Below are 288,358 nucleotides of genomic sequence, written 5' to 3' on the forward strand. Positions count from 1 at the left end.
ATATCAAAGTGACATTTCTATTTCCCCACAGTGATCTGCCCAAATGAGATTATCAATTTATTGACAAATAGTTCTGACCTGTGGCCAACAGTTTCTGCTTCAGCGCATTATTGAGAATTAGAAACTGGTAACAAAGCACAAACTGCCACTGTTAATTTAAAAGTGTAAAGAAAGGCAGTATAAACAGGCATGTGAGTGTGTGTGGTGTGTGCATAAGCACATGCGAGTGTGTCTGTATGCACTTGTGTATGTCTGTATGTACGTGTGTGGTATGTACATTCACCGAGTCCTTATTCAAGGCGAGCTATCTACTGTGACCTCAATCAATGCCTCTTCCTGGTGCTGCTTTTGTCCTTGGATTATCCTGTCTGAGCCTGCTTGGTGCCTCGCTGGTGATCATTCTTTGTGTTTGAAGAGGAACGGCCTTCCCTAATCTTGATGGAATGGTTGTCACTCAAACCCCATTCGAGCATGAGTGTAACATGCCACATGTGACCCATTGTTACATATTGGCTGTGTTCATTTTTCACACTGAGCCAGTCATTGCGAAGCCTCAAAAAATCCTTGCATACTGGTCTGCTGATTGTAATATTGAACTTTGTCGATAGCTTCTTGTTACCCGGGCTAATGCAGAAGGATGCTGTGACTCCCGGTGAGCTAATACTGGGGCTCTCGCTCCACTCCCCACAGACACTGTGGGGAAATTACTCCTGTTCCAAATGTTACAGAAATGCTGAAACAGAGTTAAGCTCATTAGCTCCAGTTTCTTGGTTTATCTCCTCTCTGAGCTCAAAGCAGGAGGCAGAATCACAACCAATTCGAACAAGGGGGTGATAGGAACTTTCAGATCAGTTTGATCTAAGACGCAAATAAACTAGAACAGCTTTTTTCACACTCCTTCCTTTTTTCACAGCAACGTACAGACAATAGTACAGGTTTAAGGTGAGAGGGGGCAAGTTCAGGGGAGACGTGCGGGAAAGTTTTTCACACAGAGAGTGGTGGGTGCCTGGAACACTCTGCCAGTGGAGGTGGTGGAAGCAGGCACATTAGCAACATTCAAAGTGTATCTTGATAGAACTGAAGGCGAACAGAGGGATAGAAAACGTGTATTGGCACAGGCTTGGTGGGCCAAAGGGCCTGTTCTTAATAACAAGTTGCATTAAAAAAAACCTTTCAATAGTTAACATCCCGAAATCACTTCATAGATAAGAAATGGGCATTTGGGAGTGGTGGAACAATCAATAACTCATCTTTCACAACCTTTAGTGGTTGGGGCGGGGGGCGGGGGGGGGGGGGGGGTGGCGGTGTCCCAAAGTGCTTTACAGCCAATGAAGTACATCCATCTAAGAGGACAAGGCCTCGGTTCAATGTCTAATCTAAAAGATGGCATCCTCTGACAGTGCAGCGCTCTATTAGTCCTGTACTGAGAGTGATACTCTAGGTTTCCTCCCCATGTATCTGGAATGGGTCTTCAATGCACAACTTTTGGACCCAGAGGCAGGAGTGCTGCCACTGACCCGGGGAGAATGGGGGTTGGGGGGTTGCAAGGGGGAGTGGGGGGGGGGCGCATCTTAGATATTGGGATCAGGATTTTCTGCTGGATCTTTTGGTCATGTCAAAGTCTATGGGATCTTCGTGGTTTGCCAGCCCCTGTGGATGTAACAAAATCTCACAATGCGAATCAAAGAAGAGCTGGAGAGTTTTCCTTATATTCTCGGTGACATTTATCCCTCAACCAACAGTTAATATTGTTGTTGTGGTCATTTAATTCATTACCTTGTTGTGAGAGCTTGCAGTGCACTCTCTGGCTGCCATGTTTCATAGAATCAGCGAGTCCCTATAGTACAGAAGAAGGTCATTCGGCCCATTGAGCCTGCACCAACAACAATCCCGCCCAGGCCCTATTCCCATAGTCCCACATGTTTACCTCACTAACCCCCTGACACTAAGGGTCAATTTAGCATGGCCAATCAACCTAACCCTTCCTACAGTACAACATAGATCATAGAACATAGAAACCCTACAGTGCAGAAGGAGGCCATTCGGCCCATCGAGTCTGCACCGACCACAATCCCACCCAGGCCCTACCCCCACATATTTACCCGCTAATCCCTCTAACCTACGCATCTCAGGATTCTAAGGGGCAATTTTTAACCTGGCCAATCAACCTAACCCGCACATCTTTGGACTGTGGGAGGAAACCCACGCAGACACGAGGAGAATGTGCAAACTCCACACAGACAGTGACCCGAGCCAGGAATCGAACCCGGGACCCTGGAGCTGAGAAGCAGCAGTGCTAACCACTGTGCTACCGTGCCGCCCCAGTGGCTACACTTACTCCATTTGCTGTAGAGCGCTTTGGCACCCCCCTCAAGGTTGTGAAAGGTGGACTATTCATTATTCTACTGCTCCTGGATCCCCGCTGGGATTGACTTTGGCAGGACCGGAAAAGACCCTGGAAAATGCCGCCCTAGGAGTTACGACCAAAAAACACAGTTAAAGAGAAAGATTTCTCAGAGTGGGATGAAGAGTCATCCTAACTCCAAACATTGACTCTATTCTCTCTCCACAGATTCTGTCAGACCTGCTGAGATTTTCCAGAATGTCTGCAAGCTTGGTGTTGTAGTTGATCCCGACCATCATGCAGATTGCCTGTCCCGTCTCCATAACAGTGCCTGACTCCTGTCTCAGCTGCACAGCTGCTGAAGCCCTCATCCATGTTTCTATTACCTCTAAACCTGAAAATTCTAATGCACACTTGTTTTTCACATTCCACCCTTCATAAAATTCAGATCATCCAAAATTCTGGGGCCCATATTCTAACTCGCACCTAGCTCTGTTCACTCATCATCCCTGTGTCACTGACCTACCTGCCAGTTAAGCAATACCTGAATTTTAAAAGTCTCACACTTGTTTTCAAATCCCTTCACCCCTCCCTATCTCTGGAATCTCCGCCAGCCCTATAACCCTCAACAATACTTCACTCTTCCAATACTGGACACTTAGAGCAGCCCTGAGTTTAATTGTTCTGCCATTGATGACCATGCCTTTGTCTTAGGTTCTGGAGATTCCTCCCGAAACCTTTTCCTCTTTCATCCACTTCTTTTCTCCATCTTAGTTGGTATGAAACTGATTCTTAACTTACTGCAGCAATGGTAGGGAAACTTAGAAACTAAAAGCAGGAGTAGGCCATTTGGCCCTTCAAGCCTGCTGTGCCATTCGTTTTGATCATGGCTGATCATCAAATTCAATATCCTGATCCTGCCTTCCCCCATATCCCAAGATCCCTTTAGCCCTAAGAGTTATATCTAATTTCTTGAAATCAGACAACATTTTGGCCTCAACTACTTTCTGTGGCAGCGAATTCCACACATTCACCACCTTCTCGGTGAAGACATTTCTCCTCACCTCAGTTCTGAAAGGTTTACCCTTAATCCTCAAACTATGACCCCTAGTTCTGGACTCCCCCACAATTGGGAACATTCTTTCTGAATCTACCCTGTCTAAGCCTGTTAAAATTTTATAAGTTTCTATGAGATCCCCTCTCACTCTTCTAACCTCCAGCGAATATCCTAACTAATTTAGTCTCTCCTCAAATGACCGGCCTGCCACCTCAGGAATCAGCCTGGTAAACCTTCGCTGCACTCCCTCTATAGCAAGGGAATTCTTCCTCAGATAAGGACACCAAAACTGCCCACAATACTCCAGGTGTGGCCTCACCACACCAACATACCTTTTGCCTTCTTTACTGCCAGCTGTATCTGCACGCTTACTTTCAATGACTGATGCACGAGGCCACTAAGATCTCGTTGAGTATCCACTTCTCTCAATTTACACCCATTCAAATAATAATCTGTCTTTCTATTATTGCTATGAAAGTGGATAACCTCACATTTATCCACGTTATACTGCATCTGTCATGCACGTGCCCACACACTCAGCCTCTCCAAATCATGCTGAAGCATCTCTGCATCCTCCTCACAACTCACCCTCCCACCCAACTTTTGTATCATCTGCAAATTTGGAGGTAAGACATTCAGTTCCCTCTTCCAGATCATTAATATATAATGTGAACAGTTGGGGTCCAAGCACAGATCCCTGCAGAACCCCACTTTTCTGCCAATCAGAAAAAGACCCATTTATGCCAACTCTTTGTTTCCTATCTGCTAACCAGCTTTCTATCCATCTCAAGACATTATTTGCAATCCCATGTGCTTTAACTTTGCATAATAAGTAGTTTCATGACACCAGGTTAAAGTCCAACAGGTTTATTTGGTTACCCCGAGATTTTGGAGCGCTGCCCCTTCATCAGGTGAAGGGGCACCTGATGAAGGGGCAGCACTCCGAAAGCTCGTGCTACCAAATAAACCTGTTGGACTTTAACCTGGTGTTGTGAAACTTCTTACTGTGCCCACCCCAGTCCAATCTTAACTTTACATAGTAGTTTAATAGTCGGAAAGAGACAGTGTTATGGTGGACCATAGAAGATGTTGGTTGTGGGGTGGATAAGGCCTAATATGCTTTTATGAAATTGGTTGGCTTGTTTTAAAGCACCGAGACACAGAGGAGTTTAATCTTCTCTGATCGTAGAATGGCTACAGTGCAGAAGGAGGCCATCCAGCCCATCAAGTCTGCACCAACTCTCCAACAGAGCATCCTAACCCAGGCCCACTGCCTCTCCAACCCGCAACCCCATGCATTAACCTCGCTAATCCCCCTAACCTGCACATCTTTGGACACTAAGAAGCAATTTAGCGTGGCCAATCAACCTAACCTGCACATTTTTGGTCTGTGGGAGGAAACCCACGCAGACAAGAGGAGAATGTGCAGGCAGTCACCCGAAGCTGGAATCGAACCTGGGTTCCTGGCCTACTGCTTCAAACATTAATATAAAACTTACTGTTGTTCATCCAGCCATTATTCTGTTTAAAATGAAGGGGAAAGATGGATCCATAAGTGGTCAAATTATTATTAATTACCCTGGACATAAGCAAATATTGACAGATCGGAGGCAGTTTGCTGTTTTTCACACGTCAGCAACTTGCCTAAGCTGGAATTCCAGGTAATAAGACTTGCGGGTTCGTGAATTTCACTTGCTGTCTCACACTCTCACCCACCTGAATCCTTATTGTTTAAAGGCTTGGCGAGACACGGACAGATAATTTACCCACCCATGTGAATTCCACATAATAGTAAGCAGCCAGCTAGGAGGCACCAAAGCAATCAGGCTGAATAAATAATGATGCTCGAGCATTGTGCTCGTTTTAATTACATCTGCTCTCCTCTGAAGGAGGTGGGGCAGGCATCAAGCTTTCTAAATCTGTTTTAATATTACTGAAAACAGTGCAATAGTTCATCTGGGAAAAGGTCTTTATTCACGGACTTAACTCATTATATCGAGATATTTCAATCCAATCTCTTTCCTTTCAATAGAGGATCAGGATAGCAGAGCTTGGTGGATTTGATGCGGAGGGAGTCTCCAGATTAGAACAAAGAACAAAGAACAGTACAGCACAGGAACAAGCCCTTCGGCCCTCCAAGCCTGTGCCGATCATGTTGTCCTATCTAAAGGACTCTATCCCTCTATTCCCCATCTGTTCGTGTGCCTATCCAGATAAGTCTTAAATGTTGTTAATGTGTCTGTCTCAACCACCTCACTTGGCAGTGCATTCCAGGCCCTCTGTAAAAAACATCTCCTGCACATCTCTACTGAACATTTCCCACCTTACCTTGAACTTGTGCCCCCTTGTAATTGTCATTTCTGCCCTGGGAAAAAGCTTCCAACTGTTCATCCCATCTATGCCCAATTAAATTTAGGGTAAACTTTGTACTAGATTTATGGTGGGGCTTAAGCAGGAAGTAAAGCTTTCGCAAAGCTAAGACTGCACAATTCCTCTCGATACTATTGCCATCTGCGTCTTTTGCTCCTTTGAACCAACATTGTAGAAGAATCGCACTGAGATCTATCTTGTCTGTGGTGGGTCCATTTACCACTTGTATTGTTCCTACTCAGGACATAACTGGGGATTGGGAGGTCTGAACTATGGTGTGCATTCTCCGCTAATTGGTGGATGTTGATTGGGAGAGGTTTTGTAAGAGGGAGGTCGTGCCTTACAAATTTGGTGGAGTTTTTTGAGGAAGTGACAAAAACGGTTGATGAAGGAAGGGCCGTGGATGTTGTCTATATGGATTTCAGTAAGGCATTTGACAAAGTCCCACATGGCAGGTTGGTTAAGAAGGTTAAGGCTCATGGGATACAAGGAGAAGTGGCTAGATGGGTGGAGAACTGGCTTGGCCATAGGAGACAGAGGATAGTGGTCGAAGGGTCTTTTTCTGGCTGGAGGTCTGTGACCAGTGGTGTTCCGCAGGGCTCTGTACTGGGGCCTCTGCTATTTGTGATATATATAAATGATTTGGAAGAAGGTGTAACTGGTGTAATCAGCAAGTTTGCGGATGACACGAAGATGGCTGGACTTGCGGATAGCGAAGAGCATTGTCGGGCAATACAGTAGGATATAGATAGGCTGGAAAATTGGGCGGAGAGGTGGCAGATGGAGTTTAATCCGGATAAATGTGAAGTGATGCATTTTGGAAGAGATAATGTAGGGAGGAGTTATACAATAAATGGCAGAGTCATCAGGAGTATAGAAACACAGAGGGACCTAAGTGTGCAAGTCCACAAATCCTTGAAGGTGGCAACACAGGTGGAGAAGGTGGTGAAGAAGGCATATGGTATGCTTGCCTTTATAGGACGGGGTATCGAGTATAAAAGCTGGAGTCTGATGATGCAGCTGTATAGAATGCTGGTTAGGCCACATTTGGAGTACTGCGTCCAGTTCTGGTCGCCGCACTACCAGAAGGACGTGGAGGCGTTAGAGAGAGTGCAGAGAAGGTTTACCAGGATGTTGCCTGGTATGGAGGGTCTTAGCTATGAGGAGAGATTGGGTAAACTGGGGTTGTCCTCCTTGGAAAGACGGAGAATGAGGGGAGATCTAATAGAGGTGTACAAGATTATGAAGGGTATAGATAGGGTGAACAGTGGGAAACTTTTTCCCAGGTCGGAGGTGACGATCACGAGGGGTCATGGGCTCAAGGTGAAAGGGGCGAAGTATAACTCAGATATCAGAGGGACGTTTTTTACACAGAGGGTGGTGGGGGCCTGGAATGCGCTGCCAAGTAGGGTGGTGGAGGCAGGCACGCTGACATCGTTTAAGACTTACCTGGATAGTCACATGAGCAGCCTGGGAATGGAGGGATACAAACGATTGGTCTAGTTGGACCAAGGAGCGGCACAGGCTTGGAGGGCCGAAGGGCCTGTTTCCTGTGCTGTACTGTTCTTTGTTCTTTGTTCTAACCCTGAACGCTCTAATTCACCAGTTTATGCAACAAGTATTCTTACCTTTTTTATCTTCTGAATATTGACATTTTTATATTCTAATATATTATTTCATCATCTTTGATATCCTGTACTCATCGACGGGAGAGAATTGCAGTCAGGCCATAATGTTTATTGAAGATAACTCTGGCCTCTGGCTGCTGCTGATTCAATTATTCACCGCCAATCGCTCTCTGCCTTTGTCTGACAATGAACAGGATTTTATTCTCCTCTGCCCAAGGGTTTGAAGAAAGGAATGAGGGTTGTTTTGGGTGGAGACTGGGCGGTGCCTTATTAAATCCAGCGGGCAGCCTGTTCACCACCCATCGGCCCCTGCCCAGGCACCCACCACAATTTTACCAACAGCAGAGGTTGGAGGGTGGGTGGGGGGGGGGGGGGGGGGGGGGGGTGCGGTGCAGAGGCTGCCTTTAAGTGGCAATTAATGCAAACTTAAAAGCCTCATCCTGGGAGGGCTGGCGAGAGGGAAGGTCGCCAGTGGCCAGTGTCTGGGAGATTTAGACAGCTACCAGCCCAGGGGGTTTCCCAGTACATGCTGGTGCCAAGCAAGGGCGGGGGAGTGGGGAGGTGGGTCATTCCTTAGGAGCCTCCTGAGCCCATCAGGGAGCCATCCAAAAATGTTTCATCCCAATGGATTGTAGTCGGGATGTTATACTAGATTAAATGGGTAGTGTATAAATGCACATTATTGTTGTAATAAGTGTAGCTAAGGATGAGCTTGAGTTGAAAGGCAGATTTTAAGGAGCACCTCTGGTTAGCATATTCTTTATCAAAAATGCTATTGCAGTTTCTTTACATGGAGCCCTGATCCAGTATAGAACACAGGAACACATGAAATAGAAGCAGGAGTCGGCCACCAGTCCCTTCAATCCTGCCCCACCTTTCAATACAATCATTGCTGCTCCATGCCGGCCTCAACTCCTTTTCTGTGTCATTTCCCCATCGCCCTCTATTCCTTAATCTAGCAAATATCCATCCACTTTAAATACTTCTAATGATCCAGCCTCCACCACCCTGTGGTGCAGAGAATTCCAGAGATTCACCACCCTCTGCTAGAAGTTTTAAATGACCTGACCTTTATCTTGTAGCTATCTTACCTTAACTTGTTTGAGACTCACCCACTAATGAAAACATCACACCTTCTACCATGTCAAGCCCTCTCAGGATCTTATATGTGAACACCTAGATCTCTTTGTACTTCACTCACTTGCAGTGTCTCTCCATTTAGATAATAATCTGCCTTTTGATTCCTCCCACTGAGGTGCATGATCTCACACTTCCCCACATTAAACTCCATTTGGCAGGTTTTCACCCAGTCACCCAGTCTATCTATATCCTGTTGCAGAATCACAATATCCTCATCACAACATGTCCTTCCACCTATCTTCGTACCATCGACAAATTTGGAAACCTTACATTCTGTTCCTTCCTCCAGGTCATTCATGTAAATAGTGAACAATTGTGGGCCCAGAACTGATCCCTGCAGTAGTCCATTAGTTATATATTTCCACTTTGAAAAGTGCCCATTCATTCCATCTTTCTGTTTTCTATCTGACAGCCAGGTTTTATTCCATGCTAACGCACTTCCTCCAATTCCATGGGCTGTCATTTTATCTGACAGCCTCTTATCTAAATACACTATATCTACAGGTTCCCCTCTATCTACTCTCCCTGTTACGTCCGCAAAGAATTTGAGCAAATTTTCCAAACATGATTTACCTTTCATAAAACCATGTTTACTCGGTTCAATTATATTCAGCTTTCCTAAATGATTAGCTATTTCCTCTTTGATCATTGACTCCAGCATCTCCAGTAATAGATGTTAAACTAACTGACCTATAATTACTTCCTTCTTGCTTTCTTCATGTTTGAACAAGGATGTCACATTGGCTGTTGTCCAATATTAACCATTCCAGAATCTAGCCAGTCACAAATAATTTCAGCCAATGGATCCACTATCTATGTAGCCACTTCCATTAAAATCCGGACAATTTATCAGCCTTTAACCCCTTGAGTTTGTCTAATACTCTATCCCTTGTGATTGGGATTTTTGTAAGCTCTGCCATGTTATTAGCAATCAGTCCATCTGATGCCTTAAAGGATTTCATAACACAGCATTTGGGAGGCAGTGGCATAATCAGACAAAGTCAGCACGGATTTACAAAAGGGAAATCATGCTTGACAAATCTATTGGAATTTTTGAGAATGTAACTAGTAGGATTGACTGAGGAAAACCAGTGGATGTGGTTTATTTAGACTTTCAGAAGGTTTTCGACAAGGTCTCACATCACAGACTACTAAATAAAGTTAAAGCACATAAGATTTCAGGTAATGTCTTGAGATGGAAAGCAAGTTGGATAGCAGGAAGCAAAGAGTTGGCATAAATTGGTCTTTTTCTGACTGGCAGTCAGTGACTAGTGGGGTTCCGCAGGGATCTGTGCTAGGACCCCAACTGTTCACATTACATATTAATGATTTGGAAGCAGGAACTGAATGTATTATCTCCAAGTTTGCAGATGATACAAAGTTGGGTGATTAGGTGAGCTGTGAGGAGGAAGTCCAACAGATTTATTTGGTAGCACGAGCTTTCGGAGCACTGCTCCTTCATCAGATAATGAAGGAGCAGCGCTTCAAAAGCTCGTGCTATCAAATAAACCTGTTGGACTTTAACCTGGTGTTTTGAGACTACTTACCATGCCCACCCCAGTCCAACGCCAACAACTCCACATCTGTGAGGACGATGCAGGGATGCTTCAGCGTGATTTGGACAGGTTGAGTGTGTGGGTATCTGCATGGCAGATGCAGTATAATGTGGATAAATGTGAGGTTATCCACTTTGGTAGCAGTAATAGAAAGACAGATTATTACTTGTATGGGTGTAAATTGAGAGAGATGGATACTCAATGAGACCTTGAAGTCCTGGTGCATCAGTTGCTGAAAGTAAGCGTGCAGGTACAGCAGGCAGTAAAGAAGACAAATGGTATGTTGGCCTTCATAGCGAGAGGATTTGAATATAGGGATAGGGATGTTTTGCTGCAACTGTATGGGGCGTTGGTGAGGCCACACGTGTGCAGTTTTGGTGTCCTTATCTGAGGAAGGATGTCCTTGCTATGGGGGGAGTACAATGAAGGCCTACCAGACTGATTCCTGGGATGGCAGGTCTGTCATATGAAGAGAGCTTAAGTCAGTTAGGATTATATTCAGTAGAGTTTAGAAGAGTGAGAGGGGATCTCATAGAAACTCATAAAATTCTGACAGGGTTAGACAGGGTAGATGTTCCCAATGGTGGGGGAGTCCAGAACTAGGGATCATTGTTTGAGGATAAGGGGTAAACTGAGGTGAGGAGAGACTTCTTCCACCAGAGGGTGGTGAACGTGTGGGATTACCACAGAATGTAGTTGAGGCCAAAACGTTGTCTGATTTCAAGAAGAAATCAGATATAGCTCTTGTGGCTAAAGGGATCAAGAAATATGGGAGGAAAGGGGGAATCAGGATATCGAATTCGATGATCTGCCATGATCAAGATGAATGGCAGAGCAGGCTCAAAGGGCTGAATGGCCTACTCCTGCTTCTAGTTTCTATATGTTTCTGCGTAAAGATATTTGCAATGTATTCCACAGCGAGGACTGATGCAAAAAATGCATTCAGCATATCCGCCATTTCTTTGTTTGCGGTTATCAATTCACCCGCCTCTTTCAGCAGATGTCCCACAGTTACCTCAGCCGCCTGCTTCCTGTTTATAGATCCGTAGAAAAGTTTTTTCTTCTTTAAACCTGATTCTGAAATAACTCACTCCCATTTGGCATTCCCATTTGTGGGCAGGTAGGTGGTATGGTGGGATTGTCACTGGGGGTTGCTAATCCAGAGAGGAATCGGGGTGGTGCCCTGGGGACCCAGTTTCTGTCCTGGTGGGATCTGAATTTTAAAAAAGGCTAATATGCAAGGGTGGGGTTGAAAGGGTTAATCCACAAGGACAGCCAGTAAGTGAATTATTGATTCAAGTGCTACATATGGTTGGAGACTGAACTGGTTGGTTGACTACACACACTGATGAGCAACTAAAGATACAGATGGTGAGCCATATGGTTTTAAAGAGAAATACTTGGTTGCACCTTGATGGAGGGAGTGTCTCTCTCTCTCTAAAACTATACAGCGTTATCACCAGCAGGCAGGTACTGCCACCATTTGTTGTACTGTGCATAGTTGGGGTGGGGAATACTTTTGTGTGCAGTGTCTGCCTGAAACAAACAGGAGGTTCATTTCAAAAGAGGGCAGGAAACTGCGGCACATCATTTTCTGGCCCATAGGACATTCTATCTTAATTGTTTAGCCTCTGCTAAACAGTGGTCAGTGTACAGAGAAATTAACCTCAGGCGCAGAGTGGAGGGTAATCTTTAGGGGTGATAATTGTGCATATTTTATTAAACCCCTCATCCACCCCCTCCCTTCCCAATGTCGGTATGGCTCAGTTGATAGAATAAAGGGTTAACTGCAATGATAGCTACTGAGCATGTGCGTAAGGAACAATATTATGGTAACATCACCCACTGAGAGGAGATGTTAAGCATCTCAGAGCAGCTCCAGCTATAACCTGGTCTTGTTTAAACCTTGCAAATTGTTAGCCTGTAATCATAGAATCCCGACAGGGTAGAAGAAGGCAGAGAGTGTGTACAGATGGGTCATTTTCTAATTGGAGGTCGGTCACCAGTGATGTGCCCCAGGGATCTGTTCTGGGACCCTTGCTGTTTGTCATTTTCATAAATGACCTGGATGAGGAAGTGGAGGGATGGGTTGGTAAGTTTGCCGACGACACGAAGGTTGGTGGGGTTGTGGATAGTCTGGAGGGATGTCAGAAGTTACAGAGGGACATAGATAGGATGCAAGACTGGGCGGAGAAGTGGCAGATGGACTTCAACCCAGATAAATGCGTAGTGGTCCATTTTGGCAGGTCGAATGGGATGAAGGAGTACAATATAAAGGGAAAGACTCTTAGTACTGTAGAGGATCAGAAGGACCTTGGGGTCCGGGTCCATAGGACTCTAAAATCGGCCCCGCAGGTGGAGGAGGTGGTTAAGAAGGCGTATGGTGTGCTGGCCTTTATCAATCGAGGTATTGAGTTTAGGAGTCCGGGGATAATGATGCAGCTATATAAGACCCTCGTCAGACCCCACTTGGAGTACTCTGCTCAGTTCTGGTTGCCTCATTACAGGAAGGATGTGGAAAAGATTGAAAGGGTGCAGAGGAGATTTACAAGGATGTTGCCTGGATTGAGTGGCATGCCTTATGAGGATAGGCTGAGGGAGCTCGGTCTTTTCTACTTGGAGAGACGTAGGATGAGAGGAGACCTAATAGAGGTATATAAGATGTTGAGAGGCATAGATCGGGTGGACTCTCAGAGGCTTTTTCCCAGAGTGAAAATGGCTGCCACGCGAGGACACAGGTTTAAGGTGCTGGGGTGTAGGTACAGGGGAAATGTTAGGGGTAAGTTTTTCACACAGAGGGTGGTGGGCGAGTGGAATCGGCTGCCGTCAGTGGTGGTAGAGGCGAACTCAATAGGGTATTTTAAGAGACTCCTGGATGAGTACATGGGACTTAATAGGATGGAGGGTTATAGGTAGGCCTAAAAGGTAGGGATATGTTCAGCACAACTTGTGGGACCGAAGGGCCTGTTTTGTGCTGTAGTTTTCTATGTTTCTATGTTTCTAAGAAGGCCATATGGCCCATTGACTCTCCGACAGAGCATCTTACCCAGGCTCACCCTTGCCCCATCGCCTCAACCCCACGTATCTAGCCCACTAATCTCTCTAACCTACATATCGTGGGACACTATAAGGGGCAATTGAGCATGGCCAATCCACCTAACCCGCACATCTTTAGTCTGTGGGAAGAAACCGGAGCACCTGGAGAAAACCCACGCAGACACGGGGAGAATGTGCAGACTACACACAGTCACCTGAGGCCGGAATTGAATCCGGGTCCCTGATGCTGTGAGGCAGCAGTGCTAACCACTGTGCCACCATGCCGCTCCAAAGAAAACTTTTCAAACAAAAGATCATTGCCTACAGTAAAATGTTTTCTAGAATAAAAAGCCAATGCATTCTGAGATACACCCACAATAACAGAAATCTCATCTCTGCCTTAGAAGCTTGTGGATCCAAGTTCCACTCAAGCACTTGAGCATAAAAATCTTAAGTTGGCACTCCAAGGGCAGCATGGTTTTCCCAATGTTTCTTCCAAGCTTTATCGCTCAATCTGAAAAACAAAGATTTAGATCACTAATTTCATGAATGCTGCTGGGAGTTCGCTGTGTGCAAATTGGCTGCCGCGCTTCATTTGTTCACTGGTGTTGTCTCCTTCCCCGAAGGTTGACTGCCCTGAACCTTCACCTCTCTCTGCCCAGTGCTGCTCTTACACATTCCACAAAGGTCAATGGCATCCAGTCCATTCTACCCATCATCCATTCTTTCTTTAACTTCCCTCTTCAGTTGATCTACCTCTCTAATGACTGTCTCTGTCTACCCGCTACTCTACTGATACTACTGAAGTGTTGCCTCTTTCTCTGCCTGATGTTATGCATTGCAGTAAGTCCTTGCATAATGTTGTAAAACCAGAAAAGTGTGACTTTACGTGGAAGGTTAAACACATTTTTCCATTTCAACCAATGTAAAGGCAGTAGCTCGGTTCTGTATCACCCCTTTCATCAAAAACAATTATACCTGTAAGGGTGGCACGGTGACATAATGGTTAGCACTACTGCCTCACAGCTCCAGGGTCCCAGGTTCACTTCTGGACTCGGGGTGACTGTGTGGAGTTTGCATGTTCACCTCATGTCTGAGTGGGTTTTCTCTGGGTGCTCCGGTTTCCTCCCACACTCCAAAGATGTGCAGGTTAATTGAATTGGCCATGATAAATTGCCCCTTAGGGTCCCAAGATGTGTAGGTTAGGGGATTAGCCATGGGAAATGTACGGGATTACAAGGATAGGGCAGGTGTGGTGGCCTGGGGAAGATACTCTGTCAGAGAGTCGGTGCAGACTCAATGGGCCGAATGGCCTCCTTCTACACTGTAGGAATTTTAAGTTGCGACACCCTCCTCCTCCTTCCATGCCCTCAGAAGGCATTGGCAACCATGGGCTTCCATTGGATTGGGCCCATGATTATGTTTGGCTAGGTACTGCAGAGGTTTACCATTGTCTTCTGCAGTATGGCTGAGCAGGAAGCTTTCCTGCTCTTCCTACCTGCCATCAGGCACGTTGAAAGGATTTTTAGGCTGATGATAAGCCTGTTTGGACATGTTATGAATGCACCTGCCATGGCCATTAGGCCTCTGGCCGAAACGCCCCCCTGACCCCCCTCCCGATTTTCGCTGCTTCTGTGTCCCAAACATGAGATGAGCAGCGAGAGGCAGGAGGAGCAGTTTTGAGTTGCAGGTTTGCAGAGGTAAGTCGCAAACTGGACAGGCAGCAAGAGGGAAGGTCAGGACAGCATTAACTGGGAGAGTTGGGGAGAGGGAAAGTTTCCAGTGACTGGGAGCATTGGTATCACGAATCATGGTGGTCTGCTGTTTGATGCACAACCTAGCCATTGTGAAGGGCCTGTCTGCCACCAGCCATGCAGTGAGCAGTAGAACCACAAGGAGGCAGTAGTGGAAGAAGAGAAAGAAGCAGATAGTCCCTTTCACCTTGGGCTCTGAGGAATCCATCCAAGTGCATTACTTGTAACCACAGCCCCGGTTCCCGAATCACACCTTCCCCTCTTTCTATCATTAACCATCATAAACGCCGTTTGGCCACAATGCAAAAATAAAAGCCGCCACAAAATAAATATTCATAGAATCCCTACAGTGCAGAAGGAGGCCATTCAGCCCATTGAGTCTGCACCGACCATAATCCCACCCAGGCCCTATCCTCATAACCCCATGTACTTATTTACCTAGATAGTCCCTGACACTAAGGGACAATTTTAGCATGGCCAATCCACCTCACCCGCAAATCTTTGGACTGTGAGAGGAAACTGGTGCACCCGGAGGAAACCCAACAGACATGGGGAGAATGTGCAGATTCCGCATAGACAGTGACCCAAGCCGGGAATCAAACCTGGGCCCCTGGCACTGTGAGGCAGCAGTGCTAACCACTGTGCCACCGTGCCAACCTGTTTCATAACCAAATTTAGAAATAAATGCATACCATATCACATAGAAAAAAAGCCAATCAGCATAGTGGATTCCTGTGGTGACCCAATGCACATTTGTCTATCCTTATGCTCCCATGGTTGCAGTGGAGAGTTTGGGAGATTATTTGAACTGCTCAGGGTGGAGAAGGTGCAGCTTCCGCCTGCACCATGAGCAACAGCAGGCAGGACTGACTGGCGGCACGGTGGCACAGTGGTTAGCGCTGCTGCCTCACAGCTTCAGGGAACCAGGCTTGATTCCTGACTTGGGTCACTGTATGTGTGGAATCTGCACGTTCTCCTCGTGTCTGTGTGGGTTTCTTCCGGGTGCTCTGGTTTCTTCCCACACTCCAAAGATGTGCCGGTAAGCTGCATTAGCCATGCTACATTGTCCCTTCATGTCCCGGGATGCGTAGGTTAGAGGGATTCGCGAGGTAAATTTGTGGGGTTACGGGGATAGGGCCTGAGTGGGATTGTTGTCGGTGCAGATTCGATGGGCCGAATGACCTCCTTGTGCACTGTAGAGATTCTATGGCTGACTGACTGACAGTAACAGCAAGAGCAATGGTGGCATGGCACGGCTGGGTAAATCAATACTATCTTCCCAAGAGAGAAAGAGAAATAGGTTTCTGCTCCTTGCAATCATTTCCACTTCCCCAGAGCAGTGTGAAACTTCCTACAACTGACCAGAGATTGAAAGTCAATATTTACTCAATTTTAGATTCTTACACTAAGTGAGACATCACCAACGTGTAGCACAGGTTTTGTCAGTCCCCCAGAGTCTACCCTCTGTAAATTTAAGGCCTGTAGTATAAGGCACATATAGGATTAACATGAGATTTAGTACAGTACCACCCACACAGTGATGTAAGAGAGCACATGACCCAACCAAGGGTCAGTCGAGTGTTGGACGGAGCTGTGTGTGCCAGCAAGCATGGTCGCAGTTCCTAGCCTTTATTCTATTTTTGTAAATGGTTCTAAGAGTCAATAAAGAATTATAGTTCACCTCCTGACTCCCCAAAGCCTGTTCACCATCTACAAGGCACAAGTCAGGAGTGTGATGGAATATTCCCCACTTGCCTGGATGGGTGCAGCTCCAACAACACTCAAGAAGCTTGACATCGCCCAGAACAAAGCAGCCCGCTTGATTGGTACCACATCCACAAACACCCACTCCCTCCACCATCAATGCTCAGTAGCAGCAGTGTGTACTATCTCCAAATGCACTGCAGCAATTCACCAAAGATCCTTAGACAGCACCTTCAAAACCCACGGCCACTTCCATCTACAAGGACAAGGGCAGCAGATACATGGGGACACCACCACCTGCAAGTTCCCCTCCAAGCCACTCACCATCCTGACTTGGAAATGTTTCGCCATTCCTTCGCATTCGCTGGGTCAAAATCCTGGAATTCCCTCCCTAACGGCATTGTGGGTCAACCCACAGAACATGGACTGCAGTGATTCAAGAAGGCAGCTCATCACCACCTTCTCAAGGGCAACTAGGGATGGGCAATGCCCTTTTCCCACAAATGAATAAAAAAAACCCTTCAGAATACAAAGACTTTTTAGGCTTACCGAACCGTAACTGTAACGCTACTGTGTCTTTAAGAAATGTATTTTAAGCATGTTCTCTGCAGTTATCAGCAGGCACTGAGCTCTCTGTCCTTTTATTGCAGCAATGTTTATTTTTAATTTGGGCCTAATGCAATGACCTGGAGTTTACAACCCTTTTGAATTGTTGGGGGAAGACTGTTTGGCGGGTCAGGTGCTTTTGGACAGTTTTTTCATAGGAAAATCCAGAACACTTCACTTTCAATTTTAGTTAGGATTGCAGACTGCAAGCAGCATTTCTGTGTCTCTCCCTGGTATTGGAAATTTAGCTCTTGGTGGCTGGGCTAGCTAGTAACTAGAGGCAAGGAGTGCCTCTGTCTCTTGAAGTGTGCTGAAAGTACCAAGGTCAGAAGGCCTCAGCATTTTCAACCCAACATCCAAAGGAATAAACCACAGAGAGGGTTGGATAGCTGCAAGATCCAGCATCACATGAGCATACTTATTTTCTGTGCTAAACCTGGGATGGGTGTATGTTTGTAGGAATGTTTGTTTGGTTGGAAGAGTACATTGAGCTCTTGAGGTTTATACTATATCATGGTTGTTTTTTTTTCTTGTTTGTAATTGGTAAAAGCTAGTTTCTAATTTTCTTTATATGAGTTAACTGCATTTTAAATTGATAAAAGCTCCCGAGTGGGTCGTTTGAATCATTTCTGGAGTGAAACATCTTATGCTTACCCGTGCCAAAATTCAAAGCACAAAACTTATGATCTAGGCTGACTTCATAACACACCTTGATTATAACAAACCTGACAAGGTCATCCTTAACTCTGCTCCCCCCCTGTCCTAACCCACATCATGCCCAGTTCTCCCGTCACTTATTCACTTATGTGCACATTGAGTTATGAAAGCTCTCGTTTACTCTATGCCTTGATTTAAAATTCCTATTCTTCATTTCCAATCCCTCCGTTGGCTCATTCCTCTGCACCTCTGTCATTTCCCACAACCCTCCCAGACCTCCGCGCTCCTCTCATTCTGGCCTCTTCAGCATCAACTGAGCTCCTTGAAACAAAGAACAAAGAACAGTACAGCACAGGAGCAGGTCCTTCGGCCCTCCAAGCCTGCTCCGATCATGTTGTCCTATCTAGACCAACCGCCTGTATCCCTCTATTCCCCGCCTGTTCATGTGTCTATCCAGATAAGTCTTAAATGTCCTTATCGTGTCTGCCTCAACCACCACACTTGGCAGTGCATTCCAGGCCCCCACAACCCTCTGTGCAAAACATTTCCCCCGCGCATCTCCACTGAACCTTTCCCCCCTTATCTTGAACTTGTGCCCCCTTGTAATTGTCATTTCTGCCCTGGGAAAAAGCTTCCAACTGTTCACCCTATTTATACCCCTCATAATTTTATAAACTTCTGTCAGGTCTCCCTTCAGTATCCGATTACAATTATAAAAACCAATTGCAAAAACCTATCTCATTGGCCAAGCTGTTGACCATCGATTGGAATATCCCCTTATGGGCTTCGAGTTATACTTGGTTTTATTATACCTCTGTGGAAAGGCTTTTATAACACTACATAAATACAAGTTATTGTCATGGCGATTAATGTTGTGGTTGGATAGCTGGCTGTGTGTGCAAATTGTGAGATGTGGGGCTTGTAACAGTGACATGTGACATGTTGAGGGTGTGGTGAAGTCTCTGAATGTCAGGTATGTGACCTGATGGATGGAGATTAGAATCATAGAATCATCGAATCCTCACAGTGCAGAAGGAGGCCATTCAGCCCATTGAGCCTGCACCGACAATTCCACCCAGACCCTCTCCCTGTATCCCCACGTATTTACCCTGCTAATCTCCTGACGCTAAGGGGCAATTTAGCATGTCCAATCAACCCAACCTGCACAGGAGGAGGTGCAGAGGAGATTCACCAGGATGCTGCCTGGGATGGAACACTTAAGTTATGAAGAGAGATTGCAGAGGCTTAGGTTGCTTTCTCTGGAGTAGAGAAAACTGAGGGGGCAACCTAATCGAGGTGTACACGATTATGAGAGGCATGGACAGAGTGGATAAGGAGCAGCTGTTCCTCCTAGTTGAAGGGTCAGTCACGACGCGACATAGGTTCAAGGTAAGGGGCAGGAGGTTTAGGGGAGATGTGAGGAAAACCTATTTCCCCAGCAGGTGGTGATAGTCTGGAATGCGCTGCCTGGGAGGGTGGTGGAGGCGGGTTGCCTCACATCCTTTAAAAAGTATCTGGAAGAGCACTTGGCACATCATAACATTCAGGGCTATGGGCCAAGTGCTGGTAGATGGGATTAGGTGGGAGTTCAGGTGTTTCTAATGTGACGGTGCAGACTCGATGGGCCAAAGGGCCTCTTCTGCACTGTATGATTATATGATTCGATGAAACTGGAGCACCTGAAGGGAACCCATGCTGTGACGGGGAGAATGTACAAACTCCACAGAGACAGACAGTCACCCAAGACTGGAATTGAACCCGGGTCCCTGGAGCTGTGAGGCGGCAGTGCTAACCACTGTGCCACTGTGCTACCCAAATTTTGTTAGAAGGTGAGTGATGGGGTTGCAGTGCATTGCGCAGTATCTGAGGCAAGTGGTGCAATTGGTAAGGTGGATTTGAAGTTGTGCCCGCTGATCTTAATCATTCATTTGAGATAATTTCACTTTCATGTGGCAGTACATCGATGTCCTTGGGGCTTGACTCTTGTCCATGCTACCTGCTCTCACTACCTTCTGAACACCCCTTTGGCCCCCTCCAAATACAGGATGTCTCTCCTCCTTTCTAACTCTTCCACCAAGGCCTCTCGTGTGACTTACTATCATGAGCTTGCAGAGAACTACATAGAACTTACAGCCCAGAAACAGGCCATTTTCCCCAACTAAACTGTGTTGTTTTTGCTCCAACTCAGCTTCCCTCCACCCTACTTCTCCAACCCTAGCTTTGTTTCTTCATCATGTGCTTAGTTTCCCTTACACGCCTCAATGGGCCCGATTTTACCAAACGGGCGCGGAATCGCGGTAAAGTTGGGCGTCGGGCCTATACCGCGATCTGCACCCGATTCCGAGCAGATCGCGGCTTTACCGACACCCGATTCCCGCGCCCGAATCGGGCGACCCGACGATTTAAATGCATTTGCACTACCAGCCACAGCCATCTCTCCCGCTCTCTCGCCCCTGCAGGGAAGAGTAATCTATGGCTGGTAGTGTACCAGTGATGGCGTATCCCTTTACAGGCCCAGCTTGGTCCTTCTCCAGTGTCTCCTCTTGGACTTGTACTGATCTTGTAGCCGGTTTTCATGCGGATCCACTGTGGAATCGGCCGGTTCTGCTTCACCTTCTTAGCGAGGAATTGCTTCATCCTGAAGGTTTTGTGGGATGGCGTGGCCGCACGTCCACTCCGGCAGGTGGGATTCATTCCTCCAGTGGGGAGGAGGGATCGCCCACAGAGTGGTGGCGGAACTCCCTGCCCCCTCCCTCCCCATCGATCGGCCACAGACTGGCAGCGGAACCCCCACCCCCCCCGACCAGAGGATGATCTGGGTCACCCCCACTCCCCCGACCAGAGGATGATCTGGGTTCCACCCCCCCTCCCACCCACCCCGCCCACCGCCCCCCCAACCAGAGGATGATCAGGGTCCCAGCCCCCCACTCTGCCCCCCCGACCCCGACCAGAGGATGACCGTCAGAGAGCCGCTCTCTCCGCTTTCTGCTTTTTTTTTCTTTTGCTCCCGGGCGCGCTCTGTCAGATTTTTTTCGAACTGCGCATGTGCAGTTCAGAACTCCGATCGGTCCGCCAGTGCTAAGCCCCACCCACAGCGCGAATCGGACCGGAGCCGGCAAAATGGGTATGGGCGCGTTGCAAAGAGGATTCCAGGCGCGGATCTATTTGACGCCCAGATCCGGCACTTAGACTCAAAATGGTAAAATCAGGCCCAATGACTTCCTGTGGTAGTGAATTTGACATTCTGAGTACATAGAACAGTACAGCACAGAACAGGCCCTTCGGCCCACGATGTTGTGCCGAGCTTTATTTGAAACCAAGATCAAGCTATCCCACTCCCTATCATCCTGGTGTGCTCCATGTGCCTATCCAATAACCGCTTAAATGTTCCTAAAGTGTCTGACTCCACTATCACTGCAGGCAGTCCATTCCACACCCCAACCACTCTCTGCGTAAAGAACCTACCTCTGATATCCTTCCTGTATCTCCCACCACGAACCCTATAGTTATGCCCCCTTGTAATAGCTCCATCCACCCGAGGAAATAGTCTTTGAACGTTCACTCTATCTATCCCCTTCATCATTTTATAAACCTCTATTAAGTCTCCCCTCAGCCTCCTCCGCTCCAGAGAGAACAGCCCTAGCTCCCGCAACCTTTCCTCATAAGACCTACCCTCCAAACCAGGCAGCATCCTGGTAAATCTCCTCTGCACTCTTTTCAGCGCTTCCACATCCTTCCTATAGTGAGGTGACCAGAACTGCACACAATACTCCAAATGTGGTCACACCAAGGTCCTGTACAGTTGCAGCATAACCCCACGGCTCTTAAACTCCAACCCCCTGTTAATAAAAGCTAACACACTATAGGCCTTCTTCACAGCTCTATCCACTTGAGTGGCAACCTTTAGAGATCTGTGGATATGAACCCCAAGATCTCTCTGTTCCTCCACAGTCTTCAGAACCCTACCTTTGACCCTGTAAAGAAGTCTCCCCTGAATTCTACATTGGTTTTATTAGTGACTAGCTCATATTTATGGCCTTTAGTTTTGGTCTCTCCCTGCAAAGAGACTCTTGATTCAGCGATGATTAATATTGTTCCCAGCTTCGAGCCTGCCATAATCCTGTGCTGTGAAATGGCCTGTCCTCTGGCCCCTTGCTCTATCTAATTCTCCTTTGGCAGCGGGCGTGAGAGTGGTGGAGATTGACCCCATATTTCTGCTTTTCCCTCCCCTTTATTCTCGTTGCAGCAAAGTACGCAAACAACAGTCAGTGAGTGGCCAGGAAATAAATTAAGTTTATTTTATTGTCACAAGCAGGCTTACATTAACACTGCAATGAAGTTACTGTGAAAAACCCTGGTCACACACTCCGGTGCCTGTTCGGGTACACTGAGGGAGAACTTAGCATGGCCAATGCACCTAACCAGCACATCTTTCGGACTGTGGGAGGAAACCGGAGCACCCGGAGGAAACCCACGCAGACACGGGGAGAACATGCAGACTCCGCACAGTCACCCAAGCCGGGAATTGAACCCGGGTCCCTGGTACTGTGAGGCAGCAGTTCTAACCAGTGTGCCACCATACCGCCCTCATTGTACTTGACTGGAAGTATTTGAGCTCACTGACTTTAGAACTTCCCTTTTTAACATGCCTCTCAAACTGCGAAGGGGTGAGATCCCTCAGTGCACTGTGGGTTTGGTACACGCCGCTAATATAATTGTTTTCTTGCAAGGAAGGGAGTGGTCTTAAGAACCAGCTTCAGGAAAATGAAAAATAAAGCTTGTTATTGTCAAGTCTCAAAGGGCTGACAAGAATAATGCACCATCAAAAAAGGAGATAAGAAACTCTAGTCAGTCTATTTTTGTACAAAGGGAGGATGAGTAATATAAATGTGGATGTGCCAAATTACTTCAGTTCCTTCTTTGACTGCCTCAGAGCGATGTGAATGCACTTCCTGAGAACTGCAGGTCATTTGCAACTTTTAAGAGCAACTCATTTTGCATTGCGTGAGCTCACCAAACACAGGACTATATAAATATCAAAGTCAGAAGAAAATGATAAAACTTGGCTAACTGACTCTTAACCCCGCCACCCAGCCCACTTGATCCTGGAATCTAGCTCACTCATTTGTCATCCTGACGTAGAGGTTTGAAAACTGCGGGGTAAATTTGCTCCAGAAGGAACGATTTAATGTGTATCAGGCCATGTCCGGTTGGTAATAATGAAAACAGAAAATGCTGGAAAAACTCAGCAGGCCTGGCAGCATCTGTGGAGAGAGAAGCAGAGTTAACCGTCGGAATTCTGCCGCCCCTCGCCCCCAACGGAATCGGAATGGGCGATGGGGGGGGGGGTGTCCTGCATAAGGAGCATTCCCCCCCCTTCCCAAGATGTTAACCCCCTTCATGCCTTACCGCCCAGCCTCCAAAACCCATCCCCCACTCACCCTCCCCCCCACCACCATCCTCCCACCCCCATCCCTAGGGTGGCCAATTCCTCCCCACCCTAACAAACCCGGACTACATGTGTCCCGTTTCCCCCTCCCCTCAGAGGAAGAAAGCGTGCTCCATGACGTATAGATGGAAATGTCCGTTGACCTCGGGTGGGGATTTTCTGGTCTTGCTCAAGCGAGGCCGTAAATTCCTGCCCATCGTTTCAAGTCCATCGGCCCTCCTACTGACCCCTCTGTCTGTAACCTGTCATAATACCTCACACAGAATTGTCACGGCGCAGAAGGAGGCCATTCAGCCCATCGTATCTGCACCGGCTCTCCAAACAAGTATCATGACTTAGTACCATTCTCCTGTCTTTTATTGAAATAATCATCTAATGCCCTCTTGAATGCCTCAGTTGAACCTGCCTCCATCCACCACACTTCCAGGTAGTGCATTCCAGACCTGAACCACTCGTTGTGTGAAAAAGGTTTTCCTCACATCGCATTTGCTTCTTTTGCAAATCCTTTTGGCTGATCCAGGGCCAAACACTCTCTGAAGAGCCTTGGGACATTTGACTATGTTAAAGGTGCTACGAAAATGCAGCTCGTTCATTTGATTTTCCTTAATTGGCTTGGCTGGGTTGATTTGGCTGTTAGATTTGATTCCTAACAGCACTGTGGGTGCACCTACACCGCCCAGACTGCAGCGGTTCAAAAAGGCAGCTGACCACCACCTTCTCAAGGGCAATTAGGGTCATGGGAAATGAAAGGCTGGATTTCACAAGGGGCATCAAGAAGGAAAGTTGTCCCCCCCAGCGGGAGGAAATTCCACCCTGGACAGCCTTGGCAGTCCCAGCAGTGTCAGGACTCAGCAGTGGGTGCGGCTGGTAATACAGTAGCTTCATGTCCATGTGTCATGGAGCACGCCTTCTTCCTCTGAGGGGAGGGGGGAAACGGGACACATGCAGTCCTGGTTTGTTAGGGTGGGGAGGAATTGGCCACCCTAAGGATGGGGGTGGTGGGTTTGGGAGGATGGTGGTGGGGGGAGGTGAGTGGGGGATGGGTTTCGGGGTTTTGGAGGCAGGGTGGTAAGGCATAAAGGGGGTTAACATCTTGGGAAGGGGGAGATGCTCCTGATGCGCACAGGACACCCCTCACCCCCATTGTAATTGTGTGAAACCCCCACCCCAATTCCTGCCCTTTCACAAAAATTATTTTTTTAAAAACGGCCTTCCCACTCTCGCCTGCCTGCCATTGTCCAGCGTATTATGGCAATGGAGGTAGGTTGAGGGTCTTAGGTGAGCACTAATTGGCCACTTAAGAGCCCTCAATGGGCCTAAGGGCAGGCGGGTGCAAAAGCACCTTATTCACCCCATGTATTATGGGGACCGGGTCGGGGGTAGGTGGGAAAGCAGGGGGTTAGTGACCTAACATATTTTACATGCTCAGTACGGGCGCCGTGAAATTTCGTCCAAAATTGCTGACCTCACCAGCGGTGCCACATCCCAAGAAAGGACTTATAAAAATTAATAACCAACTATGGTTATTATGGTTCTTGAGTGTTTGGCTTGGGCCGATTGTTGCTGACGTCTTGCTGTTTTCTCACTCCTTTTGGCCTTGGTTCTCCCACCACTAACCTCCCATTGCTGATTCCTGATCGGTAAGGGAATTAGGGGTTATAGGGATCAGGCGGGTAAGTGGAACTGATCCACTTCAGATCAGCCATGATCTTATTGAATGGCGGGGCAGGCTCAAGGGGCTAGATGGCCTACTCCTGCTCCTAGTTCTTATGTTCTTATTGGTGCTTCCCTGAGTAATGTCAACACTTGGCAGATTTTCCATTGTTTTCAGGCTCCGAAGCTGCAGTTTTTCACCTCGGCAGTGTGGTTGTTTCCCCTCTATCCGTCGATCAAACGTATCAAACTTGTTGGATCTCTGCTCAATGATGACCGTCATGTTCCCCGTACTTTCAATCCATCATCACCATAGCAACAACTTTCAGCTTCTACTCTCCGGATGGACTGGGCCCAAACAATCAGAGAACATGGAGATCCTACAGAACTTGTTCTCCTCAAAGCAGAGATTACCGAAGGCAAGAGCTCACAAGTGTGTTCAAAATCCTGAGGAATGTGTCAGTGTAAAGAAGGAGAAACATTGGCAGGAGATTCGGTAACCAGAGGACACGGTTTAAGGTGTTTGGCCAAGAAACCAAAGGGGAAGTGAGAGAAAAATAAATACATAATTAATTGTTAAATGAAACACAGCGTGGAATTTTCCCATCCTGCCCGCCATGGGAATCGTAGCGGTGGGGGGGGGGGGGGGCGGGGGGGTGGTGGGGGTGGAGGGGTGGGGGGGGGTGGTGGGGGGGTCGGGTGGACCATGCAAAGGTCCACTGACTTTGGGTGGGATTTTCCAATCTTGGGGTGAGCGCGGCCGGAAAATCTCGCCCGCAATGTCAAAAAGGGTGGTGATAGCAAAATTAATTGTAACTTTGGATAAATAGATGAAGGAGAGGAAAGGTGGAGGCGTTATTGGGAAAGAGCAGGGGAAATGGGATTCGTTGGAAGTTGAATTAATTGGACGGCACGGTGGCACAGTGGTTAGCACTGCTAACCACTCACAGTGCTAGGGGCCCGGGTTTGATGCCCGACTTTGGGTCACTGTGTGTGGAGTTTGCTACATTCTCCCCGTGTCTGCGTGGGTTTTTCTCCGGGTGCTCCAGTATCCTCCCACAATCCAAAGATGTGCAAGTTAGGTTGATTGGCCATTTGAATTGTCCCTCAGTGTCCCAAGATGTGTAGGTTACATGAATTTGCCAAGGTAAATGTGTGGGGTTGTGGGGATAGTGTGGAAGGTGGGACCAGGCTTTTGAGTTGGATGATCAGCCATGATCATAATTGCGTCTGTTTGTGAACCAACTCTCCACTCACCTGATGAAGGAGCAGCGCTCCAAAAGCTACCAACTAAACCTGTTGAACTTTAACCTGGTGTTGTGAGACTTCTTACTATAATCATAATGAATAGCAGAGCAGATTTGAAGGGCAAAATGGCCTCCTCCTGCTCCTAGTTTCTATGTTTCTATCTAAGTCTGATGGGCTGAGTGGTGTGTGGAATGATTCTGTGAATTCAGGTTGATTTTTTTTATGACTTTAGACCATCGAGGGAGCAGTTATTCTGCACCAATTTAACAGCAGCCTTTACTGTTCCTTCAGGCCAATAACGCTTATGATTATCTCTGTCCCAGACACACAGAACGTGGGTAAGTTTTTGGCAGTGAGTAGATGAAGGCATGAAGGAGCATTAAGAATAAAGTCTTGCTGTTCCCTTACAATGAGTGGGGAGGGGGAATGTGATGTTATTTCCAGCGGTTGTCCCTTAGGCCTTCACACAACAAGCACTCCATCTCGCGCTCACTTTTACACTGCCTCTTTATTGTCATGACCTCCCATGGTCTTGCACCTCCCTATCTTTCAAACTATCTTCATTCCTCAAACCTCCTAAGATCTCTGAGCTCCCAATTCATTCTGGCCTCTTACGTAAGAATCATAATTAGGAGCAGGAGTAGGAATTCAGCCCCTTGAGCCTGCTCCACCATTCAGTATGATCATGGCTGATCTCATCTTGGCCTCAACTCCACTTTCATGCCTGTTCTCCATAACCCTTCAACCCCGTGACTAATTCAAAATCTCTCTATCTCCTCCTTAAATTTGCTCAGTCTATCACGCAATCCAGCCTCCCATACATTGACTCTGTCTGCACTTCCCACTGCCTCGGGGAAGTAGCCAGCCTAATCAAGGACCCCACGCATCCCAGGCATACTCTCCTCTTTCTTTACCTTCTTCCATCAGGAAAAAGATACAAAAGCCTGAGGTCACGAACCAACCAACTCAAGAACAACTTCTCTGCTGACATCAGACTTTCGAATGGACCTACCTCCCATTAAGCTGATCTTTCTCTACACCTACACTCTACATCTAGTTATGACTGTAACACTATATTCTCCACCCTCTCCTTTCCTTCTCCGTTATGTACTCTATGTATGGTATGCTTTGTCTGTATAGCGCGCGAGAAGCAATACTTCTACGCTGTATACTAATACATGTGACAATAATAATAAATCAAATCAAAATCAAATCAATGTCACGGCATTGACCATACTCTGGGTTAGTCAATTCCACAGATTCAAACCCCCGTTGAGAGTAATACTTTCTCTCATCACTGTTTTAAATCTGCCACCCCTTATCCTATGACCTCTCATTCTAGATTGCCCCACAAGAGGAAACATCCTCGCTACGCCTACCTGGTCAATCCCCTATAGCATCTTATATCCCTCAATTAGATCTCCTCTCATTCTTCTAAACTCCAAGAAGTATAGGCCTAAACTGCTCAATATCTCTTCATACAACAAACCCCTCATCCTTGGAATCAATCTAATAAATCTCCTCTGGACTGCCTCCGATGCAAATACATCCCTCCTCAAGTAAGGGGATTAAAACTGTGCACAATACTCCAGGTATGGTCTCACTGATGCCTTGTACAGTTGCAAAAGCACTTGTCTACTTTAATACTCTATTCCTTTAGCAATAAATGTCAAAATGCCACCCTGATTTTCTTCACTCTACCACTGGCAGGCATGCTTCAGCTTTAGAATTTACTTCCCTATCTCTCTCTCCTCTTTCAAGATACTTACTAAAACCTATCTCTTTTAACCAAGCTTTTGGTTACCTGGCCTAGTGTCAAATCCAGTAAAAGAGGTATCCACTTGGGTCTCAAGGCTTGGGTTGTGGCCTGGGCTCGAAAGATCCTTGTGAGGGGTGGGGGGTGGGTTGGGAGGGGAGAGGGTCAGCACATAGACTAGTGAGGGTGTGGACGGGTGGTTTCACACCAGCTCCCTCCTGAGGAGCTGCCTTAGGCAGCTGCAGTATTGTTCAAAGCATATTTGCACATAGAAAAATGCCACAAACTACCTCGAGTGTAACCACAAACAACAGAGAGCAATACTCCAACTCCTCAACCTTCAAACATTGAATGGGCATTTTATCTACCCTAGATTGAGAATGATGTAAAACTGTGAAGGCCGCCTGGCTTATTAGCCATTGCCAAGCATAAAAACATGTAGGCTACTAAAATCCTGCTGGATTGGGGATTTAATTGGCTTATTTGGAACTTTAATTGTTGGCAGGTGTGCTTCTGACTCCCCTTTGTGCCTGCCAACCGTGATATGATATGTTGCCATGACGTCAGGATGCCTACCTGACATTTTGTTGGGGCCATTTCATGATATGTCCATAAGACCATAAGATTTAGGAGCAGAATTAGACCATTCAGCCCATCAAGTCTGCGCTGCCATTCGATCATGGTTGATATGTTTCTCAATGCCACTCTCTTACCAATCAATAACCTATCTATCTCTGTCTTAAATACACTCAATGACCTGGCCCCCACAGCCTTCTGTGGCAATGAATTCCACAGATTCATCAACCTCCGGCTGAAGAAATTCCTCCGCATCTCGGTTCTAAAGGGTTGTCCCTTTCCTCTGAGGCTGCACCCTCGGATCATAGTTACTCAAGAACAATATCAAAGAACAGTACAGCACAGGAACAGGCCTCCAAGCCTGCACCGATCATGATGCCTGCCTAAATTAAAACGGCATGCACTTACAGAGTCCGTATCCTTCCATTCCCATCTTATTCATGTAGTCGTCTACTTGCTCTTTAAATGCTGCTATCGTACCTGCTCCCACCACCTCCCCAGGCAGAGCGTTCCAGATATTCACCACCCTCTGTCTCCTCTAAACTTTTCCCCACACACCTTAAATCGATGTCCCCCTAGTACTTTACTTTTCTATCCTAGGAAAGAACATCTGACTGTCCACTCCACCCATAATCTCGTAAACTCTATCAGGTTATCCCTCAACTTCCGTCGTTCCAGTGAGAACAAACCGAATTTATCCAACCTCTGCTTATAGCTAATACCCTCCATTGCTCCCTCCATTCATATTGTTTTACCTTTAAGACTTGATTATCTGTAAAGACTGCATTCCAATCATTATTCTGTAAATTGAGTTTGTGTCTCTGTATGCCCTGTTTGTGAGCATTTCTCCACTCCACCTGACGAAGGGACAGCGCTCCAAAAGCTAGTGGCATTTGCTACCAAATAAACCTGTTGGACTTTAACCTGGAGTTGTTAAACTTCTTACTGTGTTTACCCCAGTCCAACACCGGCATCTCCACATTATAGCTAATACCCTCCAGACCAGGCAACATCCTGGTAAACCTCTCCTGTACCCTCTCCAAAGCACTCCTTCTGGGAGTGTAGCGACCAGAATTGTACACAATATTCTAAATGAGGCCTAACTAGGGTTCTGTACAGCTGCAGCATGACCTGCTAATATTTATACTCAATGCCCCGATCAACGAAGGCAAGCAAGCCGTATGCCTTTTTCACTACCTTATCCACCTGTGTTGCCACTTTCGGTGATCGGTGGACATATATGCCCAGATCTCACTGTCTGTCAATACTCCTCAGGGTTCTACCACTTACTGTATAATTCCTACATGCATTGAACCTTCCAAAATGCATCACCTCACACTTGTCCAGATTAAACGCCATCTGCCATTTCCCTGCCCAAGTCCCCAACTGCTCAATATCTTGCTATATCCTCTGACAATCCTCTTCACTCCTACTAATGGAAACATCCCCCCCATAAAGTTTATTTATTAGTCACAAGTAAGGCTTACATTAACACTGCAATGAAGTTACTGTGAAATTCCCCTAGTCGCCACACTCCGGCGCTTGTTCGAATCAATGCACCTAACCAGCATGTCTTTCAGACTGTGGGAGGAAACCGGAGCACCCAGAGGAAACCCATGCAGACACGGGGAGAATGTGCAAATCCACACAGACAGCGACCCAAGCCGGGAATTGAACCTAGGTCCCTGGCGCTATGAGGCAGCAGTGCTAACCATGCCCACTCTATCCAGGCCTTTCAGTATTCTGTAAGTTTCAATGAGATCATCCTTCTAAACTCCATCAAGTACAGACTCAGAGTCCACAACCGCTCCTCATATGTCCGGTCTGGACAGCCCTGTGCCCGATCGCAGCGCGGAATATTCTGGCCACGGAGTTTTGTAAACGCCATCCAAAGCTCCCCTCCTCTTTATCCCTGAGCCCTGCAAACCTCCCGTCTTCAAGCATATGTCTTCCCCTTTGAAAGCTGAGAATGAACCTGCTACCACCACCCTTTCAGGCGGTGCATTCCAGATCGTATTGACTTGCTGGGCGAACTTTCTTTATACGGTCGCCTCTTGCTTTTGGTGAATCATTTCTATTTTGTGTCCTCTGTGTACTGATCCTTCTGCCACTGGAAACGGTTTCTCCTGATTTGCTGTGACAGAATAAACGTTTTGTGAGTTTGAAGGTTTCTATTAACCCGCAACTCTCCCCCCCCCCCCCCCCCCCCCCCGCTGCCCCCCACCCCCGACCCTCCACTTAGCCTTTGATGCTGTAAGGAAAATCCCACTTTCTCCAGTGCTCTCTCCATGGTATTGGATGGCATTGGGGCGGCACAGTGGCACAGTGGTTAGCACAGCTGCCTCACAGCTCCGGGGATCCGGGTTCAATTCTCGGGTGACCTGTGTGGAATTTGCACGTTCTCCCCGTGTCTGCATGGGTTTCCTCCGGGTGCTCCGGTTTCCTCCCTCAGTCCAAAGATATGCAGGTTAGGTTGATTGGCCATGCTATATTGCCCCTTAGTGTCCTGGGATGCATAGGTTAGAGGGATTAGTGGGGTAAATATGTGGGGTTACAGGGATAGGATCTAGGTGGGATTGTTGTCGATGGGCCGACTGGCCTCCTTCTGCACCGTAGGGTTTCTATGTTTCTATGTAACTGAAATCTTTCATTCTAGTGCCATACTAGTAGGATTCCTCAGCCCCTTTGCGTGGTTTTCCCATATCCCGGTGCTCAGAATTGGCCACAGAATGCTCCAGCCAGGGATTAACCAGCATTTTATGATGGTTTTTTTGTCTTTTGTATTCTCTTTAGAAAGCTGAAGGATCACAGGAGCCTCGTCCCATTGTGGACGTTAACAGCCCCAGGCTTCTCTGTGTCTGCGCCTCCTTTAAAATTGCACCGTTTAATTTATACTGCCTCTCCTCATTCTTCCCACAAAAATAAATCACTTGGCACTTTTCTGCGGTAGATTTCACCCTCTTTGGAGTTGGGTTCCTGACAGGCTTATGGCTTGTGGAATTTCAGCTCCTACTTGGTTGACTTGAGGAGCCCTCTGAAGTGATCTAACAAGCCGGTCATTTGTGAAACTAATTGTTGCTTCCAGAAGGTGGCTCATCACCACCTGTCAAGGTCAGCCGAGGACGGGCGAGAAATGTCTGCTTGTCAGTACGGCCCGCATCCTGAGGCAAAGAAAAGTGAATGCATTGACTGTCAGAGGGTTTGCAGTCATTTTTTTTCTCCGACTTGTAAAATGTGCCACTCATCTCCTGGAAGACGATGATTAACATTTTCCAGCCTCGCTCACTCCAAAACCAGAAAATCCTGCCCGAGGTCAGTGGACCTTTGCATGGTTCCCCCCCCCCCCCCCACGCCCCCCCCCCCCCCCCCCCCACCTCCCCATCCCCCCTCCCCCGCCCGCTACGACTCCCATGGTGGGCAGGGTGGGAAAATCCCACCCCTTATCTCTGTCTCAAGTGGGAGACCCCTTATTTTTAAACTATGTCCCCTAGTTCTAGCCTTTCCCACGCGGGATAACATCCTTTCAGCATCCACCCCGTCAAGTCCCCTCAGGATCTTATATGTTTCGATACAATCACCTCTCATCCATCTAAACTCCAATGGATACCCGCCCAGCCTGTCCAACCTTTTATCATAAGATAACTGTAATAACCTCAATAATATGTACAATAATCCTCTTGGATTGCGAGCTCCCTGGTTGAGGTAATGATTGCTTGCCCGATTAGGGAGTCTCACCCCCACTACGATTCCCGCGGTGGGCGAGATGGGAAAATTCTTCCCCTTTTCTATGATTGGACAGATTCAAGGACCAGGGATCTCTTGCAACATCTCGAACTTTCAATATTGGCCAAGCAAATGGACTGTGTATAGGTTAGTGTATCATCAGTCATCCTAAAAGGGAGGTAATAATCTGGCAAATTCTAATCCACCCTTTAGAATTTTGTAATGCTGCAAGCATCACAAAGCCCTGTGCACCGTTCTCAACTCCATATAATGAACAGAGGCATTGGAGACGCTGCATAAATGAGATCCAAGTACCATCCCGGTGTTAAGAGGTCATACACATGTCACGAAATATTGAACAGAATGTGGCTCTTCTCCCCAAAAAGAAGGCTGAGATGTTAAATAGAGGTCTTTATAATCATGCCGGGGTTCAATAGGGTAAACGCAGAGACGATATTCCCATTTAGCCGAACCAAAACCCGGGGCCGTAAATGGAAAATAGTCATGAATAAATCCAAAAGGGAATTCAGGACAGATATCTTTCCCGAGAGAGCGGTCAGAATGTGGAACATGCCACCAGGTGTAATATCTGAGGCAAATATCATCGATTTAACTGGAAAAGTCGAGAGGAAAAAAGAATGAAAGGATAGGCAGATAGGGAGACGTGAAGAGAGAAGAGGTTTAAATCTCTGGTCTAAAATTGTTATTTCAGCTACCAGCCAGTGCGTTTGGGGGAAGAGAGTTCGACACTCCCACCAAGATTTTCACTTTTCCTAACTTCTTTCCTGAATAGCCTGGCTCTGTTTCCAGGTTATGTCCCTTCGCCCACCAGTAGTAGAAGTTTTTCTCTGTCTACTCTCTCAGTTCCTTTCAAAAGCTGAAAAACCCTCAAGCACGCCATCCATTAACCCTCTAGATAGCAGAGAACACAAGCTGAGTTTATACAATCTCTCCTCGCCATCTCAATATTGGAGTGCTGGTGAATTCACTCTGCGCTCATCCCAAGGCCAGTCTATCTTTTCTAAAGAGTGGTGCCCAGATCTATACCTATTATTCCAGGTGCTCTCTAACCGGGGCTTTGTATAGTGAAAGTTCCTCCCTTTTATATTATAGGCCTCTGCTTATGAAGGCTAATATTTCATTTCCTTTCTGATTATTTTTTGTAAATCTATTCCATTTTAGTTATCTATGAACATGGACTCTAAAATCTCTTTCGATCTCCGCTTTCCACCATTTAATTAATACTTTGGATCAATCCTATTTTGGTTCAATGTAGTTTTAAAGTTTATTTAGTCGTGTCACAAGTTAGCTTACATTAATACTGCAATGAAGTTACAGTGAAAATCCCCTAGTTACCACACTCCAGCACCTGTTGGGTACACTGAGGGAGAATTTAGCATGGCCAATGCACCTAACCAGCACGTCCTTCAGACTGGGAGGAAACAGAAGCACCCGGAGGAAACCCACACAGACACGGGGGGAACGTGCAGACTCCACACTGATAGTGACCCAAACCGGGAATCGAACCTGGGCCCCTGGTGCTGTGAGGCAGCAGTGCTAACCACTGTGCCACTGTGCTGCCCACAGGTGACCTTGCATTGAAATTTAGCTGTAAGTTTCACCCGTTCACCTAATCTATCAATGGATGCAATCTCCTAGGCCCAACAGTAGCGGGAAGCTGGGGGGTGGGGAGGGGGGGGCGGTGAGGGGGAAGGAGTGGTGGGGGTGGGGGGAGGGTGGGGTGTAGCGGGAGGGAAAATTTAATTTGGCTTGAGGTCAAAAGTCAGTTTCCCAATGTCGGGACAAACTTCAGTAATTCTGTTCTCGGGATTTTAAAGGGGGGGTTAAAGGCGGATTAATCTTTCCGATGCACAATGCCTGGAAACCCTTTTACATGCATTAGCAAGTCGCTTCTGGCCATTAAAAGGGCAGCTCACCAGAATTATGTTTATTGTCAAATGAAGTTCCCACCAGTCAGTAATTGTAACGTTCCCTTTCACTGCACACAAACGGTGTACACCTTGCAAGTTTGATTTTTCCCCATGATTAATGGTGTGTTGCTGCTGCATTGTTCTCTTAAGGAGTGTGTGTAAATGCCAGCCTATATTAGAGACCAGGCAGTATCAGTGCACGTTGCCTGGAGGATGACCAAGGGAGGAGGGAAGGGTTAATGGGAAAAGCTGGAGCAGTGGCTGGGCGGAGGCAGAAGGGGTAGTACAGGTGGCCTGAGTGCCCTTTAAATATGGCGTGTAGACCTCCCATCCCATGATCTAATGGCGGAGATGGTGACTTCCTGCCAACTCCCCCCACGAGAATCTGCCAGCTCCTCGCCCATGCACATGTAATGAACTGAACAGCGCAAGATGGCGTGAGGGCAGCCGTCCTGCACCTGCCCATTTCTTCACCAAACATAAACTCCAGAATGGATGAATCTACCCAGTGTCTCTTAATTTTATGTAATTAAAGACCACAGGCTAAAACTTGGGTCAGGGTGGTCAGACTGGGGGATAGGGGGGGTGGGGGGGGGGGGCGGTGGGGGAGGGAGGGTGCTGCTAATGCCTTCTTCTGATCAGGGGAATTGAGGGTGTGGGATCAGGTCAGACCAGAGGGTGGTCGAATGGTCAAGAATGAGTTGGGTACTCGGGGGTAGCTGGGTCGAGTCGGGGGTTTGCCAGATGGTTCAGGGAAAGCCCGGTGATCTGGAGGTAGTTGGGTTGAGTTGAGGTGGGGTGTAGTCGGGTGGCCAGAAGAGGTCGTCGGGGCCAGCTCAGGGTGGGAGGAGGGGGTGGGGTGATTGGGGGAAATCATATGTGTTGCTCAATTGAGTTACCACAAAGTTAAACCAGGTATTAAATTGTCCAACATTTCCTGGATAATTATGCAGGGAAGTTCTGTGTACCTGGTCCAAGTCTCCAGCACTGAGCTCACTGATATTCACAAAGTGTCCCAGGCAGCAGAAATCAACCTACCAGGAACGCAAACTTCCTGGGCACTTTTAGCACATGTGTGTGCACGGGAATGCTCGTAGGGTCCTGACACATATTGCCCAACTTACATTATGGACGGGATTTTCCGGCCGTGCTCGCCCCAAAGCCAGAAATTCCCTCCTGAGGTCAATGAACCTTTGCACCGGACAGTGCTCGGGGGTGGGGCATGTGGGAAGAAGTCTATGGGGGTGGGGCCCAAAGGGGTGAGGCCTGAACAGGATGGGGCTTGAAGGGGCAGGGCCTGAAGGGGCAGCCCTGATCGGGGATGGGGGGCCCGCTGCGCACTCTGCCTGTGATCAGATGGGGGGGGATTGGGGGCCTGCTGCCACTCTGCGGGCAATTGGATTGGGAGGGAAGGGTGGGCCCGCTGCCACTCTGCCTTGCGATTGGTGGCTGCCACTCTGCCTTGTGATTGGTGGGGGGGAGGGGGGGCGGGATCGGTCTGGATAGCGGGGACGATATTTCAGGACGGTGTGGGGCTCGCGATTGGCCATGGGCCCCCAGGATTGTGGGGGTGGGGGCAGTTTGTGAGGCTGCCTGCAACAGCAGGGGCCTGGCAGCTCTCCATCTGTCTGTCAGACCCCTGCTGTTGGAATTGCACATCTGCAAAATCAGAGGTCTGTACATACACAGTAGCTCTCTCTGCAATTGCTATTGTGCATGTGTCGACACAGAGGTCTGTGCAATTGCAACTGCAGAGGGAGCTACTACGCATGTGCAGACCTCGGATTCTGCACATGGAATTAAGCCCAACCCACTCCCTGAAGCACCTAGAAATGGTCTAGCCCATATTTTCAATGTCTAAGTCTGTAAGATTGCGGGTGAAAACCCGCCCAAAAAACAGATAAGGAACTCTTCCATTGTCACGCTAGCTGGACAATTAGAATCATTCTCATAAAATTCCTCCCGCTATGTCACATCTAGAAGAGAGAAAGAGATGGAGTAGAAGGTGAGCATCATTAGAATCATGAAGTTTGCGAGGAGATTTGATGGAGGTTTCAAAATCATGAATGGCTTTGATAGAATAAATAAGAAGAGACTGTTTCCAGTGACAGGAGGGTTGGCAACCAGGGGACACAGATGGGGAGGTGATGGCCGAGTGGTATTAGAACAAAAACAAAGAACAATACAGCACAGGAACAGGCCCTTCGGCCCTCTAAGCCCGCGCCGCTCCCCGGTCCAGGATTGAATCCTGAATCCAGGATCCCCGCCCAATTTTCCAGCCTATCTACATCCTAATATCCTATCCACCGAGCTGTCCCTCACAGCTACGATGCTTTGTTCATCACAACCTATTAACTCACCCCCACCCCCCCATTCCAGACCATGTGATCTCCAGGGAGAGGCGAAAACCCAGAGTGAAAACCCCAGGGCCAATATGGGGAAAAAAAATCTGGGAAATTCCTCTCCGACCCCCTGAGGCGATCGAAACGAGTCCAGGAGATCACACTGGCCCTGATCGGAAAATGCTTCCCAACCCTAGTCATTTCCACTTCCACGAACACCATATGAATTCCCTGCCCCCGAGACAGGTTCCCAACCTGTATTATTGCTAAATTTGAGTATTAGTGTCACAAGTAGGTTTACATTAACACTGCAATGAAGTTAGTGTGAAAATTCCCCAGTCGCCACACTCCGGCGCCTGTTCAGGTACACTGAGGGAGAATTCAGCATGGCCAATGCATCTGACCAACACGTCTTTCAGACTGTGGGAGGAAACTGGAGCTCCCGGAGGAAACCCACGCAGACACGGGGGCCGGAATTCTCCCATCCTGCTTGCCACTGGAATTCTAGCGGGCGTGGGGCGGGACATTTAAAGGTCCATTGAAGTCGGTGGTAATCTCCATTTTTCAGGCAAGGTGGCTGGCGAATTCTGCCTGGGGACTCCGCACAATGACCCAAGCCGGGAATCGAACCTGTATTCCTGGTGCTGTGAGGCAGCAGCGCTAATCACTGTGTCACCATGCCTGCCTGCTAGACTCTTAATCCAAAAACTCAGTTAATGTTATGTGGACTAGTGTTCGAATCCCGCCATGGCAGATGGTGGAATTTGAATTCAATAAAAAGTATCTGGAAAGAAGAATCTACTGATGACCCTGAAACGATTGTCGATTGTCGGAAAAACCCGTCTCGTTCACAAATGTCCTTTAGGGAAGGAAATCTGCCGTCCTTACCTGGTCTGGCCTACATGTGACTCCAGAGCCACAGCAATGTGGTTGACTCTCAACTGCTCTCGGGCAACTAGGGATGGGCAATAAATGCTGGCCAGCCAGCATCGCCCTTGTCCCACGAATGAATAAAAATTAAATTTAAGGCAATTAGCAAAAGAACCAGAGACAGGAAGTTGTTTCGATCTGACACAGAATGGCTGAAGGGCCAGTGGGAGCAGATTTAACAGCAACTTTCAAAGGGGAATTCGATAAATACTAAAATTTGATGGTAATGGGAGAAGGGAGTGGTACTAATTGGATAGATCTTTGAAAATGTCAGTACAAGCACAATGGGCCAAATGTCCTCCGTTCATTCATAGTACATTTTGCTGTACTGACACTTGCTGTCTCTGCTGTATCATTCAATGATTCTATGATAATACGTTAGGATGTGGCAAAGGTCTTTACAGGCAATCAAATACTTGGCAAAGTGTAGTCGCTGCTGCAATGCAGGAAATGCAGCCACCAAAGTGTGCACAACAAGGTCCCACAGACTGCAAAGAATTTTTTAAAAAAGTTAAATTAAAGTTTATTTATTAGTCATAAGTAAGGCTTACCTTAACACTGCAATGAAATTACTGTGAAATTCCCCTAGTCATCACAATCCGGCACCTGTTCTGATCAATGCACTTATCCAGCACGTCTTTCAGAACGTGGGAGGAAACCGGAGCATCCGGAGGAAACCCACGCAGACACGGGGAGAACATGCAAACTCCACACAGACAGTGACCCAAGCTGGGAATTGAACCAGGGTCGCTGGTGCTGTGAAGCAGCAGTGCTAACCACTGTGCTACCGTGCCACCCCTAATGTTTGTTAAGGAACAAATATCGACCCAGATAATTCCTCTGCTTTGGAATACCACCAAAGAATCTTCACAGCCATTGGGGAGAGCAGAAGGGGGACCTTGGTATGCAATGTGAATGATGGCACCCACAGCTTCGTCACTACTGCACTGGAGTGCAGCCTAGTTTATGGAGTGGGACTTCCATCTCGAAGCCTCAGATTCAGGGGTCAGTGTGCTACCACTCAGTGATAACGAACTTCGAGATCAGAACAGATCAGGACAAATTAGAGAGTGGCATGCAAACAAAGGGAGAATTGTAGGAAATTAGGGACACAATTTTTTTTTAAAAGAAGCGTCCCCATGAGTAATGCCACACAATCAATTGCATTTAGGAATATAATTTTTCTGTTCTTCAGGAGCTTGGCTGGGAAATTTGATCGTTCTGCAGTTTGGAGCACGGAAAGCCATGAAAGCGACAGATGCCACAAATCCACCACATGTCAAGGAGCCAAGCAAACGTTTGACACCGTCCTCTCTCTTGCATGAGTGAGCGAAGATAGGGGAGTGAGCCAGTGATGCTGGTGTAGCAGGAATTCCTCCAATTGTCATAAGGTGACTGGTATTTAAAGCAGAGCTCCAGATATCTTGCAAGAAGTGGCACCCGCCCATTACGTTTTTTTAACTCCTTTGGTTCTGTACTCTCCGAACCGAACTTGCAGTGTACATGATGTACTCCCCCAGGGGAGTTTATTCCCCTGGGGGAACACACCATGTACATTGGAGCCACTGGAGTTTAAACATGATAAACTTCATTGTTGGTATCAAGTGTCCTCATTGATTCCCATCCCCCTCACCAGCTGCCAACTTAAAACCTCCTGAAACCGAGGCCTAGCAGCACTTGTCCCCTCAGACAGAGATTTGATTTGATTTATTATTATTATCACATGTATTAACATACAGTGAAAAGTATTGTTTCTTGCACAGTATACATAGCAAAACGTTCACAGAGAAGGAAAGGAGAGGATGCAGAATGCAGTGTTACAGTTATAGCTCGGGTGTAGAGAAAGCTTAACTTAATATAAGGTAGGTCCGTTCAAAAGTCTGATGGCAGCAGGGAAGAAGCTGTTCTTGACTCGGTTGGTACATGATCTCAGATTTTTGCATCTTTTTCCCGAAGAAAGAAGGTGGAAGAGAGAATATCCGGAGTGCGTAGGGTCCTTGATTAGGCTGGCTGCTTTTCCGAGGCAGCGGGAAGTGTAGACAGAGTCAAAGAACAAAGAACAAAGAACAGTACAGCACAGGAAAAAGGCCCTTCGGCCCTCCAAGCCTGTGCCGCTCCTTGGTCCAACTAGACCAATCGTTTGTATCCCTCCATTCCCAGGCTGCTCATGTGACTATCCAGGTAAGTCTTAAACGATGTCAGCGTGCCTGCCTCCACCACCCTACTTGGCAGCGCATTCCAGGCCCCCACCACCCTCTGTGTTAAAAACATCCCTCTAATATCTGAGTTATACTTCGCCATTCTCACCTTGAGCCCGTGACCCCTCATGAACGTCACTTCTGATCTGGGAAAAAGCTTCCCACCGTTCACCCTATCTATCCCCTTCATAATCTTGTACACCTCTATTAGATCTCCCCTCATTCTCCGTCTTTCCAGGGAGAACAAGCCCAGTTTACCCAATCTCTCCTCATAGCTAAGACCCTCCATACCAGGCAACATCCTGGTAAACCCTCTCTGCACTCTCTCTAATGCCTCCACGTCCTTCTGGTAGTGCGGCGACCGGAACTGGACGCAGTACTCCAAATGTGGCCTAACCAGCGTTCTATACAGCTGCATCATCAGACTCCAGCTTTTATACTCTATACCCCATCCTATAAAGGCAAGCATACCATATGCCTTCTTCACCACCTTCTCCACCTGTGTTGCCACCTTCAAGGATTTGTGGACTTGCACACCTAGGTCCCTCTGTGTTTCTATACTCCTGATGACTCTGCCATTTATTGTATAACTCCTCCCAACATTATTTCTTCCAAAATGCATCACTTCGCATTTATCCAGATTAAACTCCATCTGCCACCTCTCCGCCCAATTTTCCAGCCTATCTATATCCTGCTGTATTGCCCGACAATGCTCTTCGCTATCCGCCAGTCCAGCCATCTTCGTGTCATCCGCAAACTTGCTGATTACACCAGTTACACCTTCTTCCAAATCATTTATATATATCACAAATAGCAGAGGTCCCAGTACAGAGCCCTGCGGAACACCACTGGTCACAGACCTCCAGCCGGAAAAAGACCCTTCGACCACTACCCTCTGTCTCCTATGGCCAAGCCAGTTCTCCACCCATCTAGCCACTTCTCCTTGTATCCCATGAGCCTTAACCTTCTTAACCAACCTGCCATGTGGGACTTTGTCAAATGCCTTACTGAAATCCATATAGACGACATCCACGGCCCTTCCTTCATCAACCGTTTTTGTCACTTCCTCAAAAAACTCCACCAAATTTGTAAGGCACGACCTCCCTCTTACAAAACCATGCTGTCTGTCACTAATGAGATTGTTCCATTCTAAATGCACATACATCCTGTCTCTAAGAATCCTCTCCAACTACTTCCCTACCACGGACGTCAAGCTCACCGGCCTATAATTTCCTGGGTTATCCCTGCTACCCTTCTTAAACAACGGGACCACATTCGCTATCCTCCAATCCTCAGGGACCTCACCCGTGTCCAAAGAAGCGACAAAGATTTCCGTCAGAGGCCCAGCAATTTCACCTCTCGTCTCCCTGAGCAGTCGAGGATAGATGCCATCAGGCCCTGGGGCTTTGTCAGTTTTAATGTTCCCTAAAAAACCTAACACTTCCTCTCTTGTAATGGAGATTTTCTCTAACGGGTCAACACCTCCCTCCGAGACACTCCCGGTTAACACGCCCCTCTCCTTCGTGAATACCGATGCAAAGTATTCATTTAGGATCTCCCCTATTCCCTTGGGTTCTAAGCATAATTCCCCTCCTTTGTCCCTGAGAGGTCCGATTTTCTCTCTGACAACTCTTTTGTTCCTAACGTATGAATAGAATGCCTTAGGATTCTCCTTAATCCTGCCTGCCAAGAACATCTTGTGACCTCTTTTTGCCCTTCTAACTCCCCGCTTGAGTTCTTTCCTACTCTCTCTGTATTCCTCCAGAGCTCCATCTGTTTTCTGTTGCCTGGACTTAACGTACGCCTCCCTTTTCATTTTAATCAGATCCTCAATTTCCCTGGTTATCCATGGCTCTCGAATCCTACCTTTCATATCTTTCCTTTTTACAGGCACATGCCTATCCTGCAGCCTTATCAACAGTTCCTTAAAAGACTCGCACATGCCAGACGCGGACTTATCCTCGAACATCCTCTCCCAATCAACATCTACCAATTCCTGCCTAATCCGGCTATAGTTAGCCTTCCCCCAATTTAGCACCCTGCCCGTAGGACAGCACTCATCCTTGTCCATTACTATCCTAAAGTTAACAGAGTTGTGGTCACTATTTGCCACATGTTCCCCTACCGAAACTTTGACGACCTGACCGGGCTCATTTCCCAGAACTAGGTCCAGTATAGCCCCCTCTCTAGTCGGGCTATCTACATACTGTTCCAAAGAACCTTCCAGTACGCATTTTACAAATTCCTCCCCGTCCGGACCCCCAGCTCTAAGCACTTTCCAGTCTGTGCCAGGGAAATTAAAGTCCCCCACTACATCATCAATGGATGGGAGGCTGGTTTGCGTGATGGATTGGGCTTCGTTCATGATCCTTTGTAGTTTCTTGTGGCCTTGGAAAAAGCAGGAGCCATACCAAACTGTGATACAACCAGAAAGGATGCTTGCTATGGTGCATCCGTATAAGTTGGTGAGAGTCATAGCAGACATGCCAAATCTCCTTCGCCTCCTGAGAAAGTAGAGGCATTGGTGGGCTTTCTTAACTATATTGTTGGCATGGGGGGACCAGGACAGGTTGTTGGTGATATGGACATCTAAAAACTTGAAACTGTTGACCATTTCCACTTTGTCTCTGTCGATGTAGACAGGGGCATATCCTCCACTACACTTCCTGAAGTCAATGACGATCTCCTTTGTTTTGCTGACACTGGGGGATGGTAGACAGTGTGGATGCAGAACGGGAGGAGAGAGGGGTTAGATCTAATGGGGATGGAACCCAGAGACCCAAAAGAATAAAATAACATTTTGTTTCCTGTGACTGCTGGTGGAGAAAGTAGAAAAGATAATAAAAGAAAGAGTTCTGATTTGTCATGCCAAGAGATTGATGCTTGAGCAATTTTGAATCAATATGTGTAAGTGTTTAAGGAGAGTTGCTGACTGCTACTATTGCCAAGGTCAAACAATTGGAAATAGTGCAACCTTATACAGAAAGCCGAAAAGTGTTCACCAACTTACTGAAATTAATAAAGTTGTTTTAATGTTGGCACAAACAGTAAGATGATACAACTCATAATACAATGGCCAGTAAGGAAGGATTTTAGCTGATCAGGGAGGTCTTGTGGTGCAGTGGGTAGCATCCTGGCCTCTGAGCCAGAAGATCCTGGTTCGAGTCCCACCCCAGAACATGATGGCCAAGGAAGGTGCGTTCATAACGCTGCCAAACAGGTTGAGTGTGTCCACCTGCAAAATCCTTCCAAACATGTCAAATGGCATTTAAGAGCAGGAGAGATTCCTGGTCAGCCACACTTGATGTGGAGTGGTGTCCCTCCAGCTATAAGCTCCTGGCGACAGACTAGTGATCTGTTCCAGGAACAACTAGCTAGGGAATCGGGCGTAAGTCTGCCTTAGTGCATCACTAGGTGTAGGAACAGAATTACTTAATCTATTCAGAGAAATCCTATTATTCCCTCTTTTGCAGATCTTACTATTTTCAGGGTCTTTGCTCCAATATTTTCTCTGGAAGGTTATTCCACATATTGCACTTTGTGTAATGCACTTTCTGATCTTCATTCCAAACTTACCTATTACCGCCACAATTTAAAGCACAATCTGAGTTAAGTTTTAAGGACTGAGGTGAGGAGAAATTTCTTCACCCAGAGGATGGCGAATGTGTGGAATTCACGACCACAGAAAGCAGTTGAGGCCAAAACAATGTGTGATTTCAAGAAGAAGTTAGATATAGCTCTACGGGCTAAAGGATTCAAGGGATATGGGGGGAAGGGGGATCAGAGTATTGATTTTGATGATCAGCCATGACCAAAATAAATGGCCTCCTCCTGCTTCTAGTTTCTATGTTTCTCTATATCTTTAACGGCCAATTAAGATCACTTCTAGATACTTCCATACTAGGCTGGAAAGCCCAACCTCTTTCCTCCTAACTCTGACCCTTAAAACTGAAGATCAGCTGCATGGTCTTGGAGCTGCCCCCATTGCTTGGATACCTCCTTTGCTTCTTGGCCATTAGACTTAGAGCAGTATTTAAATGCAATGTAAGTAGAACCCTACAAAATTTGATCTCTACCACTTCTGACCTATATTCTACTGTTCTGGTTGCATTGTCCCACTTCCGATTGGCTTCATTGAATGGTGCTCTGCACTGGTTGAATATGTTTAGTGTCATGCCTACAAAGCTTCCTGCAATTAACACAATGCCACTTAGGGAATTATATGTGTGATTTATTTTTCCTTGCCCCCCTGCAACATCTTATAATTACTTGTCAGCAGGAAATGTCATCTGTTATTGTTCTGCCCACTTATATTTTCCATTTGACCGACTCCTGTAATTTCTGATTCCAGTTTCTCTCTTCATAGAATAGAATCATAGACTCCACACAGTGCAGAAGGAGACCATTCTGTCCATCAAGCCTACACTGACACCAATCCCACCCAGGCCCTATTCCTGTAACCCCACGTACTAACCTTGCTAATCTCCTGACAATAAGGGTCAATTTAGCATGGCCAATCAACCTAATCTGCACATCTTTGGTAAGATACTTGGTAGTGTGGATGAGCAGAGAGATCTCGGTGTCCATGTGCATGGATCCCTGAAAGTTGGCACCCAGGTTGATAGGGTTGTTAAGAAGGCGTACGGAGTGTTAGCTTTTATTGGTAGAGGGATTGAGTTTCGGAGCCAGGAGGTCATGTTGCAGCTGTACAAAACTCTGGTGCGGCCGCACTTGGAGTATTGCGTACAGTTCTGGTCGCCGCATTATAGGAAGGATGTGGAAGCATTGGAAAGGGTGCAGAGGAGATTTACCAGGATGTTGCCTGGTATGGTGGGAAGGTCTTATGAGGAAAGGCTGAGGGACTTGAAGTTGTTTTCGTTAGAGAGAAAAAGGTTAAGAGGTGACTTAATAGAGGCATACAAGATGATCAGAGGATTAGATAGGGTGGATAGTGAGAGCCTTTTTCCTCAGATGGTGAATGCTAGCACGAGGGGACATAGCTTTAAATTGAGGGGTGATAGATATAGGACAGATGTCAGAGGTAGGTTCTTCACTCAGAGAGTAGTAAGGGCGTGGAATGCCCTGCCTGCAGCAGTAGTGGACTCGCCAACATTAAGGGCATTCAAATGGTCATTGGATAAACATATGGATGATATTGGAATAGTGTAGGTTAGAGAGGCTTTAGATTGGTTTCACTGATCGGCGCAACATCGAGGGCCGAAGGGCCTGTACTGCACTGTAATGTTCTATGTTCTATCTTTAGAGCGTGGGAGGAAACCCACACAGACACGGAGAGAACATGCAAACACCACACAGTGACCCAAGCCGGGAATCGAACCCGGGTCCCTGTCGCTGTGAGGCAGCAGTGCTAACCACTGTGCCACTGTGCTGCTTAGTTTAGTATCATCTGCAAATTTGACTCCTATGCATTGGTGGCATGGTGGCACACCGCTGCCTCACAGTGCCAGGGACCTGGATTCGATTCATGGCTTGGGTCATTGTCTGTGTGGAGTTTGCATGTTCTCCCTGTGTCTCTCGTGGATTTCTTTCGGGTGCTCCGGTTTCCTCCCACAGTCCGAAAGACATGCTGGTTAGGGTACATTGACCCGAACAGGCACTGGAATGTGGTGACTGGGGAATTTCACAGCAACTTCATTGCAGTTTTAATGTAAGCCTTACTTGTGACACTAATAAATAAACTTTTATTTAAACTTTAAATTTCTAAATTTTTCATTCTTGAAACAGTGTTTGGATTGGAGTTGTGATTGAGGTTCGATTAAAGCATGAGATCGTGAACTGGGCAGTTTCTCTTCAAAAATAACTCTTATGTTTAACATTTTAGATACAGCCAATTGGTGGTGATTGGATTAGTGTGAGTTTAATAACTGCGAGCTGTGTTTGATAGCATTTCCCACAATGGTGAAAATCTGCTGAATTGAGCAAATGTTTAAACGCAGTGAACTAGATTGGTGTAAACCGCTACAGCCGGGAGTTTCCCCGCAGTTGTTCTATAAGTCAGGTGGAGGCCTTATTCACGCTCAGAAGCAGGGTGTCTGGTGACCTTCCACTGAGGCTGAGTGAGAAAGGCACTGAGGATGGTTGTGGCCTGTTTATTGCTGCTTTGGGGAAACAGTCGCCACACATCTAAAAATCTTCACCTCAAGCTCATTGCTCCGTCATTTAAACAGTGGCGATAACTTGCTTAAAATAAATGAGTTAACAGCTACACTAACATTGGAGGGAGAGAGATGTGAATCAGACAGACATATCATGCATTCGTTTGCCTGTACCCCATGATATAATTTAAGTTGTTGCGTTTCCTGCATTTTATCTAAATATGTCAGAGCCAAATATGCAGAGGTTCAGACTTTGTCCCCCCTCCTGAACCAATGTCTCAGACACCCTTGGCATCTATTCAAATTTTGAGCTGGGCTTCGACTCCAAGATTCCCGCCATCACTAGAAATGTTTGTTTTCGCCTCTGTCTCTTCCCTTGTCTTTGTCTCGATCTCCGCCCACCTGTCATTGAATTCCTTCAAACTCAGCTTCGAATTGTTTCTGCTGGCCACCTCGCCCCTCCACCCCACTCCCCCTCCTCAAGCCTCCATAGATTTCAGCTGCTTTCCACCAAGAAAATATCCTATTCCACATCAAGCCGGGGTGGCACGGTGGCACAGTGGTTAGCACTGCTTCCTCACAGTGCCAGGCACCCGGGTTCAATCCCCGGCTTGGGTCACTGTCTGTGCAGAGTTTGCACATTCTCCCCGTGTCTGCATGGGTTTCCTTTGGATGTTCCGGTTTCCTCCCACAGTCCGAAAGTTGTGCTGGTTAGGTGAATTGACCATGCTAAATTCTCCCTCAGTGTGCCCGAACAGGCGCCGGAGTGCAGCGACTAGGGGATTTTCACAGTAACTTCATTGCAATGTTAATATAAGCCTACTTGTGACTAATAAACTTTAAGCCATGCTCATCCATTCTCTTTATTCTCACATTGGTTCCTGGTCACCCAATTCCCTGAACATCAAATTTTCTTCCTTATGTTTCAATCTCATGTGATCTTGTGTCTCTCCCTATGTGAACAGCCTCCTTTGGTCCTATAACCTCCATCCTAAGCGTGTAACCCCACTGACTCAAGTCTTTGCTGTGTTTACATTCTCCCCCTGTTTGCCTCTGAATTGGCAATCATACCTGCTACAGCACAATTCCCACATTCTGGAATTTCTTTCCCAAACCCCATTACCTTTCCACTTCCCTCTCCTCCTTTAATAACTGTCTTTTAAAAAAAAACTCTATGGACAAATTTTTGGCCACTCCTTCTAACGTCTTCCTTGGCTTTGTGCCTCCACAAAGCCCATTGGGATGTTACAAACGGGATTTTCCGGCTGCGCTCGCCCTGAAACTGGAAAATCCTGCCTGAGGTCAATGGACCTTTCCATGGTGCATCCCTCACCCGCTATGATTCCCATGGCAGGTGGAACGGAAAAACTTGCCCCGTTGATTGTATGATAAATCTGTTACATAATTGCTAATTGTAGTTAATTCTCACTATAAAGTGGCCCCATTCATCCTCTTGCCAGAAGGTTTGCCTATGTAAAATGTCTATGGTTTTAAATGTGACGGTTCTCCTCCCAACAGTGGACGTACTGGTAATGTGCACTCAATGTATTCGCATTTGACCAGAGAGCCACTGCCACGAATGTAACTGGATCCCTCGACCAGTGGTGGCACAGTGGTTAGCACTGCTGCCTCACAGCGCCAGGGACCTGGGTTCAATTCCTGGCTTGGGTCACTGTCTGTGTGGAGTCTGCGCGTTCTCCCTGTGTCTGTGGGGGTTTCCTCCGGGTGCTCTGGTTTCCTCCCACAGTCCGAAAGACATGCTGGTTAGGTGCATTGGCCATGCTAAATTCTCCCTCAGTGTACCTGAACAGGTGCCGGAGTGTGGCTACTAGGGGATTTTCACAGTAACTTCATTGCAGTGTTAATGTAAGCCTACTTGTGACACTAATAATAATAAACTTTTAAGACAAAACTACGAAGCAGAGTATGGCCAACGTGATTTTTATAAGATTGTTCTTTTTTGGGTCAGTGGGTGGGATTTTCCACTCCCCTTCGCGGCATCTCGCGGCAGCGGAGGTAGCCCACCATTAGCCGGCGGTGGGATCTTCCGATTCCACCGCTGCCGACGGGGTATCCTGTTTTATGCACCTCCTGCTGCCGGGAAACCTGTGTTGGGGGTTCGCTGTCAGCTGGTTCGGAAGATCCCACCGGTGAGAATGGCCAGAAAAATCCAGTAAGAAGTCTCACAACACCAGGTTAAAGTCCAACAGGTTTATTTGGTAGCAAATACCATAAGCTTTCGGAGCGCTGCCCCTTCATCAGATGGAGTGAAAATCTGTTCTCCAACAGTGCACAGAGGCACAGAAATCAAGCTACAGAATACTAATTAGAATGCAAATCTCTACAGCCAGCCAGGTCTTAAAGGTACAGATAATGTGGGTGGAGGGAACATTAAACACAGGTTAAAGAGATGTGTATTGTCTCCAGACAGAACAGCTAGTAAGATTCTGCAAGATCAGGGGGAAAGCTGTGGGGGTTACTGATAATGTGACATAAATCCAACATCCCGGTTTAGGCCGTCCTCATGTGTGCAGAACTTGGCTATCAGTTTCTGCTCATCGACTCTGCGCTGTCGTGTGTCGTGAAGGCCGCCTTGGAGAACGCTTACCTGAAGATCCAAGGCTGAATGCCCGTGACTGCTGAAGTGCTCCCCCACAGGAAGAGAACAGTCTTGCCTGGTGATTGTCGAGCGGTGTTAGAACATAGAACATAGAACATTACAGCGCAGAACAGGCCCTTCGGCCCACGATGTTGCACCGACCAGTTAAAAAAAAAAACTGTGACCCTCCAACCTAAACCAATTTCTTTTCGTCCATGAACCTATCTACGGATCTCTTAAACGCCCCCAAACTAGGCGCATTTACTACTGATGCTGGCAGGGCATTCCAATCCCTCACCACCCTCTGGGTAAAGAACCTACCCCTGACATCGGTTCTATAACTACCCCCCCTCAATTTAAAGCCATGCCCCCTCGTGCTGGATTTCTCCATCAGAGGAAAAAGGCTATCACTATCCACCCTATCTAAACCTCTAATCATCTTATATGTTTCAATAAGATCCCCTCTTAGCCGCCGCCTTTCCAGCGAAAACAATCCCAAATCCCTCAGCCTCTCCTCATAGGATCTCCCCTCCATACCAGGCAACATCCTGGTAAACCTCCTCTGCACCCTCTCCAAAGCCTCCACATCCTTCCTGTAATGTGGGGACCAGAACTGCACACAGTACTCCAAGTGCGGCCGCACCAGAGTTGTGTACAGTTGCAACATAACGCTACGACTCCTAAATTCAATCCCCCTACCAATAAACGCCAAGACACCATATGCCTTCTTAACAACCTTATCTACTTGATTCCCAACTTTCAGGGATCTATGCACACATACACCTAGATCCCTCTGCTCCTCCACACTATTCAAAGTCCTCCCGTTAGCCCTATACTCAACACATCTGTTATTCCTACCAAAGTGAATTACCTCACACTTCTCCGCATTAAACTCCATCCGCCACCTCTCGGCCCAACTTTGCAACCTGTCTAAGTCTTCCTGCAAACTACGACACCCTTCCTCACTGTCTACCACACCACCGACTTTGGTGTCATCAGCAAATTTGCTAATCCACCCAACTATACCCTCATCCAGATCATTAATAAATATTACAAACAGCAGTGGCCCCAAAACAGATCCCTGAGGTACACCACTTGTAACCGCACTCCATGATGAATATTTACTATCAACCACCACCCTCTGTTTCCTATCCGCTAGCCAATTCCTGATCCAATTTCCTAGATCACCCCCAATCCCATACATCTGCATTTTCTGCAGAAGCCTACCATGGTGAACCTTATCAAACGCCTTACTAAAATCCATATATACCACGTCCACTGCCTTGCCCCCATCCACCTCCTTGGTCACTTTCTCAAAAAACTCAATAAGGTTAGTAAGGCACGACCTACCTGCCACAAAACCATGCTGACTATCACCTATCAATTCATTACTCTCCAAATAACTATAAATCCTATCCCTTATAATTTTTTCCAACATCTTGCCGACAACAGAAGTGAGACTCACCGGTCTATAATTCCCGGGGAAGTCTCTGTTCCCCTTCTTAAACAATGGGACAACATTCGCTAACCTCCAATCTTCTGGTACTATACCAGAGGCCAACGACGACCTGAAGATCAGAGCCAGAGGCTCTGCAATCACTTCTCTTGCCTCCCAGAGAATCCTTGGATAAATCCCATCCGGACCAGGGGATTTATCTATTTTCAGACCCTCCAGAATATCCTGCACATCCTCCTTATCAACTGTAATACTGTCTATTCTACTCCCTTGCAACCCAGTGTCCTCCTCAGCTATATTCATGTCCCCTTGCGTGAACACCGAAGAGAAATATTGGTTCAATGCTTCACCAATCTCCTCCGGTTCCACACATAACTTCCCTCTGCCATCTATAACTGGCCCTAAACTTGCCCTAACCAACCTTCTGTTCTTGACATACCTATAGAACGCCTTAGGATTCTCTTTAACCCTATCCGCCAAAGTCTTCTCATGTCCCCTTTTAGCCCTTCTAAGCTCGCTCTTCAACTCCCTCTTAGCCAATCTAAAGCTTTCTAGTGCACTACCCGAGTGCTCACGTCTCATCCGAACATAAGCCTCCTTTTTCTTTTTAACCAACAAAGAAACTTTTTTGGTGCACCACGGTTCCCTAGCCCTACCAATTCCTCCTTGCCTGACAGGGACATACCTATCACAGACTCGCAGTAGCTGCTCCTTGAAAAAACTCCACATGTCGGACGTTCCCAGTCCCTGTAATCTCCTAGTCCAACCTATGTTTCCTAATTCTCTCCTAATAGCCTCATAATTACCCTTCCCCCAGCTAAAACCACTGGCCCGAGGTTCATGCCTATCCCTTTCCATCACTAAGGTGAACGTAACCGAATTGTGGTCACTATCACCAAAATGCACACCAACTTCCAAGTCTAGCACCTGGTCTGGCTCATTTCCCAGCACCAGATCCAATATAGCCTCACCTCTAGTTGGCCTGTCTACATACTGAGTCAAAAAACCTTCCTGCACGCTTTGAACAAAAACTGACCCCTCTAACGAGCTAGAGCTATAACATTTCCAGTCAATATTAGTCAAGTTAAAATCCCCCATAACAATTGCCCTATTACTTTCACTCCTAAGCAGGATTGACTCCGCAATCCTTTCCTCAACCTCTCTAGAACTTTTAGGAGGTCTATAAAAGACTCCCAACAGGGTGACCTCTCCTCTCCTATTTCTAATCTCCGCCCATACTACCTCAACAGATAAGTCCTCATCAAACCTCCTCTCTGACACTGTGATACAATCTCTGACCAATAATGCTACCCCTCCCCCTCTTCTACCTCCTTCCCTACTTCGACTAAAACATTTGAACCTCGGGACCTGCAGCATCCATTCCTGCCCCTGCTCTATCCATGTCTCTGAAATAGCCACAACATCGAAGTCCCAGGTACTGATCCACGCTGCAAGTTCACCCACTTTATTGCGAATACTCCTGGCATTGAAGTATACACATTTCAAACCCTGCTCCACCCCACCTCTGCAATGCCGTGCATTGCAGTCCCCATCCATGCATCCCTCACTTTCAGCCCCACTACTCAGGATCCCTCCCCCCCCCCGAATCAGTTTAAACCTCCCTGCATGGCCTTAGCAAATTTACCCCCCAGGATATTGGTCCCCTTCTGATTAAGGTGTAGACCATCCTTCTCATAGAGGTCACACCTTCCCCAGTACGAGCCCCAATTGCTTAAGTACCTGAACCCCTCCCTCCTGCACCATCCCCTCAGCCATGAATTCAAACCTTCCCTCTCCCTATTCCTCTCTAAACTATCCCGTGGTACAGGCAAGAGTCCAGAGATAACCACTCTGTTATCATTCATCCGTTGTCGTAGCGTCTGCATGGTTTCCCCAATGTACCATGCCTCGGGACATCCTTTCCTGCAGCATCTCCACATCAGAAAAATCCACCCAGTGTCTGTAATTTGAGGTAAAATGAAGGGGGCTCACTTGACCTGTTCTGAAGTTTGTCTGATGGCAGGTCTGGATGGTTTGATTGTTAGAGATTAAAAATGCTATGATTATTTTACTGGGAAGAATGGGAAAATGTTTATACTTGGAGACAATGGCAGTAGCCAGTGTGTTAATAACGCATAGACTGTGAGTGTCCAAAGTCCCAGGAAAGAATTCAGAATTTCAGGTTTTAAATAGTTATGATTTAAATTGTCAATTTAGTAATATTGAACATAGGAAGAAAGGACTAAGGAGCAGTAATAGGCCATTCAAGCCTGCTCTACCATTGCATAAGAGCATGGTTCTTTTACTTCAAAGATAAAAAAGTGTTGGGATCCCAAGGATAACTAATCAGCATTTCTACCTGAATACAAGTCCCATGTGATTCATGTTGCAATGAAGATGGGTTTTGAGAGAGGATGGGTTTCTAAGATACCCCTGACAACTCATAGATACGTTGGTCTGTCAAGATATGGGAAAGGGAGAGCAACTGTAGGCAGCAAGATGCTGTGGTTCATCATACAGGTAGGAAGGTGAGAACTCGTGTTCAGATTGGAAAGGTCAAAGTTATGGAGCATCAAACAAGGCTGGATGATTTGCCTAGCTTGAGCTGGAGGAAGAATCTCCAGTGAAAGACCCTCACTGTGAAAGGCAGTTCTGAGATTAAAAGTTCCGAGGTTGAGAAAAGAAAGAACAGAAGCAAACCCTTAGGAGCCCAGAACCATTTTGGACTTAAGCTGGGAGAATTGGATGTCTACTTAAAGGACAGTGAATTGTATGCCTGATAGTGGCGTTTCTGGTTGTGTTAAAGTGTAAATTGTCATCAAAAATAACATTCAGGCAGTATTGTTTTTAATTTGTTTGTTATGACAAACACCTTAAAATGTGAAGTCTTGTTGTGTCATCTGTTCAACTATTAACGAGACATTTAAATTCATTTTTAAAAGTTATTGGTCTCTATGGGGATCGTAACACAAAGAAACATTTCTAAATTATACATTATTCACAGGGTGACTGTTTTTGGGGAGAGTTGGGCAGAAAAGGGAAATATTGGACGACAAAAATAGCGTTCATGAAACAGATATTGGTGAACAGATCTGAATTGTCAATGGCTTAGTTAAGCGTATGGAGAAGGTATTAACTTATTGTGAATTTGAATCATAGAATCTCTACAGTGCAGAAGGAGGCCATTCGGTCCATTGAGTCAGCACCAATTCTCTGACAGAGCATCCCACCCAGGTCATATCCCCACGTATTTACCCTGCTAATCCCCCTAACCTACACATCTTTGGATACTAAGGGACAATTTAGCATGGACAATCCACCTAACCTGCACATCTTTGGAGCGTGGGAGGAAACCAGAGCACCCAGAGGAAACCCACGCAGATACTGGGAGAACGTGCAGACTCCACACAGACAGCCACCAAAGGCTGAAATTGAACCTGGGTTCCTGGTGCTGTGAGGCAGCAGTGCTAACCACTGTGCCACCTGGAGACCATAGTGAGATAAGGGAAAGCCAAGTGCTTTGTACTAAAATGAACTGCGGATTTCCAGAAGCTAGACAAATGTGGGCTTGGAATTTCCCGCTGTTATAATTTAAAGTTATGGGGAAGGTTTAATGCAGTCCATTGCGGCGGGGGCCATGGTGGCTGGGCCCACTGAATTGCGGGAGAGGCACGGCAACAGTCTCCTATTGTCGGGAGAACATCCCCCAATTAAATTGGTGGGAGGGGCTGACACGGGATTGCTGGCCGCTGTTGGCAGGATGCCAATCAAGCTCATTCATGAGCCAATTGGCACCCATCATCCCTGAGGCCACCGTAGTTTAGTGATGCCTCAGGGAGTTCACGGGTGTTGAATGGCTTTTCTGTGCTTTCGCTAGGCTGCCCAGCTTGCCAGCGACCTCCTACAGGTGAGGGTCCCTCATTATCAAGTATCTCTCAAGAAGGTGATCGCCTAGTAGTATTATTGTTAGAAGATTAGTCCAGAAACTTGGCTAATGTTCTGGAGACCCGGGTTCGAATCCCAACATGGAAGCTGGTGGAATTTGAATTCAGTTTAAAAAATCTGGAATTAGGAATCTACTAATGACTGAAACCATTGTCGATTGTCGGAAAAAACCCATCTGATTCACTAATATCCTTTAGGGAAGGAAATCTGCTGTCTTTACCCGGTGTGGCCGACATGTGACTCCAGAGCCACAGCAATGCAGTTGACTCTCAACTGCCCTCGGACAACTAGGGATGGGCAATAAATGCTGGGCAGCCAGTGACACCCATGTCCCATGAATAAAAAAAAAACCCCGCCCTCTATCCCATCCTGCCCTCACTCACCTTTGGTCTGGTGTCCCAAGACATTCCTGGGCATCTGGTGGGTGCAGTGCCACAGGCAAACACTGCTCCTGTCGTTTAAGGTTTTAGAGTTTTAATTTAGTGTCACAAGTAGGCTTACATTAACACTGCAATGAAGTTACTGTGAAAATCCCCTAGATGCCACACTCCGGCGCCTGTTCGGGTACACTGAGGGAGAATTTAGCATGGCCGATGCACCTAACCAGCAGGTCTTTCGGACTGTGGGAGGAAACCGGAGCACCTGGAGGAAACCCACGCAGACACAGGGAGAATGTGCAGACCACGCACAAATTGTGACCAAAGCTGGGAATCGAACCTGAGTCCCTGGCGCTGTGAGGCAGCAGTGCTAACCACTGTGCCACCGTGCCACCCACAATGATGCCTGGCAATGAGCAGCTACCAATTTCCGATTGGCCGGCAGTTCTCATTTGAGGATGTGGTGGGGGGGCGCAGTATCCATCGCTGGGGTCCTTAATCGTGGGGAAGGCCTGTCGGTGGCTGCTTGATTCTGTCTGGCTTCCCCCTGTGGAACAGACGGGGGCTTCTTACCGGTTGTCTGACTACTTTCCTGCACACCAAAAATAACGTAGCACGGGGCCATTTTAAGGCAGCCATGAAACTACAGATGGCTCACCAGATCGATAGGATCGCAGAGCAGAAAACGACATTTGAAACCGCACGTGAATTTATAAGTTGTCATTTTTTTTCTATAAATGATGTAGTAATGTCGATGCAAATAAACAAATAAAGCAATGCAGCATGAGACATAAGGTCACAGGGAGATATTGAGACATAAGAGACACAAATATAAATCAAGATGAATAACTGCACCGTCCTGTGCGAGGTAACATTACAGAAAATTTACTCATAGAAGTCATAGAGGTTTACAGCATGGAAACAGGCCCTTCAGCCCAACTTGTCCATGCCGCCCTTTATTTTTAAACCCTAAGCTAGTTCCAATTTCCCGCATTTGGCCCATATCCCTCTATACCCATCTTATCCATGTAACTGTCTAAATACTTTTTAAAAGACAAAATTGTACCCGCCTCTACTACTGTCTCTGGCAGCTGGTTCCAGACAATCACTGTCCTCTGGACACTTTTGTATCTCTCCCCTCTCACCTTAAACCTATGCCCTCTAGTTTTAGACTCCCCTACCTTTGAGAAAAGATATTGACTATCTAGCTGATCTATGCCCCTCATTATTTTATAGACCTCTATAAGATCACCCCTCAGCCTTCTACGCTCCAGAGAAAAAAGTCCCAGTCTACCCAGCCTCTCCTTATAACTCAAACCATCAAAGAACAAAAAACAAAGAACAATACAGCACAGGAACAGGCCCTTCGGCCCTCCAAGCCTGCGCCGCTCATGTGCCCACGAGACCATTCTTTTGTATTCCTCTGTTCCCAGTCTGTTCATGTGGCTATCTAGATAAGTCTTAAACGATCCCAGCGTGTCCGCCTCAACCACCTTGCTTGGCAGTGCATTCCAGGCCCCCACCACCCTCTGTGTAAAATACGTTCCCCTGACATCTGTGTTGAACCTTGCCCCCCTCACCTTGAACCCGTGACCCCTTGTATTCGTCACCTCCGACCTGGGAAAAAGCTTCCCACTGTTCACCCTATCTATGCCCTTCATAATTTTATACACCTCTATTAGGTCGCCCCTCATCCTCCATCTTTCCAGGGAGAACAACCCCAGTTTACCCAATCTCTCCTCATAGCTAACACCCTCCATACCAGGCAACATCCTGGTAAACCTTCTCTGTACTCTCTCCAAAGCCTCCACGTCCTTCTGGTAGTGTGGCGAACAGAACTGGACCCAGTATTCCAAATGTGGCCTAACCATCGTTCTATACAGCTGCAACATCATATGCCAACTTTTATATTCTGTTCCCCGTCAAATAAAGGCAAGCATGCCATATGCCTTCTTCACCACCCTCTCCACCTGTGCTGCCACCTTTAAGGATCTGTGGACTTGTACACCCAGGTCCCTCTGTGTGTCTATACTCCTGATGGTTCTGCCATCTCTCTGAAACAATACCAGTCAACATGTCCCTCTCCTTTGTGAATACTGATGCAAAGTATTTGTTTAGGATCTCACCTACTTCCTTTGGTTCTAAGCATAATTCCCCTCCTTTGTCACTGAGAGGTCCGATTCTTTCCCTAACAACTCTCTTGTTCCTAACGTATGTATAAAATGCCTGAGGATTCTCCTTAATCCTGTCTGCAAGGACATTTCGTGACCCCTTTTTGCCCTTCTAAGTCCCTGTTTGAGTTCTTTTCTACTTTCTCTGTATTCCTCCAGTGCTCCATCTGTTTTTAGCTGCCTGGACCTCATGTATGCCTCTTTTTTCTTTTTGATTAGACACACAATTTCACTGGTTATCCATGGCTCTCGAATCCTACCTTTCATATCTTTCCTCTTTACAGGCACATGCCTGTCCTGCAGTCCTATCAACTGCTCCTTAAAAGACTCCCACATGCCAGATGTGGATTTACCCTTGAACAGCCTCTCCCAATCAACAGCCACCAAATCCTGCCTAATCCGGCTGTAGTTAGCCTTCCCCCAATTCAGTACCTTACACATAGGACAACACTCATCTTTTTCCATTACTATCCTAAAGTTTACAGAATTGTGGTCACTATTTGCCACATGTTCCCCTACTGCAACTTTGATGACCTGACCGTGCTCATTCCCCAGTACTAGGTCCGGTATAGCCCCCTCTCTAGTTGAATTGTCAACATATTGCTTCAAAGAACCTTCCTGTACGCATTTTATAAATTCTTCCCCGTCCAGGCCCCCAGCCCTAAGCGATTTCCAGTCTATGTGAGGGAAATTAAAATCTCCCACTACAACAACCCTATTTTTTCTGCACCTGTCCAGAATCTCCTTACATATCCGTTCCTCAACTTCCCGTGGGCTGTTGGGGGGCCTGTAGTATACCCCCAGCATAGTGACTGCGCTCTTCCTGTTTCTGAGCTCCACCCACAGTGACTCGTTACCTGACCCTTCCAAATTGTCCACCCTCTGTACCGCTGTAATATGCTCCCTGACCAGCATTGCTACTCGCCCCTCCTCTGTCTCGCCTAAAACAGTTATACCCCGGAATATTCAGCTGCCAGTCCTGTCCCTCTTTTAACCAAGTCTCCGTCACTGCAACCACATCCTAGTTCCGCGCAAGCATTAAGGCTCTAAGCTCGTCTGTCTTGCCCGTGACGCTCCTTGCATTGAAGCAGATGCACTCCAGACCTCCAGGCCCACTGAGGTCATCCTCCCCCAGAATGCTCTTCCTCTTAGATAGCCTTGTCTTGGCCCCAACCTCGTCCCCAGCCTCTAGAACAAAGAACAAAGAACAAAGAACAGTACAGCACAGGAAACAGGCCCTTCGGCCCTCCAAGCCTGTGCCGCTCCTTGGTCCAACTAGACCAATCGTTTGTATCCCTCCATTCCCAGGCTGCTCATGTGACGATCCAGGTAAGTCTTAAACGATGTCAGCGTGCCTGCCTCCACCACCCTACTTGGCAGCGCATTCCAGGCCCCCACCACCCTCTGTGTAAAAAACGTCCCTCTGATGTCTGAGTTATACTTCGCCCCTCTCAGCTTGAGCCCGTGACCCCTCGTGATCGTCACCTCCGACCTGGGAAAAAGCTTCCCACTGTTCACCCTATCTATACCCTTCATAATCTTGTATACCTCTATTAGATCTCCCCTCATTCTCCGTCTTTCCAAGGAGAACAACCCCAGTCTACCCAATCTCTCCTCATAGCTAAGACCCTCCATACCAGGCAACATCCTGGTAAACCTTCTCTGCACTCTCTCCAATGCCTCCACGTCCTTCTGGTAGTGCGGCGACCAGAACTGGACGCAGTACTCCAAATGTGGCCTAACCAGCGTTCTATACAGCTGCATCATCAGACTCCAGCTTTTATACTCTATACCCCGTCCTATAAAGGCAAGCATACCATATGCCTTCTTCACCACCTTCTCCACCTGTGTTGCCACCTTCAAGGATTTGTGGACTTGCACACCTAGGTCCCTCTGTGTTTCTATACTCCTGATGACTCTGCCATTTATTGTATAACTCCTCCCTACATTATTTCTTCCAAAATGCATCACTTCGCATTTATCCGGATTAAATTCCATCTGCCTCCTCTCCGCCCAATTTTCCAGCCTATCTATATCCTACTGTATTGCCCGACAATGCTCTTCGCTATCCGCAATTCCAGCCATCTTCGTGTCATCCGCAAACTTGCTGATTACACCAGTTACACCTTCTTCCAAATCATTTATATATATCACAAATAGCAGAGGTCCCAGTACAGAGCCCTGCGGAACACCACTGGTCACAGACCTCCAGCCGGAAAAAGACCCTTCGACCACTACCCTCTGTCTCCTATGGCCAAGCCAGTTCTCCACCCATCTAGCCACTTCTCCTTGTATCCCATGAGCCTTAACCTTCTTAACCAACCTGCCATGTGGGATCTTGTCAAATGCCTTACTGAAATCCATATAGACGACATCCACGGCCCTTCCTTCATCAACCGTTTTTGTCACTTCCTCAAAAAACTCCACCAAATTTGTAAGGCACGACCTCCCTCTCACAAAACCATGCTGTCTGTCACTAATGAGATTGTTCCGTTCTAAATGCACATACATCCTGTCTCTAAGAACCCTCTCCAACAACTTCCCCACCACGGACGTCAAGCTCACCGGCCTATAATTTCCTGGGTTATCCCTGCTACCCTTCTTAAACAACGGGACCACATTCGCTATCCTCCAATCCTCAGGGACCTCACCCGTGTCCAAAGAAGCGACAAAGATTTCCGTCAGAGGCCCAGCAATTTCACCTCTCGTCTCCCTGAGCAGTCGAGGATAGATGCCATCAGGCCCTGGGGCTTTGTCAGTTTTAATGTTCCCTAAAAAACCCAACACTTCCTCTCTTGTAATGGAGATTTTCTCTAACGGGTCAACACCTCCCTCCGCGACACTCCCGGTTAACACGCCCCTCTCCTTCGTGAATACCGATGCAAAGTATTCATTTAGGATCTCCCCTATTCCCTTGGGTTCTAAGCATAATTCCCCTCCTTTGTCCCTGAGAGGTCCGATTTTCTCCCTGACAACTCTTTTGTTCCTAACGTATGCTTATTGACCTATTGTTCTGCTCCCCACCCCCCTGCCACATTAGTTTAAACCCATCCGAACCACACTAGCAAAACTCATAGCTAGAATATTCGTACCCCTCCAGTTTAGGTGCACCCCATCCTTCTGGTACAGGTGCCATCCTCTCTTGAAGACTTCCCAGTGATCCACGAAATTGAAACCCTCCCTCTTGCACCAGTCCTTTAGCCACGCATTCAGCTGTGCGGTCTCCCTGTTCTTAGCCTCACTAGCTTGTGGCACTGGAAGTAATCCAGAGATCGCTACCCTAGAGGCCCTGCTTTTTAGCCTACTACCCAACTCCCTGAATTGCTCTCGCAGGACCTCCCTGCTCTTTCTGCCTACGTCATTTGCACCAATGTGGACAATGATGTCTGTCTGGTTACCCGCCTTTTTTAGGATGCTTCCTACCCGCTCAGAGACATCCAGGACCCCGGCACCAGGGAGGCAGACTACTACGTCTACTATCAGATGACTATCAGATTACTATCAAGTCCTGGTAGCATCCTAGTAAATCTTTCAAGTTTAATAATATCCTTTCTATAATAGGGTGACCAGAACTGCACACAGTACTCCAAGTGTAGCCTTACCAATATCTTGTTCAACTTCAACAAAACCTCCCAACTCCTGTATTCAATTTTCTGACCGATGAAACCAAGCATGCTGAATGCCTTCTTCACCACTCTGTCCATCTGTGACTCCACTTTCAAGGAGCTATGAACCTGTACCCCTAGATCTCTTTGTTCTGTAACTCTCCCCAACGCCCTACCATTAACTGAGTAAGTCCTGCCCTGGTTCAATCTAGCAAAATGCATCACCTCGCATTTATCTAAATTAAACTCCATCTGCCATTCGTCAGCCCACTGGCCCAATTGATCAAGATACTAAGGGGCAATTTAATATGGCCAATCAACCTAACCCACACACCTTTGAAGTGTAGGAGTGAACTGGGGCACCTGGAGGAAACCCACACAGACATGGGGAGAACGTGTAAACTCCACACAGACAGTGACCAAGCCAGGAATCGAACCCAGGTCCCTGGCACTGTGAGGCAGCAGTGCTAACCATTGTGCTACCATGCCGCCTCATGGCAGTGAAGAAAGGAATGTGCAATCTAATTCAAAATGGAAGTGGGATTTAATGCTGATTTTAATGATAATTGCTCAGCATTATTCTTTTTCTGTCTAAATGCAACTCTAAATTTTTCAATAGCAGCCCCTGATGATTCAACACTGGATGCTTTGTTGCGGTTGCCATTATTTCGTTGAGGTGACTCATAAGTAGGAGGGTAGAAACAAAAACCTTTCTATTTATAGAGTACCTACTATAGAGCCTTCAGGATGTCCCATAGTGCCTTAGAGCCCATGAATCATTTTTGCGGTAGAGTCTCTGTTCCTTTGTGAGCAATTATGTCAGCCAAATCACATCAACAAGGTATGTCAAACAGCAATGAGATGAAGAACTAAATCATCCCATAGCGGGCATTGACTGAGGTGATGGATTTTGATGAGGATGGCAGGAAACTTCTTACTGCTCTTCCAGTCGCCTCCAAAGTCTACCTGAACAGATCTTAGTGCAACATTTCAACAGGGTATTTACTGGATTGATTATTGTCACATGTATTGGGATACAGTGAAAAGTATTGTTTCTTGTGCGCTATACAGACAAAACATACTGTTCATAGTGTACACAGTGGAGAAGGAAAGGAGAGGGTGCCGAATGTAATGTTACAGACACAGCTAGGGTGCAGAGAAAAATCAACTTAATATAAGGTCGGTTCATTCAAACGTCTGATGGTAGCAGGGAAGAAGCTGTTCTTGAGTCGGTTGGTATGTGATCTCAGGCTTTTGTATCTTTTTTTCTGACGGAAGAAGGTGGAAGAGAGAATGTCCGGCATTTGAAGGGTCCTTGATTATTCTGGCTGTTTTGCCAAGGCAGCGGGAAGTGTAGACAGAATCAATGGATGGGAGGCTGGTTTGAGTGATGGACTGGGTTACGTTCACAACCCTTTGTAGTTTCTTGCAGTTTTGGGCAGAGCAGGAGCCATGCCAAGCTGTGATACAACCAGAAAGAATGTTTTCTATGGTGCAGCTGTAAAGGTTGGTGAGAGTCGTAGCATGTTAGACAATGTGGCACTCCCCTGGTACAGTGGTGAGCTGCAAACCTAGATTATGTGCTCAAGTTCTGACTTTGAGCTGAGAGGTCTCCAATTGAACCAAGTGGAGAATTTTAAATAGAGGCTGGACATTAACTATAGTTCCAGTTCCCTGATCCAGATTGTGAAGCTCCAGTGGGGACATGGCCTCACTGAATTTGTTCTGAGTTCATACATTTGTGTTAAAGTGACATACACAATAACAATTACTCCAGTCTTTCTCCTTTTCACCTCTCCAATCTGGTGTTTTGCTTTGAGCATTCCATCAGTTGAGTCCCAACAGAGTTTGTCAAGAATCTGTTTAAGTGTGAAGGCATTGCAACCTGAACTTGATTACATCTTCACACACACAGTGGGCTCAGAAACACTGAGTTTCTAGTTGTTGTGGGCATGAGCAAAGGGGCATAGTTAGCACCCACAGGAAGGGTACAGAGTAGGCAGATCATGACGTCAATCAGCAGGTTCATTTGATGCCAGAGCAGCCATTTTTGAATGCAAGGATCTAGGTGTAGATCTAGGAAGTAGAAAGGGTCGAGAGCTTCAAGTTTTTAGGTATCCAGATCACCAACAACCTGTCCTGATCCCCCCCATGCCAACACTATAGTTAAGAAAGTCCACCAACGCCTTTACTTTCTCAGAAGACAAAGGAAATTTGGCATGTCAGCTACAAGTCTCACCAACTTTTACAGATGCACCATAGAAAGCATTCTTTCTGGTTGTATCACAGCTGGTATGGCCCCTGCTCTGCCCAAGACCGCAAGGAACTACAAAATGTCGTGAATGCATCCATCCAATCCATCTCGCAAACCAGCTTCCCATCCATTGACTCTGTCTACGTTTCCCGCTGCCTCAGCAAAGCAGCCAGCATAATTAAGGACCCCACGCACCCTGGACATTCTCTCTTCCATCTTCTTCCTTCAGGGAAAAGATACAAAAGTCTGAGATCACGTACCAACCGACTCAAGAAAAGCTTCTTCCTTGCTGCTGTCAGACTTTTGAATGGACCAACCTTGCATTAAGTTGACCTTTCTCTACACCCTAGCTATGACTGTAACACTACATTCTGCACTCTCTCGTTTCCTTCTCTATGAACGGTGTACTTTGTCTGTAAAGCGCGCAAGAAACAATACTTTTCACTATATACTAATACATGTGACAATAATAAATCAAATCAAATCAAATCAAAAAGGTGATCCTTGCTATAGAGGGAGTACAGCGAAGGTTCACCAGGCTAATTCCTGGGATGGCAGGTCTGTCATATGAGGAGATACCAAGTCGGTTAGGATTACATTCATTGGGAGTTTAGAAGAGTGAGAGGGGATCTCATGGGAAACTTATAAAATTCTAACAGGATTGGACAGAGTAGATTCAGAAAGAATGTTCCCATTAGTGGGGGAGTTCAGAACGAGGGGTCATAATTTGATGATGAGGATTAACCTTTTAGGACAGTGGTGAGCAGAAATTTCTTCACTCAAGAGTGGTGAATATGTGGAATTCACTACCACAGATAGTAATTGAGGCCAAAATGTTGTCTGATTTCAAGAAGAAATTAGAGAAAGCTCTTGGGGCTGAAGGGATCAAAGGATATGGGAGGAAGGCGGGATCAGGATATCGAATTTGCCATGAGCCATGATCAAAATGAACGGTGGAACAGGCTCGAAGGGCCAAATGGCCTACTCCTGTTTCTATTTTCTATGTGATTCCTTCTCTTAATCACGCATCGCTGAACTGGCATTCACTTGCAGGTAGGATCCCACTTCAATACTATTTGCTATTATGACCTACTTTCAGGTTGGTTTTTGATTGATTTCTATGGGTTATTGATGCGATTGTACAAGTCTTTCAATGATTTTGAAAAGTGCAAAGACTTCAATAACAGTCACCAATATAGCACATTGCATAGATTTCCATGTAGTTTTTTACTCATTCGTGGGCATCGCAGGCTGGCCAACATTAATTGTAAGGAGTCTCACAACACCAGGTTAAAGTCCAACAGGTTTATTTGGTAGCAAACCATACTAGCTTTCGGAGCGCTGCCCCTTCGTCGGGTGAGTGGGAGATCTGCTCATAAACAGAAAACAGGGATGTCCTGAGGCATGGTACATTGGTGAAACCATGCAGACGCTACGACAATGGATGAATGAACACCGCTCGACAATCACCAGGCAAGACTGTTCTCTTCCTGTTGGGGAGCGCTTCAGCGGTCATGGGCATTCGGCCTCTGATATTCGGGTAAGCGTTCTCCAAGGCGGCCTTCACGACACACGACAGCGCAGAGTAGTTGAGCAGGGACTGATAGCCAGGTTCCGCACACATGAGGACGGCCTCAACCGGGATCTTGGGTTCATGTCACACTATCTGTAACTCCCGCAACTTGCCTGGACTTGCAAAGTCTCACTGGCTGTCCTGTCTGGAGACAATACACATCTCTTTAACCTGTGCTAATGCTCTCTCCACTCACATTGTCTGTATCTTTAAGACTTGTAAAGGCAAACATTCCAATCATTATTCATTATTCTGTAAATTGAGTTTGTGTCTTTATATGCCCTGTTTGCTGTTTATGAGCAGATCTCCCACTCACCTGACGAAGGAGCAGCGCTCCAAAAGCTAGTGGCGTTTGCTACCAAATTAACCTGTTGGACTTTAACCTGGTGTTGTTAGACTCCTTACTGTGTTAACCCCAGTCCAACGCCGGCATCTCCGCATCACAACATTTATTGCCCATCCCTAGTTGCCCTTGGAGGGCAGTTGAGAGTCAAGCACATTGCCGCGGCTCTGGACTCACATGTAGACCAGACCATGTAAGGACGGCAGATTTCATTCCCTCAAGGGAATTACTGTACCAGATGGGTCTTTCCACCAATCAACAAGGGTTTCATGGTCATCAGTAGATTCTTAATTCCAGGTATTTTTTACTGAATTCAAATTCCACTATCTGCCATGGTGGGATTCGGACCTGAATCCTCAGAACATTAGCTGAGTTTCTGGATTAATAGTCTGGTGATAATACCACTAGGCCATCACCTCCCCAGTTTATTTAGCCAAATGCAAGGTCCCTAAGCCAAGCAGTTTCTTTCGGTCCTGCTGTGTTGAATGTGGATAGATCTCTGCCGGATCTGTGGATTGGACATTCCCCCATGATGCAGTGCATAGTTTACTCTCCCCCGCAGGCACACAGGGAACTGGTACTGATGCTCCATCTGTGGAGATTGGCCAATCAGGGGCTGTGGCCGGTCCTGAACCTGTTAAGGGATTTATCAAAACGAATGCAATGGATTGAAATGAACATGGAAGGGATCACAACAGGGTTTGCCTCATGGCCACACGCGGGGCACTGATGATGCAATCACGGTAACATACTCACCAGAGTTTTCCATGCACCTCTGGGCTGGTCCCAGTGCAGAGCTGGTTGGCACAGTTAACAGTCTGATAACAGATTGAATCTGATTAGATTTGATTTGATTTGATTTGATTTATTATTGTCACATATATTAGTATATAGTGAAAAGTATTGTTTCTTGCGTGCTATACAGACAATGCATACCGTTTTTCGAGAAGGAAAGGAGAGTGTGCAGAATGTGGTGTTACAGTCATAGCTAGGGTGTAGAGAAAGATATACTTAATGTGAGGTAGGTCTATTCAAAAGTCTGATGGTAGCAGGGAAGAAGCTGCTCTTGAGTCGGTTGGTACCTGACCTCAGATGGGAGAATGTGGAAGAGAGAATGTCCAGGGTGCGTGGGGTCCTTTATCATGCTGGCTGTTTTTCCGAGGCAGTGGGAAGTGTAGATAGCCTTCAATACCATTATTCTTATGCAACCCATCTCCAAACTCCATGGCCTTTTGTTGACATTGAGGGAGAGATTATTGTCATCGCAACAGTTCACCAGATTCTCTATCTCATTCCTGTGCTCTGTCTTGTCATTGTTTGAGATCCGACCCACTATGGTGGTGTCATTAGCTAATCACCCAGTCCTATTAGTGTACTTTGCTGCATAGTTCTATATCACTGTGCGTGTTGGTGAGAGGCAGGTCAGACTGAATCTATAAAATAGCCTGTTTTTGAGGCATACCTCCTTCATTCAGGAACAAAGACAAAGTCTCTGACCAATGCATTTTTATTCTTACACTTTTTCTGAAGACCTTGTGTGAGGCGACTTTGTGAGAAACTTTCATGGCTGATACCTGAACTGAGGATTAAAGGTAAAAGCTCCAGGGGCTGGAGTCACACCTGACGTATAATTGTCAAAAGCCACTGATCACATCCCCAGGGCGTCATTGCAGGAAAGACTCAAGATAGTGTCCTGGCCTAACCATTTTCAGCTGCTTCCTCCTTGATCATCCTTTGTCATAAGACCAGGGATGAGAGTGTTTGTTTCAATCCCATAAAATGTCAGGTAAAGACACCCTGCAACATAAAGAAACCAAGCCTCACCTCCTGGCCTTCAATAGCACTACCATAGTTAAATTCCAGATTGTAAATTGTCAAGGCCACAAGACCACAAGAGCTCAAGACATAGGAGCAGAATTAGGCCACTCGGCCCATCGAGTCTGCTCCGCCATTCAATCATGGCTGATTTTTTCTCATCCCCATTCTCCTGCCTTTTCCCCATAACCCCCTGATCTCCTTATTAATCAAGAACCTATCTATCTCTGTCTTAAAGACACTCAATGACCTGGCCTCCACAGCCGACAAATGGTTCCACAGATTCACCACTCTCTGGCTGAAGAAATCCCTCCTCATCTCTGTTTTAAGGGATCGTCCCTTTAGCCTGGGGTTGTGCCCTCTGGTTCTAGTTTTTCCTACCAGTGGAAACATCCTCTCCACGTCCAATCTATCCAGGCCTTGCAGTATCCTGTAAGTTTCAATAAGATCCCCCCTCATCCTTCAAAACTCCGACAAGTACAGACCCAGAGTCCTCAACCGTTCCTCATACGACGAGCTCTTTATTCCAGGGATCATTCTTGTGAACCTCCTCTGAACCCTTTCCAAGGCCAGAACATCCTTTATTAGATACGGGGCCCAAAACTGCTCACAATACTCCAAATGGGGTCTGACCAGAGCCTTATACAGCCTCAGAAGTACATCCCTGTATCGTTGACTAGAAGCTTAACCAGTGATACCAACACTATGGCTACACTGACAGGGCTGACACTCAAAATACATTCTCCTCAAATCCTTTGCACCATTTCAGTTTGACTTAAATGAATATAAACTGCATTAAGCTCAGCAGCAGCCTTTCATGGGCAACTTCACCAAAGCTTTCTGCAAGCCCTAGTTTAACATAGATTTTTACAACGTTCACTTAAAACTCTTCAAACAAGAAAACATCTGTGTAATAGGCCTGCAGGTTCAGCAATACGCGTCCCCTTGAAGACATTTCATTTGAACTTTTTAATGAGGTTTTCTTGAGCGAGTCCAGCCTGCACTCTCTAGCTGAGTTATTTAAGATATTTGTTCATTGGCTTTGAAGCTGCCCATTTTAAAGTTGTTTTTTTAAGTATGATTGGGTTGTTGTAGCTAGCTTAATTGCTGATGCCCAGGCATGTTTCTGTCATTCCCAGTATAGGGAAGGCTGTGTAGTGCTACGTGGAGAAGGTCAAGAAATGTACATTGCTCATTCGGAGGCTGACTGGCCTCCTTCTGTGCTGTAACAATTCTGCAATCTGCAAAGCTCATGTCAGGGAAGTAATGGCGGTCTGGTGGCACAGTGGTTAGCACTGCTGCCTCACAGCGCCAGGGACCCGGGTTCAATTTCAGCCTTGGCTAACTGTCTGTGTGGAGTTTGCACATTCTCCCCGTGTCTGCGTGGGTTTCCTCCGGGTGCTCCGGTTTCCTCCTACACTCCAAAGATGTGCGGGTTAGGTGCGTTGGTCATGGTAAACTGACCCTAGTGTCATGGGGATTAGCAGAGTAAATACATGGGGTTACGGGGAGTTGGCCTGGGTGGGATTATGGTCAGTGCAGACTCGATGGGCCGAATGGACTCCTTCTGCACAGTAGGGATTCTATTATTCTATGATAATGTAACACTCAGTATTTGCCTGAAGGTGCACAATGACAGAAACACTTGAGAGATTCAGTGCCATTCAGGACAAAGTAAGACTTGATTGACATCCCTGTCATTGAACTCAATTTCCACCACCCTTACATTGTGACTACATTATATACGAGTTACAAAATGGAGGCTAGCAACTCACTAAACTTGACAGCACATCCAATTGGTGGTGATGGTTGTGTAGTATTAATGTTACTGGACTAGAAATCCAGAGACCCAGGCTAATGCTGTAGGGACTTGGGTTCAAATCTCACCGTGGCAGCTGGCAGAGTTTGAATTCAGCGAATAAATCTGGAATATTGAAAGCTAGTCTCAGTAATGATGACCATGAAACCATTGTCGATTGTCGTAAAAGCCCATCTGGTTCACCAACGCCCTTTAGGGAAGGAAATATGTTGCTCTTACCTGGTCTGGCCTACATGTGACTCCAGAGCCACAGCAATGCGGTTGACTCTTTTTTTTCATTCATAGGACATGCTGGCTGGTCAGCATTTATTGCCCATCCCTAGTTTCCCTTGGCGGGCAGTTGAGAGTCAACCACATTGTTGTGGCTCTGGAGTCACATATAGGCCAGGCCAAGAAGGTCGGCAGATTTCCTTCCCTAAAGGACATTAGTGATCGAGATGAGTTTTTCCAACAATCGACAATGGTTTCAGGGTCATCATTAGATTCTTAATTCCAGATATATTTTTTATTGAATTCAAATTCCACCATCTGCCGTGGCAGGTGTAATAAGTCCACGGAGGCGAAATTCCCGTCACCAAAGTTCCTTTATTTACAAGACCCCACCATACCATACAGAGTGCTCACAGTGTGCTATCTGCATCAGAGAGACTGACACTCCTGTTTAAATACGGGACATGGGGCTCCCTGATTGGGCCATCAATTAGCTCTCAATCAGGGAGTTCATACTCAAACAGGCCAACCTCAATTGCCTGATTAAAATCATCACAGCGGGATTTGAACCTGGGTCCCCAGAACATTAGCTGAGTTAACTACTCTCTGAAATGACCGAGAAAGCCATTCAGTTCAAGGGCAATTAGGGACGGATAACAAATGCTAGCAGAAAATCCCGGCCAATACCACAGGACCATTATCACCTCCAAGTTCCATTTAATCTACACAGCATGCCCTCTTTGTCTTCATTAACACCCTGACATTCTTTAACTTACACCACTGCAGTAGTACTGTCAGCAAGAGACTTGTTAGATTATCAGTGGGAATCTCCACCACTCCCTTCACTGACTACCTCGGGATATAGATAGCAAACGTGATCTTGCCAGCATCACCCACATTCTGCAAACTAGAATAGTTCTTGTCTGTTTCTTCTGCAAGGCTGATGAATTTTAACATGAATAAATACAATGCGGGTAATGTTCATCGGTACATGGAGCATCAGTCATGCCTGTCTGATAGGAAAGATACAAAAAAGAAAGGATTGGGTCTGACTAGCAACCAATTCTGATCCAGTCAGTTTGAAGCTGTTATCACCAGGATCACCAAGTGGTGGAATGTACCTTAATGATGTTTTGTTGTATGTCAAAACAAATGTCTTTAGCCTTGTACCCTTCACTGATAAGGCCATCTATTGGGAGCAAGTTTGGACCTTTTTCCTTTCGAGTTCATTGACGCATTAATAATCAATCTGAGGAGAGAAATAAAGATAACTTCAGGAATTGGAACGCTGAATTCTATTGCAGAAGAAGGGACAAGATGCAATCTAGAAAATGTTGAGAAGCAGGAAGAAGGGAGAAATAAAATCAACAGCCTTCAAACTAAGCCAGAAATGAAAGGATGTTTTATTATTTTAAGCGACTTCCAGCTAACTAGCTAATTGATTCATTTCAAAGGAGCTGAAAGTGACTTCAGGAGTTAGATACATTGTGCGTGCGTTGGTATGTTGTGGACCAGAGAAGGTTGCGAGTCCGTGGAGATGTTATCCCTGGAATGCGACTGGTCAGAGCTGAATGATATAGATTCTACATCAGATTGAAACACTGGAGTTTCTCTCCATTACTTTACAAAGGGTGGCACAGTGGTTTGCACTGCTGCCTCACAGTGCCAGGGACCTGGGTTCGATTCCTGACTTGGGTGACTGTGTGGAGTTTGCACATTCTCCCTGTGTCTGTGTGGGTTTCCTCCAGGTGCTCCAGTTTCCTCCCACAGTCCAAAGATGTGCTGGTTAGGTGCATTGACCCGAACAGGCGCCGGAGTGCGGCAACTAGGGGAATTTCACAGTAACTTCACTGCAGTGTTAATGTAAGCCTTACTTGTGACTAATTTATTAATTTATAAAGTTTGGAGACATTCCACAAAACTTAGAAATTACAACTGTGGTTTACTGACTTTCTCAGGCAATTTACAGATGGTTGAAAAAAATGAACTTGCTGACCTTTCCTTTGACATTTCCTCATGTCTAATTATGTGTATTTAATATGTATATGCCACGAATGACATGGTTTACTATAATTTGCCAGAATCTGAGGAGTCTGAAAGGACAGTTTCTTCCTTGTTCCTGTTAAAATTTCTTGCAGTTCAGATGCGATCTTTTGTTTTCTGGTTGGCATCTCTCCACACATTAACCTTCTTTTTCAGACCATTATTGCAGTCCATCAATCATGCCAGCTTCTTGACGTTATTTAGATGTATTATATTCCTCAGTACTAAATTTGTTTCAGACATTTTGCTATGCCTGGGGAGGCAGTGACGTAGTGGTACTGTCGCTGGACGAGTAATCCAGAGACCTGGGTCTCTGGTCCAGAGGAGGTTCACAAGAATGATCCCTGGAATGAATAGCTTGTCGTGTGAGGAACGGTTGAGGACTCTGGGTCTGTACTCGTTGGAGTTTAAAAGGATGAAGGGGGATCTTATTGAAACTTACAGGATACTGCGAGGCCTGGATACAGTGAACATGGAGAGGATGTTTCCACTGATAGGAAAAACTAGAACCAGAGGGCCCAACCTCAGGCTAAATGGACGATCCTTTAAAACAGAGATGAGGAGGAATTTCTTCAGCCAGGAAGTGGTGAATCTGTGGAACTCTTTGCCGCACAAGGCTGTGGAGGCCAGGTCATTGAGTGTCTTTAAGACAGAGATAGATAGGCTATTGATTAATAAGGTAATCAAGGTTTATGGGGAGAAGGCAGGAGAATGGGGATGAGAAAAATATCAGCCATGATTGAATGGCGGAGTGGACTCGATGGGCCGAGTGGCCTAATTCTGCTCCTATGTCTTATGGTTTTATGGACCTAAGGTGAAGCTCTGGGGGTGCAGGTTCATCCCACCAAGGCAGATGGCAAGATTTGAATTCAATAGGGCAAAAAGCTGGAATTAAGAGTTTAATGATGGCTATGAACTCAAAGTCGATTGTCGTAAAAGCCCATCTGGTACACTAATGTCCTTTAGGAAAGGAACTCTGTCGTCTTTACCTGGTCTGGCCTACATGTGACTCAAGAACCACAGCAAAGTGGTTGACTCTCTTTTAAATGTGACACCCACATTACATGAACAAGTTAAAAAGAAAAGTCCTATTGCAGACATTTCACCGAATTGATGTATTTTGAGTTTTACTAGTAATCAGAATGACAGGATGCGGTTAGAGATATATGTAACAAGAAAAGACAGGAACATATGAATAGAGGTGGATTCTTGAACCTGCACTGTCATTCAATTAGATCATGGCTGATGTGCATCTCAACCCCATTTTTCTGCCTTCCTCTTATCTCTTGATAGCATTAAATATTAAAAATCTACCTCAGTGCTGAAGGCTCCAACTGACACTACAATTTGTAGAAGCGAGCTCCATATTTCTACCACCCATTGTGTGAAGAGAGTGCTGACTGATTTCACTGCTGAAGGCCTAACTCCAATTTTAAGATAGAAATCATAGAAATCATAGAAACCCTACAGTGCAGAAGGAGGCCATTCGGCCCATCGAGTCTGCACCGACCACAATCCCACCCAGGCCCTACCCCCACATATTTACCCACTAATCCCTCTAACCTATGCATCCCAGGACTGTAAGGGGCAATTTTTAACCTGGCCAATCAACCTAACCCGCACATCTTTGGACTGTGGGAGGAAACCGGAGCACCCGGAGGAAACCCACGCAGACACGAGGAGAATGTGCAAACTCCACACAGACAGTGACCCGAGCCAGGAATCGAACCCGGGACCCTGGAGCTGTGAAGCAGCAGTGCTAACCACTGTGCTACCGTGCCGCCCTCTGCTGATATGTCCTCTGCTTCTCTTCCACCATATCTAACCTATCAAATCCTTTCATACACCTTAACTGGATCACCCCTTCAACAACAGCACAAAGAACAGAGAACAGAGAACAGTACAGTACAGGAACAGGCCCTCCGACCCACATAGCCAGCGCCGATCACCTTGTCCTATCTGGACCAACCGCCTGTATCCCTCTATTCCCCGTCTGTTAATGTACCTATCCAGATAAGACTTGAATGTCGCTAACGTGCCTGCCTCAACTTGGCAGTATATTCCAGGTCCCCACCACCCTCTGTGTGAAAAGCTTCCCCTGCACATCTCCACTGAACCTTTCCCCCCTTACCTTGAACTTGTGCCCCCTTGTAATTGTCATTTCTGCCCTGGGAAAAAGCTTCCATCTATTCATCCTATCTATACCCTTCATAATTTTTATGGGGCAGCACGGTGGCACAGTGGTTAGCACTGCTGCCTCACAGTGCCAGGACCCGGGTTCAATTCCCGGCTTGGGTCACTATCTGTGTGGAGATAACAAAAGGGCTGAATGGTCTCATTCTGTGCAGTAATTGATTCTACGGGTGGGATTTTACACCCTCACTCGAGTGAGACCAGAAATTCCCGCCCAAGGTCAGCGGACATTTCCGTTGTCCATTCCTCACCCGCTCCCATTCCGTGGCAGGCGGGGTGGTAGAATTCCGTCATACAACTCTATGAGAAAGTCATGGATGAGGGTTTCAGCAGCAGATGGACTGGAACAAGGGTGGATTCGGACAATACTATGCAGTATTATGCATCTTTTCAGAGGGTCCCGGGGAGCACAGGAAATGCTCGTTGGAAGTTCAAACCCCCTGTGAAATTCCCATGGGGTCAGTGCATTGAGACTTCTGCGGAGTCCTGCGGTGCATTGTCTGGGGCACATCCGGTCATCCAGAAACAAGAAGATCTCAGCCATTGTGTGTTAGAATCAAGTATCAAACATTAAACACCAGACGTTCCCCATATAGGATGCTTCCCTTCATATTCTTCATGTGACTAGTGTTACTGTACATCTCTGACTGAGGTGCAGAATCTTTACTGGCTGCTCAGTAATTTGTATGTAGAATTAGAAAGCTTTACTTGAAGAGTGTAAGCTAAAGAAAAAATGTACAAGAACTAATAGGAGGCAGATTGAAAAAAAAGACTTGTCCATGTATATATTTTCTATATGTTCTGTATATATATAGCACTTTCCATAACCACCAGCTGCATCAATGTGTGTTACAGCCAGTGAAGTACTTTTGAAGTGTGATCAATGTTAGAATGTGCCAAATATGGCAGGCAATTCGTGCACAGCAAGCTCCCACAAACCCCACTGTGATAGTAACCATTGGGACATTGAGGAGTTAATAGTTGTCGGTAATTCCCCTACTTTCGAACATTTTTCTGAAGAGACACATGTTGCTGAAGCTTTTCCTTTTGTACTCATCTGGACAAACACAAAAACAGCACATTTCAAATGTTGACAGCAAGTTTTCCTGACATGAAAAGGGGTGCTGATTGATTGGGAAGTTGACATGGAGCAAAAAACGGGGAACTATAAACTTCCCATGCTTCTGGATAATTCAAAAAGATGCAAAGCTTGAGCATATTCCTTTTCTTTGCAGAGAACACATCCCTGAGCCAAATTACCAGATCGCCCATCTTAAATTGGTTGTTAGTGTAGCTATTGGCACACTCAGGATTGTTGAGTGAGTGCTGCCCAATGGCAGAATCACATCTAACAGTAGATGTTTTATCTTGGGTTTTGGAAGTGTGGGCAGGTTGTGCACGGTCTGTATTCTGTCTAATATGAACAACCAAAAGGAACATGTTGCTTGATTTGATCAGCCAATAATTGGGAAATGCAGCCCACATACCTGGAAATCCATGCCTGACCTTGCTCAGTTGTGTGGTAAGCAGAATAACCTGTGGACTGCCAGCAACATCCTACCCATGGAAAATATCAGGTCTGAAGGTGATGGTTTTTAGCCTATTTCCAAGTGTGGGTGGTACACAGTGAACAACGATCTGATCAGGATAACCATTGCCCATCAGGATAGTTATGACGTAGAATCGTAGAATCCTATAGTGCAGATGGAGGCCATTCGGCCCATCAAATCTGCATTGACCACAATCCCACCCAGGCCCTATCCAAATACCCCATGCATTTACCCTCTGACACCAAGGGGCAATTTAGCATGGCCAATTCACCTAACCCACAAATCTTTGGACTGTGGGTGGAAATCGGGGCATCTGGAGGAAACCCACACAGACACGGGGAGAATGTGCAGACAGAATTGAACCCGGGTCCCTGGCACTGTGAGGCAGCAGTGCTAACCACTGTGCCACCCCATTTCTTGGCAATTCTTCACCAGTCAGAGTCAACTTACCAACCAACCAACATCCCTTTTCTTCCTGGAGTATAATTTGTAGTAATTGTTTGAAATTTTGATTTATTATTGTCACATGTATTAGTATACACTGGGAAGTATTGTTTCTTGCGCTATACAGACAAAGCATACCGTACATAGAGAAGGAAAGGAGAGGGTGCAGACTGCAGTGTTAAAGTCTTAGCTAAGGTGTGGAGAAAGATTAACTTAAAATATGGTAGGTCCACTCAAACGTCTGATGGCAGCAGTGAAGAAGTTGTTCTTGAGTCGGTTGGTACATGACCTCAGACTAACATAGAACATAGAACAGTACAGCACAGTACAGGCCCTTCGGCCCATGATGTTGTGCCGAGCTTTGTCCGAGACCAAGATCAAGCTATCCCACTCCCTATCATCCTGGTGTGCTCCATGTACCTATCCAATAACCGCTTGAATGTTCCTAAAGTGTCCGACTCCACTGTCACAGCAGGCAGTCCATTCCACACCCCAACCACTCTCTGAGTAAAGAACCTACCTCGGACATCCCTCCTATATCTCCCACCATGAACCTTATAGTTATGTCCCCTAGTAACAGCTACATCCACCCGAGGAAATAGTCTCTGATTCTTGTGTTTGTCCAGATGAAGAGAGCAATCTGTCCCTCTTTTCTGCAATATTCAAGTTCCTTACAAACAGCAACTGTTTGCATTCCCTCCTCTCCTTCAAAACTAGTGCCGTGGAATTTTTTTTACATCCACCCAAACAGGCAGATGGGGTCTCGGTGTAATGTCTCGCCTGAAAGACAGTACCTCTGACAGTGCGGTACTTCCTCGGCACTCCACTGCCTGTCCACAAGCTGGGACTTGAACCCTGAGGCGCGGAGGTGAGAATGCTGCCAAAGGAACCACAGCTGACACTTGGAACAGTGCTGTGGGATCTGCCACATCCACCCAAACAGGCAGATGAGGCCTGTCTCGCTGTCGCACCCACAAGACAGCACCTCTGAGGGCACTGCACTGAAGGCAGACAAACACAGGATGATATCATTGTGCCTTTTTACTGGCTGCAAAATATTTAATCTCAGTCAAATTGGAAGCAAGTTTATGCCCCACCTCCTTACCCTGAGACGCTTAGAGACTTTCTTTCCGTCAATACAAATCCAGGATGAGTCATAACTGTATAGACTCATTATCATTCAGGTTGAGGCGAAGTGGCTGCATTTGATGTAATTTAAGCGATGGATAATTTTAGAAAAACAATTTTATGATGTTAAATAATACACCTGATCTAAAGGGAAATCGATAGCATTAATGCAGTTTTTCGCACTGTGCATTACAGTATAATATTGACCCAGCCAAACTCAAATCAAATACCTAATCTGGGAAGGAAAGAGCTCCGCGTTAGCTGGAGCACTCTCGGAGGACACTGACATCATATGTGACTGAAAGACTGTTCTTGCCATTTCACACTCATTATCGCCTCCAGGTCCAGTTACCTGAAAGTCGGAATAACTGAAAGCTACCGGGTAGATTGCTGACAAAGTTCACGCTTCCTCATTTTTTATTATTTTGGGTCATTTCTACTGCCTCCGCTGCCTTCAGCAAAACAGCACAATGCACATATTAGCAAAGCGTTAGTGCCACGTTGATCGTCAGTGTGACGGTCTTAATGACATTTCACAGGTGGATGAATCTCAATTTGTTAAATCAAAACCGATCATTTTGATTCAAATTACTGCGGATGCTGGAATCTGAAACTAAAAGAGAAAACGCTGGAAAATCTCAGCGGGTCCGGCAGCATCTGTAAGGAGAGAAAAGAGCTAATGTTTTGAGTACCTTGCTAAATCTGCCCAATGAACAGTGGCCAGCTTACTCCAAACATTGCTTGCATACTGATGTCAGATTTTAGAAGCCATGATTGCATATCTCGTGTGATAGAGCAGCACGGGCTGGCACAGTGGTTAGTGCTGCTGTCTCACAGCGCCAGGGACCCGGGTTCGATTCCCGGCCTGGCTCACTGTCAAAGAACAATACAGCACAGGAACAGGCCCTTCGGCCCTCCAAGCCCGCGCCGCTCCCCGGTCCAGGATTGAATCCTGATCCAGGATCCCCGCCCAATTTTCCAGCCTATCTACATACCAATATCCTATCCACCGAGCGGTCCCTCACAGCTACGATGCTTTATTCATTACAACCTATTAACTTACCCCCACCCCCCCATTCCAGACCATGTGATCTCCAGGGAGAGGCGAAAACCCAGAGTGAAAAACCCCAGGGCCAATATGGGGAAAAAAAAATCTGGGAAATTCCTCTCCGACCCCCTGAGGCGATCGAAACGAGTCCAGGAGATCACAATGGCCCCGATCGGAAAATGCTTCCCAACCCTAGTCATTTCCACTTCCACGAACACCATATGAATTCCCTGCCCCCGAGACAGGTTCCCAACTATCCGCAGTCTCACTCTGTACTGGCACCAGCAAGATGATCGTAGAATGAAGCCTTGAAACGAGAAACCAGGAACAATTAGCCCGCGCCGCTCCCTGGTCCAAACTAGACCACTCTTTTGTATCCCTCCATTCCCACTCCGTTCATATAGCTGTCTAGATAAGTCTTAAACGTTCCCAGTGTGTCCGCCTCCACCACCTTGCCCGGCAACACATTCCAGGCCCCCACGACCCTCTGTGTGAAATATGTCCTTCTGATATCTGTGTTAAACCTCCCCCCCTTCACCTTGAATCTAAGTTTGCACATTCTCCCCGTGTCTGCGTGGGTTTCCTCCGGGTGCTCCGGTTTCCTCCCACAGTCAAAAGGTGTGTGGTTTACGTTAATTGGCCATGTTAAATTGATCCTAGTGTCTGGAGATTAGCAGGGTAAATACATGGGGGTACAGGAATAGGGCATGGGTAGGATTCTGGTCAGTGCAGACTCGATGGGCCAAATGGCCTGCTTCTGCGCTGTAGGGATTCTATGATTGGTCATGCTAAATTCTCCCTCAGTGTACCCGAACAGGTGCCGGAATGTGGCGACTAGGGGATTTTCACAGTAACTTCATTTCAGTGTTAATGTGACACTAATAAATAAATTTTAAACATTTTTAAATCCTGTCTCCTCCAGACAAAGGTGAGCATTTGACCAATCCTACCCAACTCACTGGGCTGTTAAATTAATCCCTCTCTCCTTTTTTCCCGTAGACCTGCGTATTTTTGTCTTTTAAAGTATATACCCAATTCCCTTTTGAAAATGACTAATGAATCTGCTTCCAGCAGCCTTACAGGCAGTGTGTTACAAAGCATCATCACTCACCCAGCAAAACAAAAATTACCTCACTCCTGCTTCCAGTTCCCATCTTATTGGATGAATTCTGGGATGATCAATGGTGGTCTTAATGACATTTCACAGGTGGATGAATCTCAATTTGTTAAATCAAAACCAATCAATTTGATTAAAAGCTAATTACTGCGGGTGCTGGAATCTGAAACCAAAAGAGAAAATGCTGGAAAATCTCAGCAGGTCTGGCAGCATCTGTAAGGAGAGAAAAGAGCTGACATTTCGAGTCCAGATGACCCTTTGTCAAAGTTAAAAGGCATAGAAAGTGGGAGATATTTATGCTGTAGGGTGAGGGAATTAAAGATGAGTCAAATAATGGGAAAGGCTGCTAAGTTAGAGTTAAAGTTCAAGTTTATGTATTAATCACAAGTAACACTATTAACACTGCAGTGAAGTTACTGTGAAATTCCCCTAGTCGCTACACTTTGGCGCCTGTTTGGGTGCGCTGAGGGAGAATTTAGCATGGCCAATGCGCCTAACCAGACTGTGGGAGGAAACCGGAGCACCCGGAGGAAACCCACACAGACAAGGGGAGAACGTGCAGACTCCGCACAGACAGTGACCCAGACTGGGAATTGAACCCGGGTCCCTGGTGCTATGAGATAGCAGTGCTAAACACTGTGACACCATGCTGCCCCTTGCTAATGGCAGTCCATAGAGAGAATAAAAAATGTGAATGGCCAAACAGCAGAGAAGCTGAAATCAGAGGGTAAACTGTGACAGATGAAGATGTGGGGGGAGGGAGGAAATGGGCGGGAAAGAGGTAAAATTGAGAAAAAGGGGGAAAGGGGAAGCAAAGGAGGAGAAAAGATAAGGAAAGGGGGAATAAAATAAGGGGAAAGAGTGGGGGGGGGAAGAAAAATAAAGAAAGACGATAAAGAAATAAAAAGTAGAGAACAGTTAAAAATAGAAATCTATAGAATGGGTGGAAAGCACCTATTAAAATGGAGTCAGCCTTATCTCCTGTGTTCATCAACAGTAGGTCTACTGTTGGCTAGATGGTTGGCTAGCGATGCACAATGATGTCCAATAGCATGGGTTTAATCCCTGTACTGGCTGTGGTAGTTCATGGAGAGCTGGCTCCTTTCCTTGTTCCATGCTTGTGAAATGGTGCCTCTCAAACTATATAGAACCAATTGGCTTTCTCTAATGGAGATAGATGCCTATGGCCCTTTGTGGAATATACCTGCAAGGTCTCATTAATGCAAATAAGAAAGCTTCCATCTTCTTTACATGGTCATCTTAAATTTCTGTCCTCTTGTAAATGGTTCATTGACCATTTACAGGTAGCAATCTATCTGTCTTATAATAATTTTGAAGAACTTCCTCAGGTTAATACATAGTCTGAATGAAAAAAAGCCTCTCAGGTTTCTCTTCATCCCTCACCCCTGTAACATATAAGTGAGTCTATGCTGCAACTTCTTCATTGCTTTTATTCTACACTCAATTGTGACTTCATTATTGGGAGGGGTTTTTTGAGCGTGTGTGTCCCACCATGGTGCATTTTGCAGAGGTGGAGGTGGCATACCATTGAACCATAGAATCCCGACAGTGTGGAAGGAGGCCATTCGGTCCATTGAGTCTGCACAAATTTTTCGACAGAGCATCTTACCCAGGCTAACACCTGCGCTATCCCGTAACCCCACACCTTTATGCCACTAACCTACACATCTTGGGACACTAAGGGACAATTTACCATGGCCAATCCACCTAATCAGCACATCTTTGGAGTGTGGGAGGAAACCGAAGCACCCGGAGGAAACCCACGCAGACACGGGGAGAACGTGTAAACTCCACACAGACAGTCACCCAATGGCCGGAATTGAACCAGGTCCCTGGCACTGCAAGGCAACAGTGCTGACCACTGTGCCGCCAAACCATTGGTCAGCAGCGGGATGTTTTTGGTCTTGCCGTCACTGTCAAGAGGGCTTTCTATTGTTCATACCCTGCCATGCCAGGGAACTTGTGGTGGGGTGCGGGGGTAGGTCACCGTCAGCAGGACCGGAAGATTCCACCGGCAGGAACAGCTGGAAAGTCTCACCTATGGATATGTACAGATCCAACACCATCAACACAGCTATGAAGCTGCGAGTCTACATGCCTATCATAGTACCAGCTAGAATCTATGCCAACAAGACATAGAGGACAAAGATGTCATGTAAGTTGGACACCTTTCATTAGTGTTTTGTATGCACGATCCTAGGTATCACATAGAGAGACAGAATTACTGATGAAGAAATGCTACTGTTAAGAACAAGGCTGATGGTAACTTTTTTTAAATTCATTCGTGGGACATGGGCATCACTGGAAAATCCAACATTTGTTGCCCATCCCTAGTTTCCCAAGGGCAGTTGAGAGCCAACCACATTGGAGTCACATGTAGGCCAGACCGGGTAAGGACGGCAGATTTCCTTTCCTAAAGAACATTAGTGAACCAGATGGGTTTTAACAACAATCGGCAATAGTTTCATGATCATCAGTAGATTCTTAATTCCAGATTTTTTTATTGAATTCAATTTCCACCATCTGCCGTGGTGGGATTCGAACCTGGACCTAGAGAACATTAGTTAAGTTTCTGGATTAATAGTGTAGCGATAATATCACGAGGCCATCACCTACCAGAAGGGAAACTTGAAACAACTGCCTTCAACTGTGTTTTCCAATTTGATATAATGTTAGGAAAAGTTTGAAAAGAATGATGCCCCATATGGATTGTTATGAGTTTTAATAAACTAAATGTTTATTAAGCAATAAAATAAACAGCAATAAAGTCATCTAGAGGTCCACTTAACGAACTAACTAGTGACTCAGACATCAGAATTCTAACGTTCTGCCTGCCACGGGAATTGGAGTGGGCGAGGGACGCACAATAGGAAATTCCAATCATGTCGGGCGAGATTTTATGGTTTCAGGATGAGTGAGGCCATAAAATCCCACCCAGAATAACTGTTCCACCCGCCTTTATTTCACTACCTTCAGGGCTAATTCTCCCCAGACTTCCACAGCTTCTTATAGGTTTTTAAACACAATCCAGTAACGGTTACCACACCAGGCAGTTGTATCTCTTTGGGGTTTTTTCTGAGGTAGAACAAAATAACCATTTATTCAAGGCAGGCTTTCTTCACAGACACAACTTGCTGGGAGGTAAAACAGTTATTCCTGTAGTTGGCTGAGGTTTCAAACAATTACCCTTGCATAGGTTGAATGCTTCTGATATGCATATATTTCTTTATATCTATCTTTATTTGAACTAGCCTCTTTAGAAGTTAAAATTAATACCTTCATTTTGTGAGTCTGCCTTTTAGAATGTAAATGTGAAGTTTACACCTTGTTTCCTCGTTTGAGCCCCAAACATCTTATTCAAACCCTTTATGTTCTATTTCCCATTGTTACCTGCTTGCCTAAGGTAAATATCTATTTGCAGTTTTGCTAGGCCCATGAACATCTCAAAAGCACTAGTTCCTTTAACACAACCAAATTGTCTGTGCTTTTAAGCATCTTGCATTCCAATAGTTTAAAAGATATATAACCGGCTGAAAACATTCCTATTTATTGGATTTCCCTGATATTTTTATGTCATCAATATTTTTCCTGAACACTACACAGGACTTGTCAGAGTCGCCAGTAGGACATTGTGATGAAAGGATGACGAATATTGGCAGGACACGTCCTCTATCTCCCCGACATATCGATTATGATACACTCTGGGAAAGCATCCCATATCTTATCCTCCATTAACTTGAGTTCACCCAAAACTATACTACCTTTGTCCTAACTCAGACTAAGATCCAATCACACGTTACCCCCATGTTCAGAGGAATACATTGACTCCCAGTTAAGCAACTCCTGGATATCAGAATTGTTTTCAAATTCCTCCGTGACCTTGCTCCTCCCCAACGTCAGCCTGACAACCCTCTGAGATACCTGTGTTCACCTAAATCTGGCCTCCTGATTGTATTTGCCTCAACATTGGTGACACATCTTCAGCTGCCAAAGCCCAACTCCGAAATCCCTTTCCTGAACCTCTTTGCCTCTCTACCAACACATCCTCAACGTTGTTCTACAGTGCATGACGGATTAATTTCAGCACATGGTCCCTTTAAATTATCTGTGCGCACGTAGTAAAGTAAAAAGACCGACTTGTGTGCCGCCTGCACAGGAATTTTCAAGTTGCTGACCAGTATGGCGGGAACATTGCTCTTGATTGCTTTTTCCTCCTTTAAGGCGGCCTTTAAAGCCATCTTTGTGACAGAGCTTTTGTCCTCAGCACTAATATCTCCTGTGTCAAATCTTGTTTGATATGCTCCCGCGAAACTGGGAAGAGATGTTTACTATTGCAAAGCTGCTGTATAATTACAAGTCATTGTTGTTAGGATCAGCCACTTGGCCATCCAGCTAAAGTGTGTGGGCATGGGGCTTCTATGGTCTCTTTCCATCACTGGAGGTCTCCTCCTGTATCTTTCATGGCAACACTTCATGTTGCATAATACCAACATCTGATACTCAGAGGCATCTGATACCGGGGCGGCATGGTGGCACAATGGTTAGCGCTGCTGCCTCACGTGGGGGTTACGGGGATAGGGCCTGAGTAGGATGCTCTGTTGGAGTGTCGGTGCAGACCCAATGGGCTGAATAGCCTCCTTCTGCACTGTAGGGATTCTGTGGGATTCTATGTCTTCGCTGACACTGCAAATAAAGTGTCTTTGAATGAAATGTGCTGTTCTTGGCTGGAAAATTCTTTGGATGGGATTTTCCGGCCTTGCTCATCCCTAAATGTGAATATCCCACCCAAGGCCAATGGACCGTAGCATGGTCTGCACCCCCGCCCGCAACGATTCCCATCGCGGGTGGGGCTGGAAATCTCCCCCCTTTATGTTCATTCGAAAGATCTCTCCACAATGATTTATAAACTATACCACCAGATTTCGTCACAGTTTTACAGCTAAATATCCAGTTTGGTCAGCAGGAAGGGGCATGGATTGTTGTTCCCTTTCCACCCTCTACAATTTAAACAGAAGCTGGTACTTGCAGCTTAACCAATTGCTTTGAATGAGCCTGTAATCATGGAGCCATGTGGTAAGAACTCATCTGGTCGTGACACAGCCATACTTTTGACGACAACTTCATGTTAGCTTTCGAAGTTCACACAAACTCTTGCAATCATCGTTTTTTCAAAAGGATTTAAAAAAAATTGCTTTCATGCTGCATTTAAGATAGAATCATAGAGGTTTACAGCATGGAAACAGGCCCTTCGGCCCAACTTGTCCATGCTGCCCTTATTTTTAACCCCTAAGCTAGTCCCAATTGCCCACTTTTGGCCCATATCCCTCTATACCCATCCTACCTATGTAACTGTCTAAATGCTTTTTAAAAGACAAAACTGCATCCGCCTCCACTACTACCTCTGGCAGCTTGTTCCAGACACTCGCCACCCTCTGTGTGAAAAAAATTGCCCCTCTGGACCCTTTTGTATCTCTCCCCTCTCACCTTAAACCTATGCCGTCTAGTTTTAGACTCCCCTATCTTTGGGAAAAGATGTGGACTATCTGACTGATCTCTGCCCCTCATTAGTTTATAGACCTCTATGAGATCACCCCTAAGTCTCCTACGCTCCAGGGAAAAGGGTCCCAGTCTATCCAGCCTCTCCATATAACTCAAACCATCAAGCCTTGGTAGCATGGGAATTTATTGCCTGTTCTGAGTTTCCCAGAGAAGGTAGCAGTGGGCTGCTTCATGTGCAAGCACCGTTAAGCACTGAAGGCTTTTATTAGACCACCTCATAACCAGCCATGCTGCCTGGCAGTGGTGTCACCTTGGGGAGGTGATGGCTGAATGGTATTATCGCTCGGCTATTAATCCAGAAACTCAGCTAATGGTCTGCGGACCCGGGTTCGAATCCCACCACAGCAGATGGTGGAATTTAAATTCAATTAAAAATATCTAGAATTAAGAATCTACTGATGACCATGAAACCATTATCAACTGTCAGAAAATCCCACCTGGTTCACTAATGTCTTTTCGGGAAGGAAATCTGCTGTCCTTACTTAATCTGGGCTACATCTGACTCCAGAGCCACAGCAATGTGTTTCACTCTCAACTACCCTCCAAATGCAACTTGGGATGGGCAATAAATGCTGGCCAGCCAGCAACGCCCATATCCCATGAATGAATTAAAAAAAATCTGGGTCAGACTAGGCAGGGCTAGTAGGTTCCTATCATGGTATTAGGGGACCAACTGGGTTTAAACAAATAAAACATTTTCCGCAGTTAGTTTTCCCGAGCTAACCCACAAGTTAGCAGACTTTCAGTAACTCAATTCCACAACTTTTCAAGATAGGTTCTGAACTCCTCACCACTGGTGTAGTATCAGAATGATTTGAGTAGTACACTCTGCTGACTCAATAGCAGAATAAGATGGAGAGGATAGAAGATTAAGAACATACCAATGTAAGAACTAGGAGCAGGAGTAGGCCATCTGGCCCCTCAAGCCTGCTCCGCCATTCAATAAGATCATGGTTGATCTTTTCGTGGACTCAGCTCCACTTACCCGCCCACTCACCATAACCCTTAATTCCTTTACTGTTCAAAAATTTATCTATCCTTGCCTTAAAACCATTCAATGAGGTAGCCTCAACTGCTTCACTGGGCAGGGAATTCCACAGATTCACAACACTTTGGGTGAAGAAGTTCCTCCTCAACTCAGTCCTAAATCTGCTCCCCTCTTATTTTGAGGCCATGCCCCCTCGTTCTAGTTTCACCCGCCAGTGGAAACAACCTCCCTGAGGTTGGGGTCATGCTTGCAAATTGAGCGAAGGTGTGTGCCTAATGCAGAAGAGACTGCATTGGGAGCAGTGAATACAATAGACCAAATTGGAGGAGGTGCGAGTGAAACACTGCTTCACCTGAAGGAGATGTTTGGAGCCATGAATGGTGAGGAGGGAGGAGGTAAAGAGCAGATGTTTCATCTTCTGCAATTGCATGGGCAGGTCCCATGAGAAGTGGATGGGGAGTTAGGCGATGGAGGAGTGGACCAGGGTGTCACGAGTGACCAGGGTGTCTTGGAGGAAGGCAGTCTAATGACTTGAAGGAAGGAAGCGAATGTCCTGGAGGCAAAATTGCAGACAACACAAAAATATGTATAAAGGGAAGTTGTGAGAGGAATATAAACAGTTGACAAAGAGATATTGAGCGGTTAAGTAAGTGGGCAAAAAGTTAGCAATTGGAGTATAATGTGGCAAAATGTGAAGTTGTTCATTTTGGAAGGTAGAACAAAGAACAAAGAACAATACAGCACAGGAACAGGCCCTTCGGCCCTCCAAGCCCGTGCCGCTCCCTGGTCCAACTAGACCATTCTTTTGTATCCCTCCATTCCCACTCTGTTCATATGGCTATCTAGATAAGTCTTAAACATTCCCAGTGTGTCCGCCTCCACCACCTTGTCTGGCAGCGCATTCCAGGCCCCACCACCCTCTGTGTAAAATATGTCCTTCTGATATCTGTGTTAAACCTCCCCCCCTTCACCTTGAACCTATGACCCCTCGTGAACGTCACCACCGACCTGGGGAAAAGCTTCCCACCGTTCACCCTATCTATGCTTTTCATAATTTTATACACTTCTATTAAGTCTCCCCTCATCCTCCGTCTTTCCAGGGAGAACAACCCCAGTTTACCCAATCTCTCCTCATAACTAAGACCCTCCATACCAGGCAATATCCTGGCAAACCTCCTCTGTACTCTCTCCAAAGCCTCCACGTCCTTCTGGTAGTGTGGCGACCAGAACTGGACGCAGTATTCCAAATGCGGCCGAACCAACGTTCTATACATCTGCAACATCAGACCCCAACTTTTATACTCTATGCCCCGTCCTATAAAGGCAAGCATGCCATATGCCTTCTTCACCACCTTCTCCACCTGTGACGTCACCTTCAAGGATCTGTGGACTTGCACACCCAGGTCCATCTGCGTATCTACACCCTTTATGGTTCTGCCATTTATTGTATAGCTCCTCCCTACATTATTTCTACCAAAATGCATCACTTCGCATTTATCAGGATTGAACTCCATCTGCCATTTCTTTGCCCAAATTTCCAGCCTATCTATATCCTTCTGTAGCTTCTGACAATGCTCCTCACTATCTGCAAGTCCTGCCAATTTTGTGTCGTCCGCAAACTTACTGATCACCCCAGTTACACCTTCTTCCAGATCATTTATATAAATCACAAACAGCAGAGGTCCCAATACAGAGCCCTGCGGAACACCACTAGTCACAGGCCTCCAACCGGAAAAAGACCCTTCCACTACCATCCTCTGTCTTCTGTGACCAAGCCAGTTCTCCACCCATCTAGCCACCTCCCCCTTTATCCCATGAGATCCAACCTTTTTCACCAGCCCACCATGAGGGTCTTTGTCAAACGCTTTACTAAAGTCCATATAGACGACATCCACGGCCCTTCCCTCGTCAACCATTCTGGTCACTTCTTCAAAAAACTCCACCAGGTTAGTGAGGCATGACCTCCCTCTCACAAAACCATGCTGACTATCGTTAATGAGTTTATTCCTTTCTAAATGTGCATACATCCTATCTCTAAGAATCTTCTCCAACAACTTCCCCACCACAGACGTCAAGCTCACCGGCCTATAATTACCCGGGTTATCCTTCCTACCCTTCTTAAATAATGGGACCACATTAGCTATCCTCCAATCCTCTGGGACCTCACCTGCGTCCAGTGACGAGACAAAGATTTGTGTCAGAGGCCCAGTGATTTCATCTCTCGTCTCCCTGAGCAGCCTTGGATAGATTCCATCAGGCCCCAGGGATTTGTCAGTCTTTATAGTCTCTAACAAACCTAACACTTCCTCCCTTGGAATGGAGATTTTCTCCAACGGTTCAACACTCCCCTCCGAGACACTCCCAGTCAACACATCCCTCTCCTTTGTGAATACCGACGCAAAGTATTCATTTAGGATCTCCCCTACTTCTTTGGGCTCCAAGCATAATTCCCCACTTTTGTCCCTGAGAGGTCCGATTTTTTCCCTGACAACCCTTTTGTTCCTAATGTATAAATAAAATGCCTTGGGATTCTCCTTAATCCTGTCTGTCAAGGACATTTCGTGACCCCTTTTTGCCCTTCTAATTCCCCGTTTGAGTTCTTTCCTACTTTCTTTGTACTCCTCCAGAGCTCCCTCCGTTTTTAGCTGCCTGGACCTAACATACACCTCTCTTTTCTTTTTGACCAGTCCCTCAATTTCCCTGGTTATCCACGGTTCTCGAATCCTACCCTTCCTATCCTTCTTTTTTACAGGCACATGCCTGTCCTGTAGCCCTAACAACTGTTCCTTAAAAGACTCCCACATGCCAGATGTGGATTTACCCTCAAACAGCCTCTCCCAATCAAGAGCTGCCAATTTCTGCCTAATCCCACTAAAGTTAGCCTTCCCCCAATCCAACACCTTACCCTTGGGACACCACTCATCCTTTTCCATCACTATCCTAAAGCTAACAGAATTGTGGTCACTATTTGCCACATGTTCCCCTACTGAAAATTTGAAGACCTGACCGGGCTCATTCCCCAGTACTAGGTCCAGTATAGCCCCCTCTCTAGTCGGGCTATCTACATATTGTTCCAAAGAACCCTCCAAAGAACAAAAGAACAGAATATTATTTAAATGGAGAAAAACTGCAGTCAGCTGTCACACAAAGGGACGTGGAGGTACTTGTGCACGAAACACGGAAAGCTAGCACAGAGGTGCAGCAGGTAATCAGGAAGGCCAATGGAATGTTGGTCCTTATTTCACAGGGATTGGAGTATAAAAGGAGGGAAGTCTTACTGCAACTGTACAATGTACTGGTGAGATCACATCTGGAATAATGTGAGCAGTTTTGGTCCCCTTATGTAAGGAAAGATATTATTTCATTGGAGGCAATTCAGAGAAGGCTGTAAAAACTTATCTGATTCACTAATATCCTTTAAGGAAGGAAATCTGCTGTCCTCACCTGGTCTGGCTTACATGTGACTCCAGATTCACAGCAATGTGGTTGACTCTTAAAGTGTCACTCAGTATGTGGTCAATTAGGGATGGGCAACAAATGCTGGATTTGCCAGTGACGCCCACATCCCATGAAAGAATAAAGAAAAAAAAACCAGCGCTCAAAAGGGGTTTCCGGGTATCATAGTAGTCAAGGATGGTGAGTGGCTTGGAGGGGAACTTCCAGATGGTGGTGTTCCCAAGCACCTCCTATCTTTGTTCTTTTAGATGTCAATGGTTGTGGGCTTGGAAGATGTTGTCTAAGAAGCCTTAGAGTTGCTGCAGTGCACCTTGTAAATGGTACACATGGCTACCACTGTTCGTTAGTGGTGGAGGGAATGCATGTTTATCGATGGGGTGCCAATCAAGTGGGCTGCTTTGTCCTGGATGGTGTTGAGCTTCTTGAGTGTTGCTGGATCTGCACTCATCTAGGAAAGTGGAGAGTATTGCATTACAGTCTAGACTTGTGCCTTGTAGATGGTGGACAGGCTTTGGGGAGTCAGGAGTTGTGTTACTTGCTGCAGGATTCCTAGCCTTTGAACTGTTCTGATAGCCACGGTATTTATATGGCTAGTTTAGTTCAGTTTCTGGTCAATGGTAACCCCCAGGATGTTGATCGTGGGGATTCGATAATGGTAATGCCATTGAATGACAAGGACCGATGGTTAGATCCTCTCTTGTTGAAGATGGTCATTGCTTGGCACTTATGTGGTGTGAATGTTATTTGCCACTTGTCAGCCCCAAGCCTGGATATTGTCCAGGCCTTGCTGCATTTGGACATGGACTGCTTCAGTATCTGAGGAGTTATGAATGATGCTGATCATTGTGCAATCATCACTTCTGACCTTATGATGGAAGGAAATTTATTGATGAAGCAGTAAAGATTGTTGGGCCTAGGACACGACCCTGAGGGACTCCTGCAGTGATGTCCTGGAGCTGAGATGATTGACCTCCAACCACCACAACCACCTTCCTTTGTGACAGGTATGACTCCAACCAGTAGAGAGATTTCCCCTGATTCCCATTGATTCCTGTTTTGCTAGGGCTCCTTGGCACTCGGTCCAATGCGGCCTTGATTTCAAGGGCTGTCACTCTCACCTCACCTTTGGTATTCAGCTCTTTTATCCATGTTTGAACCAAGGCTGTAATGAGGTCAGAGCTAGGTGACCCTGGCCAAACCCAAACTGAGCATTTGCGAGCGGGTTATTACTAAGTAAGTGCTGTCGATAACCCCTCCCATCACTTTACTGATGATCAGGAATAGACTGATTGGGTGGTAATTGGCCGGGTTGGATTTGTCCTGCTTCTTGTGTACAGGACAATACCTGGGCAATTTTCCATATTGTTGGGTTGATGCCAGTGTTGAACTGTACTGGAACAGCTTTGCTACGGCATGGCAAGTTCTGGAGCACATGTCTTCAGTGCAAGTGCCGGGATATTGTCTGGGTCCTTAGCCTTTGCAGTATCCAATGCCTTCAGCCTTTTCGTGATATCACATGGAGTGAATCGAATTTTCTGAAGACTGGATAACTTTGATAAAGACTGGATAACTTTGACAAAGGGTCATCTGGACTCAAAACATCAGCTCTTTTCTCTCCTTACTGATGCTGCCAGACCTGAGATTTTCCAGCATTTTCCCTTTTGGTTTCTGAAGACTGGCATCTGGGGTACTGAGACCATCTGGAGGAGGCTGAGATGAATCATCCACTTGTCACTTTTAGTTGAAAATTGTTGCAAATAATTAAGCCTTAGTTTTTGCATTGATGTGCTGGGTTCCTCCATCGTTGGGGGTATTTGTGGAGACTCCTCCTCCAGTGAGTTGTTTAATTGTCCACCGCCAATCACAACTGGATGTGGCAGGACTGCAGAGCTTAGATCTGAGCTGTTGGCTATGGGATCGCTTAGACCTGTCTCTCAGATGTTGCCAGTGCTGTTTGTGATGCTGTGTTGTAATCCTGTGTTGTAGCTTTCCCACCTCATTGACAGCTCATTTTTAGATATGCCTGCTGTTGCTCCTGGCATGCTCTCCTTGCATGTAGCGGTGTGATCAGTAAGTTTGCGGACGACACAAAGATTGCTGGAGTTGCGGATGGTGATGAACATTGTCAGAGAATAGAGCAGGATATAGATAGGCTGGAACATTGGGCGGAGAAATGGCAGATGGAATTTAATCCAGATAAATACGGAGTGATGCATTTCAGTAGATCTAATGTAAGGGGGAGCTATACAATAAATGGCAGAACCATCAGGAGTATAGACACACAGAGGGACCTGGGAGTACAAGTCCACAGATCCTTAAAGGTGGCAGCACAGGTGGAGAGGGTGGTGAAGAAGGCATATGGCATGCTTGCCTTTATTGGACGGGGCATAGAATATAAAAGTTGGCATAAGATGTTGCAGCTGTATAGAACACTGGTTAAGCCACATTTGGAATACTGCGTCCAGTTCTGGTCGCCACACTACCAGAAGGACGTGGAGGCTTTGGAGAGAGTACAGAAAAGGTTTACCAGGAGAGTCTTAGCTATGAGGAGAGATTGGGTAAACTAGGCTTGTTCTCCCTGGAAAGACGGAGGATGAGGGGCGACCTAATAGAGGTGTATAAATTTATGAAGGGCATAGATAGGGTGAACATTGGGAAGCTTTTTCCCAGGTCGGAGGTGACGAACACAAGGGGTCACGGGTTCAAGGTGAGGGGGGCAATGTTCAACACAGATGTCAGGGGGATGTATTTTACACAGAGGGTGGTGGGGGCCTGGAATGCACTGCCAAGCAAGGTGATTGAGGCGGACATGCTGGGATCATTTAAGACTTATCTATATAGCCACATGAACAGACTGGGAATAGAGGGATACAAACAAATGGTCTAGTTGGCACATGAGCGGCGCAGGCTTGGAGGGCCAAAGGGCCTGTTCCTGCGCTGTATTGTTCTTTGTTCTTTGCACTCTATGTTGAACCAGGATTGATCCCCTGGCTTGATGGTAATGGTAGAGTGGAGAATATGCCAGGCCATGAGCTTACAGATTGTCATTGAGTACTATTCTGCTGCTGCTGATGGCCCACAGCGCCTCATGAGTTGCTTGATCTGTTCAAAATCTATTCCATTTAGCACAGTGATAGTGCCGCACAACAGGATGGAGGGTATCCTCAATGTGAAGATAGAACTTTGTCTCCACAAGGACTATGCGATGGTTACTCCTACTGATACCATCATGGACAGATCCATCTGCGGCAGGTAGTTTGGTGAGGATGAAGTCCAGTATGCTATTCCCTCTTGGTGGTTCCCTCACCACCTGCCGCAGTCCCAATCTAGTAGCTGTATCCTTTAGGACCCGGCCAGCTCAGTCTGTGGTGGCACATTCTTTGCCCTTGCCACCCTCAGTGCTTCCTCCATATGGTGCTCAGCTTGGAGGAGTTCAGATTCATCAGTTGATGGGGGACAGTATGTGGCAATCAGCAGGAGGTTTCCTTGCTCATGTTTGACCTGGTTCCATCTGACTTCATGGGATCCTGAGTCGATATTGAGGACTCCCAGGGCAACTCCCTGCTGACAGTATACCACTGTGCCACCGCCACCTCTGCTAGGTGAGACAGGACATACCCAGAAATGGTGATGTTGGCCTCTGGGACATTGTCTGTAAGAGTATGACAATGTCAGGCTGTTGCTTGACTAGTCTGTGAGACAGCGCTCCCAATTTTGGCATTCGCCCCGAGATGTGAGTTAGGAGGACTTGGCAGGGTTGACAGGGCTGTATGTGTCGTTGTTGTTTCTAGTGCCTAGGTCGATGCGGGGTGGCCCGTCCATATTTATTCATTGTTGACTTTGTAGCATCCAGATAGACCTTGTTGAGCCGTGCAGCCACTATTTGGTTTGTTGTGGATTTTTATTTATTATTGTCCGAAGCAAGCTTACATTAACACTGCAATGAAGTTACTGTGAAAATCCCCTAGTCTCTACACTCCGCCGCCTGTCCGGGTACACTGAGAGAGAGTTTAGCATGGTCAATGCACTTAACCAACACGTCTTTCGGACTGTGGGAGGAAAGCAGAGCACCCGGAGGAAACCCATGCAGACACAAAGAGAACGTGCAGACTCCGCACAGACAGTGACTCAAGCCGGGAATTGAACCCGGGTCCCTGGCGCTGTGAGGCAGTAGTGCTAACCACTGTGCCACCGTGCTGCCCATGTGCCACCGCGTTGGTTGAAATAAAGCTGAGACAGAAGGCTGATGCAGAATAAATGCATCATGACTGCTGTGAGGTATCAGGCATTGAACTGCATGATTTGCAGACATGTTCACACAACAGCTGCCCATCCCTTTGGGTGCAGAGCTGGCAATGAGGCACATGCAAAGCAATGTGCCTGCAATCACTAGCACCTTGCACCACAGGGAATCCTTGCAAACTATCATGTTCACCTTGTCTGCTTCCCTCTGGCAAGAGAGAATAAAATGAATTTACCTCCCTGTGCATAGACAGCCTCAGTAACCCCCCTTTTGCAAAAGTGCTCTGTTGCAGTGTTGCAAATATCTCCATCTCCAGACTGGAAGGAGGAAGACACCTTGTTCTTCATGGCAATGCTTACCTGGACAGCCACTGGTAATACAATCCTTGCACTACTCTGAGTTTGTACTTGTGGCTAATGGCTGATGGCCGATTGGGATAAAGATTTCTTTATTGAAGTGCACACCTCACACACTGTTCCTCACTGAGGTTCAGAAAGGAGAATTGTCCATGTACACCCTAGACAGATATGGCCTCCAGATCAGAATCTAGAATTAATCTTCAACCCTCTGGGCCCTATTTTACCATTTTGATTCTAAGTGCTGGGCGGACTTGAAACTGGGAGTGTTTCAGATCCAACTTTTAGACCCATTCTCAGGTGCCCCTATACGCATTCTGCCTGCAAAAATACCAGCGATTCCGAATCGCACTGCTCAAGCCTGTAGGTGGTGGCACAGTGGTTAGCACTGCTGCCTCACAGCGCCGGGGACCCGGGTTCGATTCCCGGCTTGGGTCACTGTCTGTGCGGAGTTTGCATGTTCTCCCCGTGTCTGCGTGGGTTTCCTCCGGGTGCTCCGGTTTCCTCCCACCGTCCAAAAGACATGCTGGTTAGGTGTGTTGACCGTGCTAAATTCTCCCTCAGTGTACCCGAACAGGTGCTGGAGTGTGGCAACTAAAGGATTAACACTTCATTGCAGTGTTAATGTAAGTCTGCTTCTAACACCTACTAAACGAACTTTTAAACTTTAAACCCTACCTCCTGTGCCTAAAATCTCTGTAGGTGGCTCGCTGTCAAATTTTGTTCCATAATGCCCCGTGAAGCAGTTTGGAAAGTTCTGCTACAGTAAAGGTGCTATATAAATGCATGGGGCGGCATGGTAGCACAGTGGTGGGGGCGGCATGGTAGCACAGTGGTTAGCACTGCTGCTTCACAGCTCCAGGGTCCCGGGTTCGATTCCCGGCTCGGGTCACTGTCTGTGTGGAGTTTGCACATTCTCCTCGTGTCTGCGTGGGTTTCCTCCGGGTGCTCCGGTTTCCTCCCACAGTCCAAAGATGTGCAGGTTAGGTTGATTGACCAGGTTAAAAATTGCCCCTTAGAGTCCTGATGCGTAGGTTAGAGGGATTAGCGGGTAAATATGTGGGGGTAGGGCCTGGGTGGGATTGTGGTCGGTGCAGACTCGATGGGCCGAATGGCCTCCTTCTGCACTGTAGGATTTCTATTCTATTCTATTCTATTAAATTACCTAAGAAGCAATGCTGCCTGATTGAATTATAGAAATTACCCTGGTTACTGACATGTCGAGTGGAAATATGCAATTTAAATCAGTGACATATAGTATGAAACAAAAGAGAAAATGCTGGAAAATCTCAGCAGGTCTGGCAGCATCTGTAAGGAGAGAAAAGAGCTGACGTTTCGAGTCCTGATGACCCTTTGTCAAAGCTATACAAATATATTTATACATATAGTATAAATGTTAGCTTGTGGGAGATGGTTACTCAAGGTCAGTGAGTACAGTGGAATTATATACCTGGATGATAAATGAAAGGCTTTCCTTTAGCTTTATGTTTATATTTCCTTATCTTTTGATAGTATTTCCAGCTATATTTATGATTGATCACCACTCTGGTGAGTAAAGTGTACGCTCTGGGCAGGTACCATGGCCTCCCACAATATTAAAGTTCAGAAAGGAGGTGGAACAGCTGGATTTATTTTATTCATTCGTGGGACATGGGTGTCGTGGCTGGCCAGCATTTATTGCCCAACAGGTTTATTTGGTAGCGCAAGCCACAAGCTTTCGGAGCGCTGCTCCTTCGAAGGGGCAGCGCTCCGAAAGCTTGTGCTGCCAAATAAACCTGTTGGACTTTAACCTGGTGTTGTGAGACTTCTTACTCTGCTTACCCCAGTCCAACGCCGGCATCTCCACACCATAGCATTTAATGCTCATCCCTAGTTGCCCTTGGAGGGCAGTTGAGAGTCATATACATTGCTATGGCTCTGGACTCACATATAGGCCAGACCAGGTAAGGACGGCAGTTTTCCTTCCCTGACGGACATTAGATGGTTTTTGCGACAATTGACAATGGCTTCATGGTCAGTAGATTCTTAATTCCAGATATTTTTTACTGAATTTGAATTCCACCATCAGCCGTGGCGGGATTCGAACCCAAGTTCCCAGAACATTAGCTGAGTTTCTGGATTAATAGTCTAGTGATAATACCACTAGGCCATCATCTCTCCACGAGGCCCACCTCTGCAGTGGATGGTTGTTGGCTGCAGTCCTGCATTTCCTGACTGAAAGGCTTTTGGGGTTAATTATGCTCTGATTTCTCAGCACACCGAGTTTAATCGTTTGCTCACACATTGTGAAGAGCATCAGTGAGTACTGTGTCTTGCAAATGTTCAAAACAACAGTGACAAAAATCTGCCGTGTGTGAGGGTGCAAGTAAGGCAAGGGAAGAGAGGAAAAACAGGCTTCCTGAGTTTTACGCTTCAACACTGAATGGCCAGCCAGTGCACTGCTCTTATTCAACTTTTCCATGGCTCAAGTCCAAATGCTCGAAATACAACAGCTGCTTGGCAAGACGTCAATGTTGGAGTGTTTTGTAGGTGGGTCTCAGGAACTATGACCCGCTGACCTATCCGCAGCAACACCCATTCAACAGCAGAGCTCGGAGCAATGAACAGCGCTGTGCGTTGGCACTTGCTGGCCAGGGGAGCGGCAGAGAGAGGTGGTACATGGTGGAAATGTCTATGGGCATTGGCTGGTGCAGCTGATAGGTGGGATGAAGGACATCCAGGCGTTCCTTGTCGAACAGAATAATTATTCCAAGACTAAACTAGTCCCGTGGTCCGCAAAAGAAGGCACAAACAGGTGCAAAAATCTAGTCACGGATGTCACCATTTGGTACATGGGCATTCTGCATCGTATCACATTTAATGCAGTTTTATTTATTTTAGGGGAAAGTCTGATTTTTTTAGTTAATGTGCAGTTTATTCAAATGTACAGCAGGTATCATTCTGGTATCTGTAAGCACATGTGTTGTGATTTCTGTTGGCCTTGATGCTGGAGGTTGATTTAGCTGGAATGCAGGGCGATGGGAGGTATTTATAAGCAATATTGGGGATTCAGACGAACCAATGATTAGTAGAATAAACAGAATTATGGAGAAGAGCAGATATCCTGCCACACCTGGAGTACTGTGGTGAACCCTCGTTGGTTACCACTGTGGGGTTATTCTAATGTTGCTGTTGGGTTAGGGTGTTGACACTGTGGGGTTGTTATAATGTTGTTGTTGGGCTAGGGTGTTTACACTGTGGGATTAATATACCTGTGGTGGATGCTGTTATGGCACATCCCAGTCGGGCCCCGCCTCCTGGGAGAGGTATAAGACCCTCTGCTCAGGCGGGACCCCTCCAGTCTGGAATGGTGTACTCGTGTTTAAATAGTTCCATTGTTTGTCAATAAAAGCCTTCAATTGCTGAAGCCTTGTACTTCGCGCTTGATTGTCGCGCATCAATTTTATTGACAAACACGAAACTCTCGACAGAAAAGAGAGTATGGAGCAAATGCTGAAACCAGAGCGTCTGACGCTGGACCCACGTGCGGTCGGCGCCTCTAACACCTTCGACCACTGGCTGAAGTGTTTCGAGGACTACCTGGCAGCCTCTGCAGCAGTTACTACGGATAACGACAGACTCCAGGTCCTCCATGCGAGGGTAAGCGACACTGTCTACCTCGCGATTCGTGTGGCCACCACTTACCCGAGGGCCCTCGAGCTCTTGAAAAAGCGATACACGAGACCACCCAACGAGATCCACGCTCGTTACCTCCTTGCTACACGACGTCGGCAGTCGGGCGAAACCATGGAGGACTACGCCAATGAGCTCTTGCAGCTTGCCAGCTGAGTCGGCTGAGCAGTACATGTACGACCTCGCCCGAGATGCGTTTGTGGCAGGGGTAGGGTCTTCGTACATCCGGCTCAAGCTATTGGAGAAAGGGAATCTCAACCTGACCCAAGCGATGGAGATGGCTGAGATGCTGGAGGCGGCGTCGAAAAGCTTGGCTCTGTACCCAGAGGACCACGTGGAGACAACGTGGCAGGAGCAGTCACAAATCCCTCCTCGCCCCACGGGCTCACGCTCCCATATCGACCCGACGACGGCGGCAGCTCCAGGCGGCCCGCGGTGCTATTTTTGCGGAGGAGCCAAGCATCCACGGCAACAGTGTCCAGCTAAAACGGCGATCTGCAACCAGTGCGGTAAAAAGGGGCACTACGCGAAAGTCTGCAAATCGAAGCCCAAGAACGGCAGTGCAGCCTGCGACCCTCCAGAACGGAGATCATCTCCATCGGCGTCGCAGTACCCACGAGGTCCGACCACGTGCGAGCCCAGGACGACGCCATTGTGGCTGGCGGAGGAGGAGGATGACCACCAGGAGTCGCTACGCTCGGCGCCCTCACCCATGTGCGATTCATGGGGGCGGCCATCGTGGTCGACGACGACCAGGAGCGACCAGCAGGGGTCCTCAGTATCAACCTCGGCTGCCTGCAGTGACGTCCAAGGGCCAACGGTGGCGTCGATCACCCTGGACCAGGCTAAGCATCACAGGCTTGACTGTTCAATGATGAACATTAAGGTAAATGGTCGTACTGTGTATTGTCTGTTTGACAGTGGGAGCACTGAGAGTTTTATTCACCCTGACACTGCAAAGAGGCGTGGACTCCGGGTTCTACCTGCCAAACAGACAATTTCTATGGCATCACGGTCCCGGTCTGTACCGATCCAAGGACGTTGTGTGGTAACTCTGGAGGTGCAGGACACAATCTACGAGCGATACAGGCTCCTTGTGTTGCCGCATCTTTGCGCGCCAATTCTCCTCGGACTAAACTTTATGGTCCACATGAAGAGTGTGATCCTACAGTATGGTGGGCCACTCCCTTCGGTGGCAGTAGGGAATCAGCCGCAGCCTCCAAATTGCCCAAAGCACCCCGCATGCAATCTTTCCACACTAAAGATCACCACACCCTCTTTATTTAAGAATCTGGTACCAGGCTGCAAGCCCATCGCTACTAAAAGTAGGCGTTACAGCGCTGAAGACCGGATCTTCATCAGATCTGAGGTTCAGCGGCTCCTCAAAGAAGGGATCATACAGTCCAGCGTTAGTCCGTGGAGAGCGCAGGTCGTGGTGGTTAAGAGCGGGAACAAACCCCGGATGGTCATCGACTACAGTCAGACCATTAATCGTTATACGCAGCTGGATGCGTATCCTCTCCCGCGCATATATGATATGGTCAATCAGATTGCGCAGTACCGGGTGTTCTCCACCATAGACCTTAAGTCCGCCTACCACCAACTCCCCATCCGCCCAGAGGACCGACAATACACGGCTTTTGAGGCGGATGGTCGTCTGTATCAGTTCCTTAGGGTTCCATTTGGTGTCACCAATGGGGTCTCGGTCTTCCAGCGTGCTATGGACCGAATGGTGGACCAGAACGGGCTGCGGGCTACCTTCCCGTACCTGGATAATGTCACCATCTGCGGCCATGACCAGCAGGACCATGACACAAACCTCCAGAACTTTTTACGCACTGCGTCTCGCCTGAACCTGACCTATAACAGGGAGAAGTGTGTATTCCGTACGCGCAGGTTAGCTATCCTGGGATACGTGGTGGAAAACGGGGTCATTGGCCCTGATCCAGACCGTATGCACCCCCTTACTGAACTTCCCTTGCCCGCTAGCGCAAAAGCACTGAGGAGATGCCTCGGCTTCTTCTCTTATTATGCGCAGTGGGTCCCCAACTACGCGGACAAAGCCCGTCCGCTCATCAAGTCCACGACTTTCCCACTCACGCCAGAGGCCCAATTGGCCTTCAAGGCTTTGAAAAGCGACATTGCGAAAGCCACGATGCACACGGTGGATGAATCCATCCCTTTTCAGGTGGAAAGTGATGCATCTGATTTCGCCCTAGCCGCCACACTAAACCAGGCAGGCAGGCCCGTCGTGTTTTTTCCCGCACCCTTCAAGGTCCCGAAATTCGGCATTCAGCGGTGGAGAAGGAGGCCCAGGCTATTGTGGAGGCCATCAGACACTGGCGCCATTACCTGGCGGGGAAGCGGTTCACCCTGATAACGGATCAGCGATCCGTGGCGTTTATGTTCAGTAATACGCAGAGGGGCAAGATCAAGAATGACAAGATCTTGCGGTGGAGAATTGAGCTCTCCACCTATAATTACGATATTATGTATCGTCCAGGGAAACTCAATGAGCCCTCGGATGCCCTCTCACGCGGAACATGCGCTACCATGCAGGAGGACCGCTTGAACGCCCTCCATAATGACCTATGCCATCCTGGGGTCACTCGGCTCTACCACTTCATCAAAGCCCGCAACCTGCCCTACTCGGTGGAGGATGTCAGGTCAGTAACAAGAAGCTGTAGGATTTGCGCGGAATGCAAACCGCACTTTTACCGACCTGACCGGGCACAATTGGTCAAGGCCACTCGCCCCTTCGAGAGGCTGAGTGTGGATTTTAAGGGCCCCCTTCCCTCAACGGACCGGAACGTGTACTTTCTCAACATCATAGATGAGTACTCCCGGTTCCCATTTGTTGTCCCCTGTGCGGACACGTCGACTGCCACGGTGATCAAGGCATTCCGTGATCTTTTTACCCTGTTCAGGCACCCCTGCTATATACATAGCGACAGGGGCTCGTCGTTCATGAGTAACGACTTGAGGCAATTCCTGCTCTCATACGGGATTGCCTCTAGTAGAACCACGAGTTACAACCCTAGGGGCAACGGACAGGTGGAGAGAGAGAATGCTACAGTCTGGAAGGCTGTCCTATTGGCGCTGAAGCCCAAAGGCCTTCCAGTCTCCCGTTGGCAGGAGGTCCTTCCAAATGCGCTTCACTCCATTCGCTCCCTCCTGTGTACGGCAACCAATGCTACTCCCCACGAGAGGATGTTCTCATTCCCTCGGAAGTCGTCCTCGGGGATATCTTTACCAGCCTGGTTGACGTACCCAGGACCCCTCCTTCTGCGGCGACATGTGAGGGCCCGCAAGTCCGACCCCTTGGTCGAATCGGTCCAACTCCTCCACGCCAACCCTCAGTATGCCTATGTGACATATCCTGACGGGCGAGAGGACACAGTCTCGATCCGAGACCTGGCGCCCCGCAGGGGACGTAGCAACTCCTGTCGCTCCCATACCCCCTGTCACGAATCCCCTATCACTTATTTCTTCCCCGGACGTGGCGCGGTCAGCACCGGGACCAGTGCATAACAGTTATACTCCCATGTACAGCTTGCCTGAGACTCGGAGATCGGCGCCACCACAGACGGTACCGGGATCCCCTGCACCACCGCTTCACCGGCCCGTGAGTCCTTGAGGGGACAGCCGGACGCTGTTTTGGAAAGAACGCCACCGCAAGCACCTGCTCCGGTGTCACAACCGGTGTTGAGGAGGTCACAGCGTCAGTGCGGTCCTCCAGACCGTCTGGACTTGTAGATTTTTGTATATATGTAGTCTGTTTTCGCACCCCGCCGGCCTTTGTTTTCAAAGGAGGGGTGAATGTGGTGAACCATCGTTGGTTACCACTGTGGGGTTATTCTAATGTTGCTGTTGGGTTAGGGTGTTGACACTGTGGGGTTGTTATAATGTTGTTGTTGGGCTAGGGTGTTTACACTGTGGGATTAATATACCTGTGGTGGATGCTGTTATGGCACATCCCAGTCGGGCCCCGCCTCCTGGGAGAGGTATAAGACCATCTGCCCAGGCGGGACCCCTCCAGTCTGGAATGGTGTACTATTGTTTAGATAGTTCCATTGTTTGTCAATAAAAGCCTTCAATTACTGAAGCCTTGTACCTCGTGCTTGATTGTCGCGCATCAAGTACTGTGTGCAGTTTTGGTCTCCTTGAGAAGGGATGTACTGGCACTGGAGGGGGTGCAGAGGAGATTCACTAGGTTGATTCCAGAGTTGAGAGAGTTGGCTTATGAGGAGAGACTGAGTATACTGAGACTATAGTCTTTGGAATTTAGACGAGTGAGAGGGGATGTCATAGAAACATAATATTATGAAGTGAATGGCTAAGATAGAAGCAGGGAGGTTGTTTCCACTGGCAGGTGAAACTGGAACTAGGGGACATAGCCTCAAAATAAGGTGGACCAGATTTAGGACTGAGTTGAGGAGGAACTTCTTCAACCAGAGGGTTGTGAATCTGTGGAATTCCCTGCCCAGTGAAGGAGTTGAGGCTACCTCACTGAATGTTTTTAAGGCAAGATTTTTTTTTGAACAGTAGAGGAATTAAGGGTTATGGTGAGCGGGCGGGTAAGTGGAGCTGAGTCCATGAAAAGATCAGCCATGATCTTATTGAATGATGGAGCAGACTCGAGGGGCCGGATGGCCTACTCCTGCTCCTAGTTCTTATGTTCTTAGAGCTAAATAGTAATCTGTGATGGGAATGTCATAGATGAGTCTGCGAAAAGGAATGGTTATTATGGAGACAGGACTCCCGGACGGGTAGTTACTTGGGGATTGCCTCTCATGTGGGGCTCAGATCTGAAGCATTGACTCTTAATGGGCACAATGATCTGGAGCAGTGACTGTTATTGTGGACACTGATCAGGAGCAGGGACTGTTATTGGGGACACTGATCTGGAGCAGTGACTGTTATTGGGGTCACTGATCTGGAGCAGGGACTGTTATTGGGGTCACTGATCTGGAGCAGTGACTGTTATTGGGGACACTGATCTGGAGCAGGGGCTGTTATTGGGGACACTGATCTGGAGCAGGGACTATTTTTGGGGACACTGATCTGGAGCAGTGACTGTTATTGGGGTCACTGATCTGGAGCAGTGACTGTTATTGGGGACACTGATCTGGAGCAGGGGCTGTTATTGTGGACACTGATCAGGAGCAGGGACTGTTATTGGGGACACTGATCTGGAGCAGTGACTGTAATTGGGGTCACTGATCTGGAGCAGTGACTGTTATTGGGGACACTGATCTGGAGCAGGGGCTGTTATTGGGGACACTGATCTGGAGCAGGGACTGTTTTTGGGGACACTGATCTGGAGCAGGAACTGTTATTGGGGACACTGATCTGGAGCAGGGACTGTTATTGGGGACACTGATCTGGAGCAGGGATTGTTTTTGGGGTCACTGATCTGGAGCAGGGGCTGTTATTGGGGACACTGATCTGGGGCAGGGACTGTTTTTGGGGTCACTGGTCTGAAGCAGGGACTGTTATTGGGGTCACTGATCTGGAGCAGTGACTGTTATTGGGGACACTGATCTGGGGCAGGGACTGTTATTGGGGTCACTGATCTGGGGCAGGGACTGTTTTTGGGGTCACTGGTCTGAAGCAGGGACTGTTATTGGGGACACTGATCTGGAGCAGTGACTGTTATTGGGGTCACTGGTCTGAAGCAGGGACTGTTATTGGGGTCACTGATCTGGAGCAGTGACTATTATTGGGGACACTGATCTGGAGCAGGGGCTGTTATTGGGGACACTGATCTGGAGCAGGGACTGTTTTTGGGGTCACTGATCTGGAGCAGGGACTGTTATTGGGGTCACTGATCTGGAGTAATGACTGTTATTGGGGACACTGATCTGGAGCAGGGACTGTTATTGGGGACACTGATCAGCAGCAGTGACTGTTATTGGGGACACTGATCTGGGACAGGGACTGTTTTTGGGGTCACTGATCTGGAGCAGGGACTGTTATTGGGGTCACTGGCCTGAAGCAGGGACTGTTATTGGGGTCACTGATCTGGAGCAGTGACTGTTATTGGGGACACTGACCTGGAGCAGTGACTGTTATTGGGGTCACTGATCTGGAGCAGGGACTGTTATTGGGGTCACTGGTCTGAAGCAGGGACTGTTATTGGGGTCACTGAATTGGAGCAGCGACTGTTATTGGGGACACTGATCTGGAGCAGTGACTGTTATTGGGGACACTGATCTGGAGCAGTGGCTATTATTGGGGACACTGATCTGGAGCAGGGACTGTTTTTGGGGACACTGATCTTGAGCAGGGACTGTTATTGGGGACACTGATCTGGAGCAGGGGCTGTTATTGGGGACACTGATCTGGAGCAGGGACTGTTTTTGGGGACACTAATCTTGAGCAGGGACTGTTATTGGGGACACTGATCTGGAGCAGCGACTGTTGTTGGGGTCACTGATCTGGAGCAGGGACTGTTATTGGGGACACTGATCTGGAGCAGCGACTGTTATTGGGGACACTGATCTGGAGCAGTGGCTATTATTGGGGACATTGATCTGGAGCAGGGACTGTTTTTGGGGACACTGATCTTGAGCAGGGACTGTTATTGGGGACACTGATCTGGAGCAGGGGCTGTTATTGGGGACACTGATCTGGAGCAGGGACTGTTTTTGGGGACACTAATCTTGAGCAGGGACTGTTATTGGGGACACTGATCTGGAGCAGCGACTGTTATTGGGGTCACTGATCTGGAGCAGGGACTGTTATTGGGGACACTGATCTGGAGCAGCGACTGTTATTGGGGACACTGATCTGGAGCAGCGACTGTTATTGGGGACACTGATCTGGAGCAGTGACAGTTATTGGGGTCACTGATCTGGAGCAGGGACTGTTATTGGGGACACTGATCTGGAGCAGCGACTGTTATTGGGGACACTGATCTGGAGCAGTGACTATTATTGGGGTCACTGATCTGGAGCAGGGACTGTTATTGGGGTCACTGGTCTGAAGCAGGGACTGTTATTGGGGACACTGATCTGGAGCAGTGACTGTTATTGGGGACACTGATCTGGAGCAGTGACTGTTATTGGGGTCACTGATCTGGAGCAGGAACTGTTATTGGGGCACTGATCTGGAGTAATGACTGTTATTGGGGACACTGATCTGCAGCAGGGACTGTTATTGGGGACACTGATCTGGAGCAGGGACTGTTATTGGGGACACTGATCTGGAGCAGTGACTGTTATTGGGGTCACTAATCTGAAGCAGGGACTGTTATTGGGGTCACTGGTCTGAAGCAGGGACTGTTATTGGGGTCACTGATCTGGAGCAGAGACTGTTATTGGGGCCACTGATCTGGAGCAGTGACTATTATTGGGGACACTGATCTGGAGCAGGGACTGTTATTGGGGTCACTGGTCTGAAGCAGGGACTGTTATTGGGGTCACTGATCTGGTGCAGTGACTGTTATTGGGGACACTGATCTGGAGCAGTGACTGTTATTGGGGTCACTGATCTGGAGCAGGGACTGTTATTGGGGTCACTGATCTGGAGTAATGACTGTTATTGGGGACACTGATCTGGAGCAGGGACTGTTATTGGGGTCACTGATCTGGAGCGGGGACTGTTATTGGGGACACTGATCTGGAGCAGCGGCTGTTATTGGGGACACTGATCTGGAGCAGTGACTGTTATTGGGGACACTGATCTGGAGCAGTGACTATTATTGGGGACACTGATCTGGAGCAGGGGCTGTTATTGGGGACACTGATCTGAGCAGGGACTGTTTTTGGGGACACTGATCTTGAGCAGGGACTGTTATTGGGCACACTGATCTGGAGCAGGGTCTGTTTTTGGGGACACTGATCTTGAGCAGGGACTGTTATTGGGGTCACTGATCTGGAGTAATGACTGTTATTGGGGACACTAATCTGGAGCAGGGACTGTTATTGGGGTCACTGATCTGGAGCAGGGACTGTTATTGGGGACACTGATCTGGAGCAGCAACTGTTATTGGGGACACTGATCTGGAGCAGTGACTGTTATTGGGGACACTGATCTGGAGCAGTGACTATTATTGGGGTCACTGATCTGGAGCAGTGACTGTTATTGGGGACACTGATCTGGAGCAGGGGCTGTTATTGGGGACACTGATCTGGAGCAGTGACTGTTATAGGGGGCACTGATCTGGAGCAGTGACTATTATTGGGGTCACTGATCTGGAGCAGTGACTGTTATTGGGGACACTGATCTGGAGCAGTGACTATTATTGGGGTCACTGATCTGGAGCAGGGACTGTTATTGGGGACACTGATCTGGAGCAGTGACTGTTATTGGGGACACTGATCTGGAGCAGTGACTATTATTGGGGACACTGATCTGGAGCAGGAACTGTTATTGGGGTCACTGATCTGGAGCAGGGACTGTTATTGGGGACACTGGTCTGAAGCAGGGACTGTTATTGGGGTCACTGATCTGGAGCAGTGACTGTTATTGGGGTCACTGATCTGGAGCAGGATCTGTTATTGGGGTCACTGGTCTGAAGCAGGGACTGTTATTGGGGTCACTGATCTGGAGCAGTGACTGTTATTGGGGTCACTGATCTTGAGTAATGACTGTTATTGGGGACACTGATCTGGAGCAGTGACTATTATTGGGGACACTGATCTGGAGCAGGGGCTGTTATTGGGGTCACTGATCTGGAGCAGGGACTGTTTTTGGGGACACTGATCTTGAGCAGGGACTGTTATTGGGCACACTGATCTGGAGCAGGGTCTGTTTTTGGGGACACTGATCTTGAGCAGGGACTGTTATTGGGGACACTGATCTGGAGCAGCAACTGTTATTGGGGACACTGATCTGGAGCAGTGACTGTTATTGGGGACACTGATCTGGAGCAGGGACTGTTATTGGGGTCACTGATCTGGAGCAGGGACTGTTATTGGGGTCACTGGTCTGAAGCAGGGACTGTTATTGGGGTCACTGATCTGGAGCAGTGACTGTTATTGGGGACACTGATCTGGAGCAGGAACTGTTATTGGGGTCACTGATCTGGAGCAGGGACTGTTATTGGGGTCACTGGTCTGAAGCCGGGACTGTTATTGGGGTCACTGATCTGGAGCAGTGACTGTTATTGGGGTCACTGATCTGGAGCAGGAACTGTTATTGGGGTCACTGATCTGGAGTAATGACTGTTATTGGGGACACTGATCTGGAGCAGGGACTGTTATTGGGGTCACTGATCTGGAGCAGGGACTGTTATTGGGGACACTGATCTGGAGCAGGGACTGTTATTGGAGACACTGATCTGGAGCAGGGACTGTTATTGAGGTCACTGATCTGGAGCAGATATGAATGAGAATTATCTGTACTATGGGTGCATTCATATTTGTATGTAAGTTGGTGTTTTCTCACATGATGCTTTGCTAATGGTCTGTGCAGTAATTGGGCTGCAGTCAGTCACTGTACAGAGCAAACCTTTGTTTCCTGTTCTTCATTAGAAGAAGCTGAATTTTTTTTGTGTTTGCTGATCTCCTGCAGCATTATCCGGACACCGATTGGCCACTCAACCCCCCGTGCATTTTCTGCCAATCAATTTGATAATAGCTGATCTGAATTTTAATTGCACCTCCCCACTCATGGGCAGCACGGTGGCACAGTGGTTAGCACTGCTGCCGCACAACGCCAGGGACCCAGGTTCGATTCACAGCTCGGGTCACTGTCTGTGCGGAGTTTGCACGTTCTCCCCGTGTTTGCATGGGTTTCCTCCAGGTGCTCCGGTTTCCTCCCACAGTCTGAAAGACGTGCTGGTTAGATGCATTGGCCGTGCTAAATTCTCTCTCATTGTCCCCAAACAGACACCGGAGTGTGGCATCGAGGGGATTTTCACAGTAACTTCATTGCACGGTTAATGTAAGCCTACCTGTGACAATAAGAAAATAAATAAACTAGACAAGCTAATATTTCTCTAGAAGTGGTGAGGCAGGACTCACCTTTGCAGAACAGACTAAGCTCATTTGTCTGTAACCTTTCCAGTGCAGTCTTATTCTAATAGATGGAAAAACAATGTCAAGGGTCAACTAGATTTCCTGATATGAACTTCAGGTGCAGAAAGCTGTGCTCAGAGTGCCGAAGCTAAAAGGTGCAGGGTTCCTGAGGTTGTGGAGGAAGCAACGTTTTTGTCTTGGGAGCCGAGAGTTTTTATTCAGGCTAGTTCTGCCTGGATACAACTTCATCCAAGAAGTTGCAATGGGAGAGGGGCCAGAGGGAAGGGGGAACTAATTTGCCCATCTGCCTCCCTGTCTATGTTGGGAAGGCATGTTTGGGGATTTCTTGGGCGAATTCTGTCAATTAAATTATTATATTATGCTCTTGTTTAATCTCAACAGAACTCTCACCAGCTCTTTTTTGATTTGATTTATTATTGTCACATGTATTAACAAACAGTGAAAACTATTGTTTCTTGCGCGCCTTACAGACAAAGCATACCATTCATAGAGAAAGAAAGGAGAGGTGCAGAATGTAGTGGTACAATCATAGCTAGGATGTAGAGGAATATCAATTTAATATAATGTAGGTCATTCAAAAGTCTGATGGCAGCAGGGAAGAAGCTGTTCTTGAGTCGGTTGGTACGTGTCCTTAGACTTTTGTATCTTTTTCCAGAAGGAAGAAGGTGGAAGAGAGAATGTCCGGGGTGTGTGGGGTCTTTAATTATGCTGGCTGCTTTTCCGAGGCAGTGGGAAGTGTAGACAGTGTCAATGGATGGGAGGCTGGTTTGAGTGATGGATTGGGCTTCGCTCACAACCCTTTGTAGTTTCTTGCGGTCTTGGTCAGAGCAGGAGCCATACCAAGTTGTGAGCTCGTGTAGCTTCTTTGGGGCCTTCGAATAGGCCCCACAGCCTGCCAAGACTAAGGTAATTGATCCCTGAGAACATTGATTACCGTGATCAAAATGCATTTCAGCAATGGAGCCTTATCTTTTCTGTTGACCAGAGGTGGTTTTTTTGGATGTCCCCCTCCCCCCCCAACTCCCCCAACACCGCCCTCCCCCATTTGGTGCTGGCTTGGCCTCTGTAAAATCTCATGACGGGTAAGGGCTGCCCACTCTGAATTTAATAATGACTCAATTCCTGGGGTCAACACCTACCTGTCTGAGAGGACTAGACTGAGGTGGTGGAATAGGACTGGCGGGGCGGGGTTTTACATCCTCGCTCGCCCTGAAACTGTAAAATCCCGCCCGAGGTCCACGGACCTTTCCATTGTCCGCTCCTTGCCCGCTTCGATTCCCGTGGCGGGCAGGGTGGTAAAATTCCAGCCATGGAGTTTTGGCTTCAAATGTTTATTCTTAAAAAGTGGAGGAACAAAGTGACCATAATATGGAATTGGACATACTGGGCGGGATGGACAAGTTGTGCCGAAGGGCCTGTTTCCATGCTGTAAACCTCTATGATTTTACAACCTCACTCGGGCGAGGCTTGTAAAATCCTGCCCAGGGCCAAGGGAAAATTCCGTTCTGCGAGCCGCGCCCGCCCCAATCCCGGGGTGGGCGAGGTGATAAAAATCCAACCATTGAAATCAAAATAAGGCAGAAAAGAAAGGATACAAAACGATATCAGAGAGATACTAAGCCCCCTGATATTATTCGGGGGACGAAGATCGAGGGTGGAGATGATCGTATCACAAAGCTCCTGCCGATTTCTGCCTTTATCTGCTGATGACCTCTGGACACAGTCATGTTGTGGTTATGTTACTGGACACAGGGATCCAGAAGGATGTGAGTTCAAAGCCCACACCAGTTTGAGATTTTGAATTCAGGTTGTTCAGAGAGAGAATCTGGAAATTAAAATAAAACAGCTGGTGCCGATCAAAGTGATGATAAAGCCGTCAGCTCGATGGGGAAGTCCAGCTGGGACGCTCAGATCAGAAGACCTGCTGCCCAAACCTGGGCTGGTCAGTCTCATACCAAACGCAGTCAACACTCTGGAGTAGCTCAGCACGCCACTCAGTTGTTCAAGCCACTACAAAGGATCTTCAAACTGCCACCATATTCTCGGGGTAACAAGTTATGGGCAATAAATACCAGCCTTGTCAGGGGTCCTCAGCTCTTGAGAATGAAATAACATCTGGCAGACATGCCCAGCCAAATACCGCAGATATAATTAACGACAGTGATAATGGTAGAGTGATTTTTATTTTTAAATTTGCCCTCACTCTCCAGAAACGCTGAAAACGTGGCCACACCAGCGTTATATTGGCATCTGTTTTAGCTGGGGCTGGCTTTGGTGGAAATTTAAAATAGCGCCCCCCCCCAGGACAGTCAATACATTGACCCCCCACCCTCAGATTTTTCGAAGGTGTTGCAGAAAACCCACACCTGGACATGACAACTCTCTGCCGCAGCATCACACACAAGATAAAAGCAAAATACTGCGCGGATGCTGGAATCGGAAACAAAAAACGGAAGATGCTGGAAAAGCTCAGCAGGTCGGACAGCATCTGTGGGGAGAGAATAGAGCCAATGGCTGGAATTTTACAGGCATGCCTGACCTGGAATTGGGGCGGGCGAGACTCGCAGGAAGGCATTCTCTTTTGGCCTCAGACGGGATCTTACGAGCCTCGGGCAGACGAAGCAGTAAAATTCCAACAAATTTTTTTTAAATTTAATACTTTTCCAATTCAATCAAATCAAATCCAATTCAGAGTCTCAACAAGTTGAGACATTTCAGATCCAGGCTGACAAGACAGGACGGGAGACCAAAACCACCCTGTCCTGGGCTTGATCTACATGAGCCAAGCTGATTGGAGAAGGGGGAGGATCCTCCTCCAAGACTTGAGCTCATTTGCATCTTAGCCAAAAGGCCGAGATGCCGCTTTAAAAAATTGCTTCATATGAAACATATGAAGCCTCAGCGTAACCCAATGACTTCGACCAAGTGCGGCCGACCATGGGCTGCCGACACTACACTTGATCTTAGCCAAAAATTCCAGCAAATGTTTCGAGGCAGGATGACCCTTCGTCAGATCTGAACACAAGGAAAATCGGACAAGATTTATATGGTGAGGGTGGGGAGGAGGGTGGAGGAGGAGGTGGCTGTAATTGGCGGGAATGGCAAAGACATAAAGACAAAGAGAATGTAAATGGTGATGATGAAGGTAGGAATGGAGGAATTCTGCTAAGAGGGTCCATGAAGAGATCGGAATGTGTAAATGGCAGGACAAAGGGTCAGAGTGTAGGAATGTGGCAGAAGGCCCGAGTGGTGTGGGGGAGGGGCGTGGGGGTTGGCGAAAAGAAGATAGAAAGCAATGTTTTAGAAGTGGAAAAATAAAAATAAGAATATAAAGTAATAAAAATGGATTATTAAGATGAAGAGAAGAAATGAAATAAAATAAATGGAGATGTAGTGGAGGTGGAAGAGAGAGGTCATGTTCTGAAGTTATTGAACTCAACATCACCACTCATAAGAACATAAGAACTAGGAGCCGGAGTTGGCCATCTGGTCCCTCGAGCCCGCTCCGCCATTCAATAAGATCATGGCTGATCTTTTCGTGGACTCAGCTCCACTTACCCACCCGCTCACCATAACCCTTAATTCCTTTACTGTTCAAAAATGTATCTATCCTTGCCTTAAAAACATTCAATGAGGCAGCCTCAACTGCTTCATTGGGCAGGGAATTCCACAGATTCACAACTGTTTGGGTGAAGATGTTCCCCCCTCAACTCAGTCCTAAATCTGCTTCCCCTTATTTTGAGGCCATGCTCCTAATTCTGGTTTCATTTGCCAGTGGAAACAGCTTCCCTGCTTCTATCTTACCTATTCCCTTCATAATTTTATATGTTTCTATAAGATCTCCCCTCATTCTTCTAAATTCCAATGAGTATAGTCCCAATGCACTCAGTCTCTCCTCATAAGCCAACCCTCTGAATCAACCGAGTGAATCTCCTCTGCACCCCCTCTAGTGCCAGTGCATCCTTTCTCAAGTAAGGAGACCAAAACTGTACACAGTACTCCAGGTGTGGCCTCACCAGCACCTCATACAGCTGCAGTATAATCTCTCTGTTTTTAAACTCCATCCCTCCAGCAATGAAGGACAAAATTCCATTTGCCTTCTTAATTACCTACTACACCTGCAAACCAACATTTTGTGATTCACGCACAAGGACACCCAGGTCCTTCTGCACAGCAGCATGCTGCAATTTTTTACCATTTAAATAATAGTCCATTTTACTGTTATTCCTACCAAAATGGATAACCTCACACTTACAAACATTGTATTCCATCTGTCAGACCTTCGCTCACTCACTTAGACTATCTATATCCCTTTGCAGACTTTCAGTGTCCTCTGCACACATTTCTCTGTCACTCATCTTAGTGTCATCTGCGAATTTTGACACACTACACTTGGTCCCCAACTCCAAATCATCTATGTAAATTGTAAACAATTGTGGTCCCAACACTGATCCCTGAGGCACACCACTAGTCACTGATCGCCAACCAGAAAAACACCCTTTACCCCACTCTTTGCTTTCTGTTGGTTAACCAATCCTCTATCCATGCTAATACATTTCCTGTAATACGGTTCACCTTTATCTTATGCAGCAGCCTTTTGTATGGCACCTTGTCGAATGCTTTCTGGAAATCCAGATACACCACATCCACTGGTTCCCTGTTGTCCACCGCACTCGTAATGTCCTTAAAGAATTCCAGTAAATTATTTAAGCATGACCTGCCTTTCATGAACCCATGCTGTGTCTTACCAATGGGACAATTTCTATCCAGATGTCTCTTTATTTCTTCCTTGATGATAGATTCAAGCATTTTCCCTACTGCAGAAGTTAAGCTAACCGGCCTATAGTTACCCGCCTTTTGTCTACCTCCTTTTTAAAACAGTGGCGTCACAAATGCTGTTTTCCAATCTGCTGGAACCACCCCAGAGTCCAGTGAATTTTGGTAAATTACCACGAGTGCATTTGCTATTTCCCCTGCTATCTCTATTAATAATGATGTGGAGATGCCGGCTTTGGACTGGGGTAAACACAGTAAGAAGTCTCACAACACCAGGTTAAAGTCCAACAGGTTTATTTGGTAGCACAAGCCACGAGCTTTCGAAGCACTGCTCCTTCATCAGGTGAGTGGGATTTCAGTTCACAAACAGGGCATATAAAGACACAAACTCAATTTACAGAATAATAGTTGGAATGCGAGTCTTTACAGGTAATCAAGTCGTAAAGATACAGACAATGTGAGTGGAGAGAGGGTTAAGCACAGGTTAAAGAGATGTGTATTGTCTCCAGACAGGACAGTTAGTGAGATTTTGCAAGCCCAGGCAAGTTGTGGGGGTTACAGATAGTGTGATATGAACCCAAGATCCCGTGTGAGGCTGTCCTCATGTGTGCGGAACTTGGCTATCAGTCTCTGCTCAATGACTCTGCACTGTCGTGTGTCATGAAGGCTGCCTTGGAGAACGCTTACCCGAAGATCAGAGGCCGAATGCCCATGACTGCTGAGGTGTTCCCCAACAGGAAGAGAACACTCTTGCCTGGTGATTGTCGAGCGGTGTTCATTCATCCATTGTCGTAGCGTCGGCATGGTCTCCCAATGTACCATGCCTCAGGACATCCTTTCCTGCAGCGTATCAGGTACAGTAAGAAGTCTCACAACACCAGGTTAAAGTCCAACATGTTTATTTGGTAGCAAATACCATAAGCTTTCGGAGCAGAGCTCCTTCGTCAGATGGAGTGGATATCTGTTCTCAAACAGGGCACAGACACAGAAATCAAATTACAGAATACTGATTAGAATGCAAATCTCTACAGCCAGCCAGGTCTTAAATGTACAGACAATGTGGGTGGAGGGAGCATTCAACACAGGTTAAAGAGATGTTTATTATCTCCAGACAGAACAGCTTGTGAAATTCTGCAAGTCCAGGAGGCAAGCTGTGGGGTTACTGATAATGTGACATAAATCCAACATCCCGGTTTAGGCCGTCCTCATGTGTGCGGAACTCGGCTATCAGTTTCTGCTCAGCGACTCTGCGCTGTCGTGTGTCGTGAAGGCCGTATCAGATAGACAACGTTGGCCAAGTTGCAAGTGTATGTACCGTGTACCTGGTGGATGGTGTTCTCAAGTGAGATGATGGCATCCGTGTCGATGATCCGGCATGTTTTGCAGAGGTTGCTGTGGTAGGGCTGTGTGGTGTCGTGGTCACTGTTCTCTTGAAGGCTGGGTAGTTTTGGTCTGTTTGAGGTTGTGCGGTTGTTTGAAGGCAAGAAGTGGGGGTGTGGGGATGGCCTTGGTCTTCATCAATGACATGTTGAATGCTCCGGAGAAGATGTCGTAGCTTCTCTGCTCCGGGGAAGTACTGGACGATGGAGGGTACTCTGTCCGCCGTGTCCCGTGTTTGTCTTCTGAGGAGGTCGATGCGGTTTTTCGCTGTGGCGTTTCGGAACTGTCGATCGATGAGTCGAGCGCCATATCCAGTTCTTATGAGGGCATCTTTCAGCGTCTGGCGGTGTCTGTTGCGATCCTCCTCATCAGAGCAGATCCTCTGTATATGGAGGGCTTTTCCATAGGGGATGGCTTCTTTAACGTGTTTAGGGTGGAACCTGGAGAAGTGGAGCATCATGAGGTTATCCGTGGGCTTGCGGTACAGTGAAGTGCTGAGGTGACCGTCCTTGATGGAGATGCGTGTGTCCAAGAATGCAACCGATTCCGGAGAGTAGTCCATGGTGAGTCTGATGGTGGGATGGAACTTGTTGATGTCATCATAGAGTTGTTTCAGTGATTGTTCACCATGACTCCAAAGGAAGAAAATGTCATCGATGTATCTCGTGTATAGCATCGGTTGAAGGTCCTGTGCAGTAAAGAGGTCTTGTTCGAACCTGTGCATGAAGATGTTGGCATATTGAGGTGTGAATTTGGTCCCATGGCTGTTCCGTGCGTCCGGATGAAGAACTGGTTGTTGAAGGTGAAGATATTGTGGTCCAGGATGAAGCGGATGAGTTGTAAAACTGCATCTGGAAACTGGCAGTTGTTGGCGCTGAGCACTGAACTCTTTTAATACCCTGGGATGCATTCCATCAGGGCCAGGAGACTTGTCTACCTTTAGCCCCTTTAGCTTACCCAACACTACCTCTTTCGTGATAATGATAGTTTCTAGGTCCCCATCTGCCATAGACTCCTTGGCATCAATTTTTGGGATATTATTTGTGCCTCCCACTGTAAAAACTAACAAAAAATCCTGTTCAATGCCGCGGACATTTTCTCATTTCCCATTATTAAATCCCCCTTCTCATCCTCTAAAGCAGCGGTCTCCAAACTCCGATCCGGATGCGGCCCGCTGCAGGCCGGATGTGGCCCGAGGGCCGCAGTTTGGAGACCCCTACTGTAAAGGACTAATGTTTACCTTAGCCACTCTTTTTCTTTTTATATATTTGTAGAATCTTTTGCTATCTGCTTTTAATTTCTGAGCTAGTTTACTCCCATAATCTATCTCACTTTTCTTTATATCTTTTTTCGTGGCTTTCTGTTGACCTTTAAAGATTTCCCAATCCTCTAGTTTCCCACTAATCTTTGCCACTTTGTATGCATTTTCTTTCAATTTGATACCCTCCTTTATTTCCTTAGGTATCCATGGCTGATTATCCCATTTCCTAAAGTCCTTCCTTATCACTGGTATATGCTTTTGCTGAGCACTGTGAAAAATCGCTTTGAAAGTCCTCCACTGTTCCTCAATTATTCCACCAATCTAACTTAGCCAACTCTTCCCTCATCCCATTGTAGTCTCCTTTACTTAAGCACAAGACACTGGTATTGGATTTTACCTTCTCACCCTCCATCTGCATTTTAAATTCAACCATATTGTGATCGCTTCTTCTGAGAGGATCCCTAACTGTGAGATCATTAAAAGTTTATTTATTAGTCACAAGTAAGGCTTACATTTACATTCCAGTGAAGTTACTGTGAAATTCCCCTAGTCACCACACTCTGGCGCCTGTTGGGTCAATGCATCGAACCAGCACGTCTTTCAGAATGTGGGAGGAAACCGGAGCACCCAGAGGAAACCCACGCAAACACGTGCAAACTCCACGCAGACAGTGACCCAAGCTGGGAATCGAACCCAGGTCCCTGGTGCCGTGAGGCAGCAGTGCTAACCACAGTGCCACCTTGCCACCAACAATAATTATTCCTGTTTCATTACACAGGATGTGGAGATGCCGGCGTTGGACTGGGGTAGACACAGTAAGAAGTCTCACAACACCAGGTTAAAGTACAACAGGTTTATTTGGCACTAACTTTCGGAGTCTCAGGTTCCTTCATCAGGGGAGTGGGAGTTGTGTTCACAAACAGGGCATATATAGACACAAACTCAATTACAAGATAATGGTTGGAATGCGAGTCTTTACAGGTAATCAAGTCTTTACAGGTGCAGACAATGTGAGTGGAGAGAGGGTTAAGCACAGGTTAAAGAGGTGTGTATTGTCTCCAGCCAGGACAGTTAGTGAGATTTTGCAAGCCCAGGCAAGTCGTGGGGGTTACAGATAGTGTGACATAAACCCAAGATCCCGGTTGAGGCCGTCCTCATGTGTACTGTTTCTGCTCAGCGATTCTGTGTTGTTGTGTGTCGTGAGGGCCGCCTTGGAGAATGCTTATCCGAAGATCAGAGGCTGAATGCCTGTGACTGCTGAAGTGTTCCCCAACTGGAAGGGAACACTCCTGCCTGGTGATTTCAAGTGGTGTTCATTCATTCGTTGTCATAGCGTCTGCATGGTTTCCTCAATGTATCATGCCTCGGGACATCCCTTCCTGCAGTGTATCAGGTAGACAATGTTGGCCGAGTCACAAGAGCATGTACCGTGTACCTGGTGGATGGTGTTCTCAGGTGAGATGATGGCACCCGTGTCAATGATCCGGCACGTCTTGCAGAGGTTGCTGTGGCAGGGTTGTGTGGTGTTGTGGTCACTGTTCTCCTGAAGGCTGGGTAGTTTGCTGCGGACAATGGTCTGTTTGAGGTTGTGCGGTTGTTTGAAGGCAAGAAGTGGGGGTGTGGAAATGGCCTTGGCGAGATGTTCGTCTTCATCGATGACATGTTGAATGCTCCGGAGAAGATGTTGTAGCTTCTCCGCTCCAGGGAAGTACTGGACAATGAAGGGTACTCTGTCCGCCGTGTCCCGTGTTTGCCTTCTGAGGAGGTCGGTGCAGTTTTTTGCTGTGGCACGTCGGAACTGTCGATCGATGAGTTGAGGACCATATCCAGTTCTTATGAGGGCATCTTTCAGCGTCTGGAGGTGTCTGTTGTGATCCCCCTCATCTGAGCAGATCAAATCTCACTTACTGTCCTGGCTGGAGACAATACACACTTCTTTAACCTGTGCTTGGCCCTCTCTCCACTCACATTATCTGTACTTTTAAGACTTGATTACCTGTAAAGACTCGCATTCCAACCATTATCTTGTAAATTGAGTTTGTATGGTGACCTGTTTGTGAACACAAGTCCTCACTCACCTGATGAAGGAGCCTGAGACTCCGAAAGCTAGTGCCAAATAAACCTGTTGGACTTTAACCTGGTGTTGTGAGATTCTTACTGTCATTACACAGGACCAGATCTGGGGTAGCTTGCTCCTGCGTAGGTCATATTACATACTGTTTGAGGAAACTATTGCGGATACATTCTATGAACTGCTCCTCAAGGCTGTCTTGGCCGACTTGGTTTGACCAATCGACATGTAAATTAAAATCCCTCATGATAATTGCCGTACCATTTTTACATGCATCAGTTATTTCTTTGTTTATTTCTCGCCCCACCATGATATTATTATTTGGTGGCCTATAGACTTTGCCCATCAGTGACTTTTTCTCCTTACTATTTCTAAATTCCACCTAAATGGATTCAATCTTTTTTTCCATAGAACCTATGTCATCTCTCACTACCGCCCTGATGTCATCCTTAAATATCAGAGCTACACCACCTCCCTTACCTTCCTGTCTGTCTTTCCAAATAGTCTGATACCCCTGGATATTTAACTCTCAGTCGTGACCACCCTGCAACCATGTCTCTGTGATGGCCACTAAATCATACTCATTCGCGATGATTTGTGCTGTCAACTTTTTAAATTTGTTTTGAATGCTACGAATGCTTGTAGCATTCAAACTAACTAATATGTTACTTCTTCTACCTTTTTGAATCCCAGCACCTCCATTAGTTACATCTCCTGAGTTCTTCTTCCTTTTAAGTTTTTTCATAATTTTCCATGTAGTTGAAACCTCCTCCCCACATGCTAACCTGCTGCTTTGGTTGCTATTAACCATTATACCTCAGATAGTTTTACCCTTCCCTTCCCCCCCCCCCCAACTTGCTAGTTTAAAGTCCTTGTGACCACCCTATTTAGCCTTTCCGCTAGAACACTGCTTCTAGATCGGTTCAAGGGAAGACCCTCCCAAAGGTATAGATCCCTCCTGTTCCAATACTGATGTCCATGCCCCATGAAATGTAACCCCTCTTTCCCGCACCATTCCTTTACCCAAGTTTACTTCCCTAATTTTCTAATCCCTATTCCAATTCGCATGGCAAGTTCTCCAATGTGCTTAGAAATACCACTCGGAGTCTAGGTACTGTTTGGCTGTTGTACTAGAATAGCCAGCCAGAGAGACAGGCTAAATTCAACAAATCCGATCATTTTTTTATTACCATCGGGGTAATAAAAAGGCAGCTGAAATGTAAAAAACATGACTCGTTCATTGCTGTCCTTCAAAGAAGCAGCCACTGCTAACTAGATAAACTCATTGGAGAATTTCTTCTGAGGAAGGACGTTCTTGCTATGGAGGGCGTGCAGCGAAGATTTACCATTCTGATTCCTGGGATGGGGGGATTGACATATGAGAGATTGAGTCGGTTAGGATTATATTTGCTGGAGTTCAGAAGAATAAGTGGGATCTCATAGAAATCTATAAATATTTAACAGATCTAGACAGAGTCGATTCAGGAAGAATGTTCTCCATGGTGGGGGCGCTCAGAACCAGGGGTCACAATCTGAAGGTATCGGGTAGACCATTTAGAATTCCACAGCATGGCTACCACTGACACCGCAAACTGCCGGCTCAAAGTGGGGAGGATCTCCAAGCAGATCGCGCATATCGACACTGGCTGGAGACAATTCACACCTCTTTAACCTGTGCTTAACCCTCTCTCCACTCACATTGTCTGCACCTGTAAAGGCTTGATAACCTGTTAAGACTCGCATTCCAACCATTTTCTTGTAATTGAGTTTGTGTCTAAATATGCCCTGTTTGTGAAACAAATCCTGCACTCACCTGATGAAGGAGCGGCACTCTGAAAGCTCGTGCTACCAAATAAACCTGTTGGACTTTAACCTGGTGTTGTGAGACTACTTACTGTGCCCACCCCAGTCTAATGCCGGCAACTCCACAGCATTTAGAACTGAGATGAGGAGAAATTTCTTCACCCAGTGAGTGGTAAGCCTATGGAATTCACTACCACAGAAAGCAGTTGAGGTCAAAAAATGACCTTTTCAAGAAGGAGCTATATATAACTCTTGGGACGTAGGGGATCAAAGGATATGAGGGAAAGCGGGAACAAGTTACTGAGTTGGATGATTAGCCATGATCATAATGAATGGCTGAACAGGCTTGAAGGGTGAACTGGCCAACTCCTGTGGTTTACTTGGACTTTCAGAAGACTTTCGACTAGGCCACACATAAGAGATTGGCGTGTAATATTAAAGCGCATGGGATTGGGGGTAGTGCATTGAAATGGATAGAAAACGGGTTGGCAGACAGTAAACAGAGAGTAGGAATAAACGGGTCTTTTTCCAAATGGCAGGCAGTAACCAGTGGAGTACCACAGGGATCAGTGCTGGCACCCCAGATATTCACAATGCATATTAATGATTTACTAAATGCAATATCTCCAAATTTGCAGATGACACAAAGCTGGGTGGGCGGGTGACCCGTGAGGAAGATGCAGAGATGCTTCAGTCTGATTTACATAGAATATACATAGAAACTAGAAGCAGGAGTAGGCCATTCGGCCCTTCGAGTCTGCTCTGCTATTCATTATGATCATAGCTGATCATCAAATTCAATGTCTTGATCCCCCCATTCCTCAATATCCCTTGATCCCTTTAGCCCCAATAGCTACATCTAATTTCTTCTTGAAATCAAGTTTGGACAAGCTGAATGAGTAGGCAAATGCAGGGCAGATGTGGTATAATTTGGATAAGTGTGAGATTATCCACTTTGGTAGCAAAAACAGGAAGACAGATTGGCTGATCTGAAGCGAATCAGTTCCACTTACCCGCCTGCTCCCCATATCCCCTAATTCCCTTATCGATCAGAAAACTATCTACCCGTGATTTAAACATATTCAACGAGGAAGCCTCCACCACTTCAATGGGCAGAGAATTCCAGAGATTCACCACCCTCTGAGAGAAGAAGTTCCCCCTCAACTCTGTTCTGAACCGGCCCCCCCTTATTTTGAGGCTGTGCCCTCTAGTTCTGGTTTCCCTTCTAAGTGGAAAGAATCTCTCCACCTCTACCCTATCCAGCCCCTTCATTATCTTATATGTCTCTATAAGATCACCCCTCATCCTTCTAAACTCCAACGAGTACAGACCCAATCTGTTTAATCTCTCCTCATAAGCTACACCCCTCATCTCCGGTATCAACCTGGTGAACCTTCTCTGCACTCCCTCCAAGGCCAATATATCCTTTCGCAAATAAGGGGACCAAAACTGCACACAGTACTCCAGTTGCGGCCTCACCAGTGCCTTATACAGTTGCAGCAAGACCTCCCTGCTTTTATATTCTATCCCCCTCGCGATAAAGGCCAACATTCCATTCGCCTTCTTGGTCACCTGCTGCACCTGCAGACTGAGTTTTTGCGATTCGTGCACAAGGACCCCCAGGTCCCTCTGCACAGTCGCACAATGTAATTTTTCTCCATTTAAATAATATTCCAATTTACTATTATTTCTTCCAAAGTGGATAACCTCACATTTGCTAACGTTATATTCCATCTGCCAGATCCTCGCCCACTCGCTCAGCCTATCCAAATCTCTCTGCTTAGGATTGTAGTTGCTGGAGTTGAGAAGAATGAGGGATGATCTCATAGAGACTTATAAAATTCTAACAAGACTAGACAGGGTAGATGCAAGAAGGATGTTCCCAAATTGTTGGGGAGTCCAGAACGAGGGGTCACAGTCTGAGGATACAGGGTAAACCTTTTAGGACTGAGAAGGAGTAATTTCTTCACCCAGTGAGTGGTGAGTCTGTGGAATTCACCACACAGAAAGTAATTGAGACCAAAATGTTGTATGTTTTCAAGAGTTAGATATAGCGCCTGGGGCCAAAGGGATCAAAGGATATGGGGGGAAAGCGGGAATAGGTTACTGATATAGTTGGATGATCAACCATGATCATAACGAATGGCAGAGCAAGCTTGGAGGGCCGAATGGCCCACTCCTGCTCCTATTTTCTATGTTTCTATAATTGGGCAAAGTCCCATAGCATTGAGACAGGCATTTTAAAGGGCCAGCCTTGGCACTCGGCACCCCCTGTGGCAGTCTCCAAACATTTCCTTGAGTCAGCTGGACTGACTGCAGCCTGAACCTACGCCTACAGAATGAAAATCCTGTCTTTCCTGGCACTTACTCCTGAGATGGCGGGCGGGTTGAGCTGGGAATTTTCCCAATCCCCACTATTTACCTGAAGGATAAAAATACAGCCCTTAATTCCAAGCTTGGATGGTCTGTGACCTGAAGGGTAACTCACATATTCCCATGCATCTGCTGCCCTTTGTCCATCTTGGTGGTAGATGTCATGGGTTTGGAAGGTGCTGTCAATGGAGGCATGAAGTGTTACTGCAGTGCATCTTGTAGATGGTACAGACTGCTGCTACTGTGCGTCAGTGGTGGAGGGGGTGAATGGTTAAGGTTTTGGAATGGAATGTCAATGGGTTACTTTGTCCTTGATAGTGTTACAATCAGGTGAGGAGGGATAGAGTCCAGAAGGAGCCTGAGGTGGGCTCCCTTCTTTTCCCACACCTCAATTGACTACAACAGGGTTTTCTTTTAGAATAGAATCATAAAATCTCTACAGTGCAGAAAGAGGCCACTCGGCTGATCAAGTCTGCACTGACTCTCCGACAAAGCATCTTACATAGGCCCGTGCACCGTCTATCCCCGTAACTCCACACATTTACCCCCCTAACCTACACAGCTTGGGACACTAAGGGGCAGTTTGACATGGACAATCCACCCAACCTGCACATCTTTGAACTGTGGGAGGAAACCGGAGCACCGGGAGGAAACACACACAGACATGGGGAGAGCGTGCAGACTCTGCACAGACAGTCACCCAAGGCTGGAATTGAACCCAGGTCCCTGGAGCTGTGAGGCAGCAGTGCTAACCACTGTGCCACCATGCCACCTTAAAAGGATATATATGCCAATTCAGTGACAGACACACACAGACAGGTCTCCTTGAAAGTTTTTAAGAAGAAAAGTTTATTGAATTTATTTACTGCCCTGTTAGAGGTGGAATTTTATGACTTAATGCTGCTGGAGTGGAAATGTTCACCTGACTGTTTCAATTGAAGAGTGATTACTGGCACGGCCTGTGAATGGGTCTCTCCTGTGCTAGCATTGTGCCATTCCATAAATAGAAGGCTATCCACCTTTGAGTCCAAAACAGAACTAACTGGGGCAAATGCATTTGAGTCATAATCTGCACTGCTAACATCATTAGCGTGTGTACACATTTCATGGTTATCTGCTGCGGTACACCCATCTTTCACCCATTGTATTTCCAATCATATCCGTTGGACAACAGGGAGGGGAGGTAAAATATCGGTTAAGCTAGCGTGGCTATGAAAGGCCATTTGTCTAGCAGAAGTATTAAGTATCATCCAGTCAGATACAGTAGGCTTGTAGAAGTGCAGCATTACCTCAGCCGTGCAGATTAAATGATAGCCTCAAGTCAGCTGTACAGTATGAAGTGATATAATTTCATTCTGCAGTTAATGTAACTCTTGAAACTCAGGTCGCTGAGATGGGGTAAGTTCTCTCCATTAAGCTATTTTAAATGGGTAATTCAATTTAGTTGGATAGCTGCTTGACAATGGGATCAGTCTTCCAGTGGAGATAGATATCATTTCAACTCCTATAAAATCTAATAGCTAGCGCTAATAGCAAGAAGTGATTTTTTTGTGTTGTTAAACTTGGCTCCTGAGAAATAGCACTCGACGCATCATTTTTACTCTGGAGGTTTACCATTTTCTGTTTATTAACTCCTTTCACTTGCTCATGTGTCTGTCATGGAACACTAACCATCCAAAACCCCACTTCTTCCATATATACCTAATGGTTTTACCTCCACGACAAACATATGAATTAGGAGCAGAAGTAGACTATTGGCCCCCTTTGTGTCTGCCCCGCCATTTAATAAGTTTATGACTGATCCGATTGTGGCCTTAACCTCCGATAATTTTGACTCCTTTGTTATTCAAGAATTAATCTAACTCTGCCTTAAAAATATTGACAGATACTTCTTCCATTGCTCTCTGGGAAAGAGAGTTCCAAAGACTTACAACCCTCTGAGAGCAAAAAAAAACCTTGGGCAGGATTATCCGGCTGCACTCGCCCCAAGACCAGAGAATCCCACCTGAGGTCAATGGACCTTTGCATGGTTCCCCCCTACCCCCCTTGCCCTTCTACAATTCCCAAGGCAGGAAAATTCCACCCCTTATCCCTATCTTAAGTGGGAGACCCCTTATTTTTAAACAATGTCCCCTAATTTTAGTCTTTCCCACGCAGGGTAACATACTTTCAGTATCTACCCTGTCAAGTCCCTTCAGGATCTTATATGTTTCAATACAATCACCTCTCATTGATCTAAACTCCAATGGAATGCAGCACAGCCTGTCCGACCTTTTTTCATAAGATAACTGTAATAGCTCAGTGAGGCCCATGAGGTGGGGCTCTTGGAATATGAGCTCCCTGATTGAGGTGATGATTGCCTGGGAATCTCACCTGTCTATATGCATATATTGAGGAGTGTCAGGTCTACTGGCACTCCAGACTCTGACTTTGTACCTAAGGCACTCCTTGAAGTAGAGATAAGTTTGTAAATGAAGGGAATCTGATGAAAGAACACCGGCCTCTGAAGAGCTATTTCAGTAACTCCTCCAGTCCCAGGCCCCAATCAAGTGAACCTTCTCTGTACTGCCTCTAATGCATTTATATCCTTTCTTAAATAAGGAGACTAAAACTGTACATAGGACTCTAGATCTCACCAATGTCCTGTACAACAACAGCAAAACAACTCTACTGTTAGATTAGTAAAAGCAAAATATTGGGGATGCTGGGAATCTGGAATAAAAAGAAAATGCTGGATAAGCTCAGCAGGTCTGGCAGCATCTGTGGAGAGAGAAACAGTGTTAATATTTTGAGTCTATATGACTTTTCTTCAGAGACTCATTTTCATCCTTGCTTTTATGTTCCATTCCCCTTGCGATAAACAACAACATTCAATTTGCCTTCCTAGTTACTTGCTGTACCTGCATGCCAACTTTATGTGATTCGAGTATCAGGCCACCATGATCCCTCTGTACCTCAGGGTTCTGTAGTCTCTCTCCATTGAAATAATATGCTGCTTTTCTAGCCTTCCTGCCAAAGCGGAGGATATAATCATCGACTTCAGGAAGTGTAGTGGGGGACATGCCACTGTTTACATCAACGGGGATAAAGTGGAAATGGTCGAGAGCTTCAAGTTTCCAGGTGCCCAGATCACCAACAACTTGTCCTGGTCCCTCCATGTGGATGCTATAGTTAAGTGAAATTTGGCATGTCCGCTACGACTCCCACCAACTTTTACAGATGCATCATAGAAAGCATCCTTTCTGGTCGTATCAAAGCTTGGTATGGCTCCTGCTCTGCCCAAGACCACAAGAAACTCCAAAGGGTTTTGAACGTAGCCCAGTCCATCTCGCAAACCAGCCTCCCATCCATTGACACTGTCTACACTCCCCACTGCCTCGGAAAAGCAGCCAGCATGATTAAGAACCCCACACATCCCGGACATTCTCTCTTCCACCTTCCTCCATCGGGAGAAAGGTACAAAAGTCTGAGATCACGTGCCAACCGATTCAAGAGCAGCTTCTTCCCCGCTGCCATCAGACTTTTGAATGGACCTACATCATATCAAGTTGATCTTTCTCTACACCCTAGCTATGAATGTAACGTTATATTCTGCATCCTCTCCTTTCCTTCTCCCCTATATGTGGTATGCTTCGCCTGTATAGTGCAAGAAACAATACTTTTCACTGTGTCCCAATACATGTGACAATAATAAATCAAATCAAATAATATGTGCACGACACTACCATTGCCATCAGCCTTCTGCCCGCCGTCACTCAGTAGGTGCCTGATATTTTGCCTGCAGTTAATAGTCTCATTTTTGTCTATCCGATGATCTAGAGATGGAGTTTGCTTCAAGGTAAACAGATAGTGAAGTATTTAAAGCGGCTAAAAAAATACACACACAAGACAGGCACCTAACCCTGTTGATAGAACGTGCCTCCAAGTACTTCAGATAACTTTGTTTATTTTTAAGCGTTTTTTTTCTTCTCACCTCTCCACATTTTATATTTTGAAGGTTTGACTCCTTTTGGGAACATGAATTTCTTAGCTGTGTGAATCACAGGTCAAGTCATTATTCGTCTATCTAGTAAAATTACAAACTGAATAAGGGCATTGAACTGCCAGTTCCACTAAAGTGGTGATGTTAGTATCAAGTTTTTTGACAGCCAAATTGGTCCTGAAAGGAAGTAAAGGAAAACTTGCAATTATGTGTGCCGTTCACTGCTTTGAGAGATGGACAATTGGTGTCAATGAAGTACTTTCTGAAGCTGTGGATCTTTGACTGGAGCAATGCTGTTAAGGTTAGCAGTGAGGTGGCTGGTGCCCAACGGCCTTTGGGACACCGCTAAATTTGTTGGGCCTAAATTTCAGGCCTCTGGATTGTTGCTTAAAATCAGGCATTAGCCTCATCTTAGTTGGGGACCCATTGTGTACTGGAGGATCCCTTTGGGAAATTTGTCTGCAGTGAGCCGGGCAGGTGCCTGATCTGTCCCGCTTGGAACTCTTCAATGGCTCACACTGCCTCCAACAGAAGAAGAATCATAGAATCATAGTGTGGTGACCCGAGACTCTGATGCCGCTGTTTAAAAAAGGAAATAGACAAAAGGCGGGTAACTACAGGCCGGTTAGCTTAACGTCTGTAGTTGGGAAAATGCTGGAATCCATTATTAAAGAAGAAATAGCAGGCCATCTGGATAAGAATGGTTCGATTAAGCAGACGCAGCATGGATTCATGAGGGGAAAGTCGTGCTTGACGAACTTGTTGGATTTTTATGAAGATGTGACTAATGCGGTTGACGGAGGGGAACCGGTGGATGCGGTGTTTTTGGATTTCCAAAAGGCGTTTGATAAGGTGCCTCAAAAAAGGTTGCTGCAGAAGATTGGGTCACATGGAGGGGGGTAGGGTGTTAGTGTGGATTGGGGGTTGGCTATCCGACAGGAAGCAGAGAGTCGGAATAAATGGGTGCTTTTCTGGTTGGCAGATAGTAACTAGTGGCGTGCTGCAGGGATCGGTACTGGGGCCTCAACTATTTACCATTTATATAGACGATCTGGAGGAGGGGACTGAGTGTAGGGTAACAAAGCTTGCAGACGACACAAAGATAAGTGGAAAAGTGAATCGTGTGGAGGGTGTAGAAGGTCTGCAGAGAGATTTGGACAGGCTGAGTGAGTGGGTGAGGATCTGGCAGATGGAGTATAACGTTAACAAATGCGAGGTTATTCACTTTGGAAGAAATAATAGCAAATTGGATTATTATCTAAATGGAAAGAAATTACAACATGCTGCTGTGCAGAGGGACCTGGGGGTCCTTGTGCATGAGACGCAAAATCCCAGTCTGCAGGTGCAACAGGTGATCAAGAAGGCAAATGGGATGTTGGCCTATATCGCAAGGGGGATAGAATATAAAAGCAGAGATGTCTTGCTGCATCTGTACAGGGCATTGGTGAGGCCGCAGCTGGAATACTGTGTGCAGTATTGGTCCCCTTATTTGCGGAAGGATATATCGGCCTTGGAGGGAGTGCAGAGAAGGTTCACCAGGTTGATACCAGAGATGAGGGGTGTTGATTATGAGGAGAGACTGAGCAGATTGGGTTTGTACTTGTTGGAATTTAGAAGGCTGAGGGGGGATCTTATAGAGACCTATAAGATAATGAAGGGGCTGGATAGGGTAGAGGTGGAGAGATTCTTTCCACTTAGAAAGGAAACTAGAACTAGAGGGCACAGCTTCAAAATAAAGGGGGGTCAGTTTAGGACAGAGTTGAGGAGGAACTTCTTCTCTCAGAGGGCGGTGAATCTCTGGAATTCTCTGCCCACTGAAGTGGTGGAGGCTACCTCGTTGAATATGTTTAAAGCGCGGATGGATGGATTCCTGATCAGTAAGGGAATTAGGGGTTATAGGGATCAGGCGGGTAAGTGGAACTGATCCACTTCACATCAGCCATGATCTTATTGAATGGCGCGGCAGGCTCGAGGGGCTAGATGGCCTACTCCTGCTCCTATTTCTTACGTTCTTATGTTCTTATGACTCCTCCCTTTCCACCTGATTGAGGTATAAAGGTAACAGTTCCTCTCCTCTGCCTCAGTCTGGGCCAGGCTGACTACAAGGGTGTGTTCCAGTTCTTTGCGATTAAAAGTCTGTTGTATTTCACTCACTCGCTGGAGTCCTCGTAAATTGATGGTGCATCAATTTTAATCACAAAGGAAAACAAAACTCATAGGATGGAGCAAATTTTGAAGCCCGACAAGTTAGACCTGGATCCTCAAGCTGTGGGAGCTTCCAACAGCTTCGACCACTGGCTGAAGTGCTTTGAAGCCTTCCTCGAAGCCTCTGCTGTCATCCAGTCCGAATCAGACAAGCTGCACGTGCTCCACGCCCGGGTAAGCGATGTGGTATATTCCACCATCCGTGACGCAGAGACGTACAGGGACGCGCTAGAGCTCCTAAAGAGCCAGTATAGCAAACAGACGAACAAAGTCTACGCCAGACACCTTCTGGCTACTCGAAGACAATGGCCGGGAGAATCGAGTGCACAATTTCTCCGCGAACTACGGGTACTTGGCAGGGCCTGTAATTGCAAGGCTGTATCCGCCGCGCAGTACACGGAGGACTTAATCCGCGATGCCTATGTTACAGGCATCGTGTCCAACTACATTTGGCAGCGACTGCTGGAGCAGGGTGGGCTGGACCTACCAAAAACAGTGGTGCTCGCTGAATCTTTAGAGGTTGCCTCCCGTAACCTCGAGGCTTAGTACCCGACCACGCGGTTGCATCATGGGCACCACGGCCGCTGCCACCCCAGTACCTAGGAGGGCCGCAGACTTACGCCACACCGCGCCTCACCAATGACTTGACTGCTGCGGCTGTTGCAGGTCCGAGGTGTTATTTTTGCGGCCTGGGGAAGCACCCCCGACAACACTGCCCGGCTGGGGAGGTGTTCTGCTCTGGGTGCGGGAAGAAGGGCCACTACGCTAAAGTCTGCAGGGCAAAGTCGTCCTCGAAGCCCAACAGTGCCGTGTGCCACCCGAGGGAGCTGCCATTTCGGACGCCATCGGCCGCGTGTGAGTCAAGGGAGCCGCCATTTTGGACGCCATCGGCCGTGTGTGAGACGAAGGGGCCACCATTTTGGATGCCGACAACTGCGGTCGACCATCCTCCAGGATCCATGGTGGCAGCTGTCCAGCTAGATCAATCCCGTCCGCATCAACTCGCCAGGTCCATGATGGACATCCAGGTAAACGGCCACGTGGGAAATTGTTTGTTTGACTGCGGGAGTACGGAGAGTTTCATCCACCCCGATACGGTGAGCCGCTACGCCCTTTCCATGTGGCCAGTTAAACAAACAAACAATTTCCTTGGCCTCAAAGTCCCGCTCGGTGGATGTCCTCAGGTACTGTGTGGTGACCCTTACGGTTTGGGGCACCGAGTACGAAAATTTCAAGCTCCTGGTGCTGCCACACCTCTGCGCTCCTGTACGCCTGGGGCTCGATTTCCTGACCCATCTCAGGAGTGTCACGTTGCAGTCCAACGGGCCTCTTCCCCCGCTCTCTGTCTGCAACCCACAGTTCTTAGACTGCCCACCATGCACCACTTGCAGCCTCTCGACCCTTCAAGTCACCCGTCCCTCACTATTCGAACACCTCACCCCTGAGTGCAAGCCTATTGCCACCAAGAGCAGACGGTACAGTGCGGGGGACAGGACCTTCATTAGGTCCGAGGTCCAGTGGCTCCTGAAGGAGGGGATCATTGAAGCTCGTACTGGCCCCTGGAGAGCACAAGTGGTGGTGGTCAAAACTGGGGAGAAACATTGTATGGTCATCGATTACAGCCAGACCATCAATCGGTACACGCAGCTGGACGCGTATCCCCTTCCGCGCATATCTGACATGGTCAATCGGATTGCGCAATACCGGGTGTTGCTATTGACCTTAATTCGGCTTACCACCAACTCCTCATCCGCCCGGAGGACCACAAATATACTGCTTTCGAGGCGGATGGCCGCCTCTATCACTTCCTTAGGGTCCCCTTTGGCGTCACCAACGGGGTCTCGGATTTCCAGCGTGGGATGGACCGAATGGTAGACCAGAACGGGCTGCGGGCCACTTTCCCGTACCTGGATAATGTCACCATCTGCGGCCATGATCAGCAGGACCACGACGCAAACCTCAATAAATTCCTCCGTACGGCCGCTCTCCTTAACCTGACCTACAATAAGGAGAAGTGTGTCTTCCGCACTCACCGCCTCGCCATCCTGGGGTATGTAGTGGAAAACGGGGTCATCGGCCCCAATCCTGACCGCATGCGCCCCCTCATGGAACTTCCCCTTCCCACCAATCTCAAAGCATTGAGGAGATGCCTGGGCTTCTTCTCATACTACGCCCAGTGGGTCCCTAATTATGCGGATAAGGCCTGTCCGCTTATCAAATCCACCCTTTTTCCCCTGTCGGGAGAGGCCTTCTTGGCCTTCGACCGCATCAAAGCGGACATCGCGAAGGCCACAATGCACGCGGTGGATGAGTCAATCCCCTTCCAGGTGGAGAGTGATGCGTCTGGCTTCGCCCTGGCCGCCACCCTTAACCAGGCGGGCAGACCCGTGGCCTTCTTTTCACGAACCCTCCAAACTCGGAAATTCGACACTCCTCTGTCGAGAAGGAGGCTCAGGCCATCGTCGAAGCAGTGCGACACTGGCGCCACTACTTAGCTGGCCGACGGTTCACTTTGCTCACGGACCAACGTTCGGTGGCTTTTATGTTCAACAATGCGCAGAGGGGCAAGATTAAGAACGATAAGATACTGAGGTGGAGGATTGTGCTCTTCACCTACAATTATGATATCTTATACCGGCCCGGGAAGCTCAATGAGCCTCCGGACGCTCTGTCTCGCGGAACATGTGCCAGCACGCAGGTGAACCAACTACAGACTCTCTTCAATGACCTCTGTCACCCGTGAGTCACCAGCCTCTACCACTTTATTAAGGCCCGTAACCTGCCCTATTCTGTTGAGGACGTCCGGTCTATAACCAGACACTGCCCGGTCTGCGCGGAGTGTAAGCCGCACTTCTATCGGCCGGACAGGGCACACCTCATAAAAGCCACCTGCCCCTTTGAACGCCTCAGCGTCGATTTCAAAGGGCCCCTTCCTTCTTCTGACCACAACATCTATTTCCTCAACGTGATAGATGAGTACTCCCGATTCCCTTTCGCCATTCCCTGCCCGGATATGACTTCAGCCACGGTCGTCAGGGCCCTGCACGGCCTCTTCACCCTGTTCGGTTTCCCTAGCTATATCCATAGCGACCGGGGATCCTCCTTCATGAGTGATGAGCTGCGTCAGTACCTGCTCTCTAAGGGCATAGCCTTGAGTGGGACTACCAGCTACAACCCCAGGGGAAACGGACAGGTAGAGAGGGAGAATGCGACAGTCTGGAAGGCGTTTTACTAGCGCTATGGTCTAAAGGTCTTCCAGTCACCCACTGGCAAGAGGTCCTCCCTGATGCACTGCACTCAATTAGGTCACTCCTGTGTACGGATACCAATGCCACCCCTCATGAGCAGATGTTTGCTTTCCCTAGGAAGTCCTCCTCGGGGATCTCACTACCATCGTGGCTGACGTACCCAGGCCTGGTTCTGCTCCGGAGGCATGTGCGGCCCCATAAGTCGGACCCCCTGGTCGAAAGGGTCCAGCTCCTCCACGCCAACCCGCAATATGCCTATGTGGCATACCCCGATGGGCAGGAGGACACGGTCTCTATCCGGGATCTGGCGCCTGCGGGTGCCCCGGAGCCCACTATGACCCCCCATCCCACATCCCTAGACCCCATATCCCTAGACCCCTCCGTTGTTCAGGTAGCACCAGGTCCGCTTACTTCTTTGTTCCCTGTATGCAGCTCGCCTGAGCTCCCGGAGTCACCGCACAGTACCCAACCAGAAGGGACGACGGCGGACTCGAGCGGTTTCACCCTGCCACCTGAAACAACACCTCAACCGGTACTACAGCGGTCGCAGCGACGGATCAAACCGCCCGACAGGCTGAACCTGTGAGGGGTCGACGTCTTACTTCAGCCGTGACTCTTGTATCTATATCTTCGTGCCTCTGTATATATTGTTCCACCCATCTCACCCCCGCCGGACTCTTTTTTTAAACAGGGGGTGAATGTGGTGACCCACTGTAACTATGTATTATATGCCTGGACACACCCCTGCTGCACCTGACCCGTGACTCCTCCCTTTCCACCTGATCGAGGTATAAAGGTAACGGTTCCTCCCCCTGCCTCAGTCTGGACCAGGCTGACTACACCCAGTTCTTTGCAATTAAAAGCCTGTTGTATTTCACTCACTCGCTGGAGCCCTCGTAAATTGATGGTGCATCACATAGAATTCCTACAGTGCAGAAGGTGGCCATTTTGTCCATCAAGCTTGCACCAATAACAATCCCACCCAGGGCCCTATCCCTGTAACCCCACATATTTACACTGCTAATCGCTTCGACACTAAGGGACAATTTAGCATGGCTAATCCACCTAACCCGCACATCTACGTTCTCCCCGTGTCTGCGTGGGTTTCCTCCGGGTCCTCCGATTTCCTGCCACTGTCCAAAGATGTGTGGGTTAGGTTGATTGGCCATGGTAAATTGCTCCATGGTGTCAGGAGAATTAGCAGGGTAAGTACGTGGGGTTAGGGCCTGGGTGGATTGTGGTCAGTGCAGACCCGATGGGCCGAATGGCCTCCTTCTGCACTGTAGGGATTCTATGAAGTGTGGGAGGAAACCGGAGCTCCCAGAAGAAACCCACGCCGACATGGGGAGAATGTGCAAATCCCACACAGACAGTGACCCGAGGCTGGAATTGAACCCAGGTCCCTGGTGCTGTGAGGCAGCAGTGCTAACCACTGTGCCACCATGCCGTCCCCCCAAATAAAAATTGAAACTAAATCTTGTGAAGCCAGGAGTACTCCCCACACACTCACACCCAGCCAGCTCAAACAGCTTTACCCTTCCTCAACTCCCTTCCTGTTGTACACTCCGTACCACCAACAAGCTTGGCATCTGACAACTTCAACGCGCGAACTGCCTTTTTAAAAAAAGTTTATTTATTAGTGTCACAAGTAGGCTTACATTAACACTGCAATCAAGTTACTGTGAAAATCCCCGAGTCGCCACACTCCGGTGCTTGTTCGGGTACACTGAGGGAGAATTTAGCACGGCCAATGCACTTAACCACCACGTCTTTCGGACTGTGGGAGGAAACCGGAGCACCCAGAGGAAACCCATGCAGACACGGGGAGAACGTACAGACTCCGCACAGACAGTGACCCAAGCCAGGAATCGAACCCGAGTCCCAGGAGGCAGCAGTGCTAACCACTGTGCCACCGTGCTGCCTATGTGGAGGCATGACAGATGCTGATAGCTTATGCACAAAATATTATTGAGGCTCAATGCCGTATGTTGGGTTGGCCTCAGGGGACTCGGATGAGGCGCGCATCACTGAAAACAGACGTAGGGGAAACCCTACCCCATTATGTTTGTACCCTGCGAGCTCTGTTTCTAATAGGGCATGAAATGCAGACAATCATTTAGCACTGGAATCTTCTATAATAACATGAAAAGCATTAGAACTGGAAAACAGCCTCTTCCTCAGAAGCTATTTTTCTATGCATCATTAATCATAGCACAATCACTTCATGCAGAATGCTGAAAACATGCCAGAAGTTCCAAAAGCATACAATTGTCATTTTTTTTTTCGTGAAGGGCAACCCTAAAACAGTGCAACAGTGTTCAAACATTCGTCCCAATTTTGAGATGGCAGCGAATGAATGAATACAGCCACTGTTCAAAAAGACTGTCAGTGATAAACATGCATTGATGTCTTGAGATCTGTAGGCAGTGGCCTCAGAGAATTGGCATATTTTAGGCCCTGCATCCAAATAGGCCGGCTCTGTGCCTTACTATGAGCAACATTTTTAACAGATTACATTTCTGTGCTGTCAAAGTCATGAGTTAGTCACCGTTATTGCCAGTGCCAAGTGACATAATGTGAATGAGGATGGTTAAATCAGATTAACATCATTTGGAAGGGCATTGAAGCCATCTTATTCCCGAAGAGGTTTTTCACCAGTGCAAAGTAATGTTCTGTAATGGCCTCAGAGGGATGATAATGACCACAACTCTTGAATGAGTGATATTATTATCATTATTCGAGAGATGTTTAAGGTTTTTTGCTGTCAAGATGTGTTTCTGTCTTGATGCATCAAATGAAAGTTCTCCCACCCGCCATTTTACATTTAGCCACATTGTTTAAAAGTATTCATTTAACATCATAGTAAACAGACATCTGGTACAGAATGTTTTCAGACTGAGTTGCTTCTTTACAAAAGACAAATGAGTGATGCCAAGCATAATTTTTACCATTGAGACAGGCGGCACGGTGGCGCCGTGGTTAGCACTGCTGCCTCACAGTGCGAGGGACCCGGGTTTGATTCCTGGCTTGGGTCACTGTCTGTGCAGAGTCTGCACATCCTCCCCGTGTCTGCGTGGATTTCCTTCCACAGTCCGAAAGACGTGCTGGTTAGGTATATTGGCTGTGCTAAAATTCTCCCTCAGTGTACCCGAACAGGTGCCGGTGTGTGGCGACTAGGGGATTTTCACAGTAACTTCATTGCAGTGTTAATGTCAGCCTACTTGTGACACTAATAAGTAAAAATAAACTGTAGCTGAGCCAGACCATTCACAGCCAACCAACTCCATGACGAGTTTCTGACCTCATATTTGCATCATCATCTAGAATGCTTATTCCCACCTCCATAGCATCACCCGGCTTCGAGCTCACCTCAGCTTGTCTGCTGTTCAAACTCTCACCTATGCCTCCAGGTACCTCTAGACTTGACTATTCCAATTAACCCCTGGTCAGCCTCCCATCCTACATGAACTTGTGGTCATCTAAAACTCTATTGCTGATACTTTACCGAGCACCAAGTCTTGGCCTTCCGTGATGTTGACCTGCACTGGATCCTGGCCCGGCAACTCCCACAATTTTACAACTCTCTTGCTCATTTTCAAATCCCTTTATGGCCTCACTCCTCCCCATTCACTGGGCCTCCAGCCCTACTGGCCTTGGAAATCTCGGTGCTCTTCCGATTCTGACATCTTGGATAGCCCCGATTTTTGAATCAAAACTCCACCTCAGTAGCCATGCTTTCACCTGCCTTGGCCCTGAGAACAAAGAACAGAACAAAGAACAGTACAGCACAGGAAACAGGCCCTTCGGCCCTCCAAGCCTGTGCCGCTCCTTGCCTCTAAACCTCTCTGTCACTTTGCGGGCGGCACGGTGGCACAGTGGTTAGCACTGCTGCCTCACAGCGCCAGGGACCCAGGTTCGATTCCCGGCTCGGGTCGCTGTCTGTGTGGAGTTTGCATGTTCTCCTCATGTCTGCGTGGGTTTCCTCTGGGTGCTCCGGTTTCCTCCCACACTCCAAAGGGTTAGGTGGATTGGCTATGCTAAATTTCCCCTTAGTGACAGGGGGATGAGCGAGGGTAAATGTATGGAGTGGCACGGTAGCACAGTGGTTAGCACTGCTGCTTCACAGCTCCAGGGACCTGGGTTCGAATCCCGGTTCGGGTCGCTGTCTGTGTGGAGTTTGCACATTCTCCCTGTGTCTGCGTGGGTTTTCTCCGGGTGCTCCGGTTTCCTCCCACGGTCCAAAGATGTGTGGGTTAGGTTGATTAGCCATTCTAAATTGCCCCTTAGTGTCCTGGGATGCATAGGTTAGAGGGGTTAGTGGGTAAATATGTAGGGATATGTGGATAGGGCCTGGGTGGGATTGTGGTTGCTGCAGACTCGATGGGCCGAATGACCTCTTTCTGCACTGTAGGATTCTATGATTCTATAGGGACTGGATGGGATTGTGGTTGGTGCAGACTCAATGGGTCGAATGGCCTCCTTCTGCGGTGTGGGATTCTGTGCAGAAGGAGGCCATTGAGTCTGCACCAACCACAATCCCACCCAGTCCCTATCCCCACACATTTACACTCGCTCATCCGCCACTTCTCTTTCATGATATTCCTTAACACCTCTTTGATCAACCTTTGATCATCTGTCCTGCTATCTCCATCTGTGGCTCAGTGTCAACTTTTACAAAGATCTTGTTCAGCACGTTGGGACATTTTGCCATGTTTAGTGCCAAGTAAAATGACATCTTGGACTCCCATTAACATGAAGGTCTGCATTGGTTCTGGGGACAGGTTGAAAGATTGAAAGTAGGACACAAGTTTGATTTCAATTTGAACTTAAGAAAATCAAGGGATATAGAAACATAGAAACTAGAAGCAGGAGGAGGCCATTTGACCCTTCGAGCCTGCTCCGCCATTCATTATAATCGTGGCTGATCATCAAATTCAATATCCTGATCCCGCCTTCCCCACATATCCCTTTAGCCCCAAGAGCTATATCTAATTTCTTCTTGAAATCACACGTTTTGGCCTCAACTACTTTCTGTGGCAGTGAATTCCACACATTCACCACCCTCTGGGTGAAGAAATTTCTCCTCACCTCAGTTCTAAAAGGTTTACCCCTTATCCTCAAACTATGATCCCTAATTTTGGACTCCCCATCGGAAACATTCTTTCTGAATCTACCCTGTCTAACCCTGTGTAGTGAACCATCGTTGGTTCCCACTAGATAGTACTGAGCCAGGGTCTGGCCAGTACTACAAGTATGTATATATGTTGCTGTTGGGGTTAGGGATGGGTTGTTCTACTTGTTGCTGTTGGGGTTAGGGTTGGGCTGTTACACCTTGTATTATAGTTATTGTGGTACATCCCAGTCGGGCTCCGCCTCCTGGGAGAGGTATAAAGGTCACTGCTCTGTCTGGGACCCCCCAGTCTGGGATCGTGTATATAATTAGTAGCTTCGTTGTAACAGCAAATAAAAGCCTTTATTTCCTGAGCATCTCAAGCCTCGTGTGTGATAACGCGCATCAATTTTATTTGCTGTTAAGTAAACTCTCGTCGAAAGAAAAAAAAACGATACAGAGAGTATGGAGCAGATATTGAAACCTGAACGTCTTACACTGGATCCACGTGCGGTGGGCGCCTCTAACACCTTTGACCACTGGTTGAAATGTTTTGAGGACTACCTGGCAGCCTCCGCAGCGGTCACCACAGACGATGACAGACGATGACAGACTCCGGGTCCTCCATGCGAGGGTAAGCGACACTGTCTACCTCGCGATCCGTGCGGCCACCGACTACACAAAGGCCCTCGAGCTTCTTAAGAAGCGTTACATTAAACCGCCAAACGAAATGCATGCTCGATACCTTTTAGCCACTCGACGACGGCAGCCCGGCGAAACGATGGAAGAATACGCGAACGAGCTCCTACAGCTAGCCAGGGGCTGTAACTGCAAAGCAGTGTCGGCAGACCAGAATATGAACGACCTCGCTCGAGATGCGTTTGTGGCGGGAATCGGATCATCTTACATCCGACTCAGACTACTGGAGCAAGGTAATCTTGACCTCACTAAGTCGATAGAACTAGCGGATATGTTGGAGACGGCCTCCAAAAGCCTAGTATTGTATCCTGAAGACCACGTGGAGACAACGTGGCAGGAGCAGTCGCTGATCCCTCCTCGTCCCTCGGGTTCGAAAAGCTGCGTGATGGCGTGCCCACACTCGGACCTGACGACGGCAGCAGCTCCGGGCGGCCCGCGGTGTTACTTCTGTGGGGGAGCGAAGCATACTCGGCAACGGTGTCCCGCTAAAGCTGTGTTGTGCTCCGCCTGCGGTAAGAAGGGGCACTATTCGAAAGTATGCCGATCTAAACCTGCTTCTAGGAACAGCAGTGCGGCCTGCGATTCCTCGGAGCCCGGTTCTTCGTCGTCGGCATCGTTGAGGGTTTCGTCCACGTGCGAGGCCAGGATGACGCCATTACGGTCGACGGAGTCGGAGATGCGTGACCACCAGGGGTCGCTGAGTTTGGCGCCATCACCCACGTGCGACCTATGGGAGCGGCCATGTTGGTCGGCACTGACCGCGAACGACCAGCAGGGGTCCTCCTCGTCAATCTCAGCTGCCTGCAGTGGCGCTCATGAACCAACGGTGGTGTCAGTCATCGTGGACCAGGCCAAGCCTCATAGACTCGACAAGTCTATGATGGACATTCAGGTAAACAACCACTTGATTTATTGTCTGTTTGATAGCGGGAGCACTGAGAGTTTTATCCACCCAGACGCTGTGAAGCGGTGTGGACTCCAGATTCAACCTGTCAAACAGACAATTTCTATGGCATCAAGGTCCTGGTCTGTCACCGTGCTTGGGAGTTGCGTGGTAACTTTAACGGTGCAAGGCACGGTTTACGAGCGCTTCAAGCTCCTGGTGTTGCCGCAACTTTGCGCGCCAATACTTCTTGGACTAAACTTCATGGTCCACTTGAAGAGTGTAACCCTACAGTACGGTGGGCCACTCCCTCCGCTTTCAGTGGGAGAACAGCAGCCTCCAAATTGCCCAACGCGCCCCGCCTGTAGCCTCTCGCGCTGAAGATTACCACACCCTCCCTGTTCCAGAATCTTGTGCCAGTCTGCAAGCCCATTGCGACTAAGAGTAGGCGTTACAGTGCTGAGGATCGGATCTTCATTCGATCTGAAGTTCAGCGGCTCCTCAAGGAAAGGATCATACAACCTAGCGCTAGTCCGTGGAGAGCGCAGGTCGTGGTGGTCAAGAGTGGGAACAAACCCCGGATGGTCATTGACTACGGTCAGACCATTAATAGATACACGCAGCTGGATGCGTATCCCCTTCCGCGCATATCTGATATGGTCAATCAGATTGCGCAGTACCGGGTGTTCTCCACCATAGACCTGAAGTCTGCATACCACCAACTCCCCATTCGCCCAGAGGACCGACAATACACGGCTTTTGAGGCGGATGGTCGCTTGTATCACTTTCTCAGGGTTCCCTTTGGTGTCACCAATGGGGTCTCGGTCTTCCAGCGTGCTATGGACCGAATGGTGGACCAGAACGGGCTGCGGGCTACCTTCCCGTACCTGGATAACGTCACCATCTGCGGCCATGACCAGCAGGACCACGACACAAATCTCCTGAATTTCCGACGCACTGCATCTCGCCTGAACCTGACCTACAACAGGGAGAAGTGTGTGTTTCGTACGCGCCGTTTAGCCATCCTCGGATACGTGGTGGAAAACGGGGTCATTGGCCCTGATCCAGACCGTATGCGCCCCCTCTTTGAACTTCCCCTGCACACTAGTGCAAAAGCACTGAGAAGATGCTTAGGCTTCTTCTCTTATTATGCACAGTGGGTTCCCAATTACGCGGACAAAGCCCGTCCGCTCATCAAGTCCACTTCTTTTCCCCTAACGCCAGAGGCGCGATTGGCCTTTGATAAACTAAAAGCCGACATCGCGAAAGCTACGATGCATGCTGTTGATGAGTCCATCCCCTTTCAGGTGGAGAGCGATGCATCTGATTTCGCCCTGGCCGCCACACTTAACCAGGCGGGCAGGCCCGTCGCCTTTTTTTCCCGCACCCTCCAAGGCCCCGAAATTCGGCATTCAGTGGTGGAAAAGGAGGCCCAGGCCATTGTGGAGGCCGTCAGGCATTGGCGCCATTACTTGGCGGGAAAACGGTTCAACCTGATCATGGACCAGCGGTCCGTGGCGTCCATGTTTAATAACACACTGAGGGGCAAGATCAAGAACGACAAGATCTTGCGGTGGAGAACTGAACTCTCCACCTATAATTATGACATCATGTATCGTCCAGGGAAACTCAATGAGCCCTCGGATGCCCTCTCGCGTGGAACATGCGCCAGTATACAGGAGGACCATTTGCAGGCTCTCCATAATGACCTATGCCATCCTGGGGTCACTCGGCTCTACCACTTTGTAAAAGCCCGCAATCTGCCCTACTCGGTGGAGGATGTCAGGTACATAACAAGAAGCTGTCGGGTTTGCGCGGAATGCAAACCGCACTTTTACCGACCTGACCGGGCACAATTAGTCAAGGCCACTCGTCCCTTCGAAAGACTGAGTGTCGACTTTAAGGGCCCCCTTCCCTCAACAGATCGGAATGTGTACTTCCTCAACATCATTGATGAGTACTCGAGATTCCCTTTTGTTATTCCCTGCTCTGATACATCCGCTGCCACGATTATCAAGGCATTCCGTGATCTTTTCACCCTGTTCGGGTACCCCAGCTACATTCACAGCGACAGGGGCTCGTCATTCATGAGCGATGACTTGAGGCAATACCTGCTCTCATACAGGATTGCCTCTAGTAGAACCACGAGCTACAACCCTAGGGGTAACGGACAGGTGGAACGTGAGAATGCTACAGTCTGGAAGGCTGTCTTACTGGCGTTGAAGTCAAAAAGCCTTCCAGTCTCCCGTTGGCAAGAGGTGCTCCCTGATGCGCTCCATTCCATACGCTCACTCCTGTGTACGGCAACCAACGCTACTCCCCATGAGAGGCTGTTTTCATTCCCTCGGAAGTCTTCCTCTGGGACCTCATTACCGTCTTGGTTGGCGTACTCAGGACCTGTCCTCCTGCGGCGACATGTTAGGGCCCGCAAGTCTGACCCGTTGGTCGAACAGGTCCATCTCCTCCACGCCAACCCTCAGTATGCCTATATGGCATACCCTGACGGGCGAGAGGACACGGTCTCGATCCGAGACCTGGCGCCAGCAGGGGACGTAGCAACCCCTGTCGCTCCCATACCCCCTGTTAGAAACCCCCTAACTATTGTTTCCCCTCCGGACACGGCGCGGGCAGCGTCGGGACCATTACTTAACCCTTTTACTCCCGTGTACAGCTTGCCTGAGTCCAGAGGATGGTCGCCACTTCAGGACGTGTCGGGACTCAACGGATTATCATCACCTCAGGGTCAACCGGCCCGTGGAGGAACCGTTAGACATTGCTTTGGGGAGAACGCCACCGCGAGTGCCTACTCCGGTGTCATCGCCGGTGTTGAGGAGGTCACAACGACGGTGCGGTCCCCCTGACCGTCTGAACTTATAGACTGATGACAAATTATTCTGTTTTTTTTGTACCCCGCCGGCCTTTGTCTTCAAAGGAGGGGTGAATGTGGTGAACCATCGTTGGTTCCCACTAGATAGTACTGAGCCAGGGTCTGGCCAGTACTACAAGTATGTATATATGTTGCTGTTGGGGTTAGGGATGGGTTGTTCTACTTGTTGCTGTTGGGGTTAGGGTTGGGCTGTTACACCTTGTATTATAGTTATTATGGTACATCCCAGTCGGGCTCCGCCTCCTGGGAGAGGTATAAAGGTCACTGCTCTGTCTGGGACCCCTCAGTCTGGGATCGTGTATATAATTAGTAGCTTCGTTGTAACAGCAAATAAAAGCCTTTATTTCCTGAGCATCTCAAGCCTCGTGTGTGATAACGCGCATCACCCTGTTAGAATTTTATAAGTTTCTATGAGGTCCCTTCTCACTCTTCTAAACTCCGGTGAATATAATCCTAACCGACTTAGTCTTTCCTCGCCAGACCTGCCATCCCAGGAATCAGCCTGGTAAACCTTTGCTGTACTCCCTTTATAGCAAGGACATCCTTCTTCAGATAAGGACACCAAAGCTATACACAATACTCCAGATGTAGCCTCACCAACGCCCTATACGTTAGGAAGGAAAGACAGGAACATGGAGCTGAGGTAAAAAGTCAACCAGATGTCTTTATTGAATGCTGGAGCACAAACTGGAGCGGCGGGATGAGTAACTCCTGCTCCTTTTCCTTAAGTTTGTGTTCTTTACGTTACGGTTACTAAGTTCTATCAGCAGCCTGTAAGTTCTGATTACCAAGTCCAAAGAGACAGCGCAAAACTCAAATCAAAATGGAAATTAGATAGGTACACAGGACACATCCAGGGCTAAACCGACAATAGGAAATTAATTGCCAAATGGTCTAGTGGGGAAAGGAGAAGAAACATTTTTCATTCAGAGAGCTGTCAAGGCGCAGTCTGCACTCATTGAGAAGGTGCTGGAAGCTGTTTCTATTAATCATTTTGAAAGGAAGTTGGACAGGTATTTGGGAATGATGAACCTACAGAATTGTAGACAGAAAGCTGGGTGTGGTGGGGCCTGTGTGAGTCAAAGCTTACCGAAAAGTCATCTCCTCATCAAGGGAGTCTCTACATCTGGGGAACTTCTTTGACTGTGCTGGGAATTGCACCAATTATATCTCACCCTGAGGCTGTGAGCTGATCTAGGTTCCTTGAGGCCCTTGGAGAGCTTCTAAAGGGTTAAGCAATCAAAAGTAATCAATCCCAGAGGAACTCGATTAGGCACAGTGGCACAGTGGTTAGAACTGCTGCCTCACAGCGTCAGGGAACCAAGTTCGATTCCCGGCTTGGATCACTGTCTGTGCAGAGTCTGCACGTTCTCCCTGTATCTGCGTGGGTTTCCTCCGGGTGCTCCGGTTTCCTCCCACAGCCTGAAAGACGTGCTGGTTAGGTGCATTGGCCATGCTAAATTCTCCCTCAGTGTTACCTGAATAGGTGCCGGAGTGTGGCGACGAGGGGATTTTCACAGTAACTTCATTGGAGTGTTAATGTAAGCCCACTTGTGACACTAATAAATAAACTAAAACTATCTTGCAAACCCTGGAAACTTTTTGCCTTTGTACTGTTTGGAAAATTGAACTACTTGTCCTCTTTATTCCTCCTCAAGCAGCAGGTCCGGCCTGGGAGAGGTGTTGGCACGACTTTAATATTCTTTTAGGCCGGATCTTGCTAGACTGCCAGTAATGATTATTGCCCTATCCCACAACCCCACATATTTACCTTGCTAATATTTACAACATCGACTTTACACGGTTTAAAATTCATGACATGGAAACTGGGACTGTTTTGTTTAGAAACATAGAAACATAGAAAAACTACAGCACAAAACAGGCCCTTCGGCCCCACAAGTTGTGCCATACATATCCCTACCTTTTAGGCCTACCTATAACCCTCCATCCTATTAAGTCCCATGTACTCATCCAGGAGTCTCTTAAAAGACCCGATTGAGTTTGCCTCCACCACCACTGACGGCAGCCGATTCCACTCACCCACCACCCTCTGAGTGAAAAACTTCCCCCTAACATTTCCCCTGTACCTACCCCCCAGCACCTTAAACCTGTGTCCTCACGTAGCAGCCATTTCCACCCTGGGAAAAAGCCTCTGAGAGTCCACCCGATCTATGCCTCTCAACATCTTATATACCTCTATTAGGTCTCCTCTCATCCTACGTCTCTCCAAGGAGAAAAGACCGAGCTCCCTCAGCCTATCCTCATAAGGCATGCCACTCAATCCAGGCAACATCCTTGTAAATCTCCTCTGCACCCTTTCAATCTTTTCCACATCCTTCCTGTAATGAGGTGACCAGAACTGAGCACAGTACTCCAAGTGGGGTCTGACGAGGGTCTTATATAGCTGCATTATTATCCCCGGACTCCTAAACTCAATCCCTCGATTGATAAAGGCCAGCACACCATATGCCTTCTTAACCACCTCCTCCACCTGCGGGGCCGATTTTAGAGTCCCATGGACCCGAACCCCAAGGTCCTTCTGATCCTCTACAGTACTAAGAGTCTTTCCCTTTATATTGTACTCCTTCATCCCATTTGACCTGCCAAAATGGACCACTACGCATTTATCTGGGTTGAAGTCCATCTGCCACTTCTCCGCCCAGTCTTGCATCCTATCTATGTCCCTCTGTAACTTCTGACATCCCTCCAGACTATCCACAACCCCACCAACCTTTGTGTTGTCGGCAAACTTACCAACCCATCCCTCCACTTCCTCATCCAGGTCATTTATGAAAATGACAAACAGCAAGGGTCCCAGAACAGATCCCTGGGGCACTCCACTGGTGACCGACCTCCATTTAGAAAAAGACCCATCCATACCCACTCTCTGCCTCCTTTGGGCAAGTCAGTTCTGGATCCACAGGGCAGCAGCACCTTGGATCCCATGCCCTCTCACTTTTTCTCGAAGCCTTGCATGGGGGACCTTATCGAACGCCTTGGAGTACTGCGTCCAGTTTTGGAGTACTGCGTCCAGTTCTGGTCGCCGCACTACCAGAAGGACGTGGAGGCATTGGAGAGAGTGCAGAGAAGGTTTACCAGGATGTTGCCTGGTATGGAGGGTCTTAGCTATGAGGAGAGATTGGGTAGACTGGGGTTGTTCTCCTTGGAAAGACGGAGAATGAGGGGAGATCTAATAGAGGTATACAAGATTATGAAGGGTATAGATAGGGTGAACAGTGGGAAGCTTTTTCCCAGGTCGGAGGTAACGATCACGAGGGGTCACGGGCTCAAGCTGAGAGGGGCGAAGTATAACTCAGACATCAGAGGGACGTTTTTTACACAGAGGGTGGTGGGGGCCTGGAATGCGCTGCCAAGTAGGGTGGTGGAGGCAGGCACGCTGACATCGTTTAAGACTTACCTGGATAGTCACATGAGCAGCCTGGGAATGGAGGGATACAAACGATTGGTCTAGTTGGACCAAGGAGCGGCACAGGCTTGGAGGGCCGAAGGGCCTGTTTCCTGTGCTGTACTGTTCTTTGTTCTTTGTTCTTTGTTCTTGCTAAAATCCATATAAACCACATCTACCACTTTCCCTTCGTCAATGTGTTTAGTCACATTTTCGAAGAAGTCCACCAGGCTCGTAAGGCACGATCTGCCTTTGCCAAAGCCATGCTGAGTATTCTTGAGCATACTAAACCTCTCTAAATGCTCATAAATCTTGTCCCTCAGGATCTTCTCCATCAGCGTACCAACCACTGAGGTTAGACTCACCGATCGGTAATTTCCTGGGCTATCCCTATTCCCCTTCTTGAAAATAGGAACCACATCCGCAATCCTCCAATCCTCCGGCACCTCTCCCATCTCCATCGACGACGCAAAGATCATCGCCAGAGGCTCTGCAATCTCTTCCCTCGCCTGCCACAGTAACCTGGGGTACATCCCATCCGGACCCAGCGACTTATCTATCTTGATGCCATTCAAAGATTCCAGCACAACCTCTTTGTTAAAGTCCACATACTCAATCTTTTCAGTCCACCGCAAGCCCGCAGTACATCCACCCAGGTCATTCTCCTCTGTGAAAACCGAGGCAAAATACTCATTAAGCACCTCTGCCATTTCTACTGCTTCCGTACAGACTTTCCCGCCTTCACCTTTTATAGGCCCTATTCCTTCACGTCTCATCCTTTTACTCTTCACATATTTATAGAACGCCTTAGGGTTTTCCTTAATCCTACCTGCCAAGGCCTTCTTGTGACCCCTTCTGGCTCTCCTAATTTCCTTCTTTAGTCCCATCCTACAAGCCGTATACTCTGCTAAATCCCTATCTTCGCCAAGCTCTCTGAACCTTTGATCCCTCTAATTCTGGGACACTAAGGGGCAATTTATCATGGCCAATCAACCTAACCTGTACACCTTTGGACCGTGTGAGGAAACCGGAGCACACGGAGGAAACCCACACAGACACAGGGAAAGTGCAAACTCCACACAGACAGTGACCCGAGGCCGGAATTGAACCTGGGTCCCTGGCGATGTGAGGCAGCAGTGTTCACCACTGTGCCACTGTGCTGCCCCTAGAACCCATAACCACCTGATTCAGAAATTTGAATATGAAAGTCTGCAGTGGTTCTGGGGACAGGCTTAAAGATTGAAGGTAGGCCACAGGTTTTATTTTAATTTGAACCTAAGGCAATCAAGGGATTCAGTTACAGCCAGCACCCAGTTGTTACATGAATAATTCCATCCCCTTGTTAAATATCGTGAGGAAGGGCATTGCTCGTGTGTTCTGACCAGACTACAAACCCTGGCATCACGCATCTACTCTGTGGCTTCACAGCTGGCACAATGGCAAGTGATGTAATGTTCCCACTTCAGCAGTTACGTACGGGAGGAGTGCTGCAAATGGAGTGGAGCCCCCGCATCGCCTTCATAGATTCCCTCGAGTACAGAAGGAGGCTATCTGGCCCATCGAGTCTGCACTGACAACCATCCCATCAAGGCCCTATCCCCATAACCCCACATATTTACCCTGCTAATCTCCCTGACAATTTAGCATGGCCAATCCCCCTAACCTGCACATCTTTGGACTTCACCCAGGCCTTCGATCCCGTCAGCAGAAATGGACTCTTTAAACTACTACCCGCCTGGATTCTTGGGCACCCATTTCCACTTTTCATGAGAACATTGTTAGGTACAATGGAACGATATCAGAGTATTTTAAGATCAGCACCAGGGAGGCTGAATCCTGGTGCCAACTCCCTTTGGCACATTTTTTCCCATGCTGCTATTGCATCAGTTTGGTGACTCAGACGAGGGTGTCTACCTGTATGCCAGAGCTGATGTCAATGATGTCAAACTGTTCAACTGTTGGCAAGACTGTGCGTCAAGCCTGAAAGTGTGTAATGTGCTAGGTTGTAAGTTGTTCTTTACTCATGATGCTACATTGACATCCATACTGATGTTCACTTTCAGCAGCTTGTAGATAGTTTCTCCCGGTCCCGCAAGGAGTTTGGACTGGCAATCAGTGTCACGGGGACCACAGCTATGGGTCAGGATGTGCAGACTGACTCTACGTTCCATCGACATTGACAACCTCAGTCATCAACAGCTTCACATATCACAGATCAACACTCGCCAGCAACCTGCCCTTTGATCCTGAAATCAGCATCGGGATTACCATTAAGAACAAGAACAAAGAACAAAGAACAAAGAACAATACAGCACAGGAACAGGCCCTTCGGCCCTCCAAGCCCGCGCCGCTCCCCGGTCCAGGATTGAATCCTGAATCCAGGATCCCCGCCCAAGTATCTGCAAGTATCCTGTCAAAGTTAAGAAGTTGATAGCAAATGAACTGAAAATACAGAGATCCTTTACATATCCTTCCTACTGTGGCGATCAGGACTGCACACAGTATTCTAGCTGTGGCCTCACCAAAGTTCTATACAACTCCAACATGACTTCCCTGCTTTTGTAATCTATGTAAGAGTTTGAACAACACCAGGTTAAAGTCCAACAGGTTTATTTGGTGGCAAATACCATTAGCTTTCGGAGCGCTGCTCCTTCGTCAGATGGAGTGGAAATATGCCTTGGTTGATAAAGGCAAGGGTCCCACATGCCTTTTTCTCCACCCTGCTAACATACCCTTCCAATACAGGGAAAGTCCTCACTGCTTCTGCATACATGCAGTCAGGAAAGGTACAGAAAGGGTACAGAGGACAAAGGGAATGACCAGAGGGCAGAAAAGAGGGTCTGTTGGAAGGAAAAATCCAGTAAGAAGTCTCACAACACCAGGTTAAAGTCCAACAGGTTTATTTGGTAGCAAAAGCACTAGCTTTTGGAGCGCTGCCCCTTCGTCAGGTAAGCAGTTACAGGAGGAGTGCTGCAAACGGAGCAGAGCATTCTACATTGCCTTCATAGACTCCCTAGAGTACAGAAGGGGCCATCTGGAAGGAAAAATCATCAGTTGGCCTCAGGACAATGTTATTTATCTGTGCCAGCTGTGGAAGAGACTGCCACTCCTGAGTCAGCCTCGACAGCCATAAGAGACAATATACAATCCAGAAGGGGCACATGTACACCCTGAATACAATCCGTCATCACCCGAGATAGAGCAGATACGCGGATACCTAACTATTGACATCCCAGACATTTATATCCATTAGGTTAGGTGCCTGAGAGTTTCGCTGGGTCACACTTCACCGATGGAGCAGGTCTCTCAGAATTCACATCTCAGAAGCAGCTTAAAGTTAGAGCTAAAGTTTATTTATTAGTCACAAGTAGGCTTACATTAACACGGCAATGAAGTTCTGTGAAAATCGCCTAGTCGCCGCACTCCGGCACCTGTTCGGGTACACTGAGGAAGAATTTAGCATGGCCAATGCACCTAACCAGCACGTCTTTGGACTGTGGGAGGAAACCGGAGCACCCGGAGAAAACCCACACAGACACGGGGAGAATGTGCAAACTCCACACAGATGGTGACCCAAGCCGGGAAGCCTGGCGCTGTGAGGCAGCAGTGCTAACCACTGTGCCACCGTGCCAACTTGAGTCCAAGTGTACCTAAAAAAATGTTTATCCCAATTCCATAAATTGTGGTTCTTTTTTCTTTGATGGCGAGCGTTAGGAAAACGTATAACGAGGCAGCCATTGTCTCTTGAGCAAGACTTGAATTGTAATTTAACCACAATAACAGCCTGATGAGATGGCCCAAGTTGTTGGCGGGGATGGTTTTGGGCGCCTCATTTAGCCTGCATATTTAGACCATTTACTTTGACACGCCATTACAGGGAAGGTCACCTGGATACAGTCGAGAACCCTTCCAAAGCCCTGGAGAAATCTAATAAGGCGTTGAACCCCTGCCATGTGGCACCCTATTAATGGGCTTATTTCTGGAGAGTGAGCAAGTCTGGATGCCGGAGTTATGATGGAATCTGTGACCTCCTGGATGCAATTAAATATCTTTGACTGTGAGAGATGCCTGTGTAATCACTCCCTGTCTGGAAGATGCCTGTGGCATAAAAATTCATGGCAGCAATTACCTCCACCGCTACACGACTCTGAGAATGATTCTCGGTCAGCATTCTACACTTGACAGATGTCAGTAAGTGGGTCTCAACTGAGAAGGAACTGTCACAGACACTAATATTTTATTTTGACCAAATTACTGGTTCCTGGTCTGCTCAGGGAAATTTGCCCCAGATTAGGCTGCTGTATTCTTCCTCTATTTCTGCGTCAATGATTAAATTAAAGCCTGTTCTCATCCACCCCACCAAAACAGAGAAAACATGAATGTCTGACTGTAATATTTAAACTCACTTCAGATGTTAATTCATGTGCATGGATAATGCACTTCAACAGTAATTTTCCACCGGAAAATCTGATAAGGATTCCCTACAAATTTCCTCAGAGCTTTTCCAACTTTGCCAACTTTTGGGCCCACCAGATCCTGGAATAGCCATCAGCAGCCTGTGCCACAACTGATGGGGGGGCATTTTGGGGCGGCACGGTGGCACAGTGGTTAGCACTGCTACATCACAGCGCCAGGGACCTGGGTTCAATTCACGGCTTGGGTCACTGTCTGTGTGGAGTTTGCACGTTCTCCCCGTGTCTGCGTGGGTTTCCTCCGGGTGCTCCAGGTTCCCCCCACATTCTGAAAAACGTGCTGGTTAGGTGCATTGACCTGAACAGGCGCTGGAGTGTGGTGACGAGGGGAATTTCCCAGTAACTTACTTGTGACTAATAAATAAACTTTACTTTACTTTACTTTGCATTATTGATGCGTTGTGGTACAATGGTTAGCACTGCTGCCTCACAGCGCCAGGGACCCGGGTTCAATTCTGGCCTTGAGTGACTGTGTGGAGTTTGCACGTTCTCCCCGTGTCTGCGTGGGTTTCCTCCGGGTGCTCCGGTTTCCTCCTACAATCCAAAAATGTGCGGGTTAGGTGGATTGGTCATGCTAAATTGTCCCTTTGTGTCCAAAGATATATAGGTTAGATTGTTTAGCCATGGTAAATCTACAGAGTTACAGGGATAGGACAGGGGAGAAGGTCTGGGTAAGATACTCTGTCAGAGAGTCAGTACAGATTCGAAGGACCGAATGGCCTCTTCTGCACTGTAGGGATTTTATGATTGTAAGATCAACCCTGACAAATTACTATTTTACATATTACATCATATCGCTGATGCTGCCAAAACCATCACTCCTCTTGCAATGATGTGTGCAAACATGCAGAGTGAGAAGAGTCCAACTTTGCAATGCATGTCCTCCACCCCCAATTGTACTCCCAAAGGTAGGGGAATCTAAAACTAGAGGGCATAGGTTTAGGGTGAGAGGGGAGAGATACAAAAGTGTCCAGAGGGACAATTTTTTCACACAGAGGGTGGTGAGTGTCTGAAACGAGCTGCCAGAGGTAGTAGTAGAGGCGGGTACCATTTTGTCTTTTAAAAAGCATTTAAAGTTACATGGGTAAGATGGTTATAGAGAGATATGGGCCAAACACGAGCAATTGGGACTAGCTTAAATGGTAAAAATGGGGTGGCATGGACAACTCCGGCCGAAGGGCCTGTTTCCATGCTGAAAACCTCTATGACTCTACTGACTCCACGTGCGTCAGTAGGGATGAAGGCCTGTGTGCCAATTGGCTGGCAGGTGGAAAATTGGCCGTACCAGAACGGAACGCCATTGTCGATGTTCACGAGGGGTCAGCAGCAGGTTGGAAGTTGGATATTTTTGTTTGCGGAAGGTTCATGTGGTGATAACAGTGGAGAAGCACTGAGCATCAATCCCTCAGAGATCCTGCTTGAGGATCGCAGAATCATAGAATCCTTATAGTGCAGAAAGAGGCCTTTTGGACCATCGAGCCTGCACCGACAACAATCCCACCCAGACCCTATCCCTGTAAACCCACATATTTACGCTGCTAATCTCCCTGACAATAAGGGGCAATTTAGCATAGCCAATCAACCTAACCTGCACATCTTTGAACTGTGGGAGGAAACTGGAGCACCCGGAGGAAACCCATACATACCTAGGGAGAACATACAAACTCCACACAGACTGTGACCCAAGGCCGGAATTAAATCTGGGTCCCTGGCGCTGTGAGACAGCGGTGCTAACCACTGTGCCACCGTGCCATCTGTAGAGGTTTGGCAAAGGAAGGTGCCTCTTAATGGAACGGAATGAGAACTACCCGTTAAAGCAGAAACTCAACCCCCACAAAAGGTCGTGAACGAAGCCCAATCTATCACGCAAACCAGTCTCCCATCCATTGACTCTGTCTACACTTCCCGCTGTCTTGGAAAAGCAGCCAGCATAATTAAGGACCGCACACACCCCAAACATTCTCTCTTCCACCTTCTTCCGTTGGGAAAAAGATACAAAAGTCTGAGATTATGTACCAACCGACTCAAGAACAGCTTCTTCCCTGTTGCCATCAGGCTTTTGAATGGACCTACCTCGCATTAAGTTGATCTTTCTCTTCACCCTAGCTATGACTGTAACACTACATTCTGCACCCTCTCCTTTCCTTCTCTATGAACGGTATGCTTTGTCTGTATAGCTAGCAAGAAGCAATACTTTTCACTGTATACTAATACATGTGACAATAATAAATCAAACCAAATCAAAACCTGGGTGGAGTTGCAAAGTGACAAAGTGCCATTTGCCCAGTATTTCGTGCCTGCAGCTTCATGCAAATAGGGAGGACCTTTTTTTATGAATACATCCCATTCTGTATATATACCCATGCTTACTTTGCAGAAGGTGTGATGCAATGCCAATGTTTAGGGTGCTGAGGGAAGAGCATGTAGGGACATGTTCTCTCAACACTATTTCAGAGAAAGGAAGGTGAAGGGCACTATTAAAATGAGACACTTCAGGAATATCTTGAATGAACAATTAACTTGCAAGGAGTCAGGGACAGGAGTGCCACCTAATTTGCAAAATATTGACCCTGAGAAGGGGTAGAGATATTCTGTCTACTACATAACAATAGGCAGAATCTTGGGGGAGGCAGTGGCACAGTGGTATTGTCATCATACTAGTAATCCAGAGACACAGGACATCGAGTCCCTACAGTGCAGAAAGTGGCCATTCGGCCCATCGAGTCTGCACTGACCACAACCCCACCCAGCCCCTATCCCCATAACCGCCTATGCATTTACCCTAGCTAGTCCCCCGATATTAAGGGGCAATTTAGCATGGCCAATCCACCTAACCCACACATCTTTAGACTGTGGGAGGAAACCGGAGCACCCGGAGGAAACCCGCGCAGACACAGGGAGAACGTGCAAACTCCACATAGACAGTGACCCAAGCCGAGAATCGAACCAGGGACCCTGGCGCTGTGAGGGAGCAGTGCTAACCACTGCGCCGCTGTGCCGCCCCATTCTGCCACTCTGCCGCCCCGATCTGGGGACCCAGGTTCAAATGCCACCATTGCACTCCTAATGAGGATGAAATGAGGAAACATTGTGACACGTTAAGGTGGCGGAGGTTTGGAATCCTCTTCTGCAAAGGCTCGATTGCTTGTTAATTTTCAACCTGAGATTGATTAAATTTTGCTAACTGTATGCATTTAAGGATGGGGAGCCAAGGCAGGTGCTTCCAGAGCAGCCATGATCTCATTGAATGGTGGAAAAGGCTCAAGGGGCTGAATAAAGAACAAAGAACAGTACAGCACAGGAAACAGGCCCTTCGGCCCTCCAAGCCTGTGCCGCTCATTGGTCCAACTAGAATGGCCAACTCCTGTTCCTATAAAAGTGAGCAGCCCACTGAGGGAAGAAATTTCTCCTCACCAAGTTTCTGCTGCCGCCCTCATGTCATCTTTGCCCTGCGTCCTGAATATCCTCCTTTTCCCACCCGCCAGCTTTTGGTTACTTGTGTCTCCTGAGCAGCATCCTGAACCCACTGGCCGGTATTTTACGCCCTCGCTTGGGCGGGGCTCGTAGAATCCCGCCTGAGGCAAATGGAGAATTAGAATCATAGAAACCCTACAGTGCAGAAGGAGGCCATTCGGCCCATCGAGTCTGCACCAACCACAATCCCACCCAGGCCCTACCCCCACATATTTTACCCGCTAGTCCCTCTAACCTACACATCTCAGGGGCAATTTTAACCTGGCCAATCAACCTAACCCGCACATCTTTGGACTGTGGGAGGAAACCGGAGCACCCGGAGGAAACCCACGCAAACACGAGGAGAATGTGCAAACTCCACACAGACAGTGACCCGAGCCGGGAATCGAACCCGGGACCCTGGAGCTGTGAAGCAGCAGTGCTAACCACTGTGCTACCGTGCCTCAGTGGGCAGAATTCTGTTCTGTGAGCCTCCCCCGGGGCGGGCAAGGCAGTAAATTTGAATTAACTGGCTCTGGGACACCCCCACTGGCAAGTACGGGCGAGTCACTGACAGTTCCTGATCACACATTGCGTGCCGGTACTCCCAGAGGAAAGGCATGGAGAAAAGAGGAGTGAACGAGAGGATGTAAGAAACAGCCGAAGAGAAGGAAAAAGAAGAGATGGATGGACCAATCAAGCGACATTACGGATGGCAGGCACAGGGGGGCTATTTACTGCCCTGCTCTCATCAGACCTTTGAATGGTCCTTTCACACATTAAGCTGATCTTTCTCTTCACCCTACCTGTAACTGTAACACTATCTTCTGCATCCTATCCTTTCTGTCTTCCCTATGTACTTTATAATTAAAAAAAATTCATTCGTGGGACATGGTCGTCGCTGGCTGGTCAGCATTTATTGCCCATCCCTCGTTGCCCCAAGGGCAGTTGAGAGTCAGCCACATTGCTGTGGCTCTGGAGTCACATGTAGGCCAGACCAGGAAAGGACGGCAGATTTCCTTCCCTAAAGGACATTAGTGAACCAGATGGGTTTTCCATCAATCGACAATGAACAAAGAACAAAGATCAAAGAAAATTACAGCACAGGAACAGACCCTTCGACTCTCCAAGCCTGCACCGACCATGCTGCCCGACTGAACTAAACCCCCTACCCTTCCGGGGACCGTATCCCTCTATTCCCATCCTATTCATGTATTTGTCCAGACGCCCCTTAAAAGTCACTATCGTATTTGCTTCCACTACCTCCCCCGGCAGCAAGTTCCAGGCACCCACCACCCTCTGTGTAAAAATCTTGCCCTGTACATCTCCTTTAAACCTTGCCCCTCGCACCTTAAATCTATGCCCCCTGGTAATTGATTCCTCCATCCTGGGAAAAAGCTTCTGACTTTCCACTCTGTCCATGCCTCTCATAATCTTGTAGACTTCTATCAGGTCGTCTCTCAACCTCCGTCTCTCCAGTGAGATCAAACAACTGGTTTCATGGTCATCAGTAGATCCTTAATTCCAGATATTTTTTATTGAATTCAAATTCCACCATCTGTCTGTATAGCGCAGAAGAAACAATATTTTACACTTTATCCAATGCCTATGACAATAATAAATCATATCAAAACAAATCAAAGAAAGAGATGCATCAGTAAAAATTAAATATACATTTTAGTTTATGATGTGGAGATGCCGGTGTTGGACTGGGGTGGGCACAGTAAGAAGTCTCACAACAGGTTAAAGTCCAACAGGTTTATTTAGAATCAAAGCTTTTGGAGCACTGCTCCTTCGTTAGTTAAGTGGAGTTAGTTTACAAACATAGCAATTATAGACAAAGACACAATTGCAAGATAATGGTTGGAATGAGAGTCTACAGGTAATCAAGTCTTTACAGGTGCAGACAGTGTGAGTGGAGTGAGGGAGAGAGTGGAGTGGAGAGAGTGGAGAGAACTAAACATTTTAGTTTAGTTAGGGCATCATGATTGGCATGGGTTTGGAGGGCTGAAGGGCCTGTTCCTGTGCTGTACTTTTCTTTGACAACCTGCATTTATTTATACACTTCCTTAACCACCGAGTTCCCAGGAGTGCATGTAATGAAATAAAACAACTGATGCTGAGGCTAAAACGATTGGAGGCGGTATGGTGGCACAGTGGTCAGCACTGCTGCCTCACAGCACCAGCGACCCGGGTTCGACTCCCAGCTTGGGTCACTGTCTGTGTGGAGTTTGCACATTCTCCTCGTGTCTGTGTGGGTTTCCTCCGGGTGCTCCGGTTTCCTCCCACAGTCCAAAGATGTGCGGATAAGGTGGATTGGCCATGCTTAATTGCCCTTTAATGTCAGGGGGACTAGCCAGGGTAAATGTATGGGGTTATGGGGATAGGGCCTGGGTGGGATTGTGGCCAGTGCAGACATGATGGGCCGAATGGCATCCTTCTGCACTGTAAGATTTTATGATTCTATGATTGCCCGAGGACCTCCCTTTCCCTATTTAACAGAGCACGTAAGAGCCCGCGCATTTTGCTTTTGTATTCGCAGTGTTCCGGAGTCTCAACTCCACCTGAGTCCTTTGCTGGCTGGACAAGTTTGGAGTAGAGTCTGATTCCATGCCAAGACGATGAAGGAGGTGGACATCTGTTTTCCTGAACTCGGAGCCAGCTCCGTGGGACAACTTCCTCGTTGGATATTTGCTTTTAGTCTCTGCAGTCAGCCTTCAAATAATTTATCTCACCCGGACAGCCCACACTTGTTTTCAAGCAAAAAAACCTCCTCATTCTCACCACTGGAATTTGTTTGCTTAATTCTTAATTTCTCTTTGGGTTGCAGGCTTTACATCCGCTTGGAGCTCTCAAGCTGCTGTTTAACTGTTTTACGATAAGCAAAAGAAAACAAGTTGGAAGATCGACAATGGGGAAGGATTAACGGATCCTTCAGGAGCAGTGTTTTTCAAATCCCCTGTTGGGTCCTCTCTCTCTCTCTGTGTGCGAACCTTCAATGTGCAGCTTCGCTCATCTGCTTTGGTCGAAAATCAATAAATCAAATGTCAGAATACAGGCTTTTATCTCTGGCTGAGCTTGAGTGTTCTGTAACAGGGGGCTGAACGTCTTTCTGCATTTGCAATTAACTTTCTTATCTTTTCCTGTGTGCTTTGTTTCGAAGACAAATGATCAGTTAAAGCCATTTCCTGGTGAAGTGGATAGAGGATAGCAACAATGGTGTGACGTAATCTGGCTCTGGACTCGCTGCAGGGGGTGTATTGGTTGCAAAATAAACATTATAGGGGTTTGCTTCGAGGCACAGTAGAGATCCTGGGTGCAAGTCGTGCTTGAAGACTGTTTCATAAGAACATAAGAAATAGGAGCAGGAGTAGGCCATCTAGCCCCTCGAGCCTGCCCCGCCATTCAATAAGATCATGGCTGATGTGAAGTGGATCAGTTCCACTTACCCGCCTGATCCCCATAACCCCTAATTCCCTTACCGATCAGGAATCCATCTATCCGTGATTTAAACATATTCAACGAGGTAGCCTCCACCACTTCAGTGGGCAGAGAATTCCAGAGATTCACCACCTTCTGAGAGAAGAAGTTCCTCCTCAACTCTGTCCTAAACTGACCCCCCGTTATTTTGAGGCTGTGCTCTCTAGTTCTAGCTTCCTTTCTAAGTGGAAAGAATCTCTCCACCTCTACCCTATCCAGCCCCTTCATTATCTTATAGGTCTCTATAAGATCCCCCCTCAGCCTTCTAAATTCCAACAAGTACAAACCCAATCTGCTCAGTCTCTCCTCATAATCAACACCCCTCATCTCCGGTATCAACCTGGTGAACCTTCTCTGCACTTCCTCCAAGGCCAATATATCCTTCCGCAAATAAGGGGACCAATACTGCACACAGTATTCCAGCTGCGGCCTCACCAATGCCCTGTACAGATGCAGCAAGACATCTCTGCTTTTATATTCTATCCCCCTTGCGATATAGGCCAACATCCCATTTGCCTTCTTGATCACCTGTTGCACCTGCAGACTGGGATTTTGCATCTCATGCACAAGGACCCCCAGGTCCCTTTGCACAGTAGCATGTTGCAATTTTTTTCCGTTTAGATAATAATCCAATTTGCTATTATTTCCTCCAAAGTGAATAACCTCGCATTTGTCAATGTTATACTCCATCTGCCAGATCCTCGCCCACTCACTCAGCCTGTCCAAATCTCTCTGCAGACCTTCTACGCCCTCCACACGATTCACTTTTCCACTTATCTTTGTGTCGTCTGCAAACTTTGTTACCCTACACTCCGTCCCCTCCTCCAGATCGTCTATATAAATAAGTGAAGTTATAGAAACATAGAAGATAGGAGCGGGAGGAGGCCATTTGGCCCTTAGACCCTGCTCCGTTATTTATTATGATCATGGCTGATCATCCAACTCAATAGCCTAATCCTGATTTTTCCTCATAACCTTTGATCCCATTCACCTCAAGTGTCATACCCAGCTGTCTCTTGAATAAATTCAATGTTCTGGCATCAACTACTTCCTGTGGTAATGAGTTCCACAGGCTCACCACTCTTTGGGTGAAGAAATGTCTCCTCACGTCCATCCTAAATGATCTACCCTGAATCCTCAGACTGTGACCCCTGGTTCTGGCCTCCCCCACCACTGATAATATCCTCCCTGCATCTACCCTGTCTAGTCCTGTTCTAATTTTATTAGTCTCATTCATCTGAACTCCAGCGAAAACAATCCTGACCGAGTCAATTTCTCCTCATACATCAGCCCCGCCATCCCAGAATCAGCCTTCGCTGCACTCCCTCGAGAGCAAGAACATCCTTCCTCAGAAAAAGAGACCAAAACTGCACATAATACTCTAGGTGTGGCCTCACCAAGGCCCTGTATTATTGCAACAACACATCCCTGCTTCTGTACTCAAAACCTCTCACAATGAAGGCCAACATGCCATTTGCCTTCTTTATGAAGAAGGCATATGGTATGCTTGCCTTCTTTATAGGATGGGGTATAGAGTATAAAAGCTGGAGTCTGATGATGCAGCTGTATAGAACGCTGGTTAGGCCACATTTGGAGTACTGCGTCCAGTTCTGGTCGCCGCACTACCAGAAGGACGTGGAGGCGTTAGAGAGAGTGCAGAGAAGGTTTACCAGGATGTTGCCTGGTATTGAGGGTCTTAGATATGAGGAGAGATTGGGTAAACTGGGGTTGTTCTCCCTGGAAAGATGGAGAATGAGGGGAGATCTAATAGAGGTGTACAAGATTATGAAAGGGATAGACAGGGTGAACGGTGGGAAGCTTTTTCCTAGATCAGAAGTGACGATCACGAGGGGTCACGGGCTCAACGTGAGAGGGGTGAAGTATAACTCAGATATTAGAGGGACGTTTTTTACACAGAGGGTGGTGGGGGCCTGGAATGCACTGCCAAGTAGGGTGGTGGAGGCAGGCACGCTGGCATCGTTTAAGGCTTACCTGGATAGTCACATGAGCAGCCTGGGAATGGAGGGTTACAAACGATTGGTCTAGTTGGACCAAGGAGCGGCACAGGCTTGGAGGGCCGAAGGGCCTGTTTCCTGTGCTGTACTGTTCTTTGTTCTCTGTTCTTTGTACTGTCTGGTGCATCTACATGCTTACCTTCAGTGACTGGTGCACAAGGCCACCCAGGTCCAACTGCACACTCCCCTCTCCCAATTTACAGCCATTCAGAGGTGGGTACAATTTCATATTTTAAAAAGCATTTAGATAGTTACATGGGTACGATGGGTATAGAGGGATATGGGCCAAATGCGGGCAATTGGGATTAGCTTAGGGGTTTAAAAAAAAGGGTGGCATGGACAAGTGAGCGAAGGGCCTGTTTTCATGCTGTAAACCTCTATGACTATGACTCTATGAAATAGTAATCTGCCTTTTTATTTTTTCTTCCAAAGTGAATAACCTCACACTTATACAAATTATACTACATCTGTCACTGATTTGCCCACTCACCCAACCTGTCCAGATCATGCTGAAGGATCTCTGCATCCTCGTCACAGTTCACCCTCCCACCCAACTTGATATCATCTGCAAACTTTGAGATGTTACCTTTTGTTCCCTCATCCAAATCATGAATATATATTGTGAATAGCTGGGGTCCCAGCACCGATCCCTGTGGCACCCCACTAGTTACTGCCTGCCAATTTGAAAAGGACCCATTAATTCCTACTCTTTGTTTCCTCTCTGCCAACCATTTTTCTATCCATCTCAATACACTTCCCCCAAACCCATGTGCTTTAATCTTGCACGATAATCTCTTGTGCGGGACTTTGTCAAACGCTTTCTGAAAGTCCAAATATACCACATCTACTAGTTCCCCCTTGTCAACTCTACTAGTTACATCTTCAAAGAATTTCAACAGATTTGTCAAGCATGATTTCCCCTTCATAAAACCATGCTGACTCTGTCTGATCCTGCCACTGCTTTCCAAATGCTCCGCTTTCAAGCCCTTGATAATGGATTTGAGAATTTTCCCCACTACCGACGTTAAGCTTACTGGTTTATAATTCCCTGTTTTCTCTCTACCTCCCTTTTTGAATATTGGAGTGACATTCGCTACCCTCCAATCTGCAGGGAATGTTCCAGAGTTTATAGAATCCTGGAAGATCGGGCGGCACGGTAGCACAGTGGTTAGCACTGCTGCTTCACAGATCCAGGGACCTGGGTTCGATTCCCGGCTTGGGTCACTGTCTGTGTGGAGTTTGCGCATTCTTCTCGTGTCTGCGTGGGTTTCCTCCGGGTGCTCCGGTTTCCTCCCACAGTCCAAAGATGTGCGGGTTAGGTTGATTGGCCATGCTAAAATTGCCCCTTAGTGTCCTGAGATGCGTAGGTTAGAGGGATTAGTGGGTAAATGTGTAGGGATATGGGAGTAGGCCTGGGTGGGATTGTGGTCAGTGCAGACTCGATGGGCCGAATGGCCTGTTTCTGCACTGTAGGGTTTCTATGATTTCTATGATTCTATGAAGATGACCACCAAGCATCCACTGTTTCTAAAGACACTTCCTTAAGTACTCTGGGATGTAGATTATCAGGCCCTGGGGATTTATCTACCTTCAATCCCATCAATTTTCCCAGGACCATTTCTCTACTAATATTGATCTCCCTCAGTTCTTCCCTCTCACTAAATCTTGCATTCTCCAACATTTCTGGCATTTGATTTGTGTTCTCTTTTGTGAAGACAGAACCAAACTTTGTATTCAGTTGCTTGGCCATTTCTTTGTCCCCTATTGTACATTCCCCCATTTCTGTCTGTAGGGGACCTACATGTGTCTTCACCAACCTCTTTCTCTTCACGCATCTACAGAAACTCTTAGTGTCAGTCTTTATGTTCCCTGCAAGCTTACTTTCGCATTATATTTTCCCCTTCTTAATCAATCCCTTGGTCCTTCTTTGCTGAATTCTAAACTGCCCCCAATCCTCAGACCTATTATTTTTCTTTGTGAATCTGTATGCTTCTTCCTTAGATCAGATACTCTCTCTAATTTCCTTTGTAAGCCATGGATTGGCCCTCTTACCCATTTTGCTTTTGTGCCAGACAGGAATAATCAGTTGTGGCAGTTCCCCCATGCGTTCCTTGAATGTTTGCCATTGCCTATCTACTGTCATCCCTTTAAGCAACTCTCCCCAATCTATCAAGGCCAACTCACACCTCATTTCCTCATAGTTTCCTCTATTAAGATTCAATACCCTGGTCTCCGAATCAACTATTTCACTCTCCATCTTGATAAAAAATTCTCTCATGTTATGGTCTCAATGGTCTCATACAGCTCGATTGGCAATGATTCCCTTCTCATTACACAGTACCCAGTCTAAGATGGCCTGCTCTCTACTTGGTTCCTCCAAATGTTGGTCAAGAAAACCATCCCATATACACCCTAAGAATTCCTCCTCTACGGCATTGTAGCTAATTTGATTTGCCCAATCTATGTACAGATTAAAGTCACCCATGATCACTGATATTCCCTTATCACATGCATCTCTAATTTTGTGTTTAATGCCATTCCCAACATCACCACTGCAGTTTGGGGGTCTATATATGACACCCACTAATGTTTTTTGCCCCTTGGTATTTCTCAACTCTACCAATAAAAACTCCATGTTGTCAGAGCCAATACCCTTTCTCACTATTGTGTTAATTTCCTCTATGACCAGCAGTGCCATTCCACCACCTTTTCCTCTATGCCTGTCCTTCCTAAATATTGAATACCCTGGGACATTCAATTCCCACCCCTGTCTCCGTTATCCCAATTATATTATACCCGTTTACATCTATCTGCGTGATTAGTTCATCCACTTTATTGCAAGTGCTCCGCGCGTTAAGGCACAGAGCCTTTAAGCTTGTTTTTTTAACATTGTTTGTCTTGCTCCCAATATTTTTCTCTATAGCTCTGTCTGAACTTTGTCCTTGGTTTCTCAGACTATCACTTTTCTTATTCCCTTTTCTACCTTTTGTTTTTGTCCTTGCTCCCTCCTTCTCTGATTCTTTCCATAGGTTCCCAACCCCTGGTTATGGTTCAATTTTTCACCCAGATGTATTGGCTGATGCGGGGTGGAGAATCACACACAAGTCCTAAAACGCCTTTTATGCCAGCAGGATTTCCCCGCTTGATTGTCCCCTGCTCCATGATGTAACAGGAGAGGGGAATGCCAGGGCAGTACCCTGGCACGTCCCCGGCACTGTTCAGGAACTTCCTCTGGCACTGTCCCCAGGCACTGCACAGGAACTTCCCCTGGCACTTCCCCTGGCACTGCTCCCCGGCACTGCTCAGGCACTTTCTCTGGCACTGTTCCCTGCCACTCACCTGATGAAGGGGCAGTGCTCTGAAAGCTTATGCTACCCAATAAACCTGTTGGACTTTAACCTGGTGTTGTGAAATTTCTTACTGTGCCTACCCCAGTCCAACGCTGAAATCTCCACATCATGGCTACCACCCCCACTGCCAGGGGGTAGAGTTCTGTTGTTTGGCGGGGGGGGGGGGAGCGGTGGTGGTGTTGTGTCTGATTTTGATTTTGATTTTTTAAAACCGGGGCGCCCTCGGAAAACCCGGCAAGGCGGCTGGCAGGCTGCCCTTTGCTTTTCCCGCTTGCGACAACACAGTGAAAATAAAGCAGACCATTCTGGCCAGTTACAGTCTAGCCCACCACTTAGAATAATACAATCATTGAATGGTTGGAGCACAGAGGGAGGCCTTTCAGCCCATCGTATCCGTACCAGCTCTTTGCAAGAGGAACACATTTATTCCTATTCCCTTGCCTTTTCCTGATAGCTCTGCAAATGTTTTTTCTTCAGATATTTATCCAACTGTCTTCAGGCTGCTTCGATTGAACCTTCCTCCAGCTCACACCCAGGTCGTTTCAGCGTATTCTAGATCCAAACCAGTCACTGCATAAAAAGGTTTTATCTCGTGTCGCTTTTGCTTCTTTCACCTTTAACCCTGGTTCTCGATCCTTCCACTACTGAGGACAGTTTGTCCCAACCTTTTCTGTCTAGATCCCTCATACTTCACCTCCATACCCACTTGTATCTCCCCCATTCTCTTACCATCGCTCCCTCTCTCCCCCAACCATCTCCCCACCCAAGTGTTCACTTTTAGTCCTATTATAATGTGTTGCAAACTCTTCAAGCTGGGATGTGGAGATGTCGGCATTGGACAGGGGTGGGTACAGTAAGAAATCTCACAACACCAGGTTGCTGCAAACCGCCGGCTCAAAGTGGAGAGGATTTCCAAGAAGATCGTGCATATTGACACAGACATCAAGTTTCTACAAAGATGCAAGAAAGCAGGCAAGATCCCAAAAGGACTGCTGACCACGAACCCACTTAAGTCGGCCAACAACACAGACTATGCTGAGATGCTCTGCCGTCGCGCTTCTCTCACACTCCTCAACCATCTCGTACACCAGCTCTATAGCAGACGCTGTAATCTGGAAATCAAGGTAGAGTCCATACTCTCAATTTACACTCAGGATGCAGCAGATCAGCTACGAGACAGCACCAAGTAGACGAGTCAACGGAACCACGCCACCTACATGCACACCAAGAACAGGAAACTTGAGAAACTTGGTATCACCACCAGCAGCTGTGATTCCAAGTAAATCTGTTGGACTTTAACCTGGTGTTGTGAAACTTCTTACTGTCTTCAAGCTGGGTAAGCCATTGGCAAAAAACCAAAACCTTGCCAGCTCTGACAATGGGTGACACAATACACATCAGATTGCTCGACTTTCTGAGGAACTGTAAAGTAAGGAAACACTCTTCCCACCTCCAGGTCACCACCTCACTCACCAGATGTAAATCAGGAGGCCTTCCTGACTGTGACCCCCTCCATGAGAATCTTGGGGGAATCTGAGCCAGAGTTCAGTGTTGGCATCTTCAAACAACTGGTAACAGCGGGGTACGAGGGGTGGGGGTGGGGAGTGTGAAGTGGGTAAGAGCTGAAGAGGTGTGAAGGGCATTTATTTTATTCATTTGTGGGACATGGGCGGTGCTGGCTGTCCAGCATTTATTGCCCATCCCTAGTTGCCCGAGGGCAGTTGAGAGTCAACCACATTGCTGTGGGCCTGGAGTCACATGTCGGCCAGACCGGGTAAAGATGGCAGATTTCCTTCCCTAAAGGGCATTAGTGAACCAGATGGGTTTTTCCGACAAACGACAATGGTTTCATGGTCATCAGTAGATTCTTAATTCCAGAGATGTTTTATTGAATTCAAATTTCGCCATCTGCCGTGGCGGGTTTCGAACCCGGGTCCCCAGAACATTAATTGAGTTTCTAGATTAATAGACTAGGATAATACCACTAGGCCATCGCCTTCCCACGTGGAGGTGAAGGGGGAGTGACCAGGGTAAGGGGATGAGTGTGGGTTGGTGGGCAGGGTAGGGGTGGGAGGGTTGGGGGTCGATAAAACTGATCTGCATTGCTTTTGTTATTTTTCTCCTCGATAGATGTGTGCCTTGAAATTCATCCATGTCAGAATTAGCCTGCCTCTGTCCCTGGGCCCATCTTGCCTCCAGAGGCAGAGGACCTGTCTCCAACCCGTGCCTGCCCCCCGCACCCGAATTGGAATCAGGCAGGTGGGCTCCTCCAGGATGGAGATGGGATCGTGGGTTCATCAAAATTCTTGATTCCTGATGCTGCGACCACAGAAATCCAGGCTAAAATTATTTGTTTCCCTTTTCAGAGTCGGAAGTCTAATTCCTCTCGCACGGAAGCAGCATGTACAATATAAGGCTCAGATTTAAGTTCCGATAGATCACAGAGCACAGAACCACTCAGTCCAATCACTCCATATTATCATCGCTCCCACCGAGCCTTTCCCCTTCCTTCCTCCTTTAATGTCTTCATACTCACTATCTTCTTCTTCATCATCTCCTCAGCTAGCATCCCCTTAAATGTCTCCATAATATTTACTAACCCTGACCGCCTTTTTCCCACGTCAGCAAAAATAGCCAGTCCTGGGAATGGAAATTGGACACAGTTTCCACTTTGTCCCAGTTCTACCTTCATTTTGTTCCCAACTCGGAATTACCGTCAGATATTCATTGAGAATACAGTAAGAAGTCTCACAACACCAGGTTAAAGTCCAACAAGTTTATGTGGAATCACGGGCTTTCGGAGTGCTGCTCCTTCATCACCTGAGGAAGAAGCAGCGCTCCGAAAGCTTGTGATTCCAAATAAACCTGTTGGACTTTAACCTGGTGTTGTGAGACTTCTTACTGTGCCCACCCGAGTCCAACGCCGGCATCTCCACCTCATTAAGGATAGTTGGACAATGGGGCTTCTATTAATAAGTTAAAGTTTAAAGTTAAAGTTTATTTATTAGCGTTACAAGTAGGCTTATATTAACACTGCAATGAAGTTACTGTGAAAATCCACTAATCACCACACTCCGGTGCCAGTTAGGATACACTAAGGGAGAATTTAGCATGGCCAATGTGCCTAACCAGTACGTCTTTCGGACTGTAGGATGGAAACCGGAGCACCCAGAGGAAACCCACGCAGACTCGGGGAGAACGTGCAAACTCCACACAGACAGTGACCCGAGCCAGGAATCGAACCCGGGTCCCTGGCGCTGTGAGGCAGCAGTGCTAACCACTGTGCCACCGTGCCGTCCTCAATGTTGTGTGCATCCTACATTCGGAAGGAGACCCATTTGGAGGAGAGAAACAAAGAAGATTCTGGGACCACACATGTTGCAAGTTATGAGAAGAGGGTGACAGACCTGGCCTTGGGCCGAAATTCTCCTGTCTCATAACCCCCTCCATTGCTGCCAATGAGAACAGAGAATTTGGCGCTCAGCTGAATCTCCATTCACAGCAGCGGGTCCGGAGAATCCCAGCTGCGGATGAGGTCGGAGAATCCCGGCCTTGATCTCATTGCCAACGTAAACGGGCAAGATCTTAGATCTAACTGTGTGATTTTAACTAAAGCTGTGATTGCAAAAGGAGAACAGATGATGATAATATTAGGAAGACTGAATTGAGACCATTGATGAAGAGCTTTCTCACGCTGTGGTAGACACACAGGCTCCAATGTTTCTGACTCCGGGAGGGCTATGACCAAGGCACATGTTGGATGGTTGGGGGTTTCCTGGAATCTGGTGCAGGCCCCAGTTCTATCGCTCTCCATTCCTTCCTATCCACAAACAAGAATTCTGGCTGGAGTAGTGAATGTTCCTTATGCCTCACTTCCATCCTGAAATTACTGAAAGAGTAGGGACTGGTGGGATGATATTTTTCACCAGTAATCCCTCCCCACCCCCCACCCAGTGCTGCCTTTCTTGTGGCCAGCTAAAGTAAGTCTGCATGACAAAGGCATGCTAACTGCAGAAAGGCAGGAGGAGAACCCACAATGACATGTCACATTTAGTTAGGGATGTGGCAACTGGAGAATCTCTGGCTGGAATAACCCGGCCCCCAAGTAGAACAAAAGAATGTGGCTCCTATATCCCTGCTGCTTTATAGGGTGGCTGCTTGACTGACAGGAATAATGTTGCACTCTGTCAGTTTGAAAGCAAGGCAGTGTCAGAGGCAATCTAGCCAGCCCCATGCAGGGTGACTGCTCAGAGGGCAAGAAATGCTACAAGCGTCTATCATTTATGTAAGTGACTCGTTCCCCAGGCTTAAACACTGCGTCCAGTTCTGGTCGCCACACTACCAGAAGGACGTGGAGGCTTTAGAGAGAGTGCAGAGGAGGTTTACCAGGATATTGCCTGGTATGGAGGGGCTTAGTTATGAGGAGAGATTGGGTAAACTGGGGTTGTTCTCCCTGGAAAGACGGAGGATGAGGGGAGACCTAATAGAGATGTATAAAATTATGAAAGGCATAGATAGGGTGAACGGTGGGAAGCTTTTTCCCAGGTCGGTGGTGACGTTCATGAGGGGTCATAGGTTCAAGGTGAGGGGGCGGAGGTTTAACACGGATATCAGAGGGACATATTTTACACAGAGGGTGGTGGGGGCCTGGAATGTGCTGCCAGGCAAGGTGGTGGAGGCGGGCACACTGGGAACGTTTAAGACTTATTTAGATAGCCACATGAACGGAGTGGGAATGGAGGGATACAAAAGAATGGTCTAGTTTGGACCAGGGAGCGGCACGGGCTTGGAGGGCCGAAGGGCCTGTTCCTGTGCTGTATTGTTCTTTGTTTGTTGCTCAACATTTGGCTGCCAACAAGCAATGAAAAGAACGGTGGCAACATTCAGCCTGTATGTTCGGTGTTGGGGGTACCATTTCCAGTCCAAAATGATGTCCGTGCCCCCTCTGCACAATTGTGGCAATGGCCGCTTCAGATGCCACCTTGACCAGGTCATCGGCAGGGCTGCTGGGAATGTGTGCTGTAACCATGCTACTGGCCGTTGCTGGGTCAGAACAAGTGTTTGTTAAATTATTTCACGGGATGCCGACATCACTGGCAAGGTCAGTATTTATTGTCCGCATTGCTAATTGCCCTTGAGAAGATGGTGGCCAACCGCCTTCTGGCCACTGCAGTTCTACACAATGTAGGTACAACCATACAGCTGTTAGGCTATTCTAAGATTTTGATGGTATTATCTATTGAAATTAATCCAGAAACTCAGCTAGTGTTCTGAGGACCTGGGTTCGAATCCCACCTCGGCAGATGGTGAAATTTTAATTCAATAAAAAATATCTGGAATTGAGAATCTACTGATGACCATCATCCATCACCTTGTCACCCTGTCCACTTACATCACTCACACTCATTCACTAACATACTGAATAGCTAAAGCTTTTCAACAAATGAGTATTAGTGAATGAAGACTCACCCAAACATGGCAGCTAATGCTGTAAAAAAAAGGGGTGTGGTTTGGTTTCCCCCAGTGATCCTGTACTACGAGGAAGAACTCCCCGAAAAGATACACTTCACATTTCTGAAGAGGCCTAGTTCTGAGGCCTGGGCCTAAAAATGTGGAGCTCTGGTGTGAGGTAAAAAGAAATAGTAGTGGATTGGCAATCTGAGTGATTGTCACTTCTCAGAAGTTCTATCTCCATAAATCCACTCGTTAAAACTGTGAACGACAGTCATCGATTATGTATTGACTGCAAGATGGACAATATCTTCTTCGGGAAGGCTGGGAGCAATCAGATAGCCCTAAACCATAAAATAATAGGAAATAAATCACCCCCAACACCCTGTCCTTTCCCCTGGCACCTTTTCTTGCAAATGCAAGAGATGCAACACTTGCCCCTTTACCCCCTCTCCTTACAGGGCCAAGGGCCCAAAACACTCCTCCCAGCTGAAGCAGCGATTTACTCGTACTGTTCTCAATTTAGTCGGCTGGTGTGATAACACCCAGAACTTATGTGGAGAATTCTTAATTGACCTCCCTTTGGAACTCATGGTAATAGGCAATTGCCTAACCAGGTGGCACTCTTATTCTGAGTGTTTGGTAAGGCAGACCCCTGAGTGGGTCCAGTGATCAATCGTCCCGGATGGGACTCCTGTACGTGTACCATGTGGTTTAACTTTTGCTTTGATAAATTAAATGTCATTCCTTTCCAGTTGTCTTCCTGAGTTATTACAACTGTACATGCTGCTCACAACCTGGTAACATCTACACTGAGCAGATCCGACTTTGCGAGGGATGTAAGCCTTTGGAACTCTCTTCCCCGAAGAGCAGTGGAGACAGGGTCCATGAATATTTTAAGGCAGATGTAGATAGATTATTGGCTGACAAGGGAGTCAAAAGTTATCGGGGGTCGATGGAATGTGGAGTTGAGGCCACATTAAATCAGCCAATATTTGATTGAATGGCGGAGCAGGCTCGATGTGGAGATGCCGGCGTTGGACTGGGGTAAACACAGTAAGAAGTCTCATAACACCAGGTTAAAGTCCAACAGGTTTATTTGGTAGCACAAACTTTCGGAGCATTGCTCCTTCTCCAGGTGAGTGAAGAATTGTTCACAAACAGGGCATATATAGACACAAACTCAATTGCAAGATAATGGTTGGAATGCAAATCTTTACAGGTAATCAAGTCTTAAAGGTACAGACAATGTGAGTGGAGAGAGGGTTAAGCACAGGTTAAAGAGATGTGTATTGTCTCCAGCCAGGACAGCTAGTGAGATTTTGCAAGCCCAGGCAAGTCATGGGGGTTACAGATAGTGTGACATGAACCCAAGATCCCGGTTGAGGCCGTCCTCATGTGTGCGGAACTTGGTTATCAGTTTCTGCTTAGCGATTCTGCATTGCCATCACCTACCCTTAGGAAATGATCAACTGACAATTGAACATTCATGCAAGTACAGTGGAGCCCTGTTGTAACATGCCCCGATTTAGCGCGAAATCGGATATGACGCGATGAATCATTGGACCCTTTTTTTTACTATTTCTGGTTTAGTGATTTAGCGTGACCCCGATTTAGCGCGACCCCAATAACATTCACGATAACATTTTATGGACCCCAACCATCGCGTTACAACGGGGCTCCACTGTACAAGATAATAAGCAATATCAGATAGTCACGGATAAATCAGACAGGAAATTCAGGAGAAACTTTCTTACTTAGAGAATGGTTAGAATGTGGCAGTCACTGTTGCAAGGTGTATTTGAGATAAATAGCATGAATCCATTCAAGGGCACAATAAAGAAACATTAGGATATGGAGTGACACAATGGTGTGGTTAGATGGAGAAGAGTGAGGGGATGTTCAGGTGGAGCATAAACAACAGCATGGAGCAGAAAACCAAAACAAAGGAGACAGTCATCGACTTCAGGAAGCGTAGTGGAGGACATGCTCCTGTCTACATCAACGGGGACAAAGTAGAAATGGTTGAGAGCTTCAAGTTTTTAGGTGTCCAGATCACCAACAACTTGTCCGGGTCCCTCCATGCCAACACTATAGTTAAGAAAGTCCACCAATGCCTCTACTTTCTCAGAAGACTAAGGAAATTTGGCATATCTGCTACGGCTCTCATCAACTTTTATAGATGCACCATAGTAAGCATTCTCTCTGGTTGTATCACAGCTTGTTATGGTTCCTGCTCTGACCAAGACTGCAAGAAAATACAAAGGGTCATGAATGTAGCCCAGTCCATCACTCAAACCAGCCTCCCATCCATTGACTCTGTCTACACTTCCCGCTGCCTTTGAAAAACAGCCAGCATAATTAAGGACCCAACACATCCCAGACATTCTCTCTTCCACCTTCTTCCTTCGGGAAAAAGATACAAAAGTCTGAGGTCACGTACCAACCGACTCAAGAACAGCTTCTTCCCTGCTGCCGTCAGACTTTTGAATGGACCTACCTCGCATTATGTTGATCTTTCTCTACACCCTAGCTATGACTATAACACTACATTCTGCACTGTCACCTTCCTTCTCTATGCCTTTTCTGTATCGCGTGCAAGAAACAATATTTTTCACTGTGTACTAATACAAGTGACAATAATAAATCAAATCAAATCAAATCAACTATTGGGCCGAATGGCTTGTTCCCATGCTCGAAAGACAATGGGATACCATGAAACACTGGAATCCAATCAGGGCATCTCAGTGTCAAAGAAACACAGCGTCAGCATACAATTTTTCAGCATGTTAACTGCATGTTTAAATGTTTAAACATTGACAAGAATTGATTGGTAAATGTACTGAGCAGAGTATGCTTGCAGGAATCTTGTGTTATCAGTGTCTGCTACAGGAGACTGAGTAACAATGATTGATGTCTGACTATATTTGCTACAATGAATGTTGTCGCGATGTTAAAAGTAACATCTCCCAGTCACACTGCTTTAATCTTGCCTCGAAACCTGCCTTTTCATTCTTGCTCATTAAACAGGAATCTTGGTGCCAGGAATTAGCGTTTTATAACAATAAACTGGGGTTTTATATTCTGCTTTGTGATAAATGAGCTAATTTTCTTCTGGGCCCACAGCCTGGGCAGCAGGCAGGTGGAGAATACTTTGTAACCTCTCTTTTTGCAATGACCTGAATTAAGTGCTCAGCTGAATCAAGCGGTGAGGTGCTGTGAGGAGACAGACGTGCCTAATATCTAATGCCTGTGACAGCAGGAAAGAAAGGGTGGGAAAAAGAAAGGCCATCCATTTCTATTGCATCCGCCTCAACTTTGGTGCGGCCAACATCACTTGATGGGGGTAATAACATAGAGAATCACAGTAATCAATTATCATTGGAGAGTTCAGAGTTGAGTTGCATTTCCTCAAGTGGTATAAGGGTGGCACGGTGGCAAGTGGTTAGCCTCACGGCGCCAGGGACCAGGATTCAATTCCAACCTTGGGTGGCTGTGTGGATTTTGCACGTTCTCCTCGAGTCTGTTTGCTTTCCTTCGGGTGCTCTGGTTTCCTTTCATGGTCCAAAGATGTGCCGGATAGGTGGATTGGCCATGGTAAATTGCCCTTTCGTGTCCAAGGATACGTAGGTTAGGTAGATTAGCCATGGTAAATTGTGTGGTTTCAGGGGGAGGGGGTGGCCTGATGGGATGATCTTTTGGAGAGTCAGTACAGATCTGATGGACCGAACGGCTTCTTCCTGCACTGTCACGATTCTTTGGATGTATAGTTCTATGAATTTCAAATACCCAGCATTCCAGGACCAGGACAAAATAAAAATATACCTTAGAGACACACTGATGTGACTTTAGAGTCCAAAGATGTGCGGGTATGGTTGATTGGCCATGCTAAAATTGCCCCTTAGTGTCCTGAGATGAGTAGGTTAGAGGGATTAGCGGGTAAATGTGTAGGGATAAGGGCTAGGGCCTGGTGGGATTGTGGTCGGTGCAGACTCGATGGACCAGATGGCCTCTTCCTGCACTGTAGGGTTTCTATGCTTTCTATGATTCTATGATGTTCCCCTTAAAGTGCAGCAGCGTTGCCATCAATGACTGGGACAAGGTTATCAGCCTTTGCTTAAGAATGGCAACAACTTGTCCATCGAGCTTTGGTACCCAGTGCCTTGATGATGAGGTTAAGTGACGGAAGCGAAGGAAAGATTAAGAAGCAAATCCCACACCCCGGATCCCACTATCTCGTGAACTGCTGCACAGCAAGTGTCCACAAACAACTGGATAATCAGTTTTAGTTTCTCTCTTTGACCACAGTTTTGGTCGAATAAAGAAAGACTTGCAATCCCAGTCTGCAAGCACTTCATTGATGACCAAACATCCCAAAGCCCTTTACACCACTGAAGTTCCTTTCGAAGCGCTGTCGCTGTTGGAATGTCAGAAAGAAGGAAGCCAATCTGAACACAGCAAATTCCCTCCAACACCAATGTGATTGTGACCAGATGATGTACTTGTTTTTTGTGATGGTGACTGAGGGTGGAATATTAGCCGGGACACCGGGGATAACTCCCCTTCTCTCCTTCATGCTAATGCAATGGGATCATTTACATCCACCCAAGCAGGCAGTTGGGGTCTCAGTTTAATGTCTCACCTGAAAGATGGCACCATCGGCAGTGTAGCACTCCTTCAGTACTGCACTGGAATGCCAACCTTGAATTTTATACTCAAGTCCTGGGGCAGGATTCTTTGAATGGTGGGGTCTCTCACCCCACCACCTGAAGGAAGGCAATGCTGACTGCCCTGCAGCCAATCAGCACTCCAAGGAGTCTTAATTAGCTGGAGATGGGACTCCTGCCCCTCACTCGGGAGAGATCTGCCGACCAATCTGATTGGGCGGCATGGTGGCACAGTAGTTAGCACTACTGCCTCATAGCACCAGAGACCTGGGTTCAATTCCCGGCTTGGATCACTGTCTGTGCGGAGTCTGTACGTTCTCCCCATGTCTGCATGGGTTTCCTCCGGGTGCTCCGATTTCCTCCCATAGTCTGAAAAACGTGCTGGTTAGGTGGATTGGTCCGAACAGGTGCCGGATTGTGGCGGCTAGGGGAATTTCACAGTAACTTCATTGCAATGTTAATGTAAGCCTTGTGACTAATAAATAAACTTTAACTTTTAAGCTCTGTAGTCCCAGCAGCGCCAGCAGCAGCAGTGGCCAAGACTGGGACTGCAAGCAGTCCCCAGATTCAAAGTTCCATAGATCAAGAGTAGGTGGGTGGTCTCGTAGCAGGGTAGGGAGCTCAGGCAACAGGAGGTGGGGAGAACACAGTGGGGGTGTTGGTGGAGATCATGGAATCCCTACAGTGCAGAAGGAGGCCATTTGGCCCATCAGGTCTGCACTGACTCTTTGACGGAACATATTACCCTGGCCCTTTCCCTGTAGCCCCACGTATTTATCCTACTTAGTCCCCTAACCTACTCATCTTGGGGCACTAAGTGATAATTTAGCATGGCCAATCCACCTAACCTGTCAAGAATGCACTCTGTTGAACAAAAAGGGCTGTATAGTTCTGAGCCAGAACTGTGAAGTGTACAACCCTTTTCTTCTGGAATCCATCCCACAACCCAGGCCTGGAATCCCAAGTCTATTGCACTTGTAAGGCAATGCTACATCTTGTACATCTACACAGCAAGTGTCCACAAACATACCAGCCACTAGCCTTCTACTAGGCCATGGTCCAGGAAAGACCTGGTGAGGTCATATATTCTCTGATGCCAAAGGTCTCATATGAGGCTCCTCTTCATGCAAGGCCCAGAGAAACTGACAAGGAAATTCAGAAGAATCATTGAATCATAGAATCCCTACAGTGCAGAAGAAGGCCATTTGGCCCATCGAGTCCGCACCGACCCTCCGAAGAGCATCCTACCAGGCCCACCCCCCTACCCCATCCCCGCAACCTCGCACATCCATTATAGCTAATCCACCTTACCTACACACTGGGAAAAATTTTATCATGGCCAATCCGCCTGCAGATCTTTGGACAATGGGAGGAAACTGGAGCACCTGAAGGAAACCCACACAGACACGGGGAGAACGTGCAAACTCCACACAGTCACCCGAGGCTAGGAATTGAACCTGGGTCCCTGGCACTGCGAGGCAGAAGCGCTAACCCCTGTGCCACTGCGCATCATAGAATTATAGAAAGCCGACAGTGCAGAAGGAGGCCATTTGGCCCATTGAAGCTGCACCGACAACAATCCCATCCAGGCCCTATCCCCGTAATCCCACATATTTACCCTGTTATACCCCCGATACTGAGAGGCAATTTATCATGGCCAATCCACCTAACCTGCACATCTTTGGACTGTGGGAGGAAACCTGAGCACCCGGAGGAAACCCATGCAGACATGGGGAGAACGCGCAGACTCCGTGCAGACAGTGACCCGCGGCTGGAATTGAACTCAGGTCTCTGGCGCTGTGAGGCAGCAGTGCTAACCACTGTGCCACCTTGTCGCCCCGATCCTCTGCAACACTTCTGCTCCAAGTTCGGGACCACTGTTTCAATTTTACAAAGGTGAGGAACATGGATAACAACCATAAATAGTCTCACCTGAGTCATTTTGGGCTTAAATGTTCAGTTTAATTTGCATTCCTAGTTAATTGCTAGCTGACAACTGGAGCAATATTAAAATAATGATTCGGATAAACTTTAATTTAGGACAGGAGAACAGGGAAAACAGTAATTATATGATTCATAACTTATGAATATATTTGGGGAGATGGTGGCATAGTGGTTATGTCACTGAACTAATAATGCAGAGGCCCAGGCTAATGGTCTGGTTGCATGTGTTCAATTCCCACCATGGCAGCTGATGGAATTCAAATTCAATTAATAAAAAATCTGGAATTAAAAGCTAGCCTCAGTAATGATGACCATGAAACTATCATCGATTGTTGGTTTAAAATCTGGTTCACTAATGACCTTCAGGGAAAGAAATCAGCTGTCCTTACCTGGTCTGGCCAACATGTGACTCCAGACCTACAGTAATGTGGTTGACTCTTAACTACCCTCTGAAATGGCCAAACACCCAGTTCACAGGAAACCAGGGATGGGCAACAAGTGCAGGTCTTGCCAGTAATGCCCACGTGCCATGAAAGAATAAGGGAAAAATATTAGATACCTGTTTCTCTCAGTTCACTGGTTCACTCCAGAAGCTACCTGAGAGGCAGATTATTGTAAAGACACTACAACTAGGCCGCTGGTCCAAACAAAGCCTGCCGGCAACCTTCAATATCTCCCATTATTCTATGTGCATTCAACTGTGTTCAGGCTTCAATGTGAAAAATGCAACATGTACTGCACTCTTCCATGACCTGATAAGAGGTCATAGAATCAGAGAGGTTTACAGCATGGAAACAGGCCCTTCTAGTCCATGCTACCCTTTTTTAAAAACCACTAAGCTAGTCCCAATTGCCTGCATTTGGTCCATATCCCTCTATACCTATCTTACCCATGTAACTGTCTAAATGCTTCTTAAAAGACAAAATTGTACCTGCCTCTACGACTGCCTCTGGCAGCTTGTTCCAGACACTCACCACCCTCTGTGTGAAAAAGTTACCCCTCTGGACCCTTTTGTATCTCTCCCCTCTCACCTTGAACCTATGCCCTCTAGTTTTAGACTCCCCTACCTTTGGGAAAAGATGTTGACTATCTAGCTGATCTGTGCCCCTCATTATTTTATAGACCTCTATAAGATCACCCCTAAGCCTCCTGCGCTCCAGGCAAAAGAGTTCCAGTTTATCCAGTCTCTCCTTATAACTCAAACCATCAAGTCCCCGTAGCATCCTAGTAAATCTTTCCCGCACCCATTCTAGTTCAATAATATCCTTTCTATAATAGGGTTCTGTCCAGTTCAATACTGAAAAACAGTTCAGCAACTGGCTGTTAACCTACAAATAGTTTGATACTTAACCCATGAATAAATATTCCCTGGTCAATGTGTCTATTTCATTATCATTGCTGCTACATACTTCAGAAACATGCACAGGGCCACATACACTCAAATATTCAGCTGGAATTAGAAGCGAACATTCACCTTAGGTCAGGTTGTTGGATTAAATTGTAATTTCTGGGGTCAACCTCATTAACATATTTGGATAAGCTTCAGTTGTGCCTCTGAATGAGAACTTTGTTGGGAATGACAACCTAAAGGGCCAGAGACCTGTAGAAATGGACGGCACGGCGGTGGCACAGTGGTTAGCACTGTTGCCTCACAGCGCAAGGGACCCGGGTTCGATTCCCAGCTCGCATCACTGTCTGTGCGAAGTCTACAGGTTCTCCCCGTGTCTGCGTGGGTTTCCTCCGGCTGCTCTGGTTTCCTCCCACAGTCCAAAAGCATTGGCCATGCTAAATTCTCCCTCAGTGTACCTGAACCGGTGCTGGAGTGTGGCGACTAGGGGATTTTCACTGTAACTTCATTGCAGTGTTAATGTAAGCCTACTTGTGACACTAATAAATAAAGTTAAACTTTAATTTCCCCAAAACCATTTCTCTACTAATGCTGATTTCCTTCAGCTCCTCACTAAAACTTGTCTGTGACCTTTTCAGGAGTTTGCCCCTTAAAGGGGCCAGACATCATATCCCTCCCTTTCTGAGCTCTTTTATACATAGATTATATACAGTTGAGGCGGCACTGTGGTTAGCACTGTTGCCTCACTGTGTCAGGAACCTGGGTTAAATTCGGGCCTCAGTTGACTGTGTGGAGTTTCCCACGTTCTCCCCATATCTGGGTGGGTTTCCTCTGGGTGCTCCGGTTTTCTCCCACCGTCCAAAGATGTGCAGGTTAGGTTGATTGGCCATGCTAAATTGACCCTTAGTGTCAGGAGGATTAGGAGGGTAAATGTATGGGGATAGGACCTGGGTGGGATTGTTGTCAGTGTAGGCTCGATGGGCCGAATAGCCTCCTTCTGCGCTGTCGGGATTCTATGATTCTGGAGAAATAGTTAACTTATACAGTCCCCCATGAATTTACTGCAATGAACACTTTTAATCAGTCCACCAAAATCTCAGTCTCTCTGATGGCTTTCGCTTTTTTGTCGAGCGACACACAACTCCACTGATTGGGGTGCTTCTGCTGAGGTACTTTGTATAGAAATGGTCACAATTGGTCTCTGTTCTGGTACTGATGCTTCAACCTCCTCAGTTCCAGTCACCCAAATATAAAACGACACAAGGCAAGCCCTGCAATAACCTCCCCATTGTTCTTTTGCAAACTGATGAAACGCCAACTGGTGTTCCTGATATAACCCTTTAGGAGTGTTAAAAGTCACGTGGGCTCTGGAAGAATCATCCAACTCCAGTTGCTAATATGCATGACTCATATCTAATTTGGCATATGATTATCCTCCAGCCAGTCTTGCATATAAATCTACGATTGTAAAGGGGGTATTTGACCAGTTTATCTGTCTGAATTAACATTAATTCATAGTCTCTGCAGATGTGGACTGTTTTGTCTGGTTTTACCACAGGCATAATAGGGGTTGCCCATCTGCAAACTGAACCAGGTTGGATGATACCAAGTTCTTCCTTTTTAGTTCGGTCTTGGCTTTCTCCAACAAAGCATAGGCCACAGATGTAGCTCTGAAAAATCTTGGGGTGGTCATAAGATCATAAGATATCGGAGCCAAATTAGGCCACTCAGTCCATCGAGTCTGCTCTGTCTTTCAAACATGGCTGATATGATTTTCATCTCCATTCTCCTGCCTTCTTCTCGTAACTCTTGATCCCCTTATTCATCAAGAACCTTAAAGACACTCAATGACCTGGTCTCCACAGCCCTCTGTGGCAATGAGTTCCACAGATTCCTCACCCTCTGGCTGAAGAAATTCCTCTTCATCTCAGTTTTAAAGGAGCGTCCCTTCACTCTGTGCCCTCGAGTTCTAGTCTCTCCCATTAGTGGAAACATCCTCTCCATGGTCCACTCTATCTAGGCCTCTCAGTATTCTGTAAGTTTCAATTAGATCCCCCCTCATCCTTCTTAACTCCATCGAGTATACACCCAGATTCCTCAACCGCTCCTCATATGACAAACCTTTCATTCCTGGGATCCTTCTTGTGAACCTCCTTTGGAGCCCCTCCAAGGCCAGCACATCCTTCCTTAGATATGGGGCCCAAAACTGCTCACGATATTCCAAATGGGGTCTGACCAGAGCCTTATACAGCCTCAGAAGTACATCTTTGCTCTTGTATTCTAGCCCTCTAGAAATGAATGCTAACATTGAATTTGCCTTCCCAACTGCCAACTGAACCTGCACGTTAACCTTAAGAGAGTCCTAAACCAGGACTCCCAAGTCCCTTTGTGCTTCAGATTTCCGAAGTCTTTCCCCATTTAGAAATGGGCTTCTGAGTCAATGTGAATTTTTGCCTTCATGCCTTTAATTTTCCTACGTTCATCCTGAAAAACATCCTGATGTTTCTGGGTTACTTCATACAGGCCTCCTTCTTTCATGTTGAAAATTTCCAACAAGTTGAGTTTAATTTCTTGGAGCCAATTACAGTCAACTGGGCTTGATCCTTGACCAGACACCACGATTAATGTGAGTTGAGTGGATTGTAGCCTATAGCTCAGGGGTATTTCAGCCGATCCCACTATCCCAATGGCCTCTCCTGTAGAGGTAGCTAATCAAGTTGATGTGTTCTTCAAACTCAGAGGTTGAACCTCTTCTCAAAGATACCTGTAGATCTTCTCCTATACCATGGTAGCAAACACTGTCATCTCTACTGGAATGTTGGCATTTATTGTAAAAAGACTGGAGTATAAAAGTAGAGACATGTTGTTGCAATTGAATAGAGTGTTGGTGAGAACACATCTGGAGTATTGTGTCCAGTTTTGGTCTCCTTATTTGAGGAAGGATGTGGTGGCATTGGAGGCAGTTCAGAGGAGGTTCACCAGATTGATTCTGGGGACGAAGGGGTTAACACATGAGCAGAGGTTAAACAGTTTGGGCTTGTACTGGCGGGAGTTTAGAAGGATGAGAGGGGATCTGATCGAGATATATAAAATTCTAAAAAGGATTGATAAAGTAAATGTAGACCAAATGTTTCCCCTTGTTGGGCAACCTAGAACAAGTGGTCACAGGTATGGGTTGAGAGGGGGTAGATTTAAAACTGAGATGAGGAGGAACTACTTCTTGCAGAGGGTGGTGAATTTGTGGAACTCACTGCCCAATAGCATTGGAGTCTGAATCATTGAATGGTTTCAAGAAGATATATTTCTAATAAACAACAGGTTGAAGGGATATGGGAAACATGTAGGGAGGTGGATTTGGGACTAGGTGGTCCCTCTCCCTCTGTGTAACAGGGATGTGCTTCCTCTCTGTGCAACAGGGATGTGCTCTCTCTCTCTCTCTCTCTGTGTAACAGGGATGTGCTCCATCTCTCTCTCTGTGTAATGGGATGTGCTTCCTCTCTCTCTCTCTGTGTCACAGGGATGTGATCTCTCTCTCTCTCTTCTGTGTAACAGGGTGTGCCCTCCCTCTCTCTCTCTCTTCTGTGTAACAGGGATGTGCTCCTTCTCTCTGTGTAACAGGGATGTGCTTCCTCTCTCTCTCTCTGCCACAGGGATGTGGTCTCTCTCTCTCTCTTGGGCTCTCTCTCTTTCTCTCTGCCACAGGGATGTGGTCTCTCTCTCTCTCTAACGGGGATGTGCTCCCTCTCTCTCTGTGTAACAGGGATGTGCTCCCCCCACTCTCTCTCTTTCTCTCTATCACAGGGATGTGGTCTCTCTTTCTCTGCACTGTGTGTAATAGGGATGTTGTCTCTTTCTGCACTGTGTGTAACAAGGATGTGCTCCCTCTAGCTCTCTGTGTAACAGGGATGTGCTCCCTCTAGCTCTCTGTGTAACAGGGATGTGCTCCCTCTAGCTCTCTGTGTAACAGGGATGTGCTCCCTCTAGCTCTCTGTGTAACAGGGATGTGCTCCCTCTCACTCTCTCTCTCTCTCTGTGTAACAGGGATGTCCTCCTCCCATTCCTCATGAGGACAAATTAGGTCACCTAACAAGACGTTGATGACCCAGCACTTTGCCTTTCTTGTGACTGCTATCCGGTGCTCAATAATAAATAAATAAACTGAAACTAATGTAGAGTAGTGCAACATTCACTCAGTATAGGTGAAATCCTTGGACACTTGGGCGGCACGGTAGCACAGTGGTTAGCACTGCTGCTTCACAGCGCCAGAGAGCTGGGTTCGATTCCCGGCTTGGGTCACTGTCTGTGTGGAGTTTGCACATTCTCCCGCAGGTGCAACAGGTGATCAAGAAGGCAAATGGGATGTTGGCCTATATCACAAGGGGGATAGAATATAAAAGCAGAGATGTCTTGCTGCATCTTTACAGGGCATTGGTGAGGCGGCAGCTGGAATGCTGTGTGCAGTATTGGTCCCCTTATTTGCGGAAGGATATATTGGCCTTGGAGGGAGTGCAGAGAAGGTTCACCAGGTTGATACCAGAGATGAGGGGTGTTGATTATGAGGAGAGACTGAGCAGATTGGGTTTGTATTCGTTGGAATTTAGAAGGCTGAGGGGGGATCCTATAGAGACCTATAAGATAATGAAGGGGCTGGATAGGGTAGAGGTGGAGAGATTCTTTCCACTTAGAAAGGAAACTAGAACTAGAGGGCACAGCCTCAAAATAAAGGGGGGTCAGTTTAGGATAGAGTTGAGGAGGAACTTCTTCTCTCAGAGGGTGGTGAATCTCTGGAATTCTCTGCCCACTGAAGTGGTGGAGGCTACCTCGTTGAATATGTTTAAATCACGGATAGATGGATTCCTGATCGGTAAGGGAATTAGGGGTTATGGGGATCAGGCGGGTAAGTGGAACTGATCCACTTCAGATCAGCCATGATCTTATTGAATGGCGGGGCAGGCTCGAGGGGCTAGATGGCCTACTCCTGCTCCTATTTCTTATGTTCTTATGTCTGCGTGGGTTTCCTCCGGGTGCTCCGGTTTCCTCCCACAGTCCAAAGATGTGCAGGTTAGGTTGATTGGCCGTGCTAAAATTGCCCCTTAATGTCCTGAGATGCCTAGGTTAGAGGGATTAGTGGGTAAATATGTTGGGATATGGGGATCGGGCCTGGGTGGGATTGTGGTCGGTGCAGACTCGATGGGTCGAATGGCCTCTTTCTGCACTCTAGGGATTCTATGATTCTATGACTTCTTGGAAAAACATTGCTGGCATCTTGGTGAATTTCCCAGAAAATCTTCTGTCGTGTTTGAAATGTTTCTCTTTAATCTCCAGCAGCAAGTAAATAGCAAACACTGATATATGTATAAATACAATATATATATTGAAATAGTATTCAAAATCCTTCAGCTCCTTTTGATTCTCAATGAGCCTGTCGTTATTGGGAAAGCGAGTTGGATTATCCACCAGAATGCTTTTTTGATTTGATTTGATTTATTATTGTCACATGTATTAACATACAGTGAAAAGTATTGTTTCTTGCACGCTTTACAGACAAAAACATACCGTTCATACAGAAGGAAATGAGACAGTGCAGAATGTAGTGTTACAGTCATAGCTAGGGTGTAGAGAAAGATCAACTTAATGCAAGGTCGGTCTATTCAAAAGTCTGACAGCAGCAGGGAAGAAGCTGTTCTTGAGTCGGTTGGTATGTGATCTCAGACTTTTGTATCTTTTTCCCGAAGGAAGAAGGTGAAAGAGAGAATGTCTGGCATGCGTGGGGTCCTTGATTATGCTGGCTGCTTTGCCGAGGCAGCGGGAAGTGTAGACAGAGTCAATAAATGGGAGGTTGGTTAATGCCCTTAATGACTGCCAGCTGCCACGTTAAGTGGCATCATAACGATCCTTTGGACGGTCACACCAGCACAATCTTCAACTCCTTCACCAAAATATTATCTTGTGCTAAACGTGGACCAATGTTTCATCTAAGATCCCATTCCTGGCCATCTTGGAAGCTCCTTAGTGCTGAAAGTAACCAGGGAAAATTCACCTTCCTTCCCTGTCTCATGGTTTTCTCTCTGATCTGTGTAACATCCATTGCTCTGTAAGCAATTACATAGGCCTGGCAGCCAAAAAGAATGAATGTTAATCCTCAGGCCCTCAGTGCAACCCTGTCAATTAACAGGCAACCAGCCTGGCACAGATACAGATAGCAGAAAATATACCTATTGTACCCTATTTCCAAACATCTGCAACCACATTCCATGTCTATCCTAGGCTTTTACAGCAGGAATAATCAGCAGGCCCTTCAATATCCATTCCCAGTAATGCCGATTTTGACAGGAAACGGGTGTCAGGTGGGAAATCCCAGTCGTAGTTTGGCTGGTTTACAGAATGGGAAAATGTTATTGTCATCGGATATGATAATACTTGCTGGTGCAAATGCACAGTAACACAGATGCGAATGTGATATGTTTACTGCTGGCCAGTTTAATATTTTTTTATTCATTCGTGGGACATGGGCGTCGCTGGCTGGCCAGCATTTTCATTGCCCATCCCCTGTTGCCCTGACTGAGTGGCTTGCTAGGCCATTTCAGAGGGCAGTTGAGAGCCAACCACATTGCTGTGGCTCTGGAGTCACATGTAGGCCAGACCAGGTAAGGACGGCAGATTTCCTTCCCCAAAGGACATTAGTGAACCAAATGGGTTTTTCCGGCAATCGACAATGGTTTCACGGTCATAGATTCTTAATTCCAGATATTTTTTATTGAATTCAAATTCCACCATCTGCCGTGGTGGGATTCGAACCCGGGTCCCCAGAACATTAGTCCAGTTTCGGAATTAACGGTCCAGTGATAAACCATCACCAGTTTAATATGCAAAATGGGGAGGAATAACTCCCTGTGTTGAGGTAAGAGTGAGGCTATTATCCCCATTATTTGCAATTCATAAATTCTATTCAACAGAAAAGACCCTGGTGTCTTAAAGGACATTTTATTCTATTTTAGCATTGCTGTCCACTTAAGCAGAATATGCCCGTCAGCATCACGTTTCTGCGATGCAGCAAAATGTAGTCCTATTTGTGTCTTTGGGCCAAAGCCCTTGCAACCATGGTTCTTACATCAGAAAATGTCAGCGGTTGTTTCGTTTTCACTGCGCCAGTGTTTTTAAAAAAAAGCACTTACAGAGCAATGAAAGCGACGTCAGTATTTTTGCGTTGACCTTAGCGTCCACTCTGCCACTTTCTGCCCGCTGAGTAATTGGTGCATAAAAAAGCCCCGCTGCCAACGCTCTGCAAATGGGCCTCGCCACGGTCCCAAATGACATGTGGCATGCTCTTACAATTCTTGACATCACCTGGGCCCCTTGATTGTGTTAATGCCGCAGAACTCCCTCCGAGGTATCCATTATTCGGTATATAGTGCGGCGCTTTGTATAACAAATTGGGTCTTTGATCGCTTTGTGTTATCCCTTATTGGATTAGCTGCTTCAGATTTCATTTGTTAAATGCGGTGTACGTCTGTATTGAGGCTGGAGCTGAAAGGAGCTTTGAGCTCCTCAAGGTGCCGGGGCCTATCAATATTCATTCAGCCTCATAATCAGGAATGATGATATGGCGGTGACATCCTTCTTTTTTTTTGTACTTTGTTTCATTCACACCCACGGCAAACTGCTGCAGAGATGATTGTGTTGTCACTGTGGTAATAAAGTTTTACTCACACACAATGCACCAGCTGCTGTTTCTCTCAGCGGGACGCTCTCGCTCTCGCTCTCTCTTTTTTTTAATTTCAAGCTCCTTTTTTGTTCCTCCTCGGGAAGGTGAAAATATTGTAACAGCTGGCTTTAAAATTATAGCGGCTTGCTGTTGCTGCCGGCTTCAGTTTCGGAGAAATTATATCTGTGTAATCGAAGCTCCATCCTAGTAGAAAAACCCAAGGCCCGTTCCCCTCTGGTGGTATCCGGTAACATCAACATCATCGCACGCTCGCCAGCTCTCAGAACCATTTATCATCCTGTTACAAGAAGACAGCTTGCAAAATATTTTTTTTCTCTTAATGCATCCTTTTGTTGGTCTGCCTTCTGGAGGCCTGTGCCCACCATATAATCAGTTGGCAGTCCAAAACATAAAAATAATAACGTCAAGATGGCACGCCCGCACTCTCATCAAGGAAACATAAGGGGGGGGGGATAATTTTCCCACAGGAATCGGTGCGGGCGGGGCAGACCGTGCAAAGGTGATTCACAACATTCTCATCGATTGTCATTGATGTAGGTGATTCGATTCACCTCGGGCGGGATTTTCCGGTTTTGGGTGAACACGGCTGGAAGATCTGCCCAAGGATTTTGGGGGACACGGTGGCAGTGGATTGGTAGTAAATGTACCAATTCATCATCAAATTAGTCACATTTTCGTTTTTGTCATTTTGTGGCACAGGGATTGGCACTGCTGCCTCACAGCGCCAGGGACACGGGTTCGATTCCTGGCTTGGGTCACTGTCTGTGTGGAGTCTGCACGTTCTCCCCGTGTCTGCGTGGGTTTCCTCCGGGTGCTCCGGTTTCTTCCCACAGTCCGAAAGACGTGCTGGTTAGGTGCATTGGCCGTGCTAAATTCTCCCTCAGTGTACCTGAACAGGTGCCAGAGTGTGGCGATTAGGGGATTTTCACAGTAACTTCATTGCAGTGTTAATGTAAGCCTACTTATGACACTAATAAATAAATGTTAAAAATTTGTTAAATCAGGCAGTGGTAAATTTAGCTGAACAATCAATCGCCAGTTGAAATGAATCAACTTAGCAATAGCAAAATGATTAACATGGGGAGGCGGTGGCGTAATGGTATTTTTGTTGGACTTGTAATCCAGAGAACCGGGACAAGATCTGGGGACCTGGGTTCAAATCCCACTATTGCAGAAGGTGAAATTTGAATTCAATAATAAAAATCTGGAATTAAAAGTTTAGTGATGACAATGAAACCAATGTCAATAGTATAAACACATGTGGTGCACTGCTGCCTCACAGTGCCAAGGACCTGGATTCGATTCACATTCTCCCGTGTCTGAGGTTTCCTCCCACAGTCCAAAGATTAGCAGGTTAGGTGGATTGGCCGTGCTAAATTGCCCTTTAGTGTGTAAAATGTGTAGGTTAAATGGATTAGCCATGTTGAATGTGTGGGGTTCAAGGGATTGGGCAGGGTAAAGGGCCTGGGTAAGATACTCTATCAGTGAGTCAGTGCACTCTTAATGGGTAGAATGGCTTCCTTCTGCACTCATAGAATTAAACATCTCACTGGAGGAGGAGGTGGTTCCTCAAATATTCGCATCCTCAATGGTGGACGACCCCAGGACATCAGTGCAAAAGATAAGGCATTCGCAGCAACCTTCAGCCAGAAGTGCCGAGTGGATGATCCATCATCCAGCACGCCAGCCTTCAGCCAATTCAATTCACTCCATATGATATCGAGAAATGGCTGAAGACACTGGATACTGCAAAGGCTATGGGCCCTGACAAAATTCCAGCAATAGTACTGAAGACATGTGCTCCAGACCTTGCCATGCCCCTAGCCAAGCTGTTCCAGCACAGCGACAACACTGGCATCTACCTGACGATGTGGAAAATTGCCCAGATATGTCATGAACACAAAAAACAGGACAAATCCCATACATTTAGTCTTGATAATCAACAAAGTGATGGAAGGGATTATCAACAGTGCTATGAAATGGTACTTACTCAGCAATAACCTACTCATGGATGCTCAGTTTGGGTTCTGCCAGGGTCACTCAGCTCCTGACCTCATTACAGCTTGGTTCAATCATGGACAAAAGAGCTGAACTCCAGAAGTGAAGTGAGAGTGACAGCCCCTGACATCAAGGCAACATTTCACCCAGTGTGGCATCAAGGAGCTAGCAAAACTGGAGTCGGTGGGAATTTGGGAAAAACCCTCTGCTGGTTGGAGTCATGCCTAGCAGAAAGGAAGATGGTTGTGGTTCTTCGAGTCAGTCACTCAGCTCCAGGACAATTTCCAGGCTTGGGCTGACAAGTAGAAAGTAACATTTACGTCACACGAGTGCCAGGCATTGACCATCTCCAAAAAGAGAGGATTGAAGCATTGCCCCTTGACATTCAATGGTATTATCATCACTGAAACCCCACTGAGCACACAGACCTCCTCAGAAGACAAACACGGGACAGAGTACCCTTCGCCATCCAGTACTTCCCCGGAGCGGAGAAGCAGCGACATCTTCTCCGGAGCCTTCAATATGTCATCGATGAAGACGAACATCTTGCCAAGGCCACCCCCACACCTCCATTACTCGCCTTCAAACAACCTCACAACCTCAAACAGACCATTGTCCACAGCAAACTATCCAGCCTTCAGGAGAATGGTGACCACGACACCACACAACCCTGCCATAGCAATCTCTGCAAGACGCGCCGGATCATCGACACGGATGCCATCATCTCACGTGAGAACGCCATCCACCAGGTACACGGTACATACTCTTGTGACTCGGCCAACGTTGTCTACCTGATACGCTGCAGGAAAGGATGTCCCGAGGCATGGTACATTGGGGAGACCATGAAGACACTACGACAACGGATGAATGGATACCGCTCGACAATCACCAGGCAGGAGTGTTCCCTTCCTGTCAGGGAACACTTCAGCACTCAAGGACATTCAGCCTCTGATCTTTGGGTAAGCGTTCTCCAAGGCGGCCTTCACAACACAGGACAATACAGAATCGCTGAGCAGAAACCGATAGCCAAGTTCCACACACATGCGTCCGGCCTCAACCGGGATCTTGGGTTCATGTCACATTATCTGTAACCCCCATCACTTGCCTGGGCTTGCAAAATCTCACTAACTGTCCTGGCTGGAGACAATACACACCTCTTTAACCTGTGCTTAACCCTCTCTCCACTCATATTGTCTGCACCTGTAAAGACTTGATTACCTGTTAAGACTCGCATTCCAACCGTTATCTTGTAATTGAGTTTGTGTCTATATATGCCCTGTTTGTGAACACAACTCTCCACTCACCTGATGAAGGGGCAATGCTCCGAAAGCTCGTGCTACCAAATAAACCTGTTGGACTTTAACCTGGTGTGTTGTGAGACTTCTTACTGCACATAGAATCATAGAATGCCTACAGTGCAGAATGAGGCCATTTGGCCCACTGAGCCTGCACCAACAACAATCCCTGTAACCCCACATATTTACCCAATTAATCCCCCAGATATTCCCCTAACACGAAGGAGCAATTTAGCATGGCCAATCAACCTAATCTGCACATTTTTGCACTGTGGGAGGAAGCCGGAGCACCCGGAGGAAACCCGCGCAGGCACGGGGAGAATGTGCTGACTCCACACAGACAGTGACCCAAGCCAGGAACCGAACCCGGGTCCCAGGTAGTGTGAGGCAGCCGTGCTAACCACTGTGCCACCCTGCTGCCCCTGGACTGCAGTGGTTCAGGCTCAAGAAGTCAGCTAAATTACGGATGGGCAATAAATGCTGGCCTAACCACTGACACCCACATCCCATGAAAGAATGAAAAGAAACTCAATGTTGACAATGCCAAAAATAGCAGAGGAAGAAAGAAATATGGAAGCTGCACTTTACAGAACAGGGGAGGCAAAATGCAGAGCAAGACAGTTTTAAACTGGTGAGATGCATCTGGGCTCAAGAATTATCGCACATTTGTCTAGTGCAGCAGGTGCTGCAGTGCGTGAGCGGAAACTGCTTAAGGTATTAATAAAGTCTGAGCCATCCATCGAGAAGGTGAAGACTGCTGGAAATGTTTGAATGATGGGAAGAGGGCTGACAAGGTCAAGATTGCCACCAACTGCAAATCTCCACGCACAGCCCAGGAGGGAACCGCCAGTACAAAACTCCCTGACCCTTCCTGGAAGGGGTAATGGTCTTCGATGTGGAGGCCATATGGGAAATAAAAAAAAACCAGCCAGCTAAAGTGTAAAATCCCATTGCCTACTAAGAAATTCAAAAGAAAAAATTAGTTTCTTGGACTAAACATTGGCCTACACGCACCCAAATTTGGGCAGGTAAGATGTGATTCACTGTACATCTGCACCTGTTCCCATGAAGCGGGCAGCATATAGATTTTGTGCTGTCCCTTCATTTCCATGGCTTGTGTGTGCTATCCAGCATGCCACCCCCTGCGCCCCCGCCCCTGGTTGTCTTTAGGCACCATGGTGGTGGGGCGGGGTGGGGAGGGCCTTCTTTTCTTATTCATTTGTGGGACATGGGTGTCACCAGCTGGCCAGCATTTATTGCTCATCTCTCGTTGCCCTTGTTTAGAGGGCAGTTGAGAGTCAACCACATTGCTGTGGCTCTGGAGTCACCAGGTAAGGACAACAGATTTCCTTCCCTAAAGGACATTAGTGAACCAGATGGGTTTTTCCGACAATTGACAATGGTTTCATGGCCATCAGTAGATTCTTAATTCCAGATTCTTTTTTACTGAATTAAAATTCCACTATCGGCCATAACAGGATTCGAAACCGTGTCCCCCAGAAGATTAGCTGAGTTTCTGGATAAATAGTCTAGCAATAATACTACTACAGTTAATATATTAGTTACAAATAGGCTTACATTCACACTGTAATGAAGTTACTGTGAAAACCCTTAGTCACCATACTCCTGCACCTGTTCAGGTAGAAGTCTCACAACACCAGGTTAAAGTCCAACAGGTTTATTTGGTAGCAAATACCATAAGCTTTCGGAGCGTGCTGCTCCTTCGTCAGACTGACAGACTTCTTACTGTGCTTACCCCAGTCCAACGCCGGCATCTCCACATCATGACTGTTCAGATACACAGAGGGAGGATTTAACATGGCCAATGCACCTAATCTGCACATCTTTGGACTGTGGGAGGAAATCGGAGCACCCGGAGGAAACCTACGCAGACACGGAGAATGTACAAACTCCACACAGACAGCGACCCAAGCTGGGAATTGAACCCAGGCCCCTGGCGCTGTGAAGCAGCAGTGCTAACCACTGTGCCACCGTAGCTATTGCTCCCCCTTATTAGCGTGTAAGGCTAGCACAGGTATCAGCTGGCCACCAGCTCTGAAAGATAGTGCGAGTAATTTAGCTTCGCTGCAACTTTTTCAGCAATGGACAATCGACTTGTAGGGCACGATGCAGAGAGGGAGATTGAAGCAGAGAGTGGGGAATGGTTCTGAAAGGAAATTAGCCCCGGGTCTATCAAGAGGCAGCGGGGTGGTTAGACCCAGCAACCAAAAACTCTTATGTTCTCAAGCAATGATATCCTCAAGTGACCGACGTATGATCCGCACCTCCAACTTCTCCTCGTTCAAGGTGATAGTCAATTGTGACCACCTGTTTGTTATTTAAACCAAAACCTGTCTGTGCGAACAATACTGGCTGAAATCATTAAGCATTACATTGAAGGCAAGTATAACAATGCCCTCTAATTGTGTGCGACAACACATTTCCATTGATTTTATGAAATTATAACGTATTTGTGTTAGTGTAAATGAGTGGGCGGCAATACATGCTCCTTGGAATGAGACATAATAAGGCCACATTCCCAGGCCTCAGGAAAGGCGCAATTCCAGATTTCAACAGATCTGCTTTCCCAATCATTTACTCTAATTGGTGGCTTGGTCTATTGGGAACTATTCTATCAAAGCGGCATTTGGTATTAAGTGGGTATTGTAGAGTGGAAACAATCACTCTAAGTGGCCCTTAGCTGTCACCCATAACACGCCATACTCAGTGATAAATGAATTATGATATTATTGCACATTGGTTTACTTTACAATGTTGCTTCTGTAAAGTGCTTATTCACATGCCTCTCAAAATTAAGTAATTATCAATAATTGTTTTCAGTTAAACAATGCAGCAAATGTTCACAGACACTGCATCCTCTCGCCCTTTCCAGAATCATAGAATCCCGAGTGCAGAAGGAGGCCATTCAGCCCATCGGGTCTGTGCTGACTCTCTGACAATGGGCCTGATTTTACCATTTTCATTCTAAGTGCTGAATCTGGGCGTAATGCAGATCCGACTTAGAAATCTGCTTTCAGGCGCCCCCATACGCTCTCAGCCATCTCCAGTCCCATTCGTGCTGTGGGCGGGGCTTAGCGCGGCCGAAACGATCGGAGCTCTGAACCGCGCATGCGCAGTTTGAAAAATATTTGAAAAAGTGCACCCGTGTCAGATCGCTCCCGGGCCGCAGAAAGTGGGGAAAGCGGCCCGGGAGCGAAAAGCAGGAGCGAGGGTGCATACACACATCACTGTCCCCCTTATCCACCCCCCCACTACCCACACACATCACTGTCCCCCTTATCCAACCCCCCACTACCCACACACATCACTGTCCCCCTTATCCACCCCCCCACTACCCACACACATCACTGTCCCCCTTATCCACCTCCCCACTACCCACACACATCACTGTCCCCCTTATCCACCTCCCCACTACCCACACACATCACTGTCCCCCTTATCCACCCCCCCCCACTACCCACACACATCACTGTCCCCCTTATCCACCTCCCCCCCACTACTCACACACATCACTGTCCCCCTTATCACCCCCCACTACCCATGCACATCGCTGTCCCCCTTATCACCCCCCCACTACCCATGCACATCGCTGTCCCCCTTATCCACCTCCCCACTACCCACACACATCACTGTCCCCCTTATCCAACCCCCCACTACCCACACACATCACTGTCCCCCTTATCCACCCCCCCACTACCCACACACATCACTGTCCCCCTTATCCACCTCCCCACTACCCACACACATCACTGTCCCCCTTATCCACCTCCCCACTACCCACACACATCACTGTCCCCCTTATCCACCCCCCCCCACTACCCACACACATCACTGTCCCCCTTATCCACCTCCCCCCCACTACTCACACACATCACTGTCCCCCTTATCACCCCCCCACTACCCATGCACATCGCTGTCCCCATTATCCACCCACCCACTACCCAGACCGATCGCCACCCCTGCCCCCTTCCCCCCCCACTGATTTCCCGCAGAATGGCAGCGGACCCCCATGCCGCCCCACAAGAGATCCATCTTCCCCCCCACCAGAAATCCATCTGCCTCCCCTATCAGATATCCATCCCCCCCTCCCCCCCCACCAGAGATCCATTTTACCCACCTCCCTCCTCCCCCCAGACAACGATCTGGCCTCACTCACCGCCCCCCGACCCCACAACCATCTGGCCTCACCCCCCCCACCCCCCCTCCAGACAACGATCTGGTCTCACTCATCCCCCCCCAGAGAATGGTCTGGCCTCACTCACCACCCCCCCCCCCCCCCCCCGCCCCCCTCACTGGCTCCAGAAGAACATCTGACCCGCCTCCTCCTCCCTCCCCACCAGACAACGATCGGCCCTCTCCCCCCTTCTCCAGAGATACATCTGACCTGCCTCCTCCTCCTCCCCCGCTCCCCCCCCCGCAAACCAGACAACAATCTGGCCACACTTCCCTCCCTCGCCCCAGCCAGAGAATGATCCGACCCACCTTCCTCCTCCCCCGCCAACCACTGATCTGAGTCAGAGAGCCGTTGGAAGCTCTGAACTCGCTCTTCAGAAGCTGGAGCGCCCGATTCAGACTTTTATTTAGCAGGTCCATTACGGCGCGGTTCTGGATTGGCAAACGCGGTGGTAAAGGGGGAAATGCTGATAAAGTTGGGCGTGCAGTTCATTAATTCAATTTAGATGCATGCAAATGCATTTAAATCATCGTTGCACCCGTTTTGGGCACGAAGCGGATTGCCGCCATTCCCGAGTTTCGGTAAAGTGGCAATCTGCGCGGATGTGGGTGCGGATCGCGTTAATGGCCTCTCACCCGACTTTACCATGTTTTCACGCCCGTTTTCGGGAGTGAGGCAATAGTAAATAGGGCCCAATGTCTTACCCAGACCCTCAGAGAAATAATTTCTTCTCATCCTTACTTTGAATGGCAGATCCCTTATTTTCAGACTGTGTGCCCTAGTTCTAGTCTCTCCCAGAAGGGGAAATATCCAATGGAGTTACTCACAAATAACCCCACCCTATTCCTGCAACCCACGTATTTACAATGGCTAATCCATCTAACCTACAAATCTTGAGACACTAAGGGGCAATTTAGCATGGCCAATCCACCTAACCTGCCTAACCTAGCCACCTAACCTAATTAGGGAAATTAGACGAGCAAGAAGGGGTCATGAGAAGGCCTTGGCAGACAGGATAAAGGAAAACCCCAAGGCATTCTACAAGTATGTTAAGAGCAAGAAGATAAGATGTGAAGGAGTAGGACCTACCAAATGTGAAGGTGGGAAAGTCTGTATAGAACCGGTAGAAATGGCAGAGGTACTCAATAAATACTTTGCTTCAGTATTCACAGTGGAAAAGGATCTTGGTAGTTGCAGTGCAGACTTGCAGTGGACTGAGAAGATTGAGCATGTGGGCATTAGGAAAGAGGATGTGTTGGAGCTTTTGAAAAGCATCAAGTTAGATAAATCGCCGGGACCGGATGGGATGTACCCCAGGTTACTGTGGGAGGCGAGGGAAGAGATTGCTGAGCCTCTGGCGATGATCTTTGCGTCATCAATGGAGACGGGAGAGGTTCCGGAGGATTGGAGGATTGCAGATGTGGTTCCGTTATTCTAGAAAGGGAGAAGAGATAGCCCGGGAAATTATAGACCAGTGAGTCTAACCTCAGTGGTTGGTAAGTGGATGGGGAAGATCCTGAGAGGCAGGATTTATGAACATCTGGAGAGGAAGAGTATGATCAGAAATAGCCAGCACGGCTTTGTCCAAGGCAGATCATGCCTTACGAGCCTAATTGAATTTTTTGAAGATGTAACTGGACACATAGATGAGGGAAGAGCAGTAGATGTAGTTTATATGGATTTCAGCAAGGCGTTTGATAAGATGCCCCATGCAAGGCTCATTGAGAAAGTGAAGGGGCATGGGATACAAGGGAACATTGCTTTGTGGATTCAGAACTGGCTTGTCCACAGAAGGCAAAGAGTGGTTGTAGATGGGTCTTTTACAGCATGGAGGTCGGTCACCAGTGGAGTGCCCCAGGGATCTGTTCTGGGACTCTTGCTCTTTGTGATTTTTATAAATGACCTGGATGAGGAAGTGGAAGGATGGGTTGGCAAGTTTGCTGATGACACAAAGGTTGGTGGTGTTGTGGATAGTGTAGAAGGATGTCAGCAGTTTCAACGAGACATAGATAAGATGCAAGACTGGGCGGAGAAGTGGCAGATGGACTTCAACCCAGATAAATGTGTGGTGGTTCATTTTGGCAGGTCGAATAGGATGAAAGAATATAATATTAAGGGTAAGACGCTTGGCAGTGTGGAAGATCAGAAGGATCTTGGGGTCCGGGTTCATAGGACACTCAAAGCAGCGTCACAGGTGAAGGCTGTGGTTAAGAAGGCATATGGAATACTGGCCTTCATCAATAGAGGAATTGAGTTTAGAAATCGGGAGATAATGCTGCAGCTGTTTAGGACCCTGGTCAGACCCCACCTGGAGTACTGTGCCCAGTTCTGGTCGCCTCATTACAGAAAGGATGTGGAAGCCATAGAAAGGGTGCAGAGGAGATTTACAAGGATGTTGCCTGGATTAGGTGGCATGCCTTATGAGGATAGGTTGAGAGAGCTAGGTCTTTTCTCCTTGGAGAGGCGAAGGATGAGAGGTTACCTGATAGAGGTGTATAAGATGTTGAGGGGTATTGATAAAGTGAATTCTCAGAGGCTTTTACCCAGGGCTGAAATGGTTGCCACAAGAGGTCACAGGTTTAGGGTGCTGGGGAGTAGGTACAGGGGAGATGTTAGGAGTAAGTTTTTCACTCAGAGGGTGGTGGATGCGTGGAATTGGCTGCCGGTAGTTGTGGTGGAGGCGGATTCGATAGGGTCTTTTAAGAGACTTTTGGATAAGTTGATGGAAGTTAGTAAGATAGAGGGTTATAGGTAAGCCTAGTAGGTAGGGACATGTTCGGCACAACTTGTGGGCCGAAGGGCCTGTTTGTGCTGTAGCTTTTCTATGTTCTATGTTCTATCTTTAGACCGTGGGAGGAAACTGGAGCATCCGGAGGAAATTAATGCAGATACAGGGAGAATGTGCAAACTCCACACAGACAGTCACTGGAATCAAATCCAGATCCCTGGCAATGTGAGTTAGCAGAGCTACCCACTGTGCCACCGTGCCATTTATTATTCATACAGATGGACCTGGGGGTCAAACTAACCAAGACGGTCAGCACTACTGGTAACTAATCTGATCTTTCTATGGAGTGTTAGAGATGTGCAGTGTCTGCAGCCTTTTCAATGGGAAGCGTTTCTACCATGGACAGGTGCCAGTCTGAGGCCATCAGCCATGTCCCTCCGGCACCATTTGGATCGACTTTGGCACGGCAGAGTGTTCTCAGGATAATGGATCATTTCATTGCAAAGGAGGAGGTCTTGTGGTACAGTGGGTAGCATCCCTGCCTTTGAGCCAGAAGCTCGGGATTCGAGGTACCTTCATAATGCGGTCAAACAAGTTGAGTGTCAACCCTCATGTCCTTCCAAACACACCAACGGCTAGTGCTAAGAGTGGGAGGGACTCCTGATCATCCACGCTTGACGTGGAATGGTGCCCCTCAAACTATAAGCGACAGACTAGTGACCTGTTTCAAGAATTACTAGCTATGGAAGTCTGCCTTAGTGCACCACTCGGTGCAGGAAGAGAATTGGAATCATTGCAAGAGATGTTTGCCTCACTATCAGCTCACTTCCCATCAGTTGACTGCACAGAGACATTAGCAGCGTTTGTAGAAAAATATCCCAACTGTTCAACTTTCTTGAGGTAAAGGAAAGGGCAAACAGTGGGGAGGTCATGGAACCTTTACAGATTAAAGGGGAGGAGGTGCTTGCTGTCTTGAGGCAAATCAGAGTGGATAAATCCTCAGGACCAGACAGGGTATTCCCATGGACCTTGAGGGAAGCTAGTGTTGAACTTGCAGGGACCCTGGCAAACATATTTAAAATGTCAGTATTCACGGGGGAGGTGCCGGATGATTGGAGAGTGGCTCATGTTGTTCCGTTGTTTAAAAAAGGTTCCAAAAGAAATCCGGGAAATTATAGGCCAGTAAGTTTGACGTCGGTGGTGGGCAAGTTATTGGAAGGTGTGATAAGGGATAGGATCTACAAATATTTGGATAGACAGGGACTTATTAGGGAGAGTCAACATGGCTTTATGTGTGGTAGGTCATGTTTGACCCAATCTATTAGAGTTTTTCGAGGAGGTTACCAGAAAGTGGATGAAGGGAAGGTGGTGGATGTAGTCTACCTGGATTTCAGCAAGGCCTTTGACAAGGTCCCTCATGGGAGGTTAATTAGGAAGGTTCAGTCGCTGGGTATACATGGGGAGGTAGTAAGTTGGATTAGACACTGGCTCAATGGAAGAAGCCAGAGAGCGGTTGTGGAGGATTGCTTCTCTGAGTGGAGGCCTGTGACTAGTGGTGTGCCGCAGGGATCGGTGTTGGGTCCATTGTTGTTTGTCATCTATATCAATGATCTGGATGATAATGTGGTAAATTGGATCAACAAATTTGCTGATGATACAAAGATTGGAGGTGCAGTGGACAGTGAGGAAGGTTTTCAAAGCTTGCAGAGGGATTTGGACCAACTAGAAAAATGGGCTGAAAAATGGCAAATGGAATTTAACACTGACAAGTGTGAGATATTGTACTTTGGAAGGACAAACCAAAGTAGAACGTACAGGGTAAATGGTAGGACTCTGAAGAGTATAGTTGAACAGAGGGATCTGGGAATACAGGTACAGAATTCCCTAAAAGTGACGTCACAGGTGGATAGGGTCATAAAGAGTGCCTTTGGTACATTGGCCTTTATAAATCGGAGTATCGAGTATAAAAATTGGAGTGTTATGGTAAGGTTATATAAGGCATTGGTGAGGCCAAATTTGGAGTATTGTGTACAGTTTTGGTCACCGAGTTACAGGAAGGATGAAAATAAGGTTGAAAGAGTGCAGAGAAGGTTCACAAGGATGTTGCCGGGACTTGAGAAGCTGAGTTACAGAGAGAGATTGAATAGGTTGGGACTTTATTCCCTGGAGCGTAGAAGAATGAGGAGAGATTTGATAGAGGTGTATAAGATTTTGATGGGTATAGATAGAGTGAATGCAAGCAGGCTTTTTCCACTGAGGCTAGGGGAGAAAAAAACCAGAGGGCATGGGTTAAGGGTGAAAGGAGAAAAGTTTAAAGGGAATATTAGGGGGGGCTTCTTCACGCAGAGAGTGGTGGGAGTGTGGAATGAGCTGCCGGATAAAGTAGTGAATGCGGGGTCACTTTTAGCATTTAAGAAAAACTTGGACGGGTTCATGGATGAGAGGGGTGTGGAGGGATATGGTCCAAGTGCAGGTCAGTGGGACTAGGCAAAAAATGGTTCGGCACAGACACGAAGGGCCAAAAGGCCTGTTTCTGAGCTGTAATTTTCTATGGTTCTATGGTTCTATGGAAAGAAAAGCTTGGAAAAGAGTAAAAAAGGAACAAAAAGTTAGTGGAAAATCTGAGGTGAATCAAAGCAAGTGCAGAGTAACTTGGTGGCACGGTGGCACAGTGGTTAGCACTGCTGGCTCACAGCTCCAGGGACCTGTATTTGATTCCCAGCTTGGGTCACTGTCTGTGTGGAGTCTGCATGTTCTCCCTGTGTCTACGTGGGTTTCCTCTGGATGCTCTGGTTTCTGCCCACAGTCTAAAGATGTGCAGGTTAGGTGGGTTGGCCATGCTAAATTGTCCCTTAGTGTCCCAAGATGTGCAGGTTAGGTGGGTTGGCCATGCTAAATTGTCCCTTAGTGTCCCAAGATGTGCAGGTTAGGTGGGTTGGCCATGCTAAATTGTCCCTTCGTGTCCAAGATGTTTTTGTTAGGTGGATTAGTCATGGTAAATGCATGGGGTTATGGGGATAGGGTGAAGAGGAGCAACTGAGTGGGATGCTTTTTCAGAGAGTTGGTGCAAACTTGATGGGCCAAATAGCCTCTTTCTGCACTGTAGGATTCTATTCTATTGTAACACTGGGCATAGTTTTGTGGGGCTGTTCCGTGGGCGAGGCCTGACGAGAATCAACCGAACTTCAGGCACTTAAGTCGCCCCTGTCGGGTCTTTCCCAGACTCTGGTCCACAATGGTGGAAGTCCCACCCTCTGCTAGGCCAAGCAGAGGATGACAGCTACCCATTGTTGCCAGTACAATGGGAGCTGCAGGAGGCAGTGCACCTGCCCGAGGCTCAGAACATAATGGCACCTCAGGCCAAAGGTGAGCCATAATGGGTCAGAGGCAAGGGCAGGGCGCCGGCCTTCAGCAGCAACCCACCCCCCTCACCCTGCACTCCTTTACTGTTGCTGGGTCCTCTGATCGGGCGTCACACAATTCAACCCATGGATTTTTCAGTGTTGAGAAATAAACATTTATTCTTCCTTTTATTAAACTGATGAGGCAGTCTGTCTCATCTGCACTTGCGAGTCACAGCAGCACTCAAGGGGCGTAAACATTTTTTCCTTCAAAAACGCATCTATCTGCGGTCAGTTGAGAGGTGTGGAAAGAGGGGACCATCCTCCTATCTCTCCTCAGTCCGTACTGAACTTGGTCTAATTCAACAAGAATCTCTGAATACCGAGATAAGTATGCAATATTCCACCCACCAACGCCTATTCTCAGAAGACTAACGAAATTTGGCATGTCAGCTACGACTCTCATCAACTTTTACAGATGCACCATAGAAAGTATTCTTTCTGTTTGTGTCACAGCTTGGTATGGCTCCTGCTCTGCCCAAGACCGCAAGGAACTACAAAAGGTCGTAAATGTAGCCCAATCCATCATGCAAACCAGTCTCCCATCCATTGACTCTGTCTACACTTCCCGCTGCCTCGGAATAGCAGCCAGCATAATTAGGGATCGCATGTACCCTGGACATTCTTTCTTTCACCTTCTTCCGTCGGGGAAAAGACACAGAGGTCTGAGGTAACGTACCAACCGACTCAAGAACAGCTTTTCCCCTGCTGCTGTCAGACTTTTGAATGGACCTACCTCGCATTAAGTTGATCTTTCTCTACACCCTAGCTATGACTGTAACTCTACATTCTGCACTCTCTCGTTTCCTTCTCTATGAACGGTACGCTTTGTCTGTGTGGCGTGCTGGAGATGTGATGTTTGATTGAGGCTTCAACTGCCTCTTCTGCTAGTCTGGCTGAGTGTCAAACATGCCACGGCACTGGGGCTTCTCCTGATGTCCTGGCCAAAAAACCTTCCTCAACCCAACAGGATCAAACAAGTGAAATGTTGAGGGTAGCACAGTGGTTAGCACAGCTGCTTCATAGCGCCAGGGACCCGGGTTCGATTCCTGGCTTGGGTCGCTGTCTGTGCAGAGTCTGCACATTCTCCCCGTGTCTGCGTGGGTTTCCTCCGGGTGCTCCGGTTTCCTCCCACACTCCAACGATGTGCAGGTTGGGTGGATTGCCCATACTAAATTGCCCTTTAGTGTCCCAAGATGTGTCGGTTAGCTGGATTAAAGGGCTTGGGTAAGAGACTCTGTCAGAGAGTTGGTGCAGACTTGATGAGCCAAATGGCCTCCTTCTGCACTGTCGGGATTGTATGATTCCTCTCACTTCCTCTCGCCATGATGTTGCTGTGCGTAAATTGCATTCACCCACTCAACAACAACTGCACTTCAAAAGTTTGTGAGGCACCCAGAGGGCATCCTGAGGATGTCGGAATACAGCCTTCCTGTTGGCTCGGGCAGGAGCAGGAGCAGCCAAAAGGATGTCTGAACACTGCCTCTGCCCAACCCACTCTCGACTCCCTTCAAGTTGAAAGAGATTACCCGTCAATTTGAGAATCCCGGCACAGTAGCAGTCTGAGCAGCCAAGGACAAAGCCCCGGCAGCAGGAAGAAAATGGTAAAGGAAGACCTGGAAATACATCACTGTTCCTTCACTGTCACTGGATCGAAATTCATGGACTCCCTTGATTTGATTTGATTTATTATTGTCACATGTATTAGTATACAGTGAGAAGTGCTATTTCTTGTGCGCTATACAGACAAAGCATACCGTTCATATAGAAGGAAAGGAGAGAGTGTAGGATGTAGTGTTACAGTCATAGCTAGGGTGTAGACAAAGGTCAACTTAATGCAAGGTAGGTCCATTCAAAAATCTGATGGCAGCAGGGAAGAAGCTGTCCCTAACAGCACCGTGAGTATACCTACACCACACAGACTGCAGTGCTGCGAGAGGGCAGCTCACCACCACCTGCTCAAGGCCGATTAGGGATGGGCAATAAGTGATGGCCTGGCCAGTGACACCCAAATCCTGTGAAAGAATGAAAAAAACTTTCATTTACGTAGTGCCTTTCACAATCACAGGGCACTTCACAGCCACTAATGTATTTTTGAAGTTCTGCTGATACAACAGCTAATTTGCCTACAAGCTCCCATCAACAGCAATGTGATAATGACCAGATAATTTTTTAGTAATGTTGATTGGGAGGTAGACATCAGGGATGCTCATCTTTAAACCCCAGCCTAGAATCTTTTACATCCACTTAAGAGAGCAGAAATGGCCTCAGTTTATCTCAATCCATCTGAGCGATGACACCTTCAACCATGTAGCTTCTTCAGCTCTGCAATAGAGTCTTTTGATTTGATTTATTATTGTCACATGTATTAACATACAATGAAAAGTATTGTTTTTTGCGTGCTATATAGACAAAGCATACCATTTATAGAGAAGGAAAGGAGTGGATGCAGAATGTAGTGTTACAGTCATAGTTAGGGTGTAGAGAAAGATCAACTTGATGCGAGGTAGATCCATTCAAAAGTCTGACAGCAGCAGGGAAGAAGCTGCTCTTGAGTCGGTTGGTACGTGACTCAGACTTTTGTATTTTTTTCCCGGCGGAAGAAGGTAGAAGAGAGTGTGTCTGGGGTGCATGGGGTCCTTAATTATGCCGGCTGCTTTTCCGAGGCAGCAGGAAGTGTAGACAAAGTCAATGGATGGGAGGCTGGTTTGCGCGATGGACTGGGCTTCGTTCACGAACCTTTGTAGTTGCTTGTGGTTTTGGTCAGAGCAGGAGCCATACCAAGTATTAGCCTCAATTAGAGAGGGACTAGAACCCAGAAGGTGAAAATACATCTGAGCCACAGTGACATAAGTATATAGAGTCATAGAGGTTTACAGGATGGAAAAAGGCCCTTTGGCCCAACTTGTCCATGCCGCCCTTTTTTTTTAAACCCCTAAGCTAGTCCCAATTGCCCGCGTTTGGCCCATATCCCTCTATATCCATCTTACCCATGTAACTGTCTAAACGCTTTTTAAAAGACAAAATTGTACCCGCCTCTACTACTACCTCTGGCAGCTTGTTCCAGACACTCACCACCCTGTGTGTGAAAGAAATGTCCCTCTGGACCCTTTTGTATCTCTCCCCTCTCACCTTAAACCTATGCCCTCTAGTTTTAGACTCCCCTACCTTTGAGAAAAGATATTGACTATCCAATTGATCTATGTTCCTCCTTATTTTATAGATCTCTATAAGATCGTCCCTCAGCCTCCTATGCTTCAGAGAAAAAAGTCCCAGTCTATCCAGCCTCTCCTTATAACTCAATCCATCAAGTCCCGGCAGCATCCTAGTAAATCTTTTCTGCACTCTTTCTAGTTTAATAATATCCTTTTTATAATAGGGTGACCAGAACTGTACACAGTGTTCCAAGTGTGGCCTTACCAATGTCTTGTACAACTTCAACAAGACGTCCCAACTCCTGTATTCAATGTTCTGACCAATGAAAGCAAGCATGCTGAATGCCTTCTTCGTCACACTGTCCACCTGTGACTCCACTTTCAAGGAGCTATGAACCTGTACCCCTAGATCTCTTTGTTCTGTAATTCTCCCCAACACCCTACCATTAACTAAGTAAGTCCTGCCCTGGTTCAATCTACCAAAATGCATCACCTCGCATTTATCTAAATTAAACTCCATCTGCCATTCATCAGCCCACTGGCCCAATTGATCAAGATCCCATTGCAATCCGAGATAACCTTCTTCACTGTCCACTATGCCACCAATCTTGCTGTCATCTGCAAACTTACTAACCATGTCCCCTATATTCTCATCCAAATCATTAACATAAATGACAAATAACCGTGGACCCTGCACCGATCCCTGAGGCACACCACTGGTCACAGGCTTCCAGTTTGAAAAAGAATCCTCGACAACCACCATCTGGCTTCTGTCAAGAAGCCAATTTTGTATCCATTTAGATACCTCACCCTGGATCCCGTGAGATTGCTTTGCTGTGACCAGATCACCTCTTGATTGTGCCTATTAGAGAGTCCTGCGATATAGTTGGGACCCTGATTGCAAGTTGCAGGAACGGTGGGGCAGAACTTGTGTCTTTGTGTCCAGCAGCTAATTAAGGGTACTCTAATGGTTCATGGAAGTTTCTATATTATACCTTTGCAAAACAGAGGGAGGCAGTAGCGTAGTGGTATTGTTACTGGACGAGTAATCCAGAGACCCGGGGTAATGCAATGGGGACCCAGGTTTGAATCCCACCACGACAGATGATGAAATTTGAAGCCAGTGCAAATTTGGAATTAAAATTGTCGATTGTCAGAAAAACCAGCAATGCCCACATCTCATGAATGAATAAATTAAAACTAGAGTTAACGGCGACACAGTGACACAGTAGTTAGCACTGCTGCCTTGCAGCGCCAGGGACCTGGGTTTGATTCCAGGCATGGGTCACGGGTTACTGCCTGTGTGGAGTTTGCACGTTCTCCCTGTGTCTGCATGGGTTTCCTCTGGGTGGTCCGGTTTCCTCCCACAGTCTGAAAGACGTGCTGGTTAGGTGCATTGACCCGAACAGGCGCCAGAGTGTGGCGACGAGGGGAATTTCACAGTAACTTCATTGCAGTGTTAATGTCAGCCTTACTTGTTACTAATAAAAAAACTTTAACTTTAACTTTAACTCTGTGTGTCTCTGCTCCTGATGGCCCTAAACGGTTTATCCCATATCCTTTGATCTTTCATTTTGGAAACTCCAGAACAATTCAGGAGTGTTGGCAACCCCAGTTGTCTCTGTGATGCGACTTCGTCTGCTTAGCCTCCAAAGACATTTGCCCTCTGACTTCTGTTGCCCCGGGAAACCTTGACGAATATCAGACCTCAACAGTCATAGAGTCATAGAGGTTTACAGCATGGAAACAGGCCATTCGGCCCAACTTGTCCATGCCGCCCCTTTTTTTTTAACCACTAGGCTAGTCCCAATTGCCCACGTTTGGCCCATATCCCTCTATATCATCTTACCCATGTAACTGTCCAAATGCTTTTTAAAAGACAAAATTGTACCCACCTCTACTACTACCTCTGGCAGCTCGTTCCAGACACTCATCATCCTCTGTGTGAAAAAATTGCCCTTCTGAACCCTTTTGTATCTCTCCCCTCTCACCTTAAACCTATACCCTTTAGTTTTAGACTTCCCTACCTTTGGGAAAAGATATTGATGATCTAGCTGATCTATGCCCCTCATTATTTTATCGATCTCTATAAGATCACTCCTAAGCTTCCTACCTTCCAGGGAAAGGAGTCCCAGTCTATCCAGCCAGTCCTGATAACTCAAACCATCAAGTCCCGGTAGCATCCTAGTAAATCTTTTCTGCACTCTTTCTAGTTTAATAATATGCTTTCTATAATAGCGTGACCAGAACTGTACACAGTATTCCAAGTGTGGCCTTCTCAATGTTTTGTACAACTTCAACAAGACGTCCCAACTCCTGTATTCAATATTCTGACCAATGAAACCAAGCATGCTGATGCGCTACTCAAACACGAGGCCTGAAGCTCAGTAAATGAAAGGCTTTTATTTACTGTAATGAAGCTGCCAGAACTTATATACACTATCCCAGACTGAAGGGGTCCCTGCCAGAGCAGGAACTCTTATACCTCTCCCCAGGAGGCGGAGCCCGACTGGGATGTGCCACAACACTACAGTACAAAGGTGTAACAACCCCACCCTAACCCCAACAGCAACAATAGCACAACCCAACAGTAACATATGTACATACTTGTAGTACTGGCCAGCCCCTGGCTCAGTACTATCCAGTGGGAACCAACGATGGTTCACCACATTCACCCCTCCTTTGAGAACAAAGGCCGGCGGGGTACAAAAAAAACAGAATAAAGTGTCAGCAGTCTATAAGTTCAGGCGGTCAGGGGGACCGCACCGTCGTTGTGACCTCCTCAATACCGGCGGTGACACCGGAGTAGGCACTTGTGGTGGCGTTCTCCCCAAGGCGGCGTCCAGCTGTTCTTCCACGGACTCACAGGCCGGTTGACCCTGAGGTGACGGTAGTCCATGGGATCCTGACACGCCCTGCGGTGGCGACCATCTTCTGGGCTCAGGCAAGCTGTACATGGGTGTAAAATGGTTAAGCAATGGTCCCGATGCTGCCCGCGCCGTGTCGGGGGAAGAAACAAGAGATAAAGGGTTTGTAACAGGGGGTATGGGAGCGACAGGGGTTGCTACGTCCCCTGCTGGCGCCAGGTCTCGGATCGAGACCGTGTCCTCTCGCCCGTCAGGGTATGCCACATAGGCATACTGAGGGTTGGCGTGGAGGAGATGGACCTGTTCGACCAACGGGTCGGACTTGCGGGCCCTTACATGTCGCCGCAGGAGGACGGGTCCTGAGTACGTCAACCAAGACGGTAATGAGGTCCCCGAGGAAGACTTCCGAGGGAATGAGAACATCCTCTCGTGGGGAGTAGCATTGGTTGCCATACACAGGAGGGAGCGAATAGAATGGAGCGCATCAGGGAGCACCTCATGCCAACGGGAGACTGGAAGACCTTTTGACTTCAACGCCAGTAAGACAGCCTTCCAGACTGTAGCATTCTCACGTTCCACCTGTCCGTTACCCCTAGGGTTGTAGCTCGTGGTCCTACTAGAGGCAATCCCGTATGAGAACAGGAATTGCCTCAAGTCATCGCTCATGAACGACGAGCCCCTGTCGCTATGGATGTAGCCGGGGTACCCGAACAGGGTAAAGAGATCACGGAATGCCTTGATAACCGTGGCAGCGGATGTATCAGAGCAGGGAACAACAAAAGGGAACCGAGAGTACTCGTCAATGATATTAGAACATATAGAACATTACAGCGCAGAACAGGCCCTTCGGCCCACGATGTTGCACCGACCAGTTAAAAAAAAAAACTGTGACCCTCCAACCTAAACCAATTTCTTTTCGTCCATGAACCTATCTACGGATCTCTTAAACGCCCCCAAACTAGGCGCATTTACAACTGATGCTGGCAGGGCATTCCAATCCCTCACCACCCTCTGGGTAAAGAACCTACCCCTGACATCGGTTCTATAACTACCCCCCCTCAATTTAAAGCCATGCCCCCTCGTGCTGGATTTCTCCATCAGAGGAAAAAGGCTATCACTATCCACCCTATCTAAACCTCTAATCATCTTATATGTTTCAATAAGATCCCCTCTTAGCCGCCGCCTTTCCAGCGAAAACAATCCCAAATCCCTCAGCCTCTCCTCATAGGATCTCCCCTCCATACCAGGCAACATCCTGGTAAACCTCCTCTGCACCCTCTCCAAAGCCTCCACATCCTTCCTGTAATGTGGGGACCAGAACTGCACACAGTACTCCAAGTGCGGCCGCACCAGAGTTGTGTACAGTTGCAACATAACGCTACGACTCCTAAATTCAATCCCCCTACCAATAAACGCCAAGACACCATATGCCTTCTTAACAACCTTATCTACTTGATTCCCAACTTTCAGGGATCTATGCACACATACACCTAGATCCCTCTGCTCCTCCACACTATTCAAAGTCCTCCCGTTAGCCCTATACTCAACACATCTGTTATTCCTACCAAAGTGAATTACCTCACACTTCTCCGCATTAAACTCCATCCGCCACCTCTCGGCCCAACTTTGCAACCTGTCTAAGTCTTCCTGCAAACTACGACACCCTTCCTCACTGTCTACCACACCACCGACTTTGGTGTCATCAGCAAATTTGCTAATCCACCCAACTATACCCTCATCCAGATCATTAATAAATATTACAAACAGCAGTGGCCCCAAAACAGATCCCTGAGGTACACCACTTGTAACCGCACTCCATGATGAATATTTACTATCAACCACCACCCTCTGTTTCCTATCCGCTAGCCAATTCCTGATCCAATTTCCTAGATCACCCCCAATCCCATACATCTGCATTTTCTGCAGAAGCCTACCATGGTGAACCTTATCAAACGCCTTACTAAAATCCATATATACCACGTCCACTGCCTTGCCCCCATCCACCTCCTATTGAGGAAGTACACATTCCGATCTGTTGAGGGAAGGGGGCCCTTAAAATCGACACGCAGTCTCTCGAAGGGACGAGTGGCCTTGACTAAATGTGCCCAGTCAGGTCGGTAAAAGTGCGGTTTCCATTCCGCGCAAACCCGACAGCTCCTTGTTACTGACCTGACGTCCTCCACCGAGTAAGGCAGGTTGTGGGCTTTTATAAAGTGGTAGAGCCGAGTGACCCCAGGATGGCACAGGTCATTATGGAGGGCGTGCAAACGGTCCTCCTGTATACTAGCGCATGTTCCACGCGAGAGGGCATCCGAGGGCTCATTGAGTTTCCCTGGACGGTACATGATGTCGTAGTTATAGGTGGAGAGTTCAATTCTCCACCGCAAGATCTTGTCATTCTTGATCTTGCCCCTCTGCGTGTTGTTAAACATGAACGCCACGGACCGCTGGTCCGTGATCAGGGTGAACCGTTTTCCCGCCAAGTAATGGCGCCAGTGCCTGACGGCCTCCACAATGGCCTGGGCCTCCTTTTCCACCGCTGAATGCCGAATTTCGGGGCCTTGGAGGGTGCGGGAAAAAAATGCGACAGGCCTGCCCGCCTGGTTAAGTGTGGCGGCCAGGGCGAAATCAGATGCATCGCTCTCCACCTGAAAGGGGATGGACTCGTCTACAGCGTGCATCGTAGCTTTCGCGATGTCGGCTTTCAATTTATCGAAGGCCAATCGGGCCTCTGGCGTTAAGGGAAAAGTCGTGGACTTAATGAGCGGACGGGCTTTATCCGCGTAGTTAGGAACCCACTGCGCATAATAAGAGAAGAAGCCTAAGCATCTTCTCAGTGCTTTTGCACTAGCAGGTAAGGGAAGTTCAGAAAGGGGGCGCATACGGTCTGGATCAGGGCCAATGACCCCGTTTTCCACCACCTATCCTAGGATGGCTAAACGGCGCGTACGAAACACACACTTCTCCCTGTTGTAGGTCAAGTTCAGGCGAGATGCAGTGCGTAGGACGTTCAGGAGATTCGTGTCGTGGTCCTGCTGGTCATGGCCGCAGATGGTGACATTATCCAGGTACGGGAAGGTAGCCCGCAGCCCGTTCTGGTCCACCATTCGGTCCATAGCACGCTGGAAGACCGAGACCCCATTGGTGACACCAAAGGGAACCCTGAGAAAGTGATACAAGCGACCATCCGCCTCAAAAGCCGTGTATTGTCGGTCCTCTGGGCGAATGGGGAGTTGGTGGTAGGCAGACTTGAGGTCTATGGTGGAGAACACCCGGTACTGCGCAATCTGATTGACCATATCAGATATGCGCGGGAGGGGATACGCATCCAGCTGCGTATATCGGTTAATGGTCTGACTGTAGTCAATGACCATCCGGGGTTTGTTCCCGCTCTTGACCACCATGACCTGCGCTCTCCACGGACTAGCACTGGGTTGTATGATCCTTTCTTTGAGGAGCCGCTGAACCTCAGATCTAATGAAGATCCGATCCTCAGCACTGTAACGCCTACTTTTAGTCGCGATGGGCTTGCAGCCTGGCACAAGATTCTGGAACAAGGAGGGTGTGGTGATCTTCAGCGTCGAGAGGCTACAGGCTCATTGGGCGCATTGGGCAATTTGGAGGCTGCTGCTGTTTTCCCACTGCCAGTGAAGGGAGTGGCCCACCGTACTGTAGGATTACACTCCTCAAGTGGACCATGAAGTTTAGTCCGAGAAGTATTGGCGCGCAAAGATACGGCAACACGAGGAGCTTGAAACGCTCGTAAACTGTGCCTTGCACCTTCAAGGTTACCACGCAACTCCCTAGCACGGCAACAGACCGGGACATTGATGCCATAGAGATTGTCTGTTTGGCAGGTTGAATCTGGAGTCCACACCACTTCACAGTGTCTGGGTGGATAAAGCTCTCAGTGCTCCCGCTGTCAAACAGACAATAAATCACGTGGTCATTTACCTGGATATTCATCATAGATTTGTCAAGTCTATGAGGCTTGGCCTGGTCCAGGATGATCGATGCCACCATTGGTTCATGAGCGCCACTGCAGGCAGCTGAAATCGATGAGGAGGACCCCTGCTGGTCGTTCGTGGTCAGTGTCGACCAACATGGCCGCTCCCATGAGTTGCACGTGGGTGAGCACGCCATTACGCAGCATTTCGAACCCGAGGGACGAGGAGGGATTTGCGACTGCTCCTGCCACGTTGTCTCCACATGGTCCTCCGGATATAATACTAAGCTTTTGGAGGCCGTCTCGAGCATCTCTGCTAGCTCGATGGCCTGGGTAAGGTTAAGGTTACCCTTCTCCAACAGTTTAAGTCGAATGTACGACGATCCGACCCCGGCCACAAACGCATCTCGGGCGAGGTCGTACATGCTCTGCTCAGCCGACACAGCTTTGCAGTTACAGCCCCTGGCTAGCTGTAGGAGCTCGTTCGCATATTCCTCCATCGTTTCGCCAGACTGCCGTCGTCGAGTGGCTAGGAGGTAACGAGCGTGTATCTCATTGGGTGGTTTGATATAGCGCTTCTTCAGAAGCTCTAGGGCCTTAGTATAATCGGTGGCCGCACGGATCGCGAGGTAGACAGTGTCGCTTACCCTCGCATGGAGGACCCGGAGTCTGTCATCATCTGTGGTGACCGCTGCGGAGGCTGCCAGGTAGTCTTCGAAACACTTCAGCCAGTGGTCGAAGGTGTTAGAAGCGCCCACCGCACGTGGATCTAGTGTAAGGCGTTCCGGCTTCAGAATTTGCTCCATACTCTCTTTTTTTTTTCTTTTCTTCGACGAGAGTTTAACGACAGTAAATAAAATTGATGCGCTACTCAAACACGAGGCCTGAAGCTCAGTAAATGAAAGGCTTTTATTTACTGTAATGAAGCTGCCAGAACTTATATACACTATCCCAGACTGAAGGGGTCCCGGCCAGAGCAGGGACTCTTATACCTCTCCCCAGGAGGCGGAGCCCGACTGGGATGTGCCACAACACTACAGTACAAAGGTGTAACAACCCCACCCTAACCCCAACAGCAACAATAGCACAACCCAACAGTAACATATGTACATCCTTGTGGTACTGGCCAGCCCCTGGCTCAGTACTATCCAGTGGGAACCAACGATGGTTCACCACACATGCAGAATGCTTTCTTCACCACCTTGTCCTCTTGTGACTCCACTTTCAAGGAGCTATGAACACGTACCCCTAGATCTCTTTGTTCTATAACTCTCCCCAACACCCAACCATTAACTGAGTAAGTCCTGCCCTGGTTCGTTCTGTCAAAATGCATAACCTCGCATTTATCTAAATTAAACTCCATCTGCCATTCATCAGCCCACTGGCCCAATTGATCAAGATCCCATTGCAATCCGAGATAACCTTCTTCACTGTCCACTATGCCACCAATCTTGCTGTCATCTGCAAACTTACTAACCATGCCTCCTGCATTCTCATCCAAATTATTAATATAAATGACAAATAACAGTGGACCCAGCACTGATCCCTGAGACACACCGCTGGTCACAGGCCTCCAGTTTGCAAAACAACCCTCTACAACCCTCTTCTGTCACCATGCCAATTTTGAATCTAATTGGTTACCTCACCCTGGATCCCATGAAATTTAACCTTATGCAACAACCTACCATGCGGTACTGTGCCAAAGGCCTTGCCAGAGTCCATGTAGACAACGTCGACTGCACTGCCCTCATTGACCTTCTTGGTTACCCCTTCAGAAAACTCAAATTTGTGACACATGATTTTCCACTCACAAAGCCATGCTGACTGTCCCTAATCAGTCCTTGCCTCTCTAAATGCCTGTAGATTCTGTCTCTCAAAATCCCTTCCAACAACTTACCTACCCCAGATGTCCGGCTCACTGGCCTGTAGTTCCCAGGCTTTTCCCTGCAGCCCTTTTTAAACAAAAGCACAGCATTTGCCACCCTCCAATCTTCAGGCACCTCACCTGTGGCTGTCGATGGTTCAAATATCTCTGCTAGGAGACCCGCAATTTCCTCCGTAGCGTCCCACAATGTCCTGGAATGAACTTCATCAGGTTCCCGGAATTAACATGCCTTGATGCGCTTTAAGACTACCAGTGCCCCCTTCTCTGTAATATGTATACACCTCAAGACATCACTATTTATTTCCCCTAACATCCATGCCTTTCTCAACAGTAAATACTGATGAGAAATATTCATTTAGGATCTCACCCATTTCTTTTGGCACCGCACATAGCTGACCTTGTTGATCCTTAAGAGGCCCTATTCTCTCCCTATTTACCCTTTTGCCTCTTAAGGTTTTGTGGAAGCTTTTTGGATTCTCCTTTGCCTCATCTGCCAAAACAATCCTGTGTCCCTTTTTGCCTCCTGATTTCTCTCTTAACTCTACTCTGACACCCTCTCTACTCTTCAAGGGATTCACTTGATCCCAGCTGCCTATGCATGTCATACGCCTCCTTCTTCTTCTTGACCAGGGCCTCAATATCCCGAGTCATCCTGGGTTCCCTATTTCTGATGTGGAGATGCCGGCGTTGGACAGGGGTAAACACAGTAAGAACTCTCACAGCAGCAGGTTAAAGTCCAACAGGTTTATTTGGTAGCACAAGCCACTAGCTTTCGGAGCACTGCCCCTTCATTGAGTTTGTGTCTTTATATGCCCTGTTTGTGAATAGAACTCCCACTCACCTGATGAAGGGGCAGCGCTCCGAAAGCTAGTGGCTTGTGCTACCAAATAAACCTGTTGGACTTTAACTTGGTGTTGTGAGACTTCTTACTGTGTTCCCTATTTCTACCAGCCTTGCCCTTCACTCTAAAAGCAGACTTTAGTAGAATCACAGAATCCCTACAATGCAGAAGAAGGCCATTCATCCCATTGAGCCTGCACCGCCAACAATCCCACCCAGCCCCTAAGCCCCCTAACCCCGCGCATGTATCTTGCTAAACCCCCTGACACTAAGGGACAATTTGCAATGACCAATCAACCTAACTCGCACATCTTTAGACTTTGGGAGGAAACCAGGGCACCCAGAGGAAACCCACGCAGATATGGGGAGAACGTGCAGACTCTGCACAGACAGTGACCCAAGCCAGGAATCTAACCCGGGCCTCTGACACTTTGAGGCAGCAATGCTAACCACTGTGCCACTGTTCTGCCCATTGTGCCACTGTGCCACCCCTAGTAATTGCACCCAGGGTGTTGGTGGTTGGGGAATTATTTAATTTGTTTTGACCCCACCTCCTTCCAATCTCCACACCCCCTCCCACCCCCGCTCTGATTAAGTCCAGGGCTAGAAGGCTTGTGGGCAGCCCTTCCACCGCACACTAACTGAAGCCTTTAAGTGGGCTATGAATGCTTTAAGGCTTCATCCCACTGCCACTGGTTGTAGGTTCCTTGCCACACTGGAACCCTGTCTGCTTTGCTTACAAACCAGCGGGATGGTGTCCCTTGTTCAAAGGCACTTTGTGCCTGATTGGGGGACCTAACATTGGGAACCGAGGCTGCCTTTACCTCACATATCCTTTCCTGTGATCTGTATCCTGACCTCACTTACCATTCTCCAGGGATCTACCAGTGATCCTTGACGAAAGGCCCACTAATACACCGGCAGCAGCTGCAGCTCTCCATGGTGCCGCCTATAATGGAGGCCAGAGGCCAGCAGATCTCGAGGGGCCTTACTGGAGGAAGTGCAGCGATTAAATGTGCCCCGTGGAGCTCATGGCCTCAATAGCAGGGTTCCCACTATTGATTGGGGATTTAGTTCCACTGGACTCCCGGCAATCAGGTTGGCAGGGTGTCACCAGATAACAAGGAGAACTCCTCTGTAGCACCATAGGATTCTTTCCATCCACTTGGGAGCACAGAAAGGCCTCAACTTAACATCTGCTCTGAAAAAGAGCACAGCACCTTAGTAATACACTGCTATGCTGGCTTGGACTTGGTGCTCAACTCTCTGAAGGGAGTCTTGAACCCACAGTCTTCTGATACAGAGACAAGAGCACGATCAACTGAACCACAGCCAACACATGGGATACCTACAGTGAGGAAGGAGGCCATTTGGCCCATCACGTCTGCACCGACGACAATCCCACCCAGGCCCTATCCCAGTAACTCCACATATTTAGGCTGTCAGTTCCCCTGATACTAAGGGCAATTTAGCATGGCCAATCCACCTAAGCTGCACATCTTTTAATTGTGGGAGGAAACCGGAGCACCTGGAGGAAACCCATGCAGACACGGAGAGAATGCACAAACTCAATACAGGCAGTGACCTGAGGCTGGAATTGAATCCGGGTCCCTGGTGCTGTGAGGCAGCAGTGTTAACCACTGTGCCACCATGCCGCCCCAACATATATGTGCTGCATCTCAACCAAAGCTGGTCTAACACCAAGGCACCTCTATCTCAATGGAGAATAGCTCTCTTTCTGTTGTCCCTGACTGGCTGCTGTTTGTGTATAGGAATTTCTGCTTCACCAAAAGTAGTAAGAAGTTTAACAACACCAAGTTAAAGTCCAACAGGTTTATTTGGTAGCAAAAGCCACACAAGCTTTCGGAGCCTTAAGCCCCTTCTTCAGGTGAGTCCAAAAGTAGGCCAGGGGAAGTATTGTGTTTCTGTGGCAACATGTTCAAAGAAATGGACTGGCACTAAATCAGAACACATCTCCCACGATGCTATACCATGACTGACAGAAGGAAGAGGCACTTATCCCTCTGGAGGTGAAAGGTCGGTGTCATCTCACATTCAGGTTTCTTCATGCTTCGATGATTATACTTCCTACATTCTCAGGACAAAACCCATGAAGAACAGATGTAATTTCAAATGGTAAAGTGGGAGTAGTTCAGGGGATTAAGTAGCTTTGGTGAGAATATACTTAGAATTGATGCGGTCAAAATATCACAGACACTCCTGCATACTCAGAAAGAGAATAAAACGGTCAAACATTCTCCTGAGAATCAAACCCAATGTCATACTGATATACCTAGGAAGATCAAAAAATGTTGAATTCTACCCAGGTTTGGGTGTTGGGGCAATGAATTGGAGTGAGATTTGATGAATAGAACTGTTTTTTCACTGAGCCTTTTCACAGTACCTTGTAGTAGACCCAAAGGCATTGGCTCTGTGTTGTGGCCTACGATGGCACCGCTGCCTCACAGTACCAGGGACCCAGGTTTGATTCCTGGCTTGGGTCACTGGCTGTGTGGGGTCTGCACGTTCTCCCCGTGTCTGTGTGGCTTTCCTCTGGGTGTTCCAGTTTCCTCCCACAGTCCGAAAGATGTGCTGGTTAGGTGCATTTGGCCGTGCTAAATTCTCCCTCAGTGTACAAAGAAAAAACAAAGAACAAAGAACAGTTCAGCACAGGAAACAGGCCCTTCGGCCCTCCAAGCCTGTGCCGCTCAATGGTCCAGCTAGACCATTCGTTTGTATCCCTCCATTCCCAGACTGCTCATGTGACTATCCAGGTAAGTCTTAAACGATGCCAGCGTGTCTGCCTCCACCACCCTACTTGGCAGCGCATTCCAGGCCCCCACCACTCTCTGTGTAAAAAACGTCCCTCTGATATCTGAGTTATACCTCGCCCCTCTCACTTTGAGCCCGTGACCCGTCGTGATCGTCACCTCCGACCTGGGAAAAAGCTTCCCACTGTTCACCCTATCTATACCCTTCATAATTTTGTACACCTCTATTACCTGAACATGCGCCGGAGTGTGGCGATTAGGAGATTCTCACAGTGACTCCATTACAGTGTTAATGTAAGCCTACTTGTGCCACTAGTAAATAAACTATGGGAAGGCCCCAACTGTACGAGTAAAATTATTTTACACTGAATGAAGGCAGATTAGCTCTGCTGGTAAGAATTTTTCTTCTAACATTTTTCTTTGACTCATTCTACTTCCAGATTGGGCTGGGTGCGACTGAGACACATTGTAGACCCACACAGTTCCGCAAATGACTCCATTCGCAAGATTTCTGGAAAGCCTCTTCTGGTTTGGCTTAAGGAGAACAAGTTTTCCAGTATCCTGCAATTGTGCTGGTGAACTAGAGTTTACCCCTGACAATCCTGCTACCCCCCCCGCACACACTCCCCCCACCTCCTGGTCCCCTGTCCCATCCCATCCGACCAGCTCCATTTTCCAGAGAATAATACCACCACTGGAATTGCCAATTGACCTCAACACCCGTCAGAAAATTCACACAAACCCATTGAGCTGCTGGAAATGACAGCCCTCACTTTGATTTGCATGTTGCTGATATTTATGACCTTTTTGGCAGGAGGGCCAAATGGGGACTAAGTGCCCTTTTATGCCAGAACAGTCTCCTTTAACCTCTGGGTTCAGGGTTCAGCTTCAGACAAATAGGATGGAGGCCTCCCCAGGGTCAAAGAGTGGCAACGGGACTGAGTGGTGTGAGATCGAGCAGCGTTGCCATATGCCGTTTCCCCAGCCAGGAGCTCATAGATTTCAGAAGCTGTGCCCTCTTTAAAAACTGCAAATAAATGTCATTCACATTTTGAGGCATCCTCAGGAGCTGGTTTTATGCTGTACATAATAAAAACCTCAATACTGATAAGATTCTGAACGAAAATCTCATTTCCAAATTTTAACATCGATACAAACATATATAGCTCCTGATTTTGACCCCATTCTCCCCTCCTGTCCCAAAGGTTAATGCCTGGAATGTCTCTGCTTATTCGTGCCTCGTCCCAAGTGGTTTCCGTCTGGATGCAGGGAGGGAAAGGGTCAGGGAGCCATTCCTCAGGTATCACCCATTGCCAATTCCAGTATTTCCCACTGGAAGTGATGGCTGACACTGAACATGCCCACCTATATCTTACTGGCACGTTCTAAATGAAATGTCAGTGACAGAAATACACCATCCAGCGTATCTTCTCCATTTAATTCCTTAGCAGCTTCAGGGAGCACGAATAGTCCTGGCAGGGATAAAGCAGCAGAGAAGAGTTTTAAAACGGAAAGGCGAGCAACAACAAATGCAAACAAAAATGCACGCTTCAGCCAGATGTAGACAACAAAGTGACAATTCATCACAGGATCCTACAGTGCAGAAGGAGGCCATTTGGCCCTTCGAGTCTCTGCACTGACCACGATCACACCCAGGCCCTACCCCCATAACCCCATGTATTTATCTGAGCCAGTCCCCCTCACACTCATGGGCAATTTAGCATGGCCAATCCACCTAATCCTCACACCTTTGGACTGTGGGAGGAAACTGGAGCACCCAGAGGAAACCCACGCAGACATGGGGAGAACGTGCAAACTCCACACAGACAGTGACCCAAGCCAGGAATCAAACCCAGCTCCCTGGCGCTGTGAGGCAGCAGTGCTAACCACTGTGCCACCGTCCCATCCAGGAACTGAGTCAGCGAGCTCTTTTACCACATGGGCTTCACTGCCGAGCCACTGCCTATTCTGACTTGAAGTCCAGAATTGCTTGTACGACTGGAACACCAGATTGTGATTTAAACTGAACTCTCGATAGGCTGACTTGTTTTCCCTCCGATCTAAATTAAATTTCCCAATGTCCCTCACTTCCATCCACTCCGGATTTATCCAGGGTTACTTGTTCACAAGTGCCAATAGCTTCCGAATTGCCTTTCCGAAGAGGCAAATCTCTACATCCAGGGAGTGTAAACTGTGTTGACACGATGCCCATACGTCCACACTTTCCAGAAGTCACTGCATCAAGATTAGGGACACTGGCTTATTTTTTCTTCCCTAGTTTAGAAATCTATAGTCAAACAAATTATAGCACGGTAGTTACAGTCTTAATTAATTCAAATGTTGATCAGTGTTTGATAGTTGGATCTTCTTGTAGGTATGGATTTGAGACATAAGAACTAGGAGCAGGAGAAGGTCTTTTGGTCCCTCGAGCCTGTTCCACCATTCAATAAGATCAGGAGATCTGATTGTGGCCTTAACTCCACTTTCCTGCCTGCTCCCCATAGCCCTCCACTCCCTTGTCAATCAAATAATCTGTCTAACTCAACCTTGAATAACTCAGCCTTTAAGGGCAGCAGGGTGGCACAGTGCTTAGTGCTGCTGCCTCACAGTGCCAGGGACCCGGGTTCAATTCTGGCCTCGGGTCTCTGTCTGTGTGGAGTTTGCATGTTCGCCCCGCGCCTTTGTGGGTTTCCTCCGGGTGCTCCGGTTTCCTCCCACACTCCAAAGGTGTGCGCGTTAGGTTGATTGGCCATGCTAAATTGCTCCTTAGTGTCAGGGGGATTAGCAGGGTAAATATGTGCAGTTACAGGGATAGGGCCTGGGTGGGATTATGGTTGGTGCAGACTTAAAAAAAGGAATTATTCCGTTCAGTCCAGTGCCCAGCTATTGCTCCATTCCTCCTTTTCGAGTGCATGGTGGAAGGGTGGCATGGTGGCACAGTGGTTACCACTGCTGCCTCACAGCACCAGGGTTCGATTCCCAACTTGGATCACTGTGCAGAGTGCACGTTCTCCCCGTGTCTGTGTGGGTTTCCTCAATGGTCCGAATGGCTTCCTTCTGCACCGTAGTGGTTCGATGATTCTATGAATATGTTCAGTGACCCAGCCTACACTGCCCATTGGGGAAGAGATCTCCAAACAACAGTGACCCTCTGAGAGAAGAACTTTCTTCTCATCTTTATCTTAAACAGGGGACCCATTATCCTGTAATGAGGTAAGGAGAAGAACTTTTTTCACAGTAAGTTTAAGTTAAAGTTTATTCATTTACACTACAATGAAGTTACTGTGAAAATCCCCTAGTTGTCACACTCCGGCGCCTGTTTGAGTACACTGAGACAGGATTTAGCATGGCCAATGCACCCTAACCAGCACGCCTTTCGGACTGTGGGAGGAAACTGGAGCACCTGGAGGAAACCCAGGCAGACATGGGGAGAACGTGCAGACTCTGCACAGTGACCCAAGTTGGGAATCGAACCCTGGCGCTGTGAGGCAGCAGTGCTAACCACTGTGCCACCATGCCGCCCTTCACTCAAAAAGGCAGGGTAATGGAGGAAAAACTGAGCCACAGGACTGAACGGAATAATTCTATCAGCTGACATGGGCAAGATAAGCTGCAAGGCCTCCATTTGAGGCCTAATTCTATTCTATAATTCTTAGCTGTGGATGTGCATATTTGTTCAAGTACTTTGCTGGTCAGCTAATTAATAATAGACCAGTATAGCATTAAAAATTGAATTGTTCCTTATTATTACTGCTTGAAATATTCATGTATTCCAGCTCTAAACTTTTAAAAGAGCACTATATATTGATATATTAACATCCAGTTAATATTCATATTAATATTTAGTCTGGCTACCCGTTTAAGTCCCTGTCACACGGCACTTTAAGGCCCTGATACTCACAATGAAAAAGAGGCCCTCCTTTGTGTTGAAAATAGCAAAACTGGCCAAAAATTGTAATTCTCACCGCCCCCCCCCATTACCCACGTGGCATTTCCAATTTTTGCTGCTGCAGGAATGGGGGTGTTTCATCGAAAAACTACAGCACAAAACAGGCCCTTCGGCCCACAAGTTGTGCCGAACATATCCCTACCTTTTAGGCCTACCTATAACTCTCCATCATACTTGCACGTTTTACCGAGGCAGCTGCATCCACTCTAGTCTAAATTTGGTAGTCTTGGAGTGTGGAATCCAAAGGGTGAAGAGTAGACCTGGTAAGAGATCTGAACTTGGCGTACTTCTTTGGATAACCTGGGCATGTAGGGTATAGCCCTGTGGAATTTGCTTAAAAATTAGTCACAGCCAAAAAGTGATTGCACCCTTGATATTGATTGTACCCATGTTTTTGATTGCACCCACGGGTGGCACAGTGGCACAGTGGTTAGCACTGTTGCCTCACAGCGCCAGGACCCCTGGTTCAATTCCATCCTTGGGTCACTGTCTGTGTGGAGTTTGCACTTTCTCCCCATGTCTGCGGGGGTTTCCTCCGGGTGCTCCAGTTTCCTCTCACAGTCCAAAGATGTGTGAGTTAGGTTGATTGGCCATGCTTAATTGACCCTTGCATCAGGGGGATTAGCAGAGTAAATGTGTGGGGTTACGGGAATAGGCCCTGGGTGGGATTGTGGTCGGTACAGGCTCGATGGTCCGAATGGCCTCTTTCTGTACTGTAGAAATTCTATGATGCTATGTCATTGATTGCACCCGTGTTATTGATTACACCCATGTTGCTATTCGGCCCCAACTTAACTTGTGGACACCTTTGTCCACCGAATGTCCTTCCGCTAATCAAAATGTGGTTTGTGACCACAGCAAGGTCCTCCTTCAGATGTGCGCAAGGTATCCAAGTAGCAGTCCAAGGTTCCCAACTCCCTCAGTTATTTTAAACCCCCTTGCATGTTTGTAGTTGGCTTCTAAGGCACAAGATGCTAAAGGGGATTGGCAGGGTAGACGTGGAGAGGATGTTTCCTCTTTGGGGCAATCTAGAATGAGAGGTCATAGTTTTTGGATAAGGGGTGGCAGATTTAAAACAGTGATGAGGAGAAACTACTTCTCTCAAAAGGTCATGAATTTGTGGAATTGACTAACCCAGAGTGCCGAGCATGCTGGGACATTGATTAAATTGAAGGAGGTGATGGTCAGATTGGTTGAAGAGTTCTGGAGAACAGGCAGGAAAGTTGAGTTGAGGCTGAGACAAGATCAGCCATGATCGTATTAAAGTTTATTTATTAGTGTCACAAGTAGGCTTACATTAACACTGCAATGAAGTTACTGTGAAAATCCCTTAGTCGCCACATTTCGCCGCCCATTCGGATCCACTGAGGAGAATTTAGCATGACCAATGCACCTAATCAGCACGCCTTTCGGACTATGGGAGGAAACTGGAGCACCCGGAGGGAACCCACGCAGACACGGGGAGAATGTGCAAACTCCGCACAGACAGTGACCCAAGATAGGAATCGAACCTGGGTCCCTGGCGTTGTGAAGCAGCAGTGTTAAGCACTGTGCCACCATGCGTATTGAATGATAGAGTAGGTTTGAGGGGCTGAATTGCCTACTCATGATCCTGGCTCTTATGTTCTTAAGAACCCGACTAATGATCCCCTTTTGGACTCAAAGAACAAAGAACAGTACAGCACAGGAAACAGGCCCTTCAGCCCTCCAAGCCTGTGCCGCTCCTTGGTCCAACGAGACCAATCGTTTGTATCCCTCCATTCCCAGGCTGCTCATGTGACTATCCAGGTAAGTCTTAAACAATGTCAGCGTGCCTGCCTCCACCACCCTACTTGGCAGCGCATTCCAGGCCTCCACCACCCTCTGTGTAAAAAACATCCCTCTAATATCTGAGTTAAACTTCGCCCCTCTCACCTTGAGCCCGTGACCCCGCGTGAACGTCACTTCTGATCTGGGAAAAAGCTTCCCACCGTTCACCCTATCTATCCCCTTCATAATCTTGTACACCTCTATTAGATCTCCCCTCATTCTCCGTCTTTCCAGGGAGAACAACCCCAGTTTACCCAATCTCTCCTCATAGCTAAGACCCTCCATACCAGGCAACAAACTGAGGAGTCAACTACAAACAGCAGCCATGTTGTCACAAGGACGACAACTGAGCAGGACATTGCCATTTTAAAATGCAAATCCAAGTACCTCGATTGCTCTGATGGAGCTCTGCTGTATGCCCCAGCAAAGCTATCCAGATTAGTGGTGATGTGCTGCGTGCTGCACAACATAGCACAGCGGAGGGGCCTGGAAATCCACAATGGTGTGGCCATTTGCAGAGCTAATCCTCTGAGGAGGAGGCAGATGGAGAGGAGTAAGGAGTAGTCTCTGTCCATTCAGATGATTCAGGTCTGTTGTTCCTCTTGGCCAGTTTGTCTGAATGACTTACCGCCAGCGCTCATGCTTGAGATATATCTTCTGCCCACCACCTGCTTGTGGAGTCCGATCATTGAACCTCCCTTAAAGTCATGTTTGGATGGACAATGAAGGATACAAGGAACATCTCAATGTTCGAGCTTCTGAACACTAGAATTTTATGTGACACAGCAGAGAAGCAAGAAGCTCTTCAATGACGCACAAATCAGCTGACAGCCTTGATCCTGCTCAGTGAGATGGACCTCATCATGCTGCCCTCATTATTACTAATCAGAACTTCCTTCATAATGTTACCATTCCTTTGGAGCTCTCTAACATATAAAGGCAAACCGCGTCATGTACAAATGTAAGTGAATAGAGTCCAAAGGTGTTCAAGTGTTCGACACACAATGGGAAAAGTATAACCACAGTGAAACTCAGCAGAAGTGGAGACAGGCTGCTCGCTTCTTGGTCTATCTGGAACTGAGGAACGTGGCACCCTGCTTTGCTGTGGAGCCTCCTTCAGACTGTGGCCACTGCACCTTTGCATGGGCAGCTGTGGTCACTGGCAGCAGTGCAGCAGAAAGGGGCTCCAATTGAGGGGCCAGGGAGGTGGGAGAATATGAGGGTGTCGAACACCTCTCAGCATCTTCATCCTCCTCAGTTACCTTCACTGCTCTGGGTTGACTTTCAGTTGGGTTGTTGGTGTTGGCAGATGTCCATTCCAGCAACCACTGTGCCAACAGTGTAACTGTCCTGTTAAGGGTGCAAAGCTCCTCATGTATTCCATACTGTGGGTGAACTGAGCCAGGATACTGATGGAAGCTTGTACTCTCTCCTGGCTGACACTCATCCAATCCAAGTGCTGCTGCGTGTGTCTCTCCGTGTGATTGGCCAATCTCTCATTGACCCAATCTCTCAGAGTTCATGCAGTTGAAGAACTCCGATCGCCTTGGAGATCTCAGCCAGATGTCCACACATCTGTTGCTGATGATCTAAATACTGTGTCCACTGTACCCTGTCCACTGGAGCATTACTGTGACTTTCCACCCTCCTCCCAGGGGCGCTATGCATCGATATCTCTGACTCTGACACCTCCTCCTGCACTCTGGGGCAATGAAAATCACCCTGTGCCACCAACTCTACACATGTGCCAAATCCCCCACCCGCCCCCCACCCCCACCCCCATATGCTGGTATTTGATTTGTGTGTGTGCTGAGTGTGGGCTGGCATGATATGATCTTGTATCCTTGGACATCTCTTCCTCCTCCTGATGCCCGAGTGATGATCTGGTCCAGGGAAGAGAGTGAGGGAGCAGGTCTGGGACCTGTGAGAGACTCAAAAGGCATTATTTAAGTATAGCCCTTCTTCATGTGAAAGCACGCTCTGATGCATGCCACTGCCTTTTTCAGTGTCGGTACTGCCTGTATAACACAATTGTATCCCTGCACTCCCTCTCGTGCCAATGTTCCATTGTACTCAATGAACTGCCATCCTGACCTGCATGCACAATGGCACAGTGGTTAGCACTGCTACCTCACGGTGCCAGGGACCCGGGTTCGATTCCCGGCTTGGGTCACTGTCTGTGCAGAGTCTGCACGTTCTCCCCGTGTCTGCGTGGGTTTCCTCCGGGTGCTCCGGTTTCCTCCCACAGTCCGAAAGACGTGCTGGTTAGGTGCATTGTCCATGTTAAATTCCCCCTCAGTGTACCCGAATAGGCGCCGGAGTGTGGCTACTGGGGGATTTTCACAGTAACTTCATTGCAGTGTTAATGTAAGCCTACTTGTGACACTAATAAATAAACTTTGAACCTCCATCATTGCCACCATATTCCAACGTGATTTCAACATCACCTTTCTCACCCACTAATGGTGATTTACTCTGACCAGCAGGCGCCCTGGTAATCTCCATGGCCATTCATTCAACTGAGCAAACTGTTCTCAGCCAGGCTAAGTCACCAGTCCAGAGCATCTCTTTTGCATTCCTCATCCTTTTTGACTGCAAGGACAGCCTGATTCCATGTTTCCTCTGTGTGACATTCTGCGAATAAAAATGTAAGGCGAAAATGGTCATGAGCCACTCAGATTACAATGCTCTCTTTAACATTCGTACACTTGCACGCACTAATCATTTTTACCACATCATCAATAATTACTGTAAATGGTGGAGAAAATGGCTCTGCATAAATGCTTGGTGCCAGGTGTGTTGTGCTTGACACTCCAAGCTAGCATTCTCTGACCACTGATTGTCCTACTAGTTTCCAACCTCTTAGTCACACTGTTGTACTGTGACCATAAGACATAAGAGGAGAATTAGGCCACTCGGCCCATCGAGTCTGCTCCGCCATTCAATCATGGCTGATATTTTTATCATCCCCATTCTCCTGCCTTTTCCCCTTATTAATCAAGAACCTCTGAAGTGGACCTGATGAAGTGTATCCCAGGACATTGTGGGGGGCTAGGGAGGAAATTGCGGGTCCCCTTGCCGAGATATTTGAATCATCGATAGTCACGGGTGATGTGCCTGAAGATTGGAGAGTGGCAAATGTTGTACCTTTGTTTAAAAAGGGCTGCAGGGAAAAGCCTGGGAGGTACAGGCCACAGATTTACCTACATCTGTGGTGGGTAAGTTGTTGGAAGGTATTTTGAGAGACAAGATCTACAGGCATTTAGGGACGCAAGTACTGATTAGAGACAGTCAGCATGGCTTTGTGAGTGGAAAATCATGTCTCACAAATTTGGTTGAGTTTTTTGAAGGGGTAACCAAGAAAGTAGATGAGGGCAGTGCAGTTGATGTTGTCTACATGGACTTTAGCAAAGCCTTTAACAAGGTACCGCATGGCAGATTGTTGCATAAGGTTAAATCTCACGGGATCCAGGGTGAGGTATCTAAATGGATACAAAATTGGCTTCTTGACAGAAAGCCCAGAGGGTGGTTGTAGAGAGTTGTTTTTCAAACTGGAGGCCTGTGACCAGCGGTGTGCCTCAGGGATCAGTGCTGGGTCCACTGTTATTTGTCATTTATATTAATGATTTGGATGAGAATACAGGAGGCATGGTTAGTAAGTTTGCAAATCATAAAAAGCCTACAGAGCAGAAAGAGGCCATTTGGCCATCGAGTCTGCACCGACCCCAATCCCACCCAGGCCCTACCCCCATATCCCTATATATTTACCCGCTAATCCCATCTCAGGACACTAAGGGGCAATTTTAGCATGGCCAATCAATCTAACCCGCACATCTTTGGACTGTGGGAGGAAACCGGAGCACCCGGAGGAAACCCACGCAGACACGAGGAGAATGTGCAAACTCCACACAGATTACATTAAGATTGGTGGCATAGTGGACAGTGAAGAAAGTTATCTCCAATTGCAACGGGATCTTGATCAATTGGGCCAGTGGGCTGATGAATGGCAGATGGAGTTTAATTTAGACAAATGCGAGGTGATGCATTTTGGTAGATTGAACCAGAGCAGGACTTACTCAGTTAATGGTAGGGCGTTGGGGAGAGTTACAGAACAAAGAGATCTAGGGGTACATGTTCATAGCTCCTTGAAAGTGGAGTCACAGGTGGACAGAGTGGTGAAGAAGGCATTCGGCATGCTTGGTTTCATCAGTCAGAACATTGAATACAGGAGTTGGAATGTCTTGTTGAAGTTGTACAAGACATTGGTAAGGCCACACTTGGAATACTGTGTGCAATTCTGGTCACCCTATTATAGAAAGGATATTATTAAACTAGAAAGAGTGCAGAAAAGATTTACTAGGATGCTACCGGGACTTGATGGATTGAGTTATAAGGAGAGGCTGAATAGACTGGGACTTTTTTCTCTGGAGCGTAGGAGGCTGAGGGGTGATCTTATAGAGATCTATAAAATAATGAGGGGCACAGATCAGCTAGATAGTCAATATCTTTTCCCAAAGATAGGGGAGTCTAAAACTAGAGGGCATAGGTTTAAGGTGAGAGGGGAGAGATACAAAAGGGTCCAAAGGGCAATGTTTTCACACAGAGGGTGGTAGGTGTCTGGAACAAGCTGCCAGAGGTAGTAGTTGAGGCGGGTACAATTTTGTCTTTTAAAAAGCATTTAGATCGATACATGGGTAAAATGGGTATAGAGGGATATGGGCCAAATGCGGGCAATTGGGATTAGCTTAGGGGTTTAAATAAAAAGGGCGGCATGGACAAGTTGGGCCGAAGGGCCTGTTTCCATGCTGTAAACCTCTATGACTCTCTGCCTCTATAACCTATTTATCTCTGTCTTAAAGAGACTCAATGACCTGGCCTCCACAGCCTTCTGCGGCAAAGAGCTCCACAGATTCACCACTCTCTGGATGAAGAAATTCCTCCTCATCTCTGTTTTAAAGGATCGTCCCTTTAGCCTGAGGTTGTGCCCTCAGGTTCTAGTTTTTCCTACTAGTGGAAACATCCTCTCCACGTCCACTCTATCCAGGCCTCGCAGTATCCTGTACGTTTCAATAAGATCCCCCCTCATCCTTCTAAACTCCAACGAGTACAGACCCAAAGTCCTCAACCGTTCCTGTACACAATGTGTAGCTATGTGTGACCCGGACATGGGTGGGCACATCCAGATAGATGAGTGGCAAGAGGGCAAGTGAATGGGATAATGAGCATGCCACTGTTCATCATTCACCCACCCACTGAGTTTTGGTGACTAGCTACATGACTGCAGAATATCTGACCCAGGTAATGTGGCGAGGCAATGCTATCTACGTGTTTGTATTGTGTCGATCCAGTCCATACTTTCAGTGCTCCGGTAGAGTACACTTTGATTAGGCAGCAACAATGACCACGTTCTCTCGGGAAAGCCCGCGACGGGCCATCCAGGGTTAGCCAGCAATGGACAACATGTCAACATGTACAGCTTGGACACTCACCTGACAAGGCAATGAAGCACGGAGACTTCACCATTGATGACCAACCTCTCAAACAGGCCTTTCAGTGGGCCCACAAAAACAGAAAACACTGGAAAAGCTCAGCAGGTCTGACCGCATCTGTGGAGAGAAAATAAAATGTTTTGAGTGGATGACCTTGAAGCGGTTGGCTCTATTCTCTCTCCACAGATTTTTTAAAAAATTTATTTGTGGGAAATGGGTGTCGCTGGCTGGCCAGCATTTATTACCCATCCCTAGTTGTTTTGCTGTTGCCTTTTCTGTTGCCTCGGTCGATGCCAGGTTGTCCGTCCGGTTTCATTTCTTTGTTGAGGCTTTGTAGCAATTGCTTAGCCATTTCAGAGGGCAGTTGAGAGTCAACCACATTGTTGTGGCTCTGGAGTCACATGTAGGCCAGACCAGGTAAGGACGGCAGATTTCCTTCCCTAAAGAACATTAATGAACCAGATGGGTTTTCATGGTTATTATTAGATTCATAATTCCAGATACTTTTTATTGAATTCAAATTCAACCCGGGTTCAAATCCTGCCATTTGCCGTCGTCCCCAGAACGTTATCTGGGTTTCTGGATGAATAGTCGAGCGATAACACCATTAGGCCATCACCTCCCCGGGATCCTATCTGACCTGCTGAGATTTGTGTTTTAGTTTCAGATTCCAGCATCCGCAGAATTTCCCTTCTATCTTTCTGTCGGTTCGCTTATTAATCTGCCCTTGAGTCACCCAATGTGAGCCGGGCCAACATCCAACCACTCATTTCATGTGGTGTTGCCCACCTTCGACTCCTATACTCGTATTATAGCCACTCATCTACTCCACCAACATCCCGCCACACTGCCACCCACCACCCCCTCGCCCTGCCACACTGCCCCCCACCCCTGCCCTGCCACACTGCCACCCACCACCCCCCCAGCCACACTGCTCCCACCATCCCATCCCACCACACTGCCCCCCACCCACCACCCCAACCCCCCCTGCCCAGCCACACTGCCACCCACCACCACCCTGTCACACTGACACCCACCCCCCCCCACACTACCCCCCTGCCCCCCCACACTGCCACCCACCCCCATCCACCCCCTGCCACACTGCCACCCACCACCCCGCCCCCCCACCTCCGTCACACTGCCCCCCCCCCCACCTCCCCAGCCCTGCCACACTGCCACCCACTACCCCAGACAGACATTTTTAAAGGTTGACCCGGGAGCGATAATCTGGGCCACTTTTTTCCCCACATGTGCCAACTCTACAGCCGGGCGTGTTTGCCAGCCTATGTTTTTAGCATTGGTCAGCTTTTGCCTTTCTGCTAGGCTGGCGTGTGCCAGGCTCAGCTCACTGGCAGCAGCCTGACTGAAGGGGAACTGAACTACCTGCTTTTGGGGGAGATGTTAAACTGATGAAAAAAGATGATCACTCAACCCGAGATCTGTAATATAAAATCTCTGGTGGTCATGTGTTTGGTGGAAGGTTGCTGTGCGTTGTTTTTCCTACACTGGAGCAGTAACTAAAGTCTCATTATAAATTGGCTGTAAAGTGCTTTGGGACATCCTGAGATTGTGTACAGCATGATATCAATGAAAGCCTTTGTTTCATTTCGCTGCTTCTTGTTGTCACGAAAGGAATGCACCAAATTTAAAAGAGTAAAAATAAGCCTTGACTCCCGAATTCGCTAATACTTCCCCTCACCGCTGGAAGATTACCTCCTGCACTGCATGGCAAGCTGTAACACAAGCTGCCTTTTTGTAAGTCCCCCGACACTCGCATGCGCTGATGTATCAGTTCCTGATGTTCTGCAGGTACGAGCTTTTGTCATTCAGACATAATACCTCCGTGTCGTGTTACCCTCATTCTGTGATAGTCAGCCTTCTGCCTGGCAGAGCTTAATTTTAGAAGCTGTTTAAACTAGGTCACTCTGAACCATCGAAACTCCAGGGCTGATTGAACAGCCTTTGGCTTGTCTGACCTAAGGTGCGTGGGGGGGTTCATGTAGACACAGTTTGCATGGGTGGATGCAGAACCGGGTACGCAGTGGGCAGCGTATCTGGCCCGATCTTTCATGTCAGTGTATGTGGGACCATTGTGAAACTAGTCTGGTTGGTATACTGGAGCTATCAGGCGCCCTAGTTCTATCTTGCTGTGAGTTTGTTTGTGGTAAATAGTTTGCAGCCAACCTCAAATCTCTTTTTCCCCTGTCCAGTAAGTTCAGTATTTTATCACACATACACATATATCACTTTTAACCATTTCTGTTCTGGCCTGTGAGAAGACCTCAATGCTAGATACCTGGAGCTGAAGAGAATGGAACATTTCCCCTGGGGCAGATTTGTGCTAAAATCATAGAATTCTACAGTGCAGAAGGAAGCCATTCAGCCTGCACCACCGACCACAATCCGACGCAGGCCCTACCCCCATAGCCCCATGCATTTACCCCAGCTAGTCCCCTGACACTAAGGGGCAATTTAGTATGGCCAATCCGCCTAACCCACACATCTTTGGAGTGTGGGAGGAAACCTGGAGGAAGCCCACGTAGACACAGGGAGAACGTGCACACTCCACACAGACAGTGACCCAGGCTGGGAACCGAACCCAGGTCCCCAGTGCTGTGAGGCAGCAGTGCTAACCACTGTGCCGCCATGCTGCCCAATGAAATCTTATTTGAAATTGCTGTTAACTGCACTGAACACACATAGGCAAAGTTCTGCGCAGTTTGAGCAAACCCATCCAAATAATAGATACAAAATCTAATGAGGAGTCGGTTAGCTCAGTTGGTTGGACAGCTGGTTCATGATGCAGAGTGATGCTAACAGTGTGGGTACAATTCCCATAGCTGCTGAGGTTATTCATGTAGGCCCCGCCTTGCCTCTTGCCTGAGGTGTGGTGACCCTCCACGAAGGGGAGAGCAGCTCTGGGCCTACGGCGACTTAACTTTACAAAAATGAATTAGTCGATGTCATAATTATTTGCTTTACCTCTATGCTGTTGATGTTCGTGGTTGCAAAAACTGAAGGTAGGTACGGTCGATGGCAGCTTCAGTTTTTGGCCACAAGAACAATGGGTCAACGCAGATGAACAAATGGTTTTGATCAACCAAGAAAAAGAAGATATTTGGGTGAAGGTAGAGATTCAAATATTATTTAATATCTGGGACTAAGAATCTACTGATGGCCATGAAACCATTGTCAATTGTCAGAAAATCCCATCTGATTCACTAATGTCCTTTAGAGAAGGAAATCTGCTGTCCTTAGCTGGTCTGGCCTACATGTGACTCCAGAGTCACAGCAATGTGGTTGACTCTCAATTGCTCTCCAGGGGCAACTAGGGATGGGCAATAAATGCTGGCCAACCAGCGACGCCAATGTCCCACAAATGATTAAAAAAATTATTAAACAAGCAAATAAATAGGAACACCAACAACATAATTATAACCCTTTCATGTAGAAAGACACACCAAAACACTTCACAAAAGTGCAATCAGACTTAAGTTGACACTGTTTTAAAGTTTATTTATTAGTGTCACAAGTAGGCTTGCATTAACACTGCAACGAAGTTACTGTGAAAATCCCCTAGTCGACACACTCCGGCCCCTGTTCGGGTACACTGAGGGTGAATTTAGCATAGCCAATGCACCTAACCAGCACGTCTTTCAGATGTGGGAAGAAACCGGAGCACCCGAAGGAAACTCACGCAGACACCAGGAGAAGGTGCAAAGTCCACACAGACAGTGACCCAAGCCGGGAATTGAACGCGGGTCTCTGGTGCTGTGAGGCAGCAGTGCTAACCACTGTGCCACCGTGCCGCCCCTGTGCCAAAGGAAGAGACAACAAATCTCATAGCTTGGTTAAAGGTGTTGGTTTGAACAAGCATCTTAATGGAGGAGGGTGAGGTGGGAGGTTTAGGGAAGTATTTCCAGAGTTTAGGGCCTGCTTGGTGAAGGTATAGCTGCTGTTGGTGAGGCAAGGGAAGTGAGCTTGTACAAAAGGCCAGAGTTGGAATAACACATCCTGCTCTCAATTTCCTGTTATCACACAACCTTCACCTTTCTTACCGGCGACTATCCCTGTGAGTCCCCATCCACGGCCACCCACCATCTCTTTTCCGTACCTGGCCCTGAAGCCACTGATGTCAGATATAGAACATAGAACATAGAAAAAATACAGCACAAACAGGCCCTTCAGCCCACAAGTTGCGCCGGTCATGTCCCTACCTACCAGGGCTTATATATAGGCTTACCTATAACCCTCAATACTATTAAGTCCCATGTACTCATCTAGAAGTCTCTTAAAAGACCCTATCATTGAATCATAGAAACCCTACAGTGCAGAAAGAGGCCATTGGGCCCATCGAGCCTGCACCGAGCACAATCCCACCCAGGCCCTACCCCCATATCCCTACATATTTACCCGCTAATCCCTCTAACCTACTCATCTCAGGACACTAAGGGGCAATTTTAGCATGGCCAATCAACCTAACCCACACACCTTTGGACTGTGGGAGGAAACCGGAGCACCCGGTGGAAACCCACGCAGACACGAGGAGAATGTGCAAACTCCACACAGACAGTGACCCAAGCCGGGAATCGAACCCAGGTCCCTGGAGCTGTGAAGCAACAGTGCTAACCACCGTGCTATCGTGCCGCCCATATGGGTAGGTGTTGGCCCATGCTGGCTGTACAATCCCAGTTAAAAAAGGGGCTTAAAGTACTGCAGCTGGCGGGTTCGTGTGGAATCCAAAAATTGCCATTACTTAAAGAATGAAGCTTTGGTTTAGAAAAGAAGGGCTGGCTTCACTGGTGCATTAGCATTCTGCTTCATTGAGCTTGTGGGGTCACAGTTAACCTGTATATTTCAACATTCAAAGAATGATTGAAAGGTGGTTTCTTCCGGGAACTCCAGTTTCCTCTCACAGTCCTAAGATGTACGGGTTAGGTTGATTGGTCATGCTAAATTGCTCCTTAGTGTCAGGGGGATTAGTAGGGTAAGTATGCAGTTGTTACAGAGGTAGAGCCTGGGCGGGATTGTTGTTGGTGCAGGCTCGATGGGCTGAATGGCCTCCTTCTGCACTGTCGGAATTCTATGATTGCTTCTTCAGTGAAGTCTCAGTGCGTTTTCGGTAGGTAATTCGTTTCCTGAGTCCATCAGGCTTGTGGGAGAATATGAATTCAGCTAGATTCACCTGCAGAATAAGGGATAAAGTTGGACTAGTTTGACTTTAACTTGAGAAAATGAGAACCTCTTCATACCTCTGACATTTTCTTTATGGGAAGAGCTTTTGATGAATGGCTTTTGATAAACTTTAGCCAAGAAACATAATTTCCATATTGACGGCGGTCATTGTTTGGATGATGGTCTGGAAATAGCCTGGACATCAGTGATTGTGAACAGGATACAGAGGATAATGCCAGAATAACCAGGGCAGCATGATGCAGTGATGCCCGCAGGATTGTTTTTACACAGTTGGAATAGAAAATAATGATTCACGGCTGTGGAATGTTGCATGGGCTGTTTTTCAGCATTGAAATCAAATTTGATCATCTTATTATTTTAATGTGACCAGCATATTTTTGCTCACTTTGCCGCTTTCTGCCTTTTCACCTCACAGTTACACAGCCTCTAAGTGGAGGTTTCCATCTATGCAGCTGCAGTGTTCTGGGTTCTTTTGCCCTTTGTCGGACTGTGGAGTCTTGAAAAGGTCCGCTGACCTCGGGCGATATTTTCCGGTTTTGGGCGTGTGCGGCCGGAAATTGCCCAATATGTCTACACCCCCTTCACATTCTAATGCTTTATCCTACGGTGGGTAGTCAGCACGGCCCATTTCGCGGGCTTCTCCAAACCCAATGCCATTTCATGGGCAGTCTTCAGAAGTTAACACCTGGGGGCTGCTTTGCGCCCACGTTCGCTGTGAGCGAAAATGGCGACATGGGTGCAAAACCCCGTGAGAATCGAAAAACAAGATTCTCGCCGGCGAGATCTCGTTTTCTAATTTTCCCCACCGCTTGCTGGTGAGGTTTTTGTTTATTCATTTGTGGGACATGGGCGTCGCTGGCTGGCCAGCATTTATTGCCCTTCCCTAATTGCCCTTGGAGGGCAGTTGAGAGTCAACCACAGTTGCTGTGGCTCTGGAGTCACATATAAGCCAGACCGGGTAAGGACAGCAGATTTCCTTCCCTAAAGGACATCAGTGAACCAGATGGGTTTTTCTGACAATCGACAATGGTTTTGTGGTCACCAGTAGATTCTTAATTCCAGATATGTTTTATTGAATTCAAATTCCACCACCTACCATGGCGGGATTCGAACCCGGGTCCCCACAACATAGAATCATAGAAACCCTACAGTGCAGAAGGAGGCCATTCAGCCCATCAAGTCTGCACCGACCACAATCCCACCCAGGCCCTACCCCCACATATTTACCCGCTAATCCCTCTAACCTACGCATCTCCGGACACTAAGGGGCAATTTTTAACCTGGCCAATCAACCTAACCCGCACATCTTTGGACTGTGGGAGGAAACCGGAGCACCTGGAGGAAACCCTCGCAGACACGAGGAGAACGTGCAAACTCCACACAGACAGTGACCCAAGCCGGGAATCGAACCCAGGTCCCTGGAGCTGTGAAGCAGCAGTGCTAACCACTGTGCTACCGTGCCGCATTAGCTGAGCTTCTGGATTAATGGTCCAGCGATGATACCACTAGGCCATTGCTTCCCTATGTTTAAATACATTTTAATAAACTTAAATGCACTTAGAAGGCTTCCCTGCCATATGTTCCTCCTACATAAAGAACTGCCCTTTAATGATGTGACGTCACCTCGGCTAGTGAGTGCTAGTGCAAATTTAACTGAAGGCTGGGATTAGTTACCTTCGACACTCGAGTGGATGTCAGTCATCAGTGGTGTGCCACTTACATTGCATTTATCTTGGTTCTCTCTAATACTAAATGAAAAATGTTGGCACCCACAGATGTAGCTGCAGAACCAACCAGTGAACCCAATGAACAATTTACTTGTTAATCTGCCTTTGTGCAGAGTGGGATCAATTGCAGTCGGACTAAACGATATGCCTTTGGACTGCATGCAAGTGTTACTTTAAGAAGTTGGCTTCCGAGATGGTAGCGATGCACCCAAAGTACAATCAGACTTAGAAAGGTTCTGCATTAAGCACGATACTGTTGAGGGGAAGTGGTGGCGCAGTGGTATTGTCACTAGTCCAGAGACTCATTCCAATGCTCTGGGAACCCAGGTTAGAATCCCACCACAGAACATGGTGAAATTTGATTTGATTTATTATTGTCACATGTATTAGCATACGGTGAAAAAGTATTGTTTCTTGCGCGCTATACAGGCAAAACATACTGTTCATAGAGAAGGAAAGGAGAGGGTGCAGAATGTAATGTTACAGTCATAGCTAGAGAAAGATTAATTGAATACAAGGTAGGTCCATTCAAAAGTCTGATGGCAGCGGAGAAAAAGCTGTTATTCAGTCAGTTGGTACGTGATCTCAGACTTTTGTATCTTTCTCCCGACGGAAGAAGGTGGAAGAGAATATGTCCTGGGTGAATATGTCCCTTGATAGCAATAAAAAAACATCTGGAATTAAGAATCTACTGATGACCATGAAACCATTGTCAATTGTCATAAAAACCCATCTGGTTCACTAATATCCTTTGGGGAAGGAAATTTGCAGTCCTTACCTGGTCTGGCCTATGTGTGACCCTGGATCCAAAACAATGTGGTTGATTCTTAAGTGCCCTCTGAAATGGCCAGCTGAGCCACTTAGTTCAAAGACAATTACAAAGAACAAAGAACAATACAGCACAGGAACAGGCCCTTCGGCCCTCCAAGCCCGCGCCGCTCCCCGGTCCAGGATTGAATCCTGAATCCAGGATCCCCGCCCAATTTTCCAGCCTATCTACATACCAATATCCTATCCACCGAGCTGTCCCTCACAGCTACGATGCTTTGTTCATTACAACCTATTAACTCACCCCCACCCCCCCCCATTCCAGACCATGTGATCTCCAGGGAGAGGCGAAAACCCAGAGTGAAAAACCCCAGGGCCAATATGGGGAAAAAAAAATCTGGGAAATTCCTCTCCGACCCCCTGAGGCGATCGAAACGAGTCCAGGAGATCACAATGGCCCTAATCGGAAAATGCTTCCCAACCCTAGTCATTTCCACTTCCACGAACACCATATGAATTCCCTGCCCCCGAGACAGGTTCCCAACTATCCGCAGTCTCGCTCTGTACTGGCACCAGCAAGATGATCATAGAATGAAGCCTTGAAACGAGAAACCAGGAACAATTAGCCCGCGCCGCTCCCTGGTCCAAACTAGACCACTCTTTTGTATCCCTCCATTCCCACTCCGTTCATATAGCTGTCTAGATAAGTCTTAAACGTTCCCAGTGTGTCCGCCTCCACCACCTTGCCCGGCAACACATTCCAGGCCCCCACGACCCTCTGTGTGAAATATGTCCTTCTGATATCTGTGTTAAACCTCCCCCCCTTCACCTTGAACCTATGACCCCTCGTGAACGTCACCACCGACCCGGGGAAAAGCTTCCCACCGTTCACCCGATCTATGCCTTTCATAATTTTATACACCTCTATTAAGTCTCCCCTCATCCTCCGTCTTTCCAAGGAGAACAACCCCAGTTTCCCCAATCTCTCCTCATAACCAAGCCCCTCCATACCAGGCAACATCCTGGTAAACCTCCTCTGTACTCTCTCCAAAGCCTCCACGTCCTTCTGGTAGTGTGGCGACCAGAACTGGACGCAGTATTCCAAATGCGGCCGAACCAACGTTCTATACATCTGCAACATCAGACCCCAACTTTTATACTCTATGCCCCGTCCTATAAAGGCAAGCATGCCATATGCCTTCTTCACCACCTTCTCCACCTGTGACGTCACCTTCAAAGATCTGTGGACTTGCACACCCAGGTCCCTCTGCGTCTCTACACCCTTTATGGTTCTTCCATTTATCGTGTAGCTCCTCCCTACATTATTCCCACCAAAATGCATCACTTCGCATTTATCAGGATTGAACTCCATCTGCCATTTCCTTGCCCAAATTTCCAGCCTATCTATATCCTTCTGTAGCCTCTGACAATGTTCCTCACTATCTGCAAGTCCTGCCAGTTTTGTGTCGTCCGCAAACTTACTGATCACCCCAGTTACTCCTTCTTCCAGATCATTTATATAAATCACAAACAGCAGAGGTCCCAATACAGAGCCCTGCGGTACACCACTAGTCACAGCTGGAAAAAGACCCTTCCACTACCACCCTCTGTCTTCTATGACCAAGCCAGTTCTCCACCCATCTAGTCACCTCCCCCTTTATCCCATGGGATCCAACCTTTTTCACTAGCCTACCATGAGGGACTTTGTCAAACGGGTACAGATGGGTAACAAATGCTGGCCTTGTCAGCGATGTCCACATCCCATGAATGAATCAAAAAAAATACTGTGCTCCCTGCATATCACACACCTAAGATACATCCAAGGATGACAACACTGTGAGTCTATTCTAGCATTCCAGTAGAAACTGTGGCATCCATACAGAGTGAGAACGAATGAGACTGTCGGAAGCGAAACATCTGCAGTTACCCACGCGAAAGGTCAACCCCTTTGTCTTTCACTTCACCATGAATAAGATGCGAGTTTGCCCGATTCTTTATAAATAAATGCTGGATATCGAATTTCCTGATGAAATGCAGGGCTTCACTTTTTCTGCCCACCTGCATGTTTTTGTTCCGTTGAAGCATTTCACATTTCGCTTTTCCACCTTCCTGGCATCTGACTGAAGTCACACAACACGAACTTGCCGAACACAAAACGACTCTGCTAATGAGAAAGTGGAGAGCCAGTAGACACGGTGCCAACACTTGAATGGCAAAATCTGCATGGGAAATCTCTCTGATGGAGAAAGGAACAACAAAGGATGCGGAGGCGTGCATTCTGGGTAGCCTGGGGGAATCTGGTGACTGTGAACTGCTTTGTTATTGTGGGCTATGATACCTTCCAAACCCTTCCAGCTTCTAGCTTTGTAATATGCTCTCCTCATCTGTCCCTTGTTCCCCACATAAAAGCTCTTGTGAGGAATTCTGTGGCGTGGCTTGCAGGCTGTAGCAAATCACTTCTCCATGGTAGATTGTAACTCATTGAATAAACTCGCATGATAACCATGTGAAAAATTTCCCATGTAGGGAGCACATATTCCATTCCAGATAAAGACGACAGTCAGTGTGTTACTAAGCATTGCCGGGCAGAAGATCTCCCAGGTTTGATTCTTTGTCTATGTGGGTGACAGCTGGATGACAGAAAGGGTTCTGTAATTGTTATCAGGAGCGGGGAAAAAGAGAACCGACAAAGAGTTCCACTCTTGATCATTATCGAGGATCCTTGCTGGATTGTACAAACGCGTAGACCCTGAATTAGGGATGTGGGTGTCACTGGCTAGTCCAGTGTTTATTGCCCATCCCTAATTGCCCTGGAGAAGGTCACGGTGAGGCTGCCCTCTTGAATCGCTGCAGACCATGTGGTGTAGTTACACACACGGCGCTGTTAGGGAGGGAGTTCCAGGATTTTGACCCAGCGATAATGAAGGAACGCTGTTATATTGCCAATTCTGGATGGTGAGTGGCTTGTAGGTGATGGTGTTCCCAGGTATCTGCTGTCCTTGTCCTTCTAGATGGTAGCAGTTATGAGTTTGGAAAGTGCTGTTTAAGGAGCTTTGGTGAGTAAATGTCATTAACTTTTAAAATGCCCTCTGAAATGGCCTAGCAGACCATTCACTTGCATCAAACCACTAGAATTGGCCTTTGCATCTCTGCTGCTATGGCAACAGGCTTGCTAGCACTTATTGTCAGGGCTCATACACACCTGAAAAAGAATGGTTTCAGTGAGGTAGCATAGGACAGCTGCCAATGGCAACCGAGCACCAGACAACACCGTGGAGGTTGGAAGGATTATGCCTTAGCTGTTGGCATCTACAGTGAGTAATGAAGAAGTGTCAGCATCGTGTGAGGGAAGGATTTATTAGCAGTCCTTTGACATTGTTTTAACATACGCTGCTTAAAAAAAAGACAATTAATGACTTCTTAATAGCACTCAGTGCTGATTGCTGCTGCCTTTTGCTGCTGGATGTAATACATTATTCACAGTCCATCACATCCTGACCCAAGATGGGCTATCTCTATAGAGGTACATGTGGTGACCACGCTCCTTCCGTGGTTTGAGATGTGCTTCAAGACAGCTTGAAGTTGTGAAAGGTGTATAATTCCAAGTCTTTCTTGACTTTATTTAACATGTATTACAGCTGCAGTAGCTGCTGCACTGTCCTGCGGTAAAAGCACTGAAGAGGAGGAGAACAGCATTCACAGGAGTGTGAGGAGAATCCGTCGAAGAAAGTGGTGCAATGCTCGTCTGAGGAATGATCTCGTACGGGGCTGCGAGTCAGTAGACTGGTCAGTATTTAAAAACTCTGCAACCAGCCTGAATGAATACCCCACTACAGTAACTGGGCCTAGGTGGGATTGTTGTCGGTACGGGCTCGATGGGTCAAATGGCCTCCTTCTGCACTGTAGGGATTCTATAATTCTATAATTCTAATTCTATATTCAAAAACTCTGCGACCAGCCTGAATGAGTACGCCACTACAGTAACTGACTACATTAGTAAGTGTGTAGAAGACTGTGTGCCCAAGAAGCAAATCCGCGTGTTTCCCAACCGGAAACCATGGATGAACAGGGATATCCACTGCTTGCTGAAGTCCAAGTCTGAGGCGTTCAAGTCAGGTGACACTGACCAATACAAGAAAGATGTGGAGATGCCGGCGTTGGACTGGGGTAAACACAGTAAGAGTTTTAACGACACCAGGTTAAAGTCCAACAGGTTTATTTGGTAGCAAATACCATTAGCTTTCGGAGCGCTGCTGATGAAGGAGCAGCGCTCCGAAAGCTAATGGTATTTGCTACCAAATAAACCTGTTGGACTTTAACCTGGTGTTGTCAATACAAGAAAGCCAGATACAATCTAAGGATATCCATCAAAGATGCCAAAAGACAGTACCGGACCAAGCTAGAGACCCAGGCTAGCCACACCGACCCCTGCCAACTATTGGAAGGTCTGCAAGACATAACAGGCTACAAGATGAAGACATGTAAAATCGCCGGCACCAACGCACCCCTCCCTGATGAGCTTAATGCATTCTATGCCCGTTTTGAGCAAGAGGTCAGCGAGAGAACACCTCCCGCCCCGGAAGCCTTGGACGAACCGGTATCCGAGGTCACCTTTGCAGATGCCAGAGCAGCTTTCTTGAAGGTCAACCCACGGAAAGCGACTGGCCCGGATGGGGTACCCGGATGAGCACTCAGATCCTGTGTGGATCAGCTGGTGGAGGTATTCACAGACATCTTCAACCTCTCTTTCCAACAATCTGAGGTCCCTATCTGCTTCAAGATGACAACCATCATCCCGGTACCAAAGAAAAACCAAGCAACGTGCCTTAGTGACTATTGGCCGGTGGCTCTGACATCCATCATTATGAAGTGCTTTGAAAGGTTAGTCATGACACGAATCAATTCCGACCTCCCAGATTGCCTGGATCCACTACAGTTTGCCTACCGCAGCAACAGGTCCACAGCAGATGCCATATCCCTGACCTTGCACTCAACTCTGGAACACTTAGATAACAAAGACACCTATGTTAGACTCCTATTTATTGACTACAGCTCAGTCTTCAACACCATTATTCCTACGAAACTCATCTCCAAGCTCTGTAGCCAGAGGCTCGGCTCCTCCCTCTGTGACTGGATCCTGAACTTCCTAACCCTCAGACTGCAATCAGTAAGGATAGGCAACAACACCTCCTCCACAATCATCCTCAACACCGGTGCCCCACAAGGTTTTGTCCTCAGCCCCTTACTATGCCCCTTATACACCTATGACTGTGTGGCCAAATTCCCCTCCAACTCGATTTTCAAGTTTGTCGATGACATCGCAGTAATGGGCCAGATCTCAAACAGTGACGAGACAGAGTACAGGAAAGTGATAGAGAACTGCTGCGACGACAATAATCTCTGCCTCAATGTCAACAAAATGAAGGAGATAGTCATCGACTTCACGCCCCTGTCTACATCAATGGGAATGAAGTAGAAATGGTTGAGAGCTTCAGGTTTTTAGGTGTCCAGATCACCAACAACCAGTCCTGGTCCCTCCATGCTGACACCAGTTAAGAAAGCCCACCAACGCCTCTACTTTCTCAGAAGACTAAGGAAATTTGGCAAGTCCGCTACGACTCTCACCAACCTTAACAGATGCACCATAGAAAGCATTCTTTCTGGTTGTGTCACAGCTGGTATGGCTCCTGCTCTGTCCAAGACCGCAAGGAACTACAAAGGGTCGTGAACGAAGCCCAGTCCATCATTCAAACCAGTCTCCCATCCATTGACTCTATCTATACCTCCCACTGCCTCGGAAAAGCAGCCAGCATAATTAAAGTCCCCACATACCCCGGACATTCTCTCTTCCACCTTCTTCATAGGGAAAAAGATACACAAGTCTGAGGACATATACCAACTGACCCAAGAACAGCTTCTTCTATGCTGCCATCAGATTTTTGAATGGACCTACCTCACATTAAGTTGATGTTCCTCTACACCCTAGCTATGACTGCAACACTACATTCTGCACTCTCTCATTTCCTTCTTATGAACGGTACGCTTTGCCTGTATAGTGCGCAAGAAACAATACTTTCACTGTATACTAATAACAATAATAAATCAAATCAAATCAAAAGCTCTCACATCGAAGCCTAGATTTTCTCTGGGGTGAGGCCCTGCGGGGGGAGGGGGGGGTGGGGGGGGGGAGTTTTGGTAGGAGTGTTGCGGATGAGGGCATGAGGGAAAGGGCGATCCATACAAAAACGGGCCCGATCCGGCTGTAGATTCCAGTGTGAATTTAATTTGGAAGAAGTGAGTGAGCTCTTGGAGTTATTGAGAGCTGGTCTTGGGACAGGAAAACAATGTACTGAGTTGGTTTTAAATGCTTGCTCCAATTTAAAGGGGCTAGCATCAGCATTGTAGTTGCTTTTTGCTCCAAATCAGGAAATCTGTTGGTGCAAACTCTCAGGCAGGGTCCAGAGCTATCCCTACATTCACAGATATAGTGCTCCAGCAAAGGCAAGGTCAAGTGGGTGACAAAGATAGATAGCCAGAGCAGGTAGTAAACAAAGTGAACAAAGGGTTGTAAGAGACAGATTGTACTAGAGTAAGAAATGGTGAAATGTTATATGGCGGATAGAAAAAGAAGGAATGCGATTCGTTACATGGCTCGGGTCTTCAATGAAGGACTTAAATGATGAAATCTGTCTACTTCAGTGCCTATAATATTAGGGTGACGTATTGGTTCATCATTTTAGCATAATTTTAATTCAATATTCCTTCTTTTAATATTCCATGCACCATTTTCCTGCTGAATTTGTTTGTCTATTTTTGTTATTACGTGATTGTCACTTGTTTCCATGTTTTTAGCTTGATTACTTTGCCAATAGGTGAATTTTTTGATATAAGTCACACTGAATTCAGTCTTTGGGCTGTGAATGTTTTTCCTGAAGAAAATATCATTGTTAAAAATACTGAGATCAAAGTCTACTTCGGGACCTGGTTAAAGAGAAAGGCAGGATTGGGTGTTAAATGTTCCCAGAAACAAGGGGTGAAATTTCCAGGTTTTACACGTTTGGGGGGGGGGATGTGTGGAAAAACTTTTTTACCCAGAGGGTGGTGATAGTCTGGAATGCGCTGCTTGGGAGGGTGATAGAGGTGGGTTGCCTCACATCCTTTAAAAAGTATCTGGATGAGCACTTGGTATTTCATAACATTCAGGGCTATGGGCCAAGTGCTGGCAGATGGGATTAGGTGGGAGTTCAGGTGTTTCTAACGTGTCAGTGCGGACTTGATGGGCTGAAGGGCCTCTTCTGCACTGTATGATTCTATGATTCCATGATTCCATGATACTGGATGTACGAGAAATTGTTAAAGAGGAGATATTAGAGTGGCTGATTGTACTTAAAGCAAATAAATCACCAAGATTAGAACGGGATGGATTGAAGAATCCTGAAGGAAGTAAGGGTGGAACTGGGGGAGAGAAAATAATTGCAAATGTTACATCCTTGTTCTAAAAATGTATAAGGATAAATCCAGCAACTAGTTACACTTAGATTGTGCAAAAGCTTTTAGAAATGATAATCCAGTGCACCATTGACAATTACTCGGACAAATGTGGATTAAATAAGGAAAGCCAGCACAGATTTTGTTCAAGGAAAATCCTGTTTAATGAACTCGAGTGAGTTTTTTGATGAGGTTACAGAGAGGGTAGATGAAGGTAATGTGGTTGGTGTGGTGTATGTAAACCGCTAATATGTGATTGATAACGTTCCACTTACATTGGGCCTTTCATTGGCTGGCACAGCCTGCACAGCACCTTAGTTAGAAGTGGCCGCTGCTGAGATACAAGTGGAAAGCATCTGTACTGAGGAACATCCAAAGGGCTGGCAAAAAAAGTAAGGGTGTGCTGCGACCAAAGCTGGCAGACTCTGGTGCTTGGAGAGGTGAGCCCTCCAACAGCACTCTCAGGGCGGTGAGGATGGCTTTAACATGGATGAGGTGGAGGGGATCCGTATGGGACAGGCAGCTTCGAGAAAGGACAGACTCTCTTCCTCCCTCCACCCCAGAGTAAGGCACTGGAAGACAAGCTCAGTGTGGCTGGTGGTCTTCCCATGCAGCAGGTGGAAGGGGAATGGGGTGGGGGGGGGGGGGGGGGGGGGGGGGGCATTCCGGCACTGGCAAAACTCTGCTGTGGTGATAAAATGACTATGAATAGGCCAATCGATTACCTTAATTGGTTACCCACCTCTAATTGGCTGCGGGTGGCTGAGTCGCTGCTGCCATCTCAAGGGACGATGAAATACTGGCTGATGTTTGGTCAGGGTGGTCAGTGTGGGAAGGAGCAGATGAGTTTGAACCTATGATTTCCAATGCTATCCACCACTCAGATTCACCTCACGTCATGTCCAGCTCTTTATATTTCCACGGATAGGCAATAAGTCCATGCTTTTCAAATTCAACCCCATCCAGAGCAAAGCAGCCCTATTGACAGTACTCCCTCCACCACCGACACACAGTGGCAGCAGTGTGTACCATCTACAAGATCATAGAATCATAGAATCCTACAATGCAGAAGGAGGACATTTGGCCCATCGAATCTACACTGACCACAATCCCACCCAGGCCCTATCTCATGCATTTAACCTAACTAGATTGGATAGGTAACTGGCTGTCTGATCGAAGACAGAGGGTGGTGGTGGATGGAAAATTTTCGGACTGGAGGCAGGTTGCTAGCAGAGTGCCGCAGGGATCGGTGCTTGGTCCTCTGCTCTTTGTGATTTTTATTAATGACTTAGAGGAGGGGGCTGAAGGGTGGATCAGTAAATTTGCTGATGACACCAAGATTGGTGGAGTAGTGGATGAGGTGGAGGGCTGTTGTAGGCTGCAAAGAGACAGAGATAGGATGCAAAGCTGGGCTGAAAAATGGCAAATGGAGTTTAACCCTGATAAATGTGAGGTGATTCATTTTGGTAGGACTAATTTAAATGTGGATTACAGGGTCAAAGGTAGGGTTCTGAAGACTGTGGAGGAACAGAGAGATCTTGGGGTCCATATCCACAGATCTCTAAAGGTTGCCACTCAAGTGGATAGAGATGTGAAGAAGGCATATAGTGTGTTAGCTTTTATTAACAGGGGGTTGGAGTTTAAGAGCCGTGGGGTTATGCTGCAACTGTACAGGACCTTGGTGAGACCGCATTTGGAATATTGCGTGCAGTTCTGGTCACCTCACTATAAGAAGGATGTGGAAGCGCTGGAAAGAGTGCAGAGGAGATTTACCAGGATGCTGCCTGGTTTGGAGTGTCGGTCTTATGAGGAAAGATTGAGGGAGCTGGGGCTGTTCTCTCTGGAGCGGAGGAGATTGAGGGGAGACTTAATAGAGGTTTATAAAATGATGAAGGGGATAGATCGAGTGAACGTTCAAAGACTATTTCCTCGGGTGGATGGAGCTATTACGAGGGGGCATAACTATAGGGTTCATGGTGGGAGATATAGGAAGGATATCAGAGGTAGGTTCTTCACACAGAGAGTGGTTGGGGTGTGGAATGGACTGCCTGCAGTGATAGTGGAGTCAGACACTTTAGGAACATTTAAGCGGTTATTGGATAGGCACATGGAGCACACCAGGATGGTAGGGAGTGGGATAGCTTGATCTTGGTTTCAGATGAAGGTCGGCACAACATCGTGGGCCGAAGGGCCTGTTCTGTGCTGTACTGTTCTATGTTCTATGTTCTAGTTGCCCTGACATTAAGGGGCAATTTAGCATGGCCAATCCACCTAACCCGCACATCTTTGGACTGGGGGAGGAAACCAGAGAAAACCCATGCAGACACGGGGAGAATGCGCAGACTCTGCACAGACAGTGACCCAAGGCTGGAATCAAACCCAGGTTCCTGGCGCTGTGTGGCAGCAGCGCTAACCACTGTGCCATCGTGCTGCCCAGATGCACTGCAGCAACTCACCAAGGCTCCTTCGGCAGCATTTTCCAAATCACCTTGTTGACCACTACCATCTAGAAGGGCAAGTGCAGCAGTCACAGGGGAACACCATTACCCACAGGTTCCCCTCCAAACCACACACCATCTGACTTTTTTATTAATTCATGAGATGTGGACATTGCTGGCCAGGCCAGCATTTATTGCCCATCCCTGAGGGCATTTAAAAGTCAACCATATTGTTGTGGGTCACATGTAGACCCGACCACATGAGGATGCCAGATTTCCTTCCCTTAAGGACATTAGTGAACCAAATGGGTTTTTCCGACAATTGACAATGGTTTCATGGCCATCATTAGACTTTTAATTCCAGATTTGTACTGAATTCGAACTTCTCCATTTGCCATGGTGGGATTCGAATCCAGGTCCCTGGAGCATTATCTTGGGTCTCTGGAGTACCAGTTCAGTGACAATACCACGACACCACCACCTCTCCACTCTATCACTGTTCTTTGAGTGGGATTTTCCACTTCCCCCGCAGTGTGTTTTGTGGCGGCAGAAGCAGCCCACCACTGGCTGGTGGCGGGACCTTCCAGTCTTGCCGCTGTCAATGGGTTAACCTGTGGTTTGCACATTCTGTTGCTGGAGAACCGTGGTGGTGAGGTAGCGATTTGGGCGGGGGCGGGGGCTGGGGGAGGGGGGGGGGGGGGGGGTTTGGGGGGGGGGGGGTGAGGGGGGGGATGGTGGTGGGGGGGTTTGCTATCGGTGAGACTGGGACATCCCGCTCAAAGGGACAGCTGGGAAATTTCAGCCTCTATTTTTGTCTGGTAATTCCTTGTTCCCGGACAACTAGTTTATCAACATCAACTAGTTTATCATTTGCCACTCAAGTGGATAGAGCTGTGACGAAGGCCTACAGTGTGTTAGCTTTTATTAACAGGGGGTTGGAGTTTAAGAGCCGTGGGGTTATGCTGCAACTGTACAGGACCTTGGTGAGACCACATTTGGAATATTGTGTGCAGTTCTGGTCACCTCACTATAAGAAGGATGTGGAAGCGCTGGAAAGAGTGCAGAGGAGATTTGCCAGGATGCTGCCTGGTTTGGAGGGTAGGTCTTATGCGGAAAGGTTGAGGGAGCTTGGGCTGTTCTCTCTAGAGCGGAGGAGGCTGAGGGGAGACGTAATAGAGGTTTATAAAATGATGAAGGGGGATAGATAGAGTGAACGTTCAAAGACTATTTCCTCGGGTGGATGGAGCTATTACAAGGGGGCATAACTATAGGGTTCGTGGTGGGAGATATAGGAAGGATATCAGAGGTGGGTTCTTTACGCAGAGAGTGGTTGGGGTGTGGAATGGACTGCCTGCAGTGATAGTGGAGTCAGACACTTTAGGAACATTTAAGCGGTTATTGGATAGGCACATGGAGCACACCAGGATGATAGGGAGTGGGATAGCTTGATCTTGGTTTCAGATAAAGCTCGGCACAACATCGTGGGCCGAAGGGCTTGTTCTGTGCTGTACTGTTCTATGTTCTATCAATAACTAAAAACAGAAAATACTGAGCAGACCCGCTGAACAGGTTTGGCAACAGTTGCCTTCTGACGGAGAGGGTCTAGACTCGAAACATTGGCTCTATTCTCTCTCCACAGATGCTGTCAAGACCTGCTGAGATATTCCAGCCTTTTCTGTTTTTGTTTCGGATTCCAGCATCCGCAGTGTTCTGCGTTTAGCAGATACTTTGGTCGGTATTTGATGACCTCGCTTGGGCGTGGCTTGTAAAATCCTGTCCGAGGCCAACGGAGAATTCCGTTCTGCGAGACGCGCCCGCCCGCTCCCATTGGCTCGACAGAATTCCGGCCAACTTTTCAGTCCCTTTAAGGGCAATACAGCAGGTTAAGGGTCACCGGGCTTGGAGGAACCAACGGGGACTCAAAGTGGGTAATCATCCCAGGGGGTGGAATCTCTTTTACGGAGGAGACATGTAGGGTGGTCGCTGCAGAGATGTGGCTGCGGAACAATTCTTATTAACAGATCCTTTAAAGGAGTCTCTGAAAAGTGCATCCTTACCGGGACCTTTCTTTGTAAATGATTATTTATATGAGCAATCAGTTCTTGTCCAGCCAAACCTAGAAACTTGTTTTCCCCAAACTTCAGTCAGAATTAAACACTTCCTCTGGTGCACTCCACCTTAAACTTTTGTTTGACTGAGCTGACATTTGACATTTTGGAGGAAAACTATTAATGGTTGTTGTCTGTTTTGCCGGGTCATGCTACAGTACAGATGCTTTGATAATGACACAGTATCCAGCCACTATCCCTTCACGGTGTATGAGTCAATGGAAATGCTGGCAATCATCTTAGTGTCTATTCACAACAAGCCTCACGCTATCAGGCCTAAAGTTAGGACGATACTAAGCTATCAGTGGATGGCAGGCTGTGGAATATGTCAAGAGGTCAGAGTCAGGTTATTAAAGCAATGTTAAAAGCAAATTACTGCGGATGCTGGAATCTGAAACCAAAAGAGAGAATGCTGGAAGCTCAGCAGGTCTGGCAGCATCTGTAAGGGGAGAAAAGAGCTGATGTTTCAAGTCCAGATGACCCTTTGACAAAATCTTGTCAGTTTTTCAGCTGAGTTTTTCCAGCATTTTCTCTTTTGGTATTAAAGCAATGTTGTTTTTTTAACAGACGTCACTTCCAGGCTGTTCGCTTTCTGAACGTCTTGTATTGAAATACCTCATCAAACCCTTTAAACTCTTCCAACTAAATATTCAGGAGGCATAACTGATAACAATTCAAAGTTCACTGTGGGTGCCATAACATTGTAGTACGTACCTGTTTATACATTTTGACCATTCACAGTCCATGGGATTTTCCTGTTATCTAAGCAAAAAATAACAAAGAACAAAGAAAATTACAGCACAGGAACAGGCCCTTCGGCCCTCCAAACCTGCACCGACCATGCTGCCCGACTGAACTAAACCCCCTACTCTTCCGGGGACCATATCCCTCTATTCGTATCCTATTCATGTATTTGTCCAGACACCCCTTAAGACTCACTATCGCATCTGCTTCCACTATCTCCCCCAGCAGCGAGTTCCAGGCACCCACCACCATCTGTGTAAAAAACTTGCCTCGTACATCTCCTTTAAACCTTGCCCCTCACACCTTAAATCTATGCCCCCTAGTAACTGATTCTTCCACCCTGGGAAAAGCTTCTGACTATCCACTCTGTCCATGCCCCTCATAATCTTGTAGACTTCTATCAGGTCACCCCTCAACCTCCATCGCTCCAGTGAGAACAAACCAAGTTTCTCCAACCTCCCCTCATAGCTAATGCCCTCCATACCAGGCAACATCCTGGTAAACCTTTTCAGTACCCTCTCCAGAGTCTCCACATCCTTCTGGTAGTGTGGCAACCAGAATTGAACACTATATTCCAAGTGCGGCCTGACTAAGATTTTATAAAGCTGCAACATGACTTGCCAATTTTTAAACTCAATGCCCCGGCCGATGAAGGCAAGCAGGCTGTATGCCTTCTTGACTACCTTCTCCACCTGTGTTGTCACTTTCAGTGACCTGGGTACCCGTACACCCAGATCCCTCTGCCTATCAATACTCTGAAGGGTTCTGCATTTACTGTATATTTCCTATCTTTATTAGAGCTTCCAAAATGCATTACTTCTCATTTGTCCGGACATAGGACTCACCTATTGATAACGGTTATTGAATACCATGTAGTCTTTTCCCTTGTTTGTTATTAACCTGAGGAAGCTATTTCATTATCCCTAAACATATATTTAGAGTCATAGAGGTTTACAGCATGGAAAAAGACACTTCAGCCCAACTTGTCCATGCTGCACAGGTTTTACCACTAAGCTAGTCCCAATTGCCTGCATTTGTCCCATATCCCTCTATACCCATCTTACCCATGTAACTGTCTAAATGCTTTTTAAAAGACAAAATTGTACCCGCCTCTACTACTACCTCTGGCAGCTTGTTCCAGACACTCACCACCCTCTGTGTGAAAAAATTGCCCCTCTGGACACTTTTGTATCTCTCCCTTCTCACCTTAAACCTATGCTCTCTAGTTTTAGACTCCCCTACCTTTGGGAAAAGATATTGACTATCTAGCTGATCTATGCCCCTCATTATTTTATAGACCGCTATAAGATCACCTCTCAGCCTTCTACGCTCCAGAGAAAAAAGTCCCAGTCTATTCAGCCTCTCCTTATAACTTAAACCATCAAGTCCCGGTAGTATCGTAGCAAATCTTTTCTGCACTCTTTCTAGTTCAATAATATCCTTTCTATAATAGGGTGACCAGGACTGGACACAGTATTCCAAGTATGACCTTACTAATGTAAAAGTAAAGTTTATTTATTAGTCACAAGTAGGCTTACATTAACACTGCAACGAAGTAACTGTGGAAATCCCCTAGTCGCCACACTCCGGCGCCTGGTTTGGATGCACTGAAGGAGGATTGTCCGGGTACACTGTGGGAGAATTTAGCACGGCTAATGCACCTAACCAGCATGTCTTTCAGACTGTGGAAGGAAATCGGAGCACCCGGAGGAAACCCACTCAGACACGAGAAGAATGTGCAGACTCCCCACAGACAGTGACCCAAGCTGGGAATCGAACCCGGGTCCCTGGCGCTTGGGTATCGAACCCGGGTCCCTGGCGCTGTGAGGCAGCAGTACTAACCACTGTGTCACCGTGCCACCCTGTGCTAGGTTGGATCATTTTACGAGCTCTCTGTCTGCAGAAGGGTGTCCCTGGATGATTATCTTCAGCAAACAGGGCTGGTAGCATATAGGTAGGTTGGAGAAATAGATGGGAGGTGACCTTCTTTCTCCAAATGCCAGGAGACTCAAAAAAAGATGTTGTCCATGTATCCCAAAGATGAATTTATTAGCTCATGTCTAGACGCTAACTTAGCCAGGGTTCCAATTTCCAAGTGATTTGTCTCAATGGCCCATCTCCAACAGTTGAAAACCTCAGATGATTGCCATAGATACCTTGCTAATGGAACAAGGATGTGAATAATTCACCCTCCATTGAAATCATTGTAATTGATGGGTTTTTCAGACAGCTGACTCCACTCCAATGGACTGGAATGTAGAACATATAAATGTTAAATAAAATTACCCATCTTGGGTTGTGAGTTTTTAAAATAAGCGTAATCTTTGGGTGCAATGCCATGGTTCCAGATTAAGCTAGTGAGTTTCCTAACCATGTGAGCTCCTCTGTACCTGAATACTTTGGGTGGAATTCCATTAACTCCTGGAGATCACTCACAGACAGTTACTCTCTGATCTTACTGTCATTGGCTTGAGATAAATTGAGGGCTCGCTCATCCAGAATATAATGCTATGGAAATGATTTGATGGCATTGTTGCACTGTGAATTCTTGCTTCAGGAGATTGTTAAAGTGCTCTGCCAATGAGAAAGAATCTCATGCCTATTTGGTGAGAGTTGATTGGCAACTGTTGAGGCCTGGTGTCATACCATTGGCTTTGGGGCCATGGACAGATCATGGAGAGTCTTGGTTTTTCAAGAGCTCCTTGAATTTGTCAAAAAGAAGCACCAAGATTGGTTTGCTGAGAACAACCAAGATATCGCTAAGATACTGGATGATGTGCACAATGCTCCTAGATCCTACCTATCTGACAAAAATCACCAGCAAGAAAATCTCGATACCATCAAACAAAATACACACTGCAGGCCAGATAAGAGATGTGTACACCCTTACGATCTCTCTGTCCTACAATAATGTAGTCCAACATGTGCCAGTGTTTAGATCTGGGCTGCATCTGTGTCATTTTCAGTTTATCAGCTTGTTGGAAGATTGTGTGTGATTGTAAGGTCAAACTCACAGCACTTAGAGAGAAGCTGGTCATTTATCAATGCTGTGATGTTCCAGTACTCTTCTCTATGTATTATAGTCTGCGCCAACCTGGACACGGTAATCACCAAGGGTGATGTGTTTGTCCTGGGGTGGTAATCCACTGACAATCCTGCTTGGATCATCGTAGAATGCTTCTTTGACCTTTATTAATATCCTAATTGCTACAAAACAGTGTTCCCTCTGATTCACTGCAAGCAATGCCATAGGAAGCCTGTTCGTAATTTATTATAACTGATGGAAGCAAATTTAAAATGATTACTGCTTCTCCTGTAGCCTGAGACTAACAAGCACATTTCAATTTGCAAAGTTCCTTGACTTGAAACATTTGAATTGAATTGAATTTAACAACATTTAAACTCTAACTAATCTAAGTCTCTGCTTATTTAACAACAATTAGACTTTGTGGCCTTAAAGGGACAGAGTTCCATATTCAGCAGGAATTGACTGGAATTCTCCAGTCTCGCTCGCCCTGCCACCACTGTCAGCGAGCGTGGAGAATTTGGCGCTCAGCCAAATCTCCATTCACTGCAGCAGGACCGGAGAATCCCAGCTGCGGGCAAGGTCGGAAAATTCCAGCCATAATAATCGGTCGTAAAACAATGCATCAAGCAATTAGAATCATAGAATCGCTACAGTGCAGTAACAGACAATTTGGTCTATCGGTCTGCACCGATTCTCCAACAGAGCATCTTACCCAGGCCCCATCCCTGTAAACCACGCTAATCCCCCCAAACTGTGCATCTTGGGAAACTAAGGGGCAATTTAGCATGGCCAATCCACCTTACCTGCACATCTTTGTAGTGTGGGAGGAAACCGGAGCACCCGGAGGAAACCCATGCAGACACAGGAGAACATTAAAACTCCACACAGACAGTGACCCAAGGCCGGAATTGAACCGGAGTCCCTGGCGCTGTGAAGCAGCAGTGCTAACCACTGTGCCATCACGCTGCCACTACTGCAAGTTCATATAAATAATATATATATATGAATTATTGTAATTCTATGAGACCTTGTCTATATGTGTCATTGTTGGGGCATAGATGCTGATGGGCCTGGGTGGGATTGTGGTCGGTGCAGACTCGATGGGCCGAATGGCCTCTTTCTGTACTGTAGGGTTTCTATGATTTCTATGACTTCTATGATTTCTATGAGTGTTGCATCTAGTTTCTAGAAAGACTCAGTTGAAGTACCTTGTGTTGATTGTTGTTCCCTGGGAATTGAATGGAACTTAACACTAATTCCGATTGAATGACAAAGCCCATCCCCAGTGACGCTGGTCCTTTAACTTGCCAACAGAGTACAACGTGTAGCTTGTGCCCACCTCCTCACAATGAGACTCTGCTGCAAACCTTGTGTCACTTAGAGTGGCTACATCAATATGGTATCTGCCCAGCATTCTGGCTTTTGAGGGCTGTTCTATGGTCTAGTTTTGTGTTATTGGCCAATCTTTTCCAGCTGTTCACGTTAGCGGGATCTTCTGGTCCCACTGGTGGTGCACCCCGCTCTGGGTCTCCCAGCAGCGTGGGGTACAGTCAATGGGAACAGTGGCGGGACCAGAAGACCTTGCCAGTGGCGAATAGCGCATCACCTCTCGCCATAAGAAACATGCCACGGGGAGGCCTCTTTCTGTGCTGTAGGGTTTCTAAGATTCTAAGATTCTAAGAAATTCTCCCGTTTGTCTTGAAGTAGCCTACCAGTCCATGAGCTGGGTGTCATCAGCCTGTTCATAATCTACAAGGCACAAGTCAGGAGTGTGATGGAATGCTCCACACTTGCCTGGATGGGTGTAGCTCCAACAACACTCAAGAAGCTCGACATCACCCAGGACTAAGCAGACTGCTTGATTGGCGTCCCATTCACAAACATTCACACCCTCCACCACCGACGCACAGGGACTGAAAAGATGCACTGAAGGAATTCACGAAGGCTCCTTAGACAGCACCTTTCAAATCCACAACCTCTACCATCTCGAAGGACAGGAGCAGCAGACACATGGGAACACCACCACCTGCAGGTTCCCCTCCAAGCCACTCACCATCCTGACTTGGAAATATACCGCCGCTCCTTCACTGTCACTGGGTCAAAATCCTAGAACTCTCCCTAACAGCACTGTGGGTGTACCTACACCACATGGGCTGCAGTGGTTCAAGAAGGCAGCTCACCACCACCTTCTCAAGAGCAACTAAAAATGGGCAATAAATGTTGGTCTAGCCAGTGACATCCACATCCCTGAGGCAATAAAAAAAGCCAGTGCCAGCCGACAGGATGGCAATGCGAAAGGGGCAGATGAGGCTTTCCAGCTTGTTTAGCAGCTCATCTAGGAGAAGGGCAACCCCAAAACTAGCTGCATTCTTTCAGCTGCTTCAACAATATCTATTTAGCAATCCTACATTTGTTCCTAATATAGACACAACGAAAGATGTTTTTCCCTTCTCCCTGCCAAAAACAATTGTCTGAACATTTTCCCAGATCGCAATCGGAGAAGGAAATCAAAGTAGAAACTTTGAGAATCAGCCCCATAACTTCATTCCGTTATTGTACCTTCATTATTCATAAGATAACAGCAGACTATGTAACCGAGGGGGTCTTTTGTCGTGTCTGGAAGGATTTGAAAATCTGGATGTTGGGAATACTAAAAATATTTTTAATAAAAGAAGATCCCTTTCTTTTAATGGTAACTATACAGGGGGTAGAAAAAGAGTCTGTATCATATGTGCTCAAATTCTGTCCTCATAGTATGTGTGGTTCACGTTGTTAATGTGACAGTATTGCTATGGTCAAGCCTAGAAATGTTGCTCTGGGATAATGGTCTGCAAATCCATAACTGGCTGTCTAAACCTTCTCCCATCACACTTAGGCATGAATCAGTTAATTTATGAACAAGATAAAAATAGGTAAAAACAGGTAAACCAGTCGAGGTAAGGAGACCAGACACAACTGTAGATTGCTCATACATTAATATCAGGGCCTAGAGGCTGATAAACAAAATAGACTGGCTCTCATGGTTGATAGCAACATCATTGCCTGGCAGTGCCTGGCAGTTATGTCTGGTACCACAAACAAAAAGGAAAAGATAAATATTGAAACCATGCTGTAAAAATTAGCATTGTTTAAACCAGATCAAACATCTGCTGAGGCCAGCTTGGCAATGCAGCCTCTGGACCTACTCAGCAGGCTTTCCCGGCCTACTCCAGGACGTGAGGGTGTGTGGAAACTTCCTAAGGAGATGACACTATTCCCCATTAAATTTAGCATCGCTTCTAAATGCACTGGCGATCTCTTATGCCAGGCTCCTGAACACAATATTTGATGAAATGTTGCTAACATTCTATAAGTTAAAATTTAGTTGCCCTTATCCACTCCACTGATTATGAGCTAGCTATGCCCCCTACAGTTAAGTCTAAACATGGGACCTTGTCAAAAACCTTGCTAAAGTCCATGCAAGCTACATCATAATGAAGGTGAATCTTCGTTCACTGCAGTGGGACCAGAAAATTCCGGCTAATATGTGTGCATGTCCATGCTCCCAGTCTCAGGGTCCTCACATGCTCATACCCACTCACACACTGGGTGAGTGAGTGGGCACCCTGACGCAGGGTGTGAGCCGGACCATCGCGCTCTCATACTAATAGCCATCTTCATCAGTTACTCATTTTTAAAGTTATCAATTTATTGCTTTACCTTGTTTTTGTTTGCTCAGCAAGTTATTCCTTTTCTGCAAACCTCAAAATTAGTTCCTTAAATTCACATTTAATGTTGTCCTAAACCTCATCATTTCAAACGTTGCTCATTGACCCCTTGAGTAAGAACAAAAATTGAAGTGTGGCCCCTCACTGATAAAAGGTTGGGGACTCTGGTCTAAGCAATACATCCCAGCAATCTGATTTCCCCTTTTTTGTTCTTGGCCTCAATTAATGATCTTTCTGAGGTAGATCATCCCTCCTCAGAGATGATTGTTTCTTGAACCAATATTGTTACCCCTTTTTTATCCCCCTATCTATCCCATTTGAAAACCTCAAAATCAGAAATGGGGGGCCCTTGCCCTTCCTTACGTTATGTTTCAGAAATAGCGATGGTATACTTCCAGGTGTCCAGCTGTGTTCTTAGTTTATCTGCCTTAGTCACGAGACTCCTTGATTGAAGTGTATACCACGAATCACTGAATAACGTCTCTGTTACTTATTTTATAATCTTTGTTTCCTTAACTAACTCCCTGAACTCATTGGGCCCTATTTTACCATTTTGATTCTAAGTGCTGGGCGGACTTGAAACTGGGAGTGTTTGAGATCCAACTTTTAGACCGTGCTTACTTTCAGCAACTGATAGCCAGCTGACTATCTCCTACTCCTGTACTCTGAAACCCATATCATTGAATGGTAGCATTTGCCATTAAACACATTACATACTTTGTGCTGATCCTTGCACACTTTCATGATGCCTGAAGGGGATTGTGAGATCTGGAAAGGTTGGTCGGGGCTTTCAACCACTTTTAAAATGTTATTTCCTATCCTTAGCTCTTATCAATTTGTTGCTGCTGAGATCTGCTCCTGATTTTGACTACCTGCTGAGTTAGATCACTCATGCGCCAAACCAGCACGTCTTTTGGACTGTGGGAGGAAACCGGAGCACCTGGAGGAAACCCACGCAGACACGGGGAGAATGTGCAGACTCTGCACAGACAGTGACCCAAGCCGGGAATCGAACCCAGGTCCCTGTAGCTGTGAGGCAGCAGTGCTAACCACCGTGCCACCCCAAAAGATCAGAGATGGAAGAGTAAACTTACATACTTCCAAAAAGGTGTCCCAACGAAAGGTCATTCACCCGAAATGTTAACTCTCCTTCTCCCCCCACAGATGCTCCCAAATCTGCCGAGTCAGAGTTTCGTAAACTTTTCCAGTCACGGAATCCTCTCGACTTCCCAAGGAACCCCTGAGAAGCCTCTTTGTGATATTGAAGAATTAAACCGAAAAAATGATTATTATTGTGCAATAGGAACAAACATACAAAAGTCAACTTCAAATGTGTTTCAATGTCTAATATGTATCCATTTATTATAATAAAAATGTCCAACAAATACTCCCATGTTATACCTTCATTTTGTTTTTTTTAATGGGAACACTCACGCACATACACTCCCTCACCCTCACACACCCTCACCCTCATACTCATACTCACCCTCACACACCCTCACCCTCACACTCCCTCACCCTCACCCCCACACTCCCTCGCCCTCACACTCCCTCACCCTCACAATCATCGTCACGCTCACACTCCCTCAACCACACACTCGCTCACCCATGCACATACAACCCTTCACCCTCACACTCTCTCACCCTCACACTCATCTTCATTGTCACACTCATCCTCACCTCCCTCACCTTCACACTCATCGTCACCCTTATACTCCCTCAACCACACATTGCCTCACCCATGTACATACACTTCCTCACCCTCACACTCATTCATCCTCACTCAACATCACCCACCCTCACCCACTTACCCTCCTCTCGGGCCCCCGTGGCCTTGGCTATTCTTGGGGCTCCTCGGCCTCAGTTTTCTCAAGCCCCCTGCGACCACAGCTCCAATTAAGCCCCCTACTGCAGCCCTATCTCTTCATAGAATCCTACAGTGCAGAAAGAGGCCATTCGGCCCATTGAGTCTGCAACAACCACAATCCCACCCAGGCCTATCCACATATCCCTACATATTTACCCACTAACCCCTCTAACCTATGCATCCCGGGACACATAGAATGGCCAATCAACCTAGCCTGCACATCTTTGGACTGTGGGAGGAAACCGGAGCACCCAGAGGAAACCCACGCAGACACGAGGAGAATGTGCAAACTGCACACAGACAGTGACCCGAGCCGGGATTCGAACCCAGGTCCCTGGAGCTGTGAAGCAGCAGTGCTAACCACTGTGCTACCGTGCTCTTCTCGGACTTCTCAGCACCAGCTCTTCTTCGGCCACTCTGGCCTCAACCTCTCTCGAGCCCCCATGGCTGAATTGACCGCAGAACCAGAGTGCCAGAGCAGATAGTGGAGCAGGGGTAAAAAGACAGGTTAGTTCAAGCAAAATCACAAATGGAAGGGTAGAGTGTGGTGGAAATAATTTTTTGAGGTGTGTCTATTTCAATGCCAGGAGTATTGTGGGGAAGGCAGATGAGCTGAAGGCGTGGATAGACACATGGAAATATGACATTATAGCCTTTAGTGAAACTTGGCTACAGGAGGGGCAGGACTGGCAGCTCAATGTTCCAGGGTTCCAATGTTTCAGGCGGGATAGGGGGAGAGGGATAAAAGGTGGGGGGTGGCATTGTTGGTCAGGGAAAATGTTACAGCGGTACTCAGGCAGGATAGATTAGGGAGCTTGTCTACAGAGGCCCTATGGGTGGAGCTGAGAAACAGGAAAGGTATGACCACATTAATGGGCTTGTATTATAGACCACCCAATAGTCAGCGAGAATTGGAGGAGCAAATCAGCGGAGAGATAGCTGACAACTGCAAGAAACACAAAATTGTGATAGTAGGGGATTTTAATTTTCCACATATAGATTGGGACTCGCATACTGTTAAAGGTTTAGATGGGATAGAGTTTGTAAAATGTGTTCAGGAGAATTTTCTACATCAGTATATAGAGGTACCAACTGGAGAGGATGCGACATTGGATCTCATATTGGGAAATGTGTTAGGGCAGGTGATGGATGTGAGTGTGAGGGAACACTTTGGATCCAGTGATCATAATGCCATTAGTTTCAACCTGATCGTGGATAAGGATAGATCTGGTCCTCGGGTTGAAGTTCTGAACTGGAAAAAGGCCAAATTTGATGAAATGAGAAGGGATCTGGGGAGTGTGGATTGGCACAGGCTGTTCTCTGGTAAGGATGTAAATGGAAAGTGGGAGGCCTTCAAAGAAGACATTTTGAGAGTGCAGAGTTTGTATGTTCCTGTCAGGATTAAAGGTAAAGTATATAGGAATAAGGAACCTTGGTTCTCGAGGGAGATTGTAACACTGATTAAGAGGAAGAGAGAGTTGTATGAAATGTACAGGCAGCAAGGAACAGATCAGATGCTCGAGGAGTATAAAAAGTGCAAGAAGCTACTTAAGAGGGAAATCAGAAGGGCTAAAAGAAGACATGAGGTTGCTTTGGCAGACAGAGTGAAGGAAAATCCAAAGAGCTTCTATAGGTATGTTAGGAGCAAAAGGATAGTGAGGGATAAAATTGGTCCTCTTGAAGACCAGAGTGGTAGACTGTGTATGGAACCAAAAGGGATGGGGGAGATACTAAATGGTTTTTTTGCATCCGTATTTACTGAGGAAACGGGCATGGAGTCTACGGAAATAGGGCAAACTGGTAGGGAGGCCATGGAACCTTTACAGATTAAAGGGGAGGAGGTGCTTGCTGTCTTGAGGCAAATCAGAGTGCATAAATCCCCAGGACCGGACAGGGTATTCCCACGGACCTTGAGGGAAGCTAGTGTTGAACTTGCAGGGGCCCTGGCAGACATATTTAAAATGTCAGTATTCACGGGGGAGGTGCCGGATGATTGGAGGGTGGCTCATGTTGTTCCGTTGTTTAAAAAAGGTTCCAAAAGAAATCTGGGAAATTATCGGCCAGTAAGTTTGACGTCGGTGATGGGCAAGTTATTGGAAGGTGTGATAAGGGATAGGATCTACAAATATTTGGATAGACAGGGACTTATTAGGGAGAGTCAACATGGCTTTGTGCGTGGTAGGTCATGTTTGACCAATCTATTAGAGTTTTTCGAGGAGGTTACCAGGAAAGTGGATGAAGGGAAGGCGGTGGATGTTGTCTACCTGGATTTCAGCAAGGCCTTTGACAAGGTCCCTCATGGGAGGTTAGTTAGGAAGGTTCAGTCGCTGGGTATACATGGGGAGGTAGTAAATTGGATAAGACACTGGCTCAATGGAAGAAGCCAGAGAGTGGTTGTGGAGGATTGCTTCTCTGAGTGGAGGCCTGTGACTAGTGGTGTGCCGCAGGGATCGGTGTTGGGTCCATTGTTGTTTGTCATCTATATCAATGATCTGGATGATAATGTGGTAAATTGGATCAGCAAGTTTGCTGATGATACAAAGATTGGAGGTGTAGTGGACAGTGAGGAAGGTTTTCAAAGCTTGCAGAGGGATTTGGACCAACTAGAAAAATGGGCTGAAAAATGGCAAATGGAATTTAACGCAGACAAGTGTGAGATATTGCACTTTGGAAGGACAAACCAAAGAAGAACGTACAGGGTAAATGGTAGGACTCTGAAGAGTGCAGTTGAACAGAGGGATCTGGGAATACAGGTACAGAGTTCCCTAAAAGTGACGTCACAGGTGGATAGGGTCGTAAAGAGTGCCTTTGGTACATTGGCCTTTATAAATCGGAGTATCGAGTATAAAGGTTGGAGTGTTATGGTAAGGTTATATAAGGCATTGGTGAGGCCGAATTTGGAGTATTGTGTACAGTTTTGGTCACCTAGTTACAGGAAGGATGTAAATAAGATTGAAAGAGTGCAGAGAAGGTTCACAAGGATGTTGCCGGGACTTGAGAAGCTGAGTTACAGAGAGAGATTGAATAGGTTGGGACTTTGTTCCCTGGAGCGTAGAAGATTGAGGGGAGATTTGATAGAGGTGTATAAGATTTTGATGGGTATAGATAGAGTGAATGCAAGCAGGCTTTTTCCGCTGAGGCTAGGGGAGAAAAAAACCAGAGGGCATTGGTTAAGGGTGAAAGGAGAAAAGTTTAAAGGGAATATTAGGGGGGGCTTCTTCACGCAGAGAGTGGTGGGAGTGTGGAATGAGCTGCCGGATAATGTGGTAAATGCTTTTAACATTTAAGAAAAACTTGGACGGGTTCATGGATGAGAGGGGTGTGGAGGGTTATGGTCCAAGTGCAGGTCAGTGGGACTAGGCATAAAATGGTTCGGCACAGACAAGAAGGGCCAAAAGGCCTGTTTCTGAGCTGTAATTTTCTATGGTTCTATGGTTCTAACCCCTGCGTTCCGTGGAACGCAGTTTGGGAACCCCTGTGTTAAAGTAATTTCCTGATTTTTCGTTTTACAAAATGGTGAATTTTTTTTTGCTCTTGAGGTCAGTAAAGAAAGATTTTGTGCTTCAATGGTGAGTGGAATTAATTGTCCATCCCTACCCGAGAGCTGAAAGAAATGTGCCAAGGAGAGACATGGTGCATCATGTGTTGGAGTAGGCAGCCAAATAATATTCAATTCTTGTCTCTGATTAACATGAAAACACCTGTTAAAGGTCCCCTTTGAAACAGCTGACCTGGCCATGAAGTTTCACATGATTCAAGCTAAAACTCCGAGTTCAACATTCAGGCAGTGGGAAGTATGTGTGGAATGTCTCTGAAAGTGGAAGAGCCAGAGGAAGGAGACAAAACAGTCACGTTTAATAATGGAATTTGAAAGTATTCCATTGCTTCTGCAAGGAATGGACAGGGTGAAAAAAGAACTGAAGGGGCCACCAGTGATTTTCCGCACTTTCAGTGATTCATACTTCAGTCAAGGAGTCCAGGGAATAAGGCAGATAAACTGAGGACACAGCTGGACACCGAGAAGTAGGCCATCGCTATTTCTGAAACATAACGTAAGGAAGGGCAAGAATGGCAGCTCCACATTTCTGATTTTGGGGTTTTCAGATGGGATAGACAGGGAGATAAAAAAAAGGGGTCACAATATTGGTTCAGTAATCTCTGAGGAGGGATGATCCACCAGAAAGATCATTAAATGACCGTGCAACCTCAAACAGACCATTGTACGCAGCAAACTACCCAGCCTTCAGGAGAACAGTGACCACGACACCACACATCCCTGCCACAGCAACCTCTGCAAGACGTGCCGGATCATCGACACGGATGTCATCATCACACGTGAGAACACTATCCACCAGGTACACGGTACATACTCTTGTGACTCGGCCAACGTTGTCTACCTGATATGCTGCAGGAAAGGAAGTCCCGAGGCATGGTACATTGGGGAGACCATGCAGATGCTACGACAACGGATGAATGGACACCACTCGACAATCACCAGGCAGGAGTGTTCCCTTCCTGTCGGGGAACGCTTCAGCAGTCAAGGGCATTCAGCCTCTGATCTTCAGGTAAGCGTTCTCCAAGGTGGCCTTCACAACACACGACAACGCAGAATCGCTGAGCAGAAACTGATCGCCAAGTTCCGCACACATGAGGATGGTCTCAACCAGGATCTTGAATTCATGTCACACTATCTGTAACCCCCATGGCTTTCCTGGGCTTGCAAAATCTCATTAACTGTCCTGGCTGGAGACAATTCGCACCTCTTTAACGTGTGCTTAACCCTCTCTCCACTCACATTGTCTGCACCTGTAAAGACTTGATTACCTGTTAAGACTCGCACTCCAAACATTATCCTGTAATTGAGTTTGTGTCTATATATGCCCTGTTTGTGAACTGAACTCTTCACTCACCTGATGAAGGGGCAACACTCCGAAAGCTCGTGCTACCAAATAAACCTGTTGGACTTTAACCTGGTGTTGTGAGACTACTTACTGTGCCCACCCCAGTCCAACGCCGGCAACTCCACATCATCATTAAATGAGACCAAGAACAAAAAAGGGGAAATCAGATTGTTGGGATGTATTGTGTAGACCGAAGTTGTCCAACCTTTTTTCAGTGAGGGGTCACATTTTAAATTTTTGTGTTCTTAGAACATCCAACCAGCTAGTTCTCCACCTTACTAGAAATTACGCCAGCTTAATTGCAGTATGAAGGACAATTAGGAATGGACAATAAATGTTGGCCTAGCCAGTGATGCCCACATCCCGTACATTAATAAAAAAAAGGTATTGCCCCAGTCCCCTCATGAGTTGGAAACACTTACGCCCGGGTTTTTGCTACAATGGAGAGGTTCCCCATTGTGGTGACAATCAAGGAAATTGTCGGAAGGACTAAGTCCCATTGTGGACATGGCATGTTCCATTTTTGTGAGGGTGGGTTTGGAGGCCGCCCGGGTTTTGTGCAATGCCGATTCATGGAGGAAGCTGGCCATTTACATCGTCAGCTGCCTCCATTGACATTTCTTTTGCGTCCACTTGTGTGGATCCTGGAGTGCGTGGAGCAGACCAGGTCAGACGAGGTCTGTTGTTTGTACATTTGTTTTGGATTGCCAGGGTACGTCCATGGAGAGATGAGGCATCCTTGTAGAGTTATATTTCAGATTTCTATTCGTGGCCCAGAAGTGTCAAGAATTTAACTCCCACTGCCTTCTCGTGACCCACGGCAGAGGGAGAGTGTGACGGTGCTGGCCTGCAGGACAATTCTCTGTTGCCCCCGACTCCCCCCCGGGCGAAAGGAAGAAATCCGTGCTTCAGAGGTGTGCATAGCACTTCATCAGCTGGAGCACAGAGGGTGGGCCTGGCACCCTCTCTCTTAGAGGCCGTAAAAGCCAGTTTAAGTGAGCAGCCAGAACCCAGAAGAAGGGGCGTAGTTCAGGGGGAAGAGATTGCGACACGAGCAGCAGGAAGGAGGAGGAGGGTGAGAGGGAGTGCAGCATGGAATCACAGCACATCACCCCCGTGCCCCCATCCCTGCCCTAGGGGTGTGAAGATAACCATTAGACTGAACTCCTGTCTCCCAGGCCCCTGTCCAGGCCGCAGCAGGAGACCTGGCTGGTATATCCCAGTCAGCAGCCCATTAAGGAAGTGGCCAATGCCCTGTTTGCTCATGTGGGGAAGTTCATGAGTTTTCACGTGGATATTGAGTGTCAGACTCAGACAGGCACAACCTTTGCCCAAATTGTAGGCTTCCCTCAGGTTCAGGAGCATCATTCATGTTTCAATAAAGGCCCCAGCATGGACACCTTCGTGAACCACAAGTCATTCCATCCCATCGATGTCCAGGTAATCTGGGACCACAGTGAAGTCTTTCTTCATGTGTGTGCAAGGTTCCTGGGCAGCTGCCATGACCTCTTCATGCAAAGGAATTCGCAACTCCTCAATCTATTTCAGCCATCCATACAGATCATTTTCAAGATGAGATTCAGATGCTTCAATAGCTCTGGTGGAGTCTCCAAACTGCCCCAGCAAGGGTTTTAAGAATTGCGCATGCTGCACAACATTGTGCAGGGTAGGGGCCTCCGACTGTACGATTTTGAGGCCATGGGCAGAGTTCCAACCTCTGAGGAGGAGGAAGAGGAGGAAACTCATGGACATGGTGTGGCATTGTGGCACAATGGTTAGCACTGCTGCCTCACAGCGCCAGGGACCCGGGTTCAATTCTGGTCTCGGGTCACTGTCTGTGTGGAGTTTGCACATTCTCCCCGTGTCTGTGTGGGTTTCCTCCAGGTGCTCCGGCTTCCTTCTACATTTCATAGATATGCAAGTTAGGTTGATTGGCCATGCTAAATTGACCTTAGTGTCAGGGGGATTAGCAGGATAAATATGTGGGGTTACGGGGATCGGGCCTGGGTGGGATGGTGGTCGGTGCAGACTCGATGGGCCGACTGGCCTCCCTCTGCACTGTAGGGATTCTATGATTCAGAACATTCCGAAACACATGAAGATGACAGACAATCCAATTACAGAGCAGCAGGGAAGCATAGACATTCTTCCAGTGTTACATGGTGCAGGAGGCTGTCCTTGCCTAAAGGGCCCTTGTTCAAAATTTCATAAGGTTCTCTCAGACTGCCATCGGACAGTCCCTGGTGACATATCTCCATATAAAGCTTCTTGTAACTTGATGCCACAGTCTCTTAGGGGACATCCTCCACAAGGGAGTGCATCAACATCACTGAGCTTAATTCGGTCACATTGAGATTGCAGCTACCTTCTACATCATGAACATGGTCATACTCCCAAGATAGCTGCATTTTTTGTGCCCTTGTGGAGTCTTATGTAAGTTGCAATCGAATGCACTCCCTTTTCAGTTGTTTAAAACACCTTTTGTTACAGTTTTGTTTGCACTCCAGCCCCACCTTTCTGATCTACGGGCACCTGGTGCGGAGAGGGGTGTGGAAGGAGGTGGGCCTCCTCACGAGCTTGTTCCTCGGCCTGGCCAAGCTTACCATCAACAGGTCCAGACAGTGGGTGATAGAGGGAGTCACTTGGCCCAGCTGCCTGCCCATCTACCGCAGCTACAATCGTGGCCAGGTGTACCTGGAGAAGGAACATGAGGTGTCCACTGGCACCATCGAGGTCTTCCGAACCCTATAGGCACCTTGGGGACGGGGTGTTTTCTCGACTTTAATCATTCATTTGTGATTTGTGTTTTGTTTGACGCAGTATCCATAGAATCCCTGCAGTGCCGAAGGAGGCCATTCAGCCCACCATGACTGCACTGACCACAATCCCACCCAGGCCCTATCCCCATAACCCCACATATTTACCCTGCTAATCCCCCTGACACTAGGGTCAATTTAGCACGGCCAATCAACCTAACCCACACATCTTTGGGAGGAAACCAGAGCACCCGGAGGAAACCCACGCAGACACTGAGGGAGAATGTTCAAACTCCACACAGACAGTGACCTGAAGTCGGAATTGAACCCGGGTCCCTGGTGCTGTGAGGCAGCAGCGCTAACCACTGTGCCACCATGCCACCCACCCTTAAGGAGCTGCTCTTCTAATGTGCCCCTCAGCATTTTAAATTTATTTTGATTGGTTGTTTGTCTTGATCGTGAATGAGGTACACATGTCGCCAACTCAACCATAATCAAGCCATGTCCACAACACAGATATTGACATGAATGAAGCTGTTTAGCCCTACACCTGCTGACATGAGTGTAGGTTGCATCATTCACACAGACATGGCATTTCACTCAGGATGATTTGATAACTGTGCTGTATCAGCTCACTGGAATAACCTGTGCTACACCTATTCTGACCAATGCCCTGGTTCAGAACAGCGTTCGACATGCGTCCGTCCTGGCTTGCATAGACCTCTGCAAAACACACAAGCCACATCCTGTGACAGTGGAAATGACAATGCAGCCACTATAGTGGCAACAGCAGCTGGCCTATATTAACTGGACAATGCATGGGCTACCGATCTGCACAGCTCAAACCCAAGGCCACAGTGTAACACTGCAGTGTGAATGAATGTCTGGCACTCATGTTGCAGATGCACTTGCTGACCAAATACATCTGGCTGTGGTGTTGGATCATTAAACCTCCCTTATAGTCGCATTTAGATGCAAACTTAAAGGTGCAAGGAGCATTTTTATGTTGGAGCCTTCGACCTCTGGAACCATATGTGATTTGACAGAGAAGGAAGAAGCTCCATATACCTCACCAATTAGGCTGCATAATTTCTCCTGGTGAAGTCACACTGGGATGCAACTCAGCATGCACGGTGGCACAGTGGTTAGCACTGCTGCCTCACAGTGCCAGAGACCCGGGTTCGATTCCTGCCTCGGGTCACTGCCTGCGTGGAGTTTGCACACTCTCCCCATGTCTGCATGGGTTTCGTCCGGGTGTTCCGGTTTCGTCTCACAGTCCAAGGGTTAGGTGGATTGGGCATGCTGAATTGCCCCTTAGTGTCAGGGAGATTAGCAGGGTTAATATGTGGGGTTACGAGGGTAGGACCAGGGTGGGATTGTGGTCGGTGCAGGCTCGATGGGCTGAATGGCCTCCTTCTGCACTGTGGGATTCTATGAATATTGCTGGTAAGAAGGGGGTGGGGTGGGTGCATGGGGGTGGGGGGAGGATGGTGGGAGGGGACAGATGTGTGGAGAGCCAATAGAAATGGGACTTATGTGAGACAAAAAAAAGACACACTCAGGTATAGCCCCTCGTATGGTGAATGCAGACTGACTCACGCCATTGCCTTAACCATGCTCGCATTGCCTGTAAGTGTTAACCCCATCCTTCCACTCAGTGAAGTGACAACATGGCCTCCGACATTACCATCATGGTGCTCGTCACACAGGGGTCCAAGGGAAGGGTGTGAGATCTGGTTCACACAAGCCTCAATGCTGAAGCACAGGAGTACGTGACCAGCTCACTTAGCTGCACAGAAAGCAGAAAGGAATAGGCAGTACGATGCAAAGGTGCACTGAGGAGCATTACCTCTGCAGGTGCTCTCAATGAGACTGAGATAAATTCTTCACAAAATGGTGAAGAACACCAAAGGGAAGGCCCAGTCTGGGAGTAGGCCCAGGTGCCCTGTGGAACAGTTGCCATGGAGATTGGCAGGGTGCCAGAGCTACTGACTGTGGGTAATGGCGAATCTCCAGTAGCTGGTGATAAAGTTGTTGAGGTTGTCTATGAGCCAAGACAACCACCTTGCCAGATCTGTACCCATCACTGAGCATTCTGCAACACTGGATCCATGGTTTCTGATGACCTCTGTTGCACTCAGTGCTGCCGCATTCTGAACCATTCTGCCATGACTGTAACAGGTGTCTTGCAATGGCAACTGGGTTGCAGATGTCGCTTTTTCTTTACACTGTTGCAGGACCTCACCAAGGGTCCTTAGACAGCACCTTCCAAGCTTGCAACCTCTACCACCAAGAAGGGCAAGGGCAGCAGGCACATGGGAGCACCACCACCTGGAAATTTCCCTCTGCATTGTCCTAACAATGTTAGGGGTTGTGGGTTTTACACAAAAAGAAAAAGATGTGGTTTGCACATGTAGATTCAAAGTAACATATCACAGATTTATTGAAAGAAATGTTCTCTGCATGGAACAGAAAATGAAATTAAGACACCCGCCTGTGAAATGCCCTAATGACATAGAATCTTAGAATCCCTACAGTGCAGAAGGAGACCATTCGACCCATCGAGCCTGCACTGACCACAGTCCCACCCAACCCCTACCCCCGTGACCCCATGTATTTACCCTGCTAATCCCCCTAACCTACACATCTTGGGATACTAATGGGCAATTTAGCATGGCCAATCAACCTAACCTGCACATCTTTGGACTGTGGGAGGAAACCAGAGCACCCGGAGGAAACCATCGGATCATTTATTTGGCTCTTAAAGCAATCATTCCACCACTTAAATATATAATACCCTGCAAGCCACACACCATCCTGACTTGGAAATATATTACCTGTTCATTCACTGTCGCTGGGTCAAAATCCTGGAACTCCCTCCCTAACAGCACTGTGGGATGTACCTACACCAGGTGGACTGCAGCGGTTCAAGAAGGCAGCCCACCACTACCATTTCAAGGGCAATTAGTGGGGGAAGGGCAATGGATGCTGGCCTAGCCAGCGACATCCATATCCCATGAATGATTAAATAAAACCCTCCTCTGTTAGTACCTCCAGGCCTCGAATGGAAATGTGAAGGGCAGCTAGCTGCATTGCTGTGGCTGTTCTGTGTGACATTCTATTAACTAATGAATTCATTAATGAAAATGTGAGGTGAGGAGGGTCATGAGCAACTCAGAATACATCTCTATCGTTCAGTTCTGTGTGCTTACATGCACTAACCATCATCTCCTCTATGAATGTTCTTCACAGTGTGATTGAGAGAAGTGCTCCGTACATACACTTGGTGCCGTGTATGTTGCAGCTGTCACTCCAAGGTGACATTGTGTGCTCAACAAAAACAGAGCCGCGCCGCTTTGCTGCGTCTTATTCAGACTGTTAGGCTGACTTGCTTGGATAGGGGAGAGTGCCCTTTTGGAGAGGTGCACGGACCCCTTTGTGAAATGCAGAAGAGTTGATTCAACAGCCACAGAAGTGGCAAAAAAACATTCCCAGTGTGGCACAGTTGTTACCGCTACTGATTCACAGCACCAGGGACCCAGGTTCGATTCTAGCCTTGGGTGACTGTCTGTGGAGTTTGCACGTTCTGCGTGGGTTTCCTCTTGTGCTTTGGTTTCCTCCCACAGTCCAAAGATGTGTAGGTTGGGTGGATTGGCCATGCTAAATTACCCCTTGGTGTCTAAAGATGTGTAGGTTAGTTAGATTAGCCATGGTAAATGTGCAAGGCTACTGGGTTGGAGGGGAGGGGGGAGTTGGGTGAGACTGAGTAGGATGCTCTGTCGGAGAGTCAGTGCAGACTCGATGAGCAGAATGGCCTCCTTCATAGATCATAGATTCCTACAGTGTGGAAAGAGGCCATTTGGCCCATCGAGTCTGCACCAACCACAATCCCACCCAGGTCCTATCCACATATCCCTACATATTTACCCACTAACCCCTCTAACCTATGCATCCCGGGACACTAAGGGGCAATTTAGAATGGCCACTCAACCTAGCCCGCACATCTTTGGACTGTGGGAGGAAACCGGAGCACCCGGAGGAAACCCACACAGACACAGTGTAGGAAGTCTATGATAAATGTCCAGCTTTAACCCAAGGGAGTAGGAGGGTGGGACAACTGCACTTAGCAGGGCAAAATCTTTTGCTCCTACTGACTTGGGCACCCAGGTGGCAGAAACAAGTTGATGCCAATTAAGGGAGCATTGTGCATTGTGCCAAAGAAGAAACAACATGGGCAAAGCACTGATACGCATTGGAGACACAGAGGAAAGTGAATGTGGCCATCCTGAGGCCAGGGGGCAGGCACCAGAACACAAGGTTGGGGCAGTGGCACCTGCACCATGAAGGAAGAGGAGAAGGACAAACTGCAGCTTGGAACGATACACTGACATTGATCATATCTCAGTATGAGTGGAAACCAATGCTGAAGGCTGCTGAGGTTAAGTTGAGAAATTGTATGTGAGAAGGTGCAGCAACATTTCATTCCACTCTCTGTCGATTGCTATGCCCTCTCAGTGGCTGTAAAGGTGCCTCTCAATTCTGATGTATCAGGCTCTTTCCAGAGCTCAGCTGGAGACCCATCTGGAATCTCAGAGTCACAGCACACAACTCCACCCAGGCAGTAAGCGATACTCTGTTTGCTCGAGCACATTCATTTCCCCATTCAGGTGGCTCAGGTGCAGAGAGCTAGAGCTTTTGTACAATAATCATTCTTCCTTCAGGCGGAGAGGCTCAATGTTTGCATCCAGCCCACCATAAAGGCTCCAACTTTTATCAACCGAAACACCTTCCATTCTCTCAATGTCCACATAGTTTGTGACAACAGTAAGGTTTTCCTCCAGTTCTGTGCAAGGTTCCCTGTTAACTGGGTGACACAGTGGCACAATGGTTAGCACCGCTGCCTCACAGCGTCAGGGCTCCAGGTTCAATTTCCGGCCTTGGGTGACTGCCACCCAAGGCCAGAAATGGAACCTGACTGTGTGGAGTTTGCATGTTCTTCCCGTGTCTGCGTGGGTTTTGCCCGGCTGCTCCAGTTTCTTCCCACAGTCCAAAGCTGTGTGGATTAGGTGGATTGGCTGTGCTAAATTGACTCTTAGTTAGAGGGACTAGTTAGGGTAAATGCATGGAGTTATGGGGATAGGGCCTGGGTGGGATTGTGGTTGGTGCAGACTCGATGGGCTGAATGTCCTCCTTCTGCATGGTAGGGATTCTATGATTCTTTCATCCAATACTTGCCAGCAGCCACTCCCTTGTGAGCAATGTCCACATTATGAACCCTTTACAGGCAATCCTTAAATATACAAGGAAGTGCCCACCCCCTACAGCGACACTAATGAGTTTCACTCCGTTTCATAAATAAAACATAAACTATCATCATTCTAACCATTGGCCTCAACACATCAACACCAATTACTGTCAATGAGACACCGAGCTATCACCTTGTGCCAACTCAAACCAGGCCAACAATACAGAGAGTGCCAGTAGGCATTATGCTTCACACCAATACCTGTTAATATGATTGTATTCGCTAACATACCTGCAGATAATACAAATTGCAAAGGTTGAGGCCACTGCTGTGCAAGACCAGCTCTTGGAATGACCGTGCGTATCATTCATTCATCCCCATGGTCTCAGGTATGGGCAACAAATGCAAAATGCATTGCTCCTATAAACCTTGGCTCCCTTACCAATCATATCCTCTGCCACCTGAAATGCAAAGGCAGCCAAGGTGTTGGGAAGAGCAGATATGTGCTGCTTGCGTGACACTGACATGCGGATGACTGCCCTTTCACATAGCACTTGTGTTTGAGGTGCACCTGATGAACCCCATCTGATCATTGAGCCTCCTTTAAGATCAAACATGGATGGACAATGAATGATGCAAGGAGCATCTCAGCCCAAGAGCCATTTCTTTGCGTTCTGTGGGGCGGCACTGTTGCACAGTGGTTAGCACTGTTGCCTCACAGCGCCAAGGGCCCGGGTTCATTTCCCGGCTTGGGTCACTGCTCTGTGTGGAGTCTGCATGTTCTCCCTGTGTCTGCGTGGATTTTCTCCCACAATCCAAAAGACGTGCTGGTTAGGTGGATTGGCCATGCTAAATTTTCCTTTTTAGTGTGGCAACGGGGATTTTCACAGCAACTTAATTTTTCCTCAAATCCCCTCTAAACCTCCCACCCCTCACTTATAACTTGTGTTCTCTCGTAACTGTCCCTTCAACTAAAGGGAACAGCTGCTCCCTATCCACTCTGTCCATGCCCCTCATAATTTTGAACACCTCAATCAGGTCGCCCCTCAGTCTTCTCTGCTCCAGAGCAAACAACCTAAGCCTATCCAACCTCTCTTTATAACTTAAATGTTCTACCCCAGGCAGCATCCTGGTGAATCTCCTCTGCACCCCCTTCAGTGCGTTCACGTCCTTTCTATAATGTGGTGAATAGAACTGCACACAGTACTCCAGCTGTGGCCTCACCAAAGTTCTATACAACTCCATTATGACCTCTCTGCTTTTGTAATCTATACCCCGATTGATAAAGGCGTGTGCGCCATATACCTTTTTCACCGCCCTATTAACCTGCCTTTCCACCTTCAGAGATCAATGGACAAACACGCCAAGATCCCTTTGTTCTTTGGAAATTCCCATTGTCAGACCTTGTGACATTAATACGATTATCTTATCTTATGTGATGAACCAGAGAAGAAAGAAGTCGTCCACTCCCTGACAAATATGATACCACCTTGTCCCTCAATGCGAGATGTACTTCAGAATGCCACCTTTAGTAACAGTGGTAAGAATGTCCTTCATATGTCTTATGGTCACAGGGTTCACAATGTTATTGAGATTTGTAGTGTACCACAACACACTAAGTCATTGCAGAGTGTATATATATGTAATGAGGAAGTGCTTAACTGATGTTTACAATGTGAAACATGTAAGCACGGTGAACTCATTAGTGCTTTAGACAAAATGTGTCCTGTGCTCACACACACTCCCACAATGTAACCCTGAGTGTAGCCCCAGAGGATTTGGAGGCAAGCTGCTCACTCCTCAGTGTATATGGCAATGTGGAGTGTGGTGACCAGTCTTGTCGTGCAGGCACTTAGAGTCATAGAGTCATAAAGGTTTACAACATGGAAACAGGCCCTTCGGCCCAACTTGTCCATGCCGCCCCTTTTATTTTTAAAACCCCTAAGCTAGTCCCAATTGCCCGCATTTGGCCCATATCCCTCTATACCCATCGTACCCATGTAACCGTCTAAATGCTTTTTAAAAGACAAAATTGTACCCGCCTCTACTACAACCTCTGGCAGCTTGTTCCAGACACTCACCACCCTCTGTGTGAAAAAATTGCCCCTCTGGACACTTTCGTATCTCTCCCCTCACCTTAAACCTATGCCCTCTAGTTTTAGACTCCCCTACCCTTGGGAGAAGATATTGACTTTCTAACTGATCTATGTCCGTCATTATTTTATAGACCTCTATAAGATCACCCCTCAGCCTTCTACGCTCCAGAGAAAAAAGCCCCAGTCTATCCAGCCTCTTCTTATGACTCAAACCATCAAGTCCTGGTGGCATCCTAGTAATGATCCTAGATCCTAGACTAGAATGCGAATCCTACAACCTTTAAGACCTGGCTGGCTGTAGGATTCGCATTCTAATCAGTATTCTGCAACTTAATTTTGTCTGTTTGCACTGTTTGAGAGCACATTTCCACTCCATCTGACGAAGGAGCAGTGCTCCGAAAGCTTATGGTATTTGCTACCAAATAAACCTTTTGGACTTTAACCTGGTGTTGTGAGACTTCTTAGGATGAGTCACCATAGCTGGGCATTCTATGAGATACAGAAGCAGTTATTCAGGTATAGTTCTTGGAATTGTAAAACATGCTCTGATGCACATTATTGTCTTTAACCATGTTTGCCCTGCTCTTATGATGCAACCCCATCCTTGAACTCCCTCTCATGCCTACGTCCCATTGTGTTGAGTGAACTGGCATCATGACCTCCACCATGTTCCAAGGTACACTTACCACTGCCTTAGTCACCTACTATGAGTGATTTGCCCTGACTGACAGCCCTCTGGGCAGGCACCTGGCTAATTCCATGGCTGTCTGCTTGACTGAACAAGTTGTCTGCAGCCTCCCTGAGCCACTCGCTCTCTGGGACGTCTCCCTGTTTCTTCCGGCTCTCTGAATTGAAGGATTTTCTGTTCGCCTGATGTTTGGTGCATTCATCTTTAATCTGAAACAAAAACAGAAAACACTGGAAGACCTCAGCATCCATACTCAAAATGTTGGCTCTATTCTCTCTCCACACACACTGTCAGACCTGCTGAGATTTGCCAGCATTTTCTGTTTTTATTTCAGATTCCAGCATCTGCAGTATTTTGCTTTTCTCCTTAATCTGTCTGTGGTTCACAGTGCTAACTCCTATTTGTACTTGTTTTTATTTGTTCACGGGATGTGGGCTTCGCTGGCTGGGCCAGTATTTATTGCCCATCCCTAATAGCCCTCCATTTTAGAGAGCATTTGAGAGTCAACCTGGAGTCTCTGGAGTCACATGTAGGCCAGATCAGGTAAGGACGGCAGATTTCCTTCCCTGAAGGACATTAGTGAACCAGATGAATTTTTATGACAATCAAAAATGGTTTTATGGTCTTCATTAAACTTTTATTGAATTCAAATTTCATCATTTACCATGGTAGGATTTGAACCCAAGTCCCCAGAGCATTACCCTGGGTCTCTGAATCACTAGTCCAGCAACTAGGCCACTGCCTCCACACACGTGAGTAGCCTGGACATACAAGCCTTGATGCTGAAGCTTAGTTCCCGTACTTTAGCTGCAGTATTCAGATGTGACTCTTCGCCCAGACTTTGGTATGGATGTGCCAAAAAGACTCACCTTGCCAGAATGCAGCAGGCTGCCCAAATATTTCTGGCACTGGATTTTCTGTGTTCTCCTGCTGTGTTTACAGCAGCGGATATTTTCATCTATGCCACCATCGTTGGCGTGGGAGGGTTGCGTCAGCCAAATTTGTCTTCTCTTCCACCGTGATCTGCAATCAAGGTCACTGAACCTTGGCGCAGGTGGTTAACAATGAGGTTGCGTGTCTAGGGCTACAGGAAGATATAGACAGGATGGTCAAATGGGCAGATAAGTGGCAGCTGGAATTTAACCCTGAAAAGTGTGTGGTGATACACTTTGGAAGGAATAATTTGACAAGGAAGTATTCCGTGAACGGCATGGCACTAGGAGGTTCTGTGGAACAAAGGGACTTTGGTGTGTTTGTTGTGTGTGAGGTCATTTCTACTTTGTCCCCATTGATGTAGACAGTGGCATGTCCTCCACTCCGCTTCCTGAAGTCGATGGCTAGCTCCTTCGTTTTGTTGACATTGAGGGAGGGATTATTGTCGTCGCACTAGTTCACCAGATAAGAACATAAGAACTAGGAGCAGGAGTAGGCCATCTGGCCCCTTGAGCCAGCTCTGCCATTCAATAAGATCATGGCTGATCTTTTCGTGGACTCAGCTCCACTTACCCACCCGCTCACCATAACCCTTAATTCCTTCACTGTTCAAAAATTTATCTATCCTTGCCTTAAAAACATTCAATAAGGTAGCCTCAACTGCTTCACTGGGCAGGGAATTCCACAGATTCACAACCCTTTGGGTCAAGAAGCTCCTCCTCAACTCAGTCCTAAATCTGCTCCCCCTTATTTTGAGGCTATGCCCCGAGTTCTAGTTTCACCTGCAGGTGGAAACAACTTCCCTGCTTCTATCTTATCTATTCCCTTCATAATCTTATATGTTTCTATAGATCTCCCCTCATTCTTCTGAATTCTAATGAGTATAGCCCCAGTCTACTCAGTCTCTCCTCATAAGCCAACCCTCCGAACTCTGGAATCAACCTAGTGAACCTCCTCTGCACCCCCTCCAGTGCCAGTATATCCTTTCTCAAGTAAGGAGACCAAAACTGTACACAGTACTCCAGGTGTGGCCTCACCAGCACCTTATGCAGCTGCAACATAACCTCACTCTTTTTAAACTCCATCCCTCTAGCAAGAAAGGACAAAATTCCATTTGCCTTCTTAATTACCTGCTGCACCTGCAAATGACTCATGCACAAAGACACCCAGGTCCCTCGGCACAGCAGCATGCTGCAATTTTTTTACCATTTAAATAATAGTCTATTTTGCTGTTATTCCCACCAAAATGGATGACCTCACATTTGCCAATATTGTACTCCATCTGCCAGACCCTCGCCCACTCACTTAGACTATTTATATCCCTTTGCAGACTTTCAGCACCCTCTGCACACTTTGCTCTGCCACTCATCTTAGTGTCATCTGTGAACTTTGATACACTACACTTGGTCCCCAACTCCAAATCATCTATGTAAGTCGTAAACAATTGCGGTTCCAGCACTGATCCCTGAGGCACACCACTAGTCATTGATTCTCTATCTCTTTCCTGTACTCTGTCTGGTCATTGGTTAAGATCTGACCCACTATGGTGGTGTCATCAGCAAACTTGAAAATCGAGTTGGAGGGGAATTTGTCCACACAGTCAGAGGTGTATAAGGAGTATCGTAGGGGGCTGAGGACACAGCCTCGGGGGCACCAGTGTTGAGGATCATTGTGGAGGAGGGGTTGTTGCCTATTCTTACTGATTGCGGTCTGTGGGTTAGGAAGTTCAGGATCCAGTCGCAGAGGGAGGAGCTGAGGCCCAGGCCACGGAGTTTGGAGATGAGTTTTGTAGGAATGATGATGTTGAAGACTGAGCTGCAATCAATAAATAAGAGTCTGACATAAGTGTCCTTGTTATCGAGGTGTTCCGGGGTTGAGTGCAGGGCCAGGGAAATGGCGTCTGCTGTGGACCTGTTGCGGCGGTAGGCAAACTGTAGTGGATCCAGGTAGTTCGGGAGGCTGGAATTGATTCGTGCCATGACTAACCTTTCGAAGTACTTCATAATGATGGATGTCAGAGTCACCGGACGATAGTCATTAAGGCATGTTGCTTGGCGTTTCTTTGGTACCGGGATAATGATCGTCTTCTTGAAGCAGCTAGGAAAATCAGATTGTTGTAAAGAGAGGTTGAAGATGTCTGTGAGTACCCCCGCCAGCTGATCCACGCAGGATCTGAGTGCATGTCCGGGTACCACATCCGGACCAGTCGCTTGCCATGGGTTGACCTTCAAGAAAGCTGCTCTGACATCTGCAATGGTGACCCCAGATACAGGTTCATCCAGGTCTTCCAGGGTGGAGGGTGTGCTCTCGCTGACCTCTTGCTCAAAACAAGCATAGAATGCGTTGAGCTTATCAGGGAGGGGTGCATTGGTGCTGCAATTTTACCTGCCTTCATCTTGTAGCCTGTTATGTCTTGCAGACCTTGCCATAGTGGGGCGGCACGGTAGCACAGTGGTTAGCACTGCTGCCTCACAGCGCCAGGGACCCAGGTTCGATTCCCGGCTTGGGTCACTGTCTGTGTGGAGTTTGTGCATTCTCCCCATGTCTGCGTGGGTTTCCTCCGGGTGCTCTGGTTTCCTCCCACACTCCAAAGATATGCGGGTTAGGTTGATTGGTCATGGTAAATTGACCCTAGTGTCAGGGGGATTAGCAGGGTAAATATGAGGAGTTATGGGAATAGGGCCGAGGTGGGATTGTGATCGTTGCAGACTCAATGGGCCGAATGGCCTCGTTCTGTACTGTAGGGATTCTATTCTGTTCATAGTTGGCGGAGGTCTGTATGGCTAGCCTGGGACTCTAGTTTGGTCTGGTACTGTCTTTTGGTATCTTTGATCTTAGAGAGTTTGCATGCACTTGGTAATGTCTCTTCTAATGCACAGATGCCCTGGCTCACAAAAGGGCCTTCCTAACAGCCCACTTTTTATACCTAGCTGAGTCTACCTACCCACGCTGGTCCCACCTCCTCCAGCACTCTCATTCCAGGGTCGCCCATCACGACTTCCTTTGCACTCTGACCCCATGTCCCTGTACTGAAAATTAAGGGTTCTGGGACCTTTTTACAGACGTCAGGTTTACGGAGCCAGGAAATCTCCCTATTCTGCTTTCCCAAAGACCGAAAATTCAGGCCTCTGTATCCAATCCATCTCTTGTTGGCATTTTTAAATATAATTTGCATGAGATTTAGCTGCCCAGTTGGGCCAATTGGAACAATCTCAAGCCACAAGATGACAGGCAAAAGATCCAAATTTCCTTCTTGGCTCATACAAAGCAAATCATATTCATGAATTCCAAACTAGACAGCTCGGGTTTGATGTTTGTCTGCATTCCAATCCTCTTTTAATAAAAGTGCTGGAAGATTAGTGAACCAGGGGAAATGCGAAAATCACTCAGAAAGTTTGTGCAGCCAAAAAGGGTTGATCTTTACAATAAAACTCAAAGCGAAAAGAATCATGTTATTGGTTTACTGGAGATATACATCTGAGTATTGACGCAAACTACAGATTCCAAGGGTAACAAGGTAATGAGTTTCCAATCTCTATTCCCGCTGCCTCGGACAAGCAGCCAGCATAATCAAGGACCCCATGCACCCCGGACATGTTCTTTTCCATCTTCTTCCATCGGGAAAAAGATACAAAAGTCTGAGGTCACGTGCCAACCAACTCAAGAACAGCTTCTTCCCTGCTGCTGTCAGACTTTTGAATTGACCTACCTCGCATTAAGTTGATCTTTCTCTACACCCTAGCTATGACTGTAACACTACATTCTGCACCCTCTCCTTTCCTTCTCCTCTGTGTACTCTATGAACGGTATGTTTTGTCTGTATAGCGCACAAGAAACAGTGCTTTCCACTGTATACTAACACATGTGACAATAATAAATTAAATTGATGCACCATTGATTCACACAAAGACTAGATGTTGCGAAACAACAGGCTTTTATTAACAAGAACAGAAGCATTCCCAAACCGATGGCTAACCCGAACTGAGGCAAAAGGGGCGGAGAGCAGCCACCTTTATACCCCGAGGAGGGCGGAGCCCCGGATTGAGGCAGCAGGGGCGTGCCCAGCCATATCCCACATACAGACAGTATTACAGTGGTTCACCACATTCACCCCCTGTTTAAAAAAGAGTTTGGCGGGGGCGAGGTGGTGGAACGACAGTCACAAGTGATTGATTCAAGTTACAAGTTCAGTCTCTCTGGGGGCTTGATCTGCCACTGTAACCGCTGCAATGTCGGTTCAGGAGGCCGTGGTCATCAGTCAGACGCCCGTCCATATCCGGTGAAGCCGTCCGTAGCGCCTTCAGACTGCCGGGTGTGTGGGGGCTGCTCCTGGGGCTCAGGCGTGCCGTACATGGGGGCTAAATGAGCGTGATGTGACTCTGGTGCATCATGGACGACGTTGGGAGCTGAGGGTGGGGGGCCATGGGACGTAGTACCTGCAGGGGCCAGGTCGTGAATGGAGACCGTGTCCTCCCTCCCGTCGTGACACGCCACATAGGCGTATTGGGGGTTGGAGCCGGACCATTTCGACCAGGGGGTCCGACTTATTGGTCCACACATGCTTCCGGAGCAGGACAGGGCCAGGGGATGTCAGCCACGATGGTAGGTTATTTTAAGCGGTTATTGGATAGGCACATGGAGCACACCAGGATGATAGGGAGTGGGATAGCTTGATCTTGGTTTCGGATAAAGCTCGGCACAACATCGTGGGCCGAAGGGCCTGTTCTGTGCTGTACTGTTCTATTCTATTCTAGTGAGGTCCCCGAGGAGGACTTCTTGGGGAAAACAAACATTCGTTCATGAGGGGTGGCATTGGTAGCCATGCACAGTAGTTACCTAATTGAGTGTAGCGCATCAGGGAGGACCTCTTGCCAGCGGGAGACTGGAAGACCCTTAGACCGGAGAGCTAATAAAACGGCCTTCCAGACTGTCACATTCTCCCTCTCCACCTGTCCGTTCCCCCTGGGGTTGTAGCTGGTGGTCCTACTCGAGGCTATGCCTTTGGAGAGTAGGTACTGGCGCAGCTCGTCACTCATAAAAGAGGAACCCCGGTTGCTATGAATATAGCTGGGGAAACCAAACAGGGTGAAGAGGCTGTGCAGGGCCCTGACAACCGTGGCCGAGGTCATATCCAGGCAGGGAATAGCAAAGGGGAACCGCAAATACTCATCAATGATGTTGAGGAAGTATAGGTTGCGGTCAGAGGAGGGGAGGGGGCCTTTGAAGTCAACGCTCAGGCGTTCGAAGGGGTGGGTGGCTTTGATGAGGTGCGCTCTGTCCGGCTGGTAGAAGTGCGGCTTGCACTCTGTGCAGACTTGGCAGTGCCTGGTTACAGACCTGACTTCCTCGATGGAATAGGGCAGTTTCCGGGCCTTGATGAAATGGAAGAACCTGGTAACCCCCGGGTGGCAGAGGTCATCGTGGAGGGTCTGTAACCGGTCTAGGTTCGCGCTGGCACAGGTCCCCCGGGACAGGGCGTCTGGGGGCTCATTGAGCTTCCCAGGCCGGTATAAAATGTAATTGTAGGTGGAGAGCTCGATCCTCCACCTCAAAATCTTATCGTTCTTGATTTTGCCCCGCTGCGCGTTACTGAACATAAAGGCAACGGACCGTTGGTCCGTGAGCAGGGTGAACTGTTTGCCAGCTAAGTAGTGGCGCCAGTGCCGCACAGCCTCCACGATGGCTTGTGCCTCTTTTTCGACAGAGGAGTGTCGAATTTCAGGGCCCTGGAGGGTGCGCGAGAAGAAGGCCACGGGTCTGCCCGCCTGGTTAAGAGTGGCGGCTTGGGCAAAATCAGTCGCATCGCTCTCCACCTGGAATGGGGTGGATTCGTCTACGGCGTGCATCGTGGCCTTCGCAATATCCGCTTTGATGCGGTCAAAGGCCAGCCGGGCCTCCGCCGCTCGGGGAAAAGATGTGGATTTGATGAGCGGACGGGCTTTGTCCGCATAATTGGGGACCCACTGGGCGTAGTATGAGAAGAAGCCGAGGCATCTCCTCAGCGCTTTGAGGGTGGTGGGGAGGGGAAGTTCCAGGAGGGGACGCATGCGGTCAGGATCGGGGCCGATGACCCCGTTCTCCACAACACAACCAAGAATGGCGAGGCGGCGTGTGCAGAATACACACTTCTCCTTATTGTAGGTCAAGTTGAGGAGTGCCGCAGTGTGGAGGAATTTTTGGAGGTTGGCGTCGTGGTCCTGCTGATCATGGCCGCAGATGGTGACGTTATCCAGGTACGGGAAGATGGCCCGCAACCCGTTCTGGTCCACCATTTGGTCCATCTCACGCTGGAAAACCGAGACCCCGTTGGTGATGCCGAAGGGGACCCGAAGGAAGTGATAGAGACGGCCATCCGCCTCGAAGGCGGTGTATTGGCGGTCTTCCGGCCGGATAGGGAGCTGGTGGTATGCAGACTTCAAATCAATGGTGGAGAACACCCGATATTGTGCAATCTGATTGACCATGTCAGATATGCGGGGAAGGGGATACGCGTCCAGCCGCGAGTATTGGTTGATGGTCTGACTGTAGTCAATGACCATGCGAAGTTTCTCCCCAGTCTTGACAACCACCACTTGGGCCCTCCAGGGACTGGTACTGGCCTCAATGATCCCCTCCCCCAGGAGGCGTCGCACCTCGGACTTGATGAGCGCTCTTTCTCCAGCGCTGTACCGTCTGCTTTTGGTGGCAATGGACTTGCAGTCGGGGGTAAGGTTCTCAAAGATCGAGAGAGGGGCGACTTTGAGGGTCGAGAGACCACAGGTGGTGCGCGGTGGCTGGTCTGTTAGCTGTGGATTTTGGACGGAGATTGGGGGAAAAGGCCCATTATACACCATAGTGACGCTCCCAAGGTGGCACATGAAATCTAGCCCCAGTAGTACGGCAGCGCAGAGCTGTGGCAGCACGAGGAGCCTGCACTTGTCGTACACCATGCCCCGTACAGTCAGATTTGCTACACAGTACCCGAGGACATTCACTGACCAGGGCGTCAAAGCCATAGAGATTGATTGCTGCATTTGCAGTACTGGCAGTGCGTAGCGCCTCACCGTGTTAGGGTGGATGAAACTCTCCGTACTCCCACTGTCAAATAAGCAGTTAGTAGTGTGGCCGTTTACCTTGATGTCCATCATTGACCAGGCGAGCTGATGAGGCCTGGACTGGTCCAACGCGACCGAGGCCACTGTCGGGTTAGGCGATGCGGTGGACGGTTCCCAAAATGGCGGCCCCCGTGACTCGGCTGACGTCACCCAAGATGGCGGCTCCCGTGGGTCGCGCGTGGCTGATGGCGTCCAAGATGGCGGCCTCCTTGGGTCGCACGCGGCTGCTGGCATCCAAAATGGCGGTACCCGCGGATCGCACCCGGTCGATGGCGTCGAAGGCAGTCCCTCCCGCGGATCGCACACGGCGCTGCTGGGCCTGGGGGCTGATTTTGCCCTGCAAACTTTCAGGTAATGACCCTTCTTACCGCAGCCAGAGCAGATCGTGTCTTTCGCCGGGCAGCGTCGTCGTGGGTGCTTCTCCAGGTCGCAGAAGTAGCACCTCGGGCCTCCGGGGACTGCTGCAGTGGTCAGTTCGGCTTCGGGACAGGGCATGGCGTAGGTTTGCAGCCCTCCCGGGTACAGCGATGGCTGCGGTCACGGTGTCCACAGTGCGCCCTCGTGCTCGGGGGTGTAGGCCTCGAGGTTCCGGAACGCTACCTCCAGTGAGCCGGCAAGTTCCACAGTTTTCTTCAGGTCCAGCCCACCTTGTTCCAGCAGACGCTGCCGGATATAGGTCGACCTGATGCCCGCGACAAAGGCATCTCTGATCAGGTCGTCGGCGTTCTGGGCGGCTGAAACGGCCTTGCAGTTGCAGGCTCTGCCGAGTGCACGCAGTTTGCGCAGGAATTGCTCAGTCGATTCCCCGGGCTGCTGTCTGCGAGTGGCCAGCAGGTGTCTGGCGTAGACCTCATTCGGCTGCCGGTTGTATTGGCTCTTGAGGAGATCGATTGCCACCTGGTAAGTCTCTGCGTCTCGGATCAGCGCGAAGACGTGAGCGCTGACGCGGGCGTGGAGCACGTGTAGTTTATCGATGTCGGTTACGACGACGGAGGAGGAGGAGGCGATGAAGGTCTCAAAACAGCGCAGCCAGTGATCAAAAGAGTTAGAGGCCCCAACAGCCTGCGGATCCAAATCCAATTTGTCAGGTTTCAGGAGTTGCTCCATTTCAAAAATTTTGTTAATAAAATTGATGCACCATCGATTCACGCAAAGACTCGTTGTTGCGAAACAACAGGCTTTTATTAACAAAGAACTGGAGCACTCCCAAACCGATGGCTAGCCCGAACTGAGGCAAAAGGTGCGGAGAGCAGCCACCTTTATACCCCGAGGAGGGCGGAGCCCCGGATTGAGGCAGCAGGGGCGTGCCCAGGCATATCACATATACAGACAGTATTACAGTGGTTCAACACATAAATCAAATGCACTGCTGAAATGTCAGACTAAGGCCTGTTCAGTAGACTCTAAGGGCCACTTGCAGAGGAGCAGGAAGTTTCCTGCCATCCTGGTCAAAATCCGTCACCTCAGTCAATGCCCGCTATGGGGTGATTTTATTCTTCATCTCATTGCTGTTTAATATATACCTTGTTGATGTGAATAAAAGAACAAAGAACAAAGAAAATTACAGCACAGGAACAGGCCCTTTGGCCCTCCAAACCTGCACCGACCATGCTGCCCGTCTGAACTAAAACCACTTCCCCTTCCAGGGACCATATCCCTCTATTCCCATCCTATTCATGTATTTGTCAAGACTCCCCTTAAAAGTCATTATTGTATCTGCTTCCACTACCTCCCCCGGCAATGAGTTCCAGGCACCAAATCCTAATACCTAGAATCATAGAATCCCGACAGTGCAGAAGGAGGCCATTTGGCCCATCGAATCTGCACCAACCACAATCCCACCCAGCCCCTATCCCCGTAACCCCACGCACTTACCCTGTTAGTCCCCCTGGACTAAGTGGCAATTTAGCATGTCCAATCCATCTAACCTGCACATCTTTGGACTGTGGGAGGAAACCGGAGCACCCGGAGGAAACCCACGCAGACACGGGGAGAATGTGCAAACTGTAGACAGACAGTGACCCGAGGCTGGAATTGAACCCGGGTCCCTGGCCCTGTGAGGCAGCAGTGCTAACCACCGTGCCACCCTGTGACAATAATAAATCAAATCAAATCAAATCTTGGCCCATCTCCACAATCCCTCCTCGAGGGCAGGATAGATTTTTTACACTTTGTGGGTCTGTTGTTTAACTCGACAGAGTTGGCCATATCTCAACTCAAATACCGGGGACCCACTGAAAGGTAGTAATGATCAGCTAAATCAAAATAAGATGCAAACAAAACTAAATTAAACATGCCTTTAAAAAATAAAAACTGGCTCAGACAGCAGAAGTGCGTGTTTCCACAAGACCTGCTTGGTTACCCAGATCTTTCATTTCAGCTTTGAGCATTTCATGGTCAAGAACCATTTTAGGAAAAAGCTCGAGAACTTTAATTCACAACAAGCGCCCAGTTCATACCCTGATGGGCACCATTTAAAACTCACGGGAAGTGGAGTGAATGATGAACTGTTTTAACCAGGTCCAACTGCCCAGTTTCACTGTTGAGTTGAGAGTTTATGATTCTGTCAGGGTGCGAGAGTAAATTGGATAGTATAGAAGGAGGCCACTTGACCCATCGGGCCTACACTGAGAACAATCCCACCCAGGCCCAATCCCTGTAACCCAATGTATTTACCCTGCTAATCCCCCTGACACTAAGGGGCAATTTATCAAAGCCAATCCACCAAACATGCACATCTTTGGACTGTGGGAGGAAACTGGAGTACCCAGAAGAAACCCACACAGACATGGGGAGAACATACAAACTCCACGCAGACAGTCACCTGAGGCCGGAATTGAACCCAGGTGCCGGGAGTTGTGAGGCAGCAGTGCTAACCGCTGTGCCACCGTGCCGCCCAGAATTAGTCATATCTCAACTCAATGAGTGTCTCAATCCCTAGCACAATGTTGAGAGTTAGAATTACAGACCCTGGAGGTGCTGTTGGCATATGAGACCTTAGTCTCACAGAACATCCATTTTGAATAAGCTGTGGAGGAATTTGAAGTTAAGGACAAGGACACGGAAGTCAAGTTACTGGATGCAGGGAGCCAGGGAAACTTGGCAAAGAGTGCATGCCTTTGTGCAGGTTTGACTTTTGACTTGATTTGATTTGATTTATTATTGTCACATGTATTAACATACAGTGAAAAGTATTGTTTCTTGTGCGCTTTACAGACAAAGCATACTGTTCATAGAGAAGGAAACGAGAGAGTGCAGAATGTAGTGTTATAGTCATAGCTAGGGTGTAGAGAAAGACCAACTTAATGCAAGGTAAGTCCATTCAAAAGTCTGACAGCAGCAGGGAAGAAGTTGTTCTTGAGTCGGTTGGTACGTGACCTCAGACTTTTGTATCCTTTTCCCGAAGGGAGAAGGTGGAAGAGAGAATGTCCGGGTTCCTTAATTATGCTGGCTGCTTTGCCGAGGCAGCGGGAAGTGTAGACAGAGTCAATGGATGGGAGGCTGGTTTGCATGATGGATTGGGCTACCTTGACGTCCTTTTGTAGTTTCTTGCGGTCTTGGGCAGAGCAGGAGCCATACCAAGTTGTGATACAACCAGAAAGAATGCTTTCTATGGTGCATCTGTAAAAGTTGGTGAGAGTCATAGCTGACATGCCAAATTTCCTTAGTCTTCTGAGAAAGTAGAGGCATTGGTGGGTTTTCTTAACTGTAGTGTCAGCATGGGGGGACCAGGACAGGTTGTTGGTGATCTGGACACCTAAAACCTTGGAGCTCTTGACCCTTTCTACTTTGTCCCCTTTGATGTAGACAGGGGCATGTTATTCTTTACGCTTCCTGAAGTCGATGACAATCTCCTTCATTTTGTTGACATTGAGGGAGAGATAATTGTCGTTGCATCAGTTCACCAGATTCCCTATCTCATTCCTGTACTCTGTCTTGTCATTGTTGGAGTTCCGACCCACTATGGTGGTGTCCTCAACAAACTTGAAAATCGAATTGGAGCGGACTTTGGCCACACAGTCATAGGTGTATAAGGAGTATAGTAGGGGGCTGTGAACACAGCCTTGTGGGGCACCGGTGTTGAGGATGATCGTGGAGAAGGTGTTGTTGCCTATCCTTACTGATAGTGGTCTGTGAGTTAGGAAGTTCAGGATCCAGTCAGAGAGGGAGGTGCTGAGGCCCAGGCCACAGAGTTTGGAGATGAGTTTTGTGGGAATAATGGTGTTGAAGGCTGAGCTGTAGTCAATAAATAGGAGTCTGACAAAGTTGTCCTTGTTATCTACGTCTTCCAGGTGCAATTGAGAGTAGCTAAATAATGATTAATTGAAACTTGTGCAAGGTCAAAGTGGAGAATGATAAAGAAATTCATTCTCCATGTAACAAATGCATTGGTTTGGGTTAAAGCAGAAGGATATAAGAACATAAGAACTAGGAGCAGGAGTAGGCCATCTGGCCCCTCAAACCTGCTCTGCCATTCAATAAGATCATGACTGATCTTTTTGTGGACTCAGCTTCACTTACTCACCCGCTCACCATAACTCTTAATTCCTTTACTGTTCAAAAATGTATCTATCCTTGCCATAAAAACATTCAATGAGGTAGCCTCAACTGCTTCATTGGGCAGGGAATTCCACAGATTCACAATCCTTTGTGTGAAGAAGTTCCTCCTCAACTCAGTCCTAAATCTCTTCCCTTTATTTTGAGGCCATGCCCCCTAGTTCTAGTTTCACCCGCCAGTGGAAACAACTTCCCTGCTTCTATCTTATCTATTCCCTTCATAATCTTATGTTTCTATAAGATCTTCCCTCATTCTTCTGAATTCAATGAGTATAGCCCCAGTCTACTCAGTCTCTCCTCATAAGCCAACCCTCTCAACTCTGGAATCAACCTAGTGAATCTCCTCTGCACCCCCTCCAGTGCTAGTATACCTTTTCTCAGGCAAGGAGACCAAAACTGTGCACAGCACTCTTGGTGTGACCTCACCAGCACCTTATACAGCTGCAACATAACCTTTCTGTTTTTAAACTCCACCCATCTCGCAATGAAGGACTCAATTCCATTTGCCTTCTTAATTACCTGCTGCACCTGCAAACCAACTCCTTGTGATTCCTGCACAAGGACATCCAGGTCCCTCTGCCATGCTGCAATTTTTTTTACCATTTAAATAATAGTCCTAGCTGTTATTCCTACCAAAATGGATGATCTCACATTCACCAACATTGTACTCCATCTGCCAGACCCTCTCCCACTCACTTAGACTATCTACATCCCTTTGCAGACTTTCAGCGTCCTCTGCACACTTTGCTCTGCCACCCATCTTAGTGTCATCTGCGAATTTTGACACACTACACTTGGTCCCCAACTCCAAATCATCTATGTAAATCGTAAACAATTGCGGTCCCAACACTGATCCCTGAGGCACACCACTAGTCACTGATCGCCAACCAGAAAAACACCCATTTACCCCCACTCTTTGCTTTCTGTTAGTTAACCAATCCTCTATCCATGCTAATACATTACCGATAACACCGTGCACCTTTATCTTATGCAGCAGTCTTTGGTGTGGCACCTTGTCAAATGCTTTCTGGAAGTCCAAATACACCACATCCACAGGTTCCCCATTGTCCACTGCGCAAGTAATGTTCTCAAAGAACTCCACCAAATTAGTCAAACGTGACTTTCCCTTCATGAACCCATGCTGTGTCTTACCAATGGGGCAATTTATATCCAGATATCTCGCTATTTCTTCCTTGATGATAGATTCAAGCATTTTCCCTACTACAGAAGTTAAGCTAACTGGCCTATAGTTACCTTCCTTTTGCCCACCTCCTTTTTTAAACAGTGGCTTCACATTTGCTGTTTTCCAATCTGCAGGAACCACCCCAGAGTCCAGCGAATTTTGGTAAACTACAACGAGTGCATTTGCCATTTCCCCTGCCATCTTTTTTAGTACCCTGGGATGCATTCCATCAGGGCCAGGAAACTTGTCTATCTTTATCCCCATTAACTTGCCCCACACTGCCTCTTTTGTGATAGTGATAGTTTCTAGGTCCTCATCTGTCATAGCCTTCCTGTCATCAATGTTTGGCATGATATTTGTGTCTTCCACTGTGAAGACCAACACAAAATACCTGTTCAATGCCTCAGCCATTTTCTCATTTCCAGTTATTGCATCCCCCTTCTCATTCTCTAAAGGACCAATGTTTGCTTTAGCCACTTTTTTTCATTTTATATATTTGTCGAAACGTTTGCTATCTGTTTTTATATTCTGAACTAGTTTATTCTCATAATCCGTCTTACTTTTCTTTATAGCTTTTTTTGTGGCTTTCTGTTGACCTTTAAAGATTTCCCAATCCTCCAGTTTCCCATTAATCTTTGCCACTTTGTACGCCTTTTCTTTCAATTTGATACCCTCCTTTATTTCCTTCGATATCCATGGCTGATTATCTCTTTTTCTACAGTCCTTCCTTATCACTGGTATATACTTTTGCTGAGCATTGTGAAAGATCGCTTTGAAAGTCCTCCACTGTTCCTCAATTGTCCCACCATAAAGTTTTTGCTCCCAGTCTACCTTAACCAATGCCTCCCTCATCCCTTTGTCGACTGCTTTGTTTAAGCACAAGACACTAGTATTGGATTTTACCTTCTCACGCTCCATCTGTATTTTAAATTTAGAAAGTAGGGGCCAACGTAACGGTTATGAGGATCACAAAGGCCATGAGGGATCATTAATAGATCTACCCATGGGCTTCATGGAGTATCAGCTGCCTTATTGAGCAAGTGGAGGCTCACCCAATAGGAAACAGCTACCTGGGCTTTATAAGCCTGTAAACGTTCCTGGACCAGAGTTGTTGGTCCCGAGGCAAAGACTACCTGACTGTGAGCAGCAGGAGTGGCCTTTTCCTTTGATGCACACACAATAAATGGTGTTAGTAACGGGAAACTAGCATGTGACTGAAATATTACAGTGGCGACAAGGATAAAAATCTTTTCTCCATCTTTCCTGCCATTTGAACGTCAAGAATTTCTCCCGTACAAAAATGCCAAAATGCCTCTTTTGGGGAAACTCAAACCCTATGACACCAGTGGGGAAGACTGGGCCCAATACACCAATTGTATGTGTTACTTCTTGCTGTGAACAACATTGAAGGAGACGGAAAGCAAAAAGAGATATTGCTGACAGCATGCAGGACCCCGACTTTCAGTGTGATAAGACGTTTGACCGATCTGGATGCCCCGATTCAAAACTTTCAAGAAACTGGTGGATCTGGTAAAAAAAATCACTACCACCCGAAGCCCCCAGTAATTCTCCAGCGATATCGCTTCAACATGGCTGGGAGAATCCCTGGGGAACCTGTCACTAAGTTCTTGGCTAGGTTCCGGAAACTAGCTGAACATTGCGAATTTGGACTGCCTCTTAACGAAATGCTATGGGACAGATTGGACTGTGGCATAAATGGCCTCATCATCCAAAAGATGCTGTTGGCAGAACCGTTAAAAAGCCGTTGAGATATCTTGTCAATTGAGAACGCGGAAAAAGGGGCATCGGGCAGCAATGTCCTCCAACCAGGGGGAGGGACCTCTTGCAATCAACCCTTAATGTAGAATATTTGTGCCAATCAGATATTAAAGGGTCCCATTCAATGTAGAAACCCGAATGTCACCACCAGACAGTCAAGGAACACCAGTGCCGACTCGAAGAGTATTAAAGAACAAACTCTAGGAAGGTATGGGTGCCAGTGGACAGATTACTGCAAGCAGGCCTGGTGATGTTTCAGGAACAGGCAGAACCCGTGCTGCCTAAGAAGAAAGCCAAGGCTGGTACCTCAGCATACCATGCAGGTATCCCCTCTTCCAGAACCCAAAGAGAGAAAATGCTGGAAAATCTCAGCAGGTCTGGCAGCATCTGTAAGGAGAGAAAAGAGCTGACGTTTCGAGTCAAGGTGACCCTTTGTCAAAGCTAAAAGGAATGGAAAGTGGAAGATATTTATACTGCAGGGTGAGGGAATGAAAGATGAGTCACAGCCACAAATCCAAGGGGAAAGGCTGCTAATGGCAGTCCATTGAGAGGAGAGAAGGAGTAGATGGCCAACCGGCAGAGAAGCTGAAATCAGAGGGTAAGCTGTGACAGATGAAGATGTGGGGGAAAAGGGTGGGAGAGAAATAAAATTGAGAAAAAGAGGGAAAGGGGAAGCAAAATTGGTGAGTGTCGTGGCTGACATGCCAAATTTCCTTTGTCTCCTGAGAAAGTAGAGGCATTGGTGGGCTTTCTTAAACATAGTGTCAGCATGGGGGGGACCAGAACAGATTGTTGGTGATCTGGACTCCTAAAAACTTGAAGCTCTCGATCATTTCTACTTCGTCCCCATTGATGTAGACAGGGGCATGTTCTCCTTTACACTTCCTGAAGTCGATGACAATCTCCTTCATTTTGTTGACATTGAGGGAGAGATTATTGTCGTTGCACCAGTTCACCAGATTCTCTATCTCATTCCTGTACTCTGTCTCATCATTATTTGAGATCCGACCCACTACGGTGATGTCATCAGCAAACTTGAAAATCAAGTGGGAGGGGAATTGGAGGCAAATGCCGGCCAGCCAGCGAAGCCCATGTCCCATGAATAAATTTTAAAAAAGTCAGGCCAGTCCCCTACCCTGGTGAACACTGCTGCCTCACAACGCCAGGGACCCGGGTTCAATTCCAGCCTCGGGTCACTGTCTGGGTGGAGATTGCACATTCTCCCCGTATCTGCGTGGGTTTCCTCCGGGTGCTCCGGTTTCCTCCCACAGTCCAAAGATGTGATAGTTACATTGATTGGCCATGATCAATTGACCTTAGTATCAGGGTGCTTAGCAGGGTAAAAACGTGGAGTTACGGGAATAGGGCCTGGTTGGGATTGTGGTTCGTGCAGACTTGCTGTGTCGAATGGCCTCCTTCTGCACTGTAGGGATTCTATAAACATGTCTAATTGCTCCTGTGAACAAACATCAAAAGGATACATGTGACCCCATTGAAGTCAGTGTTGCCAGGTGCATCATTTTTATGGGGGTGGCACGGTGGCACAGCCACTAGGGCTGCTACTTGACAGCGCCAGGGACTCGGGTTCAATTCCCAGCTTTTAGTCACTGTGGAGTTTGCACGTTCTCCCCGTGTCTGCGTGGGTTTCTTCCGGATGCTCCAGTTTCTTCCCACAGTCCAAAGATGTGCGGGTTAGGTTGATTAGATACGGGGAGAATGCTAAATTGCCACTTCGTGTCAGGGGGACTAGCAGAGTAAATATGGGGTAGGGGCTGGGTGGGATTGCGGTCGGTGCAGACTCGACGGGCTGAGTGGCCTCCTTCCGCACTATAGGATTCTCTGATTCTATGATTCCGTACTGGGGAAATGGAAACTGAACTAGGACACTTTGAAAACTTGGGCATAATAAGGCCGGTATAATTTACAGAATGGGCCGTGCCGGTAGTTCCTGTTCTGCAGCCTGACAAATCAGTTTATCTTTGTGGGGACGATAAACTGATGGTCATTCGGGTTTCCAAACTCGATAGGTACTCTATGCCCCGAATCAAAGATCTGTATACCAATTTAACAGGTGTTAAGATGTTCGCCAAATTGGACATGAGCCACGCTTATCTCCAGCTTCTATGAACGGTATGCTTTGTCTGTAAAGCGCACAAGAAACAATCCTTTTCACTGTATGTTAATACATGTGACAATAATAAATCAAATCAAATCAAAGGAGTTACATCTGGCGGCCCGGTCTTGATTCTGACATCACGGACTTGGTAAAGCAATTTGATTTGTGCCAGGAAAACCCAAAATCTCCCACCTTTGCCTCCCTACACCCATGGGAGTGGCCTGGCCGGCCATGGGTGAATGTACATGTGGACTTTGCAGGTCCCTTCATGGGTTCTATGTTTTTAATCATGATGGACGCCCATTCCAAGTGGCTGGAGGTACACTGCATGGGCTCCATGCCTACCCAGGCTATGATTAAGAAATTGCAGCAAAGCTTCAGCATACATAGAATTCCAGAAGCCTTGGTTTCCAATAATGGCACAGCCTTCACTAGCGGGATTCCCAGAACTTCATGCTCTGAACCTTATCCCCTGTTGTCAAATGGACTGGCAGAATGGGTGGTTCAAAACATCAAAATTGGCATGAAGAAACAATTGGCAGCATCCAGGGAGACAAACTGGCATGAGTTCTGTTCGATTACAGGACCGCACCGCACACCACAGGCTCCAGCAGAGCTGCTGGTCAGACATGGGCTTCATTCCAGATTGAGTCTATCATTCTCAAACATGGTGGGGATGGTAGAGTCCCAACAGCAAAACCAAAAGAGAAACTTTGATTCCACGAGGACCATGGGTGATCTGGTTTCCTGGGATCACTATGGAGAAAACAAGGTCAAAGTTCAGAGTAAAACCCTAAAGACACACCTCAGAGCCAGGGAGTCCCTGCCTGAACCGGCTGGACCTCAGCTTGAACCTGACTCTGTGTTGGCACCTTCGGATAGCAACGGTACGGACTCGAAGATGGAGGCTGAAGAGGTGGGCCTTCAAGCAGAAGGGAAATCTGAGGAGGAAGTTGCTTTGGCAACATAGTGACACACTCTCTGAAAGAGAAGGTCCCCTGTCCTGACCCAGCCCCACTTTCAATGAACCTCCACCTGAGCGCCAAGCTCCGAATAGGACATCCCCAGCCGAGGGTGTGCTGGGAGGGGCATGGATCTAAGCAGGGAGGTAATCACAAAAGCTCCAGGATTCATCAATAGATCTATCCATGGGTTTCATGGTATACGAGCTGCCTTATTGAATGAGTGGAGGTTTGCCCAATGGGAAGCAGCCAGCGGGGTTTTTGAAGCTTGTAACTTTACCCGGATTCGCACTGTCAGTCCTGAGGTGAAGACGACCTGACTGTAAGCAGCAGGAGCGGCCTTTTCCTTTAATGCACAATGAAGGGTGTTGGTGACAGGAAACATAGAAACATAGAAGATAGGAGCAGGAGGAGGCCATTTGGCCTTCGAGCCTGCTCCTCCATTCATTACGATCATGGCTGATCATCCAACTCAGCCTAATCCTGCTTTCTCTCCATAACCTTTGATCCCATTCACTCCAAGTGCTCTGTCTAGCCGCCTCTTGAATACAAACTGACGTGTGGCTGAATTGCTACAGTCATGTCCTGGACAGAGAAGAACAAGTTCCTAATAACTGTCCAGGAACTCAATTCAGGCTGGAACTCCCCACTCTGCCACTCAACCTATCTCTCCACCTTTAACACCCTCCTTAAAATCTGCCTCTTTGATCAGAGCTTTGGTCAGCCGGCCTAATTCCTTGTGTGGCCTGGTCCCGGACCTTGTTTGGGGGTCGCTTCTATGAAGCACTTTGGGAGGTTCATTCTGTTACAGACAATAAATAAATCCAAGTTGTTGTTCATGGTTAAAATTGCTTTCCACGCCATCAACACTGAAGAGGTCTGCCCATGATGAGCAACTCTTCTTCTGATGTTGCCAGGATATTCCATTCTGTTATCCTTCCCAGTCAGACAATTTTGGCACTGATTGTATGTCAGCCTTTTCTTTCGAGAGAGAGAAGCCAATATCTGAGAGCCTATGAGTGGTATGGCTGCCTCCCCTCGTTTGAGTGTATAGACAATCCATGATGATGAGATGTTTAGACATATTGTTCCCATAAAACAAGTTTTTAGTTTATTGGTGTCAAAAGTAGGCTTACATTAACACTGCAATAATGTTACTGTGAAAATCCTTCAGTTGCACACTGGGGCGGCACAGTGGCACAGCGGTTAGCACTGCTGCCTCACAGTGCAAGGGACCTGGTTCAATTCTTGGCTTGGGTCACTGTCCGTGTGGAGTCTGCACATTCTCCCTGTGCCTATGTGGGTTTCCTCCGGCTGCTTTGGATTTCTCCCACAGTCTGAAAGACATAGTGGTTAAGTGCATCAAAGACTATTTCCTCGGGTGGATGGAGCTATTACGAGGGGGCATAACTATAGGGTTCATGGTGGGAGATACAGGAAGGATATCAGAGGTAGGTTCTTCACGCAGAGAGTGGTTGGGGTGTGGAATGGACTGCCTGCAGTGATAGTGGAGTCAGACACTTTAGGAACATTTAAGCGGTTATTGGATAGGCACATGGAGCACACCAGGATGGTAGGGAGTGGGATAGCTTGATCTTGGTTTCAGATGAAGGTCGGCACAACATCGTGGGCCGAAGGGCCTGTTCTGTGCTGTACTGTTCTATGTTCTATGTTCTATGCATTGGCTGTGTAAATTCTCCCTCAGTGTACCTGAACAGGTGCCAGAGTGTGGCAACTAGGGAATCTTCACAGTAACTTCATTAATGTAAGCCTACTTGTGACTAAAAAAAAAACTTTTGTTTACTTTTTCCAGTGCCTGTTAGGGTACACTGAGGGAGAATTTACCTAATGTACCTAACCAGCACATCTTTCGGACTGTGGGAGGAAACCAGAGCATCCAGAGGAAACCCACGCAGACACGGGCAGAACGTACAGACTCTGCACAGACAGTGACCCAAACCAGAATCGAACCCAGGTCACTGGCGCTGTGAGGCAGCAGTGCTAACCACTGTGCCACCGTGTCAGCTGTGCCGCAAGTGCGCTTGAAGAATAATTAGTCTTAGGCATAGTGCAGAATGAGCCTGAGCAAAGATGATGCTTGATTATTGGCAGGGGCCCTTGTTTGCATCAGTGAGTTCTCTTGACACCCACTACTGAGAGACTAAGAGTGAGAGGCTAGGAGCTGAGTGAAGACTGCCCAGATAGTTGACAGTGTGCGATAGCAATTGCGCCTTAACTTACCCCGTGTGGTAATCAAATCATTCCTGGCTCTGTGAGATTGTTTTTGGTGTGCTGGAGATAGCACGCTGCTTCTGCCAGACCCTTCTAGGCAGCTTGCACTGGCATTGCCTTATTAAGGGGCTTCCATTCCTCAGAGCCCAGTACCATGCCCTTCTGATCTGAATATCTGCCAAAAGAATCTCCATGGACGCATCCGAGAAGAAATGAAGGATTACCGTGGATGAATCTCCTGGATTCTCTGTGAGTGATTCCCTGAATAAAAATCAAAGGGGGCAGAGGAGACATTGGAAGAAATGGTTTGTTTTATTCATGTGCTGGGAATGCTTTCATTTATTAACGACAGCCATGTTGTAGATGAGGAAAGGTCTGTTTCTCTGGGGCGGGAAAGCAGCATTTGGGAGATCAATGTCCAGGAATACGACCAGAATAGATTTGGCAGCCCCAGCCTGGGACACACCCAATGTTGGGTTCATCATGATGCAGTCCTGACCAATCCCTGTAGAAAGAAGAAGGTCTTCTGAAGGCCTGGGGCACCCAGAAGAATCACCCTCGATTCTGCCCCTGGTTGCTTGTGTAAAATGATGCCCACGTGCTTGGCCTGATCGGGCAGGATGCACCCTACCTGTCGCATGTTTAGGAGGGGAGTTGGGAGCGATGGGGGGTTGAGGTGGGCGGGAGGGTGGGGGGGGGGGGGGGGTGGGGGGAGAGGGTTGGGTGTGGGGGGGGGGCGGTTGGGGAAGGGGGAGGGGTGCTGCATCATGGGGCTTTCACGATAGCTGGAAAAGATATAATTTGCAATAATCTGCTGATGTTTCCACGTTCAGAGTCCTGGATGGAGATCAAATGAGCAATCCAATTTTACGCTCTTCCAGCAAAATGCCTGACTTAATGATGTTTTCTCTTTGGGAATTTGCATCGTGAGTATAAATGTGTGGACTTGCTTTTATTTTTGGAGGTGTGAAATGTTGCATCCTTTGTGCTTCTTGAGGAGATGATGCTGTAGCGAAGGCCCATGTGCCGACTGTAGATAAAATGCAGCATAACGGCAATTCCTCGCCTTGTTCTGTTATCCAGGAGATTAACACCGATTGTAATCATGTGGGTGCTAGAGAATAGTTATTAAACAGCTGAACGTTATCAGTTATACCAGCTACATATTGAAAAATAGCGCCATAGCAACAAATCAGATGTGGGCTACAGCATGAAAATGTTTGTCATTTTCATATCATCTTTTCAAAGATGATGGGCGGAATTTTCCACTCCGGATACCAAGGCTGAGATTTTCTGTGAAATGCACTAAGTGTGTTAGCGGGCGTAAAAATTGCCATTCCACCGGCCAGCAGCAATGGCGGGTTTCCGCAGTGTATCATGCGCTTCAGGCTGCATTCTTAATCGGCATGGTGGCACAGTGGTTAGCACTGGTTAGAGAGAGTGCAGAGAAGGTTTACCAGGATGTTGCCTGGTATGGAGGGTCTTAGCTATAAGGAGAGATTGGGTAGACTGGGGTTGTTCTCCCTGGAAAGACGGAGAATGAGGGGAGATCTAATAGAGGTGTACAAGATTATGAAGGGGATAGATAGGGTGAACGGTGGGAAGCTTTTTCCCAGATCAGAAGTGACGTTCACGAGGGGTCACGGGCTCAAGGTGAGAGGGGTGAAGTATAACTCAGATATTAGAGGGATGTTTTTTACACAGAGGGTGGTGGGGGCCTGGAATGTGCTGCCAAGTAGGGCGGTGGAGGCAGGCACGCTGACATCGTTTAAGACTTACCTGGATAGTCACATGAGCAGCCTGGGAATGGAGGGATACAAACGATTGGTCTAGTTGGACCAAGGAGCGGCACAGGCTTGGAGGGCCGAAGGGCCTGTTTCCTGTGCTGTACTGTTCTTTGTTCTTTGTTCTTTGTTCACTGCTGCCTCACAGTGCCAGAGACCCGGGTTCAATTCCCGGCTTGGGTCACTCTCTGTGTGGAGTTTGCAAGTTCTCCCAGTGTCTGCGTGGGTTTCCTATGGATGCTCCGGCTTCCTCCCACAGTCTGGAAGACGTGCCCTTAGGCGCATTGACTCGAACAAGCGCCGGAGTGTGGCGACTAGGGGAATTTCACAGTAACTTCATTGCAGTGTTAATGTTAGACTTATTTGTGACGAATAAATAAATAAACTTTAAACTTTATTCATCCATGGGGAAGGTGCTATTTCACTGGCAGGTACCATCTGATTCATCCACCCTGCCATGACCTCAGCACTCCCTAGCTCCAGGTGCTATATTGAAACAGCACCCATGCCCAGTGTTTGCATCCTCTGCAGCCTAGGACAGCTCCAGTGAAGACATGGGCTTCCAAAAGCTGAAAGCACGCTGCACCCAAATTCAGTGATGCCTCACCAGTGTGCCTGTTGGATGTAGTCAAGGCCCTCCGAAATGTTCTCTACCCCGCCTCTGGTCACACAGGACTTCCAGCAAGGTGACCAATCCGGCCTGGGAGGGGTTGCAGGGATGGCCGGGGCAAATGCTTGAGAGAAGAGGTCAGCCACCTCGCACAGGAAGAGGATGAACTGAACAATCTCCTCCATTTCACCAAGTCAACCAACATAAGCACTCTCAATTCACACACTCACAAACCCATCACACATTCACAAGGATCTCAGTCACTGCCACCTCGAGAGACATCCGAGA

The sequence above is a fragment of the Mustelus asterias genome, chromosome 1 (assembly GCF_964213995.1).
Source record: "Mustelus asterias chromosome 1, sMusAst1.hap1.1, whole genome shotgun sequence".
NCBI classification, from domain to species: domain Eukaryota; kingdom Metazoa; phylum Chordata; class Chondrichthyes; order Carcharhiniformes; family Triakidae; genus Mustelus; species Mustelus asterias.